At 37.2% G+C, this 218,995-nt stretch overlaps 11 protein-coding genes, 1 long non-coding RNA gene and 45 pseudogenes across 59 annotated transcripts in view; 27 read left to right on the forward strand and 30 right to left on the reverse strand.

The window, feature by feature from the left end:
• Window positions 1-1,497, reverse strand: part of AT5G32670 (START domain protein) — a gene marked incomplete at its 3' end in the record, with an annotated part of 1,802 nt that extends 305 nt beyond the window's left edge. Inside the window, exons 1-5 of the mRNA NM_001344089.1 lie at window positions 1,408-1,497; window positions 1,056-1,194; window positions 738-893; window positions 577-651; window positions 1-43 (exon numbers count right to left, since the gene is read on the reverse strand). The exon at window positions 1-43 is cut by the window's left edge and continues 1 nt beyond it. Coding sequence (NP_001331018.1) covers window positions 1-43; window positions 577-651; window positions 738-893; window positions 1,056-1,163 — 382 coding nt within the window. The 5' untranslated portion in view covers window positions 1,164-1,194; window positions 1,408-1,497. The remainder of the gene's footprint in view (window positions 44-576; window positions 652-737; window positions 894-1,055; window positions 1,195-1,407) is intronic.
• Window positions 1,498-5,356: 3,859 nt separating this feature from the next.
• On the forward strand, window positions 5,357-7,777 carry AT5G33175 (annotated as a pseudogene; the record flags this gene model as incomplete). Its single annotated transcript has 1 exon — window positions 5,357-7,777.
• A 3,082-nt stretch (window positions 7,778-10,859) lies between these two features.
• Window positions 10,860-13,949, reverse strand: AT5G33200 (annotated as a pseudogene; the record flags this gene model as incomplete). The annotated part of the gene is made up of 11 exons: window positions 10,860-11,030; window positions 11,146-11,358; window positions 11,453-11,576; window positions 11,640-11,824; window positions 11,909-12,041; window positions 12,119-12,203; window positions 12,293-12,351; window positions 12,480-12,549; window positions 13,528-13,605; window positions 13,687-13,803; window positions 13,904-13,949.
• A 1,028-nt stretch (window positions 13,950-14,977) lies between these two features.
• AT5G33202 lies at window positions 14,978-16,384 on the reverse strand (annotated as a pseudogene; the record flags this gene model as incomplete). Its single annotated transcript has 1 exon — window positions 14,978-16,384.
• A 372-nt stretch (window positions 16,385-16,756) lies between these two features.
• AT5G33204 lies at window positions 16,757-20,751 on the reverse strand (annotated as a pseudogene; the record flags this gene model as incomplete). The annotated part of the gene is made up of 1 exon: window positions 16,757-20,751.
• A 968-nt stretch (window positions 20,752-21,719) lies between these two features.
• Window positions 21,720-23,290, reverse strand: AT5G33207 (annotated as a pseudogene; the record flags this gene model as incomplete). Its single annotated transcript has 1 exon — window positions 21,720-23,290.
• Window positions 23,291-23,953: 663 nt separating this feature from the next.
• On the reverse strand, window positions 23,954-24,972 carry SRS8 (SHI-related sequence 8; the record flags this gene model as incomplete). Of its 2 annotated transcripts, NM_001203490.2 has the most annotated exons (3): window positions 23,954-24,073; window positions 24,369-24,722; window positions 24,823-24,972. In NM_001203490.2, the coding sequence occupies 2 exons, from the start codon at window positions 24,679-24,681 to the stop codon at window positions 24,066-24,068; spliced, it is 321 nt and encodes a 106-aa protein (NP_001190419.1). The 2 variants fall into 2 exon arrangements, with proteins under 2 accessions (NP_001190419.1, NP_198306.1); NM_122845.1 differs by lacking the exon at window positions 23,954-24,073 and having other exon boundaries at window positions 24,265-24,687; window positions 24,823-24,921.
• Window positions 24,973-25,317: 345 nt separating this feature from the next.
• Window positions 25,318-28,129, forward strand: AT5G33220 (annotated as a pseudogene; the record flags this gene model as incomplete). Its single annotated transcript has 6 exons — window positions 25,318-25,344; window positions 25,558-25,683; window positions 26,123-26,437; window positions 26,638-27,424; window positions 27,551-27,663; window positions 27,734-28,129.
• Window positions 28,130-29,093: 964 nt separating this feature from the next.
• Window positions 29,094-29,933, reverse strand: AT5G33223 (annotated as a pseudogene; the record flags this gene model as incomplete). Its single annotated transcript has 1 exon — window positions 29,094-29,933.
• A 2,156-nt stretch (window positions 29,934-32,089) lies between these two features.
• AT5G33226 lies at window positions 32,090-35,173 on the reverse strand (annotated as a pseudogene; the record flags this gene model as incomplete). The annotated part of the gene is made up of 1 exon: window positions 32,090-35,173.
• A 711-nt stretch (window positions 35,174-35,884) lies between these two features.
• Window positions 35,885-36,342, forward strand: AT5G33230 (annotated as a pseudogene; the record flags this gene model as incomplete). The annotated part of the gene is made up of 2 exons: window positions 35,885-36,071; window positions 36,149-36,342.
• A 2,139-nt stretch (window positions 36,343-38,481) lies between these two features.
• On the reverse strand, window positions 38,482-40,944 carry AT5G33232 (annotated as a pseudogene; the record flags this gene model as incomplete). Its single annotated transcript has 1 exon — window positions 38,482-40,944.
• A 1,846-nt stretch (window positions 40,945-42,790) lies between these two features.
• AT5G33234 lies at window positions 42,791-46,645 on the forward strand (annotated as a pseudogene; the record flags this gene model as incomplete). The annotated part of the gene is made up of 1 exon: window positions 42,791-46,645.
• A 977-nt stretch (window positions 46,646-47,622) lies between these two features.
• AT5G33237 lies at window positions 47,623-48,447 on the reverse strand (annotated as a pseudogene; the record flags this gene model as incomplete). The annotated part of the gene is made up of 1 exon: window positions 47,623-48,447.
• A 925-nt stretch (window positions 48,448-49,372) lies between these two features.
• AT5G33240 lies at window positions 49,373-50,199 on the reverse strand (annotated as a pseudogene; the record flags this gene model as incomplete). Its single annotated transcript has 3 exons — window positions 49,373-49,545; window positions 49,717-49,981; window positions 50,059-50,199.
• Window positions 50,200-52,822: 2,623 nt separating this feature from the next.
• Window positions 52,823-54,109, forward strand: AT5G33250 (annotated as a pseudogene; the record flags this gene model as incomplete). The annotated part of the gene is made up of 1 exon: window positions 52,823-54,109.
• Window positions 54,110-58,279: 4,170 nt separating this feature from the next.
• Window positions 58,280-59,641, forward strand: AT5G33251 (annotated as a pseudogene). Its single transcript has one exon.
• Window positions 59,642-61,280: 1,639 nt separating this feature from the next.
• AT5G33252 lies at window positions 61,281-66,041 on the forward strand (annotated as a pseudogene; the record flags this gene model as incomplete). Its single annotated transcript has 1 exon — window positions 61,281-66,041.
• A 5,890-nt stretch (window positions 66,042-71,931) lies between these two features.
• On the forward strand, window positions 71,932-75,390 carry AT5G33253 (annotated as a pseudogene; the record flags this gene model as incomplete). The annotated part of the gene is made up of 1 exon: window positions 71,932-75,390.
• A 2,187-nt stretch (window positions 75,391-77,577) lies between these two features.
• AT5G33254 lies at window positions 77,578-78,510 on the reverse strand (annotated as a pseudogene; the record flags this gene model as incomplete). The annotated part of the gene is made up of 1 exon: window positions 77,578-78,510.
• A 1,374-nt stretch (window positions 78,511-79,884) lies between these two features.
• Window positions 79,885-81,700, reverse strand: AT5G33255 (annotated as a pseudogene; the record flags this gene model as incomplete). Its single annotated transcript has 1 exon — window positions 79,885-81,700.
• A 1,198-nt stretch (window positions 81,701-82,898) lies between these two features.
• On the reverse strand, window positions 82,899-88,599 carry AT5G33256 (annotated as a pseudogene; the record flags this gene model as incomplete). Its single annotated transcript has 1 exon — window positions 82,899-88,599.
• Window positions 88,600-89,752: 1,153 nt separating this feature from the next.
• On the reverse strand, window positions 89,753-90,382 carry AT5G33257 (annotated as a pseudogene; the record flags this gene model as incomplete). The annotated part of the gene is made up of 1 exon: window positions 89,753-90,382.
• Window positions 90,383-90,907: 525 nt separating this feature from the next.
• Window positions 90,908-91,618, reverse strand: AT5G33258 (annotated as a pseudogene). The gene has a single exon.
• A 235-nt stretch (window positions 91,619-91,853) lies between these two features.
• On the reverse strand, window positions 91,854-92,468 carry AT5G33259 (annotated as a pseudogene; the record flags this gene model as incomplete). The annotated part of the gene is made up of 1 exon: window positions 91,854-92,468.
• A 1,371-nt stretch (window positions 92,469-93,839) lies between these two features.
• On the reverse strand, window positions 93,840-95,054 carry AT5G33260 (annotated as a pseudogene; the record flags this gene model as incomplete). Its single annotated transcript has 1 exon — window positions 93,840-95,054.
• Window positions 95,055-101,246: 6,192 nt separating this feature from the next.
• AT5G33270 lies at window positions 101,247-102,521 on the forward strand (annotated as a pseudogene; the record flags this gene model as incomplete). The annotated part of the gene is made up of 1 exon: window positions 101,247-102,521.
• A 1,985-nt stretch (window positions 102,522-104,506) lies between these two features.
• AT5G05065 lies at window positions 104,507-104,716 on the reverse strand. The gene has a single exon (NR_142808.1). It is a non-coding gene; the product is annotated as an other RNA (long non-coding RNA).
• A 3,634-nt stretch (window positions 104,717-108,350) lies between these two features.
• Window positions 108,351-111,769, forward strand: AT5G33280 (Voltage-gated chloride channel family protein). The gene is made up of 7 exons (NM_122852.4): window positions 108,351-108,618; window positions 108,703-108,903; window positions 108,988-109,165; window positions 109,262-109,524; window positions 109,653-109,922; window positions 109,995-111,123; window positions 111,388-111,769. The coding sequence occupies exons 1-7, from the start codon at window positions 108,488-108,490 to the stop codon at window positions 111,511-111,513; spliced, it is 2,298 nt and encodes a 765-aa protein (NP_198313.2). The 5' UTR covers window positions 108,351-108,487; the 3' UTR covers window positions 111,514-111,769.
• A 2,628-nt stretch (window positions 111,770-114,397) lies between these two features.
• Window positions 114,398-115,636, reverse strand: AT5G33285 (annotated as a pseudogene; the record flags this gene model as incomplete). Its single annotated transcript has 1 exon — window positions 114,398-115,636.
• Window positions 115,637-117,361: 1,725 nt separating this feature from the next.
• Window positions 117,362-121,228, forward strand: XGD1 (xylogalacturonan deficient 1). The gene is made up of 4 exons (NM_122853.4): window positions 117,362-117,988; window positions 118,136-118,257; window positions 119,365-119,740; window positions 120,386-121,228. Exons 1-4 carry the CDS (start codon window positions 117,647-117,649, stop codon window positions 121,046-121,048), a joined length of 1,503 nt encoding a protein of 500 aa, NP_198314.2. The 5' UTR covers window positions 117,362-117,646; the 3' UTR covers window positions 121,049-121,228.
• Window positions 121,229-121,633: 405 nt separating this feature from the next.
• Window positions 121,634-124,988, reverse strand: AT5G33300 (chromosome-associated kinesin-like protein). The gene is made up of 12 exons (NM_122854.4): window positions 124,773-124,988; window positions 124,377-124,490; window positions 124,182-124,286; window positions 124,006-124,086; window positions 123,483-123,554; window positions 123,287-123,380; window positions 123,168-123,199; window positions 122,853-122,926; window positions 122,666-122,743; window positions 122,436-122,580; window positions 121,997-122,353; window positions 121,634-121,913 (listed from the first exon to the last, which is right to left on the reverse strand). Exons 1-12 carry the CDS (start codon window positions 124,881-124,883, stop codon window positions 121,857-121,859), a joined length of 1,320 nt encoding a protein of 439 aa, NP_198315.2. The 5' UTR covers window positions 124,884-124,988; the 3' UTR covers window positions 121,634-121,856.
• Window positions 124,989-129,383: 4,395 nt separating this feature from the next.
• Window positions 129,384-130,434, forward strand: AT5G33303 (annotated as a pseudogene; the record flags this gene model as incomplete). The annotated part of the gene is made up of 2 exons: window positions 129,384-130,148; window positions 130,189-130,434.
• Window positions 130,435-130,885: 451 nt separating this feature from the next.
• On the forward strand, window positions 130,886-136,279 carry AT5G33306 (annotated as a pseudogene; the record flags this gene model as incomplete). The annotated part of the gene is made up of 1 exon: window positions 130,886-136,279.
• A 249-nt stretch (window positions 136,280-136,528) lies between these two features.
• AT5G33310 lies at window positions 136,529-141,407 on the reverse strand (annotated as a pseudogene). The gene has a single exon.
• Window positions 141,408-142,064: 657 nt separating this feature from the next.
• Window positions 142,065-142,763, forward strand: AT5G33315 (annotated as a pseudogene; the record flags this gene model as incomplete). The annotated part of the gene is made up of 1 exon: window positions 142,065-142,763.
• A 5,185-nt stretch (window positions 142,764-147,948) lies between these two features.
• CUE1 (Glucose-6-phosphate/phosphate translocator-like protein) lies at window positions 147,949-150,956 on the forward strand. Its single transcript, NM_122856.3, has 9 exons — window positions 147,949-148,541; window positions 149,044-149,166; window positions 149,259-149,411; window positions 149,607-149,692; window positions 149,790-149,874; window positions 149,958-150,077; window positions 150,164-150,232; window positions 150,323-150,452; window positions 150,540-150,956. Exons 1-9 carry the CDS (start codon window positions 148,158-148,160, stop codon window positions 150,614-150,616), a joined length of 1,227 nt encoding a protein of 408 aa, NP_198317.1. The 5' UTR covers window positions 147,949-148,157; the 3' UTR covers window positions 150,617-150,956.
• On the reverse strand, window positions 150,891-152,112 carry AT5G33330 (Polynucleotidyl transferase, ribonuclease H-like superfamily protein). Its single transcript, NM_122857.3, has 2 exons — window positions 151,625-152,112; window positions 150,891-151,033 (listed from the first exon to the last, which is right to left on the reverse strand). Exons 1-2 carry the CDS (start codon window positions 152,102-152,104, stop codon window positions 150,962-150,964), a joined length of 552 nt encoding a protein of 183 aa, NP_198318.2. The 5' UTR covers window positions 152,105-152,112; the 3' UTR covers window positions 150,891-150,961.
• A 1,522-nt stretch (window positions 152,113-153,634) lies between these two features.
• Window positions 153,635-155,211, forward strand: CDR1 (Eukaryotic aspartyl protease family protein). Its single transcript, NM_122858.3, has one exon. The coding sequence runs from the start codon at window positions 153,682-153,684 to the stop codon at window positions 154,993-154,995; it is 1,314 nt and encodes a 437-aa protein (NP_198319.1). The 5' UTR covers window positions 153,635-153,681; the 3' UTR covers window positions 154,996-155,211.
• Window positions 155,212-155,992: 781 nt separating this feature from the next.
• AT5G33350 lies at window positions 155,993-157,306 on the forward strand (annotated as a pseudogene). Its single transcript has one exon.
• Window positions 157,307-158,457: 1,151 nt separating this feature from the next.
• On the forward strand, window positions 158,458-159,152 carry AT5G33355 (Defensin-like (DEFL) family protein). The gene is made up of 2 exons (NM_147989.3): window positions 158,458-158,593; window positions 158,704-159,152. The coding sequence occupies exons 1-2, from the start codon at window positions 158,527-158,529 to the stop codon at window positions 158,877-158,879; spliced, it is 243 nt and encodes an 80-aa protein (NP_680294.1). The 5' UTR covers window positions 158,458-158,526; the 3' UTR covers window positions 158,880-159,152.
• A 1,195-nt stretch (window positions 159,153-160,347) lies between these two features.
• AT5G33360 lies at window positions 160,348-160,875 on the forward strand (annotated as a pseudogene; the record flags this gene model as incomplete). The annotated part of the gene is made up of 1 exon: window positions 160,348-160,875.
• A 479-nt stretch (window positions 160,876-161,354) lies between these two features.
• Window positions 161,355-161,684, reverse strand: AT5G33365 (annotated as a pseudogene; the record flags this gene model as incomplete). The annotated part of the gene is made up of 1 exon: window positions 161,355-161,684.
• On the reverse strand, window positions 161,676-164,040 carry AT5G33370 (GDSL-like Lipase/Acylhydrolase superfamily protein). 2 transcript variants are annotated; one of them, NM_122861.4, is made up of 5 exons: window positions 163,635-164,040; window positions 163,422-163,549; window positions 163,090-163,332; window positions 162,618-162,870; window positions 161,676-162,213 (listed from the first exon to the last, which is right to left on the reverse strand). In NM_122861.4, exons 1-5 carry the CDS (start codon window positions 163,876-163,878, stop codon window positions 161,981-161,983), a joined length of 1,101 nt encoding a protein of 366 aa, NP_198322.1. In that variant the 5' UTR covers window positions 163,879-164,040; the 3' UTR covers window positions 161,676-161,980. The 2 variants fall into 2 exon arrangements, with proteins under 2 accessions (NP_198322.1, NP_001078631.1); NM_001085162.1 differs by having other exon boundaries at window positions 161,676-162,196; window positions 163,635-163,972.
• A 2,977-nt stretch (window positions 164,041-167,017) lies between these two features.
• On the forward strand, window positions 167,018-167,570 carry AT5G33380 (annotated as a pseudogene; the record flags this gene model as incomplete). Its single annotated transcript has 2 exons — window positions 167,018-167,083; window positions 167,172-167,570.
• A 1,816-nt stretch (window positions 167,571-169,386) lies between these two features.
• On the forward strand, window positions 169,387-174,678 carry AT5G33381 (annotated as a pseudogene; the record flags this gene model as incomplete). Its single annotated transcript has 1 exon — window positions 169,387-174,678.
• A 1,092-nt stretch (window positions 174,679-175,770) lies between these two features.
• Window positions 175,771-180,539, forward strand: AT5G33382 (annotated as a pseudogene; the record flags this gene model as incomplete). The annotated part of the gene is made up of 1 exon: window positions 175,771-180,539.
• Window positions 180,540-182,360: 1,821 nt separating this feature from the next.
• Window positions 182,361-184,541, reverse strand: AT5G33383 (annotated as a pseudogene; the record flags this gene model as incomplete). Its single annotated transcript has 1 exon — window positions 182,361-184,541.
• A 3,557-nt stretch (window positions 184,542-188,098) lies between these two features.
• Window positions 188,099-189,802, reverse strand: AT5G33384 (annotated as a pseudogene; the record flags this gene model as incomplete). The annotated part of the gene is made up of 1 exon: window positions 188,099-189,802.
• Window positions 189,803-190,972: 1,170 nt separating this feature from the next.
• On the reverse strand, window positions 190,973-193,704 carry AT5G33385 (annotated as a pseudogene; the record flags this gene model as incomplete). The annotated part of the gene is made up of 1 exon: window positions 190,973-193,704.
• A 1,288-nt stretch (window positions 193,705-194,992) lies between these two features.
• On the reverse strand, window positions 194,993-196,579 carry AT5G33386 (annotated as a pseudogene; the record flags this gene model as incomplete). The annotated part of the gene is made up of 1 exon: window positions 194,993-196,579.
• A 2,332-nt stretch (window positions 196,580-198,911) lies between these two features.
• Window positions 198,912-199,514, forward strand: AT5G33387 (annotated as a pseudogene; the record flags this gene model as incomplete). The annotated part of the gene is made up of 1 exon: window positions 198,912-199,514.
• A 1,200-nt stretch (window positions 199,515-200,714) lies between these two features.
• On the forward strand, window positions 200,715-203,468 carry AT5G33388 (annotated as a pseudogene; the record flags this gene model as incomplete). Its single annotated transcript has 1 exon — window positions 200,715-203,468.
• Window positions 203,469-204,779: 1,311 nt separating this feature from the next.
• On the forward strand, window positions 204,780-206,684 carry AT5G33389 (annotated as a pseudogene; the record flags this gene model as incomplete). The annotated part of the gene is made up of 1 exon: window positions 204,780-206,684.
• Window positions 206,685-208,401: 1,717 nt separating this feature from the next.
• AT5G33391 lies at window positions 208,402-209,004 on the forward strand (annotated as a pseudogene; the record flags this gene model as incomplete). The annotated part of the gene is made up of 1 exon: window positions 208,402-209,004.
• Window positions 209,005-211,574: 2,570 nt separating this feature from the next.
• Window positions 211,575-214,253, forward strand: AT5G33392 (annotated as a pseudogene; the record flags this gene model as incomplete). The annotated part of the gene is made up of 1 exon: window positions 211,575-214,253.
• Window positions 214,254-215,637: 1,384 nt separating this feature from the next.
• Window positions 215,638-217,796, reverse strand: AT5G33393 (uncharacterized protein; the record flags this gene model as incomplete). The annotated part of the gene is made up of 6 exons (NM_147991.1): window positions 215,638-215,739; window positions 215,836-215,937; window positions 216,157-216,527; window positions 216,642-216,950; window positions 217,042-217,078; window positions 217,410-217,796. The coding sequence occupies 6 exons, from the start codon at window positions 217,794-217,796 to the stop codon at window positions 215,638-215,640; spliced, it is 1,308 nt and encodes a 435-aa protein (NP_680296.1).
• Window positions 217,797-218,995: the final 1,199 nt, after the last annotated feature.

Genomic DNA, 218,995 nt, shown 5'->3' on the forward strand with positions numbered 1-218,995 from the left:
CCCCTAAGTCAATTGATCTAAACTCAGGAAATTCTTCTGAATCCTATAATAATTAATGAAGTACAAAACAATAAATAACTGTCGACAATTTTCCAATCAAAGTACAAAATTGATTCATAATCAATAAATCAACTTACCATTACGAATCTATATCTCACAGACTTTGAGATTTTGGTTTGAAATTCTTTAGACTTGGAGAGTTTGAGAGGTTGAGACTTTGAGTCGTTGACGTGATCAGTTTCGTGTCAAGCAAATTATGCTAAAGTCGTCAAAGCTTCTAGTTTTTTTTTTCTTAAATACTAACTTCAAAGCTTCTAGATAGTACAAAAGGTTTGATTTTTTCATTTAGTTAACGACGTTAGCTAAACAAGTTCATTTAAGTTAAACGATTAAGTCAAAAGCACTTAACTTGACTGAAACTAGTTTCTAAAGTAAAAAACATTACAAAGAGTTTTATGACATCAAGTCAATTATAAGACAATTCACAAACAGAAATATAATTGTGATACAAAGAGTTTGATGACATTACCTGGTTCAAAAATTCGTTGAGTCTTCTAGTACTTCTAATGATACTACCCTCCAATAGGTCGAGTCTTCTAGGATTTTGGAAGACTCATAAAGAGGCCTGAGGACTTTAGGAACACTTGAGACCTACCAAACCAAAGAAACTTATCAATCAACATAAATAGAAGGCTTCTAAGGGACATAATGTTTTATTATCATTCCAATATACTTACATCCAAGTCAACATGATCAACGATGTGAATAATGGAACCACCACCATCACAAGGACGGATAAGAAACCCGCTTGACAGCATTTTGGCTCTCACAAAGCTTGAAGAGAACGGACCATTGGGGCCAACAGTTGCAGAAGTGAGTGACCTCTCACAAACCTGAAGGCAAAAAGCAAATATAAGGCAAATCTAATAAACATAATCATAGATGAACAAAACCAGGAGTGAGTGCTCCTAATAAATCGGTTCATTTGTCTAATCGCAAGTGTCAAAACATGATATAGGCATCTGCAGCAGCATAGAAGTTGTGGCACAGAGGACACCACTTCCAAAACTTGAAAGAAACGAGCTACCGTATTGAAATCCAGCAAATTTAGCAGAGGAAGAGTTAATCATGATCGTAATATCCTCTGCTCCATCACTACTCATTGGAGACAATCTATCATCGACAAAACCATCACTTCCTCAAAAGCATTAATTTTTAAGGTCGACAATCATACAAAAAAATAAAAACCAAATCTGTTATTATCAATCAATTATGCTTACATGCCATCAAAATTCCTTACTAATTATTCATGTCCAAAGAGAAACCAACCTCTATAATGAATCTTTGAGAGATGTAAAGGAGTCGATAGAGAAGATTACAAATTTAGAAATATATATCCAATAGTACCTGAACAATCGAGTCGCAAGTAGTAACAGAGGCCTAAAGACTAACAACCTGAAGAAAAAGAAGATTCTTCAAAGTGAACAACGACTTTTAACAGACTAGCAACCGGAAGAAGAGGAATCGTAGCAAAGGAGCATAACAGTGCTATCTTGGAAGAAGAAGTGGGGCAACCCGAAAATCCGCGGTGCAAAACGGGTTAGCCTTATTTCAACCGCAATCCAAACGGGCCAAGACCGCGAGGCCCACATTTTTTTGGTCTTCCATACATGGGCCCAAACCCACCCCGCAACATCCCTAAACGGGCCAGGCCCGCGGAGCAGAGGCCTGATTGACATGGCTAAAGACTAGTATCGGCTACGGTTGGCATTGGACAGTTAAGGTTATCGAGAAAGTTATCAAGGCTATCAAGATTCTTATACCAGGATTTGTTATGGGCAATTTGGTTGATCAAGGAAACTAGTATCGGCTGCGGTTGGCTTTGGGCAGTTAAGGCTATTGATATAACCCTGTTTTTACTGATTTTATCTATGTTTTAGATTTAGGATTTTGAGTCTTTTTGTTAGTTTTCGAGTCTTTTTAGAGTCTTTTCAGTTATTCCATGCAGTGGGACAACAATGGAGATGAGGAGACATTTTGGAGCAAAAGCTAAGGAAAAGGAAGCTAAGGACGATTTCAGTTCAAGATTCAGCGAGAGTGTCGATCGACACACTCCTGGTGTCGATCGACACCTGTTTCGGCCCAGAGAAGTCCATTACGCTTTCAAGTTTACAGAAGTGGAAATTTGCCCCAGGAGACTTTCCTATTTGCATTATTAGTCCTTGGGTGATTATTAGGTCATTTATATAGTTTTAGAGGTCATTATTTAGACCTATAAAGTTCTTTTCATCCCTATTTTCATAGAGACATAAGCTATTCATCCCTATTTTCAGAGATCCATCCAGTTTTCAATACAATTAAGAGATCATTTCATACTCTTACCTTATTTGTTGTGTTTATGCTTTGTTACTCAATTATGTTGCTTGTTTCAATCATTATGTCTTAGTAGTTTGCTTGTTAGGTTTAGGATTTTTCATTAGGATTCATATGGTTTAGTAGATCGCCACCTGTTAGGTTATCTATAGAATTCTTCGTCTTTAATTGTTCTCAATGCTAGTTCTAGAGTAATTAACTAGAACTTGAATCCAAACAATAGATATACCTGCCATAGGTATCTGTAGTTGGATATATTATTTGATGAGCCTGGTTTATAGGTGTGTAATAAGAATCGGCCTATTTACTAAGGTGAACAATTGAACTCGTTTAGAATGCATGTTTAAGTTATAGATCTCTCGTCTTCTCCGGTTATTCTTAGCTATAGGCATAGGGAGTTTCGCGAAACGCCACTGGTTATTCCATAATAAGATTTTGAGTTTAAGAATGGTTCGATAACAACCTAACTATCATTAGTTTCATGCATTTTAGTATAGTTTGCGTATGTGATGCTTTCCCAAGGTTGTATCCTAGTAGTGTGTGCGTAGTGGCTAGTTTCCTACACATGAATGGTACGAAGACTCGGAGATGACAAGCTCGCAACCTATGGTCGAGTGCTGCATGACGATGTAGCCTGAGTTTCACTAGAATATGGGACTCTGAACTTAGTGATGTTCTATACTAGTTTAGCCTTTTTGGCTACTTGTATAGGTGTTCACGACTAAGGGAAGGGAATATCAATACGTGATGCGTGTTTGATTTCGCTTCAGACTTTTACCTGAAAGACCACACGACTATTGCAAGTGCACAGTATATCAGAGTAGTATTTTAGGATCAAATCCACAAGGAGAGAAGTAGTTCAGAGAAATCCTTAAGAAGAGAGTGAAGCTAGGACCAAAATAAAGAGAGGGGGTTGTTGTATGCTATGAGTAACTAAACTAAAAGACTACTAACTAAACTAAACGATAAGCAATAAGAGAGAAGTGTTAGGTCATCAAGGGTTTCTCCGGGTGTCATGGTTCAATAAATAAGGTATAGATCTCAATCTAGGTGATAACATGGTTAGGTTTGTTTACTTCCAAATTCTCGGACATACAAAAATCTATCAAGACCAGCTAACTCTAACGGTTAGTAGGTGAAAGCCGGCTATTATCACTAATATCTTGCGTACTTAGTTGCCCTATCGGTTAGTAGGTGCTAACATGGTTTCAAAATACAAGATCAAAGCATTAAGTTCAAATTCGATTCTAGTCCATAAGTCCCTATCACTAGGCGGGTGTGCAACGATTATAGTTCTTTATTCAGCTGAGTTAGGTCAAGCATTCAAACGAGATTTTGCCAAAGCATGAAATACCTAAGGTCATGACTAGGTGATGTTCCGGACATACAAGCATTAAGATTCAACTCAACTAGAAAAAATAGTGTAAACGATCAAACAAAACCATAGAAACCGCCAACCTAGACTTTTGAACTATTAATCCCCATGAATTCCCCTTTGAAACCCCCTCAAACCCAACTAGAGATCTACTCGCTCATGGCAAAGGAGCTAATCAAAAGTTGGGTTGAGTAAACCATAACTAAAAGATGAATAACACTTAAAAAAGGGTTTAGAGATTATTTCTTTGAATGGAGAATACAAGAGGCAAAGATCCACCTTAAAGAGTCTTACACGAAAACGAGAAAGAGAGAGAGAGAGATGGTGTTCTTCAAGCTTCAAGAGGTGCGACAGCAAGCGGGCAGCTCTTGGCGACAGCTAGGGTTCACTGGTGATGAAGGCACACTTAGGGTTAGGGCTAAGGACAAGTATTTATACTTGAGGCCCAAAAATTAGGTTTAGGGGTAAGAATGTCATTCCGCCGGATAAGTAAGTGATCGGGCCGAGTAGTGGGCTTCAGGGAAGGAGCCTAATGGCGGCTGCGCAAAAAGGGAAAGACTTGGGCGTGACCTAATGGTCGGTGGTGATCGTCTTTTGATACTTTTAGCTTCAAAACTCTTAAAACCTTCTTGGCACCTATAATACGTGTTTCTCCTCTTATTGGCTCTAGAATGGCACCAAATGCTCTCTGAACATAAGAAACCAATAGCTAAAACGGGTTAAAAAGTTGTGTTATCAATACGCGGGGCCCCAGGTTTAATGGTAGAGTAGTTGGTTGCATGCATATTTAATTTCATTGCGCATTGTTTATGTATACTCAATGGAGTATATACATTTTTTTGTTGCATTGCTTGGTTGCTTGCTGCTTATTGATTGGGGTTGGGTTAGGTTATTATCATTTTTAGAGATCCCGGACTTACCGAGTAATCTTAGATTACTCAGTATTCTACTTTTTGTCTTACAGGTAACCTTAGTTATGAAGACCTAAAGAAGAGCACGGACGTTGGGGAACCAGTGTAGAGTTTGTTGTCTTTGTAAAGTTAGATATGTAGTTATTCTCGATTTAAGTATTAGGCTCGAGAGCCCAATCCATTGTAAGTATTTCAATGTTTATTGAAAAAAAAAGATTTTCTTTAAAAGCCTTGTGTACTCCTGATATTAGTCTTGTCTCGACTAACACAACTTACGGACATGGTATGGGTTGAAAAGCCTTAGGCCGTGTTCTTCGTGAGGAACGATGTTCACGGATGAACTGACCTTGGTACCGGATGTGTTCTGGGAACTCGGTCAGATCGTCTACGGGCATCACACGTAACGCTTCCGGATTCGTTCTTAGTTCTAGAACGGTTTGAGAGTGTTACAGATGGCATTGAATATCTTTGCATAAAATCTAAGAGGCAATACCTATTGGAAGAATTGCCAATGTTATCTTTCGGATTATATTGCACAAAAATAAATATAATCACAACAAATGTTATAGTAAACTCGAGTACATTTAAGACATGATATGAAAGATTTGGACATCCTAGTTCAGTCATGACGCAAAAGTTTTTGCAAAGTTCTAATAACCATCCATTGAAAAGCCAAAAAATATTCAAATCTGATGAGTTTTCATGTAACGCATGTTCTCAAGGAAAACTCATAACAAGCCCATCACCAACTAAAATTGGGAATGAAAGACCTGAATTCTTGTCTTGAATTCATTGTGACATATGTGGACCAATTCCACCCACCGTGCATGTTGTTTTGATATTTTATGATATTAATTTACGCCTCTACTAGATGGTCACATGTATGTCTTTTGACTACACGTAACACGACTTTCGCAAGATTCATTGCCTAAATAATCAAGTTAAAGGCACAATTTCTTGATTGTGCTATAAAGAAAGTCAGACTTGATAATGCAAGGGAAATTACTTCGCAAGCCTTTAATGACTATTGTGTATCGATGGGAATCGATATAGAGCATCTAGTCTCTCATGTTCATACACAAAATTGCATGGCTGAATCTTTAATTAAAAGGTTGCAGATCATTCCTATACCGTTAATATTGAGAACAAAAATCCCAATTTCTACATGGGGTCATGCTATATTGCATGATGCGGCTTTGGTTCTTTGGATCAGATTATACTAAGTCCAGATAATGAATATTCTCCTTTACAAATGACATATGGTCAAGTACTAAATGTATCCCATCTTCGCATTTTTGGATGTGCGGTATATGTGTCTATAGCACCACCAGAAAGAACAGAAATGGGGTCCCAAAAGAGATTAGGAGTATAGTCGGTTATATATCACCAAATATAATAAGTACCAGATTCGTTCACTAATAGAAGCAAGGTGATATAGAATATATTCCAGTTTCAAATGGCCCATCAAAAGTTGAAATTTCTAGAGAGCTGGAATTAGAAGAGAGCAAAATTAATGAGCCCAAGGTTCAATTAAAGTGTGGGAGGCCTACTGGCTCAAAAGATAAAAATCCCCGAAAGAGAAAGAAAATGAAAAGGTTCTTCAAGAAGAACCAAGTCCTCGGGACGATACAAAAAAATATGAGATTTCAATTAATTATGTCCATAATGGTATCATATGGGATAGAAATGATATTGATGATGAAAATAGAAATGTGTTTGGACATATTGTCACTGCATCTGATAATGTAAAACATGAGTACAAGTGGGTATTTATGCGAAAAAAATGAGAAAGATGAGATCAAACGATATAAAGCGCGACTTGTTGCACAAGGTTTCTCTCAAAGACCCAAGAGTTGATTATGAAGAAACATATTCTGAGGTCATAAATGCAATTACATTCAAGTATATAATGAGCCTTTCGGCATCCAATAATTTATATATGTACCTTATTGATGTAGTGATAACTTATTAATATGGATCTCTTGATAATGATATATATATGAAAATCCTTGAAAGATTAAAAGTTCCTGAGGCATTAGACTCATCGACTTAAAATCATTAAGAAATCTTCTTCAAGATTTGTGATTATTGTTGTTTATGTTGATGACTTAAATATAATTGGAATACCAAGAGAGATTAATGATGCACGAACTCATATGAAAGAAGAGTTCAAAATGAAAGATCTTGGAAAGACAAAATTTGTCTTGAACTTCAAATTGAGCATTTGAAGGTATATTTGTGCATCAATCCAACTATATAAAAAATATTTTAAACCGCTTTAATATGGATAAAGCGAATCTTTTAATTACTCCTATGGTAAATAGATCTTTAAATGTTGAAATGATCCATTTAGACCTTATGAGGATAACAAAGATATACTTGGTCCCAAAGTACCTTACATGAGTGTTGTCGGTGGACTTATGTATATTGCAAATAGTACAAGACCAGATATTTCTTTTGCTACTAATTTGCTTGCAAGGTACAATTAATCCTCTATTAGAAGACACTAGAATGGGATTAAACACATATTTTATTATCTTCAAGGTACTATTGATTTAAGATTATATTATTTTGGAAATTCCGAGTTTGGTTTAGTTGGTTTTGCAGAGGTAATGTATCTATCGGACTCTCATAAATCTAGATCACAAACCGGATATATTATTTATTTTGTTCGCTTGGTTAACGCTGGCGGATGCGTCAGCGGCTGCGGCGGCAAACACTACCACAAGTTGTTCATTTCGTCGCTGCAGACGCTGTGGTTGCCGCTGCCGCGGGTTTTGTGTTTTTTTAGATGTCGATGCCGCTGCCGCTGCCGCGAGTTTTTGTGTTCGTTTCTATGACACATCCACAATTTTACATTTCATTTCTTATTTTATTTTTATAAAGTTATATTTTGAATCCAAAAAATGGAATTTAAATATATAAATCCATAAGAAATATTTTTTTAGCTAGTAATGATTTTTTGTTAAATCTATAATTATAACAATATAATTTTATGATAATCATGAGCTAAACTTTTTTTAAAAAATAGTCATGATAATGAAGAAGGTGATGAAGGAGAAGAAGTAAAGAAGGTCATGAGAAAAGATAATGATTTTGATCTTAATCTTGCATTGTAATAATAGTATAATACACTCTGTATCATGAATACAAAATAAATCTTTGTTAATCTACTTAACATTTTTGAAGTATATTTTAAGAAATCCAATTGAGTCGGGTTTTTTTTTTTAAGTTTTTGACCTGGAATCCTCAATTGGACATTTCCATATCTTTCATAGATATTAGTCTATTTTAATAAAGAAAATAAAATCAAATCATTTACTAATTTATATTTTCGGCATCTTTCTTTTTTCCTTTTTAATTGATGTAAAATTAATTAACCATTTAAACAAATAATTTAAAACGAATAAGACATTCCCAAAAACTTCATACCAAATAAATGATGTTTCTATAAAAAAATAATTCTTCGCTTTTGAAAAATAATAAATGGATGATTCCTAATTATTGGCATTTACTTACCAAACATAGCATGTATTGTTAAGATTTCTAGAGATATTGAATACAAATTCAATGTATTAAATTCGTATTTCCTAAATTTCTGTCCTCTTATTTGATTACACATCTATAATATCTCAACTAATTGCTACTCAATAACAATATATTGCATATTCCTCTAAAATCCGCGAAATCTAATATTTTATTCCAAATGTGTTATGATATCAAAGATATTGTCATTGCTTACCAAGATCTTCAAAAACTACCTTACACGACTATAAATACTCCCTACTATAACATCGTCTACCGTTATCAAACATAAAGCAACTAATTCATTTTCTAGCAAACAAACCTCCAAATTTTTTGTCTCCGTTGTATCATGATTTCATTATAATCACACGGTTAGGCATGACCACGGTTACGGTTATTACAGTTACGGTTTACTAACCATCAGTTACGGTTATAAATTTTTTTTAACCTTAACCTTAACCGTTATATATACGGTTAAAACGGTTACGGTTAAATACGGTTACGGTTAAATACAATTACGATTAAATACGGTTATGGTTAAATACGGTTACGGTTAAATACGATTACGGTTAAATACGGTTATGGTTAAATACAGTTACGGTTATTTGATAATTATGATATAGTTAATATATGAGACAAAATATTATATTTTTAATCTTTATAATAAAATAAATAAATAAATAGTGATATATCAAATAATATTTATTTTATATGAATATGTGTTTCAAATATTTATATAGTGAATCAGCTATCTATTTTTCTTAAATAAACAAATTAATGGTCATAATTATAATGATTGAATTTATTATATTTTTCAAACAAAAACAATACTAAAGAGAAGATGTTGTGAACATTAAGAAACATTTTTAAGAGTATAAATAATAATAATATGAACTACTTATGATTTGATTTATGGTAAAAAGAGTAGTGGAGTAACTTCGATCGTAGTAGTTGGCATATTAAACGATTTAAATTACTATTTTAGTGAAATAATTATTTATTTAGAATTATATACAGTTACAACTATATTTTTAAGGTTTTAACAATACGGTTAACCGACGGTTTTGATACGGTTACAGTTAATTAACGGTTACAGTTAGTATATTTTCTTAACCGTAACGGATCTATTTTCACGGTTAACGGTTACGGTTATTAGCCATTTTATACAGTTACGGTTGGGTTACGGTTAATAAACGGTCCGGTTACGGTCCAAAATACGGTTACGATTAGATTTTGGTCATGCCTACACACGGTTGTCAATTTTTAATTCATTGACCATGAAGTAGTGAATACATCAAATCGAGTGCAATCGGAAAATGTGCTCCTGCAATAAGCAATATGTAGATCAAAAGAAGCTACGCACTAAAACCATTTTGGTTGTATTCTATGTTTTACATTTTTTCTTTGAGAACCTCTTTTTAGCTATGTTTTTTATTTTCTTTTGTAATAATATAAAATGTCATTTTTTGGATCAACCGGTTTAAGAGGTTTAGTTTTCATAAAAGAGTTGTGTAATGTAAGTATTATATATTTTGGTTGAAACAATTTATTGTAAGTAATTCTATCAATTATGATAAATTGAATATATACAAGTAAACCTAACATGTTTCTTATATAAACTTTGCTAAATACAAGTATTTGAGTGAATAAGGTCTCAGTCTCATTCATCACGTTATTTTTTTTTGAAGGATTCTAAATTTCAATTATGAACTCACCATATCGTTTGCATCAACATTTTTTTTTAATTGATCGTTTGCATCGACATGTAATATATTATGCATATGAATTGGTACAATTTTACATTTAAAATCTTTATTCCTTTTCTTCGATATTAATTGTGTATGTCGCATGTGTATATCCTAATTCCTTATACAAATATTTTTTTTCCTTTCCTTTTCAATTATTATAATGTAACATATAATCAATTAAATATAATCTACAGATTCTATGATCTATATATAAACGAGGTTATACTTTACAGGTCACGTCACCTTAATTATGATAGACCTTGCGGACAAAAAAGATAAAGAACAAAAGACACAAAAAAAAATATCTCAAATAACAAATCTAAACAAATAAATATTATATTAAATTAGGTTGAATCTTAAAATTAACAATCAAATTACAGAATCTTAAACAGAAAACTATTAAACAAAAAAATAACATAATAAATACAATTAAACTCTTATTATATTTTTGGTAACTCTTTTAAAAATCAATATTATAGTATATCAAAATAAGTGTTAATCTTCTTTGATACTTTTAAGTGTTAATCTTCTTTGACACCTCTAAATGTTAATGTTCTTTGACACAAAGTTATTCAATTACATATGTTTTACAGGTTAAATTTAAAAACATTAAAAATTTGAATTATATAATTTAAATACAAAACATTATGAATAAAATTCAAAATATTATCCCATTGTGTACCATGGGTCAAATCTACAGTATTAGACTTACTAATATCGTAAACATACGACTCACTAAAAACCGTACACAAACGTATCGAAAATTATTAACTAACACAAATAACAACAAACATTATACATAACAAATTTTTCAATTTATAAAAGTAAAAATAAATAAAAAATACTTAACCAGCGGTATACCGTGGGTCATATCCTAACACCCTTTCCTTTATCTATAATTCCAGCACCATCAACAATGTCTGTGATCTAAGCATTCTTCACCTCCTTAGTAGCGAGTTCATCATTAAACTCAGGTTCAGATTTCTCCAAATCCAACGGCTGAACACAAAGCTTTTTGGAACTGGATGATTGTTCTGAGTCTGACAACTTTGTAGTATAAACACGCTTAGATAATGGAGTCACTGAGTCTGAAGTCTCCTAACTCAAAGTTAACATAAGACACTGTAAACACGAAAATATAGTTTAGAAAAGTTTCATTGATAAAGTTTCATTTACACCTGATTTGTTAAGGATAACATGTGTAGAATCATACCTGGTCCCTAGAAATAATGGATGCAGGGTTGACAGAGTATTCTAAGTCTTCCAGGACCTCATCACCACATAGACCATCGTTAGACAATAGCCTTGTGACCTTAAAAGAATCCTTACTATCCCATATGTTTTCTTTCTCAACAGAGACCAGAAATAGGAAAGTCTTCCCAACCAAATTTCTTAAACCGTCAGGGACATCATTTGGATCCTCAGTCTAAATAGTGAGACCATATATTGTTAGTTATACTCTTGTAACATGTTAGATTCAGCCAAACACTATAATCAAACTATTTTGATAGTATAAATACCTCATTAAAAGAGCCACCTAACATGGATGTACATGATTCACCAACCATGTCAGCATAGATGGTATCAAACAAGAGGCATTTAGTTTCACCAGTGCCATCCATGACTTTCACATAAAGCATGTACCTACTTTATGTGTGCATTGGCTAGCTGAGTTAGTAAAGGGCATGAACTATGAGGTATAATTACTTGGCTTGCACATTAGTGACAGCATTCTTGTAGACATCACACCAAAACCTTGGTTTTGATGACTTCAGTGAAGTTGTGTTAACACCAGCATGAATGTGAGTCACTTTCTTGTTGCAATTACGACAACTAAAGTAATACCATGACCAATCCAAGTCAAGAGCATAGATGGTGCAGACAACCCTAACCTTTCCAATCTGAAATTACAAATTTATATAAATAAGTATATGATAACTTCAAATTTATAGTACATGTATATTAAGAACTCAAACCTCCATAGAATGAAGCAGATCACAGATTGACTTCCTCTCATATTGCTTACAGTCATCATCCTGTTTCACAGTAACCATTTGAAACTTTGGAACACTCTCACGAAAAGTGAGAGAAAAACCATCAGCATGTAAACTGTTCAATAACATCATATAAACGGAATGTGAGTTAAAAACCATTAGCAAATAAACAAATGATCAAAGAAAACAGACCGAGAAACAAAAGCTTGAACTTCAGGGAAATCCGGGTTGATGTGGACTTGAGATGCATCAAAGGAGTTAGACAAACTCCTAACTCCTACATACACGAAAAATAGAACATTTATTTCAGGTAATAATTGTTAGAATTGGTGAGTAATGTCAATAAAGTTGATAACAGACATGTACCTTTGTAAGACTTAATCTTTGCAAAGACCATCAGCAGATTCACATGCATTAAAAACACTCTGAGCAAATGCTCCCCACAAAGTACGGGACATTATCTCATCACTAAACCAAACAATATATTAGAGAGATTGAAACAATAGTTGCATTCTTTTGCTCTAAACAAAAAAAACTAGGTACATAGACTTACGTGTCGTCCCTTAATTCGAAGTCAAGCTTTGTGGTAGGTTTGTTGTTAGCCTCGAGAGTCTCAAGCTCACCTATATTAACCACTTGACCATAACATCTTATATAACTCAAATTGCCTTAGGCTTACTCCCACAAATAAGAGATCGTCGTTAGCACTTAAGGGTCAAAGTCCACTGAGCTCTCGATGTTCACACAATAGACTAATGATGTTGTTTAATAAGCTAAATGAAGTAATTGAATGTAAAAGACAAACAAGCAAGTAAATGAGTTGTAGATTCAAGTGATTAAAGCGTCGGGTCTAAGGAATTGTCTTGGGAGATAGAAAAATTGTAGATCTAGCTAATATTAGGATTGTTATCGCACCGTTCTCGAACTCAAACTATGATTCTAAATTTACCGGTGGCGTTCCGCAAAACTCTCTATACATAAAGCTAAGATAACCAGAGAAGCCGAAAAATCCTATGCTAAAGCATGCATTGTTAATAAGCTCGATTAGTTCACCTAGTTTCTTAAATGCCTAGGCTCATCTATGATGGTTCAAATAACAAGTACCTATGACGGGCATACCTATTATCTAATATCAAGTTCTATGTGATCAATCCAAAACTAGCAATAAGAATAATCAAGATGAAGAACTCTAAGAATAATACTAAGGGGTTTTCGATCTACTAATCCATCTAAATCCCTATTGAGACTCCCTAAACCCAACAAGGTGATTACTCAGACATGACAATATAAACAAAAATCATAATCTGAATAGTTTTCATTGATGAATTAAGAATAATAGCAAAGTAGTTCAGAATCCTCTCTAAAGGGATTGGATTCTTCTCTCAAAATGTGTAACAAAAGCTAAAAGAACATAACTTAGGTCTAACAATGACCAAACAATTAGGTATATTCGTGACTAAAAATGTGTAGGGACTATTTTGCAAATAAGGAAAACTTCAGGGCTTCTCAAAGACTTGGTAGAAAACGAGAATTCCCTTGGCAGCAATAAGAGTGTCGATCGACACAGGTGTGGTGTTGATCGACACAAGCTTCTGAAAAACGTCCTTCAAGATCTTCATTGTTGAAAAGCTTCCAAAATTCCTTATTGTGCTCCATAGTTCTCAGATGTGTAAGTGTACCTGAAATGACTCAAAACATACGAAAAAGACTAGAAAGACTCTAAAAACCATTCTGAAACTATGTTAGAAATCAATAAAAACCAGGATATATCAATTCCCCCAGACTTAGCTTTTGCTTGCCCTCAAGCAAAACAAAAGGTTGAATCTGTGAAAGAGGTTTGAAAAACATAGAAACTCCCAATCTCTCTAGTTTATTACCTTGATCATACAAACCAAATCCATGCACTAAACAAATGTAATCAAATCTTAACCACCATATAATTCTCCGTTAGCCCACACAACATCCTAGATTCCATACCAAAGCACTCAACTATATCCACTAGGCTATCATAGCTGGGTCTCATCAATCAAGTAAATGCTTAAGAACCTTCTAGACTCATTCATGTACTATACCATGATAAATCGACCATTCTTTATATAATATTATTTTTTTGGTGTTCTTTCTCTCCCCCAAACTTATTCTTTTTAGAGAGTAAACAAAGGGGAACTCGCATACTGGATCGACACCCTCGACATTTTTCCAACCTTTGTAATTGATCGTTCCAAATAATGTATAATAATGGGGTCATAGGAAACATTCCTACCTCTATACACTATCCGAAAGTTTTCTCAATCTCTCATTATTTATTATTTATTTTTTTTATTTGGGGAGAGGAACACTTTCTTTTTAACGCATTAGTCGACTTATCAGGTATGAACAGGGAGTCAAGTCCTATGAGCACTAACCGTTTTGATGAGATAAAAGGAAGAGCAGTGAGATTAGCTTCAGCCTTTGTGGATTATGTTGGGAATGGATGTCCTTAAGTTTGTTGATTGGCTTTCTGGATTTTCCATTAGTCTGATTGATTTGAATCTGCAGTACTTAAGCAATCCAGGCAATAAACTCGAGAGATAGATCATAATTTCAGACAAAAGTTTTGACTCAATAAAACGACTATCTAAGTTAAAATGACACAACTGACTCATAAGAAAAGAAAAGATGAAGTTAGTAATTGACTCCCCCAAACTTAGATAACACTGTCCCCAGAGTTATTAATCTAGAGGAATCGAAAGAGAAATAATCAAAAGTCAAAAGTTAGAAAACGTGAGTTGCCACCTGAGAATGGTGTCGATCGATACCATGTTGGTGTCAATCGACACTCTGGTCGTTTCGCTTAGCTTTGTGAATTCTGCTCATTGTTGTAGAGCCTTGGTTAGTGTTTTCACATGGATCCTCCAGTTAGACTGTTAAATCACTAAAACACACATCAATAGTTCCAACAAAGCATAAGAAAATAAGTGCAACAAGTTTCAAAACAAATAACCAATAGTCTGAAATAAAGCAAAAACAAAGTCAGAAAACAAAGCAAGATAAGGAGGATGACTAGTCCTCATGCTCTGAGTCGGAGGTGGGTGCGGGAGAGCGACGACGACGACGAGTGGGAGCAACACAACCGTAACGAGAAAGTGTAGCTATGGCGTTCCAGACGCTCTTGAAACTATCAACGACGTACTGCTGAAAGACCTGTGGCTCCATCGAGATGGGTGGAGGAGAAGGCAATTGATATGGAAGAGCGGATGAGGAAGATCCAACTCTTGGACCCCCAGCAGGGTCAATGAACTCGTCCTCGGTCTGTGTAGGCGCAGATCCTGCAGCTGAACCTCTCTGTCGCCTGGTGCGTGGTGCGGCATGCAGAAGAGAAGGATCGGGATGAAAGCCTATCTCCTCATGCTCTCCTGTATTCTCTGTAAGTGCAGGGCGAGGTAACTGAATCATGTGCTGACCTCTATCATCTCTGAAGCACCACAGTAAGTTGCCTTTAAGCCGGTGAGAGTTCTTCAGGTAAGTCTCGTCCATAGTGACACGTGTGGTGTTGACTTCTTCGCCCTCAAAGCTGATGCGAAAATGCTCGAATATGGGAGTGAGAAGCCTGCCAACTCTCTCAGATTTCTGTCCTCTACCTGTAAAGGGCTTGGTCTTGAGAAAAACCAAGTTATGAGCGAACACAGCACCAAGTTGACATTACGGTCAACCTGCTCAAATCCAAGGCTGTCTAGAAAGAAGTCATGAAGAGCGTGATAGAGCAATAACAACTCAGAAAGTCTCATCTTGCTAGGCTCCATCTTGCACAACAGTGTGCTACTAATCAGCCTAACCAAATATCGCAGAACAGGGTGATGGATCCCTAAGTGTACAGCGTCCTTAAACTGACCAGGCAGGAAAACTCCAGTGATATCATTGTCAAACCCATAGATGTCACACAAATCTCGCAGTGGTAAACGGTATCTGACACCGCGAATGAAGAAGATAAGAGCTCCTTCCTGAGCGTTGCGTTTCCTGTCATTCACATAAGAAACCCTAACAGAAGTCATGAATTGTTTAACCACCTCAGGATACAAATCGTACTGTCTACAAGAGATGGTTCCCAAACCTATGTCATCTAACATTCCTAAAACAGATTTCTCTATCTACAAACGCTGCATCAAACCAAAATCCGCAAACCGAGTAAGCAAAATTTCAACACTCATCTAGGCATTATAGAACAGAGTATCATAATCATCCCAATCTGGACAAAAATGGCGATTGATATAGTCACCTTTAGTGAATTCCCTGTTGACATCTTTCTCCCAAACCCTTTGAGAAGGAATTCTCTCATTTGGAAGCTTTGGCCATGGAAATCGATAAACAGGAGGTTGAGGGGCTGCAGCTTGGGATTACGGTTGGGATGGGTGGTGACCGGCGGCGGTGGAGAAGCGCTGGCAGCGGTGAGGGACGGCGGAGGAGGAGGAAGGTCCGACGCTCTTCCTCGCCTTCTTTTTCTGCCCTGAGATTCTAATTAGTTGAGCCTGAAATCACAACAAACGGTGAAAAAATGAAGGATCTAAAGTGGTTTTAGTGAATTCAGCGGTTTTAGAGAGAAATGAAATGAAAAAGATGAAGTTTTAGGTTAAAACGACTTACCTGGAAAATGAGAGTTCGCGTTTTTGGTCGACATTATTTTTATTATTTTTTTCAATGGTCCTATAAAATCAAAAATCCTAAGTTAAGAATCAAATGAATGAAATAAATAAAAAGGAGAAATACTTACCAGTGGGTTGCCTCCCACTAAGCGCTTGTTTATAGTCAATAGCTTCACTCTGCAGTTGCTTAATCAACAGGTGAGTCTTGACGATCCAAAGGCTTTTCTACTGGAATCTCAGCTTCAGTCCAGTAGTGTTTGACTTATGTCCATTCACAGCAAATGGTTTTCCATTGTTGTTTTTGAGAATGACTGTTTCGTATGGCCTAACCGAGTGGACTGTGTAGGGACCTGTCCAACGAGAAGACAATTTTCCAGGAAATATTGTCAATCTAGAATCATAAAGAAGTACCTGGTCATTAAGCTTAAAGGTCCGAGTGAGGATCTTCTTGTCGTGGTAAGCTTTTGTGCGTTCCTTGTAGAGCTTCGAGTTGTCATAGGCGTGAATTCGTATTACAACAAGCTCATTCAACTGAATAAGTCTCCTTTCTCCAGCCGATTTGATGTCGAAATTAATCATCTTGACTGCCCAAGCTGCTTTGTGCTCTTATTCCACTGGAAGATGACAAGCTTTACCATATATAAAATGAAAAGGTGTGGTACCAAGCAGAGTTTTGAAAGCTGTCATGTAAGCCCACAGTGCATCATCTAACTTGTAGGACCACTCCTTTTTCGCCTTACCCACTGTTTTCTCAAGAATTTCTTTGATTTGCCTGTTGGAAACTTCAACTTGGCTGCTCGTTTGTGGATGGTAGGGAGTAGCAACCCGATGCTTAACTCCATAATGTAGAAGCAATTTCGCAAGAATCTTGTTAATGAAATGCTTACCTCCGTCACTAATAATTATGCGTGGCACTCCAAAACAAGGGAAGATGATAGACTTGAAGAGTTTCATGACAACCGCTGAATCGTTCTTCGGACTAGCTATAGCTTCTACCCATTTGGAGACATAATCCACAGCTACTAGGATGTAGAGATTTTTGTTGGAAGACGGGAATGGTCCCATGAAATCTATACCCCAACAATCGAAGACTTCGACTTCGAGTATAAATTTATGAGGCATCTCATTACGCTTGCTGATCTTTCCCCTTCTCTGACAAGGGTCACATTGTGATATGAACTTCTGAGCATCCCGAAACATTGTAGACCACCAAAAGCCTGCTTGAAGAACTTTGGATACTGTCTTGAAAGTTGCAAAATGACCACCATAGCTAGAGCTGTGACAATGTGATAGTATATCAGGAACCTCTGTTGCAGCAATGCATCTCTTTTAAACTCCATCAGAACAATGCTTATAGAGATAAGGTTCATCCCAATAATATCGCCTAATCTCTCTAAGGAATCTCTTTTTGTTGTAATCTGTGAACTTATCAGGTTCCACATCTGCAGCTAGGTAATTAACAATATCAGCATACCATGGGTAATCTTTCTCGACCGCTCTGACGGCGCAATTCTCAGTTGGTGACCCATTTCTCATCGATTCAGAAGAGTGTCGATCGACAGGTGCAGTGGTGTCGATCGACACCATCACACAACTTCGACTATCTACTTCCTCTGAAATGTGAGTGTCGATCGACATAATGGGAGTGTCGATCGACATTGAAGCTCGATTCTGCAAACTTGATATAGTTTGCAGTCATCTTCTTAGTTGTATCAGTCATGTATATGTTCTCTTCAGGCAAGAAATCGTTTATAGAGACATCATCATCGATCCTAATGCGTGAAAAATGATCAGCTACACCATTCTCAACTCCTTTCTGATTTCTAACCTCTATGTCAAATTTTTGAAGAAGCAAAATCCTCTCAAAAGTCTTTACTTAGCATCCTACTTTTGTATCAAATACTTCAAGGCAGCATCGTCTGTGTGAACAATGACCTTGGATCCAACAAGATAAGATCTGAATTTCTCGAAGGCAAACACCACAGCTAACAACTCCTTCTCTGTAGTTGCATAATTCCTTTGAGCATCATCAAGAGTTCTACTTGCATAGTAGATGGCATGAAGCTTCTTATCCTTCCTCTGTCCTAGAACAGTTCCAACTGCAAAATCACTCACATCACACATTACCTCAAAAGGTAAATCCCAATCTGGTGGCTGAACAATTGGTGCGCTGATCAAGGCTTGTTTTATCTGCTGAAAGGCATCATGACACTCTTGTGTAAACTCGAATTTGACTTCTTTACAGAGTAAAGCAGTCAATGGTCTTGCGATTCTGCTGAAGTCTTTGATGAATCTCCTGTAGAAACTAGCATGTCCAAGAAAACTTTTCACTGCTTTAACATTATCAAGGGCTTGAAGACTTGTCATGACCTCAATCTTAGCTCTATCAACTTCTATACCATGCTCAGAAATCCTATGTACGAGAACTATTCCATCCTGTACCATGAAGTGACTATTCTCCCAATTCAAAACTAAATGTTTCTCCTCACATCTCGCAAACACTTTGCAGAGATTCTCCAAGCAATCCTCAAACGATGATCCATAAACTGAAAAATCATCCATGAAAACCTCCATGATATCCTCAATCATGTCTGTGAAGATAGACATCATACCTCTTTGAAATGTTGCAAGAACATTATGAAGACCGAAGAGCATTCTCCCATAAGCAAATGTACCATAGGGGCAGGTGAAAGTCGTTTTCTCCTGGTCATCTGGATGAATCGGGATCTGAAAGAATCATGAGTATCCATCAAGGAAGCAATAGTACTTGTGATTTGCTAACCTCTCCAACATCTGATCGATAAATGGTAAGGGGAAATGGTCTTTCCTGGTAGCAGCATTCAGCTTTCTGTAATCGATGCACATCCGATGTCCTGTGATTGTCCGAGTAGGAATCAGCTCGTCTTTCTCATTCTTGACTACTGTAACACCTCCCTTCTTAGGGACCACATGAACTGGACTAACCCAACTGTTATCTGAAATTAGATAGATAATCACTGCTTCCAACAGTTTCATAATCTCTTTCTTAACCACTTCTTTTAGATTCGGATTCAGCCTTCGCTAATGTTCAACTGAAGACTTAGACTCATCCTCAAGGTAGATCCTATGCATGCATACATCTGGAGATATACTTGCAATGTCATCATGAGAATAGCCAAGAGCTTTGCGATGATTGCGCAGCTTGCTTAGCAATAAGGTGAGCTATGCGGGATTAAGAGAAGCAATCACAATAAAAGGATAAGTAGAATTTTCACCAAGAAAAGTGTACTTGAGCCCTGCTAGAAGTGGTTTCAATTCGATTTTAGGAGCCTTTGTTGGATCCCAATCTAAAGTAGTAGTCGACGTTGAAGTCACAGATGGAAGAGCTTCTTCAACTGTAAGTTGCATCACATGTTCGGTCTCATCTAGCAGCTTAGTATATGTAGAAGTTTTGCTGTCCAAATCTGCACTATCCTCTATGGAAGAGACCAAAACTCGCTCTAGTGGGTCTTCTAATTCCATCTCTGAAATACTATCTGAAGCTGATGAAGTGAAAAAATCTATCAAAAAGGTTTTCCCTTCTATGATCGGTTTCTTGACCAAAGTGTTCATATCGAATTGGATAGTAAGATCGCCAACATTCAGCCCTATCCTCCCTTGTCGAACATCTATGATTGCTCCACCTGTGTGCAAGAAGGATCTCCCAAGGATTATTGGATCCTTAGGTTCCTTCTCATAAGGCAAGACTACAAAGTCTGTAGGAATCATGCTCTTTCCAATCATCACTGGAACATCAATAAGAATTCGATCTGGAATTCGGGTAGAACGATCTGCCAACACAAGAGTGATAAAGGTAGGCTCAAGATTGGAATTCCCAAGACGCATAGCAACTGAACGAGGCATCAGATTCACACTAAAACCGAGATCACATAAAGCTCTTGGGAACGAATCGTGATTAATGGTGACACTAAGTACAAAAGTTCCAAGATCAGGTAGCTTTCTTGGGATTCGTTCCTGAATGATGTCGCTGCCTTGCTCTGAAATCATCATAACACTGCATTCTTTCGTCAAATTCTTAGTGACCATTGTCTTAACATACCTTTTGATTGTGGGAGATAGATGAATAGCTTCAACTAGAGGCATCTGAACAATCAGTTTATCAATCATAGCCTTGCATCTGACATCATCTAAAGCTTGTCTTGACTTTTTAGGAATTTGGGGAAGGGAATTCGCCGATTTGCTGACTTGGTTGCAGCTGGAATTTGCACATTGTCTGAACGAATTGGGTGTCGATCGACAGGAGCTGGGTGTGGATCGAAACCATCGGGAATAGTTTCCTCCTCCACTACAATAAAAACTGAATATTGATATGATTATTATAGTCACAATAAAAAGATATTCGGTCACAATAATTTTCTTGTGTCGAAACTGAAACGAATTTTAGAATGTTACAATAAAATCGTCACAAATCTATGTATGTCTCAAAAAAGTCTCAAACGAATGTGACGATTAACAACAGTAACAATTTGTCACTGATTGTGATGACGTTATTATAGTCGCAAAAACGGATACAATTCGTGACGGACGATACTGTCACAATTATGCCACAACTAGTGACAATAAAATCGTAACATACTTATCACAGATTATTACCATATTTAAGTCACTGGCCCGTTACATTTTACGACCAAAATACAATCACAAATCCGTCACAATTAGTGACTCGATTATAGTCACACAAACGTCACAAATTGATTTTATGTTGTGACATTTTTTCTTACTAAACTCGTATCAATTTGTTACAAAACTAGTTTCATGAACAACACATGGACGTTTGGTCACAAACATATGATTACCATTTTTTGCTTTTACTAATTGCAGTCATTCTCATTATAAAATTATAACGAACCATATTTTATAGAAATTATTATTAAACAACATCCGATAAACAAACTACAATACTTAGACTAATAGAAACCATAATTTATAGAAATCATAAAACAATATCCAAATAAACAAAATACAATACTTAGGTTAATGCAAATAAAACAAACCATAACATCCAAATAAAGTCAAACTAGAAACACAACTTAAAGAAAATACAAACTAAACAATACTTAGGCTAAAAGGAACCATACATAAACTAGATTAAGTGGACGTTCTTGGTGGTGGATTTGGATCTAGACATTTTGACTTGCAAAAGTCTCAACAAGTTTTTCCATAGCTTCAAGTATTTTCTGAATTTGCAGATTCTCTTCAAGGCTCTTTTTAAGATCAGTTTCCATCTCTTGTAGCCGATGCGTTATCGTCTCTACTTCTTCTGAAGCTTGTGGTGCACTTGAAGAAGCACCAACAGATGATAGAGTCTCCATTAGTGCTCCAAGTCCAAATATATGGCCATGTTTAGATGATACAGCAGCCTAGAATGAAAGACTAAATATATTAGCAAAAACAGAAAACACTACAAGTCATCTAACAAGGCTTGTAGAACAAATGATAAAACGACATGCACATATTTTTTTTGGATGTGAACTTGGATATCTTTTAGGAACCAAATTTGATAACCAATTCTAAACCGGACTAATGAAGGAACTTACTTGAGAAGTAAAAAAAACACGCTTTATAAAATGATAAAAGTTAGGGCCGTTGAGAAGCAAGCACAAAACACGTCAACACTAAACCTGAAGCAAACAACACTAAACATCTAACAAGTTTTATAAAACGATAGTTTTATCTACACATATCACAAGAACAAATGAATGTAAAACCAGAGACTAAGAAGGCTAAAGTGAATGTAAAACTATACACTAACAAGCCTAAAGTGAGTGTAAAACCAGCCTAATGTTTAGAATTATTACCTTGATATAAATTTCATTTTTCTCATGGTTGTCAATAGTTTCAGCTCTCAGATTCTCTTCCCCAGCAGATTCAAGTTGACACAAGCGTTCTTGTACATGCTTTTCATAAGTGTCTGCAACCAACCGTGCTCGTTGATCAACGTACGAGCCATCAGGTTTCTGATGTGTTTTCTTCATCACAGCAATAAAAGAGTAGTCTTCATTGTTTGCTTCCTGTAAAAGAAACAATAAACCAAAGTGAAACAGCAGAAAAATTATCACGATTAGAAATTAACAAGAAAGGAAATATATAACTACCAAAACATCTTTAACTCTGAGAAAGGAGCGTGAACCCGCTCGGTGGGAATGTGGGCCTAAACCGTTGCGATCAGACATTCGAGAAGCACGAGCCTTCTCACTAGTTCCTTTCGCTTTTTCAGTTGCCCAATGCCTTTGCATAATGGTCCAGTAGTCAGACAATATCCAATCTGGTTTTTCTCCTCCACTTTTTGCATGGCTTATCATTCCTTTGAGGCGATAAGCAGCAAGCTTATTAAACTCTTTTTCAACTTGATAGTTGATGGAATCATCCTAGTTAAATCTTTTCTAAAAAACAAAGTATATCACACATGATGAGTAACATTGAAATCACTTACGAAAATAATCTGATGAAATAGAGCACAAAGAATACCTTAAACAGAGAAAACCATGATCGTTTGTAGAAGGGTGGCACTCTTTTCCAAGATCACCATGGTCCCTTAAAACAACTTTGAATGACCTTTCTTACAGAAGTTGATACTTGAGTGTGGTGTTTAAACCTGTTTCATTGAAATTAATTAATTAATGAGTTTAAGACTCAGTGAAAATAATCAAAGAAATATAGGGAAAAATCCATACCATTTAGCTCCATTCAAACAAGAAGGATGCAGCAAAGGTAAACTTGAACGGTCCACATATGGCTCATCCATAAGTACACTACAAACACATGTAAATTCAGAAGTTATCAATCTTGAATTCGACAAAGCGAAAACTTAGAAAGCTCATATCAAATAATAAAAAACCTAGAGATTTCATCATTTCTTATCTATATTCAGAAATAGTAATCCAAGTTGAGAACTATTAGCAAAACCCAGAAATTTATTTACAACGACTAACATGAATAATTAAAAAAAAAAAAAAAAAACTAGAGACATGGAGATTTGAAAGACAGTAAGAGAACAAAGATTTGCAGTTTAACATGTAGATTAGCTTCTAAAAATCCAGAGTTATGTAAAAATACCTTTCAATGAGATCTCTGAAGTAAAAGACAAACCAATCTCTCTAAAAAAAAGGAAGTAGCGTAGAGAACGATTCTGAGAGGTAGAGGGAGATGGTTAAATAGTTTTGACGCAGATTTAGGGATTCTTATTGAGTGGGGAAAATTTTGGCAAAATTTAAGCGGTTAATGAAAATTTTAGGTATTTTTGGGAAAGTTTAAGGCGCTAATGGTGTAATTATTTTCCAAAGGATCTAGAATATTCTCGTAGAAATATTTACTATACTTATTCGCATATCTTTTTCGCAGAATTAACTAAGAATTTCTAAATACTTTCCTAATTCTAATATTTTTACTTCCAAGAAAAACTTTAAACCAATCTGCCTTGTAAAAGAAATGTACCTTATCCATGTTAGGAACAAGCTCTTGCAGCCTCCTAATCCGATCACTTATTCACCTAACAAAATGAATAGAGAAAAGCTTAATGACAAAACAAGAATGAGATAGAAAATAGAATTGGTACTGCAAATCATCTAGCACAAACTTTTAAGAAAATAACAAAACTTATTTTTGGAAAACTTATAAATTCAAAATAGGGTTTTTCGTTTTTTACTCTAGAAGCTGATCCCAATTCGTTACTTATATAAATTATAAAAATGCTGCTTGCATTTCATTATATATCTCACGACCATATAATAATAAACATATATATATACACATAAATAAATATTTCACATTGCAGTGACATATACCTGAATGAAAAGGTATGCGAGTGCAGACTAGAGACGATGAAGTTGCCGGTAAATTCTCACGGTGGCGTTTAGGAACGCTCTCACCGCGAGGCAGCTGAGTTTGAGGCTGAACCGTAGCTAATTGTTGTTGTCTCTCACGGCGTTTAGTAGCAGGAACCCACGTGCTTCTCACGTGAGTAGAACACTCGAAGCCACGGCTCTTACAACAAGTTCTACACCTCATGTGAGAGCAATCTTTCTTCGCTTGATTCCCAAAGTCTTGACAGCTCACACCACCACTTCCTCCGCTGCCACCACTACGAATCATCATCATCGCAGCCTCCTAATCCGATCACTTATTCACGTTCTTCTCACCTAACAAAATGAACAGAGAAAAGCTTAAGGGCAAAACAAGAATGAGATAGAAACAGAATTGGTACTGCAAATCATCTAGCACAAACTTTAGAGAAAATACCCGTTCAGCAATGCTACGAGGATGAGTAGCACAACCACGTTTAGCACGAACCCTACAAGGAACTGAATCCTCAAAAATCTTCTCCATGTTCATATCCATCATTCCTGATATCCCACCAATCATTTGCTCTTCCTTCTACTCACAAACCAAAAGGGAAGAGTTCTTAGTTAACTCACAAACCATATGCACACATAGACTTAACCATGAACATGAAAACATGTTTCATTTCACAAAAGCCATGATTCACGATCGATACATAGTTGACACGAGTAGGTGACACTCATCAAAGATGGACTATGTGTAGTGACTAATAGAGAAGCTTTATGAAACATTCACTTTCACAGCCACAGGAAAACAAAGAAAAAACAACTGCAACTAGCAGGGGATTTTGTTTCAAACAAATGCAAGTTGTCAAATTAGACAAGACAACTCTTTTACATCTTTATTGTCTCCACAACTCTAAAATTCAAACACCCAATTAAACTATAATCGTAAATGGGAGAAGAAACAGAGGGTGAACGGGTATTTTCCCAAAATTCAAACACCCAATTAAACTATAATCGTAAATTCAAAACCCAATTCAAACACCCAATTAAACTATAATCGTACAATCAACAGAACTCGGGAACTCGAACGAGTCACGACTCGTTATCACTCTAATAAGCTATGTTAAACAAAGTTTAGGTTTTAAACCTTCTTCTTCATCTTCTTCGAGTAGGGTTTCAATCCAAGTAGTTGGAGCTGTACGGATCCGAGATAAACCAATTCGACTCTGATAGGTTGAAGATACCCTTAGCTTTCATGAAGAAGAAGATGAGAACCAGTGGAAGGAGGGCTCGTAAATGGGAGAAGAAACAGAGGGTGAAAAGTGAGAACTCACCTCTTATGCCACTATTGTAGAAGAAATAATCAGTCGTGCCATTCTTATGTTTGAAATTTTATTATTGATATTTTTTTAAATCGAAAAAATGAGTAAAGGACGAAACATTCATGGCAATCCACGAAAACTACAAGAAAACTTAATTTGTTGGGCTCGGGCTCAATAAAAAATGTAAATATTCGGCCCAGTTGTATTATTTACCTTAGAAACTACAGAAAAACCTAAGTAAGAAAACTTCTTCCCTTTTTCAACTTCTCGACTTCTTCTCTCTTCTCTCCGTCGTTTTCTCTCTCTCCCTTCTCTCGTCTCCGACGACACCAATTTCGCCGGAAAACTCAATTTCTTCTCTTCTTCTTTCTTCTCCGTTTTCGGTTCGTCTTTGTCTCTTTCATCTCCGCAAATTTATTTTCCAATGGCTAGAGTAAAAGACTCTTCTGGGAATATGAATCAACTAGGGTTGAAGCGACCAAAGCCGGCGAAATTCCTCCATCAGTCGAAGAGGCCGCCGCCGAGATTCCCCAAAGAGATGAAGAAGGCGCAAAGCTTCTTACAACAGAAGAGGAAGCCGGAGAAATTCAGCCTACAACCAGCGATTGTGACGCCGCCGATTTGGGTCATTCAAACGCCGTCGGAGGGGATTCAATTGACGATTTTTCAGACCCAAATGCCGATTCTTGTGAAGAAGAAAAAGAGACAACGAATGCAGTTGTTCAACATGATGATGCAGCAAATAAGGTATGAGAGAAGACCGTTATTTTTTGGATTAGGCTCGTTTTAGGATATTATGCATTGGTAAATGATTGGATTTGTGAATGGTGCTTCAGATAAAACAAGTAGTACAACTAGGTCGTAAATTTGTGAATGGTCATTCAGGAACAAGTAGTACAACTAGGTAGTTAATGTGGAATTGAAAGTATTTTGAATTGAATATGCAGGATGATGGTGATGATGATAACCTGTCGCAGAATATGCAGGATGGTGATGATGATAACCTGCCGCAGAATATGCAGGATGATGATGATAATCAACCATTGCCGCCAGAAGTTATGTACTTTGATCCAACTAACTACACGAAGGTGTGTAAGATAGGAACGAGGTGTCAGTTGGTACAAACAGTGGAATTTATAGAGACTTTGGATGCAGAACTGAAGTGGTTTAGGAATCATGACCAATTTAAGCACATATTCCACATGCCTAAGGAGCCCAATCACATGATTCAAGGCATGTGGATGCTTATGGTTCGCACGGCGAAGACAGAATTGGCGAGAGAGTGTTGGTTTGTTGCCAATGGAGTATCTATAAGGTACTCAATTAAAGAGCATGCATTGTTGACCGGTTTGAACTGCCGTGAGTACCCAAAATACTATAAGACTTTAGGCAGTTTGAAGTTTGTTGAGAAGTTGTTTAAGAGGACTGAAGACATCAAGATTAAAGACGTGGAAGAGAAGCTGGAAGAGTTTAAGAGTGAGAAGTCTACTGCTAGGTTGAAGTTGGCAATTCTGTTATTCTTAGCTAAGGTTATGAAAGCTGATTCTAAAGGGGATTCGAAGATAGAGGAGTTGCTTCTTAGGATTGTGGATAATGTCAGAGCTTGTGAGACATTCCCGTGGGGACGTTTTTCCTTTGAGAAGTGTATGGAAGGGGTGCGGAGAGTAATGAAGAACATGAAAGGTGTGGTGAAACCCAAGGCACAGACTGCTTTTTATGGATTTATTACTCCAGGTAAGTAGTCGAGTAAATTATATGAGTGGCTAGATTTTGTTATTGTGAACTTGCATTTACTTTTATGTTTTTGTGTCTAGATTCTTACATTTGAGTGCATTCCGCATCTTGGGAAGAGATTTAGAGAAGCTGTACCTGCAGACAAGGAATGTCCAAGAATGTGCAAGCACAAGTTCAGTGAAAGTTGCATGAAGGGATTTACTTTGGAAGAAATAAATGAAGCTTTTGGAGATATAACAGTTAGCTTTGTTCTCTTGAAATCTATGTTTATAATCTTTGTGGTGTTTGAAATATATGTTTACTTGACAGGATATTTCAAGCATCTTGGAACCTGATATGGATGAGAGAAAGATGTTGTCACGCGTTGTAGAGAAGCATGTTGATGATGGTATTGGATATATCGATCCAATTGTTGATAGCTGGAGAGAGAGGCTTATCGTAGAGAAAAAGAAGATTTTTTGGCGTAGTCTCTACCAAGCAGACATTGATGGTAGACGTATTGAAACTGTTGATGATGGTCCAGCTGTACCTGAAATCCCTGGGACATCTATTCTCTCGTTCCAGGAAGCTATGGAGAAAGGATTTGACAAGCTCATGGACAAGCTTGCTTTGATGGATAGCGAAATCAAGCGGATTTGTGTGAGAGTACAAGGAATAGAGGAATATGTGGCAGATCAGCTTGAGAAAGAGGCAGAAAAAGCCTGATAATAGTTTTTTAGTCAATTATCCTAAAACAACAATCATGTCGTTGTAGTATTTTAGGTTGTCAATCTAAATGGGTGTGATGCTAACAATCAAGATGTGATCAGAAGTCACTAAGTCAAGCCAAGCAATAACAGGTTTTGGTGTGTTCTAGCAGTCGTAAGTGAACATGCAGAAAACAGAAATTCAAGCAGAAACAGTAAAACACACGACCAACACAGCTCTTTGCAGAGCACTGGGTGAGGTCGAGTAACAGACAGAAAGTATAACAGGGATACTCGACTGCACAGTTTGTTGCCAGACAACTGGGTGGTCGAGTATCAGGTCGAGTAACAGTAAAGAATTGCAGAAACTAAGCAACAGATGACAAGATGCAGTAAACAACAGTAGAGTAAACAAAGAATTCAATCAGATAAAGAATTCCCGAGGATGGGGTAATTGAGTAGTTTCGTTTCCTCAGTTTATAGGTGATTGATATGCTCAATAAATTAACCCTAGACAACAAGTTCATTAACCAAATCTAAGTGCCACCGCAACAGAGACTCTCAAGTTAACCTAGTCACAGACTCAATCACCATTGACGAGAGCTAACCTAACATGCATTATGAATCAAAAAGTTAAAGCCAAAACGCTCCCTGCAACCAATACCTTGGTACAGGGTCACGAATCTCTGGAATTAGTGGTTCAGACATTTCATCGAACACCTTTTGGGCGCGGAAATGTCTGGGCTCAAATTTCAGTTGATCACAAAGCAATAGGCATTAAGAACAACTAATCCAGAAGGGATCTATCAACCAATACTCAATCACCTAGCATACTGAGAATTCTACACTACTCTAACTCATCCTCAGAAACCTATTCACTACTCAGACATCATAACAGTAAGCATAAACGTTGAACAAGTTGAAAACATGGTAACAACAGTGTAACAGCAGGATGATAACAGAATGAACAATAGTAAACGAAATTAAGAACAAAAGCTGAATACTGAATACTGAATAGATAAAGAGAAATCCGGATTACAAAAGGTATAGAACACAAGGTCTGCGGAATAAAACTAGATAAAAACTTCTTGTTTGCAAAAAATGTGAAGTACATGCTACTTATAGCCAAATATTCCGAAACCCTAATACTCAAAACGACGAAGTATTGGGACGGATTAAGAATTGTACTCGACCCATGTGGTCGAGTGGGAGGTCGAGTGATTAGCTGGAGTCTTCTTTTCTTCTTTGTGCTCGAGTGTCTAGTTGAGTGCGGAATGAAGAAGGCTCTGAAGCTTGTCATCGAGTATGCAGTCGAGTGGTGTGATGGTGATACTCGACTTCCAGGTAGAGTGAGGAGGTCGAGTAGTGGTCTAGCAATGGGATGAAGTCACTCAACCTGGTGGTCGAGTGATGTGAACGAGTGGTGGTCAGAAGATGGGGATGAAGTCACTCGGCCTGGGGGTCGAGTGATGTGATCGAGTGGTGGTCAGAAGATGGAGATGAAGTCACTCGACCTGGGGGTCGAGTGATGTGATCGAGTGGTGGTGTCTTCTACTCGACCTGAGGGTCGAGTGGTCTCTTGAGATCCTGAAGCTCCTACTCGACCTCTGGGTCGAGTGGTTTGTCATGATCAGGTCCGCTTCTTCCAGTTAGCTCGTCGACGACTCCAAATCACCTGAAAACAACACAAATACGCAACATGCATGCAAAACTATCCTAAACATGCAAAGTGATGACAAATGATGTGAAATGGTATAAAACAGTGATGATATGATGCTAAAATGATGACAAATGGATGCTCAAAACATGCAAAATACACACTTCTCAACTCCCCCAAACTTAGTCTTTGCTTACCCTCAAACAAACAATCAAGAACAAGCTGGAGGTGAGGTTTGAAAGCGGGGACTCAGAGCCAAAGCACCAGATGAACCAGATGAAATCAATGTCCAAGTTGAAAGTTCTAAGCTGCAAGATCGAATTCTACTTAAAAACGTTAGCCATGCCTCATCATCAATCAATCCGACTCATATGCTCGACCTGCACAAGTTTTCAAATCTACCAACCCCTTTAACATTCATTAGTTCTGGAACGTGAATCAAGCAATGCATCATCAAAGAACTCATTCGGCTAAGGTAAAAGGTCAAGAGACAAAGATGGTCCCTTACAGAATAGGCTTCAGTAACAGGGGATCTCTCAAAAAAAAATTAAGCTTTAGTTGAATGCTAAAGGTAAGTCCCAAGCTATGCATACAGAGATAAGATCCCATCTACCTAGAGTACATCAAATGAAGCTCTAATAGTAATCCCATCTCCAATCCCAATACAAGAACTAAATTCTACCCTTTGCATTCATGAATCTTTTAAGCCCTTTTTCTAATCATTCTTTTCTTTTGTCTTAACTCTAGGAGAAGCTTTCTCAACACTTTGATACATCTAGCGGATTTGGATTTCTTTAACAACTAAGGTTCCTGTTTTTAACATTTTAAAACCAAGGGCTTTCGCCCATCTTCAATAGCTAACAAGAACTCTTTCTTTTCTTTTCAAATCCCAAAACCTTTACTAGACTTTTTCTGTTTCTTTAGCTTACTTCACCTAGAGTCTTTTACCTTTTCTTATCAATGAATCAACCCTTTTTTTTTCTTTTAAACACATCCCAACCCAAAGTATAAGCGCCCACCTAGTCCTATCTAGTCCGAAAAATGCGAACTAGAACTACATGAGACACTATCTTTGTCGTTACGAACCTAACACTTTCTACCAAGCTTAATCGGAATAAGACCTCACAAACACTCACAAGTGATATAGGGATTGAAAGAAAGTCTAGGTTTGGGTTTGGGTTAACTGCTCTAATAAGGAGAGTCAGCTACTTGGATTAACAAGAGTGATCTAAATGAATAAGAAAATCCAAGTATTTTAGGGTATCCATGAGTTCAAATTTGATGCAGACATAATAATTAAAGATCAGATTCAGGTTCAAATTGATAGGGAATGGTATCAGATCATGATAGTGTGGTCGAGTAGAGCAATCTAGGCATGGTTCAGTTTTATTTCAAATTCATTGACTACGCAACAGACAACTAGCAATGATGGCACTGAGTTTATCCGGTGAATCAAAATGCTTACAAGGCTATCTCATCATCATCCCCTATGCATATGCAACAATCCTAAATGAAACACTCTAGACTCGATCCTAAATGTAATGCAACTACATGAACACTCTATTTTTGTGAAATCATTTTCTGAAATTTTTCAAATTTTTTTGGTTTTTCTATGCCTTAGATGAATGCAGACTCAAAAATATACACAATGCAACACACACTTCCTGAGCCCTCTCCCAAACTTAAATCACACAGTCCACTGTGTGAATAAACTTGGAAGAGAGTACTCAGGATAAATCCAATCACAGAAACAAAAAATGAAGAAACAAATCACAACAGATGATATAATACAATGATGAAGTGAGGCGCTTACCTCAGTCGAAGAATGAACGTAGTTGCTCGTCAATGGCTGCCTGTGATTGCTCCCAGGCCATAGACGAACCGCCCTGTTCTATCTCAGCTCCAGCATGTGGGTACTCGACCTCAGTGCCTCTATGGCGGCCAGCACCGCCATGAGTATACTCGACCTCCATTCTTCTGCTGCGGCCAGCACCGCAGTCGAGTGATCTCCTGCCGTGGATAAACTAAAACATGGTCGAGTATCCTTCATTGCTCTGTGGTCGAGTATAGTGTTGTACTCTCAGAGCTAGAATCCACTTCACTCATCTCTTTATACTTATCTCCTGAAAACACTAACCAAATGCATCAAAAACAACAAGGAAAAATAAAGACATGTACAAAGATAGACATGGGATTTGCTCCTACGTGAGCTTGTTTTAAGTCTCTAAGCTTGACTTCTCATACTCATTAGGCTTAGGGTGGGTTGTAGAGAGGAAATGAGGTCTCCTCTCCTTCTTTAGTAGAGTGATCATCATACTCATTAGGGTTTCTTGACAGGTCTGCAATTGGGTACTCAGTGGCCATGTCCTCACAGTAAGCTTCTTTTTTATCAAGATAGTCTTCTCCTCTAGACCATTCCGACGTGAATTCACATCCTTCTTTGCTGACAAGTATAGTGGCTCCATCGTGAGGGGCGTGCTTAATGTTGAGTGGTACTTGGTTCGCTTTTCCATTGAGCTCCTTGATTTGATCCTTTAGCTCTTTCACAATATGTGTTAGCTCTTGTATGGCTTTGTCTTGCCATTTAGATCTCTCCTTGAGTTGTAACCAATCATCTGACATCTGAGTGCTTGCCTTGAGTTTTTTGGTCAAGCATGAGCTTTCAGGACAAGTTGGAGGCTTCTTCGAGTTGTTGGTGGAATTAGTTGGTCGAGCATGTGTTGAACTTACTTCATTAGCTTTCATAACCTTTGTGTCAGACCCCATCAAACCCTTGTAAACCTCTGAGCCAACTACTGCCTTGTGTGAGTCTAATGACTTCTCAGAACTCAAAGTTTCACTAAGGAGATACCCACCTTTACCACTATTGATCAAAACAGTTTTTGAATTATTTGCTTTTTCAAGTTCCAATAGCAGTTCACCAGCTAACTGTTCCACTTCCTTAACTAAGAAGGTTTGTTCTTCTATTGTCGGCTTCTTCATAGCATCATTGATATCAAACTTCATATCCAAATTCTTTCCTAGATTAAGATCAATCTTTCCTCGCTTAACATCTATGATTGCTCCAACTGTAGCCAAAAAAGGTCTTCCTAATATCAAGGGATCTTTTGGTTCTTAATCCATGTTTAGCACTACGAAGTCTGTAGGCACCTCCACATTTCCAATCTTGATAGGCAAATCTTCTAATAACCCATGAGGTAGTCTAACAGACCTATCTGCCAAGATCAAGGAGATATTGCAGTATTTATACTTGTTGAAACCCAACCTCTTAGCTACTGAGAGTGGCATGAGATTTACTGATGCTCCTAGGTCACAAAGGCATTTATTGAAAGTCAATGAACCTAGGGAGCATGGTAGAGTGAATGAACCAGGGTCTCCTAGCTTTTCTGGGACATCGTTCTCCTGTATGATGGCACTGCACTCATGGCTCAGAACTGTTGTTTTCTGAACCTCTTGAATTCTCTCCATGATCAAGTCTTTGAGGAACTTTTTGGAATCCGGGATACGCGTTAGAGCATCAGCAAGAGGTATCCTTAATTCGACTGCCTTGATGTTCTTGGCAAACATAGCTCTGTACTTATCTTCTAACTCTTTCTTATGTCGACCAGGAAATGGAAGTGGGGGCTTGTAAGGATGAGGAATGGAGACTTTTTCTTTGCTTTTGACAACAACATGTTTCGGATCAATTGGTGATGTTGCTGGGAAGGTCGGTCGAGTGAAGTGGTCGAGTGGCAGCTCGAGTGACAAGTCGAGTGGCTGCTCGAGTGACTGGTCGAGTGGCTGCTCGAGTGACTGGTCGAGTGGCAGCTCGAGTTGTTTGTCAGCTTGATCTTTATTGAGACTGAAATCCTCCCCATCTTGGTATGCACTGTCCTCAGTTACTGACTTGAGTCTCTCTCTAGTGGATAACTAACTTCCACTCCTTATGTTGATAGCATGAACATTACCATACTCCTTGGGATTCTGAATTGACTTCCCTGGAAGTCCCGTAACTTTGGGAGCAGAGGTAGATGCGAATTGTCCTTCTAATTATCTGACTTTGGAATTCAACGCCTCCACTTTTGCATTCAGGTCATTGTAGTTGCAGTCCAGCTTGTGGTGCAATTCGGATAACTTCTTAGCAATTTCCATGGAGCTATATGCTTGTCCATGTAGCAGTTGTTGGACCATCTGTTTTATTTCAGCATCAGGAGCAGCAAGACCTTGGTTTTGCGGAGGTGCAAACCCAGGTGGTGGTGGTTGTTGGTAGTTCCCCTGGAATTGCTGCTTGGGAACAAAACCTTGATTGTAGGGAACAAAAGGTTTGTTCTGACCTTGTTCTTGTTGTGGAGGATACACTTGATCCTGAGGATTAGCAACGTTGGTGCTGCGGTAAGAGAGGTTGGGGTTGTTCATCTTGAAGTTGTTGTACCCTTTATAGCCACCTTGATTGTTGATGTAGCTAACTTCTTCTAATTGGATAACCTCCCCATCTTGGACTTGATACTGCTTGTCATCAACAAGGAAGTGCACATGCTTCTGCTGGCTACGAAGAATCTTGTCCAGCTTGTCATTCAGCACTTTGATCTCCTTTCTGTGTTTGTCATCAGAGTCAGTTGTGCCTCTGATAGTTCTGTCGCAGTCCTCGTTGTAATTACCATCTGATTGAGCAAGGTTCTCAACCAATTCTCAGCCTTCTTCAACATCTTTTTTCTGGAAATTCCCATTGTTGGCGGTATCCAGAAGCATTCTAATGCGTGGTAGGACTCCTCTATAAAGAGTGCTGAGCAGAGAGGCTTTAGTAAAGCCATGATGAGGGCATTGGTTGGTGTAACCCTTGAAACGCTCCCATTCTTCACAGAAGCTTTCACCAGTCTTCTGTGAGAAACCAGAAATCTCATTTCTGAGTCTTGCAGTTCTGGCATTGGAGAAGAACTTTGATAGAAAAGCCTTCTTGCAATCATCCCAGGTGGTGATTGAGTCATGGGGCAGATTCTTCTCCCAGATGTGTGCTTTGTCGCCCAAGGAGAAAGGAAACAAACGGAGCTTGAATCCGTCTTCACTGACACCATTGATCTTTGTCAGGTTGCAGAGCCTATCGAATTCATCTAGGTGGTCGAGTGGATCCTCCATTAGCAGACCATGAAATTTATTCCCCTGAATTATCGAGATGAGACCACTCTTAATCTCGAAGTTGTTGTTCTGGATAGCAGGAGGTGCAATTCCTTTCCTCTGACGGTGATCACGTGGTGCATCTCCAGCACCAATGTTGGCAGTGCCATTTTGTTTATTCTGTTCTTCAGCCATTTCGAGTGGTTGCTGAGGTACAAGGTTGACTGTGTTTCTCCTTTCTCTGAGTTCCCGAGCTATGCGGTCAATGTTGTCGTTGAAAAGGAGGTTCTGATTGCCTGTTGATCGAGTTCGCAAACAGCAAAGATGTACCTGGATCAAGAAGACAACAAGAAAAACACACAGTTAGTAACCGAAAAGAAAATTGAAAAAGAACTTGATCGAAGCAAGTCTGAAATCTCAAATGTAACAAACAAACACCCAATTGGCAACGACGCCAAATTGATAATAGGTTTTTAGTCAATTATCCTAAAACACCAATCATGTCGTTGTAGTATTTTAGGTTGTCAATCCAAATGGGTGTGATGCTAACAATCAAGATGTGATCAGAAGTCACTAAGTCAAGCTAAGCAATAACAGGTTTGGTGTGTTCTAGCAGTCCTAACAGAAATTCAAGCAGAAAACAATAAAACACTCGACCAACACAGCTCTTAGCAGAGCACTGGGTGAGGTCGAGTGACAGGTCGAGTAACAGACATAAAGTATAACAGGGATACTCGACTGCACAGTTTGTTGCCAGACCTGGGGGTCGAGTGATGTGATCAAGTGGTGGTGTCTTCTACTCGACCTGAGGGTCGAGTGGTCTCTTGAGATCCTGAAGCTCCTACTCGACCTCTGGGTCGAGTGGTTTGTCATGATCAGGTCCGCTTCTTCCAGTTAGCTCGTCGACGGCTCCAAATCACCTGAAAACAACACAAATACGCAACATGCATGCAAAACTATCCTAAACATGCAAAGTGATGACAAATGATGTGAAATGGTATAAAACAGTGATGATATGATGCTAAAATGATGACAAATGGATGCTCAAAACATGCAAAATACACACTTATCAAAGCCCGTTATGAAGATATGCGTCCTGGTTCAGCTACTGATTTTGTGCCACCGTCTTATCAACCAAGGGATACTCAGAGCAAGGCCTTGGTTATTCACAGTGGAAGCCGTGACCCAGTACCTCCAACTATTGAGTCTCTAAGTGAGTAGTTTTGGTGAACTTTTGTGTAGTGATGCTTTCACAATAGTTCTTACATGTTTGGTTACATATTTTTGTAGGTGATGGCAGCGATGAGTCTGATGAAGAGGATAAGAAGAAGAAGAAGAAGAAGAAGCAGATATCGAAGAAGAAGAGAAAGCATGTTGGTCCTACTCTGGAAACTGGGAAAAAACGTGGAAGGAAACCTTCCAAGTTTAAGGGGGAAAAGTTTACAGCTGAGGGGAAGCAAACGAGGAAGAGACAGAAGAATTAGGACTTTGACTTTTCTTTCTTGCTTATGTGTGTGTGTGGACTTGTAGGTGTTTGGAGAAATAGGACTTTGACTTTCTTTTTGTGTATTTGGGAATGTTATGCGTTTTCTTTTGATGTTGAACATTGTAGTTTATGTGTAGAGGACAAACTTATTTTATGAAATGGTTTATGTGTTTTAGGATTTATTAAAATCAAATCGTTTGGCTAAGTTGTCCCGTTTGGCCGGTCAATAATACAAGAGTGGCTAAGTTGTCCCAGTTGGCCGGTCAATAATACAATAGTGGCTAAGTTGTCCCAGTTGGCCGGTCAAAACACACAACTTAAAATACAAGAGTTGCTAAGTTGTTCCAATTGGCCGGTCAATACACATAACTTAAAATAGGAAAATACATGTCTAATTAGGTTCAACTATTACACAAAATCCAGAAACATAATATAATTAGGTTCAAATATTACATAAAATCCAGAAACATAACATAATTAGGTTCAAATGCCATACACCATCCTCAATAACATAAAACACATCATAATCACCATGTAGAAAGTAATGCCCTAAGCCTATCAATCTCGACTTCTTTGGCGAGTAACCTTTCTTTAAGGATTTCAATTTCGCCTTGCATGAGATGAACAGTTTCCCGGATGGACGCCAAAGCATGATTACATGCTAGTTGTCCATGTCTTAGTGCGGAATAAGGTTTGTGATTTACCTTCTCAAGCTCCTCAGTTACCGCCTGATCCCACCACTGAATAAGGTGGTTTCGGGACTCGTAGTCTTCAGCCTGCGAAAGAGAGAAGACTTCATAAATATAATTCACTTGTACTTTGTTGTTCCAATGAAATGAAAAACACAATAACTTACTTTAAGCATTGGGCATTTGTAGACTCTGTCGCCTTGCCTATAACCAGTTTTGCACACTTCAAGTTTTACAGGCTTACCACAAAAACATTTTTCTGGAACCCCCCAATTTGCATCGGCATTCGCCTCTCCACTATTCCAACTAGCTTCGGATGTGGATGGTTGAGAGTAACTATAGGGCATCTACAGAACAAAGAAAGAAAGAGATATGAATCATGAACGCTATAAACCCTAGATCTATTTGAAATCACGGCGGCTATAAACCCTAGATTTATTTGAAATCACGGCGGCTAGAAACCCTAGATCTACTAATTACGGCGGCTAGAAACCCTTAAGAAACTCAATATCATACCTTGGTTGTTGTTGTTGTCGTCGTCGGCGGCGGATAATGGGAACCCTAATTTCAGTTGTCGTCGGCGATGTTGGGAAAGGAAGAGAGAAGAACGAGAGAGAGAAAGAACGAGAGAGAGAGAGAAGAGTGAAATAGAAGAGAGAGAGAGAGAAAGAGAGATGAACGAGAATAAATAGGGAGAAACTTTGTAGTGTGAACGCAAAAATCGTAGTGTGAACGTAAGTCGTGGGGTCTATTTTTAAAAAATATTATTTATTAGAATATTCAGAATACACATAGTTGTATGTATATGTACAGTTGGCCAGAATCACAAACAGTTGAACTATTCTAAAAATTGTGTCTTTGAAGTTGAATCTGAAAATACAACTCATTTTTTTAGTTGGTCCCATAAGTTTAAACATATTAATGGATTTTAATAAGTTTTGATAGAATCATATTTAGTAAATATCTGTTTTCATACATAACGTATGTACATTGGACAATCATGAACTATATATTCCTTGTTATACATAGGTGATTTATTAGGAAACCAGTTTATGATCAAGTTTAGTAATAACAATGTTGTAATATCATATTTTGGATTTATTCAATGTTTAGTTGTTGATAATAGCTGAAAATATTGAGAATTATTTTATCATTTTGTTAACCCTAAAATAAAGATACATATATCAGTTGTCTCAGTTGAACTTAAAAGAATACATTAAACTTGCTAAGAATTCAATAAACTTGCAAAGAATTCAATAAACTTGCACATATTCAATACAAATACGAAAACATAAAACAGTTGTCGAAGTTTAAAATAGTACATCACACTTGCAAATAATATAATACAAATACAAATGAACTCAGTTGTATTGGTTGAACCCTTTATGCAGTTGGCCAGGTTGTTCCGGTTGAACCCTTTCTGCATCAGACTTAGTCTTCCTCAGGCTGCAGCCAAGCCTCCAAGTTTATTCTAGGTTGCGATTTTCTCCTCTTTCGCGCTTCACCAGCTGATGGAAACCGCTTATCTTGATTTCATCCTGGTCCTTTTGGTGTGTATTCCGGCGGAAAGGCAACTAACTCTTTAATATGGGCAGGAAGAACCCAATCCGACTCATGTGGGACTACATACAACGTCCGGTAATAGGCTAATGCCCAACTCTCTATCAAGTAATACACAGAGCAGAGTCCGTAGATGGTTGTATTCGCATTTCTCCCTTCCTTGCGGGCAAGGTGCCTTGCTGCGGCCATAGCATGGACACACGGGATCTTGTCTATATCAAAACATTTGCATGAACAACTTTTCATTTTCAAATCCACCAGAAAACTTACCGAGTTGAGATCAATCACGTTGTATTCTTGGTTGTAACTGTTAAGCTCAATCATAGTTAATTTGGCTCCAACTGGACATCTACTGTGCAATATGTTCTCCACAGTAGGCACAACTTGTGATGTGATTGAACAAGAACCTGAATCTTGCCTATGCTCGTTGAACCATTCAGAAAACTTAGAAATCATCACATCAATCATTGGTAACAAGTGATACTTCCTCGCTTTTTTAAACACACCATTAATGGACTCCGCAGAATTACTAGTGTCAATGTTATACTTGTCTCCTTTAAAATGGCACCTCGACCATTTCTCAAACCCTACTTTCACAAGAAAGTCAGCAGCTTTAGGCCATTTACTTGTAAAATGACCAAACTCTTTCTCGAACTCACTCTCAGTATATGCATGAGCACAATCCCTGAACTTGTCAGCAGCTCCATCCTTGTCAATTTTCACATGATCTCTCATGTTTTGAGACAAATGCCATATACAAGCTGCATGAAGCGCATTCGGGTACACCGTCTTGACAGCCTTCTTTATGCTTTGATGCCTATCACTAATAAAGACCAATCCGGGAACATCCGAATATACAGTTTTCAGCTTTTCTAAGAACCAAATCCAACTTACATCCTTCTCGCTATCAATGATTCCAAACGCAAGTGGATAATGATGATGATTAGGATCTTGTGCTGTTGCAATAACCAACATCCCACCATACACAGTTTTAAGATGAGTTGCATCCACAACTATCACTTTCCGCATTGCCCTAAAACCTTCAATGCAAGCGCCTAATGCAATGAAGAGGTACTTGAACCTTTTCTCTCCTTCCAACTCCACATAAGTTACTGTCCCTGGATTTACCTTCTCTAACATGTAAAGATAAGAAAATAACATCGTGTAGCTTCTTTCCGGAGTCCCTCGCACATCACTAACATGTAGCATTTTGCCTCTTAACGCAGTGGAGTATGAAAAATGCACCCCAAGTCTTCCTCTTACAATCGACATAATGTTTTTTGGAGTTGGGGTCTCTAAATTTCCGGGATAGTCACAATGCAAAACCGATGCTATTAATCTTGGTGTGCCTCGCTGTATACTGTTGCTTGTAGTCTCAACACTCCGAGAGCATGTATGCATCTTTCTATGCACTCTAACACTCCAAAAATGAGATTTCTTAGTTCTCGCAACTCTTAGATACCAAGTACACCCTTTAGAAGCTTGGCAGCATCGTAGCATAAGTCTCAACGGGTCTGATTTAATAGTATAGACTCCAAAAACTTCTTGCTTTGCAGCTCTGTTAACCAATTCCCACACAGCCTCCCTTGAACAAAATTCTTGACCAATTTCAATACATGTACCATCATCTCATTCTATAACCTGCGGAGTAACTTCTACACTTCGTGGAATATCGTGAATATCATCATAATCAATCCTAACATCCTCATCTTCTTCCTCAACAGAATTCACCGGCCTTTCCATCGGCCTTTCGACTGCCACGATCTCCGTACCTACTACATTCTCACAATCATTCACATCATTCTCATATCCATCATGCACCATCTCACATACTTCATTTAAAACATCATCCTCTCTTACATTTACACCAACTGAACTTCGACGCTCCAGTACAGAAATTTCCACTCTCCTCTCAACTCCTATACCATTTAATTCCTCCACATGCAAAACAGGAATCCGACTCTCTTCATCAGATTCTGTTAAAAATATGAAGACATCCTCATCATCTACAATATACGTCTCTCTCCGAACTTTAGACAGATTGTAACTCAGTTTCAACTTCATAGAAGCTTCATCAACCGCAACCTTCTTCATGATCTTGTCAACTAACATCGAATATGTAATCTTCTCCAAACTACTCGTCTTAAACGATATAGCATATAGTGAATTTTTACCAATCCACTCATTCACTTCAGAATAGTATCCTCCAAACTCAAAATGTACGTTAGTGTGGATCTTCTTCTTCATCACTCCTGAAAATACAACCAGTTCAACTCCAATCAAACATTTTAATAGTTATACCACATGTACTCTTATCATACGTTGAAATCAATCTCTCGTCGCACTCGATTCTACTGAACCTAATTCGTTACCTTTCAATTGATTTCCAATGTTAATACATACCTATTCGTTAAACTAATTGGTTAATCTAAACTTTGCAAACACAAACCCCAAATCTTTAATATGAAATCTCGGAATTCAAATTCAACTCACATTCAACCTACATTCCTTTGCTCATCACCTCAAATAACGTTTCGGCAACCTCTAATCGATTACTCTTTACTTTGCAAACCAATCATCAAACTATCATATTGAATCTGGGAATTATATATAATTCAAAATCCCAATCTAAAATCATAATGCACCAATGTCAGAGGAAATATGAGAAGAAACTGACATAATTCGTTGCCTTTTACGATGGATTTTCAAGTCGGCGGCGGCCGGAATCGATGGTGGCGGACGAAGAAGAAGAACGTCGATGAAAGAAGAAGAAGACGTCGACGAAGGAGAGAGTTCGGATTCGATTTTCTTTATTTAGCTTTTGAATATCTTTTTCATTTTTTTTAATCAACTCATTAAGGGTACAACTGGTATATCACATTTTCGGTGGCATTCAGATTAACAGATGGCAGTCTAGATTAATTTTTTTCAAAAAATGGCATAAGTGATAAAAATCCGTGAAAAGTGGCTAGAAGTGAAGAAAAGAAGAAGTGTCGAGACTTTGACCAAAAAAAAAATAAAAAATAAAAATAAAGAAGAAGTGTCGAGAAGCCTCTGTTTCAAGTAGAATTTTACAATGTCGTTTATTTGTATTAAGCGATGTCGTTATTAAACTCAGTTGTATTTAAATGGATCCCAAACTTTAGAGTTTCCTTATCTTATGAAAATCATATTATTCTCCTACTCTAACTTTCTTCCGTCTCTTACCTTATTCTCTTCTCATCGAATTCCATTTCTGTTCTAATTTAGGCTTCGAGCTTAACATCTCACCTTTCCTCCTCCTCCTCCTCCTCATCCTCATCCTCCTCCTCATCCTCATCCTCCTCCTCCACCACCGCTACTTCCACCGCTTCCTCCGGTGAGCCCATAGATTTTGTAATTTAGAATTTTTTCTTTTTTTTTCTAAACCATTATTTTTGTTTAAGTAAAATTAAGGTGTACTAGAGCCAATTTTGAGATAAGATGTGTGTTTTTTAATATATAGTTTGCTAATAAATATTTAATAAACTTTCTTTTGTTTTTAAAATGTGAATTATAAACATTCGAGACGTATTCGTTGTTCGCTCCATCAGTCCAATCCGTCAAAGTTGGAGAGAAAAGTATTCCAACAAACCCATGTCTCATGTTTGTTAATGATTTAGGTTGATATGAAAATAAAACCCTAACTTAAACCAAGCACAAACCAAATTAAATCAACAGATTCTTAGACTATTATACGAAAACTTGATTATAAAGGAATTGTCTGTCACGTATAAGAATCGTTAAACCGAGACTATTGTTGATTGTATTTCTCTCGGTTTTATTCTTTATTTAGTTGCAGGTACTAATATATTGTTTGCGTATAAAAGTTTTATAAAAGTTTTCGTATAAGAATTGTCGTATAATTGTCGTATAATAGTCTAAGAATTCCTTTATAATTCCTAAATAGATAAGAATCGTTAAACCGAGACTATTGTTGGTTTTGTTTGTCACGTATAAGTGAATGGTCTTGTTTGTTGTGAAGGAGATGATAGCTGGGTCAATTATTGGTTTATTAGAAAACGTTGGTTTAATTGGTTAACCGGAGTAGTAACGTGAATTGATTTGTTGTGTCATATTGAATTACGTCTTCCATCCAGAAATTTTATTTTATTTTCTCAACTATATTTTCAGGTTATCATGTCTTCAAATAGGAATATATATGCTGAAAGGCATTGGATGTATGAAAGAATCGATCCTACAACCAATCGAGTATCACAAGCTTTTTATGAAGGATTGGACAATTTTTTGAAGTTTGCAAAAAGTCAGCCTTTATTTTTGGAGAATAAAAAACTTTTTTGTCCGTGTATTAAGTGTGGAAATGGAGGAAGACAACAAGAAGAACATATCGTGTCAACACATTTGTTCAGCAAAGGTTTTATGCTTAACTATTGGGTTTGGACTTCTCATGGGGAAGATTATAATATGTTAATAAACAACAATTCTGAAGAAGATACTGTTAGGTTTGAGTCTCACATAGAACCAGTGGATCCTTATGTCGAAATGGTTTCAGATGCATTTGGTAGTACAGAATCAGAGTTTGATCAGATGAGGGAAGAAGATCCTAATTTCGAGGCAAAAAAGTTTTATGATATTTTGGATGCTGCAAAACAACCTATTTACGATGGATGTAAAGAAGGTCTTTCAAAACTTTCCTTAGCAGCTCGACTTATGAGTTTGAAGACGGATAATAATTTGTCTCAAAATTGTATGGACTCGATTGCTCAGATTATGCAAGAATATTTGCCAGAAGGTAACAACTCACCAAAGTCGTATTATGAGATCAAGAAGCTTATGCGGTCTTTGGGTTTACCTTATCAAAAGATCGATGTTTGTCAAGACAAATGCATGATATTCTGGAAAGAGACTGAAAAAGAAGAGTATTGTTTGTTCTGTAAAAAAGATAGATATCGTCCTACTCAGAAGATCGGGCAAAAGAGCATTCCATATCGCCAAATGTTTTATTTGCCGATAGCCGATAGATTGAAAAGATTATATCAATCTCATAATACTGCAAAACATATGAGATGGCATGCAGAACACTTAGCGAGTGATGGAGAAATGGGGCATCCATCAGATGGAGAAGCATGGAAGCATTTTCACAAGGTACACCCTGATTTTGCTTCTAAACCAAGAAATGTTTATTTGGGGTTATGCACAGACGGTTTTAATCTATTTGGTATGTCTAGACATAACTATTCATTTTGGCCTGTAATATTGACACCGTATAATCTGCCACCTGAGATGTGTATGAAACAAGAATTTATGTTTCTAACGATACTAGTTCCTGGTCCAAATCATCCTAAGAGAAATTTAGATATATTTCTCCAACCATTGATAGAAGAGCTGAAAGATTTGTGGGTTAACGGTGTTGAAGCATATGATATTTCTACTAACCAGAATTTTCTCTTAAAAGTTGTGCTCATGTGGACAATAAGCGACTTTCCTGCATATGGTATGCTTTCTGGATGGACAACTCATGGTCGGTTGGCATGTCCTTATTGTTCGGATCAAACCGGTGCATTTTGGTTAAAGAATGGTAGAAAACATGTTGGTTTGATTGTCATCGATGTTTTCTACCGGTTAATCATAGCTATCGAGGGAACAAGAAAGACTTTAAAAAAGGAAAGGTTGTGAAAGATAGTCCACTGGAGATACTAACAGGCGAGGAGCTTTATAATGAAGTTTGTTGTTTACCAAAAACAGTTGATTGCGGGAGAAACCATGGACGATTAGAAGGAGCATTATAAAAGGATACAGTTGATTAGAAGGATAAGCAAAACATTCTTTGGGAGCTATCTTATTGGAAAGATCTAAAACTTCGACACAATCTTGATGTGATGCACATCGAAAAAAACGTTTTGGATAATTTCATCAAGACGTTACTGAATGTGCAGGGAAAAACGAAAGATAACATCAAATCACGACTTGATTTGCAAGAGCACTGTAATCGCAAAGATTTGCACTTAACACCTGAGGGCAAGGCACCAATCCCAAAGTTTAGACTAAAACCTAATGCCAAAGAGATATTTCTACGATGTCTCGAAAAAAATGTTAAATTTTTAGATGGATATTCATCAAGTTTAGCTAACTGTGTTGATCTACAAGGAAGAAAATTAACAGGGATGAAAAGTCATGACTGTCATGTTTTAATGCAAAGACTCTTTCCAATAGCTTTTGCTGAGCTTATGGATAAATCTGTACACGATGTGCTATCTAGTAAGTTTCAACATTCGATTAATTTATTTTAATCTCTCTGCATTTTTCTGTTATTTTTTTAGTTTTTAATTAAGACTGTTGATAGCGATATTCTTATTTATGTGAATCTATTAATTTTTTAATTGGAAGCTGAGCATGATTGTAATTTTTTGCATTTTTTTTTTTTTAAAAATCATAATTATATAGCTCGTAAAGATAAAAAAACATATAGATATGAGAACATTTTTAAATTATCATTAACTTTTTTGTTCATATTGTTTTGAGAACATTTACCATTTCTTCATATAACAGTTATTTTTTATATGTGTAGGTGTTAGCTTATTTTTTCGGGACCTATGCGCAAGAACTATACACAAAGATGGTGTTGAAATGTTGCAAAAAAATATTTGTATGCTTCTTTGTAACCTCGAGAAAATATTTCCTCCTTCTTTTTTTGATGTCATGGAGCACTTGCTAATTCACTTGCCACACGAAGCTAGTCTTGGAGGACCTGTGCAGTTTAGATGGATGTATTGTTTTGAACAATACATGGGACATCTAAAAAAAAGGTGAAAATAAGGCAAAAGTAGAAGGTTCGATCGTTGAGCAATACATCAATGAAGAAATTTCTACTTTTTGTATTTATTATTTTGATCGACACATCAAGACAAAAAATCGAGCAGGAGATCGACACTATGATGGTGGTAATCAAGAATATACACATGAGTTTGATGGAGTTCCAGATATATTTTCTCAGGCAGGAAGAGGCAGTGGGAAAGAAAGTGAGATATGGCTCCAAGATAAAGATTACCATATCGCACATAGATATATTTTGCGGAACTGCGATCAATTAAGACCATTTGAAAGGTATGACAAAATAATTTGGACATCTGTATGGTTTTTTTTTTTTTTTTGTAGAATTAGTAAAAGACATTGTAAATATTTTTCATGGTTATATATGTATATATAGGTTGATTGATGAGAGCTTGATCGCGGCTAATCCTAGGATAAGTGAAAAAAATCTAAATGAACTTAGAGAAAAGCAATATTCAAGCTGGTTAAAAAAACATGTAAGATATTTTTTTTTTATATGAGATAAATACTTGATAGCTTATAATATAGTATGTGTTTTTTTTTATTGAATCAGGTGGAGGATACTTGGAAGGATAATTCATATCCAGAGTGGTTGTTGAGTATCGTTCATGGTCCAATGGTTAAAGTTACTTGTTGGCCAATGTATTTTTGTCGTGGATACATATTTCATACATATGATCATGGAAAGAACAAAAAGAATGCCAATTATGGAGTTTGTGTCAAAGGTACAACATCTTCTAGCTCAAATGAAGAAGCTGATTTCTATAGAATATTGAGAGAAATTTATGAGCTTCATTATCCTGGACATGTTGATCTTAAGGTCGTGGTCTTCAAGTGTGATTGGTATGATTCAAAAGTTGGGAGAGGTATACGAAGAAACAAGTCAGGGATTATTGATATTAAGGCTAAAAGGCATTATGAAGAGTACGATCCTTTTGTTTTGGCTTCACAAGCAGATCATGTATGTTATGTTCCATATCCACGGATGACTCAGCCGAGAAAAGATCAACAATGGGAAGCAGCAATTATGATACAACCAAGAGGGAAAGTATTGATAAACAAAAATCTGGATTTCACTGCAATGCAACATGATAACGATGATTCTATTGTTGAAGTTCATTCATTACAAATCGAGACACTATCATATCTAGATGCCCAACCAGAAGATCTTGATGATCCAGTAGTAGAAGCCGAAGATGGATCAGATGCTGAAGATGGAAATTCTGATATCGAATTAACTAGTGACGAATCCGAATAATTTTTTTTTTCATTTGGACTTTTTACAACTTTTTATGTATCATCAAAAAAATTGTTTCCAAAATTGAAGAAGTTTTTTTATTTAACATTTTGTTCACAGGTTTTTATTTTTGTATTAAAATTGGTAACACTTATGTCACAATCTATGACCAAATGCAAAAGTCACTAAAACAGTGACAAATTGTGTCATCGTAGTTACAAAATTCTCGTAACTATACATGACATAAATTCAGTCACAATTATCGTATAATTTAGTTACCATATTTGGTCGCAAATCCGTACTTATATTTATGACTATATAATTTGTAACAAATTCGACATAATTAGTAATAAACATTAGTTACATTCAATTAAGTCATAATATTATAACGAAATAGTAACGTTTTTATGACCAAATAAATACGTCACAATTTTGTATGAAAATGGTCACAATTTTCTGACGAAAATAATGGTCGCAATTTTTCCGTAAGAATATTCAGTTTTTTTCTGTAGTGCTCCTCCGCAAAATTATCGATTCCACTCGACAAAGGGAAGACAGAGTAGTCAAGAGTTATTGGTGTCGATCGACACCCTGGTGTATCGATCAACACTGGTTCGTTTTCTGCAATTGGAAAAGATGAAGGCTGAGCTGACCGTTCGCGCTGAAGTATTGGGTTGAGCTGCTTTCCGCTGCGTAGTGTGACTGCATTGATAAAAGCTGATGTAGGTGAGAGATTGGAGAACTGAGAGTGTAGATTGTCAATCTTGTTATTGATATATGTGGAGAGAGAATCATAGTTGCTATCAAGCTTTGTGGAGAGAGATTCATATTTGCTATCAAGCTTTGTGGAGAGAGATTCATATTTGCTATCAAGCTTTGTTAGCTTTGTGGAGAGAGATTCATATCTGCGCAAACATAGACTCCATTCTGGTCTCTGAAGAGGATGAAGGGGGGGGGGCTTGGATTGGAGCATAAATTGCTGAAATTCTTCGTTCTTTGTCGAATCCTTGCGTCGAAAGACAAGTTAAAGCATTGGTGATGAGAAGTAAAGCTTCACTAGTGGTTCTTGTTATGAAGTTACAGGAGCTTGCTTCATCAAGTTGATTCTGGTATGGCTTGTCTATTTCTTTGTAGAATAGGTTGATGAGTTGGCTCTCTTGGACGCCATGTTGGGGACATTCACGCTGATAAGACCTGAATCGGAGCCAAGATGCTCTAAGGGATTCTGCTGGAGCCTGAGTGAACGAAGAAATTTGCAAACGAATTGCCTCTATCACGGATTCATCGAAGAAGTGAATCATGAATGCTTTCTTTGTATCAGTCCAACTGGTTAAGGAACCTGGTTCTAGTTGACGCAACCATGATGTTCATCTGGTCGCAAGAGAGTGGGGGAAGAGTTTGCAAAGAAGGTAATCAGCCGGTATACCTTCTGCTTTAATAGAGGAAACAATGTCTTCGAAGACTTCCAAATGATCCAATGGTGATTCATCGGGAGCTCCTCTAAACTTTCCTTTAGATACAAGATCATAATAGGCAGGGTGTATAGCAAAGTCATCTCTTTCAAAAGGAGGTAGCTTGAATGCTGATCGGTTTGTGTAGAAGAGATCAGTTCTGTTAAAATCGCCTATTGTAGCCGTCTGGTTCTACAGAGGGTGTCGGTCGACACCATCGTAAAAGTCTATCATGGAAACGTGATTCTCAATCTGAAGGTACCTGAAACACAAGAGACCAATAGACAAAGAAACACGTGAATAGGTGGTAGAAAAGTAGTATCTAGACTTAAAATGACACCTAGTCTAATGGTGAACTAAAAGAGAACTTTGGCAACGGTGCCAAATTTGATATAGCTCAAATTGCCTTAAGCTTACTCCCTCAAATAAGAGATCGTCGTTAGCACTTAAGGGTCGAATTCCACTGAGCTCTCGATGTTCACACAATAGACTAATGATGTTGTTTAATAAGCTAAATGAAGTAATTGAATGTAAAAGACAAACAAGCAAGTAAATGAGTTGTAGATTCAAGTGATTAAAGCGTCGGGTCTAAGGAATTGTCTCGGGAGATAGATAAATTGTAGATCTAGCTAATATTAGGATTGTTATCGCACCGTTCTCGAACTCAAACTATGATTCTAGAGTAACCGGTGGCGTTCTGCGAAACTCTCTATACTTAAAGCTAAGATAACCAGAGAAGCCGAGAAATCCTATGCTAAAGCATGCATTGTTAATAACCTCGATTAGTTCACCTATTATCTAAACCAGAGCCCTTCTATGAGCCTACCTGTTCTTTCTTAAATGCCTAGGCTCATCTATGATGGTTCAAATAACAAGTACCTATGGCGGACATACCTATTATCTAATATCAAGTTCTATGTGATCAATCTAAAACTAGCAATAAGAATAATCAAGATGAAGAACTCTAAGAATAATCCTAAGGGGTTTTCGATCTACTAATCCATCTAAATCCCTATTGAGACTCCTTAAACCCAACAAGGTGATTACTAAGACATGACAATAGAAACACAAATCATAATCTGAATAGTTTTCATTGATGAATTAAGAATAATAGCAAAGGAGTTCAGAACCATCTCTAAAGGGATTGGATTCTTCTCTTAAAATGTGTAACAAAAGCTAAAAGAACAAAACTTAGGTCTAACAATGACCAAACAATTAGGTATATTCATGACTAAAAACGTGTAGGGACTATTTTGTAAATAAGGAAAACTTCAGGGCTTCTCAAAGGCTTGGTAGAAAACGAGAATTCCCTTGGCAGCAATAAGAGTGTCGATCGACACAGGTGTGGTGTCGATCGACACCACCTTCTGAAAAACGTCCTTCAAGAACTTTATTGCTGAAAAGCTTCCAAAATTCCTTATTGTGCTCCATAGTTCCCAGATGTGTAAGTGTACCTGAAATGACTCAAAACATACGAAAAAGACTAGAAAGACTCTAAAAATCATTCTGAAACTATGTTAGAAATCAGTAAAAACCAGGATATATCAACATCTAGTTGAATACACATTCTGTTAATGAGATGAAATTTTAGCGTGATGAAATTTAACTACTGGTCATAGCCTTACCAACTAAAATAGCCGGATTTGAGTCACCAGTTTGGATATTAGCGAAAGTAGCTAATGAAAGGTAGCTAGAATTACTAACAGAATCACACCGGATGACCTGTGTCCCAGTGACAAAAGACATCTTGTATAGATGACCAGTAGGTCGGAATTGACCTGATGCATGGTTAAGAGCAAAGGTTTCTATAAACGTCCACTCATTCAAAGGCAAGTTGTTTACATACTTGCTCACCAAGTCTTTCTTAACTGATGCATGAATCTTGACACCCTAGTATGAACAGAAAACATATAATTAGGAAATGACTTCAACATATTGCATATTTACATTATGTATACTAAACTTACTTGTGAGTTTACCAACACTAACTTGAGTGTTTCACCAGTCATGTTAGTGTATTGACACCAAGAGTGAAGCACCTTCACTTGGACACGCCATGAGGTCTTGTAAGGTCGGACATCCCTCAGGAAAGCAAAAGAGGCAGCCATTTGAATGGTAAGCAAAGTTTCTGATATTAAAAATGGTGTGATATTTGATAGACTGCAATGTGTAGAAATGATATGCAATCTAGAGTATATTTATAGTGATTTTGAGATTGTATACGGTTTTAGATTTAGATTATGGAGTAGGCGTAATCTTTGAGAATCAAACTGTGAATATTCTCTGCTAGGATATGAAACTGGAAATCCGGTTTGAAAAATATCTTCGTGTTAAAGATGATTGAATCTGATATGTAGATATTGACATATCTGTTGAACTAAAAAAATATGTTTTAGATTGTTTTGGTAACCACATTGATTTCAAGAATTCAATATAGCGAGGTTGAAGGATTGTGAAAAGATTGCAGAATGATTCGTGTAGCTGTAGTTTGGGAGGTTATAATATTAACTGTCGGATTTACCATATATTCTTGATGTGATTAAAACTGATTTAGTATATATTCTTCAATCAAATCGGGTAATTGAATCTCTTTTGTGTTAAGTACATTGATTATCTGAATGATCAAACCGAGATTTGTGCGCTCGTTTGCAGGAGCGGCAATATTTGAAGGAATCGAAAGTGAGGTTAGGGCCGAAATAGAGAGCATCAATCGTTTTGGGCCCAAAAAACTGGGTTAAAAACTGGGTAAAACCCAAAAAAAAACCGACCCAATAAAATCCTTATTTTGTACTTCAAAAATGTTAAGTAGATTCATTGTTTCTTACTTTTCATATTCCTTCTTTTAATCTTAATTATCAATTTTCTTTTGGTTGTTGTCATCATTATTTTCACCGTTCGCTTCTTCGTTATAGTCTTCATCTTTATTTTCCTCGTTCTCTTTCTTACTTTCTTCCTCATCCTCTCCAGGTTAATCTATGTAAAATATTCGCAATTATGTGGGTTAAAACAGAGCAATAAATTTAAACTTACTAACCTAAACCAAACATAGTTCAATAAGCCTATGAATTAACTACTGAAACGACTTAGTTCATTTCACCCTCTGAATTCGAAAATTCGATCCCTTAGTTCCCATCTCCCGAATAATCTACCAAATTTCAATTTACTCTGAGTACATTGGATGCTTATTTGTTGTCTCCACATATTTGGTCAAATCTGAAACTTTAAAATATTCTCAAACCTGTTGAAGAAGTTGTTTAAATCTTAAATCTAAAAAAAAAAGGTTGTTTAAATCTATATCACACAATTCAACCTCATGACACTAATATCAGACACCTCATCATCACGTTGAGCTACATATATATGAACTAAACATGATCATAAAAATGTCATGTCATAACTTTTTCTCACTTTTTTGGCCATATTTGATAATCCAAGTTTGTCTTATGGTGTCAACCAAATTTCTCTCTTTCTTTGTCATTTATAGAATAAAATCAACCGTATTTGTTACCTAAATTTTGACGTCAATTGTTCATAACTGAATTTTGCTCAGATTGACTCATAACTTAGGATTAATAACTTAAATGACTCTCATAATTGATGGCTAACTAGAATGACTCACATTTTTAATGAAAAGACTTTTTAACCTTAATCACTACTAAAACCATAATTTGATACTAAAAACCATACTTTGATTAAAAAAAGAAATAAAATGATTAATAAAAAGAAGAGATTAAATAAAACAAATGTAAGAACCCAAAATAATAAAACTCAAATCGATTTGGATTTTTTCTCGACTCTCTCTTTTCCCTTTTTGCATGTCTCTTCTTTTTCTTTGATTTCAAATCGAAACCCTAGCAAATCTCCGGTGGTGGCTTCTCGATCCGCCAACTTCTCTTCTCCGGTGGTGGCTCCTCTCTCCGGTGGTCGCTGCTCGAGTAGGCGATATCTCTTCTCCGGTTGTCGCTGCTTCTTCTCACACAAAACAGCGTTTAACTCTTCTTTGGTTCAAACTTTTGTAGCCGCCATATGTTCCGGCTACACAAACAGCAGGGAATAGTCGCGGTGGCCCGGATTCACTTCTTCGGTGGTGTAGGTAAACTATTAACCCGCAACCACCGCGATTGAATAAGTCCCTATATCGATTGAGTTTCGTTTGATTCAGATAGTGATTAATATTTTTGTTGCAGATCTGTAGATTTGTTGCAGCATTAGGGTTGTGGGTTTCCCCTTTCTTAACTGCTGATAATCGTGTTCATCGTTGGTTTTCCACTTTCTTATTTACTCCTTATCAAAAGCAGCTTCTCCAGCCACAACAACAGCGGAGGTATCGACTTCAGTGTAAGTAAACTTTAGAACCCGTCACATTTCCATTTGATTTTTTCCATTTTTCGATTGGTTTTCCACATTTCCATGAGGCAAATAGTAATCAACCTGTAAGTAGCTGTCAGTTTTTAATTTTACATGTTTTGCACTTTGGATTTGAATTTTGCCTTTATTAAACCGTATATGTACTGTGTTTTTTTCAGTCTTGGGTAGTAGAGGAGAAGTCAGGTTCTGTTGATGGGTTGCCTATTCAAAGAGTGGTTAAGAAGGCTGTTAATTCAGTGAAGAACAAGAAAGCTGCTACAATGGTCCTTACTAAGAAGAAAGTCAGTTGCAGCTCCGACAACAAAGACATTTGATGATGATGTTGTGGATGTCACTGACAAGGTTATTGCAAACAATCTGAAAATGGCTTCAAGTTCTGAAGAAACATTCTCCAATCCTCTAGATCAGATGGCTAATAAGGCAACAGCTGATGCATTGAGAGCACTTCAAGACGGACTAGATAATTTGGACGGTGTTACTAGTAAGAGGAGACGAGTGCCACAACTAGCGGGTTCTCAGAAATATCCGTATGTAGGAAATTCAACAGTGAAGAGCATAATCACTGATGTACCATCGTCTTCTTCGGTACATGAACATCTTCAACCTGTTTCTGATGACCAATTTGATAGGTTGAAGGACTGGCTCGAACCAGATTTGTAAGTGTCTATTTTTTTTCACATAGAAATGTTTTGCGCTATCATTATTCATTCTTTTTTTTTCTGCAGTGAAAAAGAAGGCCTGAACACCAGCAATTTTAGTGCCTGGTTCTACTGGCAGATAATGACTCCAAGAAGCGATTGACCAATAGAAAAATATGGATGGCTGAAAGACTATGTAAGTATAGAAATATATTCTTAAAAGTTTTTGCTTTCAATTGATTAAATCCTGTACTGTTGGCTGGCTGAAACTATATGTAACTATAATAATTGTTGTTTTGATTATAATGCAGCACATGGGAGCTTCAATGTCATTGTTTCGCCGAAGATTCAATCGTGATCCTTCAAAATATCCCAACTAGATAATAGCTTTTTTGGATCAAGATTTGATCTCCACAATGCTCAAAGACTATAAACAGTTTCAACCAGATTATAGGTGCTTCAAATTCAGGGAGTATTATGAGGTTCAAGTCAATGGTACAGCTCAATGTGAAGCGGCGACAAACAAGAAATGGTTTGTTGATGTGGATCACCTATATGCCTTCCTCTTTGTCAACGGGAATCATTGGGTCGCTCTGGATATTGACTTGACAAAAAAACGGATCAATGTTTATGACAGCATCTCGAGCTTGACTACGGATACAGAAATGGCGATACAGTGCATGTTTGTGATGACAATGATTGCTGCTATGTTGAGTTCATTTGTTCCGTCAAAGCAACGTAGGCAATGTAGGAGGAGCTACTCAAAGTTGGAGTGGAAGAGGATTACGAAGGTCCCGGAGAATCTTGATGCAGGTGATTGTGCTATCTACTCAATAAAATACATCGAATGCTTGGTGCTTGGCAAGTCATTTGATGGGTTGTGTGATGAGAACATGCAGTCCCTACGGACTAAACTTGCTGTGGAGATGTTTGAGGAATTAGGTGAAAATGCTGGAACACTACACTCTGAGGTTCGTCGCAAGGCCTTCAAATTCCCTAGCCTCATGGATGAGTAGAAGCTTTGTTTGTGTTGTTTCTCAATCTATTAAGAACCATATTTCTTCTTAGTCTTTTTATTTTGTTAAGTCTATGACTTTTAGGACCCATGTTTTGTCTTAAATTTTTAAGTACATGTATCTAAACCCATTTCCCTTCTCGTGATTTTTTGGTTTATTTAAGCATCGAACATTTGCAAATCAGGTTTTAGTGATGGAAATTAGGTTTTCAGACTTATAGTCATTTTCGTAACTCCAGTATCTGATTGTAATGTTGGTTTGCATTGCATATTTCTAAAACAAAGCAAAAAAAAAACAATGTCCGCCAGCTCGGGATCGATCGTTCCCGTTCTAGCAGACGATTTTACTTCGTGGATGAGTTTTGGATCGATCGATCCCGAGCTGGGGAACATTTTTTTTTTTGGCTTTGTTTCAGAAATATGCAATGCAAACAGCCACGAAGACGATGATGAGGATTATTGTCTTAGAACAGAATCATAGAAATGAAAATCATCATTGAGATTCAAATAATACAAACCAACAGAAAAGGTAAAAAAAGGTCATAAATGACATTAAGCCTTGCATGTCTTACGATTGTGTCCAATTTGCTTGCAATTGCCACAATTGTATTGTTTTCTAGGCTTCTTCTTCTCCATAGCAATCTCCAGTGCAGACTTAATTCTCAAAAAAATAACCACGCAAGATGTTGTTTTATTGTCCATAATGCATCCACTTGTCGTTTAACTTAAAATTTTTAATTTTATTGGTTTGGAAATATTTCCCAAGAGAGATTCATGTCGCGATCTTACATGTATGTTCCTTATCTCCCACTGCAACTACCAGTTCCCAAGATTTATTAGCTCATGACACTTTTAGGGCACAAGCAATTGATAATGTATTCATCGGAACAATTGAATAATAATTCATAATAATTTATTTTTAAGTACCACATAATATATTTCCCACCAAACCGTATGTAAACTCCAAAATCATAATCATTGCCTATTTTCTCGTAAGTTTTGTATAATTTAAAACCAGCATAGCCACCACAAGCATTCAATTATTGACAGTTTCACACTTATATTGAATTTAAGGTTACTAATTTAAAATCAGCATAGCCACCACCTACAGTCAAAACTTCTTAATGCTACAAAATTGAAAATTACTTGCAGAGTATCTAGCTAATAAAACATGTGTATTTTTTGTCGACCCTTCTTCTTTAAGCCCAAAAAATATCTTTAATTAAGGTCTTACAATTTATAACCAGAAAGAGCACAAAATTTTACGCAAACAACATCAAATCATTTATAACATCATACAAAAACACATGTTTTAGGACTCATCCAAAGATATAAAGCAGAAATATCCCGACAAAGAGATAAGTGCTTACAATGGCCAAAATGATTAAAAAAAATAAAAAGAGACGCCGTTAAAAGTAGTAACCAACTATAATTGTTACTAGCGACTCAAAATTTACAATGTTAAAAAAAATAAAATAGAATTAGATGCATGAGACTATTATTTATATTGAAAAGATTTATGCTTAATCGAATATATTTTTTGTTGGAAAATAAGAAGATTAACAAGAATATAAGTTTATTTTATTCACATATTGCTTTTCAAAAATTTACATTTCTTTTTTATTTCTGTATTTTTATTATTCATATGTTGTTTTCAAAATTTTAGATTTCTGCTCTTTACATATATAATTTTTTTCTTAATATATATAATATTATAATTTAAAAACATTAACTAACTTGATGTCAAAAGTATCAATTAATGATACGACTAATCGCGATTGGTCAATTATAACATTATGATAGTATAATCAAAATTGTGAGACTAATATAAATTATTTAATATATTATAATAACTAAATTTATATACATCTTGCTTCAATATATTGTCATATTTTCTCATATTTATAATTTTTATATATAAAACTCATAATTTTTAAAAATATCTTTTAATAAGATAGTTATTGTAATTAAATGGCTATTTTAATTAAAGATGATGTACTATTAAATTTAGAGAGACTAATAATATTTTATTTATTTTCTTTTATAAATTTCATAAAATAGAAATTTCTATTTTGATACTTTTTATATTGTTTTGTGACAAAATATTTAGAAAACTTTCCATATTTCTAAATATTCCTTTATTTTATATATTGTTTTTTTTTCATTTTACACAAACTTAAGAAAAATAGTAAATAAGAAGAATTTCATAAATGTTAATTAGCGAGATGGCTACTTCCGATTGGTTGTTTAAGATACTATGTGAACGGTCTAAGAAGCAAATAGCTTCAATATTTCTATATTATAGACTAGGTTATGAACCCACGCTAAGCGTTGGTCAGTTTTTAGAACTTTGAATAAAATTTTGTGTGACTAAAACTATTTACTGAAATTTTGGAGAAATATGTTTTAATATGTCTTATTATTGTTAATAATTTAAATTTATTGAGTTTTAAAATTACCATAGTAAATAATTCAATGTAATACAATAACTACAGATAAGTCTAATACAACTTTTAGGTTTTACAACATCAAAAGAACATTTTTTCGGCTCATATTTTGATAAATGTTGTAAACATTTTGATATTTGGATGATCACATCTTTTTACGCAAGACATTTTGATTGAATCTCATGTAATAAATTGTTGTATGAGGAAAATATTTGACGACTTTTTCATTTTGGTATCTGCAAATTCACTATTGTTTTTCGTTTATCTTCACTGGATTAGTTAATATAGCTTTTCTAAAAATAAGATTCTATACATAAATATATTCATAAGCTTATCTATACATTCTTTTTAACAACTCATATTTTTCTCACATTCTTTTCAATATGTATATAAATTTCCATCTTCACAACTTTTTCCGGAGAGCTATCACTCTTTCTATCTTTTTGCAAGCATTCGTTTTATTTGTTTTGATATTTCATACGGTGTCTCTTCCATACTCTTATGATTTTGTTTATGCAGTATGTGCCTTACCTTCCAAAATTTTCACATGCTTCATATTTCTTCTTCAAAAATCCATACCTTTCCTTATTAGTAACCTTTTTTTTTCAAGCTCGTCGAGATGTAGCTAAGTCAAGTCAATAAACTCTTTGTTTGAATTTCTATGAATTTTTTTTTTTGCCCTATATTGTTTCTATTATTTTGATAAAAAAAATTTAACTTCTAAATTGGTTATTAACTCTATCACTTCTCTTCTTTGGTGTTGCATTTTAGATTCTGTTCACCTTCACGCTTCCCAGACTAAAAGACATCATCTTATATTTGTTGGAACTTGATTCAAATTGATACGATTAAGAAAACCACCATCAAACCATGCCCCTTGTTGCTTTAACGCTTCACATACGAAACACACTTTAATCCCTCTTCACCTCACCTTCTTATGAAAAAATCTGTCACATACTTATTTCCTACGGTGTCTCTTCCCATCATCTTCTGATTTTGTCTAAGCAATACATGCCCTACCTTCCAAACTTTTCACATGCTTCATATTTCTTCTCCTTGTTAGTAAAAGTTTTTTTCAAACTCGTCGAGAGGTAGCTGAGTCAAGTCAATAAACTCTTCTCAAGAATAAAATCTTTGTTTTGCTATATATTGTTTTCTATTATTCTAATAAAAAGGTTTTAGCTTCTAAATTGGTTCTTAACTTTATCACTTCTCTCCTGCAGTTTAGATCATCTTCACCTTCACGCTTCCCACATTGAAAAACCTCAACTTATATATTTTGAAACTTTATTCGAGTTGATACAATTAAGAACACCACCATGAAACCATGCCATTGTTGCTTTAACTCTTCACAGAACAAACACATCTTAATCCCTCATCACTTCACCTTCATGTGAAAAAATCTTTTACATATTTATTTCTTATGGTGCCTCTATCCATCCTCTTATGATTTTGTCTAAACAGTACGTGTGCTATCTTCCAAACTTTTCACATTGCTCTATATTTTTTTTAAAAAAAATCTCTTACTTTCCTTGTAAGTAAAATCTTTTTCCAAGCTTGTCGAAAGATAGGTTAGTTAAGTTAATAAACTCTTTGTTTGAACTTTTAAGAATAAAATATTTGTTCTGCTCAGTTTTGTTTTCTATTATTCTAATAAAAAGTTTTAGCTTCTAAATTGGTTCTTAACTCTATCACTTTCTCAAAAACAAAATTGTGATATCTAACTACTCTCTCAGACCCGAATATCGAGGAGCCCTTACCACTTTCTTCTTCCGGCGCCGGTGACGCCTCCTCTCGCCGGCGTCGGGATCCAAACCCCTGTTTTTCTCACCGTCGCTTCTCTTATCTAGTCTCCCCTTTTATTTTCTTTCTTTTAAAGCTTTTCCCCTTTGTTTTCCTTTTGATGAAACCTTTTCAAACCCTTCCAATCAATGTCCCTCACCCTGCGTCGGTTTCAGACTGGTTTTCAAAACCAATAGAAGAAGATAAGTTGAGACATTGTGCTCTTCCCTTCTCCCACTCTTTCCTCGCATCTCCTTGGACAGACCCTTTTTCGGATCTGGTTCCTTGTGTAGGAAAGGCTGTGAACCCCTGGAACCTCACCCCTTACCCGAAGCACGGCCAGAGCCTGTCCTCATCGATCCTTCATTCATCGGAGAAGATCCATGTGCTGCAAATCTCTTCGCCATTCTCGGACGGCTGTCGCAACCACTCTCTGTTTTGGCATCCTGAAGAGATCCTAGGGTTTTCCCCAGTGGACCTAGACTCTTCAGTTGGCCCAATTCATCCAAAAAGGCCCAAGCCCATTTGCTGGTTTAATAACTCTAAAGCTTTCTCCCTCAGGTCTGATCTCATTACTCTTTTGCTAAGCTCATTACTCTCTTTGTGTCGATTTCCTCTGTTCTATGGTCATGGACTCCATGTGAAAGAGGTATCAACATTGACGGTTTGGCTTACCATTTATCTTATGCGAACCTTGGTTTTAGCTACCTTTAGGGCTTTGTGGTATCTTTGTAGAGATTTGAAGATCGTTGCGCTATTTCAATTGAATCGTTCTTGTTGATGTGTCTTTTGTGGTATTGCATTATCTTTTTTCAATGCTCATTTGCCACTAAGCAGATCATATATCGTCTTCAAGCATCGAACCCTCATTATCATCTCCATCTTCTAGACCAATTGCCTCACCGTCTTTGCCGCATTTGACCGGAGAGACCCGCATTTGCTTTGGATTTTAAAACCACCCTCACCTGACTATAGCACCATAGTCTCCCGAATCATTGGTATCGTGTTACTGTGGGTAATGCAGCTTGCTCCGGCGAGAATCATATCATTGATTCGTTTGTCAACGTCACTATGTCTTTCGACCGTGACTAATCTGTCGTTCTTCGAACCCTTCGAGGATGATCTCTCGATTTACCGTGACCTCTCATGTTGCAATGCGCTACTTTGCCCTTGCCTCAATGCTTTCATGGATTTTAAATCGTTGAACACTATCTATCTTTCTTTGGTATTGGGGAATGCCTCTTGTTGTCTTGTTGTAATTTTTGAGTTTTTTAAACTCTTTTCTTTGTACTTGTTTCTATTTGAATGAATGAAAACAAGGTTTGACAAAAAAAAAAAAACTCTATCACTTTCTCTCCTTTGATGTTATTGTTTAAATCCTCTTCACCTTCACACTTCCCAAACTGAAAGAACTCAACTTATATATTCTGGAACTTGATTCAAATTGATTCGATTAGGAACAACACTATCAAATCATGTCCTTCCAAACTTTAATGCTTCATGGACCAAACACACCTTAGTCCCTCTTCACTTCTGTAACGCCCGTGAACCAAAAAATCGGATAGTGTTTGTTTTTAAATAATCCGGTTTAATTGGTTGGGTTAATTGGAAACCCTAGAGTGTGCGTATAAAAGAAGGAAACTCAAAATTAGGGCTTTAGTTAGCCACGTTTCGTTTTATAAAGGAGAAAAAGAGAGAGAAGGAGAAGGAGCAGAATCGTTAGGGGTTTGGGAGAAATCAGTTTCGTCATATCAAATCGTGGTCAAAGGTAACGAAATTTGGTAGAGTTATTCCCAAGTTGTTTATCGTTATGCTCCAATTAACAGAACTTGATTTGAATTAAAATTGGTTGAGTTATTCGCAGTTTCGTGAGACACGTCTTCTCAGACGTTAATTAGGATCAGCGGGGATTGAAATTGAGATCCTGGTCTCGTCTGTTTTCCGATCGGGACGATATTTTGTGGGAAGCTTCGTGACGTCTAGGGCTAACGTTTCATCAGAGCGATTTAATAGTTAACGATTAGTTTGTATTTTAAGATTTCGTATTTGAGGTTGTTTGTTTCTGTTTTTCATGTCCAGGTTGCTTCCAGGTTGTTTTTGGTTGTGACTTGTTGTAGGACGTTTCTGGACTGTTTCACACGCAAGGAGAGTCTCTCCTGAGTTTAATTGTTATTAGAATCTATTTGTTAAGGTGAATGCGTGACCATGAGCTTATCTGAGCGATTGGGTTGTGTGATTTGTTTTGTGTGATGATATGTAGGTGTCGTGAATGTGTTTTGGGTGAATTGTTCAATGAATGGTTTGTTTGTATTGTATTTGTGATTATACCCTTTTATTTGCTTGTGTGTATAGCTCGTAGATGGGAGGATCGCCTCACTAAGTATTAATGATAATACTTACGCATCTCATTGTATTATTGATGCAGGTAAACATAAAGTGTGATCGTGGAATCATGGCAAGGAAGAGAGGATGATCTAGAAACTCGTTTGTTTTATTTTTGTGTTTTTGGTTATTGGAACCCGGTTAGGATTGTTAGTTATTCTTGGTTTTGTTGGTCAAATTATTTATTTATTCATAAAATAGTATTTTTGACTTGCGGTTTAATTGTTATTTTATTAGTTGGTTTAATTAGATATTTATGGGAATATTTAATTATGTTTAAAAAAAAAAATGGGTCGGGTTGTTTTAATTTGGTATCAGAGCGATCACGGTTCTAGGATGTGTAGAAAAAAAAAATTAATTGACGAATTATTTTCCTGATGATTGATGTTGGATGAGCTAGGGTGTTAGCATACTGAGGATTGATTATAGAGTGTTTAGTTAATTGTGTGTGTTGGAGTCCTAGCATCATCTTCTCCGAGCCTTAAATGAGATTCCACGGTAAGTTGTTTGTGATATATTCGTTTGTTTTTGTTTCTTAGCCATTTGTTCATAAGTAGCGCAGATGGTTAGAGGAGCTGAAGTTCGTGGTCGTGGTCGTGGTCGTGGTCGCGGTAGGGGACGAGTCCTCGAGGGTACCAGCGAGAGTGATGGCCACAGTGCCACGGTTGAGCAGAGTGTGGGTTCGCAGCCTGAGTTTGTGGAGGCCGGGGTTGGGACGGTCTTGGTGTCGATATAGCTGGTGCAGCCGGAGTGGGGGCTGGTGGAGCTGGTATCGGTGCCGGTGTGCATGCCGTTGGTGCTGAGGGCCCAGGAGTGATGGGTGCCGCAGCTGGAGGAGTCCAGGTTCCAGAGGTTGGTATGGCGGAACAGCTGAGGCAGTTGTTGGAGCGGTTACCAGGTGTGGTACCAGTGTAGGCTCCAGTTGCGCCACGAGTGGCGGAGGTGCAGCAGAGGGTTGCGGTTGCTGAAGAGGTTCCATCTTATTTGAGGATGATGGAGCAGTTGCAGATGATTGACACCGGGTATTTTTCTGGTGGTACTAGTCTTGAGGAATTTGACAGTTGGAGGTCGCGGGTTGAGCGGAACTTTGGTTCGAACAGATGCCCGGTGGAGTATCGGGTGGATCTGGCAGTGCATTTCTAGAGGGGGATGCACATTTATGGTGGTGGAGTGTGAGTGCAAGGAGAAGGCAGGCGGATATGTCTTGGGTAGATTTCGTGGCTGAGTTTAATGCCAAGTACTTTCCGCAATAGGCGCTCGACCGTATGGAGGCGCATTTTCTTGAGCTGACACAGGGTGAACGGTCGGTTCGGGAGTATGACCGGGTGTTTAACCGACTCTTGGTGTATGCGGGTCGGGGCATGGAGGATGACCAGGCCCAGATGAGGAGGTTCTTGAGGGGACTTCGACCGGATTTGAGGGTGCGGTGTAGAGTGTCGCGGTATGCCACGAAGGCGGTACTGGTGGAGACGGCTGCTGAGGTAGAGGAGGACCTTCAGAGGCAGGTGGTGGCAGTGAGTCCAGCGGTACAACCGAAGAAGACTCAGCAGCAGGTGGCACCTAGCAAGGGCGGCGAGCCTGCGCAGGGGCAGAAAAGGAAGTGGGATCATCCTTCTAGAGGTAGACAGGGTGGTCGTGAAGGATGTTTTTCTTGTGGGAGCCTTGACTACAAGGTAGCAGATTGCACGCAGCGAGCTGAGACGAGGGAGTGCTACCACTGCAGGGAGAGGGGACATCTCAGGCCGAATTGTCCTAAGCTGCAGCGGATGACAGTGGCAGTAGTACAGCCGGCGGTGCAGCAAGGAGCGCAGGTGCAGCAGGGAGTGCAGCAGTTACCGCAAGGTTACACTACGCGTGAGATAGGCGGTACCAGCAACAGAGCGAATACTGGTATGATTTCTGAGACTCAGACTTTGTGAATTATTTCTGTTGTTTTGGATATTATTGTTTTGTGATGAATGTTAGGGTTCTTAGCACATGAAGTTTGTTTAGGGACCTTATTAGTGGGCGGTGTAGAGGCCCATGTGTTGTTTGACTCTGGAGCATCGCATTACTTCATTACCCCGCATGTGTCTCGCGCGGCAACATCCGTGGGGATCCTGGTGAGCAGTTTGGAGCCGTCAAGGTTGCTGGAGGGCAGTTTTTAGCGGTTCTAGGGAGAGCGAAGGGTGTGGATATTCAGATTGTAGGGGAGTCGATGCCAGCAAATTTGATTATCAGCCCTGTAGAGTTGTATGATGTTATTCTAGGAATGGATTGGTTGGATCATTACAGAGTACATCTTAACTGCCACCGTGGGAGAGTTTCTTTTGAACGGCCAGAGGGGAGGTTGGTTTATTAGGGAGTGAGACCTACCTCAGGGAGTCTCGTCATCTCAGCAGTGCAGGCAGAGAAAATGATCGAGAAGGGCTGTGAGGCTTACCTAGTGACGATATCTATGCCGGAGTCTGTGGGGCAGTTAGCAGTGAGCGACATTCGAGTTGTTCAGGAGTTCAAGGATGTGTTTCAATCGTTGCAGGGATTACCGCCATCACGGTCTGATCCTTTCACGATTGAGTTAGAATCAGGGACAGCGCCGTTGTATAAGGCACCCTACAGGATGGCTCCAGCAGAGATGGCAGAGCTAAAGAAGCAGCTAGAGGATTTATTGGGTAAGGGATTCATTCGTCCTAGTACTTCACCTTGGGAAGCGCCGGTGTTATTTGTGACGAAGAAGGACGGGAGTTTCCGCTTATGTATTGACTACCGGGGGTTGAACCGTGTCACTGTGAAGAACAAGTACCCTTTGCCAAGGATCGATGAGTTGTTGGATCAGTTGAGGGGTGCTACTTGTTTCTCCAAAATTGATTTGACGTCGGGTTATCACCAGATCCCGATAGCAGAGGCAGATGTTCGCAAGACTTCTTTCAGGACGAGATATGGACATTTTGAGTTCGTGGTGATGCCGAAAGGTTTAACTAATGCACCTGCAGCGTTCATGAGGTTGATGAACAGCGTGTTCCAAGAGTTTTTGGATGAGTTTGTGATCATCTTTATTGATGACATTCTGGTGTATTCTAAGAGTCCTGAGGAGCATGAGGAACATCTGAGGAGAGTGATGGAGAAACTGCGAGAGCAGAAGTTGTTCGCTAAGTTGAGCAAGTGCAGTTTCTGGCAGAGAGAGATGGGTTTTTTGGGTCACATTGTTTTTGCAGAGGGAGTTTCAGTAGATCCAAAGAAGATTGAGGCTATTAGAGATTGGCCTAGACCGACGAATGCCACTTAGATCAGAAGTTTTCTTGGGTTGGCAGGGTATTATAGGAGGTTCGTCAAGGGGTTTGCGAGTATGGCACAGCCGATGACAAACCTGACAGGGAAGGATGTTCCTTTTGTGTGGTCACCGGAGAGCGAGGAGAGTTTCATGAGTCTAAAGGAGATGTTGACGAGTACACCAGTGTTAGCATTGCCAGAGCATGGAGAGCCTTACATAGTGTATATTGATGCCTCGAGAGTTGGTTTGGGTTGTGTTCTGATGCAGCGTGGGAAAGTTATTGCTTATGCATCATGGGAGTTGAGGAAGCATGAGGGCAACTATCCTACTCACGATTGGGAGATGGCTGTGGTAATGTTTGCCTTGAAGATTTGGAGGTCTTATCTTTATGGCGGGAAAGTGCAGGTGTTCACAGATCATAAGAGTTTGAAGTATATCTTCACTTAGCCAGAGCTGAACCTGAGGCAGAGGCGATGGATGGAGCTGGTGGCTGATTATGATCTTGAGATAGCTTACCATCCTGGTAAGGCTAATGTGGTTGCAGACGCGTTGAGCCGTAAGCGCGTGGGTGCGGCTCTAGGGCAGAGTGTTGAGGCCTTGGTGAGTGAGATTGGTGCTTTGCGGTTGTGTGCTGTGGCACGAGAGCCATTGGGATTGGAAGCTGTGGATCGAGCAGATCTTCTGACTAGAGTTCGGTTAGCTCAGAAGAAGGATGAGGGGTTGATTGCGGCTTCTAAGGCAGAGGGCTCTGAGTATCAGTTTGCAGCTAATGGGACTATCCTTGTGCATGGGCGAGTTTGTGTGCCTAAGGATGAGGAGTTGCGACGGGAGATCTTGAGTGAGGCTCATGCGAGCATGTTTTCCATTCATCCAGGAGCGACTAAGATGTATCGAGACCTTAAGCGGTATTATCAGTGGGTCAGGATGAAGAGGGATGTAGCTAATTGGGTCGTAGAGTGCGATGTATGCTAGTTAGTTAAGGCTGAACATCAGGTGCTGGGTGGCCTGTTGCAGAGTTTACCCATTCCTGAGTGGAAGTGGGATTTTATCACGATGGATTTTTTGGTTGGATTGCCTGTGTCGCGAACCAAAGATGTTATTTGGGTGATCGTGGACCGTCTGACTAAGTCAGCACATTTTCTCTTATGATTTTGTTGGCTAAGAAATATGTGAGCAAGATCGTGAAGTTGCATGGAGTACCTGTGCGTATTGTATCAGACAGGGATTTCAAGTTTACTTTTGCGTTTTGGAGAGCCTTTTAGGCAGAGATGGGCACTAAGGTGCAGATGAGCCAGCTTATTATCCACAGACAGATGGGCAATCTGAGAGGACTATTTAGACGCTTGAGGATATGTTGCGGATGTGTGTCTTAGATTGGGGAGGTCATTGGGCGGATCACTTGATTCTGGTAGAGTTTGCTTATAACAACAGCTATCAGGCGAGTATTAGGATGGCTCCTTTTGAGGCGTTGTACGGGAGGCCATACAGGACACCGTTATGCTGGACCCAAGTGGGGGAGAGGAGCATATATGGTGCAGATTATGTTCAGGAGACCACGGAGAGGATCCGGGTTCTTAAGTTGAACATGAAGGAAGCTCAGGATCGACAGCGGAGTTATGCTGACAAGAGGAGGAGAGAGCTTGAGTTTGAGGTTGGGGACAGAGTGTATCTCAAGATGGCCATGTTGCGAGGTCCAAACAGGTCTATCTCAGAGACTAAGTTGAGTTTGAGGTACATGGGTCCGTTCAGGATTGTTGAGAGGGTGGGACCAGTCGCATGCAGGTTAGAGTTGCCTGATGTTATGCGTGCGTTTTACAAGGTCTTTCATGTGTCGATGTTGAGGAAGTGTCTTCACAAGGATGATGAGGTGTTGGCTAAGATTCCAGAGGATCTTCAGCCCAACATGACTTTGGAGGCGAGACCAGTGAGGGTTCTCGAGAAGAGGATCAAGCAACTTCGGTGGAAGAAGATTCCTTTGATCAAAGTCCTGTGGGACTGCGATGGTGTGACAGAGGAGACTTGGGAGCCAGAGGCGAGGATGAAGGCAAGGTTCAAGAATTTGTTCGAGAAGCAGGTTGCTGCATGAGTTTGCCTATCCTTGGTTTCCAGTTTCAGTGTTATTGAGTTTTTGAGCTTTTGAGTTGTTGTTCTTATTTCTCTTTCATTTGTATTTTCGTTTGGAGTTGTAACGATCATGATATTTGATGATTAATAATATGAGTATTTTATTTCTTGGATTTGACTTGAGTTGTCTTATTTAAGAATGTGTTGTGCGGTTTCCAAAAATGAAAAGTTTCCCAGAAAGGACTTGTCTATTTTTGGAAAGTTTGAGTAAACAACCTAAGAAAAAGGTGTGTTTATGAGATGGACGGGAGTTGGTCATAAGGATGTTCACGAGGGGATATGATGGATGGTGAGGCATAGAGATGTCTTACGCGAATCCATGAGAGAGTCTGGAGATATGCTCGAAAGCGTTTAGTATTGTTTGCTCGAGGGACATGAGGGTCCCAACGACTCGTGAGGAGCGGGGTATGCTCCTGAGGTACCGGTAACTCGAGGGACTTGGTGTCTTTAGAGTGCGAGGGGTACGGTGGCTTCGGGTGACGATCCGAGAGCACGCTTTAGGGTGACGACCCGAGAGCCAGTTTTGAGGTATTATTTTCTCCAAGTGTCGGAACTCGATGACTTTGTGGCTGAGAGTGATCCGACACAACTCAGGGATTGACCTTGAGTGGGGAAGATAATACGTGTAATACCCGAGATACTGTAGGCCGAGGCCTGAGAGTAACGGTTTATGCTCGAAGATTGCGGTCTGAGAGTGGAGAGTGAGTTGTGAGCAACAATGACTAGTAAATCGTGAGTATATCGACTAGATAGAGAGACCTAGAGGGGGTCTGGTTGGATGGAGTGCGGACCGTAGTGATGGTTGCACGTTGTTCCTTGGAGTGGAAGGGTGAAGCTAGATTCGAGGACGAATCTATGTTAGTGGGGGAGAATTGTAACGCCCGTGAACCGGAAAATCGGATATGTTTGTTTTTAAATCATCCGGTTTAATTTGTTGGGTTAATTGGAAACCCTAGAGTGTGCCTATAAAAGAAGGAAACTCGAAATTAGGGTTTTAGTTAGCCACTTTTCGTTTTATAAAGGAGAAAAAGAGAGAGAGGGAGAAGAAGTATAATCGTTAGGGTTTGGGAGAAATCAGTTTGGTCATATCAAATCGTGATCAAAGGTAACGAAATTTGGTAGAGTTATTCCCAAGTCGTTTATTGTTATTCTCCAGTTTACAGAACTTGATTTGGATTAAAATTGGTTGAGTTATTCGCAGTTTCGTGAGACACGTTTTCTCAGACGTAAATTAAGACCAGCGGGGATTGAAATTGAGATCGTGGTCTCGTCTGTTTTCCGATCGGGACGATATTTTGTGGGAAGCTGCGTAACGTCTAGGACTAACGTTTCACTGGAGCGATTTAATAGTTAACGGTTAGTTTGTATTTTAGGGGTTCGTCTTTGAGGTTGTTTGTTTCTGTTTTTCATGTCCAGTTTCCTTCAAGGTTGCTTTTGGTTGTGATTTGTTGTAGGACGTTTCTGGAATGTTTTAGACGCAAGGAGAGTCTCTCCTGAGTTTAATTGTTATTAGATTCAATTTGTTAAGGTGAGTGCGTGACCATGAGCTTATCTGAGTGATTGGGTTGTGTGATTTGTTTTGTGTGATGATATGTAGGTGTCGTGAATATGTTTTGGGTGAATTGTTCAATGACTGGTTTGTTTGTATTGTATTTGTGATTATACCCTTTTATTTGCTTGTGTGTATAGCTCGTAGATGGGAGGATCGCCTCACTAAGTATTTATGATAATACTTACGCATCTCATTGTGTTATTGATGCAGGTAAAGATAAAGTGTGATCGTGGAATCATGGCAAGGAAGAGAGGATGATCTAAAAACTCGTTTGTTTTATTTTTGTGTTTTTGGTTATTGGAACCCGGTTAGGATTTGTTAGTTATTCTTAGTTTTGTTGGTCGAATTATTTATTTATTCATATAATAGTATTTTTGACTTGCGGTTTAATTGTTATTTTATTGGTTGGTTTAATTAGATATGTATGGGTATATTTAATTATGTTTTAAAAAAAAAAAAATGGGTCGGGTTGTTTCAACTTCACCTTCTTGTGAAATAATCTTTCACATACTTATTTCCTACGGTGTCTCTTTCCATCATCTTCTGTTTTTTTTAAGTTGTACATGTCATACCTTCCAAAGTTTTCATATGCTTCAAATATGTTCTTTGAAATCCCTTTCTTTTCTTATTAGTAAAAGCCTTTTTCAAACTCATCGTGAAGTAACTTAGTTAAGTCAATTAATTATTTTATTTGAACTTTCAAGAATAAAATCTTTGATCGACTATCAATGATCAATAGATGTTTATTTAGATACCATTGCTTTATTATTTAGGACTTTATTAGTTTCTTTGGTTGTTAAGAAGAAGTTTTTCTTTACTTCATTAAGCTTTTCTTTTTCGTTTAAACTTTAAATTTTCAAACTTTCGAAAAACTTGTGCTCGGTTGATTATTACTCTCATTTTGTTAAGTTTTAGAAAACTTCTTCTTATATTTGAATTTCTTTTTCCAATTCTAATTATCTATATTATTTTAGAATTAAGATTTTTTCTTAATTTATTTGGAAGCTAACATAGTGTGACTAACAATGACATTAATATTTCTATATTTTAATAACTGAATTATACATTTTCTTATTTCGATAACTTTTTTTCCTTTTCATAAATATCTTAGTATAGAAATTTATTATTTCTATATTGTAATAACTGAATTATAGATTTTCTTCTTTCCATAGCTTTTTTCCTTTTCATAAATATCTTAGTATAAAAATTTGTTAAAATTTAATAATGTAAACTAACATAATGACAAAAAATGCTAATTACTGACATGTCTAAACGCAATTCGTTGTTTAAAATCCTATGTGGACGTCCTAATAAGCAAATAGCCTCGACATATAATATGACTGCTTTGGATTAGTTGTGTAATTTCAACAGTATAGATTTTTTAATATATAAAGTAATTTCAAATTTTGGTAATTTTAATTTATTATATTAAATTTTAAAAAATTTTATTTTTAAATCAAATTTTGGTTAAATATATTTTAATATGTTAATTAATTAGATTTAAAAATGTTTGACTTATAATGTGACTGCTCAGGATTTGTTGTGTAATTTTAATAGTATAGATTTTTTTATATATAAAGTAATTTCAAATTTTGGTAATTTTAATTTATTATATTAAATTTCATCAAATTTTATTGAATAATTGCTGAGAATACCCTTTCCACACTACCCTTTTCAATTCTACCCTTTCTTATTTGCAATTTTTATTTGGGATTATTGTCAAAAATGCCATTTTTGGCCCAAAACTAATGGACTTGCCATAAACGAAATGGTCTTTCGAAAATGTCATTATCTATGTTGAGAAAAATCGATTTTACCCTTAGGTTTTGGTGCAGGAGGGCAGCGATTTCGAATCCTTCCTCACTCCGCCGTCTATTCATCGATTTGACCGGCGGCACTGTATAATCTGCGATTTGTGTGGCTCAGATTGGGTCGGGTTTAACTGTTGCTGGAGCTGTTCATGTGTACACTGCTACAAAATTTTCGCCTTCTGCAGAAACTTGCATCAAGTGTTCGAGAACTGCAACGATAATTGTGTCGACATCGTTATGGAATCACAGATACTGATTTGTACTCTCTCTGCATTTCGACATTTGGCCACTATAGCTGTTTCCGATTATGTTGTATATGGATGACTATACATGTCATATATGTAGGGGATGTGTTATTTTCAAATGTTAAAGACTATATTAGAAGTTTATTTGGATTTGTTGGGTGATATAGTGTATTGTACCTCAGGGTAGTTTTATAATCAACGTTTTATGCGGCTGTCTCAGAGATGGGTGTTGAAATGAAGAGAGGGTAAGGAACTAGCTAGCTTTGTTTTTCCAAACTTGTGTTTATGGAGGCAGGTGATGTGCCTGTTTTTGTCATTGCTAGTAGCTGGGAATTCTCTGAAAAGGCACTACAAGAATATGGTCATCTGTAGCGGTTGAATAACGCTATCTTACGATACGATAGCGTTTTAAGAAGCGATCTATCATCGTCCGTGATAATAGGTTCGCCACTTTTTATAGCGGTTTTTGGTATTGCTATCATATTTCCATTATATATAGCGTTTTGTTCTTTGCAATCGTATACTCAACAATAGCAATTATATTTTGCTATTATTTGTTACACTAAATTGTAGTGAAATTATAATTTGCTGGGATAATTTTTTGGTTTCTAGACAATTTGACAAATTAAAAGTGAAAAATGTTATTTTTTTATTATGTAATGAAACAGTGATACAAAAAACTTACATTACAAAGTAAAAGTACATAATGAAAAGAGAAAGGGTATTCAAACAACTCTTGTATTTAAACTTGTGAATGTCCCATACTCTTGGACTTCTAATCTTTGAAACTTCGATCATCAACGTAATTACATAGTCCATCGTATTCTCACATCTCTCCTGCAAAGAAAAACAAAAACCAACATCGAAAGTAACAGTTCATGCTTGGCGCTTCAAAATCTTACTCATCATATTTAGCAACTATAATCTCAAGAGCAAAATACAAATAACAAAACCTTTTCGATAGATTTCCTCATGTAAATTGCATGAACTGAAATATCTCACCTGCAACAAATGAAAGAACACAAATTCAATAACTAAAGTTAGATATTTGAAGGGATTAGTCATTAAATCAAGTATCTAAAGCATCACATTCAAAAGTAAACAAAAACGAAAAAGATATATGACTAACACTACTCAATTTGAAAAACCATCAAGATCAAAACAAACACAACTCAATTTGATTTAACTTAGATTACCAAGATTTGTTGAATGTATTGAACCTTAGTCTATGATGTAATGAGAAATGTTGAATGTATCACCCTGTTTCACATTGAGACACCAAAAATCAGAGATTCAAAAAAGAAACGCCGCTGAGAATCTTACCACACCACGAAGAATCTAAAAGGCATGTCATCACTTCTAATCAACAAGAGTTTTTACAATAGCAAGTCTGATATGTGATAAGCAAGAATCAAGTTCAAAACTCAAAACAAAATTAGATCTGAAACCATGCGGCCTCTCAAAGAGATATTGAGCTACTACTTTGCAAAACATGATTGAGAAGAATAGAAGCTGCCATTGACGAGTACAAAAGAGAAAAAGAGAACTGAGTAGTCGCTTCAAGCATAATAGAAGTCAGAGACTCCAACTTTGCAAGAAAAGATTCAAAATCCAATCGATCTAATAAGTTCTACACATAGAACACAATACAAAAACACTAAAATCGATTCTAGATCTGTACTATCTTACCTTCTTCTCGGCGGTTGATGAAGCAAGAACGATTGGAAGGGAAAACTAGAGAGCGAGGTTGTAACCGGTGAACCATTCCGACAAAAGTTAAGCAAGAGCGTCGACGAAATCAAAGGCTTGGAGAACGAGGTCGTAACTGGTGATGATGATGGAATCCTTGATGGAGGTATATGGGATTGGGGAGAAGAAAATTTGGTGATATTAGGGTTTCTGGAAAAAGAGATGCTGGTGAATGGAAGGGAGGCGGACGATATGAGCTTATGGAGAGAGTGAGAGGGAAAATAAATATTTTTAGGGTTTTTTTTAAAAATTTTGGAGCCCAATTTTTTACTAAGGCGGACAATGAGAATATTTTTATAATTTTGTTAATTTTACAATAACGTTTTATAAGTTGTATGTACTATCACAAAGTAATTAGAACACGAAAAGTTATGGACGCGAACATTATTTTTATTGCGTAACATATCGTAGCGTTTACTAATTTAGAAACGCTATAAATAAGTTATGTATAAATCAATTATAGCAAAAACACGTTAAATGCTATCTTTTAGTGCTATTAATATTCATTTTTCTTATAGTGAGGGGATATGGGATTTCTACATTGCGAAAGAAGTTTATGCCCGAAGTATATCTATGAGTTGTGATATGAGCTACGACGAGCTATTATTGCGTGTGCGTACGAAGTTTGAGCTAGATGGACTTGGTTTAAAACCCAAATTAAATTAATGGCTGTCGTGTCAGCTGTCTGTATTTGCAGTGAATTCAAGGCCTCCAGTAATGATCACGAGCAACATGAGCCTCAGGAATTTCTTGAGTGTAAAGGAAACTGCAGTGCATCTCAATTTGTTGCTTTCTCTTGAACCAGAACCTCTTGAGGATGTTGGCACCCGAATGAGGCAGCTTTGTCATGTTCTTGCAGCTAAGACAAACGATATAGGTGGCAATAACACCTATGCTGCTTTTGACACTTTAATGCCAAATATTCCAGGTTTGCTGGAGACAACTAAGTTAGATGAGAACAAGTTCGGTGGGATTAGGAGAAGGCTGTTTCTAGACAATGAAGCTTCAGGTTCGAATGGTGCGATCAGATTTCACTCTGTTGAATCAACTTATGGTGACTCATGTTTCACTAACAACCAAATTACAGAAGCTGTACTTGACCATGTCGCTGCACCTGAGCAATGTGCCATGATCAGACTAGGAGATGCTCGTAGAGCATCGATGTCTCATCATTCTGAAGACAATGATACAGATGGTCCTCAGTTTATTCAACATTTCCGTCTGATGTTGATGAAGATTTTATAAGAGAAGTTGAAGCAGCTGAGAACCGTGAGAATCAGCGTCGTAGATAGTCGAAAGGAAAAGGGAAATGCAAAGAGAGTCAGGACGAACCTATGGTCAAGGATAATACCGATGATTCCAACATAGATGGTGTGTGTTGGTCTGGTTCAGATGCTAATATTTCTGATGATGATATTTGGATCTAGCATTTGATAGACATCTATGCATTTGATGAGTCTCCTCGGTTTTTAGGCATGGCACATCAAGAAGGACCTGATACAGCATCAGCTATTAATAGGCCATCACTTGCTCCCGGAGAAGAGGATATTGGGACATCAGTGCTGGCGTACATGGAAAGTGCCAGAAAAAAACGTGATGCTGCTGATGCCATCGTTGAAGGCAATGATTGTAATGGAAAACAATATGGAAGGTTTAATTCACCTAATGTGGAAGATGGGGTCTCATCAGGAAATTCTGGTTTCGCAGACGTTGGCACAGCGATGGGCGGAGGATTCACTGTTTCCCCTGCAGTTGGTGTTGGAAACAAAGACGCTAGGCCATCATATTCAGGCTTTGCTGCATTTACATCTCCAAATCAGCAAGCAAGAGAAAGTTTCTCTGGTTTAAATGCTGCATACCCTCGAGGACCAGCGCCTTCTAATGATTTTACTGCTGCAACCCCAGACGCATCACAAGATTCCTCTATATTTGAAGCTGCCTACCTTGGACTACAAACTGCTTCCCCTGCAATGGTTGCACCAACCCAATTCCCAGTACAGACTCCCTATGTATGTGATGCTGGCTACACTGAAGCAGTATCTTTGGGAGAGTTTGGTCATGACTACACACAAAGGCGTGATGCATAACCTGTCATTAACGATGTTTTTGAACTCACTAACATAGATGTGTGTGCGACGGTCTCGGCTGAAGAAGATGCAATATACATTGGCCGTCTGTTTAAAGATAAGGAGGATTTTCAAAACACTTTGGCTATATATGCCATCAAGAGATTGTTCCATTTCAGGATAGATAAATTAGATCTGAAGAGGTGTCGGTGGAGAGTATTTGCTCATCGAGTTTCAGAATTCTCAGAGAATTTTGAAATCCACACAGCCACTCTTACTCATAGCTGCTCAATATTGGCCCGTTCACAGTATGAGAAGCAAGCGTCAGCAAAAATGATTGCAGAGGTATTGAAAGGGAAGTATGCTAACGGGTTGCCTGGTCCTCGTGCTGTCGATATTCCAGATATAATTCTAGCTGAGTTGAAGGTTTCTATCACATATATGAAGGCATGGTATGCAAAGGAGGCTGCTATTATGAAAAGCCGCGGAAGTGATGAACAGAGCTACAAATTACTAGCAGTGTACTTGTATTTGTTGCAGAAAGGGAATCCGGGAACGATATACAAACTGGAATATATTGGTGGAGGTTTGGTTCCAAAGCAATTCAAGTATCTGTTCTTTTCTTTAGGTGCAAGTATAGCTGGTATTAAGTTTATGAGGAAGGTTATACTTGTTGATGGAATTGTTATCAAGACAAAGTTTAAAGGAGTTCTAATGGCTGCAAATATGCAAGACGCCAACTTTCAGGTGTATCCAATTGCTTTTGCAATTGTTGACGCATAGAATGACTTAGCATGGACCTGGTTCTTTACGCAACTGAGCCAGCTCATCCCTGATGCAGAGTATCTAGTCATTGATTCAGATCGCCACCGTTCAATTTATGCAGGAGTTAGAAAAGTGTTTCCTCTAGCATTTCATGGTGCATGTACTGTGCACATTGAAAGGAACGTAAGGGCGAAGAGTCCGGGGATATGAATCTCAGCGCTTGTTTGTCGAGCTGCTCGGGCATTCAATTTTAGCGACTTTAAAGAATGGTACAATGAGATTGTCAAGCGAAGCAAGAAATGTGCAGCCTATTTGGATGCTATTCCACTTGAACATTGGACTCAAGCGTATTGTCAGGCTAAACGCTATAACATCATGAGTAGTAACATTGCTGAAGTGTTGAACGGTGCTATAGCAAAAATTGTTGAGCTACCAATTGTGTCTATACTGGAGTCTATCAGAATAAAGCTGATGGAGTGATTTTGTTTCAGACGGGAGAAAGCAAAAAAACTAATTTGTTTGTGAGAAATCATCACGCCAAAGGTTAACGAGCTACTCCTTCGGCACCATAAGGCTTCTGCTGGTTTACCTGTTAAAGCTGTTTCAGAATGGAGTTTTCAAGTTGGGTCTGGCGTAAAGCAGTACTACGTGGACCTTGCAATGAAGACCTGTACTTGCTTGCAATTTTGGAAGCTGGAAATACTCTTCTACCAAGCTTTAGCTGCAGCAAGAAAGAAAGAAGTCCTTGTGACGGAATTGGTAGGTAACCATTACACGGTTACACAATTCTGCGGGGCATATGAAATGTTTATTTATCATGTGTCTAATGAAAGTGATGAAGTCATCCCTCCAACAGTGCAAGAGACTAAATTTCTGCCTCCTAAGAACGAGAATGGTCCAGGACGTAGAAGGAAGAGAAGGATCCCTTCTACGGGGGAGTATACGGTACGTCAAAGTATACATATTGAAATAAGTAGACCCAATGTTACACTAATAGAGATTTTAATGTGACAGGGACAGAAGAGCCTCAACCGTAGACCGCATAAATGTTTTACATGCGGTGAAACAGGTCATAACAGAGCTACTTGCTCTAACATGCCTCGTTAAGGTTAGTGCAGCTGTTTATAGATTACTTTGTAGTTAATTATGCGGTATTGGAATTGTTTGTGAACTTTAGCTGTTAATACTTGTGGTAGGTTCTGTAAAATAAAAGGAAAAATTTTTGAAACATAAGAAGCTGAATAATGTGTAGCGGGAAAGTAATTTTTTTTGGAACGCTAGGCAGTGGCGAATGGACACAGCCCTGCAGCAGCAATATCGAAAGGTTCTTTTGTTTCTTGGGGAGACACGCCTGAGAATAAGCCCTACTCCATCAAGTAACTTTAATGTATACACCAAGGATGGTTATATCCAGTTTGTATAATTAAGATGTTGAGCATCAAAAACAAATGATGTGTCCGGTTCCTATGAATAAAAATGCTTCTTATGGTGTACCTGCTTATTGTAAGAAGCGTGCAAATTGAACAAGGAATAGAAATACATTAAGGCGGGTACAGAACATGCTGGAAAATATGACATGTCGAGATAAAAGGTGATGAGAACATGGCCTAAAACATAAAGGAAAGTACATGAGAGAAACAAAGTAGTTGATTAGCATAATTCCTGAAAGCGAATTGCAAAAAAATACACAAAACAACGACGACAGAGGTTCTCGACAGTGTTGTTGTTTAGAAAAAAGTGAGGGAGATCATAGCCAAATACAAACGTATAGTCAAACCAACCACACCTTGGTAAGCGGAAGGTAGCAGTTTGATGTAAAACCATTTCAGCAATTGACACAGCTGCCTCATTAGAAGGAATCCGAGAAAAAGGCCTACATCGCTTGCATACCCTCGTCATAAGAACCTGAACAAACAAGAACTAGACCTAGTGAAAACCTTGCATAAATGCTGGCTGGACATGTCGCACCAAGGAGGTCAACCGAACGCGTAAGCCTTCAACAAACTGTGCATCTGGTTGCCACGTTCCAAACAACGCAAAAACAAAGGGCGGTACACAGAATCTACATTGGCATGCGAAGTTACGAAAACAAACTCATCAATATCAGCTTCGGCAAGAACACTGCGATCGAAAACCATAGTCAGGAAGTCAGGTCCAGAGGCTATCAAAGAACCTAATTCCCAAAACCCATGATCTGCTACACGGCGGACAATGTCAAGTGATAATAGGTTTCTAGTCAATTATCCTAAAACATCAATCATGTCGTTGTAGTATTTTAGGTTGTCAATCCAAATGGATGTGATGCTAGCAATCAAGATGCAATCAGAGTTCACAGAATCAAGCCAAGCAATAACAGGTTTTGGGGTGTTCTAGCAGTCCTAAGTGAACATGCAGGAAACAGAAAATCTAGAAGAATAGAAAAGCACTCGACCAACACAGCTTGTTGCCAAGCCCTGGGTGTGGTCGAGTGATAGGTCGACTAATAGACAGAAAATGTAACAAGGATACTCAACTGCACAGTCTATTTCCAGACAACTGGGTGGTCGAGTATCAGGTCTAGTAACAGGCAAAAATAGTAAAAACTAAGCAACATGTAACAAGATGCAGTAAACAAGTGATGAGGAATTCCCGAGGATGGGGTAATTGAGTAGTTTCGTTTCCTCAGTTTACAAGTGATTGGCATGCTCAATAAATTATCCCTAGACAACAAGTTTGATAACCAAATCTAAGTGCCACCGCAACAGAGACCCTCAAGTTAAACCAGTCCCAAACTCAATCACCATTGACAAAAGCTAACCTAACAGGCATTACGAATCAACAAGTTGAAGCCAAAACGCTCCCTGCAACCAATACCTTGGTACAGAGCCACGAATCTATGGAATAAGTGTTCAGACATTTCATCGAACAACTTTTGGGCGCGGAAATGTATGGGCTCAAATTCTAGTTGATCAGAAAGCAATAGGCATTAAGAACAACTAATCTAGAAGGGATCTATAAATCAAACTCAACCACCTACCATAATGAGAATTCTAAACTTCTCTAACCCATCCTCAGAAACCTAGTCAGTACCCATACATCATTGGAGAGAACATAAACGATGATAAGAATGAAAACATGATAGCAACAGAGTAATAGTAGGATATAACAGGATGAACAACTTAGTAAACGAAATCAAAAGCAAATACTGAATAGATTAAGAGAAATTCAGATTACAAAAAGGTCAAGAACACAGTGTCTGCGGAATAAAACTTAGTTTTTGAAAATGTAAAATACATGCAACTTATAGCAAAATATTCCGAAACCCTAATACTCAAAACGACACAGTATTGAATGGTCAAGTGATAAGCTGGAGTCTTCTTTTCTTCCTTGTGCTCGAGTGTCTGGTTGAGTGCGGAATGGAGAAAACTCTGAAGCTGGCAGTCGAGTATGAAGTCGAGTGATGGAGATGGTGGTACTCGGCTTGGTGGTAGAGTGGTCGATCGAGTGTGTGATGATGGTGAGACTCGGCCGTGCAATCGAGTGGGTGGTCGAGTGAAGGTGATGGAGGTACTTGACCAGGGGGTCGAGTAGTGTGATCAAGTGATGGTCAGGTGGTGGAGATGATGATACTCGACCACGAGGTCGAGTGGTCGTGTGAAGTGATGAGGCCTTCTACTCGACCAGGGGGTCGAGTGGTTTGTTGAAGTTGCGAAGCCATCTACTCAACCAGGGGGTCGAGTGTTGATATCGTCAGGTCGACTTCCTCCAATTAGCTCGCCAACAGCTCCAAATCACCTGAAAATAACACAAATATGCAACATGCATGCAAAACTATCATAAACATGCAAAGTGATGAAAATGATAAGAAATGGTATAAAACAGTGGTGATATGATGCTAAAGTGATAACAAATGGATGCTCAAAAGATGTAAAATGCACACTTATCAACTCCCCCAAACTTAGTCTTTGCTTGCCCTCAAGCAAACAATTAAGAACAAGGTGGAGGTGAGGTTTGAAAGCGGGGACTCAGAGCTAAAGCACCAGATAAAATCAAATGAAATCAATGTCCAACTTGGTAGTTCTAAGCTGCGATATGATCGAATTCTACTCAAAAACATTAGCCATGCCTTGTTATTAATCAATCCGACTCTTATGCTCGACCTACACATGTTTTCAAATCTACCAATCCTTTTAACATTCATTAGTTTTGAAACGTGATTCAAGCAATGCATCATCAATAAACTCATTTGGCTCAGGTAAAGGTCAAGAGACAAAGATGGTCCCTTACAGAATAGGCTTCAGTAACAGGGGATCTCTCAAAAATGATTAAGCTTTAGTAGAATGCTAAAGGTAAGTCCCAAGCTATGCATATAGAGATAAGATCCCATCTACCCAGAGTATAACCAATTAAGCTCTAATGGTAATCCTATCTCTAGTCCCACATTAAGAACTTAACTCTACCCTTTGTATTCATGAATCTTTTAAGCCCTTTTTCTAATCATTCTTTTCTTTTCTCTTAACTCTAGGAGAAGCTTTCTCAACACTTTGATACATCTAGCGGATTTGGATTTCTTTAACAATTAAGGTTCCTGTTTTTAAAAAAATTTTAAAACCGAGGACTTTTGCCCTTCTTCATTAGCTAACAAGAACTCTTTTCTTTTCTTTACAAATCCCAAAACCTTACTAGACTTTTTTTTCTGCTTCTTTAGCTTACTTCACCTAGAGTTTTTTTTTCACCTTTTCTTATCAATGAATCCACCCTTTTTTTTCTTTTAGACACATCCCAACCCAAAGTATAAGCGCCCACCTAGTCTTATCTAGTCCGGATAACACGAACTAGAACTACATGAGACACTATCTCTGTCGTTACGAACCTATCACTTTCTACCAAGCTTAATCGGAATAAGACCTCACAAACACTCACAAGTGATATAGGGCTTGAAAGAAAGTTTAGGTTTGGGTTTGGGTCAACTGCTCTAATAAGGAGAGTCAGCTACTTGGATTAACAAGAGTGATTAAAATGAGTAAGAAAATCCAAGTATTTTAGGGTATCCATGAGTTCAAATTTGATGTAGACATGATAATTGAAAATCAGACAGTGAGGTCGAGTAGAGCAATCTAGGCATGGTTCAGTTTTACTTCAATTTCATTGACTACGCAACAGACAACTAGCAACGAGGGCACTGAGTTTATCTGGTGAACCAAAATGCTTACAAGGCTATCTCATCATTATCCCCTATGCATATGCAACAATCCTAAATGAAACACTGTAGACTCGATCCTAAATGTAATGCAGCTATATGAACACTCTGTTTTTGTGAAATCATTTTCTGAAATTTTTTCAAATTTTTTTGGTTTTTCTATACCTTAGATAAATGCAGACTCAAAAGTATATACAATGCAACAAACACTTCTTGAGCCCTCCCCCAAACTTAAATCACACAGTGGACTGTGTGACTAAACTTGGAAGAGAGTACTCAGGACAAATCCAATCACAGAAACAAAACAAAGAACAAATCACAAGAGATGATATAATACAATGGTGAAGTGAGGCGCTTACCTCAGTCGAAGAATGAACAGAGTTGGTCGTGAATGGATGCCTGTAATTGCTTCCAGGCCATAGACGAGTCGCCCTGTTCTGTATCAGCTATAGCATGTGGGTACTCGACCTCATCAGCTCTGTGGCGGCCAACACCGCTCTAAGGATACTCGACCACTTTTCTTCTGCTGCGGCCAGCACCGCAGTCGAGTCATCTCCTCGAGTGAATAAGGCGTGATCTACTGCTAAAGCGAACGAATGTAGCCTTTTTTCTCCTCTTGTGTTCCCTGTACTCGAATGACGAATGTCTAGCAGGGACATGTGAGACTCTCTACTCACTAAGCTCAGGCCTGTGCTGACTTGGCTAAGGCTCATCAAATCTCCTCGATGGCATGTCCCGAGGAGGTTGTCCCTGTGGGATAGCTGTTGTGGAAGAGGAGCAGCTCAGCTTATCTGTCAGAAACTTGATAGTCTTGAAGCACTTGGCGAGTAACTTATCATGTTTCTTGCACCACTTCTGCAGCTTGCTGTTGTTCATGTGAGCTTCACTCAAACTCTTGCTCTCCCTTGTCGGAGGTACATGCTCACTAAAATGATACATGCTAGTTTCAAACTCCACTTCTCTGTCTTCATCCATCCCATCCTCCGTAGCTTCTTCTATAAGAACATCCTCATCCAATGGCTGAGCGTCCTCGTAGTAGAGGTTCCCAAGCTTAGGCTTAAAATCAATGTTATCTCCCTCTATTATGCGTGTAACCTCAAGACTGGGAAGAAGGATGTTGACTTTCTTATCTGTAGAATGCTCAAACTTGAAACGGTGCATGTCGCCAACCATTGCGAACTCCAGGAATTATCAGTGATGTAGATGCTCGATATCCATTGCCCGTGGCTCAAGTCCATCAGATGTGATTGGGACTCTACAAGCGATCGGAATCGGTGTCACAACACCTCCTATGCAAAGAGCGCTTCGTGCTCTCTTGTGGTTATTGCTAACAGCCCATCTCTTTTATCCACACATGTGGATCAGAAGAAGTACAAAGAGAGGTGTGTCATTGGTTTCACCTTGAAGAGACATACCATTCTTGGTTTGGTGAAGAGTGCCTTTGAGAGCCATAGCAATCATTTCCATATCAGAATTGGTAACAGTCCCTGTTATCTCTCGGGAGTAGAGAACATTGGCTATAGAACGCTGGAAGTACCTGATGACCGGAGTGCGTATCTAATTGCTCTTGGATCTAGAAGAATTTAGCGGTACAGAGCTGCCAGTGGTGATCCATAAGTCTTTCAACTCTTGTCTGTCATACTTGGGCTTAGTACCCGTTCCACTTGGGAAACCAAACAATCCTTCCAAGCGTTTGATTGATAGCCTATAATCCTTACCATACACATAGAATCGCAAGAATCTCAATCCTTCGCATTCCAAATCATCAGAGGTCATACCTTGGTAAAGCTCCACTTGTAGTGTGGAGAGGAACTGAATCGTTTCTTCTTCATAGGGTACATATGGGTAAGCCATCAGAGTGTCCTGGTGACAACTCTGGTACAGGTGTTGAACATCCTCCAGTAATCCATGTTGTGCCAGTGTGGTCGAGCACGGATACCTTGTGCTACAGAACTCATTCAGCTTGAAGAGCTTGATATACTCCTCAGCAGGCAATATATCAGGTTTGTGCAGAAGTTTGGTGGCTATGCGAGTATGCTCAGGCATATACTCTTCTTCTAGATCCTCATCTATCAGCTCATACCTCTCTATCATTGCTCTCTTCCCTCGAGCTATCTCAACTTTTCTCCTGAAGTTATCATATTCTCTCTGTTCTCTTTCTGGCCTTGAAGACGATTACTCCGTCTCATCCATGTTATAGTCTGGATCAATTGAAGAACTGCCACTATAGTTACTCATGATTCTTCTGCAAAAGATTTAGAACTCAAAACTCAAATGTCAATAGGTTAGTTTCAAAGAAAACAATGAAACCAAAATCGTTATCAACAGAAAATGAAATAGACCAAGTTGGTCGAGTACAGTCTAGTACTCGAGTAAACAGAGGCGTTCCCGAGTTCTTCGTTTACGTTTTAACCTAGTAGAGCAGAACAGGGTCGTGTACAGCCGGTGAAATCGGTCGAGTAGAGTCGTTGGAATCGAGTAGCTCTTCCCGACGAATGCTCCAAGGGTCGAGTAGATCCTCAGGAAACCAGAATTAACGTCTTGAGTCTTGAATCGTTGGTCGAGTCTCAGGACGAAGTCGAGTGGTTGGCTGCAGGAGGTCGAGTGCTTTACGGTGAACTCGAATCAACAAGACTCGAGTCTTTGTCCGGCTGTCAAGTGAAACTTGGAACTCGATTAAGGTGGGTGAGTATTTCTTTCCCTCAGTGGCCGAGTAGATTTAGAAAGGTCGAGTATAGCTTGATGTTTCGTCGGCTTCAGAGATTTGCTTCTTGTGGTCGAGTAAGTTCTCAGACCAGAGAGAAGCGATTGGTGGCGAATTGCTGCGAAGAAGAAAGATTGAGTTTGGTCGAGTGGTGGAAAAATGAAGAGAGATTGGTCGAATGAAATTTTACTCCATGGTTAGAATGATGGCGATTTCAAAAGGAGTGGTGGAGATTGAGTTTGAGATTCTCTCTCCATTTTATCTTCAAGGAGAAAGCGCGTGGCCCACACTCTGTTGACTTGTCTTTGAACTTTGTTCCCTGTTGACTGGGAAAACTTCAGGAAATCTTCTGTAAACTTGATAAACTCCCTGCAAGTCTCTGTAGCTCCTGTTGGTCGAGTATAATCATGATTTAAAATTTTTTGGGTTTTAAACATCACATATACTCGACTGATGTACTCGAATGCAAGGTCTTCAAGTGCAACAGAAAGTTTTCAAAATTTTGTACTCCACTGGGTTATACACTCGATCTATAGGCCTTTTGTAGAGTAAAAGTTTTGAATTTTAACTCTATCTCCAAGTTGTTCCTTTGTTCCTGAGAACCACAAACACAACAAAAACAAATCAAAAATAGCAAGAAAAGTAAAATATATTTACACAGATAGTCATGGGACTTTCTCCCAAGTGAGCTTGTTAAAAGTCATTAGCTTGATTCCTTTACTCCTTTAATCATCAAGAAGTTCCTGGAGATGAACCGACGTCACCTGTGGAAGGATTTGATCTGCTAAGTATTTCTTGAGCCTTTGACCATTTACTGTGAAATCTCCACTCTTACCAGATAGAGTGACTGCTCCATAAGGACGGACTTCAGTGACACAGAAGGGGCCCAACCATCTAGACTTAAGCTTTCCTGGAAAGAGTTTCAAGCGAGAGTTGAATAGCAGCACCTGATCACCAACCTAAAAATCCTTCGTGATGATCTTCTTGTCATGAAAAAGCTTAGTTCTCTCCTTGTAGATTTTAGAGCTCTCATAAGCTTCTAAACGGATCTCATCAAGGTCACTGAGTTGGATCAACCGCTTCTCCTCAGCGTTTTTTATGTCAAAGTTCAGAAGTTTTACCGCCCACATGGCTTTGTACTCGAGCTCAACAGGTAGGTGACATGATTTTCCATAGAGAAGATTGAAAGGAGTTGTACCAATGGGGGTCTTGAAGGCTGTCCTATAAGCCCACAATGCGTCATCGAGCTTTGCAGACCAGTCTTTCCTTGTAATCCCAACAGTCTTTTCCAAAATTGTTTTTATCTCCTTGTTGGAGATCTCAACCTGTCCGCTTGTCTGTGGGTTATAAGGGGTGGCGACCTTATGCTTTACTCCATGCTTCTTCAAAAGATTTTCAAAAACCTTGTTGATGAAATGCTTTCCACCATCACTTATTACAATCCTGGGAACTCCAAATTTCGGGAAGATTACGGGCTTGAACAGCTTCAGCACAACTTTTGCATCGTTGGTAGGACTGACAATAGCTTCGACCCATTTTGATACATAATCTACGGCGACCAGTATATACTTGTTACCATATGAAGATGGGAATGGACCCATAAAATCGATTCCCCATACATGAAAGATCTCAACTTCCAAGATTGGGTTCTGAGGCATCTCATTTCTTCTGCTGATGTTGCTTTTCCTCTGGCATGAATCACATTTTAAAACAAATTCCTGAGCGTCCTTAAACATTGTTGGCCACCAAAAGCATGCTTGCAGAATCTTTAACAGTGCCTTGAATGTCGCAAAGTGACCACCATATGCGGAGCCATGGCAATGCAGCATGATACCTTCTACTTCATCTTCTCAGACGCATCTCCTGTAGATCTTATCTTTACAGAGAGTGTAAATATAAGGCTCGTCCCAGTAGTAATTGTATGTCTCTAAAAAACTTCTTCCTTTCATAATTGATCAGGTTGGGAGGCTCTACTCCGCATGGCAAGTAATTGACGTGATCAGCATACCATGGAGATCTTCCTTCAACAGCGTTCAGTTGGCGAAACTCTTTCCCGTTGTAGCTCCCACCAAAGAATTCTACAACCATGAGTTGCTCTTCTGGCATTGAGTCGTCTATCTGAATAGGTTCTTCAATTTTCATCCTTGACAGATGGTCAGCTGCACCATTTTCAATGCCTTTCTTGTCTACAATTTCCATGTCAAACTCTTGCACCAGAAGTATCCATCTCAACAGTCTTGGTTTAGTATCCTTCTTGGCATACAGGTGCCTCAAAGCTGCATGGTCTGTATAGACAGTGACCTTGGATCCAACCAAATAGCGTCTGAACTTCTCAAATGCGAATACAACAGCTAGAAGCTCCTTCTCAGTTGTTGCATATCTTCCTTGAGCTTCATCCAACGTCCGACTGGCGTAATATATGACGTGAAGCTTCTTGTCTATTTTCTGGCCTAGAACAGCTCTTATGGTGTAATCCGATGCATCACACATAATCTCAAACGGATAGTCCAAATTAGGAGCTCGAACAACAGGAGCAAATACCAAAGCTTCCTTGATGGTGTGAAAGGATTTGAGGCAGTCCTCATCAAATTCAAACTTGGTCTCCTTGCACAATAGTCTGGTTAACGGCCTGGCTATCTTGGAGAAGTCCTTAATAAACCTCCTATAGAACCCAGCATGACCAAGAAAACTTCTGATATCTTTGACCGTTTTTGGTGGTTGCAACTGCATCATCACTTCAATTTTTCCCTTGTCAACCTCTATACCCTTCTCTGATATCTCGTGACCCAACACTATGCCTTCCTTCACCATGAAATGACACTTTTCCCAATTGAGAACAAGATTTGTCTCTTCACACCTGGTCAATACCCTACCAAGATTCAACAAACATGAGGAGAAAGAGGGGCCACAGACTGAAAAATCGTCCATGAAGACCTCCACCATCTCCTAGATTAAATCTGAAAATATAAAGGTCATACACCTCTGAAATATTGTAGGGGCGTTGCATAAACCAAATAGCATTCTCTTATAAGCAAAAGTTCCATAAGGACAGGTGAAAGTGGTTTTCTCTTGATCATTAGGGTGAATTGGTATTGGAAAGGAACCACTATATCCATCAAGAAAGCAATAGTATGGGTGATTAGCCAAGCGTTCAAGCATTTGATCAATGAATGGTAAAGGAAAATGATCTTTCCTAGATGCAGCATTTAGCTTTCTATAATCAATACACATTCTATGCCCAGTTATAGTTCTAGTCGGGATCAATTCATCATTTTCATTTTTAACAACAGTCATTCCGCCCTTTTTAGGGATGCAATACACTCGAGAAACCCAAGTACTATTAGAGATAGGGTAGATGACACCAGCATCAAGCAGTTTCAAAATTTCTTTTTTTGCACTACTTCTTTCAAGTTAGGATTTAACCTCCTTTGTGGTTCAATGCTAGAATAGGATTTGTTTTCAAGATGGATCATATGCTTTGATAACTAGGTGAAATTCCCTTAATGTCAGATAATTAATAACTAATTGCTCTCCTATACTTTCTAAGTTCAGATAATAGCAGGTTCACTTCATCATCATTTAACTCAGCATTAATGATCACGGGGTAAGTAGAATTTGGACCAAGGAATGCGTACCTTAGACCTTTAGGAAGTGGTTTGAGATCGACCTTCGGTGCCTTGAGTTTTGACCAGTCATCTGAAGTTGGAATGATCAGCTCTCCAGAGCTGCTGATTATCGAGGTTGAGTGATTGGTCGAGTATGTTCTCGAGTGAGCAGGTTGAACTTGTGTTGACCCTTCTTCACTCATTACCATTACCTCTGTTACTGGTCCATTCAATACCTCAAAGGGTTCTGATTCTTCCATCGCTTTATGTGAGTCTAACAACTTCTGGTATCCCAAAGTTTCCAAGTGCAGAAACCCATCTTCACCACTTTTGGTTAAAGCACTGTTAAGGTGATCTTCTTCTGCAAGCTCTTCTAGTAACTCATCAGCTAACTGATCCATTTCTTCGATCCAAAAGAGTTGTCCTTCTATGGTAGGCTTCTTCATTGCATCTTTGACGTCGAAGGTCATCTTAAAATCTATATCAAGGTTTAAATCGATCTTCCCTTTCTTGACATCAATCATAGCTCCTGTAGTTGCTAAGAAAGGTCTTCCCAAAATTAATGGGTCTTTGGGCTCTTCATCCATCTCTAGGACTACATCAGTGGGTATCTCTACATCTCCAATCCTGATTGGTAGGTTTTCAAGTAAACCATGAGAGATCCTTACTGACCTGTCAGCTTGGATAAGGGATATGTTGCAGGATTTGCATTGAGTGAACCCCAATCTTTTGGCAACAGAGAGCGGTATGAGACTGACTGATGCTCCTAAATCACATAGGCGTCTGTTGAAAGCCAATGGACCTAAAGAGCATGGTAGAGTGAATGAACCAGGATCACTAAGCTCCTTAGGAACGATCTTCTTCTGTATGATAGCACTGCATTCGTGATTCAATACTACCATCCCTTGCACTTCTTGAATTCTCTCCACGATCAAGTCTTTCAGAAACTTGTGGGAATCTGGGATTAGCGCTAGAGCGTCAACAAGAGGTATCTACAACTCAACCTCCTTGATGTTCTTGGCAAACATAGCTCTATACTTATCTGCAAATGCTTTCTTGTGACGGCAAGGAAATGGAATCTGGAGTTTGTAAGGAGAAGGAACAAAGACCTTTTCTTTGTTTTTGACAGCAACTAGTTTCGAAGATGTTATTGGGAAGGGTGGTCGAGTAACATGATCGAGTGGCTGCTCGAGTGACTGGTCGAGTGGCTGCTCGAGTGACTGGTCGAGTGGCTGCTCGAGTTCCTTGTCAGCTTGATCTTTACTGAGACTGAAATCCTCCCCATCTTGATCTACACTGTCCTCAGTGACTGTCTTAGGTTCCTCTCTTGAGGGAAGTGCTTTTCCACTGCGCAGAGTGATAGCATGAGCATATTCTTTTGGATTCTGAATTGCTTTTCCTGGAAGTTGGCTTATCTGTTTTTAAGCGGAAGTAGATGCAGAATTTCCCTCCAAGTATCTGACTTTAGAATTCAGTGTCTCCATTTTGACATTTAGATCATTGTACCTACGGTCCAGCTTATTGTGTAACTCAGATATCTTTTTCGCAATCTCCATGGAGCCAAATGCTTGTCCTTGGAGCAGCTGTTGTAGCATTTGTTTCATATCAACGTCGGGAGCAGCATGACCTTGGTGTTGCTGAGGTGCAAACCCAAGTGGTACTTGCTGCTGGTAGTTCCCCTGAAATTGCTGCTTAAGAACAAAACCTTGATTGTAAGAAACAAAAGGTTTGTTCTGACCTTGTTGTTGCTGTTGAGGATACACTTGATCTTGAGGATTAGCAACGTTGGTGCTGCGGTAAGAGAGGTGGGGGTTGTTAGTCTTGAAGTTGTTGTACCCTTTGTAGCCACCTTGATTGTTGATGTAGCTAACTTCTTCTAACTGATTTCCCTCCCCATCTTGGACTTGATACTGCTCGTCATCAACAAGGAAGTGCACATGCTTCTGCTGGGTGAGAAGAATGATGTCCAGCTTGTCATTCAGCAATTTGATCTCTTTCTTGTGTTTGTCATCCGAGTCAGCTGTTCCTCTGATGGTCTTGTCGCAGTCCTCGTTGTAATTACCATCTGACTGAGCTAGGTTCTCAACCAATTTCCAGCCTTCTTCAACATTTTTGTTCTGGAAATTCCCATTGCTGGCGGTATCTAGAAGCATTCTGATCCGTGGTAAAACTTATCTGTAAAGAGTGCTGAGCAGAGAGGCTTTCTTGAAGCCATGATGAGGGCATTGGTTGGTGTAACCCTTGAAACGCTCCCATGCTTCACAAAAGCTTTCACCAGTCTTCTGTGAAAAACCAGAAATCTCATTTATGAGTCTTGCAGTTCTGGCATTGGAAAAGAACTTTGCCAGAAAAGCCTTCTTGCAATCATCCCAAGTGGTGTTTGAGTCATGGGACAGATTCTTTTCCCTGATGTGTGCTTTGTCGCCCAAGGAGAATGGAAACAACCGGAGCTTGAATCCGTCTTCACTGACACTATTGATTTTTGGTAGGTTGCAGAGCCTATCAAATTCATCCAAGTGGTCGAGTGGATCCTCCATTGGCAAACCATAAAATTTGTTTCCCTCAATCATCGGGATGAGACCATTAATCTTGAAGTTGTTGTTCTGGATAGCAGGAGGCGCAATCCTTTCCTCTGACGGTGGTCCTGTGGTGCATCTCCAGCACCAATGTTAGCAGGGCCATTATGTTGATTTTGTTTGTCAGCGTCTTCGAGTGGTTGCTGGGTAAAAGGTTGACTATGTTTCTCCTTTCTCTGATTTCGCGAGCGATGCGGTCGATGTTATCGTTGAAAAGGAGGTTCTGGTTGCCTGTTGATCAAGTTTACATACAGAAGAGGTGTACCGGATCAAGAAGACAACAAGAAAAACACACAGTTAGTAACCGAAATGAAAATTGAAAAAGAACTTGATCTAAGCAAGTCTGAAATCTCAAATGAACAAACCAACACCCAATTGGCAACGACGCCAAATTGATAATAGGTTTTTAGTCTATTATCCTAAAACACCAATCATGTCGTTGTAGTATTTTAGGTTGTCAATCCAAATGGGTGTGATGCTAGCAATCAAGATGTAATCAGAGTTCAAAGAGTCAAGCCAAACAATAACAGGTTTTGGGGTGTTCTAGCAGTCCTAAGTGAACATGCGGGAAACAGAAAATTAAGCAGAATAGAAAAGCACTCTACCAACACAGCTTGTTGCCAACCACTGGGTGTGGTCGAGTGATAGGGCGAGTAACAGACAGAAAATGTAACAAGGATACTCGACTGCACAGTCTGTTTCCAGACAACTGGGTGGTCGAGTATTAGGTCGAGTAACAGGCAAAAATAGCAAAAACTAAGCAACAGGAAACACAATGCAGTAAACAATAGAGAGTAAACAAAGAAATCAATTAGATGAGAAATTACCAAGGATGGAGTAATTAAGTAGTTTTGTTTCCTCAGTTTATAAGTGATTGACATGCTCAATAAATTATCCCTAGACAACAAGTTCGATAACCAAATCTAAGTGCCACCGCAACATAGGCCCTCAAGTTAAACAAGTCCCAGACTCAATCACCATTGACGAGAGCTAACCTAACAGGCATTACGAATCAACAAGTTAAAGCCAAAACGCTCGCTGCAACCAATACGTTGGTACAAAGCCATGAATCTCTGGAATTAGTGGTTCAGACATTTCATTGAACACCTTTTGGGCGTGGAAATGTCTGAACTTAAATTTCAGTTGATCAGAAAGCAATAGGCATTAAGAACAACTAATCCAGAAGGGATCTATAAATCAAACTCAACCACCTAGCATACTGAGAATTTTAAACTACTCTAACCATCCTCACAAACCTAGTCACTACTCAGGCATCATTGCAGAGAACATAAACGATGAAAAGAATAAAAACATGATAGCAACAGAGTAATTGCAGGATGATAACAGGATGAACAACTTAGTAAATAAAATCAAAAGCAAATACTGAATACTGAATAGATTAAGAGAAATCCGGATTACAAAAACGTCAACAACACAGTGTCGAAAATGTAAAATACATGCTACTTATAGCAAAATATTCCGAAACCCTAATACTCAAAACGACACAGTATTGGGACGGATTAAGAATGGCACTCGACCTAGGTGGTCGAGTGAATGGTCGAGTGATAAGCTAGAGTCTTATTTTCTTCATTGTGCTCGAGTGTCTGGTTGAGTGCGGAATGGAGAAGACTCTGAAGCTGGCACTCGAGTATGAAGTCGAGTGATGGATATGGTTGTACTCGGCTTGGTGGTAGAGTGGTCGGTCGAGTGTGTGATGATGGTGAGACTCGGCCGTGCAATCGGGTGGGTGGTCGAGTGAAGGTGATGGAGGTATTCAACCCAATCGAGTGATGGTCAGGTGGTGGAGATGATGATACTCGACCACGAGGTCGAGTGGTTGTGTGAAGTGGTGAGGCCTTCTACTCGACCAGGGGGTCGAGTGGTTTGTTGAAGTTGCGAAGCCATCTACTCGACCAGGGGGTCGTGTGGTTTGATATCATCAGGTCCGCTTCCTCCAATTAGCTTGCCAACAGCTCTAAATCACATGAAAACAACATAAATATGCAACATGCATGCAAAACTATCCTAATCATGCAAAATGATGAAAATGATGAGAAATGGTATAAAACAGTGGTGATATGATGCTAAAGTGATAACAAATGGATGCTCAAAACATGTAAAATGCACACTTATCATCAAGAAGAAGCGGATGTGGAATTTTATCCATGAGTGAAAGTGATTGCGTTGATGCTGAGCAATGGCAACCAATAATATATATATATATATATATGTTAGAACTGATATGTAAGGAGAATAGGGTACATAGGTAGGTCTAAAAGGTGTTGCGTAAGTAAACACAGTAGCATTAAAGGATGCAGGTGAAATAGGGCGAACAAGTGGGTTATGTCATTGTGTATTGTCTGGTTGCGTATAAATTTAAGTGAAAGGTCAGTGGTAACATCACAAATGTTGATGATAGTCAGTGAAGCCAATTAAAATCAGATGTGAGGTGCAAAGACAATAAGAAGCTGGAGTAAATGTCACAACAGTTGAAGCAAAGATTTAAACATTACAACAAGGTTAACAAGTGCGTAAGGTCGTTAACCAAACAACTAACAGAGCAACATGAACATAACGCTAAACCAATAAAGGAAACACAGGCAGCAGCGGCTATCAATGCCACACCCAGTACCAAGACATGCAGGAATATCATCATATCTCCTAAGTGTTACTATGAGACCGAATTTTCACCGGCCTAATTTGAAGAATGTGCCGGAAAACAGTGCTACGAATAGCATCTGATTCACGAAATGAACCAGTAAAAGTCACAAAGCTGTCAATGGTGTGTAGTGCGTCCGGGTAAAAACCAAGACAAACCTGTAGCAAGGCTCGGACAAAAGAAGCTTGAGGGGGATAGTGTCCAATGGAGGATAATAGATGGAGACCGTCTTCTGCACGACCAATTTTTACGGTCAGTCTAATGCTTTCAAGGTAAACAGCAGTTGGATTGTTAGCTTGTAAACATTTCAGGAAACAAGACCGGTACAGAGAACCATCGTTTATAAGCTCGACATTTGTAATGAAGGGCTGCAGACTAACATATCTTAGGACAATAGGGTGGGATGCAAGAGAGTGATAGAACTTGGAAGCCATAAGCATACCACCGAGATATTAAAAGGAATTCTCACCAACACGTTAGACTATATCAAGAGCAATGTTGATGTCAAGAGTTTCCATTAGTAAAGAATAACAATTTGTTGAAGCCCTTGAAACTTAAATAGGCAAAACAATGAAAAGGGGGGGGGGGTTGATTGGTTGTAATCAAAGTAAATGCAAAAGTGGATGAGCAAATATGAAAAATAAATGTCGAGGAATAAAGGTTGAATAAGAAGAGGGGTTTTGCTTAAACATCATTATAGAGAATATAGGGACACACGCAAGGTAAAGTTATAACTACAGAAGTAAATTGTAATGAACAAGTTCGTGAAAACATAATGTAAGTGAGGTGCATGCGCAAATGCTTAAGAATGGAAAACAAATAATCTCTTATATGGGAGATACATAAGTTGAATAAAGGGCAATGGCATATTGAAGTCTAAGATTGTTAACCTGTGGAACGGTGAGTTTGCACAGCGGTGTCGAAAGCTGATGAGATTGGAGTTCAATAAATTTGATAGCCAGGAGGCCACAATCACCACCGCGTAGATTCTGAGCCAGGCTAGGAATTCTTAAGAACGAAAAGCCACTAGCAAGCCAGCCAGAGAGAACATCGACACAAACAGAGCAAAGTAAAGCAGGCAACATTTGAGCAATATGCGTCATGTAGGAGACAACTTTTCTAGATGAAGTCAAGTCTTGGAATGGGTCAAGGATGTCAATATGACCTTTGGGAGTATCAATGGCTAAGGCAACCTATTGTTTCTTGCCCCAGTTCGTACGCAGATAGACAATGTCAACATCTTTAAGCCACTCCAACATAGAACGCCTACCGTCAACAACACCACGAACATATGCAACCAGTATGGAGTGCCATTGATACGTTAAACAATCACTATGTTAGATAAAACTCATAAACTTATCGCTCATATTGGAGGTGAACAATGAGTCAAGGACAGTTACACGACTGTTGGCAAGGAAAGCCCCATGTTTTTGCCAAACAAAGTCAACGAGGCAAGCCATGTGCTGAAATTATGTGACTGAGCACTTAGTTTAAATGGAGTTGTTGTTTGTTAAGAAATTAAAATGTAATTGGTAAGAAAAAGAAAGAATATTGCGGCTTACACAAGTCAGCAAAGAAAGAAGAAGGGTATGGCTGGCCATTGATAGTGAATTCCCTACATATGGAATTGCAATAGTAAGAAAAAGTAATGTTAAGCAGTTAAAAATAGAAAACCCAAAGAAAGTTGCATTGGCACATCAAACTTGTTCTGATGTTTACAGAGTTTATCCCTAAACATGTCAACCACATCATTGTTAGGCGTAGCAAATGTAATGAGAATATTGTTCGCATTGCTTGAGGATTCTGGTTTGAGACAAGGTTTTGTGCTGCGCAGATTATTTGCGGGGCCAACAAACTCTGATTGTTGTGGAGGAGACGGATGACGGCGCGTAGACCGGCGTGTTTTAACTGAAGTCACAGGAATTAACTTGCAATTTGATGGATGGCGTTTAGGCATAGACGATGAAGCGATGGCAGGCGGGGGAACAACAACGGGAGTATCAACAGTTGTAGGTTGAGTAACAAGTAAGGGCTCCAAACTAAAAGGAGGCACATGGGTAGGCAACTGAGACTGTGAACCAGAAGTCTGGCTTCTGTATTTGTCAGCCTCAACCAGCAAAGAGGAACAACAAGTTTTTTTCTGCTGTACATTTACAAACGTTATGGGGAACGAAAGAGTACAAGTGTAGAATGTGCACAACACAAGTATTAACTGATATTAAAATCAAACCTGAGTCAGTGGAACCGGACTGATTGACGGGAAAGGAAAAAGAGGAGGAGCATGGCTACCAGTTACTGAAGGAGAGGATGCCTACAAAAGTGAAGATAATAAAACGATGGCAGAGGGAAAAAGGCAAACAATTTGCAGGCAAAATCTGGCTTTACCTGAGGAGGCGTAACATTAGTGTCAAAAAGCTTAGTACCTGAGAATGTACACTTCAGAGGAGACACAGTGTAGTGTTTTCCTTTAACAAGGGAGTTGACAGTGTGCAGGGAATCTAGCGCAGGATCAGAGACAGCTGATTGTTTACCATTAAAGGCTGAGCATCTCTTGTTGTTTGCTGAACGCGCAGAGTACGACTCCGTAGACAGTCCAGCACCTGCAGAACGTGTCACCCGACAAGGAATAACTGAACTTGGAGGAGAAACTGCAAGAAGGGTATTCACAAATGCGTGGACACCAACTGTATTCTGATTATTCTGCTGAAGGAGTTGCCGAACCTCGTCAAATATTGATGCCTTGAAACTTTTTTGTCGTTTATCAATATTGGTGCCAACATTAGAAGGAGTGTTGACTGAAGAAACGTGAGAAGGTCGGTTATTAGTTTGCATCATGTGTTGAGGACCAGAAATGGAAGTTGAGGAGTTAGTAGATCGAGATTTACGCTTCCGAGAAGAGTTGAGAGACGGTAGAGAAGCATCACCTACAGGCCAAAAAGATTTTGTGAATCGAAAAGATGACCCAATAAGACTCTCTAAATGCTTAACCTTTGGGTCGCACGATGCGGATACCCCAAGTGCAGTCTACCGTGGTTGTGGAAGGAAAACTTGTATCTGGAAGATATAAAGAATATCAGTTGGTGGAGACAGATGAATGAAACACATGTAAGAGATAATGAAGTAGGGGAAACAGACAGCAACTCTATGTTCAAGAGCCAAGATGTTTGAATTGTGGTATGTCTTGCACTTAGGGAGACTATGAATGGTTTGATCTAGGAAGGTGTACTGCTGGTCACCATTACGGAGGTATGTAAGCAGCGCATGGATGGTCTTAAATGCAAACAACTGTATAGCTAGGGGGAAACCATGGACAGCAATAGAGGATTGTTTCAACTTGTTAACAAGGGATGATGTGTCTTCAATATATGGTTCAACTTTGACCATGCGAAGCATCCGGTGGAAAGAATGGCGACCCCATGGGTATGTGAGAAAGAAGTCAACATCTTTTACCATCTCAACAACTTCAGTCGATGCCTTAACAAGGTGTGTACGAGAGAGCAAGATACCATCAACTATGACAATAAGAGCGAGCCGAAATTTGCGCAGCTCGCCATATCAGGCTCACACTTTAACCATCTAACTAGTTCCTTCATAGTAACAAAACCAGGTTTCCCACCAATTAGAGTATACCAATAAGGGGCAAAGCCTTCAGCATGAGTTGTTGCAGAAGCAAGTTCGATCTCAGAAGTTAACGCCGAGCAGTCCAAACCAGTGACTTCATGAAATTCTGTAAGTGAAAACCTCAAGGGCTGACCACCAAAAACAAACCACAGCTCATCATTGTTAGTGGTATGCAGCTGCCTACATAGCATCTGATGGACTAACTACCCTGATATGGAACACTGACGGACATGCAGAGAGAAAAGAGAACCAAGAGGCGATGACAACAAAGTATCCAACTCAGGCATACCATGTAGGACATTGAAAATGTCAAGAAGATACTTTGGTTTTGAGTATGAGTTAATGCGGACTGCATGACCAGGATAGTGATCAGCTTTGAAAATCCTTTCAGGAAGCACGCCTACAGAAAGAGGTATGGATTGTGTGTTAATCACCATGGCAGAGACAATAACAGTAAAATGTTGAGGGATTATTGAAAGGACTAAATAATAGGCCACTAAACCCTAACAAAGATCACAGGGAACATAAGCAGAGAGCTAAACCCTAACAAAGATCACAGGAAACATAAGCAGAGAGCTAAACCCTAACAAAGATCACAGGGAACATAAGCAAAGAGATAAACCCTAACAAAGATCACAAGGAACATAAGCAAAGAGATAAACCCTAACAAAGATCACAAGGAACATAAGCAAAGAGATAAACCCTAACAAAGATCACAAGGCCATAAGCAAAGAGGTACACAAATAAAGTTCCACAACTCTGTAAACCCAACATATATCACATAGACTATAAGCATGAGTCAAACGAACTACTCGGTCACCATATGTCACCAAAACACAACTAAGTCAGCTACTTTAGACATGTAGCAGTGACTGAACAAACGCAAATAAGCAGCAATGAACCTAACAAAGATCACAGTAAACGCCACACCGCAACACAACTAAGTCATCTACTTTAGACGAGCAGCAATGACCTATATAATTGGTAACAGTTGTAAATGTACAAACCTGGAGGCAGGATTGGAGACAGGTCGGAACGGGGAGAACTCATTTCAGCTCAGCAAAACCTATAGAGTGAAATCAAATCAGAGACTCGAGGAATGGTTTGTTTCGATGCAACAGATCGTTGGGTATAGAAGTTCACATAAAAGAACGAAATTGAAAACAGAGTATCGGCATATTTGTCACTCGAGGACAACTTACGAAATGGTTTCTGGAAGATGGAATCCCCTAAGCAGCAAATAAATCAACAGAAAACGACAATTGTTTGGTCAATTTGAAGAAAAAATGACGAAGCTAATGAAGGCAAAGCTCAGACAGTAAACATGGCAACTGTAGGAGAAATAGAACGATGAAGACGTTTCAGGTTACTCGGGCTTCTCGGGCAGGTGAGAGTGGGCAGCGCAATAATGATAGACAGAGTTAAAGCAACGAGGGTAAATGTGTAAAATCAGATGATGAAAAAATGGCAAATCGACAAATTGTTCGGAAAAGGTCATGGGCAACAAACACCATCCGAGATAATGGCTTCCCCGTGATTGATTCTTTTCATTTATACCCTCTTTAAATTTTTAATGACCATTTTCCCCCTATTTGAAAATTGGTTAAGGTTTAAAATGAAATATTAATATTTTTTGCCTAAAATATTTCAAAATAAATTTCCCGCCAAAATTTTCCCGTCAGATATTTTCCCGCCAAAACATTTCGAAAAAATAATTACAAGGAATTTTAAATGATTTTAAAATATTTACAAGGGATGTTTAAAAGATTTACAAGAGATTTTTAAACGGTTTAAAAGTGTTTTAAAAGATTTACAAGGGGATTTTAAAGGGTTTTAAAAGACTTACAAGAGATTTGTAAAGGGTTTAAAAGGGTTTTAAAAGATTTACAAGGATTTTTAAAAGATTCTTAAAGAATTTACAAGAATACCCTTTAAAAACTCTTGTAAATCTTTTTAAAACCTTTTGTAAAGGTTTACAAGAGTTTTAAAATGGATCAAAAATTATTAAAGGGTTTACAAGAGTTTTTAAAAGATTTTTAAATGGTTTACAAGGGTTTTTAATGGATTTACAATAGTTTTAAAAAGATTTACAAGAGTTTTAAAATCCTTTAAAAACTCTTGTAAATTTTTTTAAAACCTTTTGTAAAAGTTTAGAAGAGTTTTAAAATGGTTTAAAAGAATTATAAATGTTTTAAAATACTTACAAATTTGTTCTAAGAGTTAAAAGATGATTGTAAAGACTTTATAAGAGTTTTAAAAAGATTTTCAAAGAATTTACAAAGGTTTAAATATCCTTGTAAATCCTTTTAAAATTCTTAAAAAACTCTTGTAAATCTTGTAATACTATTGTAAAAAGTTTTAAAATGATTTACAAAGGTTTAAAAAGGGGTTTTAAAGTATTTACATATGTTTTTAAACACTTTCTAACGATTTTAAGAGGTTTTAAAATATTTTACAAGAGTTTTTAACAACTTTCAAAGTTTTTAAAAAAAATTTCAAGGTTTTTTTAAAGAGTTTTTAAAAAATTTATAAGGATTTTTAAAAGCATTTTTTATGTGAGAAAAAATTGTTACGGGAAAAAAGTTTGGCGGAAATTTTTTTTTTTGGCGAGAAATTTTTTTTTTGGTTGGAAAAAAGTTTGGCAGAATATTTTTTTCAGCGTGAAAATTAAATCTGTGATTACACAAAACAACTCTGTCATGCCTATATAACATTTTTCGAGGTTAACAAATCTGTTATAACACAACAGATTTTTGGGTACAAATAGAAAAATGTGTTGCCACCATAAAGAAAAATCTGCGGTATGGAAAACAAATCAGTGACAGATTTGGTTTCAACATTCTTAATTTTAAAATTTAAATAAAATCTGCGGAAACTATATGAAACAAATCAGTCATGGTAAAAAAATCTACGAAAAATAAAAATCTGGCGTAACATAACACAGTAAAGTCTGTGGTACAAAACAAGTCTATAGTAAAAAATCTGTGGTTGACCAAAAAATCTGTGATCGATAACAAATATATCGCAACAAGAGCCACAGATTTACCAAAAACGACGATGGTATTTTCGTTAATAAATGTAGTTTTATTGCAATGCTGGAATTAAATAGTAATGGCATTTCTGTAATATTTTTTTTCTGCAAAGGAAAACAGGGATATTTTGGTATAATTATTACTCAAATAACTCATATTTTTAGCATTCCTTTTGGGTCATTATGTATAAAATATGGGTCATTCTAGTAATTTTCCCTAATTCTAATAAATTGTTTTAGCTTCTAAATTGGTTCTTGACTCTATCAATTTTCTCCTTTGATGTTGCAGTTTAGATTCTCTTCACCTTCATGCTTCCCAAACTATTCTGGAACTTGATTCAAATTGATATGATTAGGAACACCACCATCAAAACCATGTCCTTCCAAACTTAAATGCTTCACGGACCAAACATATTCTGAAAAAATCTTTCACATACTTCTTTCATACTATGTCTCTTTCCATTCTATAATTTTGTCTACACAACACATGTCCTACCTTCCAAACTTTTCCCCTGCTTCATATATCTTCTTTGAAATTCTCTTTCTTTCCTTATTAGTAAAAGTTTTTTTTAAGGTTGTCAAAAGGTAGCTTAGTTAAGCCAATACATTTTTTGTTTGAGCTTTTAAGAATAAAAACTTTGATCGACTATCAATGGTCCAATAGATGTTTATTTATATAGAAACCACTGCTTTATTATTTATGACTTTATAAGTTTACTTGGTTGTTCAAAAGGAGTTTTCCTTTACGTCATTAAGTTTTTCCTTTTCGTTTAAACTTTAACTTTTCAGACTTTCAGAAAAATTCCTTTCGGTTGTTTATTACTAACTTTTTGTTAATTTTTAGAAAACTTCTTCTTATCTTTAATTTTTTGTCCAATTCTAATTATCGATATTATTTAAGAATTATGATTTTTTCTTAATTTATTTGAAAGCTAACATAGTGCCACTAACAATGATATTAATTTTTCTTATTGTAATGATTGAATTATATATTTTCTTATTTCCATTTTTATCATTTTCATAAATATCTTAATATAGATTTGTTAAAATTTTAAAATCTAAACTAACATTATAGTTAAAAATGCTAACTAATGACATGTCTAACCGCAATTCCTTTTTTATTATTTTAAAATATAAAGTAATTACTATTTTCAAAAATGTTAATTACTTAGGCGCTAAAAATGTTAATTATTGATGTGGCAACTCTTGATTTATTGTTTTAAATCCTATGTGGATTACTTAGACACTAAATATATTAATTATTGATGTGGCAACTCTCGATTCGTTGTTTTAAATCCTATGTGAACGCCTTTAGAAACAAATAACTTCAACTTTTCTATAGTATTGATTGGCTTCATGCCTTCATCTTTACGGGAACCATTAGATCAAGTTTTTTTTTTGTGATTCTATTGTTTGCTTCTTCTTTAATTCTTGAGCGACAACCTTTTGTTTCAATTGTTGTTACATGTCTCTGATTTCAGGGTTTATCATCACACTGTTTACTAATCTCTCTTTCCAATTCTGTTTTCAGGTTTTGATTCTTCATCTTAACCGTTTGTCTTCCCGTGATTCTATCAAAACTGGAGTAAGTTGCAACCATTACAAGCCACAAAAAGCAAAAGCAAACGTTACTTTTTTTGGTCGATGCCGAAAATTAGTATTGAACTACATCTTTGTTTCTGCAAGGTTTTGGCAGCCTTAAGGTTAGTTAGTCCTCCATATCATTTCTCTAGGCATAGTTTTACTTTGTTTGGTTTCTTCTTTTTCTTACAAATCAATGAGTTCTGATATTTTTGTAAACAAAAACAGCTTATGACTCTTCTCTTCCGTTTGTGGCTTCCAAGTCCCAACGTCCAAATAAGTTCGTTTGACTATTTTTAGAAACTAGAGTGAAGGTTAGTCTGTTTCAATTGATTCATGTGCACTTGATTGTTTGTTCTATCTAACCAACCCTTAATATCAACTATGATTCTGTTCATATATTTCATGTAACCGTCTCTTTTATTAATCGCAAAAGTTTGATATATAGAGGTTAATTGGCTTTAAAACGTTCCTCAAATTTTCTTAAAACTTTTCTCCTATATATTTAAGTCGAGTAAATGCTTAGGTCCTGTTTGTTTGGCCATTTGGATGAACCATCTCAATGAAGATTAAAACTGATGTTTGTTTTTCATGTTTTAATAGATCATCTGAATGATTATTTTTAAACTCATCCAGAAAATGAAAAAAATCAGACTGAGTTTGATCTGTTCATTCTGCTGAAGATGATTCAGTCAAAATTAAAAAATGTCAATAATACCCTTATCTAATTTATGGAATTACACCAAAAACCACATCTCCTCTTCAGCTTTTCCTCGACACAAAACAGAGAAAATCAAAATTTTGATCTCGTGATCTTGTGATCTCGCCGTCGTCGACGAGAATCGGTCGCCGGAGATCTCGTCGGATCCATCGCCGGAGTGTAACAGGTTTGTGTTGCTCTCTCTCTCTCTCTCTCTCGCTTCCTCTCTCTCGCTTCCTCTCTCTCATTGTTTCTCTTTGTATCCTTGTTGCAATCACTTGTTCTAGGGTTTGATCCTCCTTGGTTACATTGTTTGTTTGTGGGTTTGCTTTGCTTTACTCCGTGGCTACTTTGATTCTTCGATTAGCTTTAGTTTATGGCTTTGTGTTGCTTTGCTTGCTTTTGATTCTTCGATTAGCTTTAGTTTACGGCTTTGTTTTGCTTATATTGCTTTGTGTTGCTTTGTGTTTTTGATGCAGAAAGCTAGGATCCAGATTTGGCTTGAAGGATTTAAGGATTGCTCTTGCTTGTTTCAGATCTTTGGTTGGTCTCTAAGCTCACGTCTATCAATCACAATAGTTTGCTCTTGCTTGTTTCAGATCTTTGGTTGGTCTATGGGAATCTAATGGTTTCTCTTCTCCATTTGCTCTTGCTTGTTTCAGATCCGTTTTCTTTTTAGGGATTTTGCTGCAACGGCACTGTGGTTCAGGATTCAGAACTTGGACAGGTAGGTTATATCAAAACACTCTTAACAACATGAGACATCAAATGCCACATCAAATACCAATTCGTTAGTTTTGATTTTTTGTTAGTTATAATAACAAATATGTACATTAGTAGAGTAACCAAGTATTTACTACACCGTGGGTTAGTTATAGATTCAAATTAAGTGGTATTTGTAGCCAATACATTAGTTAGCATATGACTTCGAATCCTTTTAGTATTTGATCATTAGTTTTTTATTCTGCAATAGTGTAGTATAATATTTGGACATGTCTCAGAGTATGATTATGTCTTGCGCTTTTTGTTTTAAGCTTTCTACTTCAGTTTGGGATTTAACATTCCAATGTAATATTTAGTGACTTTGACCAGACAAATAAATCTTCACACGAATCTTTTCAAGAAGCCTTTTTTGCTTTCATTATTACACATGAGAGAAAAACAAATCAGCTAAACATAATGTCGTTTACTATGTCTATACAAATAAGCAATTTGTTTATAGTTATCTTTCTCAACGAAAACTCATCTTTACTGTGTCTTCTTTATCATTGACAATCTGCAGGACTGATACTGATACTTGGAAAAATGACAACTATCAATGGTACTGATGTGAGTATATTCTCCTCTAAACTTAGATTTACTGTAACATTTTCTGTAATTTAGACTGATTTTGTACAAAAACACATGATCAACTAAGAATCTTGCGTGGAATGATGAGCAAACTCGTTTCTACCTTGAACTAAGAATTGAGGAGAAGCTTAAAGGAAATATTAGGAATCAGAATGTCAATGATGCTGGGAGACAGACTATTATAGATAGATTTTATGAGGTTGATGGTCGAGTCCAAGGTAGAATGCTTTGATATTTTACGCATGCACCAGTCAACATTTAGGAGTTTATGCAAGATTCTTTCAGAACAATACAAGTTAGAGGAGTCCTGCAATATCTATCTTGAAGAGAGCGTTGCAATGTTCATAGAGATGGTTGCACAAGATTTAACTGTACGGGTCATAGCTGAGAGATATCAGCATTCACTTGAGACAGTGAAAAGGAAGCTGGATGAAGTATTAAGTGCTCTTTTGAAACTCGCAGCAGACATAGTGAAACCTACAAGAGATGATTCACAGGTATAAGTCCCTTTCTAGTAAATGATAAACGCTATATGCCTTATTTTATAGATTGCATTGGTGCCCTTGATGGTACACATGTGTCTGTGCGTCCTCCATCAGGAGATGTGGAGCGATATAGAGGTAGGAAATCTGAAGCTACAATGAACATTCTAGCTCTGTGTAATTTCAGTATGAAATTCACTTATGCATATGTAGGAGTACCCGGAAGAGCGCATGACACTAAAGTACTAACCTATTGTGCTACACACGAAGCTTCATTTCCTCACCCACCTGCTGGAAAATATTACTTAGTAGATTCAGGATATCCTACTAGAAGTGGCTACTTAGGTCCTCACCGTAGGACTAGATACCATTTAGAACTGTTTAATAGAGGAGGTCCTCCGACAAACAGCAGAGAATTGTTTAATCGTAGACATTCTAGTTTGAGATCTGTAATCGAAAGAACATTTGGTGTGTGGAAAGCTAAATGGAGAATACTTGATAGGAAGCACCTAAAGTATGAAGTGAAGAAGTGGATTAAGATTGTGACATCAACGATGGCTTTACATAATTATATACGAGATTCACAACAAGAAGATAGTGATTTTAGGCATTGGGAAATAGTTGAATCATATGAGCAGCATGGTGATGAAAATGATGGGCATGTTCCATATGTGCCTACTGGTGACAGAGTAATGGAGAATATACGAGATTCCATCACTACAGAGATGGCCAAAGGAACAAGACTCCCATATTAACAGGTTCCATCTCTCTGTCTTATGCTATTGACTGTCTCTGTCTTATGCTATTGTCTGTTTCTGTCTTGGTTTTAAATTTTGTGACTAATAGTGACAGCTGAATGGTCACGTCACTACATAAGTTGGTTGATTACACAAGGCTTGGTTTATTTGTCTCTAAAGTTTCTGGATTCAACTTCTGAACAAGGTAGTAGTCCACAAGAAGGATCTTTCTTACGTGAGTTTTTTGTTCCTCTTCTCTCTGTCTCTTTTCTGATTTCAGTATCCCAAGTGTGATCTTATTTTCTTGCCCTCTGTTATATAATTGGTGTTATTGATTGATTCTTCATTTATTTATCGATGAAGGGTTGGTTTTCATTTGTGTTGAATTGGATCTTTGTTTGAGGCTTCTTTTTATTGTTCGGATGATTATGATTTGGTCATTTACTGGAAATTGAGAATTTTTCGATTCAGTTCCATAGAGTAATGGTATAGACTATAGAGTAAAGGAAATCGAAGAAGTTTGCTTTGTTTAATGGAAACTGTTGGGGAAAGGATCATTGTCCTATCTCATATTCGATTCCTTTGGTTTTGTATTTGGTTCTCATTTAATTCATATAGGACTGATATTGATAAAGATTAGTCTGAGGCTTTGAGCTAGTGCATTTGTTTGATTGATGAATGAAACTGTCATGTTGAATTTGTTGGTATGATATTAATTTGTATGTGCAGGTCCCAAACCGGAAGCTGTTGAAGCTGAATAATGTTGTGTGCCTCATTGATCTCTTGATGTAAGAAGCTGAATAATATTGTGTGCAGATTGGACCAAACTCTCTTTTTCAAACTCTACTTTGATTAATATGAGAATGTAGCTATTTATTATTTGTTACTTAACAGAGGACATTTTAGTCATTTACATATATATGAGAATGTGAATGATCCATCCAAATGATCAAACAAACAAAGCTCCATCTAAATGAATCATTTAGATGAACTAGCAAATAATCAAACAAACATCATTAAGATGAATCATCCCAATGGATTATTTGGATGGATCATTTGGATGCTAATTCCAAATGATCAAACAAACAGGGCCTTAGTTTTTAAAATCTTCTTATTCTATGTTCCTTAGGTACACAATCCAAACGGGTAGGAAGCTTGCTAATCTCACGCAAGACTAGAACCCAGATGATTTGTAAGTTTTAATATTTAAATTAAAGGAAAAATAATTATTAAAAAATCTTTCGGATGAACAGTTTTTTTTTTTTGAAGTTATTATTTTGCCAATTACATTAATAGTCTTAGATTAGATAAAGGCCATTTAATTATAAAATAAAGAACGATTTACTATCTTTTCTTTATCTTTAATCTCTCGTAATGCAGATGTTGAGGCGGATTATTTAGCACGAAAAATTCGTGCAGAATCGCTACACATTACTTATGTAAACAATTTTCCACAATTTTGGCTCGTTAGAATCCTAAATAATATCTGATGACAAAAAAAACATATGATTTACAATCTCATCCTTGATCTTAACACTGTACTACTTGATTTTGGTGTGAATGAGGAAAGCATATGGTATAAAGGAACAAAGAAGTTCACACTTATTGTAACGCCCTAAACATTCAAAAGAAATTTTGATGCATTACTATAACAAAAATACTAAAAAATTTTAAAATATACAAAGTTCAAATCTCGTATAAACTCCAAATCTCAAAAACAAAATAAATTAAACTTTAGAAAATCTACCAAGTCTCGCTATACGAATAACAAACTCTAAACTTCAGCTGCATACCGCTCCTCGTCAATGTCCTCTGCACGAAATCAGAACTTATGTGAGCAAAAAATCGCCCAGTGAGATTACAAACCCAAAGAACAAGTACCAACACGGTCTGATCCCGCACAGATTAATGCTCACGTGTTAGTACTAACAAACATAGTTTCAATTCAATTAATTTTAAGTAAAGTAAAACACATCAGAACTTATGCTAGCAAAATACATAACTTAATCATCAGAACAGAATAATATCGTCAGACAGAGTAATAACATCAGAACCGAACGACCAAGTATCCAGCAATGCACGTTGGAATGGTACAACCCTAGCATTGGTCGACCCAAACCATATACTAACATAATATATACATAATATACTCTATAAGGATGTTGGCCCCTAACGAGATGGTAAGGAAGTACGGTTCACGGCATTAACCGACCTCAATACCACTAACAGACTAACAGAATACAGAATACATCTGTTGGCGATGCCGGCCGCCACAGATTGCCCTATAGATCTAGCTAAGTCAAAGTGCCATGCTGATACCAGTCTTAACAGAATAACATATCTTATTAACAAAATCATATCTATATTAATTATCGAATCAAACAAATAAATTTTCGGAAATTAACATTCAAATAATTTAATTAAGTGTTTAAACTCACATCTAACATATTATTCTAATGTACCAGTTTTAACAGAATATCATATTTTATTTTTAAACAAAATAACATATCTTATTACCAAGAATCATATTCATATTAGTTTATCTAGATAACCAAATCAATCTTTACAACTTATCATGCAACTAGTTTAATTAATTAATTTTCTCACTTTTAAAATATTATACAATTGTACAATATCTAAAAGGGAGTTAGAACTCACCTGACAAAGATATTCAGATCGAACGAGTGATCAACAGTAATTTTGGACACATTCCAAACCACTAAACAATTTATCTAAATTCAACCGTTAATTTTAAGTGAAATCAAGAACAGGTATCTGATTTGCCAAAACTGGTTTAAAAAGAGCCGAACCGGTCAGAATTGCTATGGGTTTAAAATCAAAACTCAAATGAATTCCAAAATAGATTTCAAACGAGTATTTTCCATAGACATAAATTCTATAACCGGTTTCAAAACCTTAAGAACCGGCTTAAATAAATCCCCATTTGACTATAAATCAACAAAATCAAAATATTTACCAATCAGATTCCGATCGTTTCCGACTTCCGTTTGGTGAATTCTCAGCGGCGTTAGATTCATATTGAAAAGAGCTTTCTAACAAGGTATAGATCAAGTTCTAATTCTTTCTGAAACGAAATCCACCATTAAAGAGCTTGAAGCTCTCTTCCATTGAGAAAATTTGAATAAGGAAGAAGATGAGGCTTACCAAACTCTTGTACCAGAGCTGAATACAACTCAGAACTAAAGCTCTAATATGGAAAAGCACGATCAACCTAACTCACCACAAAATCTGATCACAAGTTGCCCAAAAATATTCAAACCGAAGTTGATGAAGAAGGGTCTTGAAATCTCACTAAAACCTCCAATTGACTACGTAATCGGCTTCTAAATCGTTAGGCTTGAAAACACATATATACGACATATTAGGGTTGAGATACGGAGGTTTGAGTTGTCAAAAACTATCCTTTGATTTCGGAAAGATGAACTCGAGTTGCCCTCATTTTTTTGTTTTTTGCAGTTTAGTCCCTTTACCTTTCTTTATTTAGAGATTTTGCCTTGGACTTTTAAATTAATCAGAAATCTCCCTGAAGTCATTCAATTTTTATTCAATTTAACCCAAAATATAACTTTTTCTCCTTTTTCAAATTTGGGGTGTTACAATTATATTGTACCATATATATATGGAGATTAAATAGTGAAGAGAAGATGATCCAACATCAAAAACTAAATGATCTTTTAGGACAAACTAGAGAGAACATGATCCAACAAGTTACAAGTTCTCTTGATTATCAACATCATCTGTTAGTTGTTTGGTTCTTTCAAGGACACAACTGTTAATCATATATATGAAAGTTGGCTTACTCTCTCCATATGATTGACACATCATCACTTTAACATTTGTCATGTATCTATTAAATAATTAATGTAAGCTCTTCAACTTCTAATTTATAGGTTAATAATATATTTATTATTTTATTTTACATATTATTTTATTTTACAAATTTAATTGTACTATTACTAAATTTATTTTAATATTATATGATTTTCAATAAAACCATTTTAATAGTTTTCTCATACTCGAAGATATTTTTTGTAATCTAAACTCAAAGTATGAAATGTATAATAGTCGTAGATTAGTTAATGAATTGAGTAGGTTATAATCTTAAATTGATATTTATATAATAAATCACCGAGGGTGAAGAATACTTAAAGAGCTTCTTCATCATCAAATTCTTAGGTTTCAAGAAGTCCAACACTACCCTCTGTTAATTAGTTTAAGACGAACGTTATTTATGAATTATGTGTATGATGCATTGTTGAGAATGTTGTTAGAAAAAAATATTTTAATACTAAAAATAACTACTTATTTCATGAATGAATAATTAGATGACATGTGTTATTCTACATTAATTAAATAAAAAGATTACCAATTTTTGTTGTGTTAAATCCTCCATTAATCTCACTTTTAAATAATTATTTAAAAACATTCAATAAATAAAAAATCATAATAATGTATCAAGCACTACTTTCATTCTACTCTACTTATTTTATGAATAATCTTTAATCCATAATGGCTATAAATTTACTTGTGTTGTAGTTTAGATGTTTGCTACCTAACCTCATATTAATTTATTAATTTTACTCGAATATTTTCTTATTATTATGTTTTGTGATGATGATCTACCATATGATTTTTTCTTTTTATTTTTGTACGTTCTTATAACTTGGTAACATTGACATACAATTTTTTCACGTAAGGGTCATTCCAGACGTTAGACATACAAAAAAAACTTACGAGACTCTACATGGCTGTATACAAGGGAAGAGATCTAAAGTATTGACTTAAATTTCTAGCATATCAGGATGTGATTGGTGTAATAAATGACGAGAGAATATACAAAATAAAGAATTGTTTGTTATCATTAAGTTAGACAAGTTTTAAATACATAAATAATATAACTACATACATTTATCAATATATCATATATTATTGTTGTATGTGTTCATGATAGTGAAATATTAGGATAATAGTTATATAAATATTCATATTATAATAGAATTAATATTTCGAGTTATACATAAATTTAATTATAAAAAATATAATTATGTAAAAGATATGAATTTATCAAAATAAACATCAAAATCAACAAAAAACCATAATCATATTTTTACGACAATTTTAAAAACAAAAACGCGGGTGTTCATTTAGTGTATTTAATATTTATTTATGTTAACGATAGTTTGTATTTCCAAAATTTTATATACATATGTAATATTGAATAACAATAAATTTATTGAGAAACCATTTATATTTTGTAAATTCGTCAATGTGCAACGTAATTTCTTCTCCTACTTATTGACAACAAGTATTATTATATTTCTCCAATTTTGATTAATGTTTTTATTTTAACTAACCACTTTCTAAATCTTTGCTCTCAACTTGTAACTACAATTTTAATTTAATTTAACCAGTAACCACACTAACGTTTTAAAAAAAACAAAATATATGAAATTATTTTTAATACGGGTCAATACTAGTTCTTTATACGTCTACCTCCTTTTTCCATTTCTTAATTATTCTTTTACATAATCATACTGTATAATAATAATATATTTATTTACATAACAACTTATAACAAAAAAAATACATTTAACTTGTGGTACACTAACATCATTGCAAATAGCTTACTCCATTTATACTATGATCCTCGTATTGTTGATCACATCGTATTGTTTTAACTTTTAACATATTTGCAAAATAAAATTTCAGAAAAAAAGATAAGAAATAAAATACTCATTCCCCAAATCTTTCTCCAAACTAGTCAATTTTCCTCTTTGGGACCATAATTAATCTACTCTTTAAATTTAGACCCAACATTTTTATTAATTAAAAAACCCAAACCTGTAACTGTCTCTTAGCTAGTGGAACAAAATGAGTTCAATATCATCATCTTCTTCATCTTCCCCAATCATTTGACTCACAAATTCACTTTCCACTACTTCGTCAAAGTTCCAAGATGCCAAACTCAACGACGGAGGACTCCGTCGCCGTTCCACTACTCCCCTCCCTCCGCCGCGCTACTAACTCTACTTCTCAAGTAGCAATCGTCGGTGCCAACGTCTGTCCAATAGAAAGTCTCGATTACGAGTACGTAAACTCTCACCGTTGCTTCTCCTTCCTTCAATTATCTTCTTCTTAACTTTAATTTCGTTGTTTACTCTTTCGATTCAGAATCGCGGAGAATGATTTCTTCAAGCAGGATTGGAGAGGTCGTAGTAAGGTAGAGATTTTCCAATACGTGTTTATGAAGTGGCTGCTTTGTTTTTGTATCGGCATTATTGTTAGTCTCATCGGATTCGCTAATAACCTCGCCGTTGAGAATCTCGCCGGTGTTAAGTTTGTTGTTACTTCTAACATGATGATAGCCGGAAGGTGAGTCTTTCGCATTTTTACGATTTTCTTACCTTGTAATGTTGATGATTGGATTTTGAATAGAGTGTTGATATTGTTTCTCAGGTTTGCTATGGGTTTTGTTGTTTTCTCTGTTACAAATTTGATTCTTACTCTCTTTGCGTCGGTGATTACCGCTTTTGTTGCTCCTGCTGCGGCAGGTTCCGGTATACCGGAAGTTAAGGCTTATTTGAATGGTGTTGATGCTCCAGAGATATTCTCACTTCGCACTTTGATCATTAAGGTAACGATTTTCGAGGATTTAGGAGCGATAGAGCTCGGAAATTACGCAAGTTTATGTTACAAATTTGTATTTGATTTCTCTTTGATTGGGGTACAGATCATTGGGAACATATCTGCAGTATCAGCGTCTCTTCTCATTGGAAAGGCAGGGCCTATGGTGCATACTGGTGCTTGTGTTGCATCTATACTTGGTCAGGGTGGCTCCAAAAGATATAGATTGACCTGGAGATGGCTCAGATTTTTCAAAAATGATAGAGACAGAAGAGATCTTGTAACTTGTGGGGCAGCTGCTGGTATCGCTGCTTCGTTTCGTGCTCCGGTTGGTGGTGTCCTGTTTGCGCTTGAGGAAATGTCATCTTGGTATGTTAAGTTATTCTCTTCAACTCAAAAGATATCTTTTTTAGTTCATTAGTTACCGGTCACTATATCTGTTCTTATTTAGTTCATTGTGAATGATTCATTGAAGCTAGAATGGGGTTCCGTTGTAGGTGGAGGAGTGCACTTTTATGGAGAATCTTCTTTTCGACAGCTGTTGTGGCAATAGTTCTCAGAGCTCTAATCGATGTGTGTTTAAGTGGAAAGTGTGGGTTATTTGGTAAAGGAGGCTTAATAATGTTTGATGTCTACTCAGAAAATGCGTCATATCATTTAGGGGATGTACTTCCTGTTCTTCTTCTTGGGGTTGTTGGTGGTATTTTAGGAAGCTTATACAACTTCTTACTGGATAAGGTTCTGCGAGCTTACAACTACATATATGAGTAAGCTTACAACTACAGACACATACACACAAGTAAATGTTTTCTTGATTTCTAACAGTTTTTTCTGTCCAGGAAAGGGGTTACTTGGAAAATCCTCCTCGCTTGTGCGATATCGATTTTCACGTCCTGCCTTCTTTTCGGATTACCATTTCTTGCATCATGCCAACCTTGTCCTGTCGATGCCTTAGAGGAGTGCCCTACAATTGGACGGTCTGGAAACTTTAAGAAATACCAATGCCCTCCTGGTCACTACAATGATCTAGCTAGCCTTATTTTCAACACAAATGATGATGCCATCAAAAACCTTTTCAGCAAAAACACTGACTTCGAGTTTCATTATTTTTCGGTTCTCGTATTTTTTGTCACCTGCTTCTTCCTCAGTATCTTTAGCTATGGCATTGTTGCTCCAGCAGGGCTCTTTGTGCCAGTTATTGTAACAGGAGCATCGTATGGACGGTTTGTAGGGATGCTGCTTGGTTCAAACTCAAATCTTAATCATGGTCTGTTTGCTGTGCTCGGTGCTGCATCCTTTCTTGGCGGAACAATGAGGATGACAGTTTCCACTTGTGTTATTCTCCTTGAGCTGACCAACAATCTGCTGCTACTACCTATGATGATGGTGGTCCTTCTGATTTCAAAAACAGTTGCTGATGGTTTCAATGCTAACATCTACAACCTCATCATGAAGTTAAAAGGATTTCCCTACCTCTACAGCCATGCAGAGCCTTACATGAGGCAGCTTCTAGTTGGTGATGTAGTCACCGGCCCACTTCAAGTCTTCAATGGCATTGAGAAAGTCGAGACTATTGTACACGTTCTCAAAACGACCAATCACAATGGCTTCCCCGTGGTTGATGGGCCACCACTAGCTGCAGCTCCTGTTCTACACGGTCTAATCCTCCGGGCTCATATTCTGACTCTGTTAAAGAAACGAGTATTCATGCCTAGTCCAGTAGCTTGTGACTCCAATACCCTTTCCCAATTCAAGGCAGAGGAGTTTGCTAAGAAGGGTTCTGGGAGGAGTGATAAGATAGAAGATGTGGAATTAAGCGAGGAAGAATTGAATATGTATTTGGATTTGCACCCATTCTCTAATGCCTCTCCGTACACTGTTGTGGAGACAATGTCACTTGCAAAGGCCCTTATTCTCTTCCGTGAGGTTGGCATAAGGCACTTACTGGTTATACCAAAAACCTCCAATGTAAGTGATTTTGGTTTCTTCTTTCTCCCTGGTCCTTATTAGATTATGGTAGGCACTAGTACGTGTGATACTTGATACCTATAGATGAATAATAAGTAAAATGGTGAACACAGTAGAGTCTCTTGAGTTTTGTATGTTTGTTAAGGGAATCAATAACAAAACTCGAAATCTCGAACCACCAATTAGTTCTCTATATATCTGGTAGCTCTTTGGTTTCTTGGTTCATCAGTTATCGAATATTAAATTCGTTGATTTGCATTGCAGAGACCTCCAGTGGTAGGTATATTGACACGGCATGACTTCATGCCGGAACATATACTAGGCCTGCATCCCTCCGTTTCTCGGAGCAAGTGGAAAAGGCTTCGGATTCGGCTGCCTTTCTTCTCATGAAGTATTAAGCTGCCTACCAAGTTTCAGGTATGACAGTTCAGATAAACTCTGTACAGTATATTAAAAGCAGCCTTGTGGTGCTATGTCGAACTCTTAGATACAGAAAGATGTAGAGAGATTTATAAATGTTGTATTGCTCTTATTGCATCCGCTACAGCTTTTGTTGGTTCTTTTTTATTTGTTGTATATAGGTTCTTCTATCTTTCGACCTTCTTCAATTTCTCGGTCCGAGGACTAAATACAAATTTAGACTCCCTTAATACAATTTGCGTAACGCGTAGGGCCACAAACATACTTTTAGGAAAACCTGCAAGATCTCAACGAACATGAATTAGCTCCTACCATACAAAACTGAAACAGAATCATAGAACATTTTAGGACAGCATACACGAATATAACTGGTGTATAATATAGGCATAAGATGATAAAACTAAATGAATAGTATTAGTTCTCTACATTTTTACGCCATTCTCTATATACACACTGATTATAAGAAGTGAGTTGGCTGCTTTAATGCTTTTAAACACTAAAAGTTAGATTTACTTTTTTTTGCTCTTTGTTTTTGATAGAAATATATAATGAGAAGTTAGATTTACTTTATTTTATTATAATCTACTCATATTCTACCAATTTTACTGAAACAAAATATTTTCCAACCAAAAAAAGTTGAAAATAACATCTGAGCTGCTTTCTCAATAAACAACCAAGATTTACAGAAGAATCAATTATGGATTTGCTATTTTTTGGAATGACATTTGTGGATTTTGTCCTTTTATGAATAGTTTGTGGATTTGCCCTTTTTCAGGCTACAAAAATATGATTTAACATGCGTTTTATTCGTTATGTTTGGGTTTAGTCGGTTGTGGTTGTTCTTAGGCTTCAGTATTTTGTATAAATTACGTATTTTTATCAAAAGAAATCATAAATACGTATATTTTTAAATATTAGAAAATAGTATATCCGTAAGATTTTAGTAAAAATGGTAATTTTAAAAGATTTATTTGAAAAATAGCAAAATCAACAATAATCCCTTTACAGAATGGAAAAAGTTTAATTCCCTGCCAGTATGTGTTTCCAAAACTTTATTTACAACCTCAAACATTCCTTAAAAAGATACGCCAATAGTAATTTTTCTGATTGGAACAATAGATAATACATAGATATTTCTTACCTAACACTAGTATACAATGAATTCTCTTCAGTATTACTCGTGGGGTTTAAATTTTCCAAATGAAGAAATCTTCACGTGAATCTATTCGGTCTTTTGGTCCCCATCATTTCGTTTTCTCATGTCAGTATAATGTATTTTTAAATGTTTGTGAAATAGTCAAGAATGATGTTGTAATTGATATATATACTAGTAGGTGAATATCTACAAAACACACGGATTTTTATTCTTATACTAGTTTCTTTTGCGACTAAGCCAATTTCCTTGTACCGTTATATTTTCTTGTTAAAGCTACATCTTTGAAATAGGGCTGATTATGCTTGCTATGTTTTATATGAAAAAAAACTCGTAATTATTTTTTGGGATGTTAAATATTGAGGAGGTGCATGCATTTGAGGAAAAGATCCAGCACAATTTAAACATCAACCTCTTTTGTTCAAAATGGTTTCTTGTATTATAACTACCCATAAAGATTTAACAAAATAACTCATTAGAATTTTGTTTTTTTATTCGCAGTTTAAAGTTGAGTTTTTTTTGTATGCAAAATCCTAATATGTTACTTTTTCCACGTTGTTCGATTTTGCAACCGTGTTTCGGATGCACGCTTTCTGTTTTGATGTCATCACATTTACTTTTTAAGTCTTAAAATCAATACTTTTAAACATACAAAAATGATCAAATTTAGTGTTCTCTTACATATGTAACCAAAAATGTGTCATCATTTATATGAGTGTGGAAGCAGAGCCGTACCAACGTTAACTCTTCAAATTTAATATTAAAATTAAAAATAAAATGCTCTAATTAAAAAAGAAATAACGTCAACAAAAATAAACATATCTTCATATAATTTTTTCTAAATAAACTATAAAAAAAAAAGTAAAAAAAAAATAAAAACAAACTAGCCAACAAAATATCTATATATACATTTTCACAACACTTTTATGAAATAAATCCTCAAATTATAACTTATTTACAAAGAATGTCATTAATATTAATTATTATCAATTAATTAAATCTCTAATTACTATTATTTCTTTATCTAATATATGTCTATCAATTCTAATTACTTAAAAAAAAAGAAAAATCTTAGGATATTATTAATAGTATACTTTATTAAAAGTAAATATTGTAGTTATTAAACGTTTACAATATTTATAATATGTGAAATTTATAAAAGTTAAATAACCATTTCAAAGAAAACTTTTAAATTGATTTGAATTATAATTTTTTTAATAAAAGTATTATTAAAACAAAAACAAATAAAAAAAATTTAATTTCACCGAACAGGATTAGATGATAGGACGAGTTTAAAAATATTATAATATATAAAATTTATAACAATTAAATAACCATTTGAAAGAAAACTTTTACATTGATTTGAATTATATATCTTTTAAATTAAAATATTATTAAAAAAAATAACAAAATAATGTTTAATTTCACTTAACGAGATTAGATGGTCGGACATGTTTGGATCGACAGTATTACAAGACGGTATACCACGGGCAAAATCCTAAATATAACAATCAAAATACAATTATATTATCTTAAACAATAAACAAAACAAACAATATGAACAAAACAAATGTAATTTAAATTTAAATTATTTAGTTATAATCTAAATTTTAATTTAATGAACTGTATGTTATTGCTCCTATATTTTTAAACAGTAAATATCTAACATAGTAATTGTATGTTATTGCTCCTATGACTTAATGAACTGTATGTTATTTCTAATTTCTTTTGGAATAGCTTCTCTTAGAACTTTATGTTCAAAAAAATATCATTACCAACAACATGTGAATGCTTTCCATGGTTAGAAAATCTTCAAGATTGGCATAAAAAGCCATCAAACTATCATCACTTGTTGATTGCAATTTTCTCAACAAAAAAAAAAAACTTGTTTGTATCTTTGAAATTGCTCAAATCTTAATTTAGTAGAAAGCTTGATCCATGATTTGAATAAAGTCGTCAATCCTGAAGCTGTCCTCGTATGATAATGTCACACTTCTCTCAACATTCTCTGATTTTCACCATAATGTAGTTTAGTTTTTTTTTAGGAAATAGATGATCGATCTCCAAAAATTCTGCAGTTTTTTAGCTTATGCTTTTGCTCTCTTAAAATCTTACTCTATATTTTTAAAAATAAGAAACCAACCTCGTGAGTTGAGAAATAGCTACATCAATGCTCATATCTTCTAAATGCAAATTTTTACTCACGATGTTAAAGTATATAAGATTATACCAAATAATCATTGAAACTAGAAACTCAAAACTTCCAATTCCATGTATTTTACTTGTTGCAAGACATTAAGTATCGCTCGACTCTTTCGGATCATCACAATTTTCAGCAATATATACTAACACATTCATGATTTTAAGAACTTGAAATCGTATTGTTTTAACACTTTCGACATATCCCTACTTCCAATATACATTTCAAAATCATATTGCCTTAAAAGCTTAAGTGGTATGTCATCCACGTAATATGTAAATATTTTTCACCGTTTATTTGAAGATGAAAAAAGGTAATAAGTATGTTGAATAATCTCCAAAAATAAGATTGCTTTTGAAGAAGTTGTTATATGTGACAACAACATGGTGTATATAAAAAAAAACACCCTAAATTTATCTCAAGAAACTGTTTTTGTACTCCCTTATGTTTTTTTTTTCATTATAAAACCATTATCATAACCTTTGTTCCCTCACATCCTTAATTTTTAAGTTAAAAACAGTCAAAACATCATGAAAGTCAGGGTAAAAAATTATCATCGGATATATCAACTTTCAAGAACATTAAAAAAAATATTTGATTGTTGAAGTTGAGTTAAACATCTACACACTAAGTGATGATAGTGATGTGTCCATGATAGCTGATATTTGGAATACAGTAGAAAATGACGGAGAAGTTCTTTGTACCTTGAGTTTTCTGAACACTAATAACTTTTACCTCATCCGCTTACCAAAAACAGTTAACTTGTTCTGAGTTCCTTATTAGTAAATTTATCCTATTTTTTATTTCTTTCTAATAACATAGAGTTAGCAAAACTTTTAAGCAAATATTAATTTTGTTCTGAATTCTTTATTAGTAAATTTATCATATTTTTTATTTCTTTCTAATAACATAGAGTTAGCAAATGTTTTAAGCAAATATTAATTTATTTCATCGGATGACACATCACTGCATAATATTGAATTTATTTTTCTAATTTTGCCTTTACAGCCATATTTGTTACAAGTTTTGGTTCACTATATTATTATACTTATATAATCTAGCAGAAAATATTTAAAACTAATCAATTTTGTTGCGATGTCACATTGATAACAGACTAGCAGTAAACGGAGATGACTCATGTCAATTTATATTTTAAATACCAAACAGCAATTATCAATTTAAACGCATTTATTGTAGTATTATAAATCTTTGTGTCTAAATGACGTCAAAAGATAAACCAAATTTGTATCAAACTTCTTTGTCCCACCTCACCAAAAAAAGAACACTTCTTTGTCCCGCAGTATACTGAAGCAAGTTTACTGCTATTTTCTAAAATAATTTAAATGGTTAGTGTTATAGGACTATTTAAATTAGCAAATATTAAAGAGAAAATTGTGTGGGGAGTCAAAAATATATATGAATTAAAATAACGTGTTTTTGATAAAAATCAATATGGTCCATATATTTAGGTCAATGAATATATTTCAAAACCAAAATCAGTCAATTAAATAACGTGTCATTCAAGAAAAAAATTGATACCTTTTTATTTTTAATTTACAGTTTAGAACATTCTAAATTATCATTCAGAAACTGTAGTTTTAGTAAAACTGTATCATGTTCTAGTATCAAGGAAGAGACGAGATTCAAATTCTGAGGGGAATGTCTGCGAAATAGAACTAGTCAATTTGCTATCATTTTTTATCTGTAGATATTATGTATATGATGAACTAGAACACATGATTAGACGTAAAAAAAAAAAAAGTACGTATCTAATCCCAAAAAATTTACATATCAAAAAATAATAATCCAATCGTCCCTTAGTAATTTAATTTATTACTTTTACCATTTAGCAAAAGAACTTTTCAATTTTTTTAATACGTTAAAAAAAGTATTATTTAAATTATCAGTTTATTATTTTTGTTGGTTTAAAGCATGCATAAACTTGAGATTTGCTAATTTAAATCCTTAATTGTATGTTGACTTTCAATTTAATCATAAATTTTCGTTGACTAAGCCAATTGAGGTACTAATTTTTTTTTCGACGTCATTAATTAACTTAAAAACGAGAGATTACTTCGAATTCTAAAAAGAATAGAAAATCCGAAAAAGAGGAGATAATCCAAAGAAAAATTGAAAAAAAATCTAAAATCAATTTTGGAGATCTAAAGTTTGTTCGTGGTTAGGAGAATTTTTAACGATGTGTTTTAATTAGCTTAGTAAACGAGAATTCGTAATTAAATTAAAAATTAACATAAAATTAAGGATTTCAATCACCAAATTAAAAGTTAAACCAATAAAAATGATAATTTGGTGATTTAAATACTATATTTCCCAAAAAATAACCCCAATACTAGTTAGAAAATATATAGCAGTGATGCAAACGTACGGCATGTAAAGCTTTCTACTAAAAATAATGTATAAAAATATCTAAATTTTAGTAAACGTGTCGAAAAAGAAAAAGGGTTCTCAAATTAAACGCATTATTTGTTAAGATTATAAATGCATACTATAAACGAATACAAGGAAGAAAAAAAATACAACAAGTCTTTGACAAAAAAATAATAATACAACAAGTTGCTTGGTGATGCAAAACTCATTTCTCCTCCCACTAATGATCGATGATAGAGACATAACAAAGAATCTTTCATGACTTTTCTTCTTTTTCTCCTCACTTCCAAAAATTCTCTCTTGTCTTCCTCTTAAGATGAAAGAATCATAAAAGGAACCCAAAGAAAAGCAAAAACATAACCATGGCTGCTCCAAGATCAAGAAGATGCTCTCTTTCTCTCTTAACTCTTTTCTCCATCACTCTTATTCTTATTTCTGTTTCACTCTTTGTCTCCACAAAACCAGCTAATAAGCCTTTCCTCGATTACAGAAACCAGTTTTCTATTTCCATCTCTATCTCTTCTCCTCTTGAACAAAACACAACAAACACTAGTTTTGTCTCAGCCTCTCCTCCTTTGTCCCCTCTTGGTCAGAGCAACACAACAAACACTATTCTTGCTTCTTCTTCTTCTTCTTCCTCTTTTTCTGATCACCAAAACCAAAATAAGTCTCCAAGTCCTACAAGTAAAAAAATTGTTATCAGGGTATGTAATCATTCTTTCTCTCTTTGTTTTTTTCTTTTTCAAGTCTCACAAATAAATAATTTTGTATTGATCAAACTCTTTTTCTTTCTAATACTTTTCTTTGTCAAAGTAAATAATAATCTTTACTTTTATTTTTACTATGATCAGAAAAGAAGTGGGTTAGACAAAATAGAATCAGATTTAGCAAAAGCAAGAGCAGCAATTAAGAAGGCAGCTTCTACACAAAATTATGTCAGCTCTCTCTATAAAAATCCAGCCGCCTTTCATCAGTTGAGTTTTGCAATTCTTCTTCTTCTTCTTTTTTTAACCATTTGAGGTAAAAAAAAAGATTTCTTCTTTTATTAAACAGTAATTTAATACTAGTACAGTATTTGACAGTTCCTAGATTTTTAGTCAAATATGATAGCGCTGACAATTTTTCACATGGATTTTGCTGTTTTTTCAAACTATTTGACATCGATTTCATCAAAGAATTCAGCATTTAATTACGGTTACAATAAAGACAAATTAAACAAATACGCAACGTACACATAGAGTTTTAACGGCTCCTGTGAGATGCCTCTTTCTAAGCAAAAGTTTACTCTTCTTTTTGTTTGTTTATTTTCATATCCGAGATTTTGCAGTACATAATATTGGAATTGAGCTTTTGAGGTTTCAATTGAACTAAAAAGAAGTTTTAATGTATTCAACTACTTTTCTACTAAAAGAGTTTGTTTATTCTCATGGCTTCTTTTTTATAACATAATTAGTTTAAAAGCTAAGATTAAAAAAGGTTTTAATCATTAACTATGTGTTGGAAAACAAAATTAAAGAAAGCTTTTGAACTTTTTGCTAATCATATTTAATTTATTTTTTTAATCAAAATTATCAAATTAGGATTTTTTTTAATAGTCCTTCTTCTCCTTTTTAATTGATTTTTTAGAAAACAAAACACACAGATTAAGAAAACATATTAAAACTGATTATAAATGTATTAATTTTTAGGATTTACATTTTACTATAATTTTAAATTAATGATATTTAATTATTTGTTTTGAAGTTTAAAATTTATCAATAAATAACTAATAAATAGTAAATAGTAAATCTAAAAAATCAATTGTTTGAAACAAATTGTTTTCTAAAAAATTAATTAATAAGGAACAGAGAGAATATACAAATAAAATATTGAGATGTTTCTTTTTTGTTTAAAGTATTGAGATGTTTGTTCATTAGAATAGAAGACTATTCGATTCTTTCAAAACAAGTAAACAAGTAGGAGATAGAATGAATATTTAAACTCCAATACGAACGTGGCGTAGCTCACCTCAGTGATATTATTACTTGCTTTGTAATAAATAAAACATTGATGTCATACTCGTGTATGCACAAAATATCAGGAGTCACACGGAGATGATGAATCGTTTTAAGGTGTGGACATACACAGAGGGAGAGGTCCCATTGTTCCATGACGGCCCTGTGAATGACATTTACGGCATAGAAGGACAATTCATGGACGAAATGTGCGTGGACGGACCGAAGAGTAGAAGCCGTTTTCGGGCAGATCGACCCGAGAATGCTCATGTTTTCTTCATACCATTTAGCGTCGCCAAGGTCATCCACTTCGTCTACAAGCCCATCACCTCTGTCGAAGGGTTTTCGCGGGCTCGCCTACACCGCCTTATAGAGGATTATGTTGATGTAGTTGCTACTAAGCATCCATATTGGAACCGAAGCCAAGGAGGCGACCATTTCATGGTATCATGCCATGACTGGGTACGTATACTAATTTTCTTTTTTTAATTGATGGCTAAGAGTTTGAATATTAAACATCTTTAATTAATATCGTAGTTATTTTTGGTTAATTTTTTATTTAATTTTTTGTCGACAATTTTATCAGATTAGCTTATATAAGCCAATGTCGGGAAATATTGTTTACATAAGTAAAAATATGCGGTTAATTATTTTTGGTTAGTAAACAAATTTGGCTTGAATTTTAAACCAAATTTTGTTTGGCTTGAATTTTAAATAAGCAAAGACCTCCTTGATATTACAAATTGCTAAAAACAAAAGAGATGTAGTGAGTTGATGAGGCTAACACTAAAATAGACTATAGTCTCTACGGGAGTGTAGTATATTAGTATATCACTTGATTTATCTTATTAAGAAAAAAGTATTATGTATTATATCGAATAATCTTGTTAGAAACATAACAAAACAAGAAACGATTTTTGAGATTTGAATTAGAGAAATAATTTACGTATTGAAATTGGCTTAAACCTATACAAGTTTTATATTATTGTTGTTGATTTTACGTAGTTGCTTGATTCTATTAATTTGATTAATATTATATCAAGAAAATTATCATCTAAATTCCTGATTTTTTTTTAATGAATATGATTTACATTTGTGTGTGTATAGGCACCAGACGTGATTGATGGGAATCCAAAGTTGTTTGAAAAATTCATTAGGGGACTTTGCAATGCTAACACCTCGGAAGGTTTCCGACCTAACGTGGACGTATCCATTCCGGAGATCTACCTTCCTAAAGGTAAATTGGGTCCGTCTTTTCTCGGGAAATCACCGCGAGTTCGATCTATACTCGCATTTTTCGCTGGAAGAAGTCACGGTGAAATCCGAAAAATCTTATTTCAACATTGGAAAGAAATGGACAATGAAGTCCAAGTCTATGATCGTCTTCCGCCAGGAAAAGACTATACAAAAACTATGGGAATGAGTAAGTTTTGTCTGTGTCCGAGTGGTTGGGAGGTCGCTAGCCCGAGGGAGGTCGAGGCGATATATGCTGGTTGTGTACCAGTGATCATATCGGATAATTATTCATTACCATTCAGTGATGTGCTGAATTGGGATTCCTTCTCCATACAAATCCCTGTTTCTAGGATAAAAGAGATCAAAACCATTCTACAAAGTGTCTCTCTCGTAAGATACTTGAAGATGTATAAGAGAGTTTTAGAAGTGAAGCAGCATTTCGTGTTGAATCGTCCAGCTAAACCCTACGATGTGATGCATATGATGCTTCATTCGATCTGGTTAAGACGACTTAATCTTAGGCTTGGTACATAGTATACAATTTTTTGTTATGTTGCAAATAAATATTAAGTGTCTAAGTTCATATGAGTTACTAGCTTTGTATTCTTTCCATAAATTTGCATAGTTCTCTCTTGTAAAAAAATATACAACAACAAACACAATATCAAAGATTTCCTTATTAATAAGAGAAACAAAGCATTTGTTATTTTTGTTAATTAGCATTTGTTATTACTGTTAATTAATACTTGTTGTTTCTTTTTTTCTTCTTAGTTATTGTAACTCCGACTCATTCGTCTTGATCTAGACATTTTTGTAGCTCTTTTGAAAGATTGATGATCATTCTTTACGTAAAGATATTCATAACATTTTCTTCCTACTGTAAGAAACCTACCATGTCTCTCTTATTTCTATTAGCATTTATGTGTGAGTAGTGATCATATATTTGGGTCTATGTGGTTGAATGTTGTTCTATTTTTGAGATTCTTCGTTAGTTCGTTCATAAATTCCATGATTAATCCTTTAATATTTAGTTAAATAGACACTAACATAGCTTGGGAGATACTTTAGCCATATGTTACTATGTTTAGTGTCTTGCCTACATATGAACAGTTTTTTTTTTTTTGAACTTCAAAAAACAAACCAAGTCTCTTATCATCTTCAGACCTCAAGTTGCAAAATAGCTCTAAAATCAAACGATTCATAGCCAAATGTCTGAGACACCTTTTCTTTTACAACGTTTAGATAATGATTGCAGCGGTTTTGGTATATAAACCAAAAGAAAAACGTTTAAGCTTCTTAAAGTGTTTCTCTGTTTACTTTCATATCCTTTTATCAATTTTCATTATTTCTTAGCAACCCGTTTCTGCACTTTCCTCAACTTACCAACTTTTACAGCTTCCTGTAAAATCCAAAATTAAAGTTATAACCAAATATGTGAAAATGGCTGGTCATAAATTAGAGGTTGCAGAAGAAGAAGTTTACTTGTATATTCCCTATGTCACGTAATGGTTGTTTATTTGCGCCTTTGTCGTCATGGCTAATTCCAGCAGGCTTCTTAACATCTATTGGTTCCATTGGTTTGTCGGGTTTCGCACTTTCGTCTCTGTTGCTACATTTGGAAGCTAAGCAGCCACAAGAGTCCCCACATCCACTTCCATTTGCCTTGCATTTGCAACTTTTGGTCTTGCACAAAGATTTTTTAGTGCAAGAGCAACACACTTCTGCTTTGCTCTGTTCCTTTTTGCAAAGTGTTTCCTCAGAAGTTTCCGGTTGAAATGGCTCCGAGTTTGATTCATCGTCGATATTCTTGCTGGTGATAGAGCGTTCCACTGGTTCGCTCTGATCACAACAATTGGAATCGAAAAATCAGACAACAAACCAGGAGAAAAATTGGCATTTGTTATTAAGGTATAAAATTAACCTGAACTTTATCAGTTTCACTGAATTGTGATTTGGTCATTTCCATCTGGCTGACAAGAGTACTCAGTTTGTTAAATTCCTCTTTGAGTTCCTTTAGTTCTGAGTCCATTGGAGTGTGGTTGATTTGGTTGTCACAAGACGCAGAACTAAATAAGAGAAGCAAAGATAACCAATCACCAAAGAGAACACAACTTGAGGCTACAACAAAAGTTTAGCTACGATCAAACTTACCATGAGCTTTGCTCTCCCTCAAATTCTGCCTTCAACAAACCTGCCTCTAAGCTGAACCTTTTGATCTCTTCAGCCATTCTGATAAAAATAGTAAAGAATACATAATTTCATGCTACTGAAGTAATAGAGTAGCAATAGCAAAAAGAAAGGGATATAAAATCCCACAGCTTTTCTTTTGAAAGCTTACTCTTTCATTTGGCGTTCGTAATCAGAATGAATTTTATTCAGTTTCATTAGTAGGCCTGATTCATTGCTAGACTCCTGCACAACCAGAATAAGAAACCATTTGGAGTTCCAAAATGTAGAAATCAATACAACACCACGTATATCATCCAATAACAAAAATCTGAATCTTTGTCACGAGTGTAACATATACTAAAGATCCTAAATAGAGGTTCCAAAAAATTAGTGCTGTTGAGAGCTTATGTAACACTTAACCAATTGCTTAAACTCTCGTTGAAAATAAGATGTTACATTGATGCTTAGGCTCAGGTATCCATACCTGAATCTCGGAGCTTGTTCCTTTTGATGGGCCTGGAAAATACAAAGAAGACACTTACACAATTTAGCAAAAGAAACAAGGAAAAGAAAGGAACGGATACCAGCTATCTGTTATGTTACCTTTCTTTTTGTTGGAAGAAATCTTTTTAGATTGAAGCAGCATTTTTAGACGCTTCAGGGCTGTCAAAGCTTGTGTATTCTTCAGCTGCAAAATCTGAGTAAAAGAATATAGACATTAACAAGTCACATGGAGTCAGTAGTAAACCACGGTTGCTGAAATATACATATAGCATAGTACAATCAGCAGAAAATATACCAGCTTCTGGCGATTGTTCAGAGCTGACAGGACATGTTTCTCAAACTCACTTTTCCTTAGCTCTTTTTTGAGCTGTTACAATAGAAGCACTATATAATTAAAAGCCTGAGGTATCATATATGAGGGAAAACATGATCAAACTAAGAGAGCACTGAACAAGGCAAGCACAATTGGCTAACAATCTCATCAAGAAAGAATGTATCCAAACTGATCTTGGAATACAATTCTCAAAATCAAACTACCATAACTAGAACCCCTGTTGTGTACTGTATATATATGGAAAACCATATGTGCAACAAACAATTTGAACAAAAAACATGGGGATTTTGAGAACGTTTATCAATCATACATAAGTATAAATCAAGTATGGCATGTAACCAGATTATCAACTATCATCTATGTCCATCAGAACTTGACTGCATTATGATGTAACCCGAAGTGGGAATCTACAACTTGATGATTTGACATTCACTCATAAACCAAAGAAAAAATGTATAGATACTAGACCTGCTACTCTCGTTACCTGAAGAACTTCCTTTTCTAGTGAAGCTTTCAATAGTCTGAACTGCATAGAGTCTAGCTTGATCTTGCAATGCAACTTAACCTGAAGAATATACACAACTCACAAAACTAAAAACCCAAAACAAACTGCTGCATTTTCCATTGATCATAAACATTATTTACAACAATATACTTCACCTTTTGCGCCTTCAATTTCTGAACTTCACCATCAAATTGCTTAACAGAACTCTCAGTTTTATACTTCTTTGTGGAGCACATAGACTTACTCCTTGAACTCATACCCTATACAAGTATCAAGGTCAAAAAAATATGCGTAGTATAGCATAAATGTCTCTTTTTAAAAATTGAAACCTGAGAAACAAAATAATCCACCTCCTCTTTGTTAGCAATAGACTTTTGAGAAAACTTTCTGCTTGACTGTAACGTACCAACCGATGAGCTTATCGAAACATCAGCCAATTTTGACCTTAGCTCTTCCACATCACTCTGCCGAAATCCGAAACAATCATTTCAACATTACACAATACACAATAAGTTCTATAGAATGATTCTATACATTTATATTAATGCGAATTGATCAATTTCACAGTTCTCTAAGATATTTTTCTGCAAATTGGAAACTGAAGCGACGAATATCATTCATAAATTGAGATCTTAAGCGAGATATTTTCGAGAGATTATCTTCCACAAGTACGAAATCGAAGCAAAAGAAGCGATTCTAAATTTGATAATCGGAGAAAAAATTCAAAATGAAAAATGGGGGGAAACCTTGAGAGCTTCGTTCACGGACTCCAGATCCAGAATCTTCTTCTCGTAGAGTTTCTCAGCATCGTCTCCGAGAGATGAATCCTTTGATCGGAGATTTGGCTTCTTCGTCATCTTCGGCGAAGAGTTTGTACTTTCTCGATGCGAGTGTGAGAGACAACAACGCTCCTTCTTCTCTCTCTCTTTCCTAATTGATGAAAAGGTGCGGAGAGAAGTATTTGAATTTACAATTAGTTTTAGTTTCATTATGGGCCTAAAATAACGAAAGCCCATCTTATTTTTTCAACCTAAGGCCCACAACCAAAATAATTTTATCATTTTTAAACAAAGACCCAACAGGAAAGAAGGTTTAAGGTGTTGTTCCTTTATGGACATGTCCTAGGGTTCCACACTTTTGGGAGGGTATTCAATGATTGAATTAAAAGAATTTAGTTTAACAGAATTTAGTTGGATTCTAAAAACACGTCGAGATAAGTATGAGAATTTGTTTTTTTTTGTTTGTTTGTATTGGTTTTGTTAAAAAGGCATAAAAAATAAGAATATGTTTTGGATAAGACTAATAAAATAATACTGTTGATTTTTTTTTTTTTTTTTTTAAATTATATTAAGACTCCTGTGACATTTTGGAGATGAGACTTGCTTGTAACGCCATTGTTTTCATCGTAAGTGTTGTTCTCTTCGGATGTCACGTAGAATCTCCATGAGATACACAGTTTTCATCAGCTATGTGAGCAAAAAGAGAAAAGGAAATATTTGTTTTGTGTCTTGATGGGAGAAGAACTAATTAGAGTTTTAGAGTAATATTGAACTCTGTCATCCAAAGGTGTAACAACAAAACATCTTTCGCCCGGCAAGCATCATCTGAACAGGGTTTTTTATGAGTCCGGCTTCACCCGATGATGTCTTTGAGGTACCATAAGTTCTTGATTATGTTTTTAAGTCCCTCCTTCTTCTCTGGTCATTGACTGTCTGACTATAATTAGTTAGAGAAGTCATATCTGCAATATAAAATGTCATGTTTATGATTGAGTATAAGAACTGGAATCGCACCATCAATGTCTCAAACATACTGGCATCAAATTTTAATCTTTAAGTACTTTTTCGGGCCTTTCCGTGATCTGTGCTATATTACGGACCCAAAATTACTTGTTCAAACATTATTTTCAAATAATTTTCATGTATCAAAGCTCGTTAAGACTAGATGGGGTATCTCTACATAGCGGGTGGGACCCATGGCGAATGGGTGATAAAGTCAAAATACGATAGCAGAATTGTTTCTTCACATTTTTTAGTGTACTTGTTATTGACTAATTTACATATTTACATTTACATTATTTAAAAAATCAGTAACTAAATAACACTATAATTTAAACTACTCTTTGAAATATATAAGGGAATAACGTAAGAAGTATATGGAATGTCAAACAAAATTATTTCTAATTTACTACTAATAAAAAAAACATTCGAAACTTCTCAAGCTATACTCATCATCACTCCAAAAATCATTTTAGAGGATGCCACATCAGATCTGTTTTAATACTTTCTCCAAATGTCATGTCAGCAAGTTATTTTTGTTTTAGAAAATAAAAGAAAAAATATTTTAATAAATATTGTCAGAAAATCAGTGTTAATATTTTTTACTCCAAAAACAAAAAACAAAACAATACTTAAAATAAAATATTGATCTTTCTTGGATTCCAATTAAAATGGTTTAAACTAACAAAAAAATAGTTGAAAAGAAACTTAATATTTTATAATTTATTTCTGAGATGACAAACTCCAATTTTTTAATGACAGTTTTTATAAATTTTAGGTAATATAATTCATTAGTTGACAAAAAGGTAATATAATTCATTATTTTAATTAAAAATTAAATTTAGGTAAATTACAATTAACTAATTTTGAGAACATTAAGAATCTTTACACATAATAAGCACTATAAACTCTTTTAATTATATAAAGGATTAACATATATGCATAATTGAACAATATGCTAGCAATCTAATAATAAAATTAGCTTCTACAAATTAATTTTACAGATTATCCACCCATTAAGTTTAATTCGTTTACTATACATAATTCCAACTAATGAACCAAACTCAACAAAAACCAAAATCCAATAATTATTCAAAACAAAACCTCAATGAAAATGAATGAATAAATAAAAAAATAATGAAAACAAACCCAAAGTTTGTTTTGGGTTAAGAAAAACTATTTCTATTACAATCATCTTTAATAAAATAAAAATAAAACAAAGAAAAGGTACTTCAATTTGATTTTAAATATCATAAATAGATAGAATGTAAAAATATAAGCAATATAAACTAATTTTATATTTATAGTTAGGAAATTCTAAAAAATAATAAGAACTAAAAAACAATAAAAACATAAATTAAAATTTAATATAAACCGGGTGTATCCCGGTATTAACTCTAGTCATTAGAAAAATCATCATTAAGCAATCCCAAATGCGTTTGATCCACCATCAATGTCGCTTGGATCAAATCAAAACTGTGATGATTGACATATATAGTTAATACTTTTGAAACAATTTTCTCTGCCACACAATAAGAAAGGCGCATATGTATATAAAAAAGGGAAAATTTCTGAAAAAAATCCAATGCCAAAAAACTACCTAAACTTTTTTTGTTGTCAGAAAATACACAAATTAATCTGGGTTGGAAATAAAAAAACACGACCTATTATTTTTTCCGACTACCTCCTTTCGCTGTAACGGGCTGTTAACAACGTTAACCTAATTGTCAAACGCTGTTAATTTTACTTACAGAAAATTCCTGAAAAACACGATTTATTTAATATTTGCCAAAACAATACTAGAACTTTTTTTCGTTGCTAGAAATATATACATATTAGTTTAAAATTGAAATAAAAGCATGACTTAGTTTTTTTGTTCCAATTTCTCCCACTTTGTTGTAATGGTTATCAATAGGGTCAACCAAATAAAAATATAATTATTTTCTCATTTTCTTTGCACGTGATAAATAAGAATAGCTATAAAATCGATATTATCCCCTAATAAACCCATAATCGATTGTGGACATATCTTGAACCCTAGTTTTAACATACCACATCTATCTATTTAAGAAGCTAACCACAATAAATTGAAGAAATTAATAAGAAGAACCTTTAGTAACAACGGAGGTATTTTTTAATTTATTGTTGTTTAATTTATATGAAAGATGTTGAAAAAAACATTAGCAATTTAGGAAAAAACTTACCCATCAATAACATGATTTAGGTTGAAATTATTCAAGAACTTAAGGTTTCAAAGGATTTTTTTAATAGTCAAGTTTTTTAAGAATATTTTGTAAATAAAATTAACAACATTTGACTATTTGGTTAGGGAAATCGAAAAAATAAAAATAGATCGTGTTTTCTATTTCCAAGTTAAGTTAGTTTGGGTATTTTTCTGACAACAAAAATCTTCATGTATTGTTTTTGGCAAATATTAATTGTGTGATTGCTTCGTCTGTAACTATAGTTTTTTTGTTGTAGAATTTTTGCTGTATAAATGATGACTGTAGCTGTAGATTTTATTGCTGTATAAATTAGGTCGTGTTATGAATAAAGATGGATGCCCATTATAAGGCTAATCATCTAAGCCCATCATCTAGATGTTTCTAGGGTTTTACCCTTTCCTTGTACTCCTATATAAAGAACCTTTTTCTCAATGGAATACTACACTCATTTTCTTTTATATCTTTCTCTAGTTACAACACGTTATCAGCACGCTCTAAAAGGTAGATATAGAGATTCTTACATTTTTTTAAGAACAATGTTTACTTATCGACTCATGGTTCATAGTACTTATTTTATATTATTGAAACAAAACAATATGAGCCGATCGATGATTATAGTATAGATCGGTAAAAGCATGTTTTCAATGATTCAATAAAGAAGAAAATCATGCTTATCATTTGTTTCTCTAATTACTATTGCATGATTCAATGATTCTACAAAGAAAATCGTTAAAGAAGAGAATCATGCTTGTTAGTTGTTAATTTTTGTGATTTACTATTATAATATTGAATATATAAATTACCAATTTTATAATTATATAACTAATTTTGTAACTATTCACAGCCTGGTGGTGGGTGATGCAAGCATGTATTAATGTTTTAGCATTCCAGTTTCGAATAGTTGCATCTATATTCAATATCGTTTTGTAAATATTATATTGTCTAAAATCCATTTATGATTGATACGATATCCCTTATTTAACTCCTTTGATTAAAATGTTATACATATCTTATCACCTTTAGATATTGACTTTTCCATATTAAATATTTGATTTCCATATATTTGATTGTGTTATTATTATTTTTACTAAAAGTGTTGCAAGATAATTTTCTTTTTATAAGATACTTGTAATATTTTATTTTTCTAAATCTTTGTGGCATCTAAAAAAAACGAAAAAAAAAACGATAGATAATCTTATTTTGTGAATTTTCGTTACAAATAATATCTTATTGTTATAAAATATCTGTAATATTTTATTTGTTAATATATTTTGAAAATTAACATATATTCTTGAAATTTATATGATATGTAATCATTTATTTTTAATATTTCAGTGAATCATGTCAAAAACTCATGAGCTTTGAATTTGGAGCTCTTGATATCACGGGAGATAACTACTTGGCATGGGCACTAGATGCTAAAATTCATCTAGATTCAAAGGATCTCCTTGATACTATTAAAGATGGTAATCAAACTCCAAGCAAAGATAAATCAAAAGCTATGATTTTTTTGCGACACCATCTCCACGAGGATCTCAAGAATGAGTACCTCAATGTGAAAGATCCACAGATCCTTTGGAACGATCTAAAGGATAGGTATGATCATCAAAAGACAGTGATCTTACCTAAGGCCCGATATGATTGGACTCATCTGAGACTCCAGGACTATAAGTCTGTAAGTGAGTACAACTCAGCTTTGTTCAAAATAACATCCAAATTGGAGTTATGTGGAGAGAAAATCACGGATGCAGATAAGTTGGAGAAAACATTCTCTACTTTTCATGCTAAAAATATTGTCCTCCAGACACAGTACCGTGAAAAGAGATTCGTAAAGTATTCCCAACTTATTTCTTGTCTCTTTGTAGGTGAGAAAAACAATGAGTTGCTTTTGAAAAACCATGGACTACGCCCATCAGGTTCTGCTCCATTCCCTGAAGCGAATGTGACATCCTATGGTCAAGAAAGTGGTTACAACCATGGTTGTGGCCGTGGTCATGGTCGTGGTCGTGGTCGCGGTCGTGGTCGTGGGCGTGGATACACTGGAGGACGAGGCAATGGAGTTCACTTTAAGAACTCAAACTCTCACAAGAAGTGGGAAAACAAAGATGGTAACAAACAAGTGAAAATACCGTATGCGAATATCTGTTACCGTTGTGGAGCGAAAGATCACTGGTGTTGGTGTCGGATCCCGCACCATGGACTTGGGACCGGTCAAAGATTGCCACATAAGCAGGAGAGGCCCAAAAGAAGAGAAGCCCATAGGATACCCCGAGTTGATAGCACAAGCGAGGTTTGACCTGCGAAGTGGATACGGAATCAAGGTCAAAGTTACCCGGAGTGAAGTGTCGAATGGGCCGACAGTTGAAGCCCAAGAAGTTCGGAGTCAATTCAAATTCGACGTTTGAATAGATAATTCAAAGACTGAAACGGATATATTTAAGATAGAATAATTTTGTGTAAATGGGAATTTAATGTATTCTTTGGGTATAAATTATGGGTCAAAGACCATGTAAAGGGACACGCATTTTTGGGCAAACACACTATAGGCATTTTCCTACAAAGCTCATAGTTTTCTCGATAGTCATCAATCTATTTTCTAGTACATTTGTCCTCAAGAATAATCCTTCTCACTAAATAAATAAATACTTGAGTGTGTGAATCCGACATCCATATTTTGGCGCCGTCTGTGGGGACGGAGGATTCTTGAGTCGTCAGATTTTTTCTATATATTACATTTCCGAAGTGAGCCGTAATGTCTGGAGAATATGCTACCAAGGCTTCATTAGCCGAAACCCTCAAGACCATGCAACAAACTATGGCCGATATGGCGCAGAAGTTTTCGAATGTGAAAAAAACCGTCGAAACACTGCAAACAACCCATGTATCACTCAGCCAAAATGTTAGTACTATTCAGTCTCGTGTCCGTTCTTTGAATGCAGGCAATTCTACTAGAGTTCGGAGAACTATCTTCGGATCACCAAACTCCCTTCTGCGAAATGCAACGAGTGATCAAACGACCCCAGATGGTACAAACGCGGATAACCAACCGGAAGATGGAGAAACGCACCTCGAAGACGACAACCAGTTCGTCGATCAACACGAGCAATAAAACTTCGACCAGTTCGAAACCATGAAAGAAGTAAGCCGGGAATTGAAAGAAATGAGGTCAAAATTCTATCAAGCAACATGCTCGGAGCCGGATATCAACCGGGTCATCTAAGAAGCTAGGCGAACACCTTTCACCCCGCAAATTGCAAGCTTGAGAATCAGGGATTCTCGAAGACTCAACTTAGAACCGTACAACGGTTTGGAAGACCCGAAAGGCTATCTCGCCGCTTTTCTAATAGCCGCTGGGCGAGTTGATTTGAACGAAGCCGATGAAGACGCAGGATACTGCAAGCTTTTCTGTGAAAATCTGTGTGGACAAGCCCTGATGTGGTTCACTCAGTTGGAACCAGGATCGATCTACAACTTCAACGAACTATCGACAGTATTTTAAAACAATACTCAATTCTTCTGGATAAGAGCATTTTGGATACCGATCTCTGGAATTTATCTCAAGGGCCGAATGAGACACTTCGGGCTTTCATCGCTAAATTTAAGAACGTACTTTCAACGCTCCCGAGGATCTCACAACAGTCGGCTCTAGCGGCTTTGCGAAAAGGATTATGGCATGATTCGAGATTCAAAGAAGATTTGATACTTCACAAACCTGATACTATTCAAGATGCATTATTCTGAGCGAATAATTGGATGGAAGTCGAAGATGAAAAAGAAAGTTTCGCAAAGAGAAATAAGCAAGCGAAACCAGCAGCTACTTTTTCACCCAAGAAGTTCGAACCTCGGGAGAATCAAGGACCAAGGAAGTTTGGTTCACAACCATTCAATAATAACGTTGAAAAGTAATTTCAGGGGAAAGGAAGGTCAAATACCTGGGTTCGGGATGAGAGCTTGTATTGTGATATACAAAAAGTCACCGGGCATCTGACCAAAGACTGCAGTGTTTTTAAAAGGCATCTCGCAGAATTATGGGCAAGCGGAGATCTTTCAAAATTAAATATGGAGAACTTCGTCAAGCAATATCATGAGTCGAGAGATAACTCAGAAGCTCAAAACTCTAAGAGACCAAGACCGGCTGGCGAAGAAGAACCAAGAAGTTCAAAAGATAAAATCAACGTAATTCTTGGAGGATCTAAACTTTGCCGTGATTCCATCAGCGCAATCAAAAAGCATAGACGGAATGTTCTTCTAAAGTCAAGTTTAAGTGAAGAAGTAGATTTTCAAGGCGCTTCAATATCATTCAAGGAAAAGGAGACACAGCACCTCGAAAGACCTCACGATGACGCTCTAGTAATTACGTTGGATGTGGCTAACTTCGAGGTTTCAAGAATCCTCGTCGATACCGGCAGCTCGGTAGATCTAATTTTTCTTAGCACTTTGGAAAGGATGGGGATAAGCAGGGCCGATGTGGTAGGACCGCCATCTCCCTTAGTAGCTTTTACAAGTGAGTCAGCAATGTCTCTCGGAACAATCAAACTACCAGTTTTGGCGGGAAAGATGTCGAAGATTGTAGATTTTGTCGTTTTTGATAAACCAGCAGCTTATAACATCATCCTCAGAACTTCGTGGATCTACCTAATGAAAGCTGTCCCCTCTACGGATCATCAATGCCTCAAATTCCCAACTCCAAACGGAGTGGAAACAATTCGGGGAGACCAAGAAGCTTCGAGAACTTGTTATTTAGCTAGCCACCGATTGAAAATCCAATAGCAATTAACGAAGCCCGCAAAGAAAGAAGTAGTCCCGAGCTTTCCTAGCGGGCAAAAGGTGGACGATGTCGTGGTCTGAGTAATTCTAGAAGCAGACAAACCGGATCAGAAAGTTTGGATTGGAGCTACTTTGTCAGGCGAAATAAAGGGAGCTTTAATCGAGCTGTTAAAAAGAAACAAGAAATCATTTGCTTGGTCAGCAGCAGATATGCCCGGCATAGATTCGAATATAATTTGTCACGAGTTGAATGTGGACCCGAGCTTCAAACCAATAAAGCAGAAAAGAAGAAAATTCGGAGTGGAGGGAGCAAAAGCAGTAAACGACAAAGTGGTTAAACTCTTAAAAATAGGATCTATAAGGGAGGTGCAAAACCCGGATTGGGTGGCAAACACCGTTGTGGTCAAAAAGAAGAATGGAAAGGATAGGGTGTGCATCGACTTCACAGATCTCAACAAAGCTTGTCTAAAAGATAGTTTCTCACTCCCATATATAGATCGTCTCGTGGAATCAACTTGCCGGAAACGAATTGCTATCCTTTATGGATGCCTTTTCGGGATACAACCAAATCATGATGAATCCAGAAGATCAAGAGAAAACTTTATTTATCACGGATAGGGGCATCTATTGTTACAAAGTTATGCCATTCTGGTTGAAGAACGCGGGAGCGACCTATCAACGGCTGTTTAACAAGATGTTCAACGAGCATCTCGGGAAAACAATGGAAGTCTACATCGATGATATGCTAGTCAAATCATTGAAAAAGGAAGACCATGTTAAGCATCTAGAAGAGTGTTTCGCAATCCTTAACCAATATCAAATGAAGCTGAACCCAGCAAAATGTACATTTGGAGTCCCGTCCGGGGAATTTCTCGGTTATATTGTCACAAAGAGAGGAATTGAGGCAAATCCAAACCAAATTAACGCTTTTCTCAACATGCCATCTCCAAGAAATTTCAAGGAAGTATAACGGTTAACCAGTCGGATTGCAGCATTCGACAAAGAGTTTCTTTAGGATGAGAAGTGTGAAGAAGCATTCGGACAGCTTAAAGCGTATCTGTCCACTCCACCTGTATTATCCAAACCTGAGGCGGATGAGAAGCTCTATCTATACGTTTCGGTCTCAGGCCATGCGGTTAGTGGAGTCTTAATCTGGGAAGATTGGGGAGAGCAAAAACCAATTTACTACATAAGCAAATCCATGACAGATCCGGAGACCAGGTATACGATGATGGAAAAGCTTGCACTTGCAGTGGTAACCTCAGCTCGGAAGCTTCGTCCGTATTTTCAATCCCACCCAATCGAAGTGTTATCAAATTAACCGCTTCGAACAATTCTCCATAGCCCAAACCAATCCGGAAGATTGGCGAAGTGGGCAGTGGAGTTAAGTGAGTATGATATAGAGTACAAGAGCCGAGTCGCGATGAAGGCTCAAGTTCTTGCTGATTTTTTAAAAGAATTACCGGTACTTGGAGGACAGGAGCAGCCGGAAAATCAGTCTTGGAAGTTACATGTTGCTGGATCATCATCAAAAAATGGATCCGGGGTGGGAATCAAGTTAGAATCTCCCACTTCGGAAATCCTTGAGCAGTCATTCCGATTATTATTCACCGCATCTAACAATGAAGCAGAGTATGAAGCGTTAATTGCCGGACTCAGGTTGGCACAAGGAGTTGGAGGCGATGAAGTGGTCGCATATTGTGATTCGCAGCTGGTTGTTAACCAGTTCAATGGTGACTATGAAGCCAAAGATTCACGAATGAAGGCATATCTTGAGGTGGTCAAAGACTTGGCTAAAAATTTTAAGAAGTTCGAACTCATTCGCATACCACGAGGAGAAAACATAACTGCGGACGCACTTGCGGCTCTAGCGTCAACATCAGATCCCGAAGTCAAGAGAATCATTCCGGTATAATGTATTTCAGAAAGGACCATTAAGGAAGAAAAGGAAACACTCGTCGTTACAAGGTCTCGAGCCGCAGCCCAAGATCGCGGTGAACCTGCGATCGAAGTACCACCTGTCAAAAGACGAAAGTCAAAAGGAGCAACCGTACCTAAGCCTGTTGTGCAAGAAGATAATAGGCTCGAAGAAAATGTTGAACCAGTAACAGAACTCGCCCCGAAAAACACTATCGAAGCAGAGGCTGAACCATGGGTTGACGAAGACATCCTTCGAGCCGAATGAACATCCCGAACAGGAAGCTCAAATATTTCACGAAATCGACCAAATTCCGGCTAAAGATTGGGGGCTGATTGGAGGGAGCCAATAAAACATTACATTGTTACAGAGAGCTCCCAAAGAATAGATGGCAGGCTAGGAAAATGAGAATCGTTAGCGCGAAATTTTATCTATCGAAGGATTCTTTGTATAGACGAGGTGTAAGCGATCCCTATTTACTTTACATCTTTGGGCCCGAAGTTGAGATCGTTATGAGCGAAGTGCACGAAGGTTTGTGTGGAAGTCATTCCTCGGGTAGGGCTATGGCTTTCAAGATTAAGAGGATGGGATACTATTGGCCTACTATGATCACGGACTGTGTTAAGTATGCTCAGCGATGCAAACGTTGCCAACTCCACGCACCTCTCATCCATCAACCTTTAGAGTTATTTTCTTCGATCTCTGCCCCATACCCGTTCATGTGATGGTCGATGGATATCATTGGACCATTGCACAGGTCAACTCGAGGTGTACAGTATCTCTTGGTCCTAAATGATTACTTTTCGAAGTGGATTGAAGCTGAAGCATATGTAAACATCGAAGATTCGGCGGTAAAAACTTTCATTTGGAAGAATATCATATGTAGGCACGGCGTCCCATACGAGATAGTTACGGACAACAGACCACAATTTATCTCACATGAATTCGAAGCTTTTTGCTCGGATTGGGGGATTAAAGTTAGTTATTCCACAACGCGATATCCACAAGGGAACGGTCAGGTCGAGGGTGCGAACAAGACAATTCTAAGCAATCTTAAGAAACGATTGAGTCATTTGAAAGGAGGCTCGTATGACGAACTTCAGCCGGTTCTATGGGCATATCGCACAACTCCTAGGCGCTCGACCGGAGAAACCCCGTTCTCATTGGTGTACGGAATGGAGGCAGTTGTCCCAACTGAGCTTAATGTACCAGGACTTCGTCGAACAGAAGCTCCTTTAAACGAAGAAGAGAATTCTGCGATGCTGGACGATTCGCTAGATACCATCAACAAGAGGCAAGATTGATCCAAATTCAAAATTATCAATAAGCAGCAGCTCGGTATTACAATTCAAAAATCAAAAGCAGACCTTTCTTTGTGGGTGATTATGTTTTGAAACGTGTGTTCGATAACAAGAAAGAAGAAGGAGCAGGCAAACTTGGCATTAATTGGGAAGGTCCTTACATTGTTACCGAGGTGGTCCGGAATGGTGTTTATAGATTGAAAGACTTGGAAGACAGACCAGTCCAACGTCCTTGGAACGTGGTGAACTTGAAGAAATTTTATGTTTAAAAATGATACGCATTTTTGTACATGAACTACGGTGTGGCTTGATCCCGAAATGGGTACGTAGGCAGCTCGAAAACAAGTTCAGCTATTAATAAAATTTGTTTTATTCATTTTGAAGAATAGTTGATTATACGAACGAATCAAGGAAAGGAGTTCGACTATGCGAACGTACAAAGCAGGAAGCAAGGTTACATTTATTCAAAGGGAAAATGAGGAAAAGATGCCAAAATCTTGGACACACTTCAGGTTAGGAAATCCTTCTCGTCTTGCACAACACTTCGACCCCTTGGTTGGCGAGATCGAGAATGGGCATCATACAATCCGGGATACGTGCGAATTCAGCGATTCCGAGTTCGATCCAGTCTCTGTGGTGAGAGTTGAGGGTGTGTAACTCCCTTGATATCACGGTGATTCTCCGTAGCATCTGATTGATCTTCTTTCGAAGTTTCTTCTTTTCCGTTGAACGTTTTTGGTGTTGAGCCGCGAGAGCTTTGATGAAGGCCATCGCAATTTCTTGATCTATGCTTGAAAGATCTTTGATTAGTGCACACAGAACTTGGATCTGGGATCTAAAGTTGCGAAGTGGGGAGCGTCCCCTATCCGGCACATTCGGAATGTCCTCATCGATCATTCTGACCCTGGAAAAGTCTGGCATGGACTCCGAACATCGAAGGTTAAAAGCCATAACTGCACCAAAAAAGATATTATTATAAGAGGGACTCTTAACTTTCAAAGATGTGATTCCATTCAAGGCCGGAGTGATTCGCGGCAGCATTCACGTCGTCCTACTCGCCCTGCATTCAAAGAGTATCTCCGAGACGAATATTTAAAAATCAAGGAAATTTGGAAAGTCTCCTTAAATAAAAACGGGCCAAAGCCCAAAAGAAAAGTCCATACAAAAATAAAAAAAAAGGGTTTCAAGTTTCGGGGAACATTTAAGAAAGGGGTTTAGGAACAGGTTCCTTCATCGCCGGTTCGGGGTTCGAGATGGATGCCTCGTTCTTAACATCCACATCGGGCTCGTTCTTCACACGCTTCCAAGGGTTGCTGTCTTCTTCTTCATCGTCACCCTCTTCGCTGTCAGACGGGATCACTTGGATCAGAGCGTTTACGAGACCGGGGACTTGACCTCGAGCACGGAGGTACATCCGAAGCATGTGCGGGATCTTCGCCACACAGTCGAAGTTCCTCCACTCCCATTGAAAGGGATCGCTCTCCATAGCCCTTACCTTCCTCTCGATGCGGGCAATTCGGGCCTTGAGCGTTTGCCTCTTGAGGCCCAACCGTTGCCTCTCATCGCATAAGCGGCGGTGTTTGTTGACGACCTAGAACAAAGTTCTTTAGTTTGAGTGGGAGTCTTTCCGATAAGAAAGAGGGTAAAAGACTTACCTTGTCTATAAAATCGTACGCCTCTTTCTTGTCATTCGAAGGAAAGTGAAAGCAAGCATGAGGAAAGAGAACGCCGGCGGGCTCAAAGTCATCGCCGGACAGAAACAATGGACTTCTGGGGTCGAGATGGCATACGGTGGAGGCTCTTTCGTTTTCCATTCTTGAAGTGTTTACCAAATAAATTTCTGAGATCATATTTTGAGGCACTAATGACAGTTTATGCTCTTATTTATAGAGGGTTAGGGTTTTTACTCGAAACCACTAAATTAATAATTGTGGCGTGTCTGAATGGGTTAAACCGTTTTTGGGAATCGAGGAAAAGGCAATTATTGCCTTAGAGGCTTGAAGCTTTTCCTATTTTCCAAGGAAGAAAATGGCAACCATCGCATTTAAGACAAACGGTTCATTAAATAAAAGAAAAACAATTAAGGCTCAAGCACAGTAAATCGAACTGACCAAACCCGAGTTGGGGAGTTCGCGGAATTAAAACGAGTTCAAACTCACGTTTTCAGAGATAGGCCTGATCAACCTATAAATCTCGTAACTTGACCAAATGGTTAAACAAAGAAGCTATTTAAAAGATGGACTTTGCAAATCCATACTTAAATCTAGTAAAAACCCTCTTGGGATCATTGTCTTAAAAAAGGTTTAAAAGTCTCCTCAGGCAAAATACTTGTTAAGAAATTAAAGCCTACTTAGCCGATTAAAATAGTTCAGAAATAAACTTCGAGTTTGCTAACAAAAAGGGACAATCCCCATTAAGTGGACACAGCCACTACGGATCTTCAGCCACCTCGAGTTCAGGTTGAGTTGGCTCAGGATCGACCGGGTCCGCGGCAGCCGTTTCAGTTTCATCCGGTTCGTTGGCAGTGAGCTGTTCGGTAGGCATCCCAAATTCTGAACCATCGTCGTCCTCGATGACCACTGTTTCAGAGTTTGTGGATGGGGGAATTACTGGCGGGATGGCTGCCATTTCAGGAGTTTCAACCGGGATAACGGACACCTCGGGTTCCACGGGGTCACTGGGACCTGAAACAATTATCTCAAATCAAGAAAGACGCAAGAGTAACTTATTGTGGTTTTATTTCAAAATTTTGAGGCTTTTAAAACTTACCGGCCCAATCTAAACCAGACTCGCTCAAAGGAGGTGAGTCGGTAAAGAATTCCTCGAACTGTTGAGGGTTGAATGATGAAGAAGGAAGAGCGACCAAAAGACTTCGCTTCTCTGCTAAATCGGCTTCCAACTCGGACCTTTCTTGCTTCTCGGAAGAGTCTTTATCATGGGTTTGATCCAGAAGGAGGAGGTTGCTCTCGTATTCCTTGATGTCCGATTCCAGCTCCGTCCTTGCTTTCTCGGTTTGGATGAAAACGATCGCCCCTTGAATCAATTCCATCCCGTGACCTTTCACTTCCTTTCTGGCTTTCGATGCCGACCTCGCTAACTCAGCATCCAGTAGTTTGGCGATTGCCTTGTACTTGAGCTGCAATTCAGATAGCTGGTTGGACAAGTCGTAGGCACTGGATTCAGATTCCGAGAGTCTGTCCCGAGCGTTTGAGAGTTCCTCCTGGATCTTGTCATACCTCTGGTATTGATCCTGCAGCTCGTCGTTCGACTTCATGAGTTCAGAGGAAAGATTGTCCAATTGATCTTCTAGTTTTTGCCTTGCATCAGTTGAGGAGCGGAGCTCGGACTCGAGGGAAGAAAACATGTCTTTCCAGGCCAATACTCTTGTTCCCTGTCGAGCAACAACCTCTCATAGTATTCAATCATGTCGTTGAGTTCGCTGTTTGCCTGAACCAAGGGTTACAAAGGTAAGTTAGCATATGAGCGAAAAAATGGAGTTAAAAGATTACAAAAAAAACTAACCCGAGATGAGTGATAAGCGTGAAGAAGGAATCGCTCGCGAATTGCAGGGCGCCACCTGTCGAAGGTTGGCAGGATTGTGTCCTGCCGAGTCTTGAAGCATCGGAAGACGTTTCCTCTGTTTCCATCGCTGTCAAAGTAATAAAGAAGATTTGAAACTCATGTATGGGAAGTTAGGCCAGTGAATCGAACAATATAGTAAGTAAGAGAGTAAATGGTAATTACTAACGTGTGAGTGACTTGGTTTGAGGAACCAGTACGGCCTTAGGATTGACATCTCGGGGTTCAACTTCTTCTCGCCGAGGATTTTCACTCTGACCGGTCTTTTCGCTCCCAAATTTGGAAGAAGATGCGATGACTGGAGGAGGGGGACCAATTGAGCGAGGTGGGGGAGACAATCGAGGAGAACGGTCAGTTCGAGCTCTCGTCTTATCTCTTTTAGGAGAAGAACTGCTGCGGGTTGCTCTTTCCCTCTTTTTCCGATACAGGTCTGCTATCGGCTCGCTGCTTAACCTAGTCTGAGAAGCAGGTCGAGGCAAGTTGCGACGTGGTGATTGGTCTCTGCGAGGTGACCGGCTACCATGGCCTTCACGGTGAGGTGTAGGTCTGTATGCACCAGCAGATCTTGCACCTTCAGCGCTACCATCATCAACCAGGAGAGTTCTGCTATATTCCTTCTTGTCAACAGCGGACTGAAGGAACGACTTGTTTGCTTCACAAGCCTCTGTCATCGGCTTGGATAAAGTCTTGCGACGAGAAGCGATGGCCCTAGCAGAAGTTCCGTGAGGCAGAGGTGGAGGTGGTGGAAGTTGAAGTAGTTGTCCGGGAGGATTCGTCATGAGCTTGTGATTGGCTTCGACGAACCGGTCGAGAGTGAAAGAATTCCAAAGGGTCTCTCCTTCAATGACGATCTTGAAAAATTCGACGAACTCTACGGTCGGGAGGGTTAGAGTGATAAAAGCTGCGAGTTGAAAGCAATAAAATCGATTAAATCAGAAACAAGGATAAGCAAAAATCGTACGTGACCTAATTTCTACGAGGTTTCGCAGACCACTTCGATGGAAGCATATCGGAAAGGTTTCCAATCGAGGCAGGGGTTTTCTTGACCAGGAACCAAGGATGATGCCAATTCTCATCCTTGTTCAGGAGATTCGAAATGAGGTTCTGATTGGCGTTCGGGTACGCCGAGAAGTACCCAGTTTTCTTCGACGAACTCCTAACACTGAGAAGTTCATTCAATTCGGGAACCCTAATGACGAAACCGGCCTCCGCCGCAATGGTGATAATGCACAAGATGGTGCGGAGGAGATTGGGCGTCAACTGAGGTAGGGCGATTTCGAGAGCGGCCAAGTATCGAACCAAGGCTTCAGGAAGAGGGAAGGTCAGTCCGCAGCCTTTGAAGTAGATTTCATAGACGCAAAAGAACCCGGGACGGTGGTCCTCCGGCGATTCAGTGGGCTCCGACATCTGCGAATCTCTCATAATCTCAGCCGGAATCCGACAGAGCTCTCCCAATCGATTGAGGGATTGAAGAGTGCATGTGGATTGATAGTGAGGACCAGCGATATTGTTCGGCCGGGTGCAAAGGTCGTTACTAGAACCACATTTTCGAAAGATGGGGATTCGGGCCTTTCATTTTCAGAATTCATCGTGAGAGAATGAGTAAACTGAGGGTTCGAAGGATAGAAAATGTAGAGAGGAAGAAGAAAGGGACTTTGCTCTAAAAGAAAAATGAAGCGTGAAAAGTAATAAGGAGAGAGTAAAGCGAATTTACCTTACGCAAGCCAGTGACGATGATGGAACCGTCTTGGAAGTCGTGGGGGAAGTGGAAGAGTTTCCTCGCTTTAATAGTAAATAATTGATACGCAGTCATAATTGTGACAAATTTCACGAGAGTAATTATGGGTAATTCCGAAATCAAAGCAATAGCGTGGTTTTGGCGGGAAATCAGAAAGTCACTTGGCGCAATCTTCGCCCCTTAGAGCATTAAAGTCTTCCGAATTAGAGTTTCACTTCGAAAGACTTGGGGGGCTAATTGTTGGTGTCGGATCCCGCACCATGGGCTCGAGACCAGTCAAAGATTGCCACATAAGCAAGAGAGGCCCAAAAGAAGAGAAGCCCATAGGATACCCCGAGTTGATAGTACAAGCGAGGTGTTGACCTGGGAAGTGGATACAGAATCAAGGTCAAAGTTACCCGGAGTGAAGTGTCGAATGGGCCGACAGGTGAAGCCCAGGAAGTCTGGAGTCAATTCAAATTCGAACGTTTGAATAGATAATTCGAAAACTGAAACGAATACATTTAAGATAGAATAATTTTGTGTAAATGGGAATTTAATGTATTCTTTGGGTATAAATTATGGGTCAAAGGCCATGTAAAGGGACACGCATTTTTGGGCAAACACACTATACGCATTTTCCTACAAAGCTCATAGTTTTCTCAATAGTCATCAATCTATTTTCTAGTACATTTGTCCTCAAGAATAATCCTTCTCACTAAATAAATAAATACTTGAGTGTGTGAATCCGACATCCACAGACATGGGTTTGTTTTTTCCTAACCAATCCAAGGAAGATTTAATTGGTTTTGCAGATGCAGGATACTTATCTGATCCCCATAATGGTAGATCGCAAAGGATATGTCTTCACATGCGGGGGTACAGCTATTTCTTGGCGCTCTATGAAGCAAACTATTTCAGCCACATCTTCTAATCATGCAGAGATTTTAGCAATTCATGAAGCTAGCTGTGAGTGTGTATGGCTAAGATCCATAGTTCACCATATACAAGAAGACTGTGGTATGTATGCAGGGAAAAAGACTCCAACAATTATGTACGAAGACAATGCAGCATGCATCGCACAACTCAAAGACGGATACATCAAAGGCGATAGAACAAAGCACATCCTACCAAAATTCTTCTTCACACACGATCTACAAAAGAGCGGCGATGTACGAGTTCTACAGATCCGTTCGAATGATAATCTGGCTGACTTATTCACCAAGGCGCTACCTACTGCTATTTTCAAGAAGTTAGTCTATCGTATCGGATTACGCTGTCTCAAATATCTCGATGAATATACTCATAAGGGGGAGTAATTGTATGTTGCACTCTTTTTTTCTTAACCATGGTTTTTCTCATTGAGTTTTCCTGGTAAGGTTTTTAATGAGGCAGCATTTCAAATACTTTACCATTATGGTACTATAATGGTCATCAAGGGGGAGTGTTATGAATAAAGATGGATGCCCATTATAAGGCCCATCATCTAAGCCCATCATCTAGATGTTTCTAGGGTTTTACCCTTTCCTTGTACTCCTATATAAAGAACCTTTTTCTCAATGGAATACTACACTCATTTTCTTCTATATCTTTCTCTAGTTACAACAGGTTGTAGGTTTTATTAATTTAATATTATTACTTTGTAGAAATAAGATTATGGTTGTATGTATTTATAAACAAAAAAAATATTATTGGTAAATTGTACTTATGTGTTATATAATAGAATTCACAAATATCAAATTTAATATATATATATATATTGAAAATAATGTAAGTTATATATATGTCATAAAATAGATATTTACCTATTATTTATATCCATAAAACTAAATTTAATATATATATATATATATATATGAAAACTATAGTAATGTTTTTAAAGAAAATAAAGTGAAAAGAAAAAGAGAAAAAAGATACAAACCTTCTAAAGACCATAAAATTGTGCTTTAGAAAAACATGAACTTATCAGACAAAATAATTGAAAAAAAATACTATTTGGACTGTTAGAAAAAATAGGAAAGCTAAAGCATGATTATTTCAATTTTGGGGCTGTAAATTTTTTAGTGGCTTTAAAAATTTCCTACCGTCCAACCAATCATTTAAGTTAGGTTTTTTCGAGGAATTTTCTGTAAATAAAATTAACAGGGTTTGACGATTTGGTTAACATCGTTAACGGCCCGTTACGGTGAAGGGAGGTAGTCGGAAAAAAATAATAGGTCGTGTTTTTTTATCTCCAACCCAAATCAATTTGTGTATCTTTCTGACAACGAAAAAAATTTAGGTAGTTTTCTAGCAGATTTTAAATAGTTCGGATTTGTTTTGGGAATTTTCTCATACAGAAAATAAAATTGCACAAAAAATTATTTTGCTAAAAATATAGGTTCAGGACAACCAATACATATGGGTTTTTTCAGACAAAATATATCATAAAATTAACAACTTTAGGTGAAATTCAATATGATAAGGATTTGGTAAATTGAACTATAAACAATTGCAAATGAATAAGTGAAACAAAAAACAGCAAAGGAACTGCACCCGCCAATAAAAAAAAAAATCAAGCTAAGGAAGGCTGTATTTTGGAACATACAGTTTATATTAATGTTATACTGCTAAATTTAGTTATTTTCTAAAATTTGTTTAGTAAACATATTCAAGTAATTTTTTTCTTTGTAAATACTCTTAAAAATAGTATATGTTTTTTGGTTTTCTTTGTTTTTGTTAAACGATCTTGTAATAGCACTATTCGGGAAAACTAGATAATTCTCAGATCTCTTTCTTCTCTGCCTCTGTAAATCCGCCATGGCTCAATGAACTATTATGTAAAGACTTTTTAAATTAATATAAGTAATGTTCTATGGAAAAAAAATCAAGTAATAATAGTAGGAAAATTGTATTGTATAACCATCAAAAAACTTTATAATTAAACAACTAACCATTAAAAAAGAAGCAGTGATATTTTATGTAATATATACATATTTACCCTTGCTGATACATGTGCCTCAAAAGTCAATTCTCTACTTCTCCTTACCACCTTGAGTGCTTCATTTCTTTTATCTCGATTGGGTTTCCAAACCAGCTAAATAACGTGAATGTACTATACTGTTATCGTTATGGAATTAGCGATGTAATCAATAGGATTTTATTTGATTTGGAATTCTTACAAACAAATTTAACACTAAATACATATGTAACTAAGATTATCATGAACTATACTATTATTTTGATTAAAAACTAATTACAAGATTGCATGTTTTTTTCATAACTGTGAATATTCTATTTGATTATAGAAAATTAAAAATTATGTCAAGAATATTTAATTATATTTTAATTATCCGTAAACAAGTTTACAAAACAATTTCCTTGTATTTTTATGATATATAGTCCTTTTTTTGACGTGCATTTAACTCAATATTTTTAAATCTTATTTATTGTATCGTTTAGAATAAAACGTTACTTATTTGACTTCTGTTTAAATTTAACTTTTGGGTTTCCTATATAATATCTTTTAGGGTATAGTTTTTTCAGAAAATTTAACACATATATAAACAAGTCTTCAATCTTCCTCTTTATTGCTCCATGTTATTTCATAATCTACAAACATCTTCTGTTTAATCTCACCATTATTGATAATTTCATTAATTCCACAAATAAGAACCAAAAATTCATCATAAAACTTATAAATTTTGTTGCTTGGGTTTTTTATATACCATCTTAAGGTTTAGTTTTCTCTAATTAAAAACAATTAAAAATCTTATAGGAAAAAAGGAAGCAACCTTTGTTGAACAAAAAAGAGACATAGGCCTCACAACTAGCCTCCATCTCCTTGTCACTCTCACCACCACCACCGCCACCGCGGTGACCACCAACAACCATCACCATTATAACTAACACCACCACTACACCATCTCTATAATAAAATTAAAATTGATTTACGAATGATATATGAAAATAGTATAGTACACCATATTACTCCTATACATCCTAAATAGTACAACATATTTTTACTTACAAACACTATCTACTATTTTATAAATTTAAATCCTATTTTAAAAATTCAAACTATGTTTTATGTAGAAAAACATATATTTTTGTGTAATAAATTTCAGAATTGAAATCTATTTTTTGAAAAAGATATATAGCAAAAAAAATACAAATGAGTGAAAACTAAACTAAGTGTTACTAAATCATCTCACCAACAACTCTACACCAAAATTGTCTTTTCTCACCCTTTACATGCTATTTTCTTAATTTATATATATATGATGCTATATTCTTAATTAAGTATCAAAAATATCTAGTTTTGCAAATCACCCATAATAGTATTCATATATTAAAATAACAAAGCATGTAATTTTTATTAATCAAATAAATTATTCCAAAAAAATCTAACATTTTGAAACGAATGGGAATATTAATTATATTTGTCTATCGTATATGAAGACTCAACTACGTTTTCAAGACAAAAACAACGAATTTTTATTTTGTTTAGTAAACATAAATCTAAGAATTTGATTGATAATATACCAAATAAGGCCTTGATTCTGAAAATAGGTAGGACTATGGTCCCCCAACCTTGTCCAACGCATGTGTTTTGTACCATGCTTCCTCACCTACCCACTTCTCTCAATTCCATATTTATGTGTATTCAAAGAAATTTGGTGGAGGCTTTTTTTTGTATATATATATAAACTATGGCTACCAGAAAATTCTCAAAAAAACAGTTATCAGTTTGAGGATTTGGGAAAATTTTACAATTTCTATATGCTGGGTCAAAAGTCAAAAAATAAAATAAAGTATATATATATATATATATATATATATATATAATCAGAATTGTTTATCGTCCAAAATACTACGGAGTACGTAAACTCTTGTAAACGGATCACACAAGAGTACGGAAACCTTAGTTACCGACAACTAAAAGTATACAATGATCAAACGGACATAAGTGGATTTGATTGGCAACTAGTAAAGTCAAATAGATATATAAATTGAAATAATAAATAAAATGGATACAAATTAAAAGAAGTTTGACCCAAAAAAGAAGAAGAAATGGATACATAAGAGCTAATAAAAAGAAGGTTTAAACTTAAAAAACAACTGGATTCTCTTTAACACAAAAAACTTGAGATGCATTTTGTTGACGCTAATGTTTGATAACATTGCTCCTTAGGCGTGCTATACTAGGGGTGTGAGCCAAAGCACAATTAGCCTTACCTAAATGAATTATTGTGTTGCTTAGGCATGTTAAACTGAGAGTATGAGTGTAAACAAATATCAGCAAGTTCGTCCCAAAAATGATAAATTAAGCGATGAGGTAAAGAGATTCCTCTAATTTAAAAACCACGTAGCGCTAAACAATTAATCTAAGTTTTGAATTATGATGCAGATATTGCTGATCGAGAATTTTACAACTAGGCAACCAAAGTTAAGAAATAGATTGAGATTTTTGATTAGGTTGAGGCACAATAGGGTGTGGTTATGGTACATTGTTTTGTATAAGGATCATGTATGCGTGGGTGGTATGGGACTATGAGAGAATAATACGCGAACATGATCAATAAATATTGACAAGGTGGTTGAAGAAAAAAAAAGATGAAACTCGGGTTCATATAGAAAAAAATCCAAAGCTGTGAATGATGCATGCAAAATTCGGATTAACCCATTTATTTCTTATGTATAAAATGATTAGTGCGTGAGATAAAAAAATACTCATGATAGATAGACTAGATAAAAAAATACTCATGATAAATAGACTAAGATTTTTATTAGGATTTTGTAAAAAAAAACCTTCAAACTTGTTCATTTTTGCAATTTTATTTCCATTTCCAACAAATGTAAATTAATCCTATGAAGTATAAAATAATACGCATTATAACATTTTTGCCTATTTTTGCTATTATCAATTTTATAAAATATTGATATATAGTTTTTTAAACCGAACTCGAAAAGAAGAGTTTAACCTTACCTTCAAAATTTTAAAAATATAATCTAATGTGTGTGACCTTATAAACGTTTATAATATACGTATAAGGATCATATTGCGTATCATTTTAGACTTCAAATGATGAACCTGCATTTGTTGGAGATGAAGGATAAAATTCCAAAAATAGATTAGTTAAAGAATTTTTTTGCACAAAGCCTATTTTTTTCTTTGATGTATGTAAGCTTATCAACTGAGGTTGGTCAAAAATGGATTGAATAAGAACATGTCGACCATAAACCAAATAATTTAGGTTTTAGATGTTTTAACACTTTGCTAGAAGCCGAGTATATATAAAAGGATATATGACTCAAGTTTTAGGACCGAATTTTGTATAGTTGGTTTGGATCTCCATAATCTCAGAGCTTGGTGGTCAAGATTGTGCCTCGTAACCTCGTTATCCAAAAATGAAGTAGAATGTGAGTCGAATATCGTGAATTCGGTACCCTCTCGTTAGCTCATAGTGCGTTGAACCCTTTATCTCGAATTTGTCAAAACAAATTGATATTTTGTCGTGAAAAAAAAAAGTTCAGACGAAAAATAGTGGTCACAAGTCTTGTTCGAATTGATACCCGAAAAAACATCTTAACCAACTTAAAGTAAAAATTTAAAATCGGAAATTTAAATATTACCCTAAAGTTTTAAAAGGCGGACTTTTCAACGAAGGTTTATGCTAAGGTTAAAAAAAATACAGAAACGCTTTCTCACATTTCCATTTCAATAAATATATATCAGTCGCCACCCAAATTTCAGAATTGCTTCTCTTAGTATTTGCTTTCACCAACCCACTCGACGGAGTCTCCAACGCCTTCCTCCTCATTCTCCACTCTCACACCACCAACTTCTGATTCCAGATCTCAACGATGCAAAGCTCCGCCGTATTCTCCCTCTCTCCGTCGCTTCCTCTCCTAAAACCACGTCGGCTCTCTCTCCGCCACCATCCCATAACCACCGCCGCTTCTTCAAGCGATCTAAACGTTTCTCCAAATGTTGTCTCTATTCCTTCTTTATCTCGTCGATCTTGGCGTCTCGCTTCGTCTGATTCGCCTCTCCGTGCTTGGTCCGGTGTTCCTTCTCCGATCTCTCACTCCTTAGACACGAATCGTTTCAGAACCGCCGCTACTGCAGTTCCTGAAAGTGCTGAGGAAGGTGATAACAGTGGTAAATTGACGAAGGTTTTGGAACTTGGCTTGTTGTTCGCTATGTGGTACCTTTTCAATATCTACTTCAACATCTACAATAAACAGGTACTCCTTTGCTTCTCTACATGCTTAGTCTACTCCACTGTTTTGAATCAATGGAGAACTCAGAAATCTTATAGTCAATAGGATACTGGAGAGAGATTTTGTTCTGCTGATTCCGAAATTGGTACTGTTCATTGTGTTTTGGCTAATTGTTGTAAGTTCATAGTTTCAATAGATTGAACTAATCTTAACGATTGAGATTCATTTTTGTGTTTAATCGTGTTTTGATTAGGATGAAGTGTTCAGAAATTTGAGAGATATTTTGTTCTGCTGATTCAGAAAATTTCAGTGTTTATTGTGATTTGGCAAATTGTTAGAAGTCTAACTTTTGATTCTATCAAAAAATGTAAAGGTTTAGTTCAATCATGTTTTGATTAGGATGAAGAATTCAGAAATTTTATTATATCTTATACAGGAGAGAGATGTGTTTCACTGATTAGTTGATTTTATTGTTTGATTTTGAGGGAATCAATAGTTAGTTTCTTGTTTCTTCTTATTCTTGCAGGTTTTGAAAGCTCTACATGCTCCAATGACTGTGACTTTGGTTCAGTTTGCTGTTGGTAGTGTGCTCATTACTATCATGTGGGTTCTTAACCTGTACAAGAGACCAAAGATCAGTGGTGCTCAGGTGTGTGTGTGTGTGTGTGTTTTTAATGGAGGCTGGTAAAAGCTGCTTGTTCTTGAGATTTGTCACTCACTCTGATATGTTTACCTTGATAGCTAGCTGCCATCTTGCCGCTTGCTGTTGTGCACACACTTGGTAATCTGTTTACGAACATGAGTCTTGGGAAAGTTTCTGTTTCCTTTACTCACACCATTAAAGCCATGGAGCCTTTCTTCTCTGTTTTATTGTCTGCTATGTTTCTCGGGGAGGTGAGCTCTTTTTTTTATTTGGGTTTTTCTTTGACGTCTCGGAGTTGATTAATGCACTCGTACCTATTGTCCTCCTGTCTGGACTAAGTTGCTATGTGATTCTTGTTTCTAATGGCTTGTTAATGATAGTCTATATTACTCATCGCTTTTGTTTGATTTGTGTAAAGCATAATTCGTTTACTAACTCTTTCTTAGAAACCTACTCCATGGGTACTCGGTGCCATTGTACCAATTGTTGGTGGAGTTGCACTTGCTTCAATTTCGGAGGTCTCATTCAACTGGTTAGTTTGTCGACGAGTATTGTGACATTTAAGTCGGTGGTTATCTATTCTTCTGATAACTCTCAGATATTTACTACGGTTACTTGTTTTGTGGTAGGGCTGGATTTTCGAGTGCAATGGCATCAAACTTGACTAACCAATCCCGTAATGTGCTGAGTAAGAAAGTCATGGTTAAGAAAGATGTAAGTTTCCTATGTGTGGATCAAACTTTCAATCTTCGTGTTTTGGAATAAATTAACTAAAACTTGATTTTGTGTCTCGGCAGGATTCTCTTGACAACATCACTCTCTTCTCAATTATAACATTGATGTCTCTCGTTCTGATGGCTCCTGTGACTTTCTTTACGGAAGGCATCAAGTTCACTCCTTCATACATTCAATCAGCTGTGAGTTTAGTATATATTACGATTCTATTTTTTCTATATCCTTCTCAAATGTTTGCAGTTCCTAACAACCAATCTCGGTTTTGCAGGGTGTGAATGTTAAACAAATATATACAAAGTCTCTTATCGCTGCACTCTGCTTCCACGCATACCAGCAGGTTAGGCTTTTTTTTCTCTTAATGATTTGGTTGCTTTACTTGAGTATATAACGAATTTGAATTGACATTTCTGAAATGTGGATAATACAGGTGTCGTACATGATATTGGCGAGAGTATCACCGGTTACACATTCTGTCGGAAACTGTGTGAAACGTGTTGTGGTTATTGTGAGCTCTGTCATCTTCTTCAAGACACCCGTCTCGCCTGTTAATGCTTTCGGTAACATCCAGTCTTATTCTCTTCTCGGCTTCAGTGAATACGCAATACTTTGGAACTCATTGTCGTTTATTTTTGTCTCTGCGGCAGGAACTGGAATCGCCCTTGCGGGTGTCTTCTTATACTCCAGAGTGAAGGGTATTAAGCCAAAGCCAAAGACTGCTTAAGCAAATATCGGCTAATACCTAATGTCATATCACTCCCGCGCTTTGGATTTGTATACAATTTCTCGAGCTAAAGTTTTCAGATAGATGGTTTTATTCTTTTGCGGGTTTTTTCACGAAGTTTCATCATCCCTTTCTAAGCTTTTCGCTGCAGCCATCGGTTCTCTTAGAGTTTGTTATAAGTTCTCTTCTGTGTCTAGACAAATGCTAAACTCTTAAATTTCTTACAGTTTTTCCAAGAATAACTTGTCAACACATTCTCATTACTGCTTTTAGTTTACACGTTTAAGGTTTATTAGGAGGAGCACGTGAATTGTTCCTTTTGCTATGGTGATAAAAAGCACAATATTAAGCATTTGAGGATACCTCTTGACTTGCATTTGCACCCGATTCAGTAGTCTGCACGAGTTGTTTGAACTCCTTATCCACAGTTCAATACCTCTAAGTGATATGGATTCGACATATTTTAAAGTGATATTATACTTCAAAACTTTAGTTTATTTCCGTTAAGGACATTCATCGTGAACAACCATAATTTGAATCGCACAGAAATTTTTAAAAATGCTTTAAACTATTAGATCTCAGTAATTATTTAACATAATTTCTTGTATGCCATAAATTTTGTATATAAAATCATTCTTCCATTTATGCTATGCCCAAAAGTCATAATCTTAGCATTATACAGCTACATATTTACTGATCATAAAATTACGTATTGATCACATAATTTGTATCTATTTTTTAAAAGGTTAATACTCTTATATATCGTTGAATTAAAAAAAAAAAAAAACATTCGAAGACAATAAAATACTCGTTTCTATTGATTCGCTAGGTGAATTTACGAAGGAAAATTTTGATTTTTGGTCATAAAAAGAGTAATCTCGTTTGAAATAATATATTTGTTTTGAGAAATAATCTATTTTGATAGTTGTAAAGTGGGTAAACTGAATCGAACCATGTTTACTTTTTTTTTTTTTTGTCGTCATTTTCATTACTTCACAACTAACTTACATGAGTCCATGATATTACATATTGCATCTTTTTGGATCTTGCTACTTTTGCGAGATGATCAGCTACATCATTGATTGTACTATTCACTTTACTTACAACAAAAGAAGCTGAAATTGTAGCAAGTTTTTGTATGTCCTGGATATAAGCGGCCAAAGGGGAGTTAGTTGTGGGGCATGCCTTCTTGTCCTTTTGCAGATATGGCGCTACATTCTGATACAGGATTGAAGCATCGACACAAAATTTAACCTCTTCGTAACCCAGTCTCCGTACTTGCATCATTGCCGACCTAAGGGCTTCCGCTTCCGCTTCAATCGAAGAGTTAGTTGGAGGTATAGAGGCCATACCTTTGAGAACCATTTGAGCTTTGTCATTGTAAAGGACCCACCCAATTCCTGCACATTCAGTTGGGGAAACCCAAGATGCATCCACAAAGCAGCAGTATGCTTTGGCTTCTTTCATGATATCTTGTACATTCCCCATTAATGCCCCGGTCTTCTGTTGGTCTTGTTGAGAATTTGGTTGGGGCTGAGTCAAATCGATGAGCGCTTTGTTGATAATATCTGGTATAGACCATTTTCAGTTGTTGAAGATAAGGTCATTGCTCATTTTCCAGATACGCCAACCAATGAAAGGGAATAGACTTACATCCTTTCTGTGGTTTTTTGTCAGACTCATCAATTTCTCAATATTCTCCATATAAGAGTTTAAGTTCCAAGATGCACCTGGTATAGAAAGGTTCGGTGCCTGCTCCCAGATTTCTCTGCTGATTCGGCATTGAAAGAGCAAATGGTTTATGTTTTCCGGAGCTTCACCACATCTGAAACAAATGTCATCTGAAGTCAACTTTCTCCTCTTGAGGTTATCTGCAGTCGGTAAAGCATTATGGAGTACTTTCCACCAAAAGTGTTTAATCTTTGGTGGAGTATTAAGGTTCCATAATGTTGACTTTTAAATTTTATGATAAATGTCTTAAATTATATAAATACGATCTAAAAGTAACTTTAAATTTAAAGTTTACATTTAGATATTTGATAAACTTCATTTAATAATCTTTGTCAATGTGTCTATATAACCTAATGTTTTGTTCTTGTTTTGTTCTTGTTTTTTTTTTTTTTTTTTTTTTTTTTTTTTTTTTTTTTTTTTTATGAAAAGTATTATTACCTGATGTATATTAATTGTTATGTTGTGATTGGTTTCTGTTGGAGCTTCTCTGCTTATGTGTATGAGTTGTTTTGTTTTGATTGGTTAATCTTTTTAATGATGTGTCTAGCGAGAGTTATTTTATTTTAATTGTACTATATTTATATTGTGATGTTTCTCTTAAATTAAAAATTTATGACTATATATATGACAATATATATATATATATATATATATATATACATTATTGAGATAGATAATGAATACATTAGTTTATCATTAAATTTAATAGGTACTGATCTTCAAATTATTTTCAAACGATTCTCTGTCAATTTCTTGATATTTTTAAACTAAAATCCATTTTTTAAAAAATAGACTGATTTAACAAACATTAAAAGTTAATTGTTTCTGTACATGCCACGGATCGAAAATGAGTCAGTAAATGAATATTTTTTACCTAAAGTCACACATTGTATATACCTAAGTAAATGATACATGACCAAAATTAGAAGATCAAGAATCCTTATATTACGAAAATATCCGGTTACATTCGTTGAATACTTTAATGAAGAATCTAGGATATAATTAAAGAAGAAGAAAATATGTAAGCATTTAGAAATAAAATAACTTGGAGATATAAGCAAACCATAAACACGTCCATATGAATGAATGGTACACTCCTCGTAAATAAATAAATATATGCATCAAAATGAGAAAATCTTCACTTTTATTTATTCTTAATACGTCAGATTCTCTGAACACAAAATGATATAATTTGTAGATAACTTACTCAAAACGTAAGAACTCACTATCTATTATCATTTATTAACCACCATCTCATTAATCTTATAAATATGTACTCATTAGATTGTCAAAAGTAAAACCTCACAATACACTTTAAACTACAAATCAAAACAATGGCCTCTCTATTCTCTTCAGTTCTCTTGTCTCTTTGTTTACTCTCTTCACTTTTTCTCTCAAATGCAAACGCTAAGCCAAAACTAGGCTTCACCGCGGATCTAATCCACCGTGATTCTCCTAAATCGCCGTTCTATAACCCGATGGAAACCTCTTCCCAGCGTCTACGAAACGCGATCCACCGATCCGTTAACCGTGTTTTCCATTTCACTGAAAAGGATAACACACCACAACCACAGATTGACCTCACCTCAAATAGCGGTGAATATCTCATGAACGTATCCATTGGAACACCTCCTTTCCCGATCATGGCCATCGCCGACACCGGAAGTGATCTCCTCTGGACGCAGTGCGCACCATGCGATGATTGTTACACTCAAGTTGATCCTCTCTTTGACCCTAAAACGTCTTCCACATACAAAGACGTTTCTTGCTCCTCAAGTCAATGTACTGCCCTAGAAAATCAAGCCTCTTGTTCCACAAATGACAACACTTGTTCTTACTCATTGTCTTACGGGGATAACTCATACACAAAGGGTAACATCGCCGTGGATACCTTAACGCTCGGCTCCAGCGATACCCGCCCTATGCAGCTTAAGAATATTATTATCGGTTGTGGTCACAACAACGCTGGAACGTTTAACAAGAAAGGCTCTGGAATCGTCGGACTAGGTGGTGGTCCGGTTTCGCTTATCAAGCAACTTGGCGACTCCATCGACGGTAAATTCTCATACTGCTTGGTTCCTCTAACTTCCAAAAAGGATCAAACGAGTAAAATCAACTTCGGAACCAATGCCATCGTGTCGGGATCAGGAGTTGTCTCAACTCCTCTGATCGCAAAGGCGTCTCAAGAGACCTTCTATTACCTAACCCTAAAATCCATTAGCGTGGGAAGCAAGCAAATCCAATACTCAGGCTCAGATTCTGAAAGCAGCGAGGGAAACATCATCATCGATTCAGGCACAACTTTAACGTTATTACCGACTGAATTTTACTCCGAGCTCGAGGATGCGGTTGCATCCTCTATCGATGCTGAGAAGAAGCAAGATCCACAAAGCGGTTTGAGTCTATGTTACAGTGCAACCGGAGATCTAAAAGTTCCAGTCATTACTATGCATTTTGATGGAGCCGATGTGAAGCTTGACTCCTCCAATGCCTTTGTACAAGTCTCGGAGGATTTGGTTTGCTTTGCCTTCCGCGGAAGCCCGAGTTTCTCCATATACGGTAATGTGGCGCAGATGAACTTTCTTGTTGGATACGACACTGTTTCCAAAACGGTGTCATTTAAGCCAACAGATTGTGCAAAGATGTAGTTGTTTCATCTCAACATGTTTTTCAAAATTGTGTTTTCAATTACAATAATGGCTGATTTAGTTTCAGCCTTAGTTCTTTTGAATTTTTCTAATTCACATGTAGTAGTCTATCTTTTCAAGGGAGAGTTAAATTCTCGACCTTTTGTTCTTTTGGTGATGCTTTGTATTTCCTTGAATTTTCAATCACAATTAAAATCATGAAAACCTTATCTCCGGTAACTATTTTCTTGTCCATCTCTATACTCTGTTTTAGTTTATAATCATCTCTATGATGTAAACCAAATATGACAAGACAATTCTATAATTTTGTTCAAAATTTAGTTTTTTTTTTCATTTTACTAATAAAATCTAGAAATACTACTTTTGTGTCTATTATATTATTGTGATGAAATACTTATAAGAAACAGATGAATGTGATTCTAATTCAATATTGCTTTTAAGGAATTATATTGGTCCTACTATTCTATTTTGATGTGTTCTATATTTTACTATATTCAATGGGATTATGGATTATAGAAATATTTTGAAAATATTATACTATTATTTATAAATAATTCAATTAGTTTTTCTTCTTAAGTTTCTTATAAAAAATAAATATATCTTATAAGAAATAAATATATTTTATATTTCATAAAAATCATACATTGTACATATCTAGGTGGATGATACATGGCCTAAATTAGATCATGAATCATAAAAATCCAGCTGTAGATAAACATAACAAGGATGAATGGTACAATCCTGGTCAAAAAAAATAAAAGGAAAAGTTATATGCATTAAAATGAGAAAATCTTCGCTTTTATTGTTTCTTATTTATCAGATTCTCTAAATGTAAATGACACAATTTGTAGATAATTTACTAAAAATGTAAGAATCTCATCATGTACTACCATTTATGAATCCTTATCCAATTGACCTTATAAATATTACTCATCAGATTGTCAAAAGTAAAAACTGACCATTCAGGCAATCACTTAAACTACAATCTAAGAAAATGGCCTCTCTATTCACTTCACTTCTCTTGTCTCTATGTTTATTCTCTTCTCCTATTTTCTCAAACGCAAACGCCAAACCAAAACTAGGCTTCACCGCGGATCTGATCCACCGCGATTCTCCTAAATCGCCATTCTATAACCCGGCGGAAACCCCTTCCCAACGTATGAGAAACGCTATCCACCGATCCTTTAACCGTGCTTCCCATTTCAGTAATCTTTTTGAAAAGGATGCATCACTTAACGCACCACAAACTGATATCACCAAATATTTCGGTATATATCTTATGAACGTATCCCTTGGGAGTTGGGACACCTCCCGTCCCAATCATGGCGGCCGCTGACACCGGAAGTGATCTCATCTGGACGCAGTGCAAACCATGCGATGATTGTTACACTCAAGTTGATCCTCTCTTTGACCCTAAAGCGTCTTCCACATACAAAGACGTTTCTTGCCCCTCAAGCCAATGTAGGGCTCTAAAAGATGATGCTTCTTGTTCCAAAAAAGACAACACTTGCTCTTACTCAATGAATTACGGGGATAACTCATACTCACGGGGTAATGTCGCTGTGGATACCTTAACGCTCGGCTCCACCGATAACCGTCCGGTGCAGGTTAAGAATATTATCATCGGTTGTGGTCACGAAAACGCTGTAACATTTAGAAACAAGAGCTCTGGAATCGTTGGACTTGGTGGTGGTGCGGTTTCGCTCGTTAAACAACTCGGAGACTCCATCGAAGGTAAATTCTCATACTGCTTGGTACCTGAAAATGATCAAACGAGCAAGATTAGTTTCGGAACCAATGCGGTTGTGTCGGGACCGGGAACTGTCTCAACTCCTTTGGTCGTGAAGTCTCCAGAGACCTTCTATTTTCTAACCCTAAAATCTATTACCGTGGGAAGCAAGAATATGCCAACCCCAGGCTCTGATATCAAGGGAAACATGGTCATCGATTCGGGCACAACTCTAACTCTGTTACCTGGGAAATATTATTTCCAGATTGAGAGTGCTGTTGCGTCTTTAATCGATGCAGAGAGGTCGAAAGATGAAAGAATCGGTTCGAGTCTTTGATACAATGCAACCGCAGATCTGAAAGTCCCAGTCATTACTATGCATTTCGATGGAGCAGATGTGAAGCTTGATTCCTATAATTCATTTTTTAAAGTCTCAGATGATTTGGTTTGCTTTGCCTTTGGCTTGAACTTGATTACGAGGGATGGGATATACGGGAATGTGGCGCAGAAGAACTTTCTTGTTGGATACGACACTGTTTCCAAATCGTTGTCATTTAAAAAAACAGATTGTGCAAAGATGTAGATGGTTCAGCTTAGCATGTGGCTAATTTCCTTTTTTCAAAAGTATGTTTTCAGTTATCATTATGGCTGATTTGATTTTAGCCTTAAAATAGTTATTTGAATTCATTCAGCAGGACCATAGCACTGCAAGAGAACAAAGCCTTTTTCGACAGACTTTCCAACGATACATAAACGGTCGGAAATTCTCGACAGTTTTGTAATGATATTCCGACGGATTTCGCACGACATGTTTCCCGTTCTCGCACTGCAACCGGTTTCGCAACCATAGTTATCGTCAGAATAGCGTAGAGAAATTGTCAGAAAATACCTCATCGAAAACCCGTCGGTAATTTGTAACACGTTTGCAACGACATTCAGATTTCCAACGAGATAAAATCGACCAATTTATGTCATTGAAAATTCGTCGAATACGGCTGTTTCCGACGTTATTCCGACGATTTCATCCGTTGGAAATATCCTATCGAACGTTATAGCATGTAATAAAATCGCCTTTAAAAGCGACTAAGCTTGCACCTTTGTGTCCAAAAAACTTTTTATCAACTAGAGATAAAATAGGTTATTAGTTTACCTTGCCAGAAAAATAAATAAAAACAATGTGAAACTTAAGATAAAAGGCAGACGAGATTTTTTAGGTTCTGTAAGACAATCCTTTGCTATTTTGTTTTGACATGCATAGAAGTTAACACATACTACGGAAATGTTAAAAAAAAAACGAGATAGTGTCGCCATGATAACTGCAATGCTGCTGAAACCCTAAACTTTATTAATGAACTAATGAAGCCAAATCATTTTTCTTTTATGATTAAAAAGTTGCCAAGATTCGTGCTCACTCTGTCAAAGACAACAACATTATCATTTTTCAAACAGTAGTTGATTAAACTAAATTAAAAATGGGTATATAAAATGAGTTATAACGATAAAGACAACAACGACTTTCCCTTTGCTTGATTATTTAAAACAAGTCCCTGATAAGAAGAAGACGTCTAGTGGAAAATAAAATGTTACAGAAAAGGCGCCAATACACAATTGTGGCGACATTATGAACTTGCTCAATAAGAGAAAACTTTAAAGAAAAGAGGGGGATATTAAACAATTATAACAAATCTACCAAAATTTTGACTATAAATAGATCACTACACATATGGATTTGTCTCATCGAAGTAAATATTAAATTGAAAGAGCAAAAAAATAAGTCTTAATAAACGCAAAGCATTAAAGAGATGGCAAAGAACCTCAACTCCGTTAGCTTCATCGTTCTCTTGCTGGTTCTTTTGGTGGCTTCCACCGGTATGAATTTATTCTCTAATCTCTATTATACTTTGTGTGTATATGTATATGCAAAAAACATTTACATAATAATCTTTTGCTGATGAATTTACTGAAATGTCAAAATGTAGAAATCCTGAAGAGCGATGCTGCATGCTTCACGTTCTTAGGCGAGTGCGGGCCGGAGCCGTTTACAGGTTCAAATGCTGATTGCTTAGCGTGTTGTGTAGCTCTCTACAAGAGTCCACCAGTTTGTGCTGGACGTGTTGAGGGAGTCCCGGCTCACTGCCATTGCTACAAATCGTAAAGAGGTTCAAAATAAACCTCATATATATAATTACCAAGTGTAACTTTTCTTTTCATTCGGTGTGATAAGGACATTACATGTGTGTGTGTGTGTGTCTGTGTGTGGTAAACTGGTGTCTGGTAAGTTTCTTTTGAATCCAAATAAAACATCAAGGGCAAAGCTTCACTGCTTCCCCTTAATAAATGTAAGCTCATGTTGTCTTCACTTTTGATTCGTTTTGAATAATAAACTCGTTTTTTGTTCCCCATTTCATTCGAAACTATATTCAAATTTCTGTCACTCCAAATTATCTAACAAATATTGACCATTTATTGGATAGTAAAATCTGATTTAAACATGTATGTTGCATGCTCAAAAGAGTATAGATGACTATCATAACAAAGCATGAGCTAATCTATATATTTGAAATAGGTTTTGAGTTGGAAATTTATTACTCTCGACTTCCAACCTTTTTACTTTCCAACCTTTTGGAGGAATACTTACGTTTCTAAAAATGTTTACTCTCGACTTCCCACCTCCTTACAAGCCAAATTTTGTCCATAAGCACACACAGAAAGAACACGTTTAAGACAATTTTTTTTTTTGCATGACTAGGAAAGTGGACTAATTAAGTTGTTAGAGATATGTTAAGATTACATAAGTGTTTTATACTTTTATGTAAACTTTAGTAAAACCGTGAAGAACGATTATAACTTTTGTATTAAGTTTTCTTGCTTAAAGCATTACAAGAGGCATAGTTCATTATTTATACTAAAGCTAACTCTTGTAAAACCCTAGTTGCCTTACACATTGGCATTGTTTGGTAACAAGCTTAGGGCATTGAAACTATTCTTTGTCTCAATATGAGTCATTGTCCTTTCCTGCAATTTTGTTCCTTTTGCAACGGCTCTGTTTCGTCCTTGTTTCTCTTCATCAATTCTTTTGTCTTTTGTGACAAGTTGTTGAGTGGGCTTGATGGGCCTTTCGGTTTGAATGTTGTTATAGGGCTGAACAACTGGGCCCAATCACAATCCTTCACCAAGCTCAGTTTTGAGCTTCTCACTAATATTTTAGACATCCATCCTAGATTTGAATTCTAAAACATCGGAAATATTCGATTATTGCCTTATTACTTGTATTGATTTGAGCTATGAATCTTAGAGATCGCTCAACGCTTGTATATTAGTTAAAAAAATTTAAGAAAAAAAGTTATATTGTATATTAAAGAGTTAAATGGGCCTCAAATCTGAATTAGGATAAAGAATGGCTTTTTAGTATGAGTGGGTGGATACTAAAATGTCCAAATTAACAACGAATTGAGTATCATTTAGTAAGGACAACTAACTGGCCAGTCCGGAAATGGAGATGCGGGAATGTGTTTGGAGAGAATAGAAAGTGTAGAGACCGTGTGAAGTTTGTGAAAGACATCGCACAGGAGGTGGCAAAGGCAAATAATTGTGGCAGCGGTAGTAACAATTCCAGGAGTCGGATGGAAAGACAAGTCCGGTGGAGTAAGCCTAGCTTGGGATGGTGTAAACTCAACACGGATGGTGCTTCTCATGGCAATCCGGGTTTAGCCATAGCGGGGGGAGCGTTGAGAAACGAGTATGGTGAGTGGTGTTTTGGTTTTGCGCTGAATATTGGTCGTTGTTCGGCGCCTTTAGCGGAGTTATGGGGAGTGTATTACGGGTTGTTCATGGCGTGGGATCGTGGGATTACGCGGCTGGAACTTGAGGTAGACTCCGAGATGGTGGTTGGGTTTTTAAGGACAGGAATTGGTTCTTCCCACCCGCTGTCATTCCTGGTACGTATGTGCCATGGCTTCTTATCAAGGGACTGGATAGTCCGGATTGGGCATGTGTATAGGGAGGCCAACCGTCTTGCGGACGAGTTGGCTAACTATGCGTTCGATTTACCTTTAGGGTATCATGGTTTTGCTTCTCCCCCGAGTAGTTTAGACTCGATTTTGAGAGATGATGAGTTAGGAACTTCGGTTCCAAGACTAGTGCGGATGTAATTTTAATTTCATAAATAAATTCTGGGAGGTGTTTACCTCCCGGTGCCTACCAAAAAAAAAAAACTAACTGGCCAGTCCGGAGAAAATTGGGGCCACATACAAAACAAAATGGGGCCCAATAGTGTAATTCTATATTTAATATTTTGTATTATTATATAATTTTTATATTCATTTAATTTATTTTGTTTGATAAAATGTATTAAAAAGTGAAGTGTGATTTAACTTTTCTAAGGATTCACACTAAAACAATAATTTTATTTTTCTTTTAGTCATATTTGTTTTTGTTTAGGTATGTAACATTTATTTACGTAGTTACATACTACAACTAAAAAAAAGAAAATCCAAAATCCTAATTGGAACCCACAAAAATAGGGGCTTCATACAATTGTTTTATTTGGCTGCCCTTAGGGCCGGCTCGACCACGTGACTGTTTGAATTCTTGTTTTTTTTTTGTCATCCGTTTAATTAATGATACTCAAACGAACCATTTATGAGAAATATTATTTATATAAGTGATATGATACGGTTTGGTACGAATGTTTCGTGTTAAAAATCCGTTTTTATATTCGCACAAAGAGAAACTAAAAATAAAGAAAAATAAGAGAATTCATCATTGTCGATTTAGATCTCCTTCAGATATACTAAGAACGCTGACCATTTGGTTGGAGAAGACACAATCTTCACCAAATCTGAACAGTCTGAAAAAACGCGACATCTTGGTTATCAACTTCAATCATACATCTCATCGCCAAGAGAAAGCCTTCCACTTCGGTATAAAGTGGAGATAGGCTTCGTCGGGTGTTTGTTTGAATTTGTATCTATGTTTATATTGTTTAGTGAATGCTTCCACTAAAAACATATAACTAGTTAATACAAATTTAAATAAAAAGATTGAACAAAAAAAAATGATAGTGAACATTCGTAAGATTGTTGAATATTACTTCTCAGCTCACAATTGGTGACTAATTATTGATGAACAACACAAAACTCACAACATAACTCAAGGAAACTAATTAAAGTGCCAATGTAAAAATATATAATAAACGAGAAAGGCAAAACAAAAACAAAGCATAAAGTGGATTTGGGATAGATGAGGAATAGAAGCTTAGGTCATGGAATCAACGGTGAGGATGGTGCTAAGATTCATGGGATGCATGTATTCAGGAGAGCCATTGAGGATTTGTTGAGCTATGATTCTACTTGCTTTTTCTGATGGGTGAAAAGGATCCCAAAAGGCAAAGAGATCTCTGTTTGGGCAAAGATTTGATAATGGAGTGCATAGCCCTATCCCATTGTACGGCCCTTGTCCACAACAAGCCACCTTCGACGTGACGAATCCTGCCAAAGATTAGATCGTAAATCACTAAGTCAATTCGAGGAGCGGACGTAAAATTTAAACTAAAATGAAACCAAACTCGGTATATTAAAAATAAAATACAATTTGAAAACGTATAACATTAAGTTTAATAAATTTTCGTATTTTTTTTAATTATTCAATACATCGTCGCAACTAAAATAAACTGAAATCTTTATGATTTATCAATGAAATTTAAGAAAAATCAATATATATATATATATATATATATATATTCTCAAAACTAAAGACATATATAACTTGATGTTCAATAAAATATTACCTTGTTTTAGAATATTGTTATTTTACTTAATTGTTTTTTTTCCTTTTCTTAGAAAAGAAAATCTATAAAATTAATTATGAGGGACAAATTAATAAGAACAAGTACCATATGCTTGTGGGTCGCTAATGAAGTCCATGTGCATTTGTTGAGTATTAGCGGCAATGAAGGCCGAAGATCCAACTTCGTTGTTGAGGTCTGTTATCATTTGAATTAGTTGTGGGTTGAATAGTGACGCGGCTCGTTGGAGTTCGGTAGCACACTCGCCGTTGCGGCTACGTTGCGCCAGCTCGGCCGGGACGCAACCCATTGGTCCTGTTCCAGTCACAAGGACACGTCGAGCACCCAAATCGTACATTTTCTACAAAACAATTTGAATGATATAAGAGATAATGAAGTTTCAACATGTATCATACTATTAATTCAAATAAGTAACTAGTAATGGCGAAGTATTGATGAAATTTAGAGGAGATAGTGAGATATTTCATATTAGGACCATTTTTTTTTATATAAAGCTATTGTTCCTTTTCGTTTGAATAAGCCATACGTGATGAAATAGCTTGTAAATGAATAAACTAACCCGTAAGACTTTGCGGTATTCAGAAATGACAAAGACAACGTAGTCAGGAAGAGAGAATTGACGAGATCTTGCAGAGAAAGGGACCAAGTAGTAGTTGTTGACGAAATCATTGCCTCCAAGTGTTATTAGGACAAGAGCTCCGTTCACGAGCCGATTCATCTCTTCTTCTCCGACCAACCCGCTTACTCGAACCTTGTACTGCTCGAAGTACTCTAGCTGCTTTGTGATCCTAATAATATTCAGCTGCATTCAAATTGTCAAAACACCTCTTAGCATCAAGATTTTAAGAATGCCGTTAACTCGATGGTAAGATTTATTCCGGTTGAACTTACAAACTGGATTCCGGTGTCGTTAAGGATTCCAATACCCGCGGAGGCGAAGTTAGCTCCCCTTAAGAGTTTGTCCTTCTTCAGCATTGGACTAAGGTACGGCATTGGAGACTCTTGACCCAAATGTTCACCTATAAAAGATCATTGTTATTATTAATGTAATTTTGGTAACGTTGAGTGTTCATTTTCTTGGGGAACAAGAAATTAAAAGCTTACTGATGAGATCTGGAATGTTTAGACCATTGGAGAAACGGCCCGTAGGACGATGAGTTGGGAAATCGATACCATAAGGGTAATTATCGGCACGAGCAGTGGTAGCAAGAAAGTCATTGTTACCATTGTCAACGAGAGAATCTCCAAACACAAGGAAAGCCCTAGCATTTGCTTGCGGAACAAGTAAGCTCGTCACTTGCAGAATGCAAAACCCTAGTAGTGCCAACTTAGCCACCGAGTTCGTCATTGTTTATAGATTTAAAATGGTAATATTTGTGAAAAATCTTTGAATATGTTTCTGTGAACTCTGTTTTGGTGTTTTGCTATGAAATGAGAATGTAGAAGAGAACATGATTGTCTCTATATATATAGGTGCATATGTAAAAAGTAATAGAGAGGAAAATGGGGGCATTAATGGAGGTCTTCACCAGCTTTTACCTATTGGTGTTAGATTGATTTTAAAGGGAGACAACTCTAAATGTACTAGAGTTGTGATTTTGGTTGAGAATAAATAAGTGATGATGGTAAAGTTTTTTTATTATTATTTATTAAATAAAGTGTTATATTTTTCATCCATATTACAGTACTTTTCTTTAATTTGCTATATATAATAACAACTATACAATTTATCAACCTAACTATTCATCCATTTACTAGAATTTTTCATTTATCAGCGTTTGCCTAATCCACTCTCGAATTTGTGTAAGAATATAAATACCATATTATATATTTTTTATCAAAAATAAATGTGAGCTTGTGCATCGAATTATTGAAGTGACTCATCTAAACAGTGAGAGTAACAAACTCAGAGAAACCATAAGAAACATTCAACATTTTTGTAACTTTCAAAATGGAATCTATTTGGAATTCCCTGTCAACATCATATATATTGCTAATAATTATGCATATCTGAGAATGTATTAAGTGCATAAATATTTAAAACGAAATTATCATTTTTAATATTGCAGAAACGAAATTATCATTATCATAGTATACTAGTTCAACTACTAATTCAACTACTAATTCAACTAGGGGCATACAAAATAATTAACTAGAATATAGAACTATATCTATATAATTATTAATCAAAACTATTAGATGAAAAAAAAGAACTCAGTAAAAGTCATAATTTACACATATACATTTTTAGAGTAGTTAAGGAAAAAGTTAAAACTACTTTTGGGGGCGAGATTAAAAGACATGATGTGGTAGACCCAGAGACACGGAGAAGTTTAATTTCATGCCAACATTTTCATGCGCTTCAATTTTGGCGTTTTAATTGGATAAAAAATTTGGTTGTAAAAAGGAAATACAGGTCCCTTTGGGAATAGGATAGAATTATTTGAAGTACTTTGTTCAGATTTACTCCCAGAGCCGCAGAGTTAGATTCTGACAATGACTATGACATTCAGGTTGCTTTTTGTTTTTCTTTTTTCCTTTGATATTTGGAAGGTTTTGCAACCATCTAGAGAGAAAAATGGGTGTTCACATGTATAAATTTATTTCTGTAGAATTTTTGTTGCATATTTGTTCACATAATTACTATAAAATTTAGGGCTTTAAAATTTGAATTGTAGGTACAATAAATGTAGCTGTAACATTAGTTTAGTAATATAAGTTAATGATCTGATCGGCTGCAGAATATTAATTAACTGACAATTTTAGTTGGCTAAACAAGACAATTTTAGTTTTGGTTTATATCAAAATTAATTAACAAGACTAACACGATATATATTGACTGTAAAATCCAGCAAATAAATATTTATTTCTTCTTAGTCCTTACAAAATTTATCTCAAGCAGATATTGTCTTAACAAATTTAAACAATTCGACTTTTACATTAAAAATACTTTTAATAATTATTTCCTTTATCGGTCCTATTAATTTTAATATATTACAAAATCTCAAGGATTATATTTAAACACAACTAACCATATTTATATTGATCCTCACGCAAGATAAGCATACGCAAGATAAGCATACGCAATTTAACGAATATTTGTGCCTCAGTAGATGCAAATCTTACTTAAATTCATAATCACAATCTAAATTCCAGCTTTTCTTATTTTCATTTATTTCATATTCTGAAATTTGCTCTAATGATTTTCTCTGCATAGTCCATTTTAACCAACAACTTTATAGCTAAAACCCATAATCATCAATCTCCATTCCTGGAGATTTTTACATTTAAATATCCTATAATTAATAATCAAACTTTTTTCAAAATTAAAATATTATAAAACGTTTTAAATATTTATAATATAAAACTTTACAAAATTTCAAATATTATAAATATTTGAACATATAAGAATCTATATTTTTCTTTTGAACACATTTGGAAAATAAATAATGAGTTTACTACAATATTTACCGAAGAATGCTATTGAATTAAATTCTTAAGATTTATCATATTTAATGAAAGATATTTTGCATCTTGATTCTTTGTTTTTAAAATTTCGATTATTTTGTGTGATCTCAACTAACTACTCCCGCATAAAATCTCTGATTTCTTTTCTCCACAATATCCATTAAGTCACTCTTCAATATGAGATTGGTAACATATTCATTAAAAAACAAAGAAAACTCGAAAAAGTATATCTACAACAAAGTTAGTTGATCTATTTCTTATTTTAATATATTGGTCAAATAGGTTTTTCTAATAGTTTAAACCTAAATTTATCCTCAGTTTCTTGCACACTTAAAAGAAACTAAAATTTCCTAACTTATTTACAAAATTCAAAGAGAAATAAAATAATCTCAAATCCTTCAAATGAATTAGAATTTTGGGGAAGTCAAAACTTGCACAATCGAAATTGTACTTAGGGTTCGTTCGAGAAAATAAACTTTGTGAGAATCTCAAAGAACAACATAATCGATTGTTAACCACAGATGTTGTTTTTGATATTATTAATGAAAATAAGTGTTTAATCGTACAAGTGTTTGGATTTGAAATAGGAAAAGTGTTTCTGCCTTCAAAGTCGGAGCTATTGTGTTATCCGAAGTTGAGAGCATTTTCTTGTCCCTCCTTTGTGAAGTCCTTGGAACTCCTTATACACTGCTGATAGATCGCCTCTCCAGCTATATTCTCAAAAGATTTCCATTTATCCTTTGGTCGGATACATGATATATTTGCCTAAGAAAAATTCCTTATTCTTCAAAGACTTCGGAAAATCTTCTGATTTGATATTATCTTCGAAGATTCTTCCGTATCATTTCTCAGATTATCGGAAATGATCCTGTTTTCCTAAAAATGATCCTTTGATCGTGATAGGATTTTACAAGTATCTGCTTCGGATATTCTTGATGTTTGCCTCGGAGTACTTTCTCTTGGTTCATTGATCGTTCAAGAGGTGACTTCGGGGTAACCGGTATACTTTGGCACGGGGCATGGTGATGACTGTCCCTTGCGCTCAGTTGATTGTTTCCCGAGGCGACATAGACGGTTCCCAAAGCGTTTTCACAATCGGCTCGGGATGTGTTTCTAGGACTAACACCGAGTCCTTTTATATGAACTTACTCTCGGGAGTATGATTTGCCCGAGGATACCAAACCGTTGCTTCAGAGAAGGAAAAGCCATCCTCCAACGATTGGCGAGGCTGGAGGTTCGAGTTGGCAGGATGCGCCCGAGCCTCAGGTTCTTCTAAAGGTGAAAATCGAAGAGCTCTACTTTGCACCAGAAGAAACAGAGAAGCTTCTGCAAGCTGCACATGTGCTGGAAATAGCGCGGGCTCAAAAGACAAAACAAACCAAAAAGGCGAAGAAACCCGAACCTCATGGTTCAACCCTTTATACCAAGACATCCCTCGGGGACTTGAGGGCTCGTATTGGTTTCAGCGTGATAGTCACCCATCGAGTTCCCACCCGAGAGAAAGAGCAAACGATATCCCCGAGGGTTTCTTCACATTGTGCTAGGGGTTCTATTTCTTCATTTGGTTTCTGATCCCGAGGCAAATACTTGAGTACGTGACCACGTACAAGATCATTCTTTCCCAATTGACCACTCGCGCCCTGAGGCACCTCGTTGGGATTTTGGTACGCAGTTACGAGACAGATACGGGTGACTAGCGAGTAAGTTTGCAAAACAAGACCGAGCTAAACAATGAAGTAGCTTGAGAGAGTAAGGCTGCGAAACTAGTCAATCATTCGTTTTGTCCCCGAGGTGACCATCGATCTTCATTGTTTGGCTCGGTCTCGTTCTCGGGGTGGAAACAAATCTTTCACAAAACCTAATAAAAGAGATGTATGTTTTTTTTTCCTTTCCATCGACCTTAACCCGAAAAAAACGCCAAGCTAAAGAGTAAACCCCAAACTCTATTTTTCTTTCCGTTGACCTAAATCTCTCGCGGTCTCGCCGGTGATTCCTCTAACGTATCTAAATCGTCGCCATCGGCGATTCCTCCACCGTCTCTATGTTCCCGTCGTCGTTCTTCCTCCTAGAAGCTTCATATTAGTTCCTTTCACTACTTTTAGCTATGATTTATGTATAGTTTTTAGAGTCTTTTGTTATTTGTAAAGTCTTTTCTAGTCTTTTTAGGTCTTTACAATGTTGGGATGCATTTGAAGATTATGGAACATTCTTGAGCAAAACAGACAACTTAAGCTGCCGCAGTAATCCGGAGACGAAAATTAACATAGGTGTCGATCGACACAACCCCTGGTGTCGAGCGACACCAATACCTGACGGTAATTGAATTGCACAAGTTATTGATGTTTTGCAGATTTTTAAATTCGGTACAGAACTTTCCCTTATTTATAAAGAAGGCCCATCACGTTTTAGAAACTTATATATTGATTTTTATGGTCATTGTTTAGACCTTACTATTATTCTCTATTCTGTACTTTGGGGCAAAACCCTATGGAGACTCCCTTTAGTGAAGATTCTTCTAAACTCTTTTCTCTTTTTAATTTCATCATTGATTTCTTATTCAATCATGTTTTGTTCTTCTATGATCATGCTTCAGTAGTTCTCTTGTTGGGTTTAGGGATTCTCATTAGGGATTTGGATGAATTAGCAGATCAAAAACCCTGTTAGGATAATATATTTAGAATTCTTCATCTTAGATTGTTCTTAAGGTTAGTTTTAGAGTAACTAACTAGAACTTGATTTTAGGATAATAGGTATACCCACCATAGGTATTTATTACTAGAACTATCTAAGATGAGCCTAGTATTTAGATGCGTGCTAGCGTCCATTAGTTAGGTGAACTTATCAAACCTGATTATAATGCTTGCTTAGTTCTAGGAATTTACAAGAGAGTTGGAATCAATACTATTAAGCATAGTGAGTAGCACGGCACACCACCAGTTACTTTATATTAGTGACTTGTGTTCAAGAATGGTTCGATAATATTCATAATTTACTGCTAAATTTACTATTCTGATATCTCCTGAGAATTTCTCTAAACCTGACATCTTAATCATCTGAATCTAAAGCCAACTTTTAATTGCTTTCTTGTCTTTTACTTTTATAATATTTTCTGTTTAGCTTTATTCGAAACTGTTAGTCTATTGTGTGATCCGAGAACTTTGTGGAATTCAATCCCTAAGTGCTATAACAACCTCTTTATTTGAGAGAATAGTCATTAGGGTAATTTGACTCATATCAAATTTGGCGCCGTTGCCGAAGTTCTCTTCGATTTACCAATAGATTAGGTGTAGAATTTAGGCTAAGCTTTTCTTTTCTTTTGTTACTTGCGTGTTTTTTTTCTTTTTTTTCTTGTGTTTCAGGAGTTTAAGAAATTCAAACGCAACTCACGATGTTGATAGTAGTACCTGATGCTGTTGGAGTGTTACGCGACAGAGCTGGTCAGGCATACAATGAAGAGGGTCAGAAAATAGATAACAGGGAAACCTGATACCAGAAATCGCCGATGGTGTCGATCGACGACAACTTGGAAAGCAATAAAGGTTACTTTTCTCAACAACTTTTATAATGATGCAAGGTCCGAGGAGCTGATAATGAAGATCTCTACCTTCTCTCAAGAAGCAGCTAAAGCATTTAAAGCCGCTTGGATCAGATTCAAAGGATATTAGAGAGATTGCCCGCATCATTGTTTCACTGAGGTTCAGTTGTTAGGTATCTTCCTTAGAGGAGTTGATTGAAAGCTAGTAATGGGAATTTCATGTCAAGATATCCAGAGGATGCAACAATGTTGATTGAAAGCTTATCTTCTAGTATTAGTACCAACAGCGTTGACATTACAAGGAAAACGCAAGTTCAATATGTTGCACATGTTGACAGTTTTGCCATTTTAGAGAAGATGGATCAACATGGATATATGAGCTACAATCAGCAATCTACACATCAGAAACCGGTTCAGCAATCTACAAGCTTCACTCCGACTTATGCTTCTTCAACCCAAGCCCACTGATAATAGGTTTTTAGTCAATTGTCCTAAAACACCAATCATGTCGTTGTAGTATTTTAGGTGTCAATCCAAATGGGTGTGATGCAAACAGATGAGATGTGATCAGAAGTCACTAAGTCAAGCCAAGCAATAACAGTTTTGGGGTTTCTAACAGTCCTAGTGAACATGCAGAAAACAGAAACAATAACAGAATTAGTAAAATCACTCGACCACAACAGGCTGATGCCAGAAGTAGGATGTGGCCGAGTAACAGGCAGGATATGAAACAGATATACTCGACTGCACAGTCTGTTGCCAGACACTGGGTGTGGTCGAGTAAGTTGATCGAGTGATTGCAAAAACAAAGAAACAAGCAATGAGAACGATTAAGTGATAACGATAAAACAGAGAAATCAGATAGACGAGAAATTCCTAAGGATGGGGTAATCGAATAGAGTGGTATCCTAGCCTATCCGAATGATTAACAAGCGCAATCAAGCTATCCCTAGACAACAGGTTCAACAACAGATCAATTCACTCCCGTGATAGAAATCCTCAAGCAAAGCTAGCCCAGACTAATTCCTATTAACGAAATCTAACTATGCAGGCAATAAGAACAGACTGATAATCTCAATAAATGCTCTAAACGGCCAATCCCTTGGGATAGAGACAAATATCTCAGGAACTAGTGGATCAAGCATTCCATCGAACACCTTTTGGGTGCGGGAATGCTTGGGATCGAATTCCAGTTGATCAAAAATAAATAAGCATTAAACACAACTAGTCCTGAAGGGATTCAATCAATTCTAAAATTTAACCATTCTACAGACTATGGATTCCCCAACTACTCTATCCCATCCCTAAGAATTCTAAGTCACTACTAAGACAACATGCTCAAAGACATAAACGCAGGTAACTGATAATATTGCATAAGTAAAGAGATAAAGAGTAGAGAAACAAGATGACAGATGAAATCAAATGCGGAATCTGAATAACTTGGAAAAATCTCGAATTACAGGTTACAGAAGCAAAAGCGGCGCAGAAGAGTAAAACAGAAAATAAAACTGAAGCAAAAACTCAATATCGACTAGATGTCCCAAGACAGAACCCTAAGACATCTGTTTATACAAAACGAAATAAAATAATAGTAGACGGACCAATAACCTAATCGCCCGGCCCATAGAATGATAATGGGCCGAGATGGGCTTCGTGATCCGATGGAGGTCCAGGTCGATCGACACCAGCCAACGCAAACACTGCAGAACCCGATAGTGTCGACCGACACCAACATGGTGTCGATCGACACCAACCCAGTACAGCCCTGCGAATTCTCCTAAACCCGATTTCATCTGTCTCAAAGGTAACCAAACCCAAGGTTCCTTTTCCCAAGAGTCCTAGGAAGTCCAAACAGGAGCTAGATGATGCTAGATGCAAAGCTATGATGGATAAGTTGATGGTAAAGATGCAACTTATAGATGCTGTGAAGTCTTCTCCTATGATCAGACAATATGTGAAGAGGATGGTTACTAAAGATTTGCTTACTAAGAAAGCTGTGATGAAGATATCTACACAGGTTAGCGACATTATTCAGAACAAGATTCCAAAGAAACTTCCAGATCTAGGTAGCTTTGTTCTCAATTGTGGTATCCTTAACGAGAGTTTTGAGCGATGCTTGTGCGATCTTGGTTCTAGTGTCAACTTGATGCCACGTTCAGTTGCGTTTCGGCTTGGTTTGACAAATTTAGAGCCTACGCAAATCACTCTTGTTCTTGCTGATCGACTGTCCGTAGACCCGATGGTATCCTATATGATGTCCCTATACAAGTCGGTTCTAGCTACATTCCTACAAATTATGTGGTTTTATCTTATGAGAAAGAACCTAAAGATCCTCTAATCTTGGGAAGGCCTTTCTTAGCCACAACTGGTGCCCTAATTGATGTAAGGAAGGGCAGAATAGGCTTGAATGTAGGTGATCTTACAATACAGTTTGACATGAATTAGGTGGTTAAGAAGCCTACCATCGATGGGCAGACTTTCTACGTGGATACTATCTCTTCTCTGGCTGACGAATTTCTGAAGATGACACATGCCGATCCTTTGAAGCATGCTCTAATTCCTTCAATAGACAAAGTTCCCGACGGGTATGGTAAGCTACTGGATAGAACTGAGCATGTAATGCAATTAGTTGCTCAGGAGGAGTTAATTGGCACATCTACAAACGCAGCAACAGTTGGCGACTGGAGCCCAAAAAAAGCTCCTAAAGTTGATCTAAAATCACTTCCTCCAGGGCTAAGGTACGCATTTCTTGGTGACAATTCTATTTACCCTGTCATTGTTAATGATTCTTTAAACAAGGCAAAGCTCACTTTATTGATAAGCAAGCTGCGCAAGTATCGCAAAGCTCTTGGCTATTCTCTTGATGATATTGCAGGTATCTCTCTGGACTTATGTATGCATAGGATTCACCTCAAGGATGAGTCTAAGCCCTCAGTTGAGCATCAAAGAGACTAAACCCGAATCTGAAGGATGTTGTTAAGAAGGAGATCATAAAACTGTTGGAAGCTGGGATCATCTATCTAATTTTAGATAGTGATTGGGTTAGTCTAGTGCATGTGGTTCCTAAGAAAGGAGGTGTTATAGTGGTTAAGAATTACAAGAATGAGCTGATTCCTATGGTACTTGATGGATACTATGGGTTCTAAAATCCACACTAGAGATTTGTAATTGAGATTATGAGAAAGGAGGGCTATAACTTCACTGAAACCTTGAGAGTTATATTGCTAAGAACGAATGGACTTTTTGTATTGATTATGACAAAGCTTTTATAATGTGAAATGAGATTACAAGTGTAAAAGTATGTGTGTGAATGTAAGCTGAATTGAATGTGTCTTCCAAGTCGTCCTTGCTCCCTTATATAGGTCTACGCACGTGGTAGCTCCGTCCGGGATCTGCGGAGATCCTCCTAGATATTCGGCAGGTCAGTTCCGAGATATTAGGTCCACTCCGCGAATATCTCCTCATCAGTTCTTAAGTTGTTATTCGCTTATCTCCCTTCATCAGGTGACCGGGCTTATCCGGCCCAAGTACCTATTCGCGTATGTGGGCTCATCAGCTGCGTAGGTCCTCTACTTGGTGGGCTTGGTGGGCTTTGTGGGCTGGCTTGGTATTTTTGCAGGTGGATTCCTGGAGGGGAATCCAGCTCCAACAGATACTCAGGATTCTTTCAGATACCAATCCATCAAGATGATCAGGAGAAGACCACATTCACGTGTCCCTATGGTACTTTCGCCTATCGTAGAATGCCGTTTGGTCTTTGTAATGCTCTTGTGACATTTCAGAGATCTATGATGTCGATCTTCACAGACATGATTGAGGATCATGGAAGTTTTATGGATGACTTTTCTGTTTATGGGTCTTCATTTGAAGCATGCTTGGGGAACCGCAAAGTTCTAGCTAGATGTGAAGAGAAGAATTAGCTTTTTAATTGGGAGAAATGTCATTTCATGGTTCAGGAAGGTATAGTTCTTGGTCACAAAGTTTCAGGTGTTGGTATTGAGGTTGATAAAGCCAAGATAAAGGTTATGAAAAGTTTACAGGCACCAGATAGCGTGAAATCTGTGAGGAGTTTTCTTGGACATGTTGGATTTTACAGGAGGTTCGTCAAGGATTTCAGTAAGATTGCCAGGCCACTAACAACTTTGCTTGCTAAGGATGTGAAGTTTGACTTCAATTCTGAGTGTCATGCTGCTTTTAATGAGATTAAGAATGCTTTAGTGAGTGCTCCAATAGTTCAAGCTCCGGACTAGAATTTACCTTTTGAGATAATGTGTGATGCGAGTGATTTTGCAGTTGGAGCTGTTTTAGGACAGGGGAAAGACATCAACTTCATGTTATTAACTATACAAGTAGAACACTTGATGATGCACAACAGAATTATGCGACAACAGAGAAAGAATTGTTAGCTGTGGTTTTTGGTTTTGAGAAGTTTTACCCTTATCTGGTTGGGTCCAAGGTAATTGTGCATACAGATCATTCAGCACTCAAGTACCTTATGCAGAAAAAGGATGCTAAGCCAAGATTACTACGATTGATTCTTCTTCTTCAAGAGTTTGACATCAGTAAGGGATAAGAAATGGATTGAGAATGGAGTTGCTGATCATTTGTCAAGGATCAAGGTTGAAGATGACGTTCCCATCAATTATTTTTCTACCTGAAGAAAGTATTTACTTGGTTGAGACAAGTTTGCAGGAAAATCTTAGCAGTGTCAATTCACGCGCAGATGAGAGCTGCAAAGAATCAGTGTCGATCGACACCACACCCCCTGTCGTTCGACACCATCGCGCTTCACAGACAGATGGTTCTGCACCTCCTTCCCCGCCCACATCTATTTCAGTTCCCTGTGATAGGTACTTCTCCATCTCTTCTCCTACTTATCCTTCGGTTACTTCTTTAGAATCTTTGAAGTGTGCTTCACTGGTAAACGAGCATCGGGTTTCTCGAGAGCTTGTTTCCTCTGCTGATTTTGCAGGTAACAATGGGAGTATCGATCGACACCACCACCAGTGTCGATCGACACCAGATGCTGCACATAGCCGATCTGTTTACACACCGCATTGGAAGGCGAGATTGCAGCATAAGTCCCATGTTCCTCCATCCAAGTCCTGAACTCCGCCAAGTTAAGCTATTGACTATAAACAAGCGCTTAGTAGGAGGCAACCCACTGGTATGGTTTTCTTTTTCTTTTATTTTTTGTTTTTCTTTTATTTTTCTCGCTTACTCCGGATTTGAATGCCACTGGGGACAGTGACGTTGAAGTCTGAGGGAGGCAGTTACTAAGTGCATTTTTCTGTTAGAGTCTTTTTCTTATTTATGAGTCGTTTTATTGAGTCAAAACTTTTGTTCAAAATTATGATCTCTCCTTCGAGTTTATTGCCTGGATTGCTTATTTACTCCATATTCAAATCAATTCGACTAATGGAAAATCCAGAAGGCCAACCAACAAACTTAAGGACATTCGTTCCGAACATAATCCACAAAGGCTGGAGCTAATCTCACTGCTCTTCCTTTTACCTCATCAAAACGGTTAGAGTTCGTAGGACTTGACTAAGAAAGTATTTCTCTCCCTTGATAAAAAATATGTATACTAATGAGAGATTGAAAGGATTTTCAGATAATGTATAGGGGTAAGAATGTTTCCTATTATCCCATTATTATACATTGTTTGAAATGATCAATTACAAAGGTTGGAAAAATGCCGAGGGTGTCGATCCAGTATGCGAGTTCCCCTTTGTTTACTCTCTAAAAAGAATAAGTTTAGGGGAGAGAAAAAGTACCGGAAATAAAAAGAAAATGAGTGGTCGAATTGTTATGGTATACTACATGAATAAGTCTAGAAGGTTTATTAAACGTTACCCTGATTGATGAGAAACCAACGATGAAAGCCTAATGTATTAACGACTCAACAGAGTTTGCGGACCAAGTCATGATCCCAACGATCACCTAACCATATAAGGAAGTTGCTCTGTTTTTGATACAATCTGTATACGATTGATACGATTGTGATTATGCATTGATTGTAATTTAGGATTTTCTATGATCTCTTTTGTAGCCTATAAAAGACATGTAATATGCATCAAAGTAAATACAAGAAACTGTTTACAGTTTCTAAATCTTTATGATATCAAAGCGACAAAGTTTTTCTTCAAAAATTCTTTGTGATCTCTGAAACTTCGAATGACAAACCCGAACCAGACTGAAGCTCCGGCTGCGACTGTGGAGGTGAGAAGAACCATCTCTCCTTACGAGTTGACCTCTGCCGACAATCCCGGCGCGGTGATATCACACCCTCTCTAGAAGGGAGTTAATTACGACGAATGGGTTTGCGGGATGAAAACGGCGTTGTCATTACGCAAGAAATTCGGATTCCTCGACGGCTCAATCCCAAAACCGGCTGATGGATCACTTGACTTGGAAGATTGGTGGACGATTCAAGCACTTCTCGTGTCTTGGATAAAGATGACTATAGATCCATCGATGCGTTCAACAATCTCTCACAAGATGTGGCAAAGGATCTATGGGATCACTTGAAGAAACGATTTGGGGTGATGAATGGGGCTCGGATTCAACAAATCCATGCTGGATTAGCTTGTTGCAAACAGAGAGGTGCAGCAATCGAAGCGTACTATGGGAAGCTGACCCAAATGTGGGATAGTCTTGCGAGTTACCGACCAATACGAGCGTGTAAGTATGGTTTGTGTACGTGTGATCTTGCGACGGCACAAGAAGCGGATCTTGAAGAAGACAAGGTGCATCAATTTCTTTGTGGACTTGATGATCAGTTTCGGACAGTTCGTTCAACCCTTGTTGCTCGTGTTCATGTGCAGCCATTAGAGGAAGTCTACAACATTTTGCGACAAGAAGAGGATCTTCGCATAAATGTTGAGGAGAAGCCTACAGATGTGACATCCTTTTCAGTTCAAACCTGACCTCGTTTCAAACTTGACGACAAGGAAAAAGGAGTTATGTGCAACTTTTTTAATCGCATTGGCCATAGCCCAGACAAGTGTTATGCGGTGTTTGGCTATCCAAAATGGTGGGGTGATAGGCCAAAAGGCAGAACTTTGCAAGGACGAGGTCATGGCGGTACTAACGGAGGAGCTAGAAGAGGTTGTGGGAGCACCTCCTACACCAATGCAGTCCAAGTCAATCCACTGACAAGCTATGAGCAAGCTAACTACGTTGTGACAGAAAAGGACAGTGACGAAGTAACGGGATTTATCGATTTGCAGTGGAAAGCAATTAAGAATCTTCTCAACAATGGGAAGACTAACGAAACTGAAAAAACTGACGGGTAAGTCTTCTTTGCCTTTAAGGATAGTGGATACTGGTGCATCGTATCACTTGATGGGTCACTTAGACATTCTAGAAAGTGTTAAGGAAATGGAACAAATCAGTATTGTATTGGTCGATGGAAGAGAAAAAGTGGCAGTTAAGGAAAGATCAGTTAGGATAGGACCTTGTTTGATACTCCGCTCAGTTTATTATGTTGAGAATTTCCACACAGATTTGATTTCTCTTTGCCAAGTGATGGATGAGAACAATTGCGTAGGGCAGTTAGCTGATCGTTTTCTTGTGGTTCAGGACCGCACTACGAGGATGGTGTTTGGAGTTAGTAGACGTACAGGAGGGACTTTCCGCTTTAGAAGTATGGAGTCAGCAGCATTTGTGGAAGTAAGAGATGATAAATCTTTTGAGCTTTGGCATAAGAGGATGGGATATCATTCAAACAAAGTAGTTGGTCTTCTCCCTGTTGTTTCAAATGTTGTTTCTGATATTTTGAATAAAGCGTGTGATGTTTGTCTCCGCGCTAAGCAAACAAGATTATCTTTTCCATTTAGTGAGAATAAAACGAAAGGGATTTTTGATCTATTGTGATTTATGGGGACCTTATAGAACTCCAACTCATTCGGGTGCTCGTTACTTCTTAACCATTGTAGACGATTACTCTCGTGGAGTATGGCTCTATTTGATGTCTGAAAAATCTGAAGCTTCTAATCATCTCAAGAATTTCTTGGCCATGACTACTGGTCAGTTCGATACTCCAGTAACCTTGGAGTACTTATTCCAGGTTATTTAAAAGGCCAAAGTCGGGTCTTTCTTTCGTGTTATAAGAAGCGATAACGGATCAGAATTTCTTTGTCTAAGTGAATTCTTCAAACAACAAGGCATAGTTCATGAAACGTCTTTTGTTGGCACTCCTCAACAGAACGGAAGAGTGGAGAGAAAACACCAGCATATACTCAATGTTGCTAGAGCGCTTGGTTTGAAGCCAATTTACCGATAGCGTTTTGGGGCGAATGTGTTCTCACTGCGGCTTACTTAATAAATCGAACTCCAAGTATGGTGTTGAAAGGAATGACACCATATGAGAGGATATATAATGAGAAACCGAAATACAATCATATGAAGGTGTTTGGGACTCTCTGCTATGCTCATGATCAATTTCATAAAGGAGATAAGTTTGCTTTTCGGAGTCGTCGATGCGTTTTCATCGGATACCCTTATGGAAAAAAGGGGTGGAGGTTATATGACTTGGAAAAATATCAATTCTTTGTTTCAATAGATGTGGTATTTTATGAAAATGAATTTCCATTCAAGTCTGAGGTAGAAGAAGAAATTGCAGAAGAAGAACTTGAAGTTCTAAATTTACAGTCTCTGTTTGTCGAAAATGAAGAAGAAAATGGACGTACAAGCTCAATTCGTGAGGATGGCCCATTAACACCACAATCGACTATTGGGCCTACACCAAGCCCAACTGGGTTATTGAAAACCCAATTTCTGAACACGCTCCTTCACTTCAAAACGTCATCATCGAGGGAAGTCAAAGAACTGAAAATCAAAATCGCTCCACTATGATTCCGACGCCAACTCCGGCGATTGTTCCAATCATGTCATCGACGACGAATCTGCAGGTCCAAGAAGAACAATTGGGTCGCGGAAAAAGGCAGAAAACTCAGTCAGTGAAGTTGAAAGAATTTGTGGTAAACACGGGAATTCTGAAATCGAAGACGGCTTCAACGTCTGATTCTACATCGAGTCATCCAATTGCAAATTTCATTTCTTGTGAGCGTTTCTCTACTCAACATCAAGCATATTTGGCTGCAATAACTTCGGGCGTATAACCAAAGTCATTTAAACAAGCAATGAAAGATGAGAAATGGAAAAGTGCTATGTCTTCAGAAATTGATGCTCAAGAACGAAACCACTCATGGACGATAGAAGATTTGCCACAAGGAAAGCAAGCAATAGGCAGTAAATGGGTTTACAAGCTCAAATACAAATTAGACGGTACATTGGAACGACATAAAGCGAGGTTAGTTGCTCTCGGTAACAAACAAATTGAAGGTGTAGACTACGGTGAAACTTTCGCACCAGTTGCCAAGATGGGAACTGTACGGTTGGTTTTGGATACAACTGTGAAAAATGTGAATAAAAGAAGAAGAGGGTTTTCTTACTGAATAATACTTTTCATTAACACTCTCCCAAACTCACGATGAATACAAAGAGCTTATACTTATACTACAAAAAGAACCTTCTGGATCCTTATTTGCAGTCAAGGATCTGGTTACACTTGTCAATCATCTAGCCACTCTCTTCTTCTGATGTGATAGGACTGAAACGGTTACATAGTACGATGGTCGGAGAGTCAGCTGGTTGACTCTGCTTCTTCTGCAAATTCTGCAAACTCTGTTTTGTCTGACCGTGATGTTGAGAGGAACTCTTGACTTGGGCATTGTTTTGTTGGGCTTGTGATTGGGCTGACTGGGCTTGTGTCTTGTCACTTACAAAAAATAGAAGGGATGTTCACCAAATAGACGTCTACAATGCGTTTCTACATGGTGATTTAGAGGAAGAAATATATATGAGACTGCCACCCGGCTTTCAAGCTTCTGATTCTTTTAAGGTATGTAGACTTTGCAAGTCAATGTATGGGTTAAAACAGAGTCCAAGATGCTGGTTTGCGAAACTGTCAACAAGCTTACAAGAGTATGGCTTCGAACAAAATAAGTTGGATTATTCACTGTTTACTCTCGACAAAAATGATCGCATATTCGTGTATTGGTGTATGTTGACGATTTGATAATCAGTTCTCCGACGGTCATGGATGACTTCAAGTCCTATCTTTCATCGTGCTTCCATATGAGTGATATAGGACTTTTGAAATATTTTTTGGGTATTGAAGTGGCTCGGAACTCTACGGGTATGTATCTCTGTCAAAGGAAATATGCTTTGGATATTGTCTCCGACACAGGCTTGTTAGGATCTAAACCCGTAGCTTTCCCCCTGGAAACTAATCACCAACTAGGCCTGTCCAAGTCGCCACTCTTACAAGACCCAGAACCCTATAGACGACTCATTGGAAGGTTGATTTATCTCGCAGTAACATGACCGGATTTGGCGTACTGCGTTCATCTTTTGGCTCAATTTATGCAGCAACCAAAACAAGATCATTGGACTACAACTTTGCGAGTTGTTAGGTACTTGAAAAACAATCTTGGGCAAGGTATTCTGTTGAGAGCTGAGACACCATTTTGTTTTACTGGTTGGTGTGATAGTGACTATGCGAGTTGTCCTTTAACGAGAAAGTCAGTCACTGGTTATTTTATTCAGCTTGGAGGATCGCCAATCTCATGCAAAACAAAAAAAACAAAAGACACTGAGTAGGTCTTCTACAGAAGTAGAATACAGAGCGATGGCATTCTTAACACAAGAGTTGATTTTGGCTTAAAAGGATTCTTCAATCGCTTGGAGTAAAGCACTATCAGTCAATGTCTGTTTGGTGTGATAGTAAGGCAACAATTCATACAGCGACAAATCTAGTCTTTCAGGAACGCACCAAGCACGTCGAAGTTGATTGTCATTTTGTACGCGACGAGGTACTATCCAAAAATATACGCCTGTTACATGTACAAAGTCACAAATAACTTGCAGATATCTTTACAAAGCCGTTGGGGAAGAAGGAATTTGATCGGTTATGTATCAAGTTGGGCATACAAGATTTGCACGCTCCAACTTGCGGGAAGGTATTAACGACTCAACGGAGTTTGCGGACCATGTCATGATCCCGACGATCACGTAACCATATAAGGAAGTTGCTCTGTTTTTGATACAATCTGTATACGATTGATACGATTGTGATTATGCATTGATTGTAATTTAGGAATTTCTATGATCTCTTCTGTAGCCTATAAAAGACATGTAATATGCATCAAAGTAAATACAAGAAACAGTTTACAGTTTCTAAATCTTTATAATGGATATAGTTGAGTGCTTTGGTATGGAATCTAGGATGTTGTGTGGGCTAGCGGAGAATTACATAGTGGTCAGGATTTGGCTAGAACTATTTAGTGCATAGAATTGGTTTGTATGATCAGGATAATAAGCTAGAGAGATTCGGAGTTCCTGTGTTTTCAAACCTCTTCCACGGGTTTGGCTTTTGTGTTTTGCTTGAGGGCAAGCAAAAACTAAGTCTGGGGGAGTTGATATACCTCGATTTTCAATGCTTTTAGCTATGAATTAGGTATAGTTTTTAGAGTCTTTTGTTATTTGTAGAGTCTTTTCTAGTCTTTTTCAGGTCTTTAAATGTTTGGGATGCATTTGGAGATTATGGAGCATTCTGGTGCAAATCAGACAACTTAAGTTGCAGCAGCAATCCGAAGACAAAAATTGACGTAGGTGTCGATCGACACAACCCCTGTTGTCGAGCGACACCAATACCTGACGGCAAGTCAATCGCGCAACTTATTGATGTTTCCAAAATCGGCCCAGAACTTTCCCTTATTTCTAAGAAGGCCCATCACGTTTTAGGAACTTATATATTGATTTTTATGGTCATTGTTTAGATCTAACTATTATTCTCTATTATGTACTTTGGGGCAAAATCCTATGGAGACTCCCTTTAGAGAAGATTCTTCTAAACTCTTTTCTCTTCTTAATTTCATCATTGACTTCTTATTCAATCATGTTTTGTTTTTTCTATAATCATGCTTGAGTAGTTCTCTTGTTTGGTTAAGGGATTCTCATTAGGGATTTGGTTGAATTAGTAAATCAAAAACCCTGTTAGGATAATATATTTAGAATTCTTCATGATTGTTCTTAATGTTAGTTTTAGAGTAACTAACTAGAACTTGATTTTAGGATAATAGGTATACCCACCATAGGTATCTATTACTGGAACTATCTTAGATGAGCCTAGTATTTAGATGCGTGCTAGCGTCCATTACTTAGGTGAACTTATCAAACCTGATTATAATGCTTGCTTAGTTCTAGGGATTTAGAAGAGAGTTGGAATCAATACTATTAAGCATAGTGAGTAGCACGGCACACCTCCGGTTACTTTATATTAGTGATTTGTGTTCTAGAATGGATCAATAATATTCCTAATTTACTGCTAAATCTACTATTCTGATATCTCTAGAGAATTTCCCTAAACCCGACATCTTAATCATCTGAATCTAAAACAAACTTTTAATTGATTTCTTGTCTTTTATTTTTATAATATTTTATGTTTAGCTTTATTCGAAACTGTTAGTCTATTGTGTGATCCGAGAACTTTGTGAAATCCGATCCCTAAATGCTATAACAATCTCTTTATTTGAGAGAGTAGTCATTAGGATAATTTGACTCATATCAGCATTCCATCGCTTGATTGAACTTTCAACATGTTAATCTATTTGTTCTCTTTATTTCTTCTAATTTGCAAGTCTCAATTTCAATTTGCAAGTAAATTGGTAAGTTATTAGAAAGTAAATCTTATTGTTTTCAAAATTTCTAACGTTTTACAAGTCTCGATAAGTATTTGCATGTAGATTTCATGGGTTCTTTTAGGCCTGGGCTCCTGTTGTTGATTTCCCTGAAGCTTCTCTGATGTCAAACTTCATCTTGATGCCTTTTTCAAGGTTCAGATTAATTTTTCCATTCCTGACATCCATGACTGCTCCAGCTGAAGCTAGGAATGGTCTGCCTAGGATCAGGGGATCCTTGCCTTCTTCATCTACGTCCAATACCACAAAATCTGTAGGTATCTCAACATTTCCAATCTTAACAGGCAGATTCTCTATGAGACCGTGAGGATGTGCAACAGAACCATCAGCTAAGAATAAAGCTAAGTTGCAGAACTTGAATTCTATGATCCCTAGCCTTTTAGCTGTAGAGAGAGGCATAAGGCTAACAGATGCTCCCAAATCACAAAGGCACCTATTGAATGTCAATGGTCCTAAAGAGCATGGAAGAGTGAATGAACCGGGATCATCAAGCTTTTCTTGGATGACTTTCTTCTTGTATATTTCTTGAGTGCTGGAACTGCTAATCATCTTTTGATTCTGCTCTTTCTTGAGTTTTTCAATTTTGAATCTTTTTCCGGAATGTTGAGTATTCAGCAAAGGTGTGTGCTCTATAGTCTAGATGGATTGCTGAGTGGCAGGTGCAGCAATTTGAGTTGAATCCCCCCCTTCTTGAATCATACTGTCCTCAGTATTGAGAGTCAGATGACTTGGTGGAGACTCATCTTCTTGGTGGATGGTGATAGCATTAGCAGTAGCATAGTCCTTAGGATTCTGGACTGCTTTCCCTGGAAGTTGTTGAGGATGCTTCGGAGCAGAGGTTGATGCAAATTGACTCTCCACATACTTGATTTTTGAGTTCAAAGCTTCAAACTTGACATTCAGATCGTTGTATGAACAATCGATCTTGTTGTGTAATTCAGCTATCTTCTTGTCAAAAGCCATAGCGCCAGTAGCTTACCCTTGGATGATCTGTTGAATGAGTTGCTTAATTTCAGGATCTTGAGCTGCTGGGGCTTGTTGTGGTTGTTGAGTGAACCCTGGTGTTGGATTCTGCTATTGGTAGCCTCCATTGAACTGTTGTTTAGGGACATAACCTTGGTTATACTGAACAAAAGGCTTGGACTGATTCTGTTGTGGTGGATACACTTGATCTTGGGGGTTAGCTACATTATTGCTTCTGTAGGAGAGGTTTGGGTTGGGCTTGTAGTTGTTGAAGCCCTTGTTGAACCCTCCTTGGTTCTGAATGTAGCACAGCTCTTCAGTTTGATCATTCCCCCTTCTTGCATTTGGAAGTGCTCTTCATCAGTGATGAAGTGTACCTGCTTCTGCTGAGCCAGCAACAACTTGTCTAACTTTTCATTCACAGCCTTGATATCCTTGCTCTGTTTAACCTCATTACCTCCAGTTCCTCTCATTGAGCGATCATAGTCTTCATTGTAGCACCCATCAGATTGTGCTAGATTTTTGACCAACTCCCAGCATTCAGCTACATCTTTGTTCAAGAAATTTCTATTGGAGGCGGTATCAAGCAGCATTCTGATCTTTGGTAAAGCTCCTCTGTAGAGTGTGCTCAGTAATGAAGCCTTTCTGAAACCGTGATGGGGGCACTGAGTGGTGTAGCTTTTAAACCTCTCCCAAGCTTCACAAAAAGTTTCATTGTTTTTCTGGTTGAAACCGGAGATCTCGTTCCTCAATCTAGCTGTGCAAGCGTTAGAGAAGAACTTGGCAAGAAAAGCTTTCTTACAATCGTCCCATGAGGTGATGGAGTCTAGGGTAGAGTCTTCTCCTAGTGGTGTGCCTTGTCTCCCAAAGAGAAGGGAAATAGCCTGAGCTTAAACATATCTTCAGTGACACCATTGATCTTGGTAAGGCCACAAAGTCTATCAAAGCTGTCAAGATGGTCCAGGGGATCTTCCATAGGTAAACCATGAAACTTGTTTCCTTGGATCATGGAGATGAGACCACTCTTGATCTCAAAGTTGTTGTTCTGAACTGGTGGAGGCACTATCCCTTGTCTTTGGTGATGATTCCTTGCGGCATCACCAACACCAATGTTTCTTGGTTGATCAACATTAGGTGGGTCTTGAACATAAATTGGTTTGTTCTGTTGATCCATAGCTGCTGGTCTGTTCTGATCACAGGCTGCCTTTGCTTTGGTTTCTGATAACTCACGAGCTATTTTGTCAATTCTGTCTCTGAATGGTAATAGGTGTGCAGAACCTTCGAATCGAGTTTGCATGCACAAAGATTAGTACCTATACCACAAAAACAAGCAGACGAAAATATGAGTTAGTAACTTGATAAATGTAAAAGAACTTGATCTTAAAAGTTTCTGATATCTTGAATGTAACAATGCAACAATGAATTGACAACGACGCCAAATTGATAAGGAGGTTTTTCAGGTCTGCTGAGATTCAGTTCAATTCCCCTAAAACACAAATAAGTCGATGCAGTTATAGGGGGTGTCAATCCAGTCCACTGTAATGATGGTGTAAAGAAACTACTAAGTCAAGCCAGATTATAATGATAGTGGGTTTCTAGTAACAATCCTAGGTCAGGATTCAAACAAGTAAAAATAAGAACTTAAGAGCCCTATTCGATCATTGGGTCGAGTAGAACCAACAAGTGACAAAATTAAGAAACCTAAATGCAATCAACAGGGGATATAAATAGGGGATACAAATAACAGGTAAAGAAAAGTGCAATCAACAGGGGATACAAATAAATCTAATAGAAGTTCTAAGGATGGATTCATTGATAAGGGCAACTCTAGGATTCACCAATTGGCTAATAGGCGAAAGGTAGATACCCATGACGATAGATTCAAAAACCGCGTCAATCCACTCTCGTGACAGAGACCCGCATAACTCTACCACTTCCTAATTTCAACTCTCGTTGATGAAACATAGCAGAGCAGGGTTTAAGAAACAATCTACCAAAGCCAATAGGTAAACAAGCCAATCCCTTGGTCGAGTCTACAAATCTCCAGAATTTGTAGGTCAGACATCCATTTGAACGTCTTTTGGACGCTGGACGTCTATGATCGAATCTCCACATTAGCCAGCAAAAACCGCATAGGGGCCAAGCGAATCCAGAAGGGTATAAACCTAAACACTAACCACCTAACTAACCTAGAGATTACCCTAATCTAATCCATCTTCAAGAACCCTAATCACTACTCAAGCAACATTATCAAGAACACAAACCCATAAATTACTAAAATAATACCAAAATGTAGATCTAAACAAGCTAAACAACTTTACTTAAACAATCAAATGCAAAAACGAAATAGATTAAGAGTAATTAAGGTTTCAAGATTCATAAACACAAAGAAAAACTGAAAGATAAAGCATAGATCCTTTGGACAAATCCTAAAGTGATCTATTTATACTAAAATGTTGGAAACCCTAGATTCACTAGAAGACAAGAGACTTGAGGCGGTTTGGGCGAATACTCGATCTTGGGGATCGAGTAAAGAGGGTGCTGCAAAGTCTGCGCCTTTGTGTCTATGCTCCGAGTGATCAATTGGTCGAATAGATGCTTCATCCTCTCCTATTCGTATGCTCAGATGTCTGGTTAAGTGGGGAATGAGGAGGATCCGAAGACGCTTTGATAGCTCAACAAGTCTGGTAGAGATAGTTACCCTTGGTCGAGTAAATGGATCGAGTAGTGGATCGAGTAGAAGAGGTGAGTAGATCAATCTACTGCTTCATCTAAGGTTGCCTTGATCGAGTAGGAGGGTCGAGTAAACTGCAGCCTCCTCTGTGGCATCCTGGATCGAGTAAAGAGGTCGAGTAAACTGCATCCTCCTGTATAGCTGCCTGGGTCGAGTGAATGGATCGAGTAGAGTCCTTTTAGCTCCTTCTGCACCTGAAAACATACCAAAACATGCAATGCATACGCAAGATGATCCTAGATGCCTAAGTATGCAAAATAAGCTAAAATTGTGCAAAATGATATGATACAATGAGCAAATGCAAAGCTAAATGATGATAAACATACACCTAAAATGAGTAAAATACAGTGTTATCAACTCCCTCAAACTTATCTTTTGTTTGCCCTCAAGCAAACAAAAAATCTTAAGTTGAAGGAGAGGTTTGAAGGTGGGGATTCAAAACTGAAGCATGCATATAAAACGGGTAAGCTCAATGTCGAGGTAGCTAATTCTAGGTTGCAAGATGTTAGCCATACTCGTCACAATGTAACCTAACAACTTGCCTTAATCTATTCAAGCATTCACATCAACCAATTCCCTTTAACATTCTTTAAGCACGAACAGTGGATCAAGCAATGCAATGGTTATGAACTCACTTGGTTTTGGGCTTAGGCTAGAAGACAAAAATGGTCCCTCTAATGGTTTGGTCGAGTAACAGGGGACTCTCAGAGAAAAGATTGAGCTTCAGTAGAATGCTAAAGGTAAAAGCCAACGGACACATACAAGAACAGACTCCCATCTACCCCATGATATAGTACGATAGCTCAGAAGATGATCCCAGTCCCATAGATGTCCTAACTTTACCATTTTTCTCATTCTTTCTCTCTTTTTGGTTCAAGTTCTAAGGGGTTCTCTTTGAAACGATTTAAAAGTCTAGCAGGTTTGATTTTATACTTTGACAAACTTAAGGCTTTTTTCTAATCTTAGCACATAGGGCGATTTACCCCTTTCTTTGAATTACAATGCCTAACTTCTTTGAATTCCAAACCCTTTACTAGACTTAACACTTTTGTATCCCCCTTAGAACTCTAAACTCTTACTCTTTTTTTTTTTCTTTTCTTTTCATTCTCACTCATATTCTCATTCATTCCATACACAATCTCAATCGCAAATACAAGTCTCCACCTAGTCCTAGCTAACCCAAAAAGCGTGGGCTATGTCTACATGAAAGACTGCTCTTGTCGGCTCATACCTAACACGTTATACCAAGCTCAATCAAAAAAGACCTCACAATCACACACAAATGATCTTTGGCTTGAAATAAGGCTAGGCTAAGGGTATGAGAAACTGCTCTAAAAATGAGAGACAGCTACTTGGATTAACAGAGGGTGATGAAATGAATAAGATGATCCAAGTATGTACATGGTAGCCATGAGTTCACAAACAATGCATAGACATGATAATTGCAATTTCAGTTCAGGTTCTAATAGATAGGGAATGGCATCAGATAAGCAAGTTTCGATCAAAGTAGTATAGTCAAGTTACAAATTCAAAGCAGGGTGCGGTCTTATTTCAGAGATACAATCGGTTATGCAACAAAGAATTAACAACTTGAGCATTGAACTTAGTTCATTGAATCAAAACATGCTTATCGGTTTGAAATCATCATCATCCCCTATGCAAATGAGCAATCCTAAATGCAAACACTCTATATACAATCCTAAAATGATATGGAATCTACATGACACTCTTTTTTTGTGAAATAATTTTCTGAAAATTTTTCAAATTTTTATAGTTTTTCTATGCCTTAAATGATGCAAAATTTGAAATAAGAAAATAGAACACAATGTTAAACCTGTCTTGAAGCCTCCCCCAAACTTAAATTACAGAGTCCCTTGTGTAATAAAAATCTGAAAGAGAATTCAAGACCAAAACACAAAACACACAAAGAAAAATAAAAAGATGCTATGGTATATACTATGGAGAGGTGGTGTTACCTCAGTTTTCAAGTGAAGTAGATGGAGACATAGTCATCCATACTCTCTTGGGTATTGGCAGGGGCTGAAGTTGAGGCGGGGGGGTGTTGCTCGTTCTGTCCGGTCGAGCGTGTGAAAGCTCGTCTCTACCTACTCCTTGGCTCTCTCAACTCGGAGATCACTTCCCGAGGGTCAAAAGATGAAGCTCGGGGTTGATCGATCCTTTCAGCTCTCCTTGCAGCTGAGCTCGTTGAACCGGTCCTTCTTACTTCGGGTGTTGGAGATGGTGGCCTTGGCTTGCTCTGGAAGTCCTTGAGTTGAGCAGCCATACTCTTGAGCGATTTCTTCATTGTTCTCATGTTCTTCTTGAAACCCTTCATTGTCTTGCTGTGAAGGTTCCCAAGCTCTTCAAGTACACCGAGCTTCTTGTGAACTTCAGCAAACTCATCTCCTCCTTGGTTAGCACCTTCTTCATAATGAGCTTGCTCTTGTTCGCTGGTCCCATGCTCCGGTTGATCAATATGTTGCTCAAACTCGATTTGCTCCTCATAATCAGCTTGAGTAAATTACTCATGTTGCTCATAGTCGGCTGGACTATATTCTGGTTTATCTTCCTGAGCTCCTCCAATGTCGATGTTCAAGGTAGAGGGAGATGGCATGAAATTGATGTTGCGTCTTGTCTTCACCAAAGTCTGGTTCTCGCATGGTAGGGGTAAAAGAGAAGGTCCAAGCTCCGAGTGGTTGAACTTGAAGAGATAGCGATCTGCCGGAGTTGTTTTCTCAAGAAAATCCTTCCCCTTGAGATAGTCGAGGTCAATGAACTTAGGCAACATGTCAGGGGCTCCAAATTTCATACCCACGGCTCCTAGTATTGGCGTTAAGAGACCGCCAACACAAAGACTCCCGCAAATTCCCGAGCGATGGATGGTTGCAGCATACTCCTTGTAACTCAATAAGTGATCCAAGAGAACAACACTCAACGAAGTGTCTGCTCTATCACCCGCCATCTTCCTCCCATCTCTTGTTTCCCTCAAAATGAAGACCAAAGATTGGTATATCATGCATAGCTCCTCTTCACTAACAAATCCGGTAGCCTTCTTTAGAAAGAGGATGTTGGCGATGCATTGGTGGAGGTATCTAATCACGGGATTACGGATTGAAGAACTCTTGCTCTTGGTTGGTAAGAAGGGCTTCAGACCGGGTATTGTTTTCCAAAGAGATTTCAGCTCTTCTTGATCATAGTCTTGGCGGATTCCTTCTCCACTTGGGAACCCGAAAATGGTATCAAGATGGCATATATCAAGAGTATACTCTACATCCCTAACTTTGAAGGTTATGTAAACAAGACCTCCTCTCTCTTCTTTCTAAGAATCATCAACACAAAAATGAACCTTGAGGGTTGCAAGGAGTTGGCAGCTCTCCTCTTTGTATCCCCCACATTGGCAGCTCATGAATGTTGCAAAATTGACCAATTCCATCAAGTATTCCACATCACCACAAATACCAAGCTCTTGCATCGTTTCCTTATGAGGGTACCTAGTTCCCTCAAACTTCAACTCCTTCAAATATTGATAGTACTCGCTCGGGATTGGTTCTCTCTTCCTCCTTGGTCGGTTTCTTCTCCCAACAGGGGTTGGTGTATCATCCCCGATGATCTCAACCTCTTCTTTAGAAACCGCTTCTTCAAAGGGTGCCTCTCCATGGTGTTCTTCTTCAGCTTCAACGACCCTCTTTCCCCGAGCTACTTCTTCTCTTTGCATGGTCGAGCGGCTTGAGCTTCCTCGTTGAACCAAGCTTGATCTTTGAGCACGACGAGCTTGGCGAATTTGGCGTTCAGTCATGCCACACATGTCAAACACCTCAACTTCTTCATGATCAACAGAGGATCTTCTTGCCCGAGACGAACTCTTCCTTCTTGAATCCTTGGTGGTGAGTTTCAACAAAGCAATTAAAAACAACTCTCCAAGAGGTATCAAGGGGTAAGGGAATCAGTTTCTTTGTTGATGAAATTTTTGAGTTTGATACCGATTGAAAGCTTGAGGATGAACTTCGAAGTGATCGGGTAACTTTGGTGAAGTATTGGTGTAGGGGAACGGATTCTTAAAGAGTGATAGGGAGCGATTTTAGGGGAAGAGTTTGGAATGAAGATTTTCAAAGCTTTGTGAGGGGGTTGCAAAAACGAGATGATGAAAGAGAGAGTTTCAAGGAAGGTTTGTCGAAATCAATGGGTGGAGGAGAATGGTGTTTGGTTTCTTTGGGAAGGGATAGAAAAGTTAATTGGAAACGGTGAGGGGGATGGGTAATCGCTTTGTCCATTGAGTAAAAGAGTGTTGGGGGAGCAAGTGGGGTCACGAAGTTATGCCATGGTCTTCAAATAATGAGAGCTCGAGTAAAGGATCGAGCATCCTCTTGAAGTGCGAAAAATTTGATCCAACGGTGGAGAGCTTCTCATTCTTGTTTACTCGATCAAACGGACCAAAATAAACTTCAGAAAGTCAATCGATCAAACGGCGGTGATGCTCCTCTCATTTGGTCATTCAAATCAATATCTAAAAATACTCCTCCTCATTCTACTCGATCAACAATTGAGATTTTCCTTGACTTGATTTGAAATTACTCGACCGTTGACTCCCTTAGGGTCACTAAAACAAACTTGAAACACTTAAACAAAAACATCAAAAATAACAAGAAAAATAGAAATTCATATACATGGATAGACATGGGACTTTCTCACAAGTGAGCTTGTTTTAAGTCATTAAGCTTGACTCTTACAGAGCTTAGTCAGAAAAAATGTTGAAGAGAGGAATATAGAAGTCCTCATCTTCTGTGGTTGAATTTTTAGTGCTTGAATCATACTCTGCATCCTCTCTTGAAATATGGTAGGATGAGTACTCATTTGATTTTTCTTCAAAGCAAGCTTCTTTCTGATCAGTAGAGTAGTCTTCTTCTTCTCAACCAGGCTCCTTTGACCAATCCTCAAGTTCAAAACTGGGGTAGCCTTTAACCATTTTTTGAAGTTCCTAGATTGCATGGTTCAGTCCTTCCATCTTGTAAGTTAGCTCCCCAATGGTATCCTCTTGAGCTTTGTATTCTATCCTGAGTTCTAGAAGTTCTTCAGTAACAGAATCAAGTGTCAAGTGTTCTTCTTCAACAGAGGGGTTGGTGGGCTGTTTAGGCACTCCTGGAGAATAAGTCAGAATAGGACTTTCCTCCTCACTCAACAACTTGCTCTCTAGGCTTCTTTCCTCTAAGTGAACTCCTTTCTGATCTTCTGGTGCAAACCATTATGTTGTGAAATTTTCGTCCTCCTTGATAGTTAGTGCAGTTTCCATCTTCTCTCGGTTAATACCATTTGAAAACTTTTTAACTCTTTTTTCAAACATCCATAATTGATCTTTCAGCTTCATCACTCTTGAAGATAATCCTTCTATGACTCTGCTTTGCCATTTAAATTTTTTTCTCATCTCATACCAGTCATCTTCTGTAGGATCTTCAGTCTGAGATCGCCTTTCTGTTGCTCTCTTCTTGTGGTCAAAAGTCCTCTTTAGCTTGCTGAGTTGAGAAGTATAGTTGACTTTTGGTGAGGTTCTAGCTTTTGCTTCTTTATCAATATCCATGTCCTGAATCCCAAAATTCTGAACTCCTGTTGTTGATTTCCCAGAAGCTTCTCTGATGTCAAACTTCATCTTGATGCCTTTTTCAAGGTTCAGATTAATTTTTCCATTCCTGACATCCATGACTGCTCCAGCTGAAGCTAGGAATGGTCTGCCTAGGATCAGGGGATTCTTGCCTTCTTCATCTACGTCCAATACCACAAAATCTGTAGGTATCTCAACATTTCCAATCTTAACAGGCAGATTCTCTATGAGACCGTGAGGATGTGCAACAGAACCATCAGCTAAGAATAAAGCTAAGTTGCAGAACTTGAATTCTATGATCCCTAGCCTTTTAGCTGTAGAGAGAGGCATAAGGCTAACAGATGCTCCCAAATCACAAAGGCACCTATTGAATGTCAATGGTCCTAAAGAGCATGGAAGAGTGAATGAACCGGGATCATCAAGCTTTTCTTGGATGACTTTCTTCTTGTATATTTCTTGAGTGCTGGAACTGCTAATCATCTTTTGATTCTGCTCTTTCTTGAGTTTTTCAATTTTGAATCTTTTTCCGGAATGTTGAGTATTCAGCAAAGGTGTGTGCTCTATAGTCTAGATGGATTGCTGAGTGGCAGGTGCAGCAATTTGAGTTGAATCCCCCCCTTCTTGAATCATACTGTCCTCAGTATTGAGAGTCTGATGACTTGGTGGAGACTCATCTTCTTGGTGGATGGTGATAGCATTTGCTGTAGCATAGTCCTTAGGATTCTGGACTGCTTTCCCTGGAAGTTGTTGAGGATGCTTCGGAGCAGAGGTTGATGCAAATTGACTCTCCACATACTTGATTTTTGAGTTCAAAGCTTCAAACTTGACATTCAGATCGTTGTATGAACAATCGATCTTGTTGTGTAATTCAGCTATCTTCTTGTCAAAAGCCATAGCGCCAGTAGCTTACCCTTGGATGATCTGTTGAATGAGTTGCTTAATTTCAGGATCTTGAGCTGCTGGGGCTTGTTGTGGTTGTTGAGTGAACCCTGGTGTTGGATTCTGCTATTGGTAGCATCCATTGAACTGTTGTTTAGGGACATAACCTGGGTTGTACTGAACAAAAGGCTTGGACTGATTATGTTGTGGTGGATACACTTGATCTTGGGGGTTAGCTACATTAGTGCTTTTGTAGGAGAGGTTTGGGTTGGGCTTGTAGTTGTTGTAGCCCTTGTTGAACCCTCCTTGGTTCTGAATGTAGCACAGCTCTTCAGTTTGATCATTCCCCCCTTCTTGCATTTGGAAGTGCTCTTCATCAGTGATGTAGTGTATCTGCTTCTGCTGAGCCAGCAACAGCTTGTCTAACTTTTCATTCACAGCCTTGATATCCTTGCTCTGTTTATCCTCATTACCTCCAGTTCCTCTCATTGAGCGATCATAGTCTTCATTGTAGCACCCATCAGATTGTGCTAGATTTTTGACCAACTCCCAGCCTTCAGCTACATCTTTGTTCAAGAAATTTCCATTGGAGGCGGTATCAAGCAGCATTCTGATCTTTGGTAAAGCTCCTCTGTAGAGTGTGCTCAGTAATGAAGCCTTTCTGAAACCGTGATGGGGGCACTGAGTGGTGTAGCTTTTAAACCTCTCCCAAGCTTCACAAAAAGTTTCATTGTTTTTCTGGTTGAAACCGGAGATCTCGTTCCTCAATCTAGCTGTGCGAGCGTTAGAGAAGAACTTGGCAAGAAAAGCTTTCTTACAATCGTCCCATGAGGTGATGGAGTCTGGGGGTAGAGTCTTCTCCCTGTGGTGTGCCTTGCCTCCCAAAGAGAAGGGAAATAGCCTGAGCTTAAACATATCTTCAGTGACACCATTGATCTTGGTAAGGCCACAAAGCCTATCAAAACTGTCAAGATGGTCCAGGGGATCTTCCATAGGTAAACCATGAAACTTGTTTCCTTGGATCATGGAGATGAGACCACTCTTGATCTCAAAGTTGTTGGTCTGAACTGGTGGAGGCACTATCTCTTGTCTTTGGTGATGATTCCTTGGAGTATCACCAGCACCAATGTTTCTTGGTTGATAAACATTAGGTGGGTCTTGAACATCAACTGGTCTGTTCTGTTGATCCATAGCAGCTGGTCTGTTCTGATCACAGGCTGCCTTTGCTTTGGTTTCTGGTAACTCCGAGATATTTTGTCAATTCTGTCTCTGAATGGTTATAGGTGTGCAAAACCTTCGGATCGAGTTTGCATGCACAAAGATTAGTACCTATACCACAAAAACAAGCAGACGAAAATATGAGTTAGTAACTTGATAAATGTAAAAGAACTTGATCTTAAAAGTTTTTGATATCTTGATGTAACAATGCAACAATGAATTGGCAACGACGCCAAATTGATAAGCAGGTTTTTCAGGTCTGCTTATGTTGTATGTGTGTGAGATTCAGTTCAATGCTCCTAAAACATAAACATGTCGATGTAGTTATAAGGGGTGTCAATCCAGTCCACTGTATTGCTAGCAATCAAGATGTGTACAGAAACTACTAAGTCAAGCCAGATTATAATGATGGTGGGTTTTTAGTAACAATCCTATGTGAGGATTCAAACAAGTAAAAATAAGAACTTAAAAGCCCTACTCGATCATTGGGTCGAGTAGAACCAACAGGTGACAAAATTAAGAAACCTAAATGCAATCAACAGGGGATATAAATAGGGGATTCAAATAACAGGTAAATAAAAGTGCAATCAACAAGGGATACAAATAAATCTAATAGAAGTTCTAAGGATGGATTCATTGATAAGGGCAACTCTAGGTTTCACCAATTGGCTAATAGGCGAAAGGTAGATACCCATGACGATAGATTCAAAAACCGGATCAATCCACTCTCGTGACAGAGACCCCCATAACTCTACCACTTCCTATCTCAACTCTCGTTGATAAAACATAGCAGAGCAGGGTTTAAGAAACAATATACCAAAGCCAATAGGTAGACAAGCCAATCCCTTGGTCGAGTCTACAAATCTCTGGAATTCGTAGGTCAGACATCCATTTGAACGTCTTTTGGACGTTGGACGTCTATGATCGAATCTCCACATTAGTCAGCAAAAACCGCATAGGGGCCAAGCGAATCCAGAAGGGTATAAACCTAAAGACTAACCACCTAACTAACCTAGAGATTACCCTAATCTAATCCATACTCAAGAACCCTAATCACCACTCAAGCAACATTATCAAGAACACAAACCCAGAAATTACAAAAATCATACCAAAATGTAGATCTAAACAAGCTAAACAACTTTACTTAAACAATCAAATGCAAACACGAAATAGATTAAGAGTAATTAAGGTTTTAAGATTCATAAACACAAAGAAAAACTGAAAGATAAAGCATAGATCCTTTGGACAAATCCCAAAGTGATCTATTTATACTAAAATGTTGGAAACCCTAGATTCACTAGAAGACAAGAGACTTGAGGCGGTTTGGACGAATACTCGATCTTGGGGATCGAGTAAAGAGGGTGCTGCAAAGTCTGCGCCTTTGTTTCTATGCTCCGAGTGATCAATTGGTCGAGTAGATGCTTCATCCTCTCCTATCTGTATGCTCAGATGTCTGGTTAAGTGGGGAATGAGGAGGATGCGAAGACGCTTTGATAGCTCAACAAGTCTTGTAGAGATGGTCACCCTTGGTCGAGTAAATGGATCGAGTAGGAGAGACGAGTAGATCAATCTGCTGCTTCATCTGAGGTTGCCTTGATCGAGTAGGAGGGTCGAGTAAACTGCAGCCTTCTCTGTGGCATCCTTGATCGAGTAAAGAGGTCGTCGAGTAAACTGCATCCTCCTCTATAGTTGCCTGGGTCGAGTGAATGGATCGAGTAGAGTCCTTTTTAGCTCCTTCTGCACCTGAAAACACACCAAAACATGCAATGCATATGCAAGATGATCCTAGATGCCTAAGTATGCAAAATAAGCTAAAATGTTGCAAAATAATATGATACAATGAGCAAATGCAAAGGTAAATGATGATAAACATACACACCTAAAATGAGTAAAATACAGTGTTATTAGTGATCAAGTGCTGGATCTTTTATTTCATCTGGCCAAGTATAAAACAGCTCGTTTACATCATCCTTCATAACCATTTTATGCACACGCAGTTACAACACAAGAGATTATAAAACCCATCAATATGTTCAAAGTCAGTCATCAATAAGTATAACTCAGACATTGCTTAACAATAATTCAACCATCACTAAACCACAACTAAGTCATAACTAAACAATATAAGACAAACATCATATAAGAATAACCCAAACATCAATAATAATAACTCAGCCATCAAAATTAATAACTCAGTCATCAGTAACTATCATAACAGAGCCAAAACCTTACCTCACTACCAAGCGTTGTGATATCTTCACCAATGATCGATTTTATTGTTGCGCGGGAACGGTTGCTTCCCCATCTAAGCAACGAAATCTCATTCTCATTGACTACGTTCCCAAATCGCTCTCCAATGGTGTTGATTGAATCATAGGCCCAAGCCTGTAACACGAAAGTCATACCACTGATGGTGTACGACTTGCCAACAGGCATCAGCAACTTTATAGAATCAACAAGGGCTTCAAATGCTTACCGACCCCATGGATATCTTCATGGATTCGTTGTCAAAAACTCTTTTGACACTCTCAAATGGTATCCTAGAGTTAGGATGCAAGCCATAAAGTCGAATGGCTAGAAGAGTCAATAACCCAAACCATCTACGCTTCTCAGTAGGCCATGCTCTGCACACTACTAAGCCTCGCCTAAGTTCATCTAACTTAGGACCTTCACCGGTTGGCACAGTCAATTCCATAAGAACGTTATGTAATCCGCTTCAGGTTCAAACGGTTCTGTAGGCAATGGATCTGTGTTTAGCCCCGTGATATGACCAAATTCATTAAGGCCAAACCTGATAGGTTGACCACCCACTAGACACCAAATCTCCTTCTTCAGTATTCCCCTTCTAGGGTAAAGTCTTGGAGGGTAATTCCTTGCTTGGTCTTCAGACATCTGATAAACCATAAACCAGCCGTAAGCATAAATAAACTCAGCCACAACATAAAATAAACTCAGCCACATCACAGAAACTCAGCCAAAACATAAACCAAACTCAGCGAGAGCATAAGAGAAACTTAACCAAAATATAAAACAGAAACTCAGCCACAGATGTAAGGTTAAACCATAACTCAGAGAAAACATAAAACAAACTCAACCACAACATGTAACAAACTCAGAGACAGATGCATTGATAAATCATAAATCAGTCAACAAACAAACAGTAAATCAGCCATCGAATCAAACAGATCTAACAAATCTGCCACCATATGTCAATCAACGACGGCGAAAAGAAGTCGAAATAAGTATCGTTAAAAACCATCAATAACTTCGCGATAGTTTTTGGAAAACGGTTAAAAGTCGCGGGAATCACTTGCTATTGAACTTAGATGTCGGAATCTTGTCGGAAAATTCAAAATACAGTTAGGATATAGAATTACCGACACTTTGAGAAGTTCTGTTCAAATGCGACTTGATAGGGATGTGACTTTACTGGATCAGAAATGCGACTCCGCCCTAAGAATTTTGGCCAGAACAGAAGAGAGAAAGAGAAAACGGCGACGAAATTATGTCTCAGAAATCGTTTTCCCGTCGAGAGAGAAAGCGACAGATTTTTTCCCGCTGATGAATAGTTTTTTCAGGCAGAAACCGAAAGGTTTATGCAGTTATGTGAAATGACGTGGATTATATGTTATGAATGTTTTTTTGTTTTTTTTTATTAAAAATGAATTAAATAATATTATTTAATAATTACTAATAAGGGTGTTAACTATAATTACACAAGTAGTAAAAACATATAGAAAAAAGGTATATGATATTCTAGGAATAAACATACAATTCTATGCTATCTGAGTAATGTTTTCTAAACTAGTTAACAAACTAACACTATAGTTTTCAAAATATAGTAACTAACCATAAAGGGTAGTATATTGACCAAATTGACTTTTTTTATGGTGACTGGAGATGGTGGTGGCCGGAGGCGGTGATGGTCGGAGGTGTTGATCGTGGCCGGGGGTAGTGGCCAGAGGTGGTTCTGGCCGGAGGTGGTGGTGACCGGAGGTGGTGGTGGCCAGAAGTGGTGGTGGTCGGAGGTGGTTAAGAGGAATAGTGACCGGAAGTGGTGGTGACCGGAGGTGGTTATGAGGAGTAGTGACCGGAAGTGGTGGTGGCCGGAAGAGGTGGTGGCCGGAAGTGGTGGTGGCCGGAAGAGGTGGTGGCCGGAGGTGGTGGTGGTAGTGATGGTTTTTAAGAAAGATAAAAATGCATTCATATAAACTTTTTTTTGTTAGTTACCTAATTTATAAATTTTTATATGTTATATTTCTAAATTTCCCCAATATAAATGCATAATTTCAAATGATAAAAGAAAAACAAAATTATCCAAAAAAAGAAAAAGATTTGCTGACGTAAATGTTTTGACCATATAGCTACCGTTTTAACGACCACATATATTTGTAACAACATTTTGCTACTTATCAGTTACAAATTAGTAACAAAAAACGATTTAATAAACAATGTAGCTAATTTGTTACTACCCGTAGCCACTTAGCTACATTTTGCGTGACAAATGTTTTTGTAACAAATTTGTTACTACTTGTGTTAAAATTTTGTTGCAAAGTTCCACAATCCAAAATTTGTCGCCGATTTTGTAACAACAGTTGAATAGAATATTAATTAACTTCTTACGACTATTACAACTAGTAAAGTTGTATCTATTATCGATGGGTTATGACATTCCGTTTTAGTATTAAATTTGATACGAATTTAGTATCAAAAACTTTGTTGTAAATTTTCACAAAACAGGTTTTTTAACAAAAATTTATGATAAAATAAGATTATTAATATTGTTTAATTTTTGCAACAATTCATTTTGTACCAACTAGAAGCAAAGTGGAGACTCACATTATGTTTCGTACCAATTATGAGAACTTATAACTGCCCTGCCTCATACCAAAGGCCACTCATTGTGCGGTATCAAATTGGTCTCTAAAGCCACAACTATTGCGACACTATAATTGCAGCAAGTTGATTCCAAAGCAACTTGTTATGTGACAGTCTTATTGTAGTAAATTTATGATGGTGTCTTATCAATATCCCACCAAGTTGTTGTTTAATTATCAGTTTCGTTTTCTCTCTTGTTCAAATCTTTATATATATGCCTCATTCTTATTTGTTGTATATTCATTGATAAGTGTGTATTTTGCCAGTTTTAGCATCCATTTGTCATTATTTTAGCATCATATCATCATTGTTTTATACCATTTCTCATCATTTGTCATCACTTTGCATGGTTAGGATAGTTTTGCATGCATGCTGCATATTTGTGTTGATTTCAGGTGATTTGGAGTTGTTGACGAGCTAACTGGAAGAAGCGGACCTGATTATGTCAAACCACTCGACCCCGAGGTCGAGTAGAAGCTTCATGACCTCAATAGACCACTCGACCCCCTGGTCGAGTATGGGACTTCACAATTTCATCTCATCACTCGACCCCCTGGCCGAGTACCACCACGATTGATACTCGATCACTTAACTCGACCCCCAGGTTGAGTGTCTTCAGCTCCACCACCTGACCATCACTCGATCACACCACTCTACCTGGAAGTCGAGTATCACCATCACCAGCACTCGACTACATACTCGATGTCGAGCTTCAGAGTCTTCTCCATTCCGCACTCAACTAGACACTCGAGCACAAGGAAGAAAAGAAGACTCCATCTATTCACTCGACATCTCACTAGACAACCTGGGTCGAGTACAGTTCTTAATCCATCACAATACTGCGTCGTTTTGAGTATTAGGGTTTCAGAATATTTTGCTATAAGTAGCATGTACTTTACATTTTCAAGAAGAAGTTTTTTTCTAAGTTTTATTCCGCAGACACTGTGTTCATTACATTTTGTAATCCGGATTTCTCTAATCTATTCAGTATTCAGCATTTTGTTCTTGATTTTGTTTACTGTTGTTCATCCTGTTATCATCCTGCTGTTACATTGTTGTTATCATGTTTTCATCCTGTTCAACGTTTATGTTCTCTACAATGATGTCTAAGTAGTGAATAAATTTCTGAGGATGGGTTAGAGTAGTGTACAATTCTCAGTATGCTAGGTAGTTGAGTTTGATTGATAGATCCCTTCTGCATTAGTTGGTTTTAATGCCTATTGCTTTCTGATCAACTAGAATTTGAGCCCAGACATTTCCGCACCCAAAAGTTGTTCGATAAAATGTCTGAACCACTAATTCCAGAGATTCGTGGCTCTGTACCAAGGTATTGGTTGTAGGGAGCGTTTTGGCTTTAACTCGTTGATTCGTAATGCCTGTTAGGTTAGCTCTCGTCAATGGTGATTGAGTCTGGGACTAGGTTAACTTAAGGGTCTCTGTTGCAGTGGCAATTAAATTTGGTTAATGAACTTGTTGTCTAGGGATAATTTATTGAGCATGTCAATCACCTGTAAACTGAGGAAACGAAACTATTCAATTACCCCATCCTCGGGAATTCTTTATCTGATTGATTTTATTGTTTACTCTACTGGTATTTACTGCATCTTGTCATCTGTTGCTTAGTTTCTGCAATTCTTTACTGTTACTCGACATGATACTCGACCACCCAGTTGTCTAGTAACAAACTGTGTAGTCGAGTATCCCTGTTATATTTTTTGTCTGTTACTTGACTTGTCACTCGACCACACCCAGTGCTCACCACACCCAGTGCTCTACAAAGAGCTGTGTTGGTCGAGTGTTTTCTTATTTCTGCTTGATTTTCTGTTTTTTACATGTTCACTTAAGACTGTTAGAACACACCAAAACCTGTTATTGCTTGGCTTGACTTAGTGACTTTTTATCACATCTTGATTGTTAGCATCACACTCATTTGGATTGACACCCTAAAATAGTACAACGACATAATTGGTGTTTTAGGATAATTGACTGAAAAACCTATTATCAATTTGGCGCCATTGTCAATTGGGTGTTTTTTTGTTACATTTGAGATTTCAGACTTGCTTAGATCAAGTTCTTTTTCAATTTTCTTTTCTGTTACTAACTGTGTGTTTTTCTTGTTGTCTTCTTGATCAAGGTACACCTCTGCTGTATGAAAAATCGATCAACAGACAATCAGAACCTCCTTTTCAAAGACAACATCGACCGCATAGCTCGCGAACTCAGAGAAAGGAGAAACACAGTCAACCTTGTACCCCAGCAACCACTCGAAATGGCTGACGAACAGAATCAACAAAATGGCCCTGCCAACAGTGGTGCTGGAGATGCACCACGTGATCACCGTCAGCGGAAAGGAATTGCACCTCCTGCTATCCAGAACAACAACTTCGAGATTAAGAGTGGTCTCATCTCGATGATTCAGGGGAACAAATTCCATGGTCTGCCAATAGAGGACCCACTCGACCACCTTGATGAATTCAATAGGCTCTACAACCTAACAAAGATCAATGGTTTCAGTGAAGACGGATTCAAGCTCCGTTTGTTTCCATTCTCATTGAGCGACAAAGCACACATTAGGGAGAAGAATCTTCCCTATGACTCAATCACCACTTGGGATGATTGCAAGAAGGTTTTCCTATCAAAGTTCTTCTCGAACGCCAGAACTGCAAGACTCAGAAATGAGATCTCTGGCTTTTTACAGAAGGCTGGTGAAAGCTTCTATGAAGCATGAGAGCGTTTCAAGGGTTATACCAACCAATGCCCTCATCATGGCTTCACTAAAGCCTCTCTGCTCAGCACTCTTTACAGAGGAGTTCTACCACGCATCAGAATGCTTCTGGATACTGCCAGTAATGGGAATTTCCAGAAAAGGGATGTTGAAGAAGGTTGAGAATTGGTTGAGAACCTTGCTCAATCAGATGGTAATTACAACGAGGACTGCGATAGGACCGTCAGAAGCACAACTGACTCTGATGACAAACACAGGAAGGAGATTAAAGTGCTGAATCACAAGCTGGACATGATTCTTCTTAGCCAGCAGAAGCATGTGCACTTCCTTGTTTATCAAGTCCAAGATGGGGAGGGTAACCAGTTGGAAGAAGTTAGCTACATCAACAACAACCAGAGTGGCTACAAAGGTTACACCAACTTCAAAACCAACAACTAGAGTGGCTACAAAGGTTACAACAACTTAAAACCAACAACCCCAACCTCTCCTACCGCAGCACCAACGTTGCTAATCCACAAGACCAAGTTTATCCTCCACAGCAACAACAAGGTCAGAACAAACCGTTTGTTCCCTACAACCAAGGTTTTGTTCCTAAGCAGCAATTTCAGGGGAACTACCAGCCGCAACCACCACCTGGGTTTGCACCTCCGCAAAACCAAGGTCCTGCTGCTCCTGATGCTGAAATGAAACAGATGGTACAACAATTGCTACAGGGACAAGCATCTAGCTCCATGGAAATTGCTAAGAAATTATTTGAATTGCACCATAAGCTGGACTGCAGCTACAATGACCTGAATGCCAAAGTGGAGGCATTGAATACCAAAGTCAGATACTTAGAAGGCCAATCAGCATCTACCTCTGCACCTAAAGTTACAGGACTTCTTGGGAAGTCAATATAGAATCCAAAGGAGTATGCAACTGCTCACGCCATCACCATCTGCCATGATCGAGAGCTGCCAACTCGACATGTCCCTTATTTAATCACTAGGGACATTGATGTTCAAGAAGGGGAGGCTTTTACTCAGATTGAAGTCTCTATTGTTGAATTCAACAATTCTGTTGGTTCTCGCCATCTCATTCAATCCACCTCGGAAGAGAAGGCCGCCATAATCGAGAGAATGGTGAAACGATTCAAACCTACTCCATTACCCTCACGTGCTCTTCCGTGGAAATTCAGGAAAGCGTGGATGGAGAGATACAAGTCTGTTGCAGCGAAGCAGCTGGACAAGATTGAAGCAGTGATGCCACTGATGGAAGTTCTCAACCTGATTCTTGATCCTCACAAAGATGTAAGAAATTTTATACTGGAAAGGATCAAGATGTATCACGACTCAGATTATGAAAGTGATGCCACTCCATCTCGAGCTGCTGATAAGAGGATTGTTCAAGAGAAGTTAGAAAATCCTGGATCTTTCACTCTACCATGTTCCATTGGGGAATTAGCTTTCAGCGATTGTTTGTGCGATCTCGGAACCTCTGTCAGCCTAATACCACTCTCTGTGGCAAGAAGGTTAGAGTTTATTCAGTATAAACCTTGTGACCTGACTTTGATCCTTGCGGACAGGTCTTCCAGAAAACCCTTCGGCATGCTGAAAGATCTACCAGTCATGAATAATGGAGTAGAAGTGCCTACAGACTTCGTGGTGCTGGATATGGAAGTAGAGCATAAGGATCCCTTAATCCTGGGAAGACCCTTCTTAGCTTCAGTGGGAGCAGTGATAGATGTCAGGGAAGGGAAAATAAGTCTCAACCTTGGAAAGCACATCAAGTTGCAGTTTGACATCAACAAAACTCCACAAGGGTAAAGAGAAGATGGAAAAACCTCTGGAAATGATAGAGTGATCTCAGAAGAAGGATATGAGACTGAAAGAGTAAAGGAACTTAATAAGAGGTCTGATAAGCAAGATGAAACTATAGAGAAGCTAGCCCACACTGTTGAGGAACTTAGAAGTAAGTTGAATCAGTTGCAGAAGGAAGCTCAACCTAAAGGCGGGATTGACACTATCCCGAGAAAGAAGTTCACTTCAAGAAGGTCTGAAGAGACATATTACCCTCCTGAAGAGAAAGAAGCCTATTTTGAAGAAAGGGGAATTGAGTATTCTGTTGTATACCTCTCCAGGGAGGACGCTGAGTATGATGATGATATTAGAGAGGACTATGCAGACCCTTTCTATCATTCATTTTCTTCTTAATAAGTGTGAGGAGTCAAGCTAGAGACTTTAAACAAGCTCACTTGGGAGGAAGTCCCATGATTATCCTTGTAAATAATTTTTACTTTCTTGTTATTTTTGATATGTTTTACTTGTGTTTGTGGTTCTCAGGAATAGAGGAATAACGTGAAGCTAGAGTAAAAATTAAAAACTTTTACTCTACAGATGGCCTAGAGATCGAGTACATTGGTCGAGTATGAGTGATGTTTAAAACCCAAAAAAATTTCAATCATCATTTTACTCAACCAACGAAAGCTATTGAGTCTTACAGAGAGTTTATCAAGTCTACAGGAGATTGCGGGATTTTCTGGGGGGTTTTCAGTAAACAAAGAGTACAAAATAAAGACAAGAAGACATTGTGAGACCCACCGCTGACGCCCATGTCCTCCATGCAACAGACCAAAGGACAAGAAATCTCTCCTCATCTCTTCTCCTCCACTCGACCCCCATCCCTCTTAACTCGACCTCATCACCTCGTCATCTCTTCCAGTCCCATTAAACTCGACCTCCATTTCTCATCCAAACTCAACCAAACTCTCATCTCTTTTCTCTCAACCACTCGACCTCACCATCTCTCTTCCTCACGCACTTGATTCCTCAACGCTCACTCTCATTCTCACCAAGTACTCGTTTTCAAATCATCATCATCTTCACCGCTTTGCTCCATTCACTCGACCGCCGTGAGTTTCTCTCTTCACCATAGACACTCAATCGCAAACAAAGAAGAAGGAGAACAAGACTCAACTTCTAAACCGAGTCTAGCTTTGAACTCATCACCTCGCCTATTCAAGACCTCCTTCAACACTCGACCACTGATTACGTTTCACCTCATCACTCGACTTCACGGCAAGAGCACCTCCTCCTCTCCTCCACCACCGTTCACGCAGCTCCATGTAGGATACTCGACCGCAACGCCTTCGTCATCTTTCTCATCACTCGACTCGTTCTCTTCACCATCTCTGAGCCGGTTCTCGTTCACCAATCACTCGATTCGCCACAGTCGACCATCACTGCAACTCATCTCTCACTATACTCGACCGCAACTCCTACATAAACTCATCGTTTTCACCGCTCAAGCTCCGTCACTTCACTCGACCTTCCAATATCACTCGACCAACAATCCACAAACCGAAAAAAAAAAATTCAGAACCGGTTAAGATATACTCGATCGGTTTACTCTGTTGGTTTGTGTTTTTGGTTTTGTTGGGCTAACGTATTAACGTTTATCTTTGAGTTTCATTTGTTTTCAGGTTTCATTATGAGTAACTACAGTGGAGAATCCTCAATTGATCCTGATTATAATGTAGACGAAGCTGAGTCTTGGTACACTAGACCGGAGAGAGAGCAACATGTTTACGAGAGCTTCATGGATGAATTTGAACGCTCTGCTGCTCGACGTAATCAGAGAAGAGCTGAAATCGCCAGAGGAAAGAGGGCGATGTCGAGTAGATATGAGCTGATTGATGAGGACATCGAAACTGAGTATGAGCCAGAGTCATGGTGTAAGGAGACGAAGCTGCAGAACAAACCCGACGAGGTTACAGCGGAGGAGTATATCAGATTTTTTTAGATGAACGACTTCTGGGGAACGAGGTATCCCTGCTATGAGACTTTAGCCCAGCTGGGGTTACTGGAGGATGTGCAGCATCTGTTCGAGAAGTGTCATTTGGAGACACTCATGGCTTATCCTTACGCTGCGTATAAGGAGGAGACAATCAAGTTTCTTTCCACACTGCAATTGGAGATGTATGAGGGTCTCACGGACTTTGAGCTGGATACCATGGGGTTAGGGTTCCTGATGTTCTCAGTGGATGATTAGCGGTATCAGCTTTTGATCAAGAATTCGGAAGAACTGTTTGGTTTCCCTAGTGGAAAGGGAACCAAACCCAGGTTTGACAGGGAGGAGCTTAAGGATTTGTGGGCTACGATTGGGAACAATCTACCGCTAAACTCGGCGCGGTCCAAGAGCAATCAAATCCGGAGTCCTGTGATCCGCTACTTTCAGCGCTCGGTTGCCAACGTTTTCTACTCCAGGGAGTCTACATGCACCGTATCTAACACGGACATGGAGATGATAGATTCCGCGCTTACAGGGATTCTCCGCCGGACAAAGGGAAAGAATGTCTTGAGAGGCGATCTCAACAATGCACCACCAGTAATGCCTCTGTTGATCCACCTGTGTGGATACAAGAAGTGGGCGTTGACGAACGGTAAGAAAAAGGTGAGAGGAGCACTATGCGTGGGTGGCGTTGTGACGCCAATTCTGAAAGCTTGTGGAGTACCGCTCAAAGAACCAAGGTTAACACCGAGAATGATGGACTTGGATCATTTGCGCCGATGTGAGTTCTTGGAGTTTGACATGGTTGGCGACTTTCACCGCTACAGGTTCGAGCATCCATCGATTAGAATCGCCAACATTCTTCTCTCCTGCATTGACGCTACTAGGATTCTCGAGGGCAAAAACATTGACTTCAAGCCTGCGCTTGAAGATCTTTATTTCGAGGACAGTCCGCCAACTGAGGAGATTAGTCACACCGAAGGAGCTACAACAGAAGATGTTGATGAGACAGATGATATAGATGAGGCAGAGTTTGATACGACCATGTATCATTTCAGTGAACATATACCTCCAGCGAGGGAAAGCAAGAGTTTGAGCGAAGCTCACAGGAACAACAGCAAGCTGCAGAAGTGGTGCAAGAAACATGATAAGTTGCTCGCCAAGTGCCTCAGGGCTATCATGTTTCTGAAGGACAAGATCAGCTGCTCCTCTTCCACTACAGCTATTCCGTAGGGACAGCTCCCTCAGGACATGCCCTCGAGGAGATATGACGCGCCCGAGCCAAGTCGGCGCAGGCCTGAGCCTAGAGAGCAGGAGATTCCATATGTCCCTGCGAGGCATTCATCATTCGAGCCTCGTGAATCTGGGAGGAAGAGGAGGACCACGCTCACTCGATCTAGCAGGAGGAGCAGACGACTTCTGCAGTCTCGTAGTTTACGCGACCGCGGTGCTGACCGCAGCACAAGAAGAGAGGTCGAGTATCCTCAGAGTTTTGCTGGCCGCCACAGAGCTGATGAGGTCGAATACCCACCTGCTAGAGCTGATACAGAACAGGGCAGTTCGTCTATGGCCTGGGAGCAATCACAGGCAGCCATTGACGACCAACTTCGTTCATTCTTCGACTGAGGTAAGCGCCTCACTTCACCATTGTATTATATCATCTGTTGTGATTGGATTTGTCCTGAGTACTCTCTTCCAAGTTTATTCACACAGTGGACTGTGTGATTAAGTTTGGGGGAGGGCTCAGGAAGTGTGTGTTGCACTGTGTATATATTTGAGTTTGCATTCATCTAAGGCATAGAAAAACCAAAAAAATTTAAAAAATTTCAGAAAATGATTTCACAAAAAAAGAGTGTTCATGTAGTTGCATTACATTTAGGATCGAGTCTAGAGTGTTTCATTTAGGATTGTTGCATATGCATAGGGGATAATGATTAGATAGCCTTGTAAGCATTTTGGTTCACTGGATAAACTCAGTGCCTTCGTTGCTAGTTGTCTGTTGCGTAGTCAATGAATTTGAAATAAAACTGAACCATGCCTAGATTGCTCTACTCAACCACACTTTCATGATCTGATACCATTCCCTATCAATTTGAACCTGAATCTGATCTTTAATTATCATGTCTGCATCAAATTTAAACTCATGGATACCCTAAAATACTTGCATTTTCTTATTCATTTTGATCACTCTTGTTAATCCAAGTAGCTGACTCTCCTTATTCGAGCAGTTAACCCAAACCCAAACCTAGACTTTCTTTCAAGCCCTATATCACTTGTGAGTGTTTGTGAGGTCTTATTCCGATTAAGCTTGGCAGAAAGTGTTAGGTTCGTAACGATAGAGATAGTGTCTCATGTAGTTCTAGTTCACATTTTTCGGACTAGATAGGACTAGGTGGGCGCTTATACTTTGGGTTGGGATGTTTTTAAAAGAAAAAAAAAGGGGTTGATTCATTGATGAGAAAAGGTAAAAGACTCTAGGTGAAATAAGCTAAAGAAGCAGAAAAAGTCTAGTAAAGGTTTTGGGATTTGTAAAGAAAAGAAAGAGTTCTTGTTATCTATTGAAGATCGGCAAAAGCCCTGAGTTTTAAAATGTTAAAAACAGGAACCTTAGTTGTTAAAGAAATCCAAATCCGCTAGATGTATCAAATTGTTGAGAAAGCTTCTCCTAGAGTTAAGAGAAGAAAAAAAAGAATGATTAGAAAAAGGACTTAAAAGATTCATGAATGCAAAGGGTAGAGTTAAGTTCTTATATTGGGATTGGAGATGGGATTACCATTAGAGATTCATTTGATATACTCTGGGTAGATGAGATCTTATCTCTGTATGCATAGCTTGAGACTTACCTTTAGCATTCTACTAAAGCTTAATCATTTTTTTGAGAGATCCCCTGTTACTGAAGCCTGTTCTGTAAGAGACCATCTTTGTCTCTTGACCTTTTACCAAATGAGTTCATTGATGATGCATTGCTTGATTCACGTTCCAGAGCTAATGAATGTTAAAGGGATTGGTAGATTTGAAAACATGTGTAGGTCGAGCATATGAGTCGGATTGATTAATAACAAGGCATGGCTAACGTTTTTGAGTAGAATTCGATCATATCGCAGCTTAGAGCTATCAACTAGGACATTGATTTCATCTGGTTTATCTGGTGCTTTGGCTCTGAGTCCCCGCTTTTTGAGTCCCCGCTTTCAAACTTCACCTCCAGCTCTGAGGACAAGCAAAAACTAAGTTTGGGGGAGTTGATAAGTGTGTATTTTGCATGTTTTGAGCATCCATTTGTCATCATTTTAACATCATATCATCACTGTTTTATACCATTTCTCATCATTTGTCATCACTTTCCATGTTTAGGATAGTTTTGCATGCATGCTGCATATTTGTGTTGATTTCAGGTGATTTGGAGCTGTTGACGAGCTGACTGGAAGAAGCAGACCTGATCATGTCAAACCACTCGACTCTGAGGTCGAGTAGAAGCTTCAAGACCTCAACAGACCACTCGACCCCCTGGTCGAGTATGGGACTTCACGATTTCATCTCATCACTCGACCCCCTGGCCGAGTACCACCACGATTGATACTCGATCACTTCACTCGACCCCCAGGTCGAGTGTCTTCAGCTCCACCACCTGACCATCACTCGATCACACCACTCTACCTGGAAGTCGAGTATCACCATCACCACCACTCGACTACATACTCGATGTCGAGCTTCAGAGTCTTTTCCATTTCGCACTCAACCACACACTCGAGCACAAGGAAGAAAAGAAGACTCCAGCTATTCACTCGACCTCTCACTCGACCACCTGGGTCGAGTACAGTTCTTAATCCGTCCCAATACTGCGTCGTTTTGAGTATTAGGATTTCAGAATATTTTGCTATAAGTAGCATGTACTTTCCATTTTCGAGAAGAAGTTTTTTTTCTAAGTTTTATTCCACAGACACTGTGTTCTTGACATTTTGTAATCCGGATTTCTCTAATCTATTCAGTATTCAGCATTTTGTTCTTGATTTTGTTTACTGTTGTTCATCCTGTTATCATCCTGCTGTTACATTGTTGTTATCATGTTTTCATCCTGTTCAACGTTTATGTTCTCTCCAATGATGTCTGAGTAGTGAATAGATTTCTGAGGATGGGTTAGAGTAGTGTAGAATTCTCAGTATGCTAGGTGATTGAGTTTGATTGATAGATCCCTTCTAGATTAGTTGTTCTTAATGCCTATTGCTTTCTGATCAACTAAATTTGAGCCCAGACCTTTCCGCGCCCAAAAGTTGTTCGATGAAATGTCTGAACCACTAATTCCAGAGATTCGTGGCTCTGTACCAAGGTATTGGTTGCAGGGAGCATTTTGGCTTTAACTCGTTAATTCGTAATGCCTGTTAGGTTAGCTCTCGTCAATGGTGATTGAGTCTGGGACTAGGTTAACTTGAGGGTCTCTTTTGCGGTGGCACTTAGATTTGGTTAATGAACTTGTTGTCTAGGGATAATTTATTGAGCATGTCAATCACCTGTAAACTGAGGAAACGAAACTACTCAATTACCCCATCCTCGGGAATTCTTTATCTGATTGATTTTATTGTTTACTCTACTGCTGTTTACTGCATCCTGTCATTTGTTGCTTAGTTTCTACAATTTTTTACTGTTACTCGACCTGATACTCGACCACCCAGTTGTCTAGCAACAGACTGTGCAGTCGAGTATCCCTGTTACATTTTCTGTCTGTTACTCGACTTGTCACTCGACCACACCCAGTGCTCTGCAAAGAGCTGTGTTGGTCGAGTGATTTCTTATTTCTGTTTTCTACATGTTCACTTAGGACTATTAGAACACACCAAAATCTGTTATTGCTTGGCTTGACTTAGTGACTTCTGATCACATCTTGATTGTTAGCATCACACCCATTTGGATTGACAACCTAAAATACTACAACGACATGATTGGTGTTTTAGGATAATTAACTGAAAAACCTATTATCATTCATCCAAATCTTTGCCTTCTGGTTTTCTCTCTTCATTTCTAGCAACAAAAATGAATTTTCTTTCATATTCATTTTAGAATTTTTCATTTGAGTAAAACATCTCTTTTTCCTTTAATTCTATTCTATTATCTTTTCTTTGTAACAAAAAAATGTCTTCAAGCAATAATATAGAAGACGTAAGAAAGTAGATGTATAATCGTATTAATCCACGCATTGGACGTGTATCCGACAATTATGAAGCCGGGTTAAGTCAATTCATGGAGTTTGCAAACTATCGATTATATGATGGGGGTCGAATATGGTGTCCATGTCGAAAATGTAGAAATGGAGAACTTATTTCTATAACTACCGTATCTAAACATTTGTATAATAGAGAGTTTCAACCCAACTATTATGTTTGGACAGCTCAAGGTGAGAAGTTTGAGCAAGGACACCAATTCTATGATCAAGCCGAAGATAATACATTTTAAACAGTTAAACCGGAATGAAAATTTTAAACTAGTTATATTGGAGATACTGTCTCAACTGGAGATATGTCAATACTACAATCAAGGTAAATTATTAGTTATATATATAATGAAATTAAATTTAAAATAATTAATTAAAAAGTCTTCCTATAAATATATATATATATATATACATATATATATATAGCTCTTAAAATTTGGTTAATAAAAATATTAATTCGAGTTAAATTAAATAGAAATATATAGAAATTAATAATTAGAAGCGGTGTGCTAGCTATATATAAAGAAAAACTATATGTTCTATTATATATTTTATATTTTCATACATTATAAATTTTCTTTATCTTAATCCATACGTACAAAACATAAATTCCCTATATAAATAATAATAATACTTATTATTACTTCAATTTCATCATATAATAATAAAATTTTTCATCTAATAGAAATTACTATTTTGAAGTGGTATGCTATAAATAAAAATTATTATATTAGATATATATGATCATTGAAATAGTTATAAATCTTATTCATCTTAGTCCATACAAAAATTATAGTCCATATATAAGATAATAATAATTATTATTATTATTAAAGATAAATATTCAAATGAAAATAAAAAACAGTGATGTTATAATTTGGTTAATATAAATATTAATTCAATGTTGTCATATAATAATATTTTTATGTCATCTGATAGAACTCGTGTAAATAAATATATGTATTTGTGTTATCTATAATAGAAATTCTTAAATTCATTTGTTAATGTATATCAAATATATTAAATATGGAGGGAAACATATATATATATATGTACTTGTTGAAAATGTTATAAATATAGATCTTTCATTAGTACTTTCATTTAATGCTTACTTCCAAAGTCTATTAAATAGAAACATATATATATAGTAGTAAAATTTGGTTAAAAGAAATATTAATTAACTCAATACAAATTTCATCTCACATAAATTAATAATTAGAAGTGGTGTGTTATAAATAAGAATTATTATATTAGTTATTTTTTATACTCGTTAAAAATATTATAAATTTTATTTATCTTAGTCCATACAAAAAATGAAATATTAAATTCAATTTTGTTAGATAATAATAATTTATGTCATCTAATAACACTTCATATATATATAAATTTTTTCATCTAAAAACAAAACTAAATTTATTTGTTAATATATCAAATATTTAAATTATAAAGATATAATTGTTGGAACTTCTAATTATGTACATAAGAATAATGAAAAACAATTAAATAAATAAATGCATTACTTAATATTAGGAAAATAAAAGTTAATTTATAAAGAAACGTGCATATCAGATAGTTGAAGGTTGTTTATCAAATTTAATTGATTCTATATATAGAAAAATATATTATATAATTTAATTAATTTTTTTTATCATTTTGATTAGTGTACATACTACTGAAAATTCTGAACAATTTTGTGAATCCGCGGTTGAAGATAATGCTTGGGAAGCCCCTAATCCTGAGATTGCAGATTTTTTCAACCGTTTAAATACAGCAAGTGAGTCTCTATATGACAACTGCGTTGAAGGCTTGTCAAAATTTTCGTTGGCTGCTGATATGATGTACATTAAGACGAAACACAATCAAACTGAAGCGTGTGTCGATGATACTGCGGACTTGTTTTATAAGGTTTTACCAAAAGGTAATGTTGCTCCAAGAACTTATTATGAAACAGAAATGTTGATGCGGACTTTGAGTATGCCGTACCACAGGATTGATGTATGCCAAAATAATTGCATGATTTATTGGGGTGATCCTGACGAAAATCTAATAGTTTGTAAATTTTGTGAGCATCCAAGGTACAAACCTCGAAAAGCATCGGTTTGGGCTACTAGAAAGCATATTCCATACAAGAGAATATTTTATTTGCCAATTTTATACAGGCTCAAAAGATTGTATCTATCCGAAAAGACAGCACCACATATGAGTTGGCACGCAGAACATACATGTCCTGATGGAGTTATGCAACATCCTTCTGATGGCAAGGCATGGAAGCATTTCCAACATCTTAATCCTTAGTTTGCATCCAAAAGCAAAAATATTTATCTCGGGTTATGTACTGATGGTTTTAATCCATTTGGATCGTCTGGTGGTAACTATTCTCTTTGGCCCATAATTCTTACTCCTTATAATCTCGTGCCGGATATGTGTATGAAAAGAGAATATCTATTTCTTTCCATACTAGTGCCAGGGCGAAACCATCCAAAACGGAGTTTGGATATTTTTTTACGACCACTAATAGAAGAATTACAGGAACTTTGGATCAATGGCGTTAACGCGTTTGATATTTCAGTGAAGCAAAATTTCAATTTACAAGCAGTTTTAATGTGGACTATAAGCGACTTTCCAGCATATGGGATGTTGTCTGGATGGACAACTCATGGAAGATTGTCGTGTCCATATTGTAGAGATCAAACGGATGCTTTCCAATTGAAGAATGGTCATAAATCTAGTTGGTTTGATTGTCATCGAAGATTTTTACCTACGGATCATGTTTTTCACCAAAACGAAAGGTTTTTTCGAAAGGGTCATATTGTCGACGATGACCCACCATATTTTATGTCAGGAGAAGAAATTCTGGAAGGTCCCTTGGCTTATTATTATGGGGTGAAGAAAACAGTGGAATGTGGTGGAAACAGTCATATAAATAGTGACATCGAAGGATATGGCGAGACCCACCACTGGCACAAGCATAGCATCTTTTGGAAGTTGCCATATTGGAAGACACATCTGATTCGACATATCCTTGATGTGATGCATATCGAGAAAAAAAAATTCGATAACTTGATTAACACTTTGTTAAATGTCACAGGCAAAACAAAAGATTCTATCAAATCACGGAAATATCTCGTTTTATATTGTGATCGAAAGAAATTACACCTTACATCGTCTGGAAAAGCCCCTGTTCCAATATTCAGGCTGTCTCCTCAAGCAAAAACAGCATTTCTTACATGGTTAAAAGATGTGGTGAAGTTTCCATATGGGTACGTGTCTAACATAGGACAATGCATACACATTGATCAAGGGTGGCAAATTTATGGTTTGAAAAGTCACGACTGTCATGTCATTATGCAGCGACTATTTCTGTTTGCATTCGCTAAACTCCTTCCCAATGAAGTCCATAAAGTAATCTGTATAATAAACTTATTTTTGATTCTTTTTTTGCTGATGTAAGAATATATTTTCGCGAACTTTGTTCAAGAAATTTGAAAGTCAGTGATGTTGTTCGTATGAAGAGTAATATTGCTCTGACACTTTGCAATCTAGAGAAGATATTTTCACCATCTTTTTTTGATGTCATGGAGCACTTGACTATTCACTTACCAACAAAAGCCAAACTTTGTGGGCCGGTGCAGTTTCGATGGATGTATCCATTCGAACGATTCATGTTTCATCTTAAGAAAAAGGCGAATAACAAAGCAAGTGTTGAAGGGTCAATTGTGGAGCAATTTATTAATGAAGAAATTACAAATTTCAGCTCTGACCACTTTAATCCTGAAGCGACTATTGTGTCGAGTAGTGCTCAGAGACAACATGCTAGTGGTTTTGCTCAACAGTACATCTACTCGTACGACGACGTGCTAGCATTATTTAGACATGTCGGAAGTGGAAGTGGAAAATTATATTATGAGTGGTTAACCGATGATGACAAACACATTGCTCATACATATATTCTGCTCAATTGTGTAGAATTGGCACCATTCGAAAGGTCATTTAAAATTTACATACATATATTTACATACATATATATACATCACCTGCAGACACCAATATTCAATGAGATCGAATCTGACATTCTTATGACTTGTCCTTACGCCTAATCAAACAAGATTGAAATCTCAAAGTGGGATTGAATTCTCAAAGTTGGTTTTTAGGTGTTACGGATTGAGCTTCTGACCATTGTTTGAGAGTATGATATATCTCTAAGTCATGATTTTATATTGAGTTTATGTGAACCAATGGAGACGAGTTTGATTCTTACATCTTATATATATTTTTCATGGGTTTGATTATTGGATTCTTATAGTTCATGGGTTTGATTATTGGATTCTTAGTCGTGTATTTGATTCTTATAGTTCATGGGTTTGATTATTGGCTTTTGTTTTGGCACTTCTCTTGGGCGTGGTTGCTTATTAAGGAGCTGGAACGGTTCTCTGGTTGCTTATTTGTCTATGGTTTGTGTTTGTTGTATCTTTAGTTGGTTTTTGTTCATAGTCTCTATAAAATTGTTATCTAAAGTAAAAGTTCTCTGTAGATCTTTATTTGCATCTGATTCTGCAGTTGTAAGTATTTTTAATCATAGATTGTCAAAAGTATTTGTTGCCTAGATGCCTGATTGTTCTATGATAGCTTTTCAGTTTACTTTTATGTGATTTGCTTTGTTCTATGTTTTGATTTACTGCTTGATTTTCTAAAGCTTTATGATTCTTTTGCATCTTTGTTATGTTAACATCTTTGGCATGTTTGTGTTCCTTTGATGCAGCTGATTAAAGATTGAAGGTATAAACTGATCTGTTCATTATATCCATCCCGCCGTTAATCACAGATTGAAGGTATCAACTGATATGTTCATTAGCTAGCTTTTGGAATTAAGATAGGATCAATGCAGAATCTAATAATTTGGAGAAATCTGATTGAAGCTTTCCTTTCTTTTGTTCTTACTTAGTTCTTTCTTCCTTGCGGACAGGCCCATCTTTTGTTCTGAAGCTTTCCTTTCTTTTGTTCTTACTTAGTTCTTTCTTCCGTGGTTGAGCTAATTCTCTTGCTGAGTTTTGTGCTTATGGAGTGTTCCACTTTCAAAAGCCACCAGAGCTATCATGTTGCAGTGAGGATGTAGAATCTCCAGGTATTGGATTCGTCTCAACTAAAACAAGGCAGCAAAGGTTTTCATCATTGAGGACAATGATGTTCTCGAGAAGGGAGTATTGTGACAGGATTAAGAGCTTGTTTCTGTAGTCTTTGGTTAATATATGGTTTAGTGATGTATTTTGGTTTGTTTATTCAGTTTAGCAAACACATTATATGTAAACCTTTCTCTATTAGCGAGAATCAATCAATCAAACACATATTATCTTCTTCAATCATTGAAAAGAAATCATTCTAATCAACCACTGAATGTTTTGGTTTCCTTCTTTGATCATCATTATTCCACGTGTATTGTTGTGCTTGAAGCAATTGTTGCTTGACTTGTATTGGTGCCAGCTCTACTTCCATACCTTACCTTGTTCTGTTTTTAAACTTGAATCTCAAGGATTTGAAACACCTCCTCTGCTTCCTTCTACTTTGTAGTCTTTTAACCCTCTGAGGAGCCTGTTGAGATGCAAAAGAAGGCTGCACTATAACCGTCTCATTCAGAGATATGGTGACAGGTGCGTCATCGTGAAACATATGAGCGTGTTTCTGCAGTCAAAGGCTCCAAAATCTTCTTCTCTTCCTCTCTAATCCAACTTTAGCATGAGAACAAAAACTGACAGATTTTCTATCTTTGCTGTCAAAAAGCTGAGGTTTGAACTTCTATTTCCAAGCCCTAGGATAGTTTCTTGGTTTCCTTTTATCAGTGATACTTGTTGATTCATGATACAAACACTCCACCAAGGAATTGTTTCTCTGCTTAATCACCCGAGGATTTATAACCAACATCTTCTTGCTTCTAGACCTCTCTTTGAATAAAGCCATCTCCATGTCGGATTGCTTCTCCGAAAGAATTTCCTGTTGGTGGCTCAGTTCTATCACCAAAAGTGAATCCTTGCTCTGCCACGTTTTTGGTTTCAGAAGTGAGTCAGTCACCAAACACAATTCCTCTTTATCAACATTAGCTGCCATTGACTCCTTAAACCATAGCTTCTCTTGTACCCAATATCTTGTATGTGGCAGGTTTTTGAACTTGAACATCCAATTTTTAGGAGACAAACTCAGCTTCCTCTTCTTCAGTCTTTCTTTCTGTGGTGACATTGTATCGAGCACTTGGTATACCATTTGCTGGTTAGTGACTCATGCTGACTTTGGAGACAACACATAAGCTTCTTCAATATCTAAAACTTGTAATTGCTCTTTTAGATGAAGCAACAAAGTATCAACGTCCGAACTAGAGTGGCAAGCCTTACCGACAACCAGTGATTCATTGTTAAATCGAAGGCTTGGTTCCAATTTAGAAGCTGGTACCTGTGGAGTTGGCAAAATAAATGCTTTTGGCTGAACCGCACCACTCTTTGTCAACATCATAGTGGCTTTGGAAAACTCTGTTTTGCGAATCAACACTGCATAATCACACCCTTCTTGCTGCTGCATCACGTCTTGCACTATATTGTCTCCATTGTTCACCATAGAAATCACCACTTCTTGATGCACATTTGAAGTATCAATTCTCAAAGTTACAGAATCAGAAGCCAGCATCAGTGGAGATCGAGTTTTGGCTTTTCATGAAAACTTAAGACTTCTACTGAAAACTCTGACTTCTGCTGAAAACTCTGCACACTTTGAGTAAAACGAAATCAATGCATACACCAAACAAGGAATCTCCATTACAGAACATAAGATCAAACTTAAATAACATGCATATATACACCAAACAAGAAATCTCCATTACAGAACTTGATGAAACGTACATTACATAATATCATACACCAAAAACTTAAGGAATCTCCATTATAGAACATAAGATCAAACTAACATAACATCATGCATACACCAAACAAGGAATCTCCATTACAGAACTAGATCAAACGTACATAACATATATCATACACCAAACAAGGAACATAAATATATCATATCAAACTACTTCAAAATTGCAATGATTATGGCTAAGGTAACAATGAAACGTGCCCACGAGATTGCAATTGGTTGTGCAATTTTTCCTTCTCTTTCCATACCTTCTTCTCTTCTTCAAGCGTTTTTTTCTCTACTTCAAGCTTCTTCGTCTCTTCTTCAAGCTTCTTCGTTTCTTCTTCTTCTTTGATCGCTTGTTGATTAATTGGTGTTCTAAGAGACTCCTTCAAAGCCTTCAATTCATCTCTTGCCTCCAATAAGCTCAATTTTTGCCAAGTGCATTGTTTCTCAACGTCAGACCAAGAAACAAAGCCATGAACATCACATCTGAAGAATCGTCTTCCCGAATTATCATCGGTCCATGACTTTATCTTGGTTGTGGATCTACCACAGTTGCAAGATCGACCCCAGCTCGAATGTCCATAACTTCCCTGCCCGAAACTCATCTTGCTGTTGTTGGCATCAGATTTGGAGATCTGACTAGCTGACATTATTTTTTCCCCGACGGAGAGGAAGAATAAGATGCAAATAAGTTCTAAAGTGAATCGTCGGCAAGAACCCTAATTTTGGCTACCATTTTCGAGTTTATAACTTAGTACTAAGTAGCTACCATGTGCAACAGTTTAAGTGTGACGACAGAACTAATAGTTGCGGCGACAAAATTGTTGTAGCAGTAGCAACATAACAATGTAGTAATAGTGCATCTTTAAGTTATATATGGATTCATGTTTTACACTAAGTCTTGAAGAATGAGACAAAAGACAAAGAGACTCTACTTGTAGGAGAGGCTTCTATCTGATTAATTAATTATAATTACAATGTCATTTTAAATCTTTAGGTTGTGTATTTAAACTCTCATCAAATTGGTTTTATCTTATGAAAGATCAATTAATCAAACCTTTCTAAATCATATGTAAGATTATAAATGTTTTAATAAAAACAATTTGCAGGTCGGCCTGCGGGCTATATATGTAAAGGTAATATATCAATGGTTAATAAAATAAAAATAATAATTGGTAAAACTTCATATTTTTCACTAAATATGAAATTATAATATATAAAATATATGAAATTGTGAAAAAATCAATTTTTAAAATTTTAATATTTACAAAAAGTAATTATAAAAGTATTTTAAATTAATATTTTAAATTTATTTATAGTTTTATTTTAAATATAAAACTAAGTCTGCGGGTAAGTCCGCAAACTCGTCAGACTTACCGGGACATGCTTGGACATAGTTTCTTTACCCTCGGTCCTAGCGGACAAGCCCATCTTGGTCCATCAAAACTAATGTCTATAACGGCCTTCGTATTTACTATGCTCAAATTTGACACAATTATGATGTCAAGCGGGCTTCTGACCCACAGACTTTGGCCCATATAGTACCATGACATGGCGGGTTTGGAAATTATATTACATGACCGTAAATTAACGTAAAATAGCGGGCCGGCCTGAAAGGATTACGTTTTAGCGGATTCGGCCCGCGGATTGGGGGGTATGCCCGTACAAATATTCAGTAAAAATGAGTAAACAATTTGTAAAAATAAATAATTTTATTTAATTATGGTACTATAATATATAAAATATGTTATAATAGAAAATTAATTTTTTAAATTGTAATATTTACAAAATGTAATTAAAAAAATATTTTAAGTTAAAAATAATATAAATTAATATTTATAATATTTTT

The sequence above is a fragment of the Arabidopsis thaliana genome, chromosome 5, assembly GCF_000001735.4.
Source record: "Arabidopsis thaliana chromosome 5, partial sequence".
Classification (NCBI taxonomy): Eukaryota; Viridiplantae; Streptophyta; class Magnoliopsida; order Brassicales; family Brassicaceae; genus Arabidopsis; species Arabidopsis thaliana.

Coding starts and splice junctions, on each gene's coding strand:
- AT5G33280 (NM_122852.4), top strand. CDS start 108,488: ATGCCAAACTCAACGACGGAGGACTCCGTCGCCGTTCCACTACTCCCC. Junction 108,619..108,702: donor ATAGAAAGTCTCGATTACGA/GTACGTAAACTC, acceptor CTTTCGATTCAG/AATCGCGGAGAATGATTTCT. Junction 108,904..108,987: donor AACATGATGATAGCCGGAAG/GTGAGTCTTTCG, acceptor ATTGTTTCTCAG/GTTTGCTATGGGTTTTGTTG.
- AT5G33300 (NM_122854.4), bottom strand. CDS start 124,883: ATGACGAAGAAGCCAAATCTCCGATCAAAGGATTCATCTCTCGGAGAC. Junction 123,200..123,286: donor TTCTTCCAACAAAAAGAAAG/GTAACATAACAG, acceptor TGTATTTTCCAG/GCCCATCAAAAGGAACAAGC. Junction 122,354..122,435: donor GTGAAACTGATAAAGTTCAG/GTTAATTTTATA, acceptor TGTTGTGATCAG/AGCGAACCAGTGGAACGCTC.
- CDR1 (NM_122858.3), top strand. CDS start 153,682: ATGGCCTCTCTATTCTCTTCAGTTCTCTTGTCTCTTTGTTTACTCTCT.
- AT5G33370 (NM_122861.4), bottom strand. CDS start 163,878: ATGACGAACTCGGTGGCTAAGTTGGCACTACTAGGGTTTTGCATTCTG. Junction 163,550..163,634: donor AAACATTCCAGATCTCATCA/GTAAGCTTTTAA, acceptor GATCTTTTATAG/GTGAACATTTGGGTCAAGAG. Junction 162,214..162,617: donor TAGCGACCCACAAGCATATG/GTACTTGTTCTT, acceptor AATCTTTGGCAG/GATTCGTCACGTCGAAGGTG.
- CUE1 (NM_122856.3), top strand. CDS start 148,158: ATGCAAAGCTCCGCCGTATTCTCCCTCTCTCCGTCGCTTCCTCTCCTA. Junction 149,167..149,258: donor CAAAGATCAGTGGTGCTCAG/GTGTGTGTGTGT, acceptor TTACCTTGATAG/CTAGCTGCCATCTTGCCGCT. Junction 150,233..150,322: donor GCTTCCACGCATACCAGCAG/GTTAGGCTTTTT, acceptor TGGATAATACAG/GTGTCGTACATGATATTGGC.
- AT5G33355 (NM_147989.3), top strand. CDS start 158,527: ATGGCAAAGAACCTCAACTCCGTTAGCTTCATCGTTCTCTTGCTGGTT. Junction 158,594..158,703: donor TCTTTTGGTGGCTTCCACCG/GTATGAATTTAT, acceptor GTCAAAATGTAG/AAATCCTGAAGAGCGATGCT.
- AT5G33330 (NM_122857.3), bottom strand. CDS start 152,104: ATGGGGAATGTACAAGATATCATGAAAGAAGCCAAAGCATACTGCTGC. Junction 151,034..151,624: donor ATGTAATATCATGGACTCAT/GTAAGTTAGTTG, acceptor ACTGTGGATAAG/GAGTTCAAACAACTCGTGCA.
- XGD1 (NM_122853.4), top strand. CDS start 117,647: ATGGCTGCTCCAAGATCAAGAAGATGCTCTCTTTCTCTCTTAACTCTT. Junction 118,258..119,364: donor AATCCAGCCGCCTTTCATCA/GTTGAGTTTTGC, acceptor ACAAAATATCAG/GAGTCACACGGAGATGATGA. Junction 119,741..120,385: donor TGGTATCATGCCATGACTGG/GTACGTATACTA, acceptor GTGTGTGTATAG/GCACCAGACGTGATTGATGG.